Source organism: Macaca thibetana, chromosome 4, assembly GCF_024542745.1.
Source record: "Macaca thibetana thibetana isolate TM-01 chromosome 4, ASM2454274v1, whole genome shotgun sequence".
Classification (NCBI taxonomy): Eukaryota; Metazoa; Chordata; class Mammalia; order Primates; family Cercopithecidae; genus Macaca; species Macaca thibetana.
In genome coordinates, this window is record NC_065581.1 from 11,135,620 (window position 1) to 11,423,977 (window position 288,358).

At 42.8% G+C, this 288,358-nt stretch overlaps 1 protein-coding gene and 1 long non-coding RNA gene across 4 annotated transcripts; one reads left to right on the forward strand and one right to left on the reverse strand.

Moving 5' to 3' along the window:
• Window positions 1–40,274: 40,274 nt before the first annotated feature.
• On the reverse strand, window positions 40,275–163,868 carry NEDD9 (neural precursor cell expressed, developmentally down-regulated 9). 3 transcript variants are annotated; one of them, XM_050789577.1, is made up of 7 exons: window positions 163,772–163,868; window positions 68,696–69,142; window positions 49,469–49,570; window positions 48,229–48,330; window positions 45,816–47,057; window positions 44,871–44,960; window positions 40,275–42,635 (listed from the first exon to the last, which is right to left on the reverse strand). In XM_050789577.1, exons 1-7 carry the CDS (start codon window positions 163,781–163,783, stop codon window positions 42,126–42,128), a joined length of 2,505 nt encoding a protein of 834 aa, XP_050645534.1. In that variant the 5' UTR covers window positions 163,784–163,868; the 3' UTR covers window positions 40,275–42,125. The 3 variants fall into 3 exon arrangements, with proteins under 3 accessions (XP_050645534.1, XP_050645533.1, XP_050645535.1); XM_050789576.1 differs by lacking the exon at window positions 163,772–163,868 and adding an exon at window positions 87,581–88,033; XM_050789578.1 differs by lacking the exons at window positions 68,696–69,142; window positions 163,772–163,868 and adding an exon at window positions 87,581–88,033.
• Window positions 84,496–193,598, forward strand: LOC126953888 (uncharacterized). The gene is made up of 4 exons (XR_007725399.1): window positions 84,496–84,640; window positions 105,503–105,575; window positions 163,795–163,962; window positions 192,182–193,598. It is a non-coding gene; the product is annotated as an uncharacterized LOC126953888 (long non-coding RNA).
• Window positions 193,599–288,358: the final 94,760 nt, after the last annotated feature.

Sequence of the window (288,358 nt, forward strand, 5' to 3'; positions counted from 1 at the left end):
ACTCAACAGGTTTTGACTCACTGGGGTTCTAGATCTGGATTGTCCAACAGGGAGGACTTGCAAAGGGTTTGGAAGAAAGGTGCATTTAACAAGAGCAAGTGGCCTGTGGGCATTGTGGTTGGATTCCCAGAGGTTAATAGGAGAAACCTGCACCCCATGTCCACATAGTCTGGCAGGTGGTAGGTCTCTAGTGAGGGTGGCCTGCAGATACTCGGGATCTGAATGCTAAGCTCTGGCTTTGGAAACTGTAGCCATGTTTTCTGTGGCCACCTTGGACCCAGGGAGCAATGCTGTGAGCAGTAAGATGGGCCCCATAGGGCTGGATGATGCGCATCTCAGTGACAGCGCTGACGACCTGAAGGGCACAGGCTGTTGCTAAGTTTTCTGGATTGTGGTGGACCCTTTAGGCTCTTAGGGAGGGAGAGATATGTTGCCAATGATGACTAATATTGAATGTCTCACTAACCCTGGTAAGTAGACTCAGAGTCACATTTAATTTGATTGAGAAACAAAACAAACCCAAATACATAACAGATCTTGCACTGAGTGTTGTAAGGTTAACTCATACTCGTTAGTGATTACATGTAGAAACAAGTCCTCTGCTCCTCTCCAGACCAAAAAATGAAACACAGAAAGAAGCCCAGGGCCCTGGCCTATTTTCCAGCCTGGTTCCTTCCTAGCCCACACCATCCATCCATCAGTCCTGCCCTGTGCTGCTGCAAATGCCAGTCACCTTGCGTGATGTCCTCTCACCTTTAACTCAAAGGCCACCTCTTCCATGCAGCCTTCCCTGGACCCCTGTGATCCTGTGGCCTTCTGTTGGCACCTCCAGGAGATCTTTCACTTGTCCCTCCTTCTAGACAATTGTTCTCAGCATGCGGAATCACCTGCGTGCTTGCTAAGTGCAGAGTCTTGGCATTTTCTTACTGAAATCCACTGAATCAGAATCTTGGGAGGTCTGGACTAAGAAGCTGTATTTTCAACGTGTGTCCCTGCAGGTGATTACTACCCTTTCTTTACCCCTTGTGCTGGCTTGAGTAGTGTCCTTCCAAAATTCATGTCTACCTGGAACCTGTGACTGTGACCTTATTTGGAAATGGGGTCTTTGCAGATGTAATCACATTAAGATGAGGTTATACTGAATTAGGGTGGGCCCTAATCCAATGACTAGTGTCCTTGTAAGAACAGGGAAATTCAAAGCCCCAGAGCAGCAACACCATATGAGGATGGAGACGTTGACAAATTGAGGAAGGCCACAGACTGCCCAAGATTTCAGACTTCTGGCCTCCAGATAGTGAAAGCATAAGATTCTGGGTTTTTTTTTTTTTTTTTTTTTTTTTTTGACACGGAGTTTTGCTCTTGTTGCCCAGGCTGGAGTGCAATGGTGCAATCTCGGCTCACTGCAACTTGTGCCTCCCAAGGTCAAGAGATTCTCCTGCCTCAGCCTCCCAAGTAGCTAGGATTACAGGCATGTGCCACCACCACTGGCTAATTTTTTTTGGCATTTTTAGTAGAGACGGGTTTTCTGCATGTTGGTCAGGATGTTCTTGCACTCCCAACCTCAGGTGATCTGCCTGCCTTGGCCTCCCAAAGTGTTGGGACTACAAGCCTGAGCCACCGCACCTAGCCAAGCTTCTGTTGTTCTAAGCCACCAAGTGTGTGGTACCTTGCTACTGCAGTCCTAGGTAACAAATACCACCCTGCACCTCTCTCTTTTCCTATCTTCTGTCTTAAGTTACCCTTATTTCACCTTCTTCTCTACATGAAGTTAATTTTTTTTTTTTTTTTTTTTTTTTTTTTTTGAGACGGAGTCTCGCTCTGTCATCCAGGCTGGAGTGCTGTGGCCGGATCTCAGCTCACTGCAAGCTCCGCCTCCCGGGTTCCCGCCATTCTCCTGCCTCAGCCTCCCGAGTAGCTGGGACTACAGGCACCCGCCACCTCGCCCGGCTAGTTTTTTGTATTTTTTAGTAGAGACGGGGTTTCACCGTGTTAGCCAGGATGGTCTCGATCTCCTGACCTCGTGATCCGCCCGTCTCGGCCTCCCAAAGTGCTGGGATTACAGGCTTGAGCCACCGCGCCCGGCAATTTCTTATTTAAATTATTTTCATGTTATAGTGGACCTATGTCAATTTTTTGGGGTGGTTCAGTGGACAATCGCTTGAGGAAATGCATGTGTCTACCCCCCCAAGTGTCTTGGGAGGCCAAGTCCGTCTCTCTCAGTAAAAGAAAATTAGGCCAAGGTGGGGTGGATCACAAGGTCAGGTGCTCAACACCAGCCTGACCAACATTGTGAAACCCCATCTCTACTGAAAATCCAATTAAAAAAAAAATAGCTGGGCATTGTGGCACGCACCTGTAATCCCAGCTACTTGGAATTGCTTGAACCTGGGAGGTAGAGATTGTAGTGAACCAAGATCGCGCCACTGCACTCCAGCCTGAGCAACAGAGCTAGACTCTGTCTCAAAAAAAAACAAAAAAAAAAAAAGATAAAGATAAAATAAATAAAACTCCAGACCTTGGTTTCTCTCCCTCCCTGCACTGCAGCGATGGTGCCAGCACATCACCTCGTCCCTACAGCCATGTTCCCAGCCATGGTTGAGAGAGTAGAAGCTCATAGCCCCAGGAGGCTGCGACAGAAACGTTGCTCTGGATCTGCAGTGGCAGCTGCAATGGCTTAAGTTGCCCACCCCGAGGTGTTCTAGGGTCACGTGTATGCTGACGTGGCGTGAGCAGTGCAGGAGGCAAGGGTTGTCCTGTTATCAACAGGCCAGCTCCGCGCACTGACCATGGTATTGGTCCTACTGAAAGGTGACTAGCAGCCCTGGCTCTCAGCGCCGCGTCGGCCTTGGCGTCCACTGCGGGGATGCTTGAGGAGCTCTTCATCCCACCACCGCACTGTGAGAGCCCCTCTTTGGGCTGACCGAGGCCAGAGCCGGCTCCCTCTGCTTGCGAGGAGGTGTGGAGGCAGAGGTGCGGGTGGGAACGGAGCTGAGCGCGGCGCTCACGGGTCAGCGCGAGTTCCGGGCGGGCGCGGGCTTGGCGGACAGCACTCGGAGCGGCCAGCGTGGCTGGCCCAGGGCAGTGAGTGGTTTAGCACACCGGCCAGCAGCTGCGGGAGGTGCGCCGAGTACCCCAGCACCGCCAGCCTACCCACACCACACCGTGCTCGAATTCTCGTCGGGCCTCAGCCACCTCCCCGTGGGGCAGGGCTAGTGCAGCCCGCAATGCCCCAGCCCGCCCAACCGGCGGTGGACTCCCGCGCAGCCCGAGCCTCCGCCACGGGGGCCGCCCCCTCCTCTGCTGTGCCTGCGGTCCCATCGACCCCCCAAAGGCTGAGAAGCGCAGGAGCCGCGCGCTGGTCTGGCAAGCAGCTACACCCACAGCCCTGGAGAGTAGCCACTGAGCAGAACTAGCTGCACTTTTGAGTCTACTGGGGACTTGGAGAACCTTTATGTCTAGCTAAAGCATTGTAAATACACCAATCAGCACTCTGTGTCTAGCTCAAGGTTTAGTAAACACACCAATCAGCACTCTGTCTAACTCAAAGTTTCTAAAGATACCAATCAGTGCTCTGTGTCTAGTCAATGTAGTGGGGACTTGGAGAACTTTTATATGTAGCTGGAGGATTGTAAATGCACCAATCAGCACTCTGTATCTAGCTCAGGGATTGTAAATGCACCAATCAGCAACCTGTCAAAATGGACCAGTCAACTCTCTGTAAAATGGACCAATCAACTCTCTGTAAAATGGACCAATCAGCTCCCTGTAAAATGGACCAATCAACTCTCTGTAAAATGGACCAATCAGCAGGATGTGGGTGGGGCCAGATAAGAGGATAAAAGCAGGCCGCCAGCAGCAACCAGGACCAACCTGTGTGGGTAGTTTTCAGTAGTGTGGGAGTTGTGTGTGTGTGTTTTTGTGGTAAGTTTTGGTACTGGTTAGGTAAGTGTAGGATTTTTTTTCATTAACTGTAGTATTCGTAGACATCATAGACAGGAACACAGTGTTGTATTGAAGCTAGTAAGACCACTAATCCGCTGATAGGTGTGCTGTTTTTGAGAGCTGTAATACTCTTGGGTAGGGGTCGGAAGTTTCATTCTTCAAACTAGCAAGGGTACAAACTTACCGCGACGGAAGGAGGAAATGCGGAGTCGTGCTGGGTTGTAGAGCTGCAATAGTCACCGGGAAGGTTTGTAGGTTTGCTTTTAAATCCAGTGTAGACCACGTGAGCCACTAAAAGGAAGAAGTTTCAGACATACCATCTTTAACTGTAACACTCACTGCAAAGGGCCGTAACTTTATTCTCGAAGTCAGCAAGATCAGAAGTCCCCCAATTCCGGACCCATCGCTAGTGCTTGTCTTGACTATATTCAAATACATGATGATCTATTTTTTTTTTTTTTTTTCTATTGAGACAGTCACTCCTGTTGCCCAGGGCTGGAGAGCAGTGGTGACTTCAGCTCACTGCAACCTCTGCCTTTCAGATTTGAGTGATATTTCTGTATACAGCTTTCCAGAGTAGATGGGACTACAACAAGCACGTGCCGCCATGCCCAGGTAGTTTCCATATTTTTAGTGTAGAGGGGGTTTCACCATATTGCTCAGGCTGGTTTGAAACTCTTGGTCTCGTGATCCAGCTACTTCAGCTTCCCAAAATGCGGCTATCATAGGCATGAATCCCCAGGCCTGGTCCAGTATTCTAATAAACCCCTTTCGTGCTTAAGTCAGCCTGTTGGTTGCTGTTCCCTGCTTCTAAAAAGTCTGTCATGGGTGGACCTTTCTTTTTTCTTCATTTAGTTTTTCTTTTCCTGTTTCTCTTTTTTCCCACCCACCCTTGGTTTTCTTTCAACAAAGTTTTGAACAAAATTTGAAGACACTGTTTGCTTCTCAACACCAGGAATTCAGGAGGTATTAAATATTTCATCCTATCCGACCTTCTTGTGATTGGGGTTGAATATTTTTGTTCACCTGAATTACTAGTCATTATCATTGTGGCGTATTTAAGAGCTGAGATTTCTTGAGCTATACCGACGTGTTCCCTGGTTTCTTTGTTCTGCGTTGGTTTTGTTTTTTGTTTTGAGATAGTTTCGCTGTTGCCCAGGCTGGCGTGCAGTGGCTCAGTCTCCGCTCACTGCAACCTCTGCTTCCTGGGTTTAAGTGATTCTTATGCCTCAGCCTCCCAAGTATCTGGGACTACAGGCAACCACCACCATACCGGGGTAATTTTTTATATTTAATAGAGGTGGAGTTTTACCGTGTTTGTCAGGCTGGTCTTGAACTCCTGGCCTCAAGTAATCCACCCGCTGCACCCTTCCAAAGTGCTGGGCTTACAGGCATGGGACACCGCGCCTGGCAGATGTCTTTATAGAGTCAAATATACTGTTGGTATTTATTAAACAGCTCTTGGGTTTGTAGTCTTAAGAAAATCTCTGCCACCTTTGTAGTCAATTCATACTTGTATAGATTTTCTGGCAGGATTTTAATGTCTTTCATATTTAAGTATTTTGAGTTTGTTTTTATAAGATAGTGCCCTGCATTTATGTTCTTTCACATCCACATATGGCAGATGCCTGGCATGTTTATTTTAGACGGGATGATTTTCCCCGTATTCTAGTCACTGCACAGATGGCCACATTTCTTTTGTTTCCTGGGCAAGTGTGCAGACATTTCTAGTTGACCTTTCATAAACAAGGCTCAGGGATGCCTGCCAGGGCTTGGTCCAATTTCTTTGTCTTCTGCAGTTTGGAGGTCCATGTGAGCTAATACGCCAGGTCCTAGGGCTTTTATCAGTGCCAGTCGTAGTGAGCCACAAGGCACCGGGGATGCATCTTCTACTCACTGCTCTGGGTTTGATTTCTATCTATCTTCTGGCTTCTGTCACTCCTGTTCTTTCTTTTTTAGCTGGATTATGAATACTGCAATGAAAGTAACTGCCATTATTGTTTTAGCCAGCTTCCTGCCTGTAATCTTTGGGGTAGTTGCCTTTTTTTTTTTTTTTTTTTTGAGACAGTCTCATTCTGTCACCCAGGCTGGAGTGCAGTGGTGCCATGTTGCCTCACCACAACCTCTGCCTCCTGGGTTCAAGTGATTCTCGTGCCTCAGCCTCCCAAATAGCTGGGACTACAGGTGTGCACCACTGGGCCTGGCAGATTTTTGTATTTTGGTAGAGACGAGGTTTTGCCATGTTGGCCAGGCTGGTCTCGAACTCCTGACCTCAGGCATCTGCCCAGCTCGGCCTTTCAAAGTGTTGGGATTACAGGTGTGAGCCACCTCGCCTGGCCAGCAGTTGATTTTTTAAACTGGAACGAAAGCGGTTCATTTGAGTTTAATTTAAAGTATTGTTAAGTCTATGAGGCAAGGCTTTTTAGTGAACTTCGTGCATGAAAGAAAGTAGATTGAGAAACCTAAAGACAGAGTCCCATGAAAGTGTATAGTCCAGGCAAAGGATCTTACATCATATTGAATTTGTTGGGATGATAAAAAAAACACCAAGCATTTTCTTCTGTAGGTGAGAACACCAGAAGTATCCAAGGCACCAGGGATGCGTCTACTTCTTACTGCTCTGGGTTTGATTTCTATCTTTATTCTGGCTGCTGGTGACCTGCCGTTCTTTCTTTTTTAGCTGGATTATGAATACTGCAATTAAAGTAACTGCCATTATATCCAACTTCTCTATGGTTTGCAGTAGGAGACTATGGTCTGCTGTTTTTGTTGTAGTTTCCTTCTCTCTTTTTTTTTTTTGTTTATTGACTTATTTTGCCTGCGTTGTGAGAACAGTGATTGCCATGCGGAAATTTACTTAGTAACAGATAAGAATCAAAAGAATAGCTTCACATTTTCTTTCTTCCTCCACCCACCACCTCTTTTCATAGGTATTGATAGCTTCACATGTGGTAAAGAAAGAGTTCAATTTTTTATAAAAAGAATAACATTTCCTGTGCCAGAAGGTAGGTCAAGGAGAGCCTAGGTAATATGTAAATTGGGTAAAACGTAAGGTGTGGCTCTAAAGTTATGCTACTTTGGAGGACTTCTTATGGAAGTAAATTTAATTTTCTTAGTCGTATGAATTTCGTGCTGTTAGCAGTCTTTAGAGAAGCACCTGTTTCTAAAGGTAGTTTAGACACATCTGGAAATCGTTTACATATTAAAAAATAGGATTTCAAGAAGTCTGTTTGCTTTCTTTTTTCTCTTTATCGGTTTTAAAAGTTGTCTCCATATAAGAGTTTAGTTTTGGCGGTGGAGGACTAGGTAATTCATACCAGCTCTCATTCATGATAACTAGTAAAAGCTAGATGCAATAGATAAGTTTTAAAATCATGAAGAGCTAAAGGGTCATAAGGATTTACTGGGCAAGATCTGGGAGAACACACAAATCAGGAGAGAGAGCCTCATATTTAAGGCTCTCTCTGTCCTGGGGAACATTTGCAGATCTTCAAAAGGCAACTGGAACAGAGTTGCAGTGTAAAAAACCCCTTGAGCCAGAGAGAAAAAGCTGTGGTCTGGAACCTGCCAGGGGCAGAAGTCTTGGGAGTAGAGCGCTGAAGAGCTGGCCCAAGAAGGAAGGGTGAAGATAACGAAATGAGTCTTTATAAGGCTCATAGCCTCTCTTCAGGTGAATCTGCAGGCCTAGAAAATCTCAAACTCTAAAAGTAGAATAGGGCGAATCCAGATTGCTGATAGTGTTCCTGGGGTTACGGAGTAAGCAACAAGAATCCCCTCTGGAGCAAGATACGTCATTGTAGGCCTCAAATTATTTCTACAAATAATTTTTCAAAACCAAGTGTCTAGCACGCAATTTAAAAAATAGCACAGCTCTACTTCAACATGGTAAAATGTGTGCATAGCAATCCAAAAGCCAGCATCATACTTAATCTTCAAATGTCAGACACTTCAGGGAACATTCTCCTAAAGTCAGGAATAAGACAAGGATGTCCACCATCTCTGCAATTGTTGAACATTGCACTGACATGTTAGCTAATGCAATTAAACAGGAGAAAACAATTAGAAGCATAGAATTGGAAAGAAAGAGACAAACTGTCTTTGTTCAGAATTTAACTGTATAGTTGGAAAACCCAAAAGAATCAATGGAAAAGTACTAAAACCATAAGGTAAAGTAGCAGCATAGAAAATAAGCATACAGAAATCAATAGCTTTCATATATATCAAGTAAGCAGTTTGAAGAGAACACCCTATGTATAATAAAAATTTAAATACCTAGACATAAAAAGTTAGAACAATAGGAAAACTAATACATTCTTGAAGGACTTAAAAATTTTGAACAAATTGAAAAACACTATTTTTGAAGGAAAAATTCAGCGTGATAAAGATCTTATAGTTATAAATTTAGTGCAATCTTAATAAAAATCTTCTCAGATACTTTTTTCCTGGAACTAGACAAGTTGATTAAAAAGTTTGTATGAAAGAATAAACAACTGAGAATAACCAAGAAATAATTGGAAAGAACAGTAATGTAGCGTGTGGCTAATCCTATTAGAATGTAGTAAAACATTTTAAATCCTCTAAATTAAAGCAGTGGGATACTGGCTCAGGAAAAGACTTATAGACCAGTGGATCAGAATAGAATATACAGAAATATATGTATAAGGATAATTTAGCATATGACAAAGCAAGCGAAGTCAGAGGTTAAACATTAAGGTTTGGGGAGCTGGATAGCTATACAGAAAAAGATAAAATTGTATCTTAAAATACACTCCAGGATAATTTACAAATGTGTTGGAGGTCTAAATGAAAAACGACAACAACAACAAAATCCATATAAGAACTAGAAGAAAACATGTATTTTATTTTTCTAACCCGAGTGGAGATTTCTAGCTATGACTAAAAAAAACTAGAGATAAGAGATTGATAAATTTGACAACACTGAAAAAAAAAAAAAAAAACAACATAAGGAAAGTCTAAGATAATTACAAATTGGGAAAAATTTGGCAACCTTTATTACCAAATATTAACATGCTTTAATATAATGATTTCCTAAAAATTGAGACAAAAAGGACTCTCTTCTACACACACACAAAAGGCAAAAGTATGAATAGAGAGTTCACAGAAAAACATGCTAATCACCCTCATGCACAGTAAACAAAATGCATGTCAAAACTACTGAGACACTGTCTCATCTGTCAAATTGACAAAATTCCCTGACAATGTAAAATTTTTGGTGAAGCTGTGGTTAAAAAAAAAAAAAGGCCTTTCATACACTGCAAGCGAGGACATAAAATGGCACAAATTTTATGATGGGAAACTGGCAAATCAGTATATGCAAATTACATGTGTATGTGCCCTTTGATCCACCAATCATGCTTCCAGGATTTGATCTCACATATCCAGTGGCGATATATGCATACATGTGGTGCTATACTCTATGGCGTTATCTGTTATAGCAAAAGGCTGCAAAACAACCCAAATGTTTTTCAGCAGAGAATGGGTTGAATAAAAACTACAGTATATCTAGAAAGTGAAACAAGAAGACACTTTCCATTTTTAGATATGATGGAATAGTTAGTAGAAAACTGATGCTTCCACTGAGAACAACAGAAAAAGAGAGATACGATTGAAAGGGATCTGTCTGAAGTCTTCAGAGAGTCGCTGAGACACCTCAGAGATGAAGGGTCAAAACCAGAGAGAAGAGAATCCCACTGAAGTGAGCCCAACATTCTGAAAGCTGATTTTTCCGCTTGGCATTTGCTAATTCTTGGCACGAAGAAAGAGGAAGAGAGGCTTGGTAGAGACTTGGAAGGGCAGGAAAAGCAGCAGAATCCTCACAGTCTTACAGGTCTGAGGTGATAAAACTTGGAGTGTGGGGTTTCCAAATTAGCTAGGTTCAAGAAGTCTTGGTTCCACAAAGAAGAGAGGTGCAGAGGAGTGACCCTGACATCTGATGGTTTCTCTCTGAAGTGCGTAGTGTTAGCCATGTAGGGTGAAAGTCAAGCCGGGAAAAGCAACTGGAAAGCAGAGTGGAATTTTAGCAGTCTTGTGTTGTAATGGAGATTAAAAAAAACAGAGTTTGGGAACTGACAAGGAGATAGCATTTTATTATTTTTATTATTATTGTTATTTTTTTTTTTTCAGACGGAGTCTCGCACAATCGCCCAGGCTGGAGTGCAGTGGCACAATCTCAGCTCACTGCAACCTCCGCCTCCCGGGTTCACGCGATTCAAGGAAGTAGCATTTAGCAAATGTGCTAGGCTTTCAGTTGAGACCATTGGAAAGGGAGTGCATGAGGGCTAATCAAGCCTTACTGCAACCCAGCCTTCCTCATCTTAGTCCTTGATTGGATTGAGATAAACCGACCTTACTCCAGCAGCCTGTCAGACCATGGGGTAACCCTTCTTCAGAGGAAAGTAACTCCATCCAGAGCCTCTAGGCCCTGTGATCAGCATTCAATTCAAAATTAGTAGGATTCAAGAAAGAGGGTCAAGAGAAAAAACATGGTGAAATATACTCACATGTGTCCCAGATTGTTGTAGCTATCAGATGCAGACTTTAATTGTAATTATTGTGATCAAGAAAAGAAATTACAAAATGAAGAATTTTACTAGAGAACTGGAATGTGTATATATTTTTAGAGAGAACTGTAAAGCTTTATTGAGAGAATTTAGTAAGTCAAAATTTCAATATACCAACAGCATTTGTGGCCTCAGCTTGTCTTCTTTTTAAATCACAGCTGCCCATCCACCACCACCTTCTAGAATTCTAGTACACTGTAGGTTAGGCAGAATCTTCCTTTTCACACTGAGGCCATCTCCATACTCACTCCCACTCTTTCCCAGACCCATTTCCTGGCAGTCACCTTCCAGTTCAGTTTCCTCCTCACCTTCAGCTACAGGTGCTCCTCCTCCTCTCTCTTGTCCAGCTTCAATATCCTGACTCTCAGCTGGTGGTTCCTCTTGTTGAGATTGTTCATCATGGCCTCTGGGCAGCCACAGGTCCAGCTGGCCTGGAAGAATCTTGACCACTTCCTCTTCTTCTGGATCCGGATTCTACCCATGCACTCGTATTTTACTCTGCAGCTAGAAAATCGTGAACTAGGGGCAGGGCATGGTGGCTCACGCCTGTAATCCCAGCACTTTAGGAGGCCAAAGCTGGCAGATCACTTGAGGTCAGGAGCTCAAGACCAGCCTGGCCAACATGGCAACACCCCATCTCGTCTAAAAACATAAAAATTAGCTGGGCGTGGTGGCAGGTGCTGGTAATCCCTGCTACTCAGGAGGCTGAAAAAGGAGAATCGCTTGAACTGAGGAGGCGGAGGTTGCAGTGAGCCAAGATCACGCCATTGCATTCCAGCCTGGGTGACGAGTGAAACTCCATCTCAAAAGAAAAAAAAAATGAAAATTATGAACTAAAAACCCCCCTTGCTACCTAAACATGACCTCTGCAGGGGGTCAACTCCACCAGCTAATCTGGAATCTATATTTTTAAAAAAGCAAGTAGAAATTCTAGCACCGAAGAAAAAAAATACAGTTAATAAAAAGGAGAACTCAATAGACGTGGTTTAACAGCAAGTTGGTCACAGCCAAAGAAAGGACTGGTGAGCTGGAGATAGGTCAGTAGAAAATATCTCAACTGAAGTACAGAAAGAAAAAAGGATGGAAAACACAAAAGTGTATAGGAGACATATGAGACATGGTCTATCATATGAAACTTTCTAACCTGTGTAATTGGAGTTCAAGGAGGGAGGAAGAAAAGAATGTGGCAGAAGCAATATTAGTAGAGATAATAAACAAGAATTTTCCAAAAGGGGTAAAAAATATTGAGTCATATAATAAAAAATTACTAAGAACCTAAAGCCAAATAAAGGCAACAAAAACGACGCTTTGGCATACTATAATCAAATTAATAAAAATTAAAGGCAAGAAAATCATAAAAGCAAGTAGAGAAAAAAGATGCATTACTTCAAGGAAGCAATGATAAGATTAATAACTAACTTCTCAATGGAAGTGATGAAAACTAAATGATGGAATGACACCTTTAAAAGGCAGAAGAGAGACAACAGCCAGTCTAGAATTCTATATCTGGTGAAAATATCCTTCCAAAATAAAAGCAAAATAAAGATATTTCCAGAAAAGCATAAACTAATAGTAATATGAGTCTATGTCACCGATAAACTTCTATTAGAAGAAATGTTAAATGGAGTTATTCGTGTTTTGCATCACAATTGTTGTAGGGCTTATACAAATTTATACATGCATTAAAATTCATAGAACTGTATGCCAAAAAGTCAGTACTTCTTTTTTTAAAGGGGTTCTTTAGGCACAAGGAATGTGGTCCCAGATGGAAATCCAGAGATGTAGGAAGGAATAAAGTTCAATAGAAAAAGTAAATATATCAGTAAATATAAGTGACTATTGACTATCCAACAATAATAATGTCTTTTGTGGTTTAAAATTAATGTTGAATTGAAATATACAGCATCCATAAAACAAAAGACAGCATGGGGCAAATAGAGAAAAGTGTGCTGAGGAAAGAACATTATCCAACAATAATGTTGGATATTGTGGTTTAGAATTAATGTTGAATTGAAATATATGACAGCCATAAAACAAAAGACAGCATGAGGCAAATGGAGAAAAGTATCCTAAGGAATGAACATATTTTGGGGAAGTGTAAGTACTAATTTGTATTTAACAGTAGTAAGTCAAAGATTCATATTATAATCTCTAACATAAGCACTAAAATATAGTAAAATATTTTATGATTGAAAAGCTAATAAAGGGAGAGACTATTAATAATTCAAAAGAAAGCAAGAAGGGAAGGAAAAACATGAGCTAAATATACAACAAATAATAAGTATAAATGAACCCAAATATATCAGTCATTACTTGATATTTTACTTGAGGTAGTTTATATATTTATATTACTGAGATAAATATATAAAATACTCCCCATATAAATACATAAAATGTCCCAAGTAAAATATCAAGATTGTCAAACTGGTTTGAAGAACAAAACATAACTATATGCTACAATAAAAAGCTTGATTAATACTTCAATCAGTTTAGCTCACATTAATGGAATGGGCAAGGAGGAAACAATTCTAAACTCTTTTTATGAAGCTAGCACAATGTGTCAAGGAAATTGCAAAAAAGGGCATTCTTGAGTCAGTCTCTTTCGTAGACATGGATGCAAAAATTCTAGACAAAATATTGGCAAATTGAACCCAGTGGTATATAAAAAGGATAATATGATACTGCCAATTTTGGTTTAAATAATTGCAAGGTTGGTTTAACATTTGAAAATCAATCAATGTAATTCCCCACATTAAGGAAAAAAAGGGAAAAAATCATATGAGCATCTCAGATACGGAAGATACATTTGCTAAAAATTGACACCTATTTTTCATTAAACATTTTAAGCAAAAAAAACTTTCAGCAAATCAGGAATAAAATAGATTTTTCAAAATCTGATAAAGTACTACAAAAATGATTCAGAAAACACTATACATAATGGTGAAATACTGAAAGTTTTACCTTGAAAATGGAAATAACTAAAGAATGTCAACTCTTGCCATTTCTATCCTAGGTTGTACTGGAGTACTTTTCAAAAAGAAAAAAGTTGATGGTTAAATAAAAACTAATAAAATATTTACTTATGGGGAGGGTAGGAATAGGGTAGAAGGGACATGAATGGGAGTGAACCTCTGTGAAAATATCTTGTTATAAAACCCTATAAATATTTAACATAATTAAAATACAAAAATTAAACTTTAAAGGAGTGAAAATAATCAATAAAAATGGTAAATGGATGGAAACAAATGAACCTGTCTATCAAGTTGGTGCAAGAGTCATAAAGAGGAAGATATTGCAAGTGAATTTAGGATATGGTAATTTGACTGTACATCTCAGATCATATATTCTACTGATGAGAAGAACTACCAAAAATTCTCAAATGGTATTCAGTATCTAATTGTTAGTAGTAATATTGTCACTGTTGCTTGGAAACTGTTATATGAATATTCAAACTGTTACTTTGAGACTGTTATATGACAAACAAATAATTATATTACTCTTAAAAGGAATCAAGGTTTTCAGTGTACAAGAAATGAGATCAAAGGATAAAATAAGAGAAAATAAGTAAAACTTTATTTTTTTATTTAAGTTAAAAATATAACTATGAAGTTGTGGCTTTTCCCTTTTATAAAATAACACCACCACCATCTTATTTCCTAGCCTTGTCAAATAGGATCTAGATGCAATAATTACTCATAGCACTGGTCACTTCTAATATCCAGATTGTGGTCTCTCAGTACTGTTTCCAACATAAAGGAAATGAGTTTTTGGGAAACTGAATGATCCTAGATCTGGGGCAGGAAAACACTAGTTGGATCTAGGGGCACACTATTGCACTAGAAAGTGAGGAAGCAATCAAAGACTGGTGTGATTACATTTAAAGACCATAGGAATTAAGTAGAAGAAGCTCCCACTGGCCAAAAAATGGGAGAATTTGAGGTCACAAAGAGAATAATGACTGCGATTGATAGAAATATATCAAATATCTAAAAATCAGTAAGTTCAGAACAGGACAAGGATGTCACTCTTTCCATTTCCACATTGTACCATAGAACAAAAAAAAAAAAAAAAAAAAAAAAAAAAGGGAAGGAAGGAAGGAAGAAAGAGAAAGAAGGAAAGAAAGGAAGATTGACATTGGTAAGTGAGAAGTAAAATTATTTATATTCACAAATGACATGATCTTGTATATTAAAAAGATCAAAGAATCTACTAAAAAACAATTAGAACTAATACACAAGTTCAACAGATCAATATAAAAAATCAATTATATTTCTATACAGTAGTAATAAATAGTTTGAAAATGAAATAAAGAAAACAATTCTCTTTACATGACTATCAAAATGAATAAAATACTTAGGAATAAATTTAACAAAGGAAGTACAAAACTCAAAACTTGTACACTGAAAACTACAAAATAGTATTGAAAAACATTAAAGAAGATTTAAATAAATGGAAAGATACTCCATATTAACAGATTGAAAGACAATATTGTTGGGATGGCAATATTCCAGTTCATCTACAGATTCAACACAATTTCTATCAAAATTCATATGTGCATGGAAGGAAACCAGAGTGGCCCAATTAATCTTTAAAAAGAACAAAATTGGTTACTCATATTTCCTGATTTCAAAACTTATTACAAAACTATAGAAATCAAGACTGTTTTTTACTGTTATAAGGATAAACATATAAGGATAAACATATTGACCGATAAAATATAATTGAGAATCCAAAAATAAGCTTATATGCTTTTGGTCAATTGATTTTTGGCAAAGCAGCCAAGACAATTTCATGGGAAAATAATAGCCTTTTCAACAAATGCTGAAAGAACTGAATAACTGAATATCCACATGCAAAAAAATCCATTTGTACCCTGAAATCCTACCATACAGAATAAAGTGAATCACATGTTTACATATAAAAGCTAAAATCATTAAACTCAGAAGAAAACACAGTAGTAACTCTTTATGATCTTGAATTAGGCAATGATTTCTTAGTTATGGCAACAAAAGCACACATGATAAAAGAAAAGATTGATAAATTGGACTTCGTCAACATTAAAAACTTCTGTGCTTCAAAGAATGCCATCAAGAAAGTGAAAAAAAAAAAAACACACAGAAAATGTTTTCAAATCACGTATCTGAAAAGGGACTCATATCCAGACCATCTAAAGAATTCTTACAATAATAAAAGACACAACCCAACTAAAAAGTGGGAAAAGGATTTGAATAGACATTTTTCCAAAGGAGATAATGAGTGCATAATGAGCACATGAAAACATGCTCAGCATCATTGGTCATTAGAGAAGTACAACTAAAACCCCCAAGGAAATACTGCTACACACCCGCTGGAATGGCTATAATAAAAAAAGACAGACAGTAACCAGTGTTAGTGAGGATGTGGAGAAAACTGGAACTTCATACCTTGCCAGTGTGAATGTAAAAGGTGCAGTCCCTTTGGAAACGAGTTTGGCAGTTCCTCAAAACTTTAAACATAAAGTTACCATGTAACCTAGCAATTCCACTCCTAGGAATCTACCCAAGAGAAATGAAAACATGGCCGGGCGCGGTGGCTCACGCCTGTAATCCCAGCACTTTGGGAGGCCTAGGCGGGCGGATCACAAGGTCAGGAGATCGAGACCACGGTGAAACTCCGTCTCTACTAAAAATACAAAAAAAATTAGCCGGGCGCGGTTGTGGGCGCCTGTAGTCCCAGCTACTCAGGAGGCTGAGGCAGGAGAATGGCGTGAACCCGGGAGGCGGAGCTTGCAGTGAGCCGAGATCGCGCCACTGCACTCCAGCCTGGGTGACAGAGCGAGACTCCGTCTCAAAAAAAAAAAAAAAAAAGATGTCCACACAAAAACGTGTACATGAATGTTCATAACAGCATTACTCACAATAGCCAGAAAGTGGATACAATCCAATGTCTATCAACTGATGAATAAACAAAATGTAGCATATCCATGCAATAGGATATTACTCAGCAATAAAAGAACTGAAGTACTTATATATGCTACAATATGGGTGAGTCCCAAAAACATGATAAGTATCACAAAAGTCCACCTATTGTGTGATATCATTTACATGAAATGTCAGAAAAGGTTAATCTTTTTTCTTTTTTCTTTTTTTGCTAGACTTTTAAAAGCAAAAATCTTGGTTTTACTCATCAATTCTACTTTTTTTTGGTTTTTAAATTCCTTTTGTTTTTATCTCTACTATTATTTCTACTTCGTTTTGGTTAGTTTTGTTGTTTTTTCTTACTTTTGAGTGAAAATTAATTAATTGGGTTTAGTTTCAAGTTTCTAAATTTCCAGTTGCTTTTCGAAGGGTGCTGTCTTAATTTAAAACATGAATATGAAGACAGACACCTTCTTGAGAAACCTGAAAATGTTATTTCCAAATTCCAAATATGGCACTGTATTATGTTGTTCTATTGAGATAATCAATCTAAGATAATTCACATTAAAATATGAAGTTGGATCTGCAGGAGAGAACATTGTAGTTAGTCTTGTAAATTTAAAAGTTGTCTTTCCATGAAAACATTAAGAAAAGCAGATGGCCATGTTTTCTTTCTATTATTCCTGCTTAAGCCTAGGATTATCCAAATTCCAATTTCCCACAACTGCTAATACAAAAAAGGTATGTGCCTTCAAGAAACATCTTTCCTTTAAAAACCTCATCCCACTCATCCAAAATCTTATTAAAGTCATTTGACAGCCTTCATTCTTTTTTGACCAACCAGTTCCCCAAGCTCAACCAACTTTGTTCAGAAACGTTTTACATTTCTTATAATGTGGGAAAATGATTCATTTTAATTGAAGAGAGCTTGTTCGGAATTTTCAAAATGAAATTTGAGCTCAGACAAAGAAAGCCTCAGACAGAAAGCCTAATTTTTCATCGACTGCTGAAACCAGGGGACATAAAACGAATGTCTGTCTATGCCCTCAGCATTCACGGTTTCTGCCACGGAACTGAATGCCCATTCTTCATTGTTGATCTGTGACTCAGCCCTTGTGCATGAATACTTGCGTAGAACAGAGACACACAGCAGGGCAATTCTTCACTAGTTTAAATTGTTTATGGTGCCTTTTGTACCTATAATTCACAATTTAAACATTCCTTTTAAGTGCATTTGTTTATATGCTACTCAGGCTTAACAATGGGGCTTTTGAAAAGCTCTTATGTACTATTACACTACGAAATGTCTCCTTACCATAGAAAAGAAGGTGGTGGGGGAGTGGGGATGGGAATATGACCTTCTGCCCTGAGGACTTGTGCAAAGAACACAGACTGATTGTGGGAATCTGGGGAAAGAAATGATTCCTCCAACAACTGAAGGAGGAGTGTGAAACAGGTGCTCCAATATTGAGGCTGTACGGGAGGAAAGGGCCTGGGCTCAGGAATGATGCAGAGCACGAGGTGCTTCATGAATGATGTCGTAGAATCAGGCCGGTGAAGCAAAGGTAAATGTGTGCCAGGCAGGAGAAACAGCAGGAATGATTTAGGAAGGTATGGCAGGTCTTGTGCGTGTAGAGGGGTTTCATGCAAGACTGAAGCAGATGTGGACAGGATGAGATGCAGGAGATGAGGTTCACTCAAGGAGGGTCTTGTAGGCCACACCAAGAGAGGGCATTGGGGTGCCCTTAGGGGGTGGCAGGATCATATCAGAATCAGGGGATGGTCTCCCTGAAGCAGGGTGGAGATCAGATGGGAAAGGGCAGGGTATGTGGAATCGGGGAGGTCAGTTAGGAGGCCCTTGCAGTTGCCCAGCTTGCAATGATGGCACCTGGCAGTAAGGAAACAGCCATGGGAATAATGAAAGTGAGCAGATTCTGTGATGTTAGAGGTTCACATCTACTACTCTTGGCCGTTGGTTGGATATGGGGCCTGCAGGAATGGAATGATTTTCCTTTCAGGCTTCATAAGTTGGGTGGATGGTAGTGCCTTTTGCTAGGCCAGACCACCCAAGCAGAGGTTGTCTGCAAAATGCAGGCAGAGTGGTTATGCATGCTGGAAGGTGTGGGAAAAGTGGACTAGGCTTGAGACAGATACATAAAACAAGGCAAGCTGATCAAAAGCATGCTCAGCAGTCTGGCTCTAACTGAATATGGAGACTGTGACTGGCATGGTCTGCGTGGCTGTAGGATTTCTTCCTGGCTCATGAGAGAGGTGGGTGCTGACTGATGCCCTGGCTTGGGCAGATGTCCCTCAGATCAGAGCCGGACATACTTAGATGTCAAAGTGTCCCATTCAACCATGGTCAAGGGATGTCCACCAATGTAGGAATAAACAAAACATGGTATAAACATATAATGGAATATTATTCAGTCTTAAAAAGGAAGGAAATTCTGACCCATGCTACAACATGAAGGGACCTTGAGGACATTATGCTACGATAGATCAGCTAGTCACAAAAAGACAATACTGTATGACTTCAGAATTCATAAAGACAGAAGGTGGAATGATGGTTCAAGGGCTGGGGCAGCGGAGAGTGGAGAACTGTCTAACAGGTTCAGAGTTTCAGCTTTGCAAGATGAAAGTGTGCTGGAGGTCTGTGGCATAACAACGTGAATACAGTTAACACTACTGAACTGAACACTTAAAAATTTTTACCACAATTAAAAATTTAAAAAAATTTTAAGAAAGAAATGCTATAAGAAATAAAGAAGTTTTACTTGACTTACAACTACTCAGGAGGCTGAGGTGAGAGGATCTTTTGAAGCTGGGAGTCTGAGGCTGCAGTGAGCTCTGATTGTGCCACTGCACTCCAGTCTGGCGATAGAGGGAGACCCATCTCTAAAATGAATGAATGGGCTGGGTGCGGGGGCTCATGCCTGTAATCTCAGCACTTTGGGAGGCCGAAGCAGGTGGATCAACTGAGGTCAGGAGTTTGAGACCAGCCTGGCCAACAGGGCAAAACCCTGTCTCTACTAAAAATACAAAAATTAGCTGGGCGTGGTGGCATGTACCTGCAATCCCAGCTACTTAGGAGGCTGAGGCAAGAGAATCACTTGAACCCGAAGGTGGAGGCTGCAGTGAGCAGAGATTGTACCACTGCACTCTAACCTGGGAGACAGAGTGAGACTCCATCTCAGAAAAATATAAAATTATAAATACATAAATAAATAATAAATAAATAAATAAAATGAATAAATAAAACTTAAAAAATTTAAAAGTGTCCTATGTATGCCTCTGAGTGGATAGTCTGCTTCCTTCTTACCTTGTTTGCCTTTGCTGTGGCCCTGAGGCTGGCTCAGCCTGGTGTCTGCTCTCCTGTCACCTGTTGACCGACTTTACCTGTGACCTGGGAATTCACACCTGCCTCCTGCAGAGGACGTGATGTTTTCTGGGCCACTGCAGCACTGACTGCAATAGGGAGGGCATCTGAGTTTGCTCTCCCCACTTGTGGTTGGTGAATAACACCGCGGACTGATTTCTCTTGTTCCCTGCAGAAATCTATCTTGTGCTATTTAGCAAAAGCCAGCTGCCAATGTATTTACACAACACCACGTTTTATTAAGAGCTGAGAAAGGCTCAATGATGCATTCAGCCTTTTATAAATATTTCTTAAGATGAACAAATCGGTACAAGAGGAACATAGGAGAGAAACAGGCCAGAGCTGCGATGGGTCCCTCAAATGCACATCGTAAGGTCTTGTGCAAGTAGGAGAAGTGAGCCTTGCCTTCGACTCTGAGTGTCCTAGGGATCATAGCAATGAGAAAATCACACATGGAAATTAAATCTACCATGCCCATTAGACTCATTCAATAAATGCTTGTTAGCGGATATCCTATTCCAGGCACTTTTTGACTGTGAGAACACGGCAGTGGAGCAAGGTTTCTTCTCTCGTGAGATCACATTTTAGGTGGAAGTAGAAAGAGAGAAAAAGGCAAGCGATGAGCATTCTGAGAGACTCTGGAGACCACAGTGTGCTGGGAGGTGGCTGGAGGGGACTTTGGAAGCGTAGGTGGCTGGGCTCTGGGTGACAATAAGGGGGCTCCTGAGTGTCCGGGAGGGGAGCCGCAGGGCGGCAGGGTGGCTGGTGCAAAGGTCTTTAGTGGAATGGCTTTGGCTTATCTGAGAGACCAAGAAGATGCTCCCGTGGCTGGAATGTGGGAGGTGAGGTTGAGCTGAGGTCAGAGGTCAGCGAGGCAAAGGGCAAAGAGGAGGACTGGCCGGGGTTGAGCAGGTGAGGCGTGGGATGTGGTTCTTGTTTGTAAAGGCTCTCCTGGCTGCTGTGTGGGACTTGTATTGTATCCGGCGAGTGGGGAAACAAGGAGGCCAGGTGAAAGGCCTTGGTTACTGTGAAGACAGAGACGCCTGCAGTTTGGAGCAGGCTGGTGGATTAGGTAAGCTCCCTTAGGGAGAACAGAAGGGGCCACAGAAGCAAGGCTTGGGCCCTGCAGCAACCAACACAGCCATTCAGGAGAGCTTGGCTTTAATTTCTCAAGGTGGTCCTTAGAAAGAGACACTGGTTTGGCCGGGCATGGTGGCTCACGCCTGTAATCCCAGCATTTTGGGAGGCCGAGGCGGGTGGATCACGAGGTCAGGAGATCGAGACCATCCTGGCTAACATGGTGAAACCCCGTCTCTACTAAAAATGCAAAAAATTAGCCGGGCCTGGCGGCAGGCGCCTGTAGTCCCAGCTACTCGGGAGGCTGAGGCAGGAGAATGGCGTGAACCTGGGAGGCGGAGCTTGCAGTGAGCTGAGATCGCGCCACTGCACTCCAGCCTGGGCGACAGAGCAAGACTCCGTCTCAAAAAAAAAAAAAAAAAAAAAAAAAAAAAAAAGAGACACTGGTGTGTAGCTGAATACTTAAAAGCATCACTCCCTCCTCCCTTCTTCCTGCTGCACCTTCCTTGGCTTCTCCCATGCTTGTGGGGTGCAGACCTGGCATATCTTTTGTGGTGTGGTAACCAAGGGGTCCTCAGCCCCTGCCACAGCTGATGCAAAACCTAAGGAGGGTCAAAACAGGAAATGACATCAAATTCATTTGAAGGAGGTAGGACAGTATCATTCTGGTGAAGAGGAGACACAGAGCACTAGTGACTGAATACAAACCTAGTGTGAAGGCCAGGATTTGTCACCGAGGCTGATCACTTTCTAGTTTGACGGGCAGATAATCAGTGAAACAGATGCACCTGCACAGTTGGAAATGAAGAATGAACATGCACATGATAGGCTGGGCACGGTAACTCACGCCTGTAATCCCAGCACTTTGGGAGGCCGAGGCAGGTGGGTCATTTGAGGTCAGGAGTTTGAGACCAGCCTGGCCAACATGGTGAAACCCCATCTCTACTAAAAATACAAAAATTAGCCAGGTGTAGTGGAGTGCACCTGTCATCCCAGCTACTTGGGAGGCTGAGACAGAAGAATCGCTTGAGCCTGGTAGGCGGAGGTTGCAGCAGTGAGCAGAGACTGCACCACCGCACTCCAGCCTGGGCGACAGTGAGATTCCATCTCAAAAAAAAAAAAGAGAAAAAAGAAAAGAAAACGCACATGATGCATGATCTTACACCAGAACCCACAGACACGAAAACACTTTGAGTTAGCAAATTACTGTTGGAGCCCAGCCCATCCTGACTTGTACACATAATTCTCTCTATCCCATCATTTGTACCTTCCCTTCACTGTACATCAAGTAACTGGCATAATGTGACCAGATCTATTGTATAAAGCTATTTTTTTTTAACTAAATGGTCACTGATATCGTTGAATGACAATAAAAGGAAATGAGGTAGAGAAAAGCCTTCTTATAAAATAACCCATTAGGCCGGGCACATTGGCTCACGCCAGTAATCCCAACACTTTGGGAGGCCGAGGTGGGCAGATCACCTGAGGTCAGGAGTTTGAGACCAGCCTGGCCAACATGGTGAAACCCCGTCTCTACTAAAAATACAAAAACTAGCCAGGCATGGTGGCGTGCTCTTGTCATCCCATCTTCTCAGGAGGTTGAGGCAGCAGAATCACTTGAACCCGGGAGGCAGACGTTTCAGTGAGCTGAAATCGCACCACTCCAGCCTGGGCGACAGAGCAAGACTCTGTCTTGGAAGAAAAAAAACAAAAATGCATTAGTGGTGTGCTGGGTGTGCTTGCTCCACTTTTATTTTTGTTTCCCATTAAGGTTTTTACTTTCATTGTTTGACAAACAATAGCAATGACAACAGACTCCTTTGCACACTTATTTGATTAGAGAATTCTAATATGTTTCAGTTATCATTGTGAAATCAAGGAGAATCTTATGACTTTTTTTGTACATAGCTGTTGCATTTAGGACAATCAGTTTTTAAGGTGGGACAAATTCCTCTAAAACAAATGAATCCTAGGTAGATTTCCTTTCAAGTCAAGTGTCTTGCTGTTTAAATCCATTTCTTGTTTAAAATAATAATATAAAAAAGTTCATCACTTTATCAACAGAACAGTGAAGCTATTTCTTATAACAGGAGCAGGGCTGTTATGTCAGAGAGGAAGAGGAGTTCTATGAGATATGAGAGGCCAAGACAGGGTGGTCCAGGTGCAAACTCATGGGTGGCTTAGCTTGATCAGGATAAAGCTTAGCATAGCTAGAGGGATGGATGACTTGTAAATCTTTGCAGAAACCTCCGTGAACATTCATCACACTTCAATGCAGTCACCTTGACCTGCCATCCACCTGGATGCTGTAGGTAGTCATCTTCCTGGAACCTGGGGGATTAACCATGTGGCTTCCCAAAGATGCCTGCAGCTACCTGACCCTGGGAGGTGTGAAGACAGTGCTCACACCGGCCCTGCTGACATGAGGGCTTTCCCGGCCAAATGGCCAGAGACTTTGGGAGCTTTCTAAAGAGACTCCTAGTTGCCCCAACTCTGCTCTCCTCCAGGAAAAAATTATTGTAGAGGCCAAAGATAGGCAGTTTTTGCCTTTCTTTTACCACATGTTTGGTATGTAACAAGTCATTCTCCTGTGATGTTTAATTACTTTGCACCCTATAACAAGGCTAGGCCATATAGGATATTATCATATTTCCCCCTTGATTTCCTGAAAGCTCAGTATTATACCAAAGATGTGTTTAGAAGATTACTGAGTAGTTATTTTATCTGTGCTTAGTTTAGCTCATTATCTATTTAATATATTTCACGGCTTTTGCAAAAGTGAAATGTCGTGAGTAGCTTAAGCTTGTCCACGTTTCCAACCCAGCTTGATCAACTGTACTTGATTCTGCTTGGTCACTCAACAATTAACACACGCTTCATGCTCAATCTATGAAAACATTGACTTAACATTATTTTAGTCAGTCAGCGGATCCCAAGAGGAAATTCTTAGATTTGGAAAATTTTTGTGTGCGTCTTTTGTTTTCAATTTCAGAATGGTGGGAATATATTTGTTAAACATTTGTATGAAGCTGACTATGTGCCAGACCCTGTTCTCAATGCTTTGTAAATTTTAATTTGTAAGTTTCAGTCTTCTAACAAGCCTATGATATAGCGACTATGATTATGCCCATTTTATTGGTGAGGAGATCAAGACTTGCAGAAAGTGAAGTAGCTCATCAAAGAGCCAGAGATGAGATTTAAACCCAGGTTCTATTACTGAGGGCAAACTCTTCTAGATGAGATTGAAGTGTTGTTATTTTTTTGGCTTTTCATTTGGAAATAATTCCAAATTTTCAGAAAAGCTTTGAGAGTAAGACTAGCACACACCCTCTGCTGAGATCCACTTACTGTTAACGCAGATAAAATTGCTTTTCTGAAACGCACATGCCTATATAGTGACCTTTACCCTAGAATACTTGAGTGCATCTTTGCTAAAAAGAGGAATATTCTCTTACAGAACCACCAAGTATTTATCCACTTGAGTAAATTTAGCATTGATTTAATTTATTCAACGGTAGTCTGTATTTCCATGATGACAGTTGACCCAATAATGCCCTTTCTTATTTCCTCTGGGATGGGATTCAGTCCAGGGCCCGGCATTTGGATCTAGTTGTCATGTCTCTCCAGCCTCCTTTAATCAGGAACATTCCCACAGCCTTCCTTTATCTTTCGTAACAACGAAAGGCAGCAGAGTAGGTTTCCCTGGGCCTTCTAAGGAGAGAACAAATGTTCTTCATTGCGTTTTTGTCTGACACTTCCTCCTGATGTGGCAAGAAAATGAAATACTGCGAAAGTCGTCCTGCGTCTGTCTCCAAAAGTCTCATTTCTGGAGACACTGATGTCCTTTTCACCTCACTGGCATTGTTGATTTTGATCATTCCTCCCCTCCAGGGCGTTGATTGATTTCCCCGTGGTGTAAATTACTACTTTTCCCTTTTGCATCTACTAAGCAGCCTGTGGGGAGGCTGAAATATGTTTCTTGCCAGGTGGAGGCACCGTTATAAGGAGCAGTGTGTGTGTGTGAGGATGCAGAGAAGCCCTTCCCTTCTAGGGGAACGTGAGGAGAGTGGAGGGTGCACTTCCTCCACCTGCAACTGGGAAGTCTGTGTGCCTTTCAGTGATGAAGGCTTACGGATGACGTCGCAGGGCTTTGGGTTAGCGCCTAGACCAGGTTCCAGGTAAAGTATTTGGGGCGTGGATGTTTTCAGGCACCAATAAGTCAAGCTTGCATTGATGATATTACAAAGTGGCAGAGGTGCCTCCTGAACGAAAAAGAAATGGAATCCTAACCCTGACTGCTGTCTTTGAGGGTTAAACATATAAAAACATATCTGAGGCTAGATTTCTGGGAAGGGCATTGGTCTCTGGAGGGGAGATTGATAATGGTAGAGATGGAAGTCTGGGCTGGTTTCACACCACAGGCAGGAGGAAGTTGCAAGGAAAGGTTGATTTAGGATGTGAAATTGCCAACAGACCAAGTTGTTCCACTTGGCACCCTGGTGGTGGATGTGTATGGAAGAAAACTTGCTGTGAGCCACAATTCTGGAGCCCCTCCCTTTCTACTCTGGAACATCTTGGCTCAGCACAGGGAGGAGCAGAGCCCATGCTGCTTTATACATTCAGCGAGCATCAGAGCTCTCACATGTGGCTAATCACATGTGATCAAAGATAGTAGCTAAAGGCTAGGCGCAGTGGCTCATGCCTGTAATCCCAGCACTTTAGGAGGCTGAGGCGGGCAGATCACTTGAGGTCAGAAGCTCGAGACCAGCCTGGCCAACATGGTGAAACCCCGTCTCTCCCAAAAATATTTTTTTTAAAAATTAGCTGGGTGTGGTGGCATGCACCTGTAGTCCCAGCTACTTGGGAGGCTGAGGGAAGAGAATCGCTTGAACCCAGGAGGCAGAGGTTGTAGTGAGCCAAGATCGTGCCATTGCACTCCAGTGTGGGTGACAGGGTGAGACTACATCTCAAAAAAAAAAGATAGTAGCTAAAAAAGAGAGGAATAATTTTGATAGAAAAGATGATACAGAGAGAAAATGTAAAACCCAGATGGGCCCATAAGTTACTAGTTACTGATATTGGGCATCAAATTTGTCTCTGACCTTTACAGTAAAGGAGAACATGATCAGGTAATTACAAAAATCTCATTTCCATGAGGAAAAGCATATTGATTACTCAGAAGAAATGAAATATCCCCTGATGCTTAAATATGAATACGTTTGCCTATAATTTGCTCATTGATCATAAAACTTTTCTTTCGTTTTTGACTTCTGTCCATTTTCTCTGTAATTGTTGTTTTGCTTGTTGGTGCAATGGTTGAAAGGCCTGTAAATGCTGTAAGTGCTGAAGATCCGAGGATGAGGATGGGGACGTACTGACAGTGTTGGGTCATGTTGACAGAGAGCGTGGGGTGATTAACGTCACAGTCATCCCAAACCATGGATTCTAAATCTAGGGACAGGTTTTGGCCTCTGGTTACAGCAACTTCGCAAAGGAGTATTTTGCAGCTGAGATCACCGGGAACTATAAAACAAGCAAGAAAACAAAAGATCTTCAAGGAACACTGAGAAGGGGACTTGTAGGGACCTGTTGTGCAGCGGAAATCCAACCTCAGGAACTTACAGCAGAGAAATCACATAGTCATTCAATGAGAACAACCAAAGACACTAAAGTAAATGATGGAAAACAGTTATATAAAGGGGAAACAATACAACAGTAACTCATGGGAACTACATCCTGCCTTCTGAAGGAATTTTATTTTTAGTTACTGTTAAGGATCCTGCAATGTCCTTTTTGCTTTAAAGGGCTCCTCTAGGCCAGGCATGGGGGCTCACGCCTGTAATGCCAGCACTTTGGGAGGCTGAGGCGGGCGGATCACTTGAGGTCAGGAGTTCAAGACCAGCCTGGCCAACATGGCGAAGCCCCGTCTCTACTAAAAATACAAAACTTAACTGGACATGGTGGCAGCTGCGTGTAATCCAAGCTACTCGGGAGGCTGAGGCGGTGAGGAGGCGGAAGTTGGGGGAAGTTGCAGCGAGCCGAGATGGCGCCACTGCACTCCAGTCTGGGCGACTGAGCGAGACTCCTTCTCAAAAACAACAACAACAAAAAAAAAAACCGGCCTCTCCAATGTGGGATGGGTGCAGAGGGGCTTGGGGGTGGATTTATTCCTTTGGTCAGTTAGCCACTCAACAAACATGAATTGAGCTCCTTGTGTGAGCCAGACGGTGAGATGGGGAAGATGAACTCATGGTCAAAGATGCCCTAGATCTGAAACATACAATAGGCTAGGGAGATGTGCAGCAAGGAAGTAATCGTACTTCTACGTGTTTGTGGAGCACTTAAGAATTATTTTGAAAGCTTATTTTCACAACAGCGAGTCAGGTCTGCACTAGCATTCCTAGTTCCCAGGCACGTTAGAGATGAAATCAGTTATAAAAACCCAATTGTTCTCTTCCACCTTTCATTTCCCATCAGACCACAAGGGGGCGCTGTGCGAGGCGGCTCCTTGAAGGCTCCAAGCGAACACAGCTTTAGATCTGCAAAATGCTGGGCACTGAATGAGGGGCTTCAAAACATCTTAGGCGGTGCCCAAAGACCTTGTTACCTGAGCTGAATGGGTGCTAGCTATTTGCACTGTCAGCGATATAAAGGATTCCTGGGGGCCCCCTTCCAAAGGGGAGCCACCTGGGACATGTAAACACCCACGAGTTCACTCCCCTTTGCAAGCCACAGAGAACCCAGTAACTTTTCCCTAGAAAGCTCTCCTCTGCACACAGGTGCCTACATGTCCCCTTCTCAGTGCTCCTTGCAGATCTTTTGTTTTCTTGCTTGTTGATTTTTTTTGCAAACAGGATTGGGGGACCCATTATTTAACTAAAACCTTCCTTTGTCAAATCATAGGTCCTTTCCAGTGTGGAGTGGATGTCTAGACAGAGAGGTAGAAATAATTGCCCAAGGGCAAGGACAGCCTTCACTAAGTTGTCCATTTACATTTTTATATCCTCCTAAAAATACACCCATACCAGCCCTTTGTCTTGATATTTCAACAGTGGGCAAGACTGAAATAAGTTACTTCTTTGACCATTGTTTAAAATGTCTAATTCGCAACCATTGTTCTTGGAGACTTCAACTTCTTTAATAGGAATTTAAGTCACAAAGGGCCCAGATGGTTCTGGAAAAAAACCCTGTTGGGCTGCCTGGGTCATAAAGAAGACTCATAAACTGCTCTTGGGTGATGACTGGGTGCGGGGGTGTGTGGGAGATGGACAATGTCTGGTGTCTGGTGGTCTCCTGACTGCCAGGCAGGCCAGAGACAATTAGGGATATGTTTTCATTTAACATCATTCCCTGCTGACTCTTGTCTCTGGAAAATTGACAGTTAGTAGACAAAGTAAGGTGCCCTTTCTGTTAACTCAGTTTTCTTAATTATAGTTGTTGGGAGATGACTTAAATCACGCTGTGAGGCATGGTGGTGGTTCCTGCCCCTCAATGCCCCCTCCCAGGCTGCAGAGGAATTTGCCTTAGAGATTGGTAATAGTCAAGTCTGAGATGAAGGTCAGTCAGCGTGCTGAAGCTTTTCAGTTGCCCTTGGAGAGGTTTCTCCCCCTGCAGGTTGGCCTCCACTTGTTAAAACCCTTTCTTTTTTTTCTTTTTCTTTTTTTTTTTTTTTGAGACGGGGTCTCACTCTGTTGCCCAGGCTGTAGTGTAGTGGTGTGATCTTGGCTCACTGCAACCTTCGCCTCCCAGGTTCAAGCGATCTTCCTGCCTCAGTCTCCTGAGTAGCTGGGACTACAAGCTTCTGCCACCATGCCTGGCTAATTTTTAATTTTTAGTAGAGACAGATTTCACCATGTTGGCCAGGCTGGTCTTGAACTCCTGACCTCGTGATCCCTCTGCTTTGGCCTCCCAAAGTGCTGGGATTATAGGTGTGAGCCACCGTGCCTGGCCTAGAACCCTTTCAAGGCTGTTTTTCTCTTTTCCTTCTTTTTTTCCAACCATAAAATAAGCATGTGCCTACACATCCACGCCCTAGGAGGAAGTAAAGTGGGCTTAACTCAGCCTCCTTCAGATAGTCTGGAGGTTCATGCCCAGTGTTGCTCCTCCTTCATGCACGTTGCTCAGTGCCAGGGAGGGGGAGTGCAGTAAGTGGGGATTGTGCCCCACGCTGGTTCTGTGGAGATGCAGATACCATTGGCACTTCCTAGCTCATGAATGGATCCACATCCATCCAGATGGTCAGGCAAGAAGCCCTTTCCCGGGCTCCTCATCATGATGCACCAGGTGCTGTTCATCACCTTTCCTAATGACTTGCCCTCCCACATCCCTGGAACCTATCCTCTTCTCTCCATCTCCGCTCCTCCATTCTAATCCAACCTGTCTTCATCGCTTCTCCTAGAACTGATTCAACGGCCTCCTAACTGAGCTGCCGGGATCCACATGGCCCCTTTTCACCACTCTCCACACTGCAGCCAGGGAGCTATTTTCAGAGCAAAAATATGATGATGTCATACAACTGTTTAAAATTCTTCAATTAGGTCAGGTGCAGTGGCTCACATTTATAAGCCCAACATTTTGGGAGGCTGAGGGTGGAGAATCTCTCAAAGCTAGGAGTTTGAGACAAGCCTGGGCAACACAGCAAGACACCTGTCTCTCCAGAAAAAAAAATTAGCTGGGCATAGTGGCGTGCACCTGTAATACTAGCTACTTGGGAGGCTGAGATGGGAGGACTGCTTGAGCCCAGGAGTTCAGGCTGCTGTGAACTAGGATTGTGCCACTGAACTCCAGCCTGGGCAATAGAGCAAGACTTGTCTCTTAAAGAATAAAAACAAGGCAGGGCATGCTGGCTCACTCCTGTAATCCCAGCACTTTGGAAGGCCGAGATGGCAGATCACGAGGTCAAGAGTTCAAGACAAGCCTGGCCAACATGGTGAAACCCCGTCTCTACTAAAAATACAAAAATTAGCTGGGCATGGTGGCGCACGCCTGTGGTCACAGCTACTTGGGAGGCTGAGGCAGGAGAATTGCTGGAGCCTGGGAGGCAGAGGTTGCAGTGAGCCGAGATTGCGCCACTGCACTCCAGCCTGGGCGACAGAGCTTTTGTCTCAAAATAAATAAATAAATAAATAAATAAATAAATAAATAAATAATCTTTCAATCACTTAATGTGGCCTTGAAGGCCTTGCATGGCCAGGTACCTGCCACTTCATTTCTCACCATTCTCCCACTTCTCTGCTGTGCTCCAGGCACACTGGACTCTTCCTGGTCCTAGAACATAGCAGGATCCTGGGATTCTCAGGGCGTTTGCCCTTACTCCTACTTCTGCTTGGAATGTCCTTTCCCAGTTTTGCTTGGATAAAGTCCATTCACTCATCAGATCTCACATCAAACATCTTTTCCAGAAGAAAGCCATCCCTGGTCTCCACACTACGTTAGGATGCGCCAATATTCCCTCTTATGGAGCTATGTATCTTGACTTCATGGCATTTCATAGAGTTGCACATTTCTTTTATTTTTTGACAAAACCAACATTTTTTTTTTTCACTCACCAGATTGGAAGTTTCATAAAGCAAGGAATGTATTAAATTTTTATTGCTTCCCCTTATACCCTCAGTGCCAGGTACATAATAGGTGTTCAATAAGTATTTGCAGAACAAATGAATGATTGAAGTTGTATTGATAATAGTGCAAACTTGGAGGAAAGGCTAATAAAGCCTGTCCAAAAAATGCCACCCACCAGGTGTGTATAATTTACTCTCTGCCTTTCCTGACTTGTATTTTGAATGTCGGGGATTAAGGTGAATAACAGTGAGTAAATAGGGTGAAAGAAGAGAAAAATCAAAGGTACTCAGGAAAGACTGAGTGGCTCAGAGAGGCGGTTCAGGAGAATTCATGAAAGGATATAGTAGGAAATGAGAGTGAAAGGGCCATTTGGGGTTAGATCATGATGGGCCTTAAAAACCACGTCACACACTTTAAACTGTTAGACTTCAGAGAAAGAATAATAGCACATAAGGGATGGTGTACTAGAAACAAGCTGTGGTCTCACTATATTTAGCGTAAAGATGATACGGCATGATGCTGTATGATTCACTGTGTTATAGTAACCCCTTATGACGACCCTGGTGAGAAATCTCTCTGAGGTCTCAGCATGGGAAACAGTGGGCTTGATTTCAATTTATGGATACTTATAAATCATATAATGGATCTGATTTTTTTTTTGTTTTTTGAGATGGAGCCTTGGCTTGAGTCGCCCAGGCTGGAGTGCGGTGGCGTGATCTCCGCTCACTGCAACCTCCGCCTCCCGGGTTCAAGGGATTCTCCTGCCTCAGCCTCCCGAGAGTAGCTGGGATTACAGGCACCCACCACCACGCCCAGCTAATTTTTGTGTTTTTTAGTAGAGATGGGGTTTCACCATGTTGGCCAGGCTGGTCGTGAACTCCTGACTTCAGGTGATCTGCCCACCTTGGACTCCCAAAGTTTTGGGATTACAGGTGTGAGCCACCGCGCCTGGCTGGATCTCATTTTCTTTATGTCATGGGCTGTCCAGAAAACTCAAGGCCAAAGTTCACAGGCCTTTACAACATGCATTTTGTGTATGAACTACATTAGCAGTTACGTCTTATTTTTTTTACCTTTATTTTCTTTTTATTCAGTTGTCTTCTTCTAACACGAAAATATTGTATGCACCTTAGTCTTTGTGGGGAGAGAGACTAGTTATATGAATTAATAAACAATGTGAATATTTTACTGTTAGGAAAATTAATTGCAAAGAAGACCATATTCAAAATCACATACAAATGTCATAATATTTAAAATTGCATGCGAATATCTTTTGTCCATGCCTCTTACCTGATTTGGGGTAAAACGACCAGCTAAACCCCCTTCAGGTCATGACTAAAATGCAATTACCCAGAGAATATCCTTTGTACACTTTCCTACCTGCAGCTCGTAGAATGCTTGTGTGGTGCAGGGAAAGGGCTACTTTCATTTGCCAGCCTTGAAACTTGGGCCAAGTTGTTTAATTCCCTTCTAGCTTCAGCCTCCTCCTCTGTCAAGTGAAAATAAGAACTATCTAAGAGGTTTGCTATGAGGGCAAAGATAATGTGCTTGATGTAGTGTCTGCTGACTCAAACTAGACACCAATAAATGGTGGAGATTGATGTCATTTATACAGTAGCACATCTGTTGATGTTATGCCTTAACATAGCTGGGGTTTAACCACTTAATACATATTTTTTCAAAGTATGTATTTGTCCTTATCATTCTTGCCACCTTCAAAAGTCTTTCCATGCATCAAGCACCTCTTCTTAGATTAAATTTCTAGATGGGCCAATGTGTCTCTGACTCTATTTATCTTCCCATTTATATGCATTTTATTTTTCTTCCACTTTTTTTGGTTCTCTTCTTGCGAGGTGAAGGCGGCTTCACCTTTGGTTCTCTTCTTGTGGCTTCCTGTGAGGTGAAGCCGGCTGGGCTTCTGGGTCGGGTGGGGACTTGGAGAGCTTTTCTGTCTAGCTAAAGGATTGTAAACGCACCAATCAGTGCTCTGTGTCTAGCTAAAGGTTTGTTAATGCACCAATCAGCACTCTGTAAAAACGGACCGATCGGCACTCTGTAAAGTGGACCAATCAGCACTCTGTAAAATGGATCAATCAGCAGGACGTGGGCAGGGCCAAATAAGGGAATAAAGGCTGGCCACCAGGGTCAGCAGCGGTAACTCGGGTGTTTTTCGGAGGTTGGGAGTGCTTTTATTTTGGTTATTTGCAGTAAATCTTGTTGCTAACTCCTTGGCTTCGCCCTACTTTTATGAGCTGTAACACTCACTGTGAAGGTCTCTGGCTTCACTCTTGAAGTCAGGGAGACTACCAACCCACTGGGATGCAGCCAACAACTCTGGATGTGCCATGTTTAAGAGTTGTAGCATTCGCAGTGAAGGTCAACGGCTTCACTCCCAAAATCAGTAAGACCACAAACCCACCAGAAGAAAGAAATTCCGGACACATCTTAACAGCTAAAAGAACATGGTCTGGACACACCTTCTTAAAAACACTCACTGCGAGGGTTCGCGGCTTCATTCTTGAAATCAGCGAGCCCAAGAAACCACCGGAAGGAACCAATTCGGAACACATCCTGAGAAAGATTTTTATTTAAAAACTCTTCGTATAAAATTGGGTTTTCCAAAGCATTCCTAAAAAAAAAAAAAAAAAAAAAAAAAAAAAAAAAAATTCTAGTCCCAAGTAGTGGATTATTTGGGAAAGCTCATGCATATTACTGACTTGTTTCCTCCTTAAGCTAAGACAAACTCAGATAACCAGAAACAAATAATAAATGGAGGAAATAATGAAGTATCTTCACATACTTAGACGCTTTGTACGAATTCAGGGTGAGTATGGGTGCTAAAGGGCAGAACAGGTGCTGCCCCATAGTTTGTTGGTTCTAAAAGGCTGTTAAAGACAGGATTTGACTTTGATAAATGTAGTCAAGAACGATGCGTTTGTGAGCTGAGTCACAGTGGCAGGCCTCATCCTTTTGTTGGGGGAGGAAAACGAGAACTATCTGAATATCCTAGACCAGGTTTTTATAAATGTTGAGAGAAAACATTTCTTAGGGTCAAAATAATTGTATGAAATAGTAGACAAGGCAAGCTTTTGTATTGTAAGACTTCTTGGTCCTGCCCCCACACTCCCCAACTTCCTTTTTTTTTGGGACAGTGTGTCACTATCACCCAGCCTGGAGTGCAGTGGTGTGATCTCGGCTCACTGCAACTTCCGCCTCCCTGGTTCAAGTGATTCTGTTTCAGCCTTCCGAGTAGCTGAGACTACAGGCCCCCACTACCACGCCTGGCTAATTTTTGTTTTTTTAGTAGATACGAGGTTTTGCCATGTTGGGCAGGCTGGTCTTGAACTCCTGACTTCAGGTGATCCACCCACCTTGGCCTCCCAAAATGTTGGAATTACAGGCATGAGCCACCATGCCCGGCCTAGAGCCTTTTACATTCTCACGAGTAGTAGGTCTCTCCAAGAGACAGATACATGATGTGATATTTTCAAAATGACAGTGCCACCCTGTTTTCAAGTTATGGCTACTGACTGTTTCTGACTATATCTTGAGAACCTAGATTACCAAAGAACATAGCATTTTGCTTTAGCAATACTGTGTCTCTCTTGCAGTCTGTTACTTGTTTCACTGACTCTTTTCTAATAACCGTGTGTCAGGGTCTTTCTTGCTGCTTCTCTCTGTCTCTCTACTCTGCTCTTTCCTCTCCTCTGCTCTCCATCCCATCCCTTTTATCCTTTCATAGCTTCAGTGTCTTTATCATCTTTGTCTCATCCAGGCCCCTCCCCCACCTTCTCTCCTTTCTCTTCTTTGAAAGAATATGATGCCATCTAATGCCCAGTTTCCTTAGGCCGATGAATATTTGGTATGTCTATTCTGAATGAATTATCTGAAGGTACAAAATGCAAAGCCGAAGTCACTGTGGTGTGATTCTAGAGAGCCCCTCATCGCCCAACCTCTCTGCATCTCAGAGGCATGCCTTCCTGGCCACCAGCCTTTGCTAGGCTTTCCTCTGCCATCCAGTTAGCCTTTCTGGTATGGTCTGAATGTATCCCCCGAAAAGCATGTGCTGGAAACTTAATCTCCATTGCAACAGCATTTGGAGGTGGGGCCTATTGGGAGGTATGGAGAGCTCCACCCTCATGCATGGTTAATGGGGATTATAAAATTTGGGGCTTGAGGCTGCCAGTTCAATCCCTTGCTCTCTCATGCTCTCTTGCCTTTCTACCTTCCGTCATGGAATGATGCAACAAGAACGCCCTCACTGGATATGAGCCCTCGACCTTGAACTTCTCAGGTTCCAGAACTGTGAGAAATAAATTTGTGTTCCTTATACATTACCCAATCTTTGGTATTCTGTGATAGCAGCACAGTACGGACGAAGACACCTTTCTTTATGATCAACCTCTTCAACCCCACCCTTGGCAAGAGGCTGTTTCTCACCAGCCAGATCACTTTGATTTTACTCATTCTCTCTAAAGTTTTTGCCTGTAAATGACATAAACATTTGTCTGTAATCTGCCTTAAATTGTTTAAAGGACATGTTTACTTTTTATTTCAAACAAAGAAAGGCAGAGTCCACGTCTCCTCTTCTTTTTCTGTCCCTTTGGTCCACAGCACGTTGCTGAGCACACACAGACACTGTCTGTGAGGTGGGGCCCACTCCTCTGGCGGAGACAGCTGGGGCCTTATTGATACGCTGGGCAGATTTGCCTGCTCTGGCTGGCCAGGCAGGAAATGTTCAATGAATAAGCGAATCCTTGTTTTTTACATTCTTTGGTGAATGACAATATTTCTTTTGTCATAATCCCTCAAAAAATATAAAGAATGTAGATGTGGTTGATGGGGAAGCATCTAAAACCCAGGCAGGCTTTCACTGATTCAGGGTTAGGAAACCACATTGGTCTTCCTGATGGGACATGAACTAACTCAATATCATTGACTCTAAAGCAATAGCCTGCTATGGACTTAGAAGCTTGGCTTTTCAGTTTGTTCTCTTTCTATGGAACTGCAGATATTTCTGTGAACTGATAATATTGACTTGAAAAATAGGAGCATTAAAGTTAGTTGGGCAGGCCGGGCGCGGTGGCTCAAGCCTGTAATCCCAGCACTTTGGGAGGCCGAGATGGGCGGATCACGAGGTCAGGAGATCGAGACCATCCTGGCTAACACTGTGAAACCCCATCTCTACTAAGAAATACAAAAAACTAGCCGGGCGAGGTGGTGGGCGCCTGTAGTCCCAGCTACTCGGGAGGCTGAGGCAGGAGAATGGCGTAAACCCGGGAGGCGGAGCTTGCAGTGAGCTGAGATCAGGCCACTGCCCTCCAGCCTGGGCGACAGAGCGAGACTCTGACTCAAAAAAAAAAAAAAAAAAAAAAAAAAAGTTGGGCAATGTTTGCCTCTTTTTAAAATCAACTTTATTCAGGTAAGGCTTATATACAATAAAATGCACCTATTTCAAGTGCATTTTATAATAAGTTTTGACAAACTTATGCATGCACACAGTTACTGCAAGAGTCAAGATATAGATACTGTGCTGGCAGAGGAAAGCCTAGATAGTGGCAGTACAATAGCCACTAACCACATGTGGCTATTTCAAGTCTAATGAACTAAAATGAACTAAAATGAAAAACTTCCTCAGTTTTGCAAGGTGTGTTTCAAATCCTCAGTAGCCACATGTGACTGATATTCAGCATATTGGACAGTGCAAATGAAAGACATTTTCACCATTGCAGAAAGTTCTGCAGTGTCGGACGGTGATGAAATCAAATCTATCCATCCTACCAAAAGGCTCCTTCGTGCTCTTTCTCAAAAAATCACCAACCCCTACCCCTGGCCTTAGGAAATCACAGGTCTAATTTTTGCCACTACAGATTAGATTCCTGCCTTCTGAAGGTTCATACAGAAGTCCTCTTTATTTGCCCGGCTTTCATTTAGCATGTTTCTGAGGTTGATCTGCTCACGTTGTTACATGTCTAATTTGTTCACTCGTTTTCTTTGCTCAATAGTATTCCGTTGTATAAATAGACCACAATTTACTTATCTACTCAGCTGTTGATGACGTTTTGGTTGTTTCTAGTTGGCACAATTACGAATAAAGAAATTAGTTTTTCATATTCATGTATGTTTTCGTTGTTTTTTTTTTTGGGTAAATACCTGTTGCGGGAAGTCAGGGACCCTGAACCGAGGGACCAGCTGAAGCCGCAGCAGAAGAACATAAATTGTGAAGATTTTATGGACATTTATTAGTTCCCCAAATTAATACTTTTATAATTTCTTATGCCTGTCTTTACTGTAATCTCTGGACATAAATTGTGAAGATTTCATGGACACTTACCACCTCCCCAGTGAATATCCTTGTGATTTCCTATGCCTGTCTTTAATCTCTTAATCCCATCATCTTCTTTGTAAGCTGAGGAGGATGAATGTCGCCTCAGGACTCTGTGATTGTGTCAACTGCACAAATTGTTTGTAGAGCATGTGTGTTTGAATATGAAATCTGGGCATCTTAAAAAAAGAACAGGATAACAGCGATGTTCAGGGAACAGGAGAGGTAACTTTGAACTGGCCGCCGGTGAGCTGGACGGAACAGAGCTATATTCCTCCGCTTTCATAAGCAAATAGGAGAAATTTCGCTGAATTCTTTTTCTCAGCAAGGAACATCCCTGAGAAAGAGAATGCGCCCTGAAGGTAGGCCTATAGACAGCGTCCAGTCTTTTACGGTCGAAGTCAATGGGATGAAATAAGCCTCGGTCTCCTATGCTGCTCCCAGGCTTACTAGGATGGGAAAATTCCCACCTAATAAACTGTGGTCAGACAGATTACCTGCTCTCAAACACTGTTTCCTGATAAGATGTTATCAATGACAATGTGTGCCCGAAACTTCATTAGCAATTTTAATTTTGTCTCATCTGGTGGTCCTGTGTCTCGCCCTGCCTCCTTTGCTTTGTGATATTTTATTACCTTGTGAAGTGTGTGATCTCTGTGACGCACACCCTATTCGTGCACTCCCTCCCCTTTTGAAAATCGCTAATAAAAACTTGCTGGTTTTACAGCTTGGGGAACATCACGGATCCTGCCGATATGTGATGTCTCCCCCGGACACCCAGCTTTAAATTTCTCTCTCGTGCTCTTTCCCTTTATTTCTCAACCCAGCCGAGACACTTGGGAAATAGAAAAGAACCCACGTTAAACATCGGGAGTGGGTTCTTCCGATATTACCTATGATTGGGATTGCTGGGTTATGTTGAAAGCATATGTTTAACTTTATTAGAGGTTACTAAACCATTTTCTAAAATGATTGTACCATTTTACACTCCTACCAGCAATGGAGGAGGGTTCCATTCTTACCAATTATTACTGGTTTTGTTTTGTTTTGTTTGCTTGTTCTATTAATTACTGAGGGATGAGTGTTGAAATCTCTACCTATCATTATAGATTTTCTATTTGTCCTTTCAGTTATATCAGTTTCTGCTTCATGTATTTTGAGACTTTGTGATTGGTACACACACATTTAGGAATGTTTGTTTTGTCTTTTTTATGAATTGATCCCTTTATCATGAAATGCCTCTCTTTGCCCTTGTTCTGAATTCTACTTTGTCTGTTAATAATATAGCTGCTCTGACTTTTTAAGAAAAAAAATTAGAATGTGCATAGTACATCTCTTTCTAGCCCCTTGTTTTTAATTTATCTGTGTATTTTTATTTAAAGCGAGCATCTTTTAAATAGCATATATTTGGTCTTGCATTTTAAAATCCAGGCTGAGAATCTCTTAATGGGAGTGCCTAGGCCATTTACTTTGAAAAAATTAATGAAGAATAAACTACACATATTTAAAGTGTACAATCTGAAGAGGTTTGGTATGCATACACCTGTGAAACCATCACCACAATCAAGACGGTGGACATTGCTTTCATTCCCAAGTTTCCATGGACTCCTTTGGAATCCATTCCTTCCACCATTTCTCTCTAGACAAGCACTTATGTACTTTTTGTCCCTATAGATTAGTTTGAATTTTGTAAAATTTTGTATAAATGGAAACATAGCATATGTATTCTTTTTGTCTTGTTTCTTTTTTGTATCATAATGATTTTGAAGTTCATTCATGTTGGCTATTTGTTGCAATATTTTTCCTTTTGATTTCTGTGTACTATTCCATTGTGTGGATATACCACAGTGATTTTATTCATTCACATAGATGAACAAACATTTGGGTTCTTTCTAGCTTTTGCTATTACAAATAGTGCTGCTATAAATATTTTTATGTAAGTCTTTGTATGGACATATGCTTTTATTTCTTTGGGGTAAATACCTAGAAGAGAAATTGTTAGGTCATAGGGTAGACATAGATATAACTTTTCAGGAAATTGCCAATCTGTTTTCCATAGTGTTTGTATCATTTAACATTCTCACCAGTAATGTACAAGAGCTACGTTTGCTCCCCTTTCTTGCACCAACACGGGGTATCATTAGTCTTTTTAATTTTAGTGATTCTATTTGGTGTGGTGTTTATTTACTTTTTCCATTTACCTACATATGTCTTCTTTTATGAAGTTTCTTCTCCAAATTTTTGCCGTGTTAAAAAAATTTAGTTTTTTGTCTCCTAAGTCTGATATAAGTCCTTGGCTGATAGATGTGATGTATTTTCTTCCATTCTCTGGCTTGACTTTTGGTTTTTTAATGGTATCCTCAGAAGAATAAAAGTTTTAAATTCTGACGGAGTCCAATATATCATTTTTTTTTCTGAGTTAAGTTTTTAAAGTGTTTCAAATATGGAACTTTTGTCTACTTAAGATAACAAAGATTTTCTCCTATGTTTTCTTCTAGGAGTTTTAAGTTTTACATTTAGGTCTGTGACCCATTTGGGTTAAATTTTTGGGTAGAACGTAAGGCACGTATTCATTTTATTTCATAGATCTAGTTGTTCCAGCACCATTTTTTTTTCAGAAGACTTTCATTCCCTTATTGAAGTGCCTTGACATTTTGTCAAAAATAAGTTAATGCTTATATGTGTGGGCAAAATGGTACATGATACATTTAAATAAATTGTCTGTAAATCTCAGTGGGATACCTGAATGAAAGAGTGAGCAACCATTAAAAATGATAATTACATGGTTACAAATCTCTTGTTTTCATTAAATACAGTTTGCTTTAAATTATTTCTTTATGACTATTCCAAAATAAATAGAAAAATTTTCTTATGGCCGGGCACGGTGGCTCAAGCCTGTAATCCCAGCACTTTGGGAGGCCAAGACGAGCGGATCACGAGGTCAGGAGATCAAGACCATCCTGGCTGACACGGTGAAACCCCGTCTCTACTAAAAAATACAAAAAACTAGCCGGGCGAGGTGGCGGGCGCTTGTAGTCCCAGCTACTCGGGAGGCTGAGGCAGGAGAATGGCGTAAACCCAGGAGGCGGAGCTTGCAGTGAGCTGAGATCCGGCCACTGCACTCCAGCCTGGGCGACAGAGCGAGACTCCGTCTCAAAAAAAAAAAAATTTTTTTTCTTTGATTCTAAAAACCACATGACTGGTAGCACCCATATTATGAAAACAAATCATCCTACATGTTACTGAATGTGTGGGTTTTTTGGGGGAACACAAGCCTTGTTCCAGATATTTGAATTAGATAGTGTTCACAGGTTCCAGAATTTTCTTTGAATGCAAATACACTTGGAAGTGACACATATACAAAAAAAAAAAAAACCCTCAATTTTCCTAAAAAAATCCAGACCTATAGCATTGCTAAAATAATCGTAATTTAACTTTTTATATGAGGAGTACCAAAGTAAGCCAATATTTAATTCTGTGACAGAGGAGTATGAAAAAGAAAACCCAGTGGCTATGAAAACAGAGATCTAAAAATTTAATGTTTTAAAAATAGCCTCTACATACAAGATGGCAAAGAGTAATACAGATTGAACATTTTGGTTTTAAAAATGTGAAATGTCTCTACTTAGCATAGATCAATCAAGTCAGCCATCTTCTAAGAAATACACATTATACAATGAAATCTACAAAGACGCACTTTAAACTTCAAGTGTTGTTGATTTTCAGCAACCCTCTTCCCACATAAACATTTCCTTGTCATGTAACTTATGACTTTTAGTCTTCTTTTGGCAGAGTAGGACTTTGAGAATTGTAATAGCAGTGGTTTTGAAAAGCACCTTCTATGATCATTTATTTCCACTGATTTTTTTTTAATCACTCTGAGATGCATTCTTGTTTTTTAAATCCTTTTCTGTTCCAATGATTTGGTTGTTTAAAACAAGCAAGCTTAATTCAGTCAGGCATATATTGCAATTAAAAACATGTTTCCAAATAGGCTGGAATAAAAATGCTAAATAAGAATTGGACCAAAAGATCATAGATAATGTGCTTTTTCTCTTGGTAATATGTAAATACGTTTACCCATGGGGTAGAAGTATTTCGCTTGCCCCATGAAGAACATGATGGCTTGTGGTGTTTGTGCTATGTCAATACTAACAGGTGTGAGGAGACAGACTATAGAATGGATACTGTGACTACCTGTGAGATAGTGGTAGGGGTTATACACATCGGCCACAGGAAATTGTAAAAATTAGATGGACGCTGTGTGGCTAGCCACTCTTGAGTGTCAGGTCTGCATATGTGAGTTTTAAAGACGGTGCAAGACAGCAATAAATTCCCTTAGAAAGCAGGATACATCCTGGTAGCTCTGTAGTTCCATGATCAAGGACCTGGCCAGTTTCCCTCAGGTAATGGGGGTAGTAGCACCAAAGTGAATATTAAGAGTCAGAAAGGCCTCTACTTGTAACTGGCGGATCAAAGCATTCCCCTGTTTTGGTGAACAATCATAGTCTGATACGCCTTTGTGAATCCTTGCTGCAAATATGGTTTTTACAACTCTAAAAACATCTTTTGGAAAACCTCATGACTGAATCACTCACAAATGCAGAAGATCGAACAGCCCCAGGGAGGCAATTGCCCTCCTTTTATTGTAGCTGTCTCTCAGTATTGAAACAATCCAATCCTAACTGTGGTCCTGGCCTCTAAACACGCAGGTCTCTCCTCCCTCCAGCACCTGAACTGTCAGAGCTTGGATTCACATACATATTCTGAAATTTGCTCTGCAAAAGGGCTTTTGGGCACTTGGCCATCATGTGTTTAAGATGATCAATTTTGAAAAGAGTTTTCAAAACAAGAATAAGTCGTGCTATGTCTCATGATTTGGAAGGTGAACATTTGCAAATATACTATACTTCTCAGATTTGGGAGTGCCAGGCTCAGAATCACAAGGACATGGAGAACAATATTATAACCGGCTGGTATGTTTTTAACAACAACAAAAAAATGCAGCATTAGAAGGTGCTTACTAAGGTGCTTCTTAATTCATTTTTTTTTTTTTTAATGAAATGCATCAGACAAACATCTACAAACAAACATGAATACACAGGCATACAAAAGCACGTGGACAAGTCTCTGTACAGTTTATGTCTTAGATACTTCTATGTATACATAAGAACCACTCGGGGGAAAAAAAGATTTCCCTCTCCAGCTCCCTGAATTTCTGAAAGTTGTCTAACCCTTAAAATGTTAAAATATTCCATTTTCATATAAAATATCTACAAAAATAGATAATTTACAAAAACCAGATAGTATTTCCAGTTTTCCTTAGTAACCATTAACGCAGTCCCCTTCTTCTTTTTTTCTTCTCAGAACGTTGCCATCTCCAGCAAAGAGCGCTTGAACAGCTGGGCATTTCTAGAAAGGTCTGTCACTTGGTGCACCATTTCCTGCAGGGCCGTGGTACTCGGGTAATGGAGGGCGGCCATCTTGGTCGCCATGACTATAGTCTTGAGCTGCTCGCAGAGCTGGTTGCTGGAGTTCATGACTTTGTTGCGAATGTCCTGGGCAGTCACCTGCCGTGTCAGTGTGTCTCCAATGAACACCAGTTTGTGTGCACTAAGGATGACAAACTTGCTGTGTGCCACGAAGATTCGCGGGGGCTGGGCTGAGCTGACACAACTGAAGAGCGCGTCAATGGCGTTGAGAAGGGAAATGAAATGGGTCTCACATTGGTCATAGTAGAAGCACAGCAACTGTCGATCCTGCGCACTCACGCCGCCGTTTGTGGTGGGTAGGCTCTGAGAGGGCTTCCACTTCGAGATGTCATTCTCCACGGGCTTTGTAATCTCTTGTTCCAACAGCTGGAACTGGCTCAGCTGCAAGGAAGGCGAAAGTAGATCTCATTAGAGCAAGGGAATGTGTTGCAATGGAAATTAACCAGGGCTTGGAGTTAAAAGACAGGGATTTTAGTCCCTAATAACTGTTAGATGCATGTGAGCTTTGCAACCTGGGTCAAGCTGCCCTGCTTTCCTAAACTGTAAAATGTACACGTTGGGAAAGATGATCCTCAAGCTTAGACCTTTTATGATTGGACCACTGGTCTCTTGTAACCTCTGGCTAGAAGGCAGCATAGGGTTTAAACCGCAGCCCTGTTACCCATACCTTTATGGGGGTAAAATAGTTAACGTTTACAAAGTGCTTAGAATAGTTTGGTATGTAATAGGCTCTATGTAAATGTTTATTAATGTTGAGTGGTGGCAAGGGAAAACCATATGTAGTGACCTCCTTGTCAGGTAAGTCCCTGACAGTTTGCTCCTTCTCGGAGAAAGCCTCGACTATCTCAGGATGCTCAGATGAAATGGCCATTCATGACCCCTTTCTGTTTATCCTACTCTTTCTGTCAAGATTGATAGACATGTTATGATCCAGCGCTACAGGAAGATTAATGCATATAAATATATGAGCACTTAAGGAAAAAAAATTTCTGAAGAAGTCTGAATGGGAATTGTGCATCATAATATTTAGTCCCCCAGAGCTGTTAAAACAAGGGGGTCTCACCCAGAGTCAGATGCATCAGGTGCTGGCTTTCTTCCTTCCTTCCTCATTGCTCCCAAATGGTGTATTATTTAAATTGCAATATAATAATTTCTGGGGATTCCACTAAGACTCAGGAGAGACCTCTCTTCTGCAGGTAAGGACTATCTGTGACCTGAGCTTAGGACTCAGTTAATCTCCTACCTGGAGGTAGAGATGAGCTGGAGCAGTGATCACCTCACCCAGCTTCTCTGAGAAATGCATAGCCAGCTTTACTTTTCTAGAATCCATTTTCTTCTTAGGGATTGCTATGGTTTCAACAAGTTCCCCAAAGCCCTGCAATCTTACCTTGCCAGATGCCAAGGCAAACAAACAGGTACAAGGTGATATTCCAAGATATTTAATCATAATGGATTATATTTTATATATCTTAGGCTTTATGCAAATATGTTCATCAATGTGTCATACCATTAGATGGGCAAGGGGTACTTTCCCATTTTAGAGAGTAGTAACTGAAGCTTGGGGAGGTTACCTCACTTGACATAGTTGGTTGGCCAGAAATGATTAGAACTCAGATTTCCTAAATACAGCATGCTATTTAATGTCATTACATGCCATTTCACTTCATTTCATCTTGAAAGGCTTGCAAATAAATCCTCAATCCATCTCTCTTTATTTTTATGCCCTTGTCCTACCAATACTCATCATTATCTGCCCTACTCATACCCAACTTTTGAGTGAACATGCCCTGCCCAAAGTCCTCAGTAGATGGGCCTGGATATATGTTGAAAACATTGAATTCTGCTCTCGTACCCTTAGATTGGACCAAGGCCAGCCAAAGCATAGGCTTGTGTTGTTGGCGAGAGAGAGGTAGAGACACACACGCACAGAGAGAGAGAGAGAGAGAGAGAGAGAGAGAGAGAGAGAGAGAGAAATGGCCCAATCAAAATGGCCCAATCAGACTCTTCCTTAGGAATCTGATGAACAAGAGAAGGGAGCTAACCATCAGAAGGGGAAGCTGAGATGAGAAGCCATCTATAGAAGTTCTGAGTGGCCATTTATGGGTTCTGCAAAGTTACAGGGGAGCCAAATGAGTAGATAAGCAGAGAAAACCAGAAAATAGGGGAGGGTGAACAGATTTATAGGAAAAAAGCAAAGGAAGTACAAGAAGGAGAGAGAATGTACAGTTCTAGTCCTCACCAGACCTGGCTATATCTTCATTTTCTGTTACTGAATTCCCCTCCTATGACTTTACTGTAAACTTGCTTGCTTAGGCTAGCTTGAATGGGTCTTGTTTCTTGAGACCAAATGCCTTAACCCAAGTAGTCCTCATATGTTAGATACGCAGGTTTAGCCTTTAAAAAATTGCTGTTTAGATGTAACCCAGGTACACCCAGATGAACTAGCAAGGTCATAAACCTTCTCTTTGCTTTTAAACCCCATTCCATGCTTTAGAGCTGATTCTTGCCAGTGAGCTGGAAGAATCGAAATCATAATCTCTTGAAGTTACAACTCTCCTTAGTACTAGGTGGGAAATCTTTCCAACACCAAGCAGCTTTTGCTCTGATTGAACTTACCTGATGATGTTCCAGCTGCATCTTGTTTTGTTTCATGATATTCTCTTTTTCCAATAGCTCTTTCTGTTGCCTCTCGAACTCCTCCTTACCCTGTTAATTTTCAACATAAAGAACATTATTATGTCATCACTGTGATTCACTTATGCTAACAATTTCATTGACAGATGAGTAAATACTCTTTATTTTCCACTGACTTGGCAACATCTCAAATGCTCAGTGAGGCACTGTGAACCCTAGACAGGGGTGGCAGAAAAATAAAGCCCATTGCCATATAGGGTGCCAGCTTTCTGGGGCACCTTACAGTTTTCAGAGAGCTACTCATGATTCCCTTAAAATCTCCTATATAAATGTACTACTTCTCTGAGTTCTTTTCTCATAGATTATATGTGAACCCGTAAACCCCCAAACGCAGGTCTAAATGTGGTCCACCTCTCACTTCCAGTTCCCTCAAATCATCTATAGATTTCTGCTCCAAGGCTGTATTTCCCACTGTGCAGAGTCAGACAATGAGTAAGGTGAATGTTCAATGCCTCCATCCTGTCTCTCCACTCCCTCCCTCAGCACCAGGTGAGGCTCAGTTGGTAATATCATTAGAGGGCCTATTATCCTACTTGGTGAGTCTCCTCTTACCTGAGGTATCAATGGGATCTAATCCAGCCCCTTACACCATTCATTTTGCAAATGAGGAAATTAAGGCCCAAGGAGGTTGAATAAGTTGGTCACACAGTAAATGTCAGAGAAAGGGCTAGAGCTGAGTGAGTACTCAGGACTCTCAGTCCAGCGTTCTTCCTACTCTACAACACTCCCTCCAATTTGTGAACCATGTGGATTAACATTAATCGTGTGCTCTCCTTTGGTAGTCCAACCCGACATCCTTACAGGCATCTGTCTCAGGCTCCCTGCATGTGAGTGAGCATAGGTGTTTTATGAGTTCGGCTGTTTTACCTGTAGGTGGACATAATCGTAGTCATCCATCCAGCTCCTCTCAGAACCATCACTGCTGCTACAGTCAGGGGCCTGCTCCTTGCTCAGGCCTGGGGGCAGTGCCTTGTTGTGGGCCTGGGCCTTGTGGTCACCAGGATGCAGCAGCTGCCCCTGGGAGCCACTGTGTGGGTACTCCGTTGAGTTCATGATGCTCTCCGGCCCGTTCTTCAGATGCAAGCTGCCAGGGCCGGGTCTGAAGAGGGCCTCTGCGTTGGTGTTGATGGTTGTGGTGAGCTGCTTGGCGTCATCGGGCACCGTCTTTGCCACCATCACAAACCGGTCCAGATCGTCACACTTGTTCTGGGGCTTGTTGATGGCCAAGATATTCAGGGACCAGCTGCACTCATTTAAGTCGTGGCTGGTTTGACTCAGAATCTGGTGGGAATCTTCGACTCGCTGCAGCTCCCGCTTCATCTTGTTGTGGAGGACGAGTTCCGGGAGGCAGGCAGCATTTGCAACAGCTCCCTTAACAAAGTGGAGGTACTCCTTCAGGAACAGCTCCACCTTGTCCACCGCTGTGCGTATCTCATTGATGTGTCTTTCCATATATCCGTAACACCGCCAGTCGGTGGTGACCAGTGCCATTAGGCTGGAGACACCCATCTCCAGGGCCTGCTGAAGCCGCTGAAGTCTCTCGATAGCTGTGTCTGGATCCAGTAAGAGCCTTTTGTCCTGAGCTGGGGAGGCTGACAGTGAGGACTCCTTGGAGGAAGTGGACGACGTGGACATGTTACTCCGGGTGCTGCCTGTACTGGAGAAAGACAATCGGTTGATCCCATCCACCAAGTCCCGAGAGCCTTTAGCATCCGGCGGGTTATGCAGAGGGACATCATAAACACCATCCCTTTCTTGGGGGTTTGCTTTCTCACTGGTTTCTGCTGGTGGCTCAAGAAACTGAACGCCTCGGGGGACATCATATGCGTCGTTGTGAGAGCCCACTGACTGTCCCAGTTGCGGGGGTGGGTGATTCGGGGACAGGCTCTGGTGCCGTCGAGCTACGGGTTCTGCAGCTCCTGGAATGTCACAGTTGTATTTTACATGAAGGTCCTTTCCTGCTGGCTTGGCGCTGGTTGGGGGAATGTCATAAACCCCCTCAGGTCTGAGGTCTGCCCTTCCAACTTGTCTCATGGGAGGGGGGAAGTCATAGTCCTTTTCCCTAAGCCCTGCTTCATCCCGGCAAGCAGAGGGTGGAATGGCATATACCTGAAAAGCGAGTAGAAAGCGAAATGCTATTTATTGCGTTGGCTCGTGGGAGCATGCGGTCCCATGTGCTCAGTCCTATTTGCTGGCACTTTTTCGGTCGCCTTCCCCCGCCCCCCATGTTAGGCACTTCCAAGGTTCCCCACTATTCTGCTGCCACTTCCCTTGTCCTTTGACTAGTGTCTCCACCCACATGTTCTTGGTGTAGACTTGCATGTGCAACCCTGCTGGTTAAATTGCTCACCCCTGTGTTCCAGTCCTACATTTCTGACCACTTCCTGGGTATCCTTTCTCTGCTGATCTGTGCCGAGCAGCAGAGTAAGACCGGAGGTCTCCCCTGGTCTCTTCGGTTATTACACCAGCTGTGTGATGCTGAATGAGCTGCATAGGTGTCTGAAACACAGTCCCCTTGTCTGTAAAGTAGGGATTACCGTGCTCTGTGCAGGCATACCCCAGAGGGTAACAGAGTGAGTCAAACGAGTTCACCCAAACATACAGACTGAGAAAACTGTCAAACCCTCTACAGGCCAGGCGTGGTGGCTCACGCCTGTAGTCCCAGCACTTTGGGAGGCCAAGGTAATAGGATCACTTAAGCCCATGTGTTCAAAAAACAGCCTGGGCAGCATAGGGAGATGCTGTCTCCACAAAAAAATAAAATTAGCCAGGCATGGTGGCATGCACCTGAGGTCACAGCTACTTGGGACGCTGAGGTAAGAGGCAGCTACTTGGGAGACTGAGGTGGGAGGATTGCTTGAGCCTGGGAAGTCAAGGTTGCAATGAGCTGTGATTGCACCACTGCACTCCAGCCTGGGTGACAGAGCGACACCCTGTCTCAAACAAAACATAACAAAACAAAACAAACCCTCTACAAATATATATTAGTACTTGCCAAACTAATTATCTTCCCTGCCAAAGGGTTCTCCTTATTGGCCTCCCAATGTTTTTTAGTTGCGGCTCCTCAATATGAAATCCCTAGAGCTATCTTTAATGAGCCTTTCCTTTTTTGCTTCATTCCTTTACTCTCACCAAGACTACATTTTCCCCTTTTGGGTTTGCCTTTCTTGTTTTATTCCAATAAACTACTTACCCACCCTCCTCCCGACCCCATGCCCCTCGACACACAGACGCACACACACTCACACTCCTTTTTGCTGCTTTGTAGTCACTCACTTACCCCTTTTGTAGGCGGGATGTCATACACCCCTTGAGGTTTTATCTCTCCCACTGGAACTGAAAACACAGGGCCTTTCACTGATGAGGGAGGGATGTCGTATACCTGGAGAGAAACCCATGAGTTACCCACAATGGAAATGTCTTATACTTGTCATTTTTTATGCTCCTAAGCGCTTAATTACGGATTTATTTACCAGGTTGTGTACAAGCTTGATCTTTAGCAGTGCTCCATGTTATAACAAATTGATTACCTTTTTTTTTTCTTTATACATTTTGTGGTTTTTAACTTAGACTGAATATAAAAATGATTTTGGCCAGGCGCGGTGGCTCACACCTGTAATCCCAGCACTTTGGGAGGCTGAGGGGGGCAGATCACGAGGTCAAGAGATCGAGACCATCCTGGCCAACATGGTAAAACCCCATCTCTACTAAAAATACAAAAATTAGCTGGGTGTGGTGGCACGCGCACCTATAGTCCCACCTACTCGGGAGGCTGAGACAGGAGAATCGCTTGAACCCGGGAGGTGGAGGTTGCAGTGAGCCAAGATCGTGCCACTGTACTCCAGCCCGGTGACAGAACGAGATTCTGTCTCAAAACAAAACAAAACAAGAAAAAAAAAAAAAAGATGATCTTATGTGAAATATCTACACTGCCTGTACTTTAAAGTGTAGTTTAAATTTTCTACTTTCCGGCTGGGCGCGGTGGCTCACGCCTGTAATCCCAGCACTTTGGAAGGCTGAGGTGGGCAGAACACTTGCGGTCAGGAGTTCAAAACCAGCCTGGCCAACATGGTGAAACCCTGTCTCTACAAAAATACAAAAATTAGTCAGCTATGGTGGTGTGTGCACCTGTAGTCCCAGCTACTCGGGAAGCTGAGGCAGAGGCAGGAGAGTTGCTTGAGGCTGGGTGACAGAGGTTGCAGTGAGCTGAGATCGAGCCACTGCACTCCAGCCTGAGCAACAAAGTAAGATTTTGTCTTAAAAAAAAAATTCTACTTTCTGAAGTAAAATTGTAGAACATAAGCTCTCTTGGGTGAAATACTAGGATTTCCTGATAAAGCAAATCCAGAAAACATAATTTAAATAGCATTGGCTAAAGTGGCTACTGGATAGACAACCTAAATAAAGCTTTATATGACGTATATTAATACATAATTTGTGAACTCCATTTTCTCTACAGCCCTGAAGGAACACTACCCTTAGAAGCTCTTCTCCTCTTGTGACCTTGTTCTGGTACGCACCCCTTGAGTGGTATGGGAAGGAGGGATATCGTAGACGTCCTTTTGGTATCGGGATGGGTACTCGTATACGTAGCCATGGCCTGTCCTTACGGGGGTTATCACCTGTGGGAGAGAAGGCACAAAGATATAAATTTCCAAGCCTGAGTCATTGAATCTCCTTGCCTGCTAACCAAGTACTCATCCCTCAACTCTCCCTCATAAAAAGATAGAAAGAAACTGAAGAAAGAAGACACAACAGGAAGGAGACAAGTGGACACCAGGTCAGTAAACTTTTTTTTTTTTTTTGAGATGGAATTTTGCTCTTGCTGCCCAGGCTAGAGTGCAGTGGCACGATCTCAGCTCACTGCAACCTCTGCCTCCCTGGTTCAAGTGATTTTCCTGCTTCAGTCTCCTGAGTAGTTGAGATTACAGGTGCGCGCCAACACGCCCAGCTAATTTTTTTGTTTTTTAGTAGAGACGGGGTTTCACCATGTTGATCAGGCTGGTCTCGAACTCCTGACCTCAGGTGATCTGCCGACCTTGGCCTCCCAAAGTGCAGGGATTATAGGCGTGAGCCACTGCGTCTGGCCCAGGTTAGTAAAATTTTAAATCCCTCTTGAATCCCAATGAGAAACATATCCCTAAAATATCTCTGTCACCCTTCCTTGTGATCATCTCAGAGTTCATCAGATAGAGTTGATGCACTGTAAGCATATTTCTAAAATATACTTTAAGGGATACTTGCGTGTAACTTATGAAAGTCCTACAGGAGCATTTTGCATGTAAAGTACTGCATACTGAAATTTGCTTTAGGGTTCTGAAATGATTTGTAAAATGAATAATGCAAATAGAGTTCAGCCACTTAAAATTCCTCTCATGCCTTCCTCAGTATGCCTCTTCATTGGACATTATGATGATGATTATAACTGTAATTCCACAGCTCACCAGAGTACTTTTACAAAGCCAGTGCTCCAACTGTGCTATCCTTAGAAACCTCTGGGAGCTTTCGATCTAACTTATCAAACAAACAAAATACTGAGCCAGGGAGGCACCGGGAACAGAGTTCAGATCGCCTGACCTCTGGTCTCTAATCATTTTCCCATTTCCACCAGGAAAGAAAACATCCCCAACAGTACCTACGTCAAGGGATGTCAGAAGTCAAATAGCGTTCATCACGATGCTGGCATCTGGAACCAGTGCCAGTAAAATGAATCTTACCTAACAGCCTCCTGTTTTTCATATCTACATATTTCATTGGTGTGCTAAGCACCAGCAAAAAATTATTTGAACTTAACTCATTTGGAAACATATGTAATCCTCCAAGGGCTTCTAAATGCGCAGGGTCTTGTTTATGCCTAACCCCCACCCGTCAGGTCATTAACAGTGCCCATGTCAAGCATTGCCCACGACATTTTTGAGGAGACCAGACATTGCAAATTAGGAAGAGTTGGTTGTTCCCTAAGAAACCATCAACTTGTTATCCTTTCTCTGAAGTGAAAACTCTGGCGTCAGGCTGCCTACAAAACTATGTGAAAAATGCTCCACGTCCGTCTTATGCTGAAATGGGTGGAACTCAGCCAAATGCACCAATGCCCTTCTCCCCAGGGGCTCTAAAAATGCCTGAGTTCAATTTGGCTTTAAATCCCTAGTGCTTACGACTGATTATTTCTTGCAGCGAAGGTAAAGGAGATTAGTATGCACTCAAAATTTCCATTAAGTCTCTCCACTGTCTTGGGTTTAAAAAAGGAACCTATTGCTTTGAGGTCTGTTGGCATGGACCTCATGGAGCATACAGAACCACTTTATAGAGTGGCCACTGTATTGTGCATAGCAAACTTTCCTTTTTAAAGCAGGATGCCCTTTGCTAAAGAAAAACACACTGTGTTCCTAATGCCCTTATATGATTGTTTTTTTTATACTCACTATTGTCCAGGAGAGAAATGAAGATCTCCCCTTAGTCTATTTCACCAGCCCCTCTACTTAGAGGACTGTTTTGGCTTTATCATAGCACCTGCTCATAGTGCAGCTTTTGTTCAGCTTAAAAGTTTCCAAGAGTGGATTTTATCCAACGTTGCCAACTTAGCAATAATGCTAATGGAAAACCAAGGCTGGTTATGCTGAAGTCCAACTTAAGTGTTCCTCTTTCGTTTAAAAAACAGAAGGGGGCATGTCGGGTGCAGTGGCTCATGCCTGTAATCCTATCACTTTGGGAGGCTGAGGCAGGAGAATCACTTGAATCCAAGAGGCGGAGGTTGCAGTGAGCTGAGATTGTGCCACTGCACTCCAGATCTGTGCAAAAAGAGTGAAACTCCATCTCAATAAACAAACAAACAAACAGGCCAGGTATGCTGGCTCACACCTGTAATCCCAGCACTTTGGGAGGCCAAGGCGCATGGATCACAAGGTCAGGAGATTGAGACCATCCTGGCTAACACGGTGAAACCCCGTCTCTACTAAAAATACACAACATTACCCGGGCGTGGTGGCGGGCGCCTGTAGGGGAGGCTGAGGCAGGAGAATGGCATGAACCTGGGAGGTGGAGCTTGCAGTAAGCCAAGATTGCGCCACCGCACTCCAGCCTGGGCGACAGAGAGAGACTGTCTCAAAACAAAACAAAACAAACAAACAAACAAAAAACCCAGAAGGGGGCTGGGAGCTAGAGTGGGTGGCATTGGTGTCTGAAAATAGCACTACGTGACATATAAACACATAGCACGACCTCAGAAAAGGAAGGCAGGGTCACCGCCAAAGTGTTTCCTTGCCTTTGTGGATCTTCCCTGGCAGAGAGCGCCAATGCTTCCCGGTATTTAACATTTCACTTCCTGACAAATGTCACAGAACCCCAACTTGCTCTCTCTTTCTCATTTAGAGGATGCCTGTGGTCATCTGGTTTTTTAAAACTCTGCATTCCAAACCAGTCATTTTCCTTGTTTATGCATTCAAAGAAACAGATGGTGAAAACCACAGGGGGGAAAAAGCCAACTAGATACAGCAGCCCCTGCCCCCCTCCAGCCTTCCTGACATTACCATCTAATTCACGTTGGTCCACAAATGGCATTTAAATGGGACCAGCATTTTGCATCTGGTCAGACAAGTCCAGTGCAGCAATCCGCATTGTGACGTATGGAAGATCAGGGAGCTGGAAGTATTCTACTTTTGGACATTCTCTGCCTCGACCTGTTGCTTGGGTCACTTTCATGCCAATTGTGTGTTCTCTCCTCAGAGGAAAAGTGCTGACTGAGCTGTACCTTACAAAGTCTCCAGTTTTGTGGTTCATTAAGGCTTTTTCTTGCTGCTTGACATAAGTACACAAAAACCTTCCTACGATCTCTCCTCATTGCCCCTCCCAGAACTGCCGAACTTCAGTCTAAGAGGCACGCCAAGGTCTGGTTAAGGGGACCTCAAGTTTGGAAGAATTCTCCTAGGCATTTGTTCGGTGAGGCATTAAAGGAATTGCTACACAAAGGGCATTTTTAAACTAATTTTCTCAATGAAATCAAGTCAGGTTTTCATTTCCTTTCCCCCTCTGTTTGCTTTTTTTTTTTTTTTCCTACATTCCTTTCATTCTATGTATTTATTTATAGTTACAAAGGCTTAGCCTTTGGAATTACCAAACTGACCTCTTAATTCATTAGTGTTGCCAGGAAGGGGTCTAAATTGTGAGGTCTCCTGGGGCTCTATGACCCAAAGCTACTGCAACTATTTTAGTGATTACTCGGCACAGGATTTGCACTTTCCGTATGTGGATTTTCTGTCCCTAGGAGGAATTCAACCTTTCTCAGATATTAGTATGCCATTCTCCGTAACTAACAGGAGGGTCCAAGACAGAGACTTTGAGAAGAGCTATGAAGTCAAGAAGGGCAGATTGCAGACATTTAGAAAAAGAAGAATCCATTTAATACATCTCCAAGTCTGGATCCCGGCAGGGTAGGATCAAAAGCCCAAAGACTGGCGTTATGTTAGTTTTCTAATTAATCTGCTTACGTAAAAACAAGAAAACAAACTCGGATTGCACCGCCCCACACTTTGATGGTGTTTGATCCACACTGTTTTGAGTCTCAGATCCTGGCGGCATGAGTTTTTGGAGATGCTTTTGACACTTTCATGCCTCATAGTTTTGAAAGCCATGCATGCTGAAATTTTAAAGAAGAGGGTCTGTGTTTGGGTAGCAGAGAGGGATAGGGAGGTCTGAGAACCAACATGATGACAGTCAGCAAGCTGGATGAGAGGCCCTTAGGGTTCTTTCTGATGTTTCTGCATCTGTGTTCCCTGAGCTGGTACCTATAGCAGAGCAAGGGTCCTATAGTCAGATGCTCGAGGACTGAGCAAGTAGGGTGTAGGGAAGAAACAAGCCAGGCTTGGGTGCTGGGGAGACAGAACCCCCTGCTACCGAAAGGAGGAAGTCATTGTGCCTTGTGTTGCCAGATCTTTCATGTTTTCAGGAGAAGCCAGAAATTTGGAATTTTATGTGAAACCTGGTTTTCAAAATTGGCTTAAATTTTAAAAACAGTGTCTTGGCCAAACTAAACATGTCTTTGGCCTCTGGGCTGCCAGTCTTTGCCTTCATCTGTGTATTTTTGCCCTCCTTCCTCTTGGAAATCCTCTGAAGGCAGGGTCCCCATGCTCTGCACCAACTCCCTTCCTCGGCGAGAACTCAGCTGTCCATTTCCACAGATGCCCTGCACGCCCACACCTCCGTGTCTTCATCCATGCCGTGTCCTTGTCTGAGACGCTCTTCTTTCTTTCCTCATATTCAAACTTGAATTGATTTTCAAGGCCTGGCTGAATGTTTTTCCCCCTATCAAGCCCTTCTCAAACAGATAATATGTCTCTGTCCTTGGAACTCCCTGAGCCAGTGATCCACACATCTCTAATGGCACTTAATCACTTGTGGTTTGACGGTCTCGATGCATCTCATCTCTTCTTCCAGCATTTTAAAGTCAAAGATCATTCCTTCTTCATTTAAATATAAACCACAGGGCCTAGTACAGTGTCCAGCCCAGTAGATCTTGCATAACTCTATTGAGTGATACATTAATCAACCAAAGGAAAACTGAAGGCTTTTAAGCAAGATGGCGTGAGGTCTGCCAATATAGAATAAGCTTGGTTTCCGGGTAAGCCAGCTCTGGGTTAAGTAGAACCCATGGGATACGGGGCAGAACGGTGCCCTATCAGCCATGCATGGTAGTATTGGGCAAGAGAGGGAGCCAAGAAGGCAAGGGAATGTTAGGTGAAGTTGAGAAATCAGAAACTGTAGAAGAATGCACCTCAGATTGGGTGAAGCCACTATTGGAGGGCAAGGAGGGCTGCTGGATGGTTTCCTTTTCCCCAGTTGAGCTCGTATGTGACATGAACACCTGGGTTCTTCTTAACCACAAGCTAGAAACATGTGGGGGAGTGTTTTGGAAAAGAAAAACCAAAACAAACCCTGCTTTTTACCTTGACATCAGAAGGAACATACGCTTGCTTTAGTTCTGGGGATGTGTGATAGGCTCGTTCATGAGAAGCTGTGTGCCAGAGGCCATGGCCCCACTGGGTCTTTTTCTGTTGCTTATTGGAAGAATTAGGTCTGAAGAGGGAAGTGACTGACAAACAGAAGCTGGACTCAGGCAGAGCTGGATCTAAATCCCGGTTCTACCACTCGCAAGCTATGAGAACCAAGGTTCCATTCTAAGCCTATTTTCTCATAAGTAAAATAGAAATTATACTTCCCTCACAGGCTATATGAGTATTAAATGAGATCAGGTACATAAAGTACCTGGCATAAAGCCATAATAAGCCTTAGCTGTTGTTATTGTAATTGTCACCTAGGCTATATAGATTTTACCTTTCGACTTTGACTTCCAGAAATCATGAACTAGGTAATTGAATTAACCATCTTGCTGAAGACAATTTAGAAAAATGAAGAAGAGCTAGAAAAGATCTCCTTAATAGTGTCAAGAGTTAAAGGATAATAACTAGGTCAAACTTTGGGAGAAGAATTAATAGAGGTTAGATTGCTTTTCCTTGGGGGCATGTGCTATTTTTTGCTGATCTGAAACAGGTGCCCGGGAGACTGTGTTGGGTTTTCTACAGCTGCTTTGGGTAAGGGGGAACATTGAACTAGAAAGGGCTCACCAAAGTAGGGACCCCAAACCACCTCCGACTTTGGGTTGGAACCCTAAGGACCGTATCCAAAATAAGGATTAAGTGGAAGTAAACCCACCCTTGCACAGGCTGAAGACATCAGGGTTGCCAGAACATCTCAAAGCATGGAATCAGATGGATGCTTGCCTATGAGGCTGGCAGAAGGAAAGAAAATTCTCTCTGGAGGCAGAAAACGTCTTTATAGGCTTCACATTATTTCTACAAATGTATTAAAAATGCGATGTCCCACATACAATCAAAGATGAACAGGAATTCAGGGGACAAGACAAGAGGAACAAGACAAGCAACAGTCCATTCTTGCTTTCTAATGCGATAAGAATGTTATGTATGTCTTAGTAATCACAGATCTCAAGGCTGTTTCCTTTCAAAATGTTTTATGATCAAATCATGGGAGAAAACATTAATCATGTTTTAATCATTCCTAAATTTAAGTCAGATAGAAAGAAATTAATCTTTAGGAATGTATAGTGCTCAAAGTGAGAGGTAAGAGGCCGTGAGAATTTCAAACCGAAGCAGCAAATGGGTAAGAAACAGTGGTCCTTGATGATCATCTGTAGAGTTCTTTGGGTTACTGTTTTCTGCTGTTCATATCAGTATTGGCATTATTACGGTTATCACCAGAGCAGCTCAAGACGCACCAATGGGAAACCCTAGGAGAAAATGTGTTTTTCCAAGTCTAGGAGATAAAGATATTTATCCAAGAGAAAGATGGCAAGGCTCCAAACTCAGGACACTTTATTAAAATGCTCATCAGATGAGATCTTTTCAGGGGAGGTTCACAAGCTGGGTTTGTTTAGAGGATCTTGCCAAGAAGTAGGACACTTGCCCATCTCTCTGGAATGCCTAGAAACAAAGCATTTTCTATCAAGACAACTTCTGCTCACATTGTGTCACTTGTTCAAGGTCTCAGCAAGTCTCCTTGGGGGCACTTCTTTCCTTGGGCATCCACTTCACCTCCTTAATGCAGAGCTGGCTAGGTGCCTGGGATGGGGCAGAGCAGTGGCAGCAAAGGCCATGTGGTCAGGAGAACTTCAACTTCTCAGCTACGTGCTGCTAGCTCAATGGAGCACTAAGGGAAGTGGGAAGGGAGCAGATGGCTGTCACTCACAAAGGCCAATCCTTCTCCCCACAGCAATCCTCATATCCACCATGTTTTGCTATGTTTCCTTCTGATGCCAGCCCTGTGGGTCATCCACCTACTTATCATGACTTCTCATCGCTCCCCTCCCAACACTGCCTTGTTTTAACTATTTCCCTCCTTCCATGTGCTTCCAGCAACCCTAAGTAAGAACAAAGCAGTAAAAAAATGAAGCAGAAAAATCCTACTCTTTGAAAGGAAGAATTGGGTGGAGTGGATGAGAGACAGAGAGATGGGATGGAGAGAAGACTGGGTAACTTCGCTAGTTGATCATGCTCTAGTGACTTAATATTATTTATACTTCTACATTATCTATCTATCTGTATCTATCTTTGTATGCATCAAAAATTTAAAAATTATAAAAATATATAAATTTTGTCATTTTAACAAGATTTTAAAAAACAATAAGAAATAGTACTTGAAAGGTTTTCTTCTAAGAGAATGATGGGACACAGACCTGTTCTAGAGTCTATGTCCCATGATTCTCTAAGTCTCTACAATTCAAAGCAGCATTACAAATGGCCTGAATTGTGCAATTGTTTGCCTCCAATATAGATAATGCCTTGATTATTGGCCAGTGGAGTTTACCCATGAATTTAGTAGAGCAGTAATGTGTGGAATCAGCTTCTGTGTCCTTCCCTAAGGCCTAGTGAGGAGCTAGGTAACCCAGGAGGTGCTCAGGAAATAACAATGGGTAATTGGTGAGAAGTTAAAAAGTGTCCATGTGCCATAATGATTACAGATTTATAACCTCACCATTCATAGTACCTATGATTCTCTGAATTTAAAAGTATGTTTTACTGATTAACAGCCATGTATTTGCACTTTTCTTGGCATATGTGCGAAGTAAAATTTGACTGCTTCCTGTCTATCTCTAATTCCTCCCCAGCCCCTGATTTATTTATATTATCTCTCTTTGTGTTTCATGAATTAACAAGAGTGTTTAGCTTTCCAAAACTGCCTGTTGGAAAGGACTTCTTTCACTTAAATGCCCTTGAAAAGCATTAACAGAGCTACCACAGTATTTATTAGACTTTATAATAACCTCTTTGTCTTAAATGAACTATTTGATCCCTTCCCTTTAAAGAAAACCCGAGGAAAAGAAACATTACCATTATCACTGCCTGCCCATAAGAACTGGGATCCAGTTTTCAGAAACTAAAGCTACAGAGGTTTGCCTGTTTCAAATCCAAGAGTACTAGTTGCTTCTCTACGACCAGAGGAAAAGCCACATGTTGCCTACCCTGGGTTTATTAATTCTCTGTAAATTTGTTCTGCCCAGCTTGGGTGTAGCAGTGAGCTCATTTATTTACTTGCATAGCAACAATATAATGAAAACTGAGTCTGGCCTTAAAAATATACCCTCGTAAGCTGTGTCCGTGGTTAACCTTTCCAAATGCTTCCCTTGTGCTCATGAAGTTTTTTTCCCATGTATTTTGGGGAGGTGATTTACTTTCTTTCGAAGTCGTTCTGATGCCTGATTTTATGCCAGAAGCAAACCTTTTGCTAGCCACATCTAAATCACAGCCAGCTTCTTTCCCCAGCGAGGAAACAGTCACAACTGGACGCTCAGAAGTGGAGCAGTGGCGCTCTTGGGTCACTTTCATTTGACACAGCATTGGGCAGCAAACCCGCTCAATGGAAACAGTGCCCCGATTGTTAAGCCCCTAGCATGTCTCCCCTGCTGCTTTCAGGAAGCTCTTTGTGTAGCAAGTGCTAAAGCAATATTTAGTTATAGAGTGACCAAGCACCAGTGAGCAGCTAGGAGCATTTAACATGAAAGAACACGACGGGAAATGACGTCTGGGTTTCACAAGTGGTTGAGGTCTTTCTCAGAACAATGCCAAATACAAGCCTGTGACAAGCTGGATACAGCAAAGCCATTTTTTTTTTTTCTGTCTCATGGACTGAAACGTTCTTTGAATGAAAACTATAAAAAAGCACAGGTATTTTGGCTCTTCTGATGTCCAAATAAATTCAACAGGACACTGAGCACTACATCTACACTGGGAAATGGATTTTAGAGAGATGCCCACAGACTGCCCTAAGGGGAATGGGACTACGGAGAGGAGGTGAGAGATGAGAATTTTGGGATCCAAATGCCGATTGGTATCATTTCCTCCTAAATAGGAGAACTCTCATGGTTTCGCTGGAAGAAGAGAGGCAGTAGCTGATGAGGCCAACCACTCACGAGGCAGAACTCGGTGCCTGCTCTGAAGGTGGTTGTCGTGTCCAGAGACACCAGGCCTAAAATGTCTTCTGCAAAATCCAATAGGATTAAATAGGGGAAAATGGGCAGAAAACAATGAGTTCCAGGATGAAGTGCTTTCTTAGCTCTTGGTAACAAAACAGGGATGAGGGTGCTCCTTAGTGGGGAACTCTGGAAGTTTTTCTGGGTACAAGACCTGGGTCTGTCGAAGACTGATTCTCACTGGCTCAGCACACTCCAGCCCCTGCCTCCTTGTGTCCCTGCCTGCTCCTGCTGTCTTTTGACACAGCTCTGTCTTCCAAAGTGCACTGTGGTTCTGGATGGGATGGTGGGCTGGATCCTAAAGGAAGAGTGGGGAAAATCTGCAAAAACTTAAGGGTCAAGTTGAAATTTATAATCAATGCTTGAGTATCTTTTCTTTAAAAAAAAAAAAGACTCTTGATGTCAGGCCATTTTTATTAAACTGTTAAAGTGATTCTGAGAAAGAATCAGATAAAGATATCTGCATCATAAAATTTTAGCAAAGATCATTAGAGATAATCGAGCGTCACTTGCCATTTCACAGTTGAGGGAACTCAAGTGGAGTTAGTTACTCAGGCTATTAATGACAGAGAAGTGGAGGAGACCGTTGGTTAGCTGGGCCAGCAGTGCAGCGGTACACCTTTCTCAATGCCCTGCGGCCTACACTAGCAATACATGTTAGACATTTTCCAGAAATCTACTACTTTCCTAATTTCACAAGTAAATTCTCTTTAAAAAAGTTACTTCCTTATATGACAGCCACAACTTGAAAACTGGGTAACTTGTGTTTTGGGAGGTGCCCCCACCTGGTTAAATGAAGTTACCCATTTGGAGGAATTTGAAGTCATTTGGAAAGACAGTCTTAGGCCAGGCGTGGTGGCTCACGCCTATAATCCCAGCACTTTGAGAGGCCGACGTGGGTAGATCACGAGGTCAGGAGTTCGAGACCAGCCTGGCCAACGTGGTGAAACTTCATCTCTAATAAAAATACAAAAATTAGCCAGGCATGGTGGTGCACATCCATAGTCCCAGCTACTCGGGAGGCTAAGGCAAGAGAATCACTTGAACCCAGGAGGTGGAGGTTGTGGTGAGCCGAGATTGTGCCACTGCACTCCAGCCTGGGCAACAGAGCGAGGCTCTGTCTCAAAAAGAAGAAAAAAGAAAAAAAAAGAAAAAAGATAGTCTTTCCATGTGGCAGAGAAAGCCAACATAGCAACGTTCTCAGTGGTACTGGAGTCTAGACATCACCCTAGTGACCTGCTCGGGACTCCTGGATCAGCCCACTCTGAAGCTGCCCACTACAGCTGGGTGGGAGGAACTTCCATGCTCCTTAATTCGGATTCCCTCAGCATTGAGGCTACTCCCTGGACCTGAGGTGGGAGCCCTGGGCAGCAACTTTAATTCATCCTGCCAACAGGGTATGATTTAGCACCCAAATTGCTAATGAGGTGTCCAAATACGCCTTCTTCTTTAAGGGCCTGGCAACATCATCCTTCAGCCGGGATGTAAAAATCATTAGCATTGGAGTCAGACAGACGTGGGCTCAAATATCAATCCTCTCACTGGAGGCAGCAAGTTAACTTCAGCAAGTGAATTTCCTTCTCAGACCTCAGTTCCCTCCTCTGAACAGTGAACGCTGTGAGGTGCACCTCACGAGGCTGTGGAGAGGATCAGGTGGCAGTACCTCTCTAGGATCCCTGATATGGAGCCAAGGTTCAAGCTGCCTTGGGGTCACTCCCACTTTGGTTCTAAAACTATCTTGCAAAATGAGATGGAAGCATGGGGTAATGACACCAGTGAAGGCTGCACATTCAATTGGTGGTGACTTTGAAAACAAAAACTCATCCAATAAATAACTGGTTTAAGTGTGCCATGCTTTAAGAAAACCAAGTATTACAAAAATTAATCAAATAAATCAGAGGTGATTGTGGCATTGCTAAAGGCTTCTTTGCTTCAAAAAACTGATATACTATGGAATCCCTTTAAAGAGAGGACTCCTTGGTACTCTTCAAATGTTACTGGAGTTACATCCTACTTTTTTTTTTTTTTTTTTTTTTGAGAAGGAGTTTTGCTCTTGCTGCCCAGGCTGGAGTGCAATGGCGTGATCTCAGCTCACTGCAACCTCTGCCTCCCAGGTACAAGAGATTCTCCTGTCTCAGCTTCCCAAGTAACTTGGATTAACAGGCATGCACCACCATGCCCGGCTAATTTTTTTGTATTTAGTGGAGACGGGGTTTCATGATATTGGTCAGGCTGGTTGCGAACTCCTGACTGCGGGTGATCCACCCACCTCGGCCTTCCAAAGTGCTGGAATTACAGGCATGCGCCACCGCGCCCGGCCTACATCCGACTTTTGAGGAACACACATTGTCCTATGTGAGTGGCACTGACACACTTTAAACAGGAGCAGCACGTCTCTCTAGAAGTTATCTTGACAACGTTTAAGGCACAGTTAGTTAGAATGAAGTGCTTTTGATTGCTGACCGTTTCTAGTTCTGCATTTTGCATGATGTATTCAAGCAAGTCTTTTTTTAAAGATTTGTACAACCAGGCCGGGTGCGGTGGCTCATGTCTGTAGTCCCAGCACTTTGGGAGGCCGACGTGGGCAGATCACCTGAGGTCAGGAGTTCAAGACCAGCCCTGACCAATATGATGAAACCTCATCTCTACTAAAAATACAAAAATTAGCCGGCGTGGTGGTGGGCACCTGTAATCCCAGCTACTCAGGAGGCTGAGACAGGAGAATCACTTGAACCCGGGAGGCAGAAGTTGCAGTGAGCCGAGATTGCACCATTGCACTCCAGCCTGGACAACAAGAGTGAAACTTTGTCTCAAAAAAAGATGTGTTCAACCAATATTGTTTGTTTTATCATGAAATTAAATAAATAAACTTATTCTGTTCTCTCTCTCTCTCACAAATACAGTGTTCTCCTACTTAGCCAGACATCATATTAAAGCAGCCTCTTACCTCTTCACTCTGATAAGCACAGTCACTTAGCATGAAATCATTGAAAAAGGAGGGTTAACCTCTGTTTGCTTTGGTGTGGGTTTATAAGAAGTTACTAATGCACTCTTAGAAATATGCATTATCTATAAACTTTAGAACGAAGTGCAACTGAGTTTGAAGGCTTTGGCACTGGCCAAACAAAAAGGACCTTTGTTAATTTTTAAGGAGGGGTGTTACAGTTTGCTCATTGCTTTGGCTTTGGTGACTTGTCTGAGAAAAGATACTTCTCATTTTCAAAGTGAGCTCATAAAGTCCTGCCCTTCAAGTGCTGAACGACCTCCAGTTTTGTGTAGTATTAAAATGTATCTTGAAACTTCAGGGGTGACATTTTAGATGGCAAGTTCAGTTCTCTGCATAGCCCCGAAAACCATGTATCGAGGCAAACAATTCATTTAAATTAGGATTATCTTTATGTAGAAACGTACAATTCTGGAACATAGTTGTATTTTACTGATTTATAAATGAAGAAACTGAAGTACCCTCTGCCCTAGAAGTATTTTTTTGGGTGTGTGTGTATTTTGTGTGTGTATAGGCAGGGAATAGGCGAAAGTGAGGTGAAGTCAGAGTTTAACTTTTCTGGAAGCTTTCATTTCCTCTAAACCTATTTTTTGCTTGTTGTTAGACAAGTCATGCAGCTAATATATAGTACTTAGTTGGCTAGTATCTGAGTGACACTCTGGGCAACCAGATTTCACAATGCCTCAAATTCCAATAAGGGAAGTCCTTGTTCCTTAGCCAACAGCTTATGGGTGTCTGCGTGTGTGTGTGTGTGTATGTGTATGTACGTGTATGTGTGTAATGTGTGATGACTCAGTGTCTAGGAAGGTACAAACATTGTAGCTAATCTATTTCTGTTTCTTACATTACCTTTCAGGAATGAGCCTGGAAGACCTGGCTAAAACCTTTGAATCATTTCCTGCCAACATTTGGCTGTGACCCATTTTGGAAGGTAGAAAATGGTCCTTAAAGATGATGTCATAGGATCTTGGTAAATCTGAATATTACTTGAGTTTTCCAAGTGCCACCTCAAAGCAATACTTACCCCAGTCTAGACCATCACACGCATTGCTATGGCAGACCATTCCATTTTTAAGGAGCCCTTGAGATCAGTGAAATATACAACATATTCTGGGACCATAGAGAAGGGAGAAACTGCTGGGTTGCAGAGAGGAAGCTTCATGAAGGGGATGAACCTTGGAGTGGGTTTTAAAGAATGGATAGGAGTTCACTGGGAGAATAGACGGGAAAGGCATTCTAGGTAAATCATAACATATGGAAAGGAAGTTCTGCTCCTCAGAGGAAAAAGTCAGGCCGGGCACAGTGGCTTATGCCTATTAATCCCAGCACTCTGGGAACCTGAAGCAGGCATATCACTTGAGGCCAGGAGTTCAAGAACAGCCTGGCCAACGGGGCAAAACCCCATCTCTACTAAAAGCGCAAAAATTAGCCAGGCTTGGTAACGCATGCCTGTAGTCCCAGCTAGCAGGCTGAGGCATGAGAATCGCTTGAACCCAGGAGCCGGAAGTTGCAGTAAGCCAAGATGGCGCCACCGCACTTCAGCCTGGGTGACAGAGCGAGACCCTGATTCAAAAAAAAAAAAAAAAAAAAAAGGCTAGTTTTCCTCCTTAGGTGACCACAGAGGAGTTAACTAATCTTGTCTAAATTGGGCAAAATGCACAGAAGTTAAACTCTCAGATAAGCCCAACTTTATATCACTCATGCTTTGCTTCAAGGTACTCATTTATTGTGTATGATTAATTACGCTTAGAGCACACAGGCAGTGACATTCTGAAAGGTCCTTCAGCGAGGGAAGTGACTGTATATAATCTGACACCTCTCATACCAGATGGTAATAAGCTGGACCATGGGATTGGAGCAGCAGCGTGTGAGGGTGAATGGGTGATAAGATCAGAACCACCTTTCAGTTAATTAAAGGTTAACTCTAATTTAACACTTTGATTCTCGCTTCCACCTTGTTCATTGGTTCACTGGGCTGCTATCTGTGGGCTGATGCTCTACCAAGTGCTTAGCCTATAAGCAGTCAGGAGGCAGCCATGGCCCCTGCGTTGATGGAGCTTGTAATTTAGCCCCAAACTGATCTTCAGAAAGAGGTACAACAAATAGTTCCAGCAGTTAGAATAAAAGCGACACATCCAAAGAATAATCAGAGAAGCACACATAATTTCCCATGCAGATCAACCGTGAAATGAATGAGCTCAGGTGACAATTTCACTGATCTTTGAAGCAGAGAAATGAGACGATTTTAGATCTTTTTAGGCTTTTGGTTTTGAACATTTGTAGGTTTCATTTACCCCAAACCATAATCCCATATTAAGTAGAACTTTTGCTGTTAAAAATTGAAAACTTTTTTCTTCTTTTATAACTCAGCTTTTCAAATTATTTGACTATGAGTAACTCATTTAATTTAGGATTGCCTATGGGTTCTTGGCAATCACGATGCATATTTAGAAATCTTTGCAAAGTGAGAAAAATATAACCTACATATTATTTTCTAATATGATGAAATAGTTATGAGCCCTAAATAGAACAATTAATGGGGTAGACATAATATGGTTTCCTAGACATTGGCCTAAATGTTTATTAGTTTCTGTTTTGCAGTTTTTGTGTTTCATATTTTGGAGCCAAAAGATCTTTTATTCAGCTCTCAAACGTTCTTATAGGCACTGGGCATGTTGCCTACAATGCCTAATGGATAAAACGGCCCTGTGCATAAAACCCAGAGTGAAAACGACCAATGAAATTAAGTAAAGGTGTCAGCGTATATGGTTTTCAGATAACTTGGAGAGTTTTTTTTCCATGCTTTGCAGAATTCTTGTAGAACCAAAGAGAAAGCCACACACTCAAAAAGCACAGCATATGTGTTAGCAAGAAAGCACTTGTACCTTCGGTGTGTAGTAAGAAACACAACAGGGCTGATGTAGTAGAAAATAAACTCTGAGAAAGGAAACGCAAGGTGAAGGGAATGCATTCTTTTAAGTCCCTGCCATGCTAAGCACTGAGTCAGGGACCTTCTATGTATACTTCCATTTAATTCTCATGACAGCCCTATGAAGTAGTTAGGATCGTTCCCATAAAACAGATGAAGAAACCAAGGCTTAGAGATGGTCGGTAACTTAACAAAGGATATACAGCTATGGAGAAACAACCCGGCATCAGCTGAACCCTGAAGGCCTTACTCTCTCCACAGTTCTCATACTGTCTGCTTGTTTCCTAAAAGGGTGGGGATTTTATGACATATTTCTTTCTCTAAATGCTGATTTAATAAGTGATGAATGTCAGTTAGTGTGGAGGGGATAAAAGAGGGTGGATAGAGGTTGGACTTTCCAAGAGCAAAGTTGAAGTAATAGAAGGCAGAATTCACTGTCTCTTTTGTTTGTTTGTTTGTTTGTTTTTTCCTTAAGTGATTCATTAGTAGAACAAAGCAGTGCTGGATAAAACTTCTGAAGCCCACAGTCTGTAGCAATATCAAGGGAATTTTGAACTATGGAAAGTCCCAAACCATAATCAGATTGGAACATGTCCCAGCTCCTTCATGGTCCCTTTACAATGTTTCTCGAGATCTAGTCCTAGGCCACCACCCCCAAAACTATGCAAGGAGCTCAATAAGATGCAGATTCCTGGGCCCCAAACCAGACCTACTGGATTAGCTTCTCTGAGGGAAAGACCTGGGAATCTGCATTTAAACTCACTGTCCCTACCTCTAGGGGTGATTCTATGCCCATTAACATTTTTAAACCCCACCCTGGTGGTTCAGAAAAAGATTCCACTGTTTCCTCATTTTATTATTCAAGAGCTTTTAAAGACCATAGCTTAAACTATCAAGCATATCTAGTTCTGGGCTCACCATTATCTTACAGATGAAAAATTTAAAGAGAAAATGAGCAAATTGCTTCATTAAGCAAGTCAGTAAAACTGCTAAAATGCAAACTCAGAAAAATGAATAAGCCACGCCTGATCCCCAGTGCGCTGGGATTATCGCTTAGGGCCTAGGCTTAAGTCATTAAAACGATTCCCACCCACTGAGAATATCCTATACCCAGGAAGATGTTGACAGATGTTTTTTAAAGCAGTTGCAATTGCCAGGAAGGCTAAAATCACCTCCTAGCAGATAAGCCATCTCCACTATGAAAGAAAGGAAGGAACAGAGGAAAGGAGGAAAGAAGGAAGAGGGAAGGAGGGAAGGACGGCGAGGGGGAGAGAGAGAGAGAGAGAGAGAAGAGAAGTGAGGAAGGGAGTGAAAAGAAAGGAAGAGGCAACCACACTCCCACGGGTGTGAACCACTGGTCTAGGGTACATGGAGAGAGGCAGCCTAGAGACCCAGGATCAGGATACTGTGGAGAAGCCCTTGGTATTTGGCAGGGAAGGTGCCAGGGCCACCCTCTTGCCCTCCCCATCCTGGCCATGTCACTACCCCAGACCCTGACTGTGTGATGCTTCAGGCATGACCTACTCTTCAGCCCTGGCTGCAACTCCTGGAAGGGCTGGCACAGGGCATTTTCAGAAGCTGATTTCCTCCTGCAGGACTCATCTACCTTTTGCTAAACAGAAAATGTTCTACTGAGTGTAGACTTAAAGTAAAACAAAACATGGAATGTGAGTGCCTGAGGGTCACCCCAGTACCCAAGCCCTTTGACATCAATGCAAGGGAAGATGAGTCCAAATTTCTGCCCTCTGGAAGGACAGGGAGCCATGGGGAAAGCCTGCAGGGCAGTCCCAGCAGACACAAAGGGAAGAAGTCTGAAGGCTTAGGCTTCTCCCACTTGGAGCTGAAAAGGTTGGGTCTAAAAAGGAAAACACGCTACCTTCCTGCCAAAGTCAACCGTGATGAAAGTTTAGAGCCCACCACCTCTCCGCCAAGCATTTCCTGTTCTGGCCTCCCCATCTGCCTCACTGGCTCAGATGTGGGAGAGCTATTTTTAAGGTGCAAACAACCAGGACTAAGAATGAGAGAAGTTATTTATTTATAGTTACACCTTTCAACTGTTTTTTTCCCCTCTGGAGATAGAGGCCAGGTTTCGTTTTCCCTTTGAATCTACAATTCCCAGGACAAGGAAGACTGAAAAGCCACAGGTCAGTTTATCACCTCTAGGCCGGCATCGTTGTCATGGGCAGTACAAGTCTAAAAGCTGTGCACCACCCTTGAGGAATCCCTCTTAAGGAACATACACTCAGCTCATGCCACATGTGTGCTCTTGAGAAGTATTTTGTAAAACATGCTTTTTATATAAAAGGTGATTCAAAAATGCATTAGTGCTTTGGTTGTTTAAAGGAATCCACCCGCACAGTCAGGGTCTGGGGTGGTGACATGGCCAGGATGGGGAGGGCAGGAGGGTGGCCCTGGCACATCCCCTGCCAAACACCAAGGGTTTTCGGCACTATCCTGATCCTGGGTCTCTAGGCTGCCTCTCTCCATGTACCCAAAAATGCATTCGTGCTTTCGTTGTTTAAAGGAATCCTTTGTTTTTTCAACCGAGGATTCTAATAGCATCAAATAGATACTCCCTAATTTACAGAGGTTTGTAAGATCAGACTTCATATTAGATTTACTTGGGACAGGGCAGATCTATAGCTAGTGTTCTAAGGGTCAACAAGCTCTTTCTGGTTATGTAATTGCATCTTTCCTCTTGTAATTCAGGGATATCTTCTTACCCAGTTAAATTGGTTCATTCCTAATACCAAACCTTGCAGGACCCATTGGAATTTGCCAGTAAATGAAAGAGGAAATCCCTCCCTTGTGATGTTCACATAAGCATCATCTTGGTTGTGGATATTACCCCGATCAGTCCACTGACATTATTTTCCTGATAGCACGTGTCCCCACCTAGCATTCTCTTGGTTGCTTCCGTCTCCCCCACGGCAATGTAAGCATCACCAGGGCTTTGTTTATCTTTAATTAATCACTGTATCACAAGCATCAAAAATATATTAGGTGCTCAACATTCATTGTTCAATTAGTGAATTTCTATTGACCTCAAATTGCTAAAGTATTTGGGATTATACAGGGTGTTGCAGAGCCCCCCACACTGTATTTTTAAATTAATTTCTTCTTAAATATCCAAGTTCCACTGTTTTCACCCACAGCCTCAGGCATTATTATAAGAATGACTTGAAGGACAGGAGGACAGCTTCATTCCAATTCCACTAGTATCTATGCATTTTAAATGAGTCAAACTAAGCTGACAGCTCTACAGAATGAGTTGGTCAGCATGACCTACTCCCAGTTTCCTCACTCTCACTACTTTGGGTGGGTTCCTTGTTCAGCCAGGCCACCGAGGTCATGATTCAGCTTTTGGCCAAGGGAGGATCCTTGTTGCATCATCAGGCTTGTATGAGATTTGGTGTCTGTTCCACTCCATGAAGAAACAGAAAAGATAGGAAACTATTTGAGCACAGAATGAAGGCTTAGAAGCTAATGTGTGAGAAAGATGGAGAGAAACAGTTTAACAACCCATGTAACCCAGGATGACACAGGAACTTAGGAGGGCTGGAAATCAACCATACTCAGCACGTGGTAGTTCAAAGAGGTTTTGCTGAATAATGGATGAATGGCAAAAATCATGCATACATGATACCTGAGCTAAGGTATTGGTTATATCTACTTCTTGGCAGCTTCAAGTTATTATTTTGGGAACATTTCCAAATGCTCCAAGTGCAATGGGAAAAAAAAATAAGTAGGAACAAAGATTTAGTTAGTGACTTACTCACCTTTTTACCCACGTGGGGCCCACTGGTTCCCCCAATGCTTCTCTGCACTGATGGTGGCACCTGATATACCTCTTGTTCTTGGGTGCCATGGCCAGTGGGGACTTGGTAAATTCCCTGATTTTGGTAGGAAGGTGGCACTTGGTAGATGGTGTCTCGGGGAGCAGCCTGTGGGTTTGGCACTTGATAGAGCTTCTGTTGGCCAAAGGTCTGCTGCATCAGTCCAGAGGCAGGCTGGTCGTGACTGGAGGTGGTCTCCTGCACAGGACCAATCAGAAGCTTCACCCGGTTGCCTGGGACAATGCCTTGTCGACCATGTAAGGAGCACAGCCACCATCCTTCCAGGCCCCCTGTGTTCTGCTCTATGACGGTCAGGATGTCTCCCTTGCGAAAGGCCAGTTCCTCGGCACACTCTGGGACATTGTCATATAAGGCCCTTGCCATAAGATTCTAGGAAAGAAGGAAGAGAAGGAAACCGTGTTAGAATATTGGGTCAATCCCTTTAGCACCTAAGGCCTGTGCTCTTATGGAAAGGCACACTTCCTGGAAAGAGAGAAGCATAAATCTGAACAATAGACTGTAAGGAGAAAAACAGATGGTGCAGACAAAAGACAGATACATACACACTGCATCTGCCACCAGTGACATCAGACTGCCTCCTTGGAAAAGCTCAAAACACCAGAAGAGTTCTTTCCTCTAGCAGGAGATGCCGTGCCAAGGAATTATGAGTAGCACTGTTACAGAGTTAGAGCATGGTTCACTATTCAAAATGTTTTTCTTCCTTTTTTAAAGTGAGCTTAAGGAAAAAAAAAATCCCAAGATCTTCAGATGTACAACAATGAACATTTCTCAATATTGTTCTATACTGGAGGTGAAAAGAGTAAAAGAAAAATCCCAAATAACACAGTACAAATAGCATTTATATTTGGAGTTGAAAAATCAACAGAAGTCCACATATATATGCCTTGGCAGGGCTTAGAAATTCTTGTTCTCAGATGACAGGAGCCTCCGATCCAGAGAGAATCTACAAGCAAGGCATACAGACATGCCATCAAGCATGGAGCACAGGCCGGCAGTCATCTACATCTCCAGCTTTGACAACGAATTTATTAACACGTAGGAGGATGCCAACTCTTCTCTTTCGGTCTTTTATGCATACCTTTCCTGAGGGCCCCTCCTCGCCCTCCCCTTTCGTCACCTACTTCTTGAATCTCGCCATTCACATTGGAAAAGCTGTGCCTTCCCCTTTCATGGGTCCAACACACTCTCCGTCTTTGTATGAAGGCCTGTCTGGCACATTCAGTACTAAGCAGACAGCCAAAGTAGGCATTCAGCAGAGAGTGGGCAGGCGGTACGTGCTGACATTCTTGGAGGCCTTTCAAAGGCTGGGAAGATTTCATTTCTTGGCATTAGTAAAGTTTCCCAGCACGCGGGCAGCCATTCCCGCATGCCTGCCCCCTTCCCAGAGCACAGAGAAGTCGGGGACGTTGTTGATTCAGCACAAGCCCTCGGAACACTAAAAGTGATCTCTAGTGCTTTGTGAAGATGTTTGGATGCACTTAATGTCATTGAGGTGGGGCTCATTTATGGAAGAAGGGATTGCGGATTGGATGGGGCAGGTTCGTGACTTTATTTCATACCATGACGTATTCGTGGGATTTTCGGCTGAGGTTGTCTGGACTTTTGCCCTCTGTTTTCTTCTCTAGCGACGTGGACTTGATCATTCAGCCTCGAGCTTTTCATTTCTTTGAGGCTGACTTGCACCACTCACGTCCCCCTGTGCCAGCCCCATTGCCACGGGTTGTGCGCATTTTCCACTCTGGAGGGCTGTGCAATGGAAGGGATCTGCCCTCTATTCAGTAGTTGGGAAGGTCCAGTTCTGCTGCTGTGAGCCAGGTTCCTCTTAGCCAGGGCAATTAAAGGAGATAAACATAGAGGACAGTCCTCAGGAAGCTTTGTGATACTCTTCAAGAATAAGGTTGAAGTCCTTTTTCTTGATAGTTATGAGATCCAGGAAGTGTGGGACACAGAAAGGTGAGTGGCCACGGAAGCTAGAGGGAGACTGAGGACTGTGTGTTTCAGGGGAAGGATTCACTGGGTAGTTAATATTCCAGGAGGCGTTGGGTTTCATCTAACAATTAAAAGTTCACATACATAAAGATAAAATCAGGCAGCAGTTTATCCTGTTCATGGAACCGTTTAAGGATGGTGTCATAATCCTAAAATTGCCTCTGTTTCTCTTCTCCCATCTTTTGGGTGTTCTGTATTTCACAAGAGAAATTACAGAGTTATAGAGGACAAGATTCTGGTCCTTTTACTAAAATGACCTCCATGAAATGATTCCACCAGAGTTGTACTGAGATTATTAAGTGGGGAGAGAGCTGACCACTCTGGCCTCTGTCCGTCCCTTTATTCTGGGCCCATTCAGCAATCGGGAAGCCTCTACATGAAATCAGAAGTAACAGAGTCGGGCCAGTTGTATGAGAGCTGGGGGTTGGTAGCTGTGCAATTATATTGGCTACAAAGAAGGGAAAGAAGAGAAACAGAAAACAGTAGAAAGGCAAAGGGCTACAGATCCAATCAGCATAAATCAGCTCAAAGCATTCGGAATTGGGCCACTTCCAACTCCAAGAGCACCATGAGGTACTGAAGTGGATCACCGGAGCATGATTGATCAGAGGCAGATAGAAATCCCCGTGCGAGAGTCGTCCTGGGCGTTCTTTGTCTCCTGTCCCAGTAACCTTCTTACCACCTGGTGAGCAGCCGGCTAATGTTTCCACACCGGCCTGTGAGCTGCTTTTCGGGGAAAACTCTCAGAGCCCCACAGTCTGGGCTGATGTAGGCACCGCAGGTGAGTCCTCCGGACGGGTGGTCAGGACTTCCCAGCGGTCCTCCTCAGAGCCCATAGAGATTAGGTTTCAGGCACAGCTTGCCACTGCTGTTAGTAGCCAGGACCCCGGCACTAGTCTCACACCTGTTCACACACTGATACATATTCTCAGCCTTGGCTGAACAGGAGTATGAGTTATTTAATATCTGTGCAAGCTACAGAGAGTCAATGTCTACATCCAACCACTCTCCTAAACTGAAGCTTACAGCTCCAGAGACCTTTAGAGACACCTGGACACAATGCCCTTGAGTCACAGATGATGAAATGGGTCTGGGGTGGCCTATCATTTGCCCACGGCCACACTGTTGGCAGCGATGGAAAGAGAATTGCGCTCTTTCAGTTTAATCCTCTTTCCAGAACTTTAAGCCACCTTAGCTCAGCCACACAGCGTCCTTGTTACTGGGCTCAGTTCCATTATATGATAAAGTACTGAAGAGGACTGGTTCTTCTTTTCATGTCTATGGAATAAATTGGATATTTGGGGTCTTTGGTTCTAGCTGTGTTACTTTGCCAGGCAAAAGCTCCCCTTCGGGCCTTAGTTTCCTGGTCCTTGGTAAGCTATGGTGATGTTTTAATTAATTGCTAGATGGCCCTTGGGCTTCAGGGTCCCTCCCCGCCTTGCCTCCTCTCCATTCGCAGTCCAGGCTTGGTCCTATTCTAATGATGCTATTATGTATGTTTTATACCTATCTGATATTTATCTCACTCACGATTACATTTCAGAAGAACTGTTATCTCAAAGCAGTATATTTCTGAATTATGAATGAGTTCTTGTCACTGCAACCTCTTGTTGAGTATCTGCCTACAAACAGCGATAGTGAAACCATTGGTTGCATTCAAGGGAACTTCTAAGACAACGTATTAATAATGATACTACTTGATAAATTATGGATAAATCTCATCAGATTCCAACACAGATAATACATCAGCAAGCAGGGAAAGGCATGGGGCAGGAGTTGGGCTTTTGAAAAGATTTGGTGTTGGCACAAGGTTTCAGTAAGACCTTAACAGTCAAATGAATTTCAGCTGGACCATAAACCATCTCATTCAAAAGTGCACATCACTCGTAAGTAGGAAAATCAAGAATGAATTCTTCTGGCAAGGAGGTGGAGGGACCCTCTCCTTCAGTGCAAAGGTGTGATTCTTTGAGGCCATAAAGTCAGAAACTGATGATCTGCTATCTTAGAAAAACCCCAGAGAAGCAGTTTCGGCTACTCAAGATCTACGCTTTCTCCTGCCTGCCCCACCACCTTGGATATTTATCTCCAGGGTAGGGAAGGTCAACACAGAAACAAATCAAGGAGAGATAAGAGAACTATGTAACTCTATATTCAGTTGGATGGTTAGTCTCCAGCGGCTGGCAGTTAGCAGTGCAGCTAGAGCTTGGCAAAATGCCAAAACAGTTAGGGCACAGAACTTGAAAGCCAGAAGGAACTTTAAACAATTACCGTCCAACCCTTTTACTTTACAAAAGAAAAAAATGAGCCTCAAGAAGTTAATGATTTGCCAAGTCACCTGGCAAGAAAGTCTTAGAGCTGAGATAGGAATTCAGGCCTTTTGTCTTCAGGTCCAGAATTAGGACAGAATTTAGTCAAGTGAAATGCAGGTGCAACACAAGCTGTGGCTCTAATCAGGATTGGAAACCAGCATTTGGGATCATGAGCCCTATCTGAGGGAACCCTGATTGCAGCAGCCTCTAGCCTTGATCCCCACCCCAAGCTTCCTTGAAACTGTCTTCTTCTGACCTCCACGATACCACTTTTTAGTTCTCCCTCTTCTCTTGACCACTCTCATCCTTATTCTCCATCGGAGACTAAATCTTTTTCCCATCCCTAAAGTGGTCATGTTCCAAAGAGATATTTCTCCTTTGCACTTTCCTCCTCTCAACTATGTGCTTACTCTCTAGAGGGAATCTCATCTATGGGATGGCATCTGAACACACAGATATTTCCTAAAGCCAGCGTTTTTGCTGGATATTTCTTCTGCACTCCAGTCCCTTATATCCAGTCTAATGGGCATCTTCCTCTCTAAAAGCAAGTGCAAACACCTTTTTCTCCTGCTTTGCTTTGCTTTGCTTGGTTAACAGCATGCATACAGCTGCCCAGAAGGAGCCGCAGAGGTTTGTTATGTCTCTTCATGACCTGCAACCCATCAGTGGGGCCCTGCTTTCCACCTCACTGCCACCCTTTATTCAGGTTCTTAGCAACTTTTTTTGTTGTTGTTTTCTGTAGCACAGAGATTGCTTCCCAGTTGGCTTTCCTGCATTAAACTTCTTCCTCCCTCAAAACCCATCTTCCATTTAACCAGACTGCGTATCTATCCAAAGGCTGTTTCCCTTCCCAGTTCTCGATCATACTATTTCTTTACAGTACAACTTGGATTGTCCTGTTCAAGACTGTGAACTCCTTAAGTTCAGACATGCAAATTCCTTTTGCATTTCCAGAACTTTACCCCCGTATCCAAAACGAAATATAGACTCATTAAATGTTTACTAAGTTGAAATAGATTCTGGACTCTGATTTCCTTATTGTCTGCAGGGAGGGTGAAATTGTTTTACTTAAAGAGTTCAGCAAGACATTTGGTTAGAATTTTCAGATGGAAGTGGGGAAAATGAATGAACCAGAAAGAGAAATGTCATATCCAAGTCACTCAAGCCTCACAGCCAGAGACTGTGGGAGACAGACAGCAGGAAAGTGCCTGCCCCTCCCTATTAAAACAGGATAATGACGCAGATCGGTAGCCTGACCCCCCTGAAACTAGTGTTTGCAACTACGGAGCAAACAGGAAGGCCAAGAGGAACTGACCATCCCAGTGAGATTAAGCACAATGGTCTCTTTTAAGAGCTTTTCTCCCTTCAGTGTAGCAATCTGCTTTTGGCACTAGGTGACAGAGCACCATTCAGACACTTTGCCAGACCACTTGGGTTCTGCTGTTCCTGGTTCCCAAGCTATGCCTGAGGAGAAGGAAGAAAATACTGTACAGTTGACCAGAACACGGGTACAGAGAACTCTAGGTCACATGATGACTTCTACCCCTCACCCCACCTCCAACTGCTCCCTGCCTTTTTTTCCTTCCTCACTGCTATCAAAATGTCAAGAAAGCTTATTACTCCTATGTCAGAGAAACAATCTGCTTTTCCATATATGGAGAGGTGTGACTTGTAGTTTCCATGATCACTCATGCGGTCCTTTTAAGAGAAATGAGACACTATGTCTGGTGTATCAGCCCACTAAGACCGATAGCATCATCAATGGCCTGGCTTCCTCTGATTATTTTTACTTCATTCTATATTTGTCATGCAGGAGATCCTGCCATGGCTTCAGGGTTGCCCCATTCTCAATGACATTATTTTCCTGTACCCAATCCCCCAGAATTTTAGCCTGGACTTTTGTGGGTTTGCGTGCCTGCATGCACAAATGCATGCAGAGGACAGACCCTGAGAAACAGACACGTTCAAGGAAATGGCCATCATCAAGGAAGTCAATCCTAAGGCAGGCGGCTGAGGGATGAACATTGTCAAGGTCAGTCTCGGGGCACAACGGGGAAGAGAAAGGCTCACGTGCTTTTGTGCGTACTGATGAAAACCAGCTTTGGTCTGAGGACTGCAAACCATTTTGGCTACATTTCTCCTCTCCTTCCCATCATCACCTTTGGGATAGAGGGGGATGTGGGCTTTCCCCAAAGAAGGAAACAGCCATAGTCAGAAAACATGGATATCTATAAGTGTCAGGATTTTAATTCTCAGAATACTTGGTTTACACTTAGGTTCTTGCATCTGAAGATCTGGAATGTTGAATTTTTTGAGTTGGTTCCTCCTGAGATTATGAAGTTGCAGACATGAAACTTTCACATTCAGGAGACAGAAGATATGATAAGTTATGATATGATATAAGATATGCTATGATATGATAATTTTTTTCCCAGTACTATTTGCTGACTGTGTTCTGACACACTTTTCACTAGGTGAGCTGAACGAGCTCACAGAAAGGCAAGAGCAGGACCCCACTTTGTCCCACTAATCCCCGTCATCCTTCTGCTCACTGGTGAGGGGTGTTCAGCATTTCCCACCAAGGACTCCTCTGTCACCCAGATTGCATTTCAGGCAGTAATTTTTATTTTCTGTAAAGTGCTTCTTTTAGACCCCTATGATGGTTACAAAGCTTACGTGAGTATCTTGGACCCTCTCTGAATCTTGACATCATTCACTCTGTCCTGAGTTCTCAAGTTTTCTTAGAGTTTCCAGCTCTGTGAACTTTAGCTATAGATTTCTCTTTTGAGCATGTCTGAGTGGGAGAAGGTTTCAGAAATGTGACAATAGATACCTGCCTCCCGAAGGTACTCTTTGGCATGGCAAGAGACGCTGTTAATACTCCCTGGATGTGCTATGGGACAGCGCCCTGTGTGTGGTTGTGGATCCAGGGTTTGGGAATCTTAACATCTCTTCCACACTGGCCAATCCAATCTGATGAGGGATCATTTGGAACCCAGCACTATTTTGGTGGCTGATATACCAAAGTGAAGGTACTTTTTGAGAGCTGATGAAAAGATCCAATGCTCATTGCAAATTTGGATATTTGGATCTCAGAAAGAAATCTCTATCTGACGAGATTTGGTAACATGATATGGACAACATAGCTGTGCAATTAAAAAGGGTTTCCTCAAAAGCTGGGTTTCTCTCCTTCCCCACACTTGAATGAATGCCATGTATTCTTGCCTGATTTAGGGTTCATGCTGGACAAACGCATTCATATGCTAGGATTTGTTTACTGTATAACCAACAAAATCTTAGGGCAAAAAGTTAGTAGGCAGATTGCATATATGTGTGTATATGTGCAATGTTATAGTCAACTTCTATTATTTCCTGGCCCACGGTGGAAGACGAATTTGACTGCTGAGTTCTATTTTTCACTCGTCTTTGGGTTTACCGAAGCAACTCCTGAGAGTCTTAAAGAAGGTGGAGGCCGGGCACAGTGGCTCACGCCTGTAATCCCAGCACTTTGGGAGGCCAAGGCAGGCAGATTGCTTGAGCTCAGGAGTTTGAGACCAGCCTGGGCAACATGGTGAAACCCCGTCTCTGCTAAAATACAAAAAATTAGTGGGGCATGGCAGCGTGCACCTGTAATCTCAGTTACTCGGGAGGCTGAGGCAGGAGAATTGCTTGAACCCAGGAGGCGGAGGTTGCAGTGAGCCGAGATCGCACCATTGCACTCCAGCCTGGGTGACAGAGCGAGACTCCGTCTCAAAAAAAAAAAAAAAAAGAAGGTGGAAGAACACCTAGGTTTTTTATAGGTATTAGAACCAGAAGTCACACATACCTTGAGCAGAGTTGATTAGTAAGAAGGAACCATTCTAATCCAGTCTCCTTATTTTACAGCCCAGATGGTCTCTTATTAGATTAGCAGCAGAGCCAGAGCTAGCATCTTGCTCACCTCTTAATCTAGAATTTTTTCCACCAGACAAGGATGCCCTTCCTGAGAATCTTCTCCATCTTAGAAGTCAGCACTGTTGCTATTAAGCCTTGGAATTTTGAAGCATTTGTCCCAGGTTGCCCAGTTTTGATAGATTTCAGTACAGTATCTTGGCAAGGGGTCAAAAATGCAGGGCAGGCACAAACTCTTTTCAGGGTTCCGTCCATAGATAAATCTGACAGGCACCATATAATGATGAAGGCCTGACACCCACCCACCCCCAAGATAGATTTTATTAACAATAAAACAACCATCTGGATTTCAGCCAGCATTACAGTGTTGGCACTGGATCATATCTATCTGCCTGTCTAGACAAATCCCTCTAACATCCAGGTACTAAGGGAAGAGAAATAAGAATTAAGTTTTAATGGAGTAGGAGACTGCAATCCACTATATTACAATATACTTCCAAAAATGATGTCATTTCTCAAAGTCAAAATGCACAAGTTATAACATCTGATAAGGTGTTTGAAAGAAGAGAAAGAGGTTCCTATTTTCCATTCCCATCTCTCTTATCTTCCTTCACCAAGCTATGCAGCCCAAGGTCATACCTAAATCCACCAACACAGATGCGTACACATCCTGGCAACTCTTGTCCATCTTCCAGCCAGAACCGAGCTGATGGAAATGGGATGCCACCCTCCCTGGAACTCTTTTAGATGTCACCTGACCTGGGTTTGGTGCCTGATTGGTATTATCTACTTCACTTGTGAGGTCCTCAGAGAGTTTTAGAAAATAGATTCACACACTTGGCTGAGAGGTGTGTACAGTCATACGCTGTCAGCAATGCAGCCGCTAGGCTCTCTTCAGGAAGAATTTTCGAAGCTGCAGTTTCTCAGAAGACAGGGGAAAGGTGGCAGGAGCAAAGGGAACAAAAAACCCTCATTGTGAAATTGTTCAGTGCCGAGGTGGAGAGACAAGCTCTTACACGCACATGTTTTACACCAGTTTATGAGAATAAAATAGCTTTCTTAAAGACCCAGCTCTAAATGCATGTTCCATGATGAGGTACATATTGTAGAGAGAGATGCCAGAGAAATACTTTAAAGTTGCCTTAGAGATGGTTTGATGGGTTTTACATTTGACTTGAATGAAACTATGCTTCTTAGTATTTTGTGGTATTCGCTGAAACAAACTGGGGCTAGGCCTGTAAGAGGAAGTTGCTTTTTGGTTAGGACCTGTTACATTAAGCTCAACATCGGTAATGATAAAATTATGGCAATCAGTTCTATGGGGGTATTTTTATTCTTCTGTCACATAAAACCAGTAGGGCAGTTATTTTTTAAGCAGAAGGAGTAGAAGAGATTAGACCACTGCTTCTCAACTAGGAGATTTTTGTCCCTCTGGGTACAGGCAATGTTTAGTGGCATTTTTTGGTTGTCACCGTGTGTGTGTGCGCGCGTGTGCGTGTGCATGCACACGTGTGTTACTGGTATCTAGTGGGTAGAATGGCCAGGGACGTTGCTAAACATCCTATGGTGCACAGGACAGCCCCCACCACAAAGAATGACCTGGCCCTCAATGTCAATAGTGCCAAGGTTGAGAAACCCTGGATAGAGGAATGGACACCAGACTGAATTAGGAGGGTCTAGCTTCAGACTTCACGTTTTAAGACTAATGGACCACCAAATCTCTGCCTTTTGTGTCTCTGTTTCCCTGTCTGCAAAATAAATATTAATAGACACGTTCTTCTTTATGCAAGTATGAGGAATCATGAAATTATATACTCCAAATGCTCTGATTTCTTCAGAAAAAAGGGTCTCTGTGAAATCAAAGCACAGATATTATTAGTGTGCCAAGATGAGCTCATGAAATTGTGTCTTAAGAACTGTATTCCTCTCCCTGGAAAAAAAAATTCCTCCAGGAAAAACAAAAAAACAAAAAAACCAGAAATGATCTCATCATGATTACACCTGCCACACCAAAAAACAGACACACTTCAGAGAAATGAAATTCTTTCCCTTCAGCAATGAACTAAGCTGAGTCTGTAATTAAGATCTTAATAAGGGAGGCAGTAGGCTCGATTCAGGTGCCGTGGGCTATGAGGCAAGAGCGCCCATGCCAGGTTTAAAGCAAGAACAATTGGATGCAAATCCCCCGCACTGCTTAACACTCTCAGGTGTTCCAAACAAGTCCATATTTCAAAATGGGCATGGCTTTATTTCTAAAGATGCCTATTTCTGTAAAGAAAAGGAAAGGGAGCACCTTGTTATTTACAAGTCAATGTTAAAAAAACAAAAAACAAAAAAAAACCCCACAACATCTTAGATAGTTTCCCGCAAAAGGCTGCTGTAAGGGGGGTGGGATAATGCCTTCGACAGTGGGTTAATCTCAAGGGGAGCTCTTGATGACAGTCTCTAGAGTGACCATGTGTTTCCGGACTCTCCCAGGCAGTCCCCAGGTTCAAATATCCTTTCCTTTGTCAGACCATATGTCCCATTTTTTTTGGTTTGTAAAACATGGATACATACAAAAAAGAAATAGTTTTGAAACCAACAACAAAGGATGGGAATGCAAGTATGTTTCTTGATTATGGATCTGCCATGGTTGAATTTCCGATTTGGGAGAAAAAGAGCTAGGCACTGATAAGAATCTTAGATTCAATCAACGTATGTGTTCTCTAATTGACAAGGTGATCTCTGTAAGGAAATGAGATCTATTCCAGGGCCTCTGGGCCTCTGTGAGATTGCCTAGAAGTCCAGCTCCACAGTGACAGGGGTTATTAAGAGAAAGGAGGCTATCCGGTTGCGTGCATTTCTGCTATTCCCTTCCTCGAGACCATTTAAAGGTGTGCTTGTCATGCTGGGCTCTGAGTGGAGAGGGTCAGGGAAGCGGCGATAACACTGGACTTCTTCCCCAGGGGAGCACGCAAGGGAAAGAGGGCTCGACATGTTGCTAGGCCCACGCTGCTGTGCTAGCGCCGCCGCACTGAGGGTCCACGAACCCATTTCCTGCCAAACTCTCGGTCATGCCACAATGACTCGTAACAAGAACCAAAGAATAAAAGGAGAAAAAAACCTAATCGACAGATGACTGACGTGCCCTGACACTAAAGACTCAGAAGTAGCTGGAGTGTCTAGAAGTCCACTTTACTGCCATTTTCTGTGTGCTGGCTTTGCCTGTTATGGTTATTTTGGGAGACAGAGGGTGTTGGGGGGCAGATAAGCCCAGCTCATTCTTAAAGAGTACTCTAGCTGAGTCCTCAGTTAGCCTCATCTCCTGTGGGAGTAAGGCATTCAATTAAGGAAAACAAATGGACTATTATGAATCATTGAGATTAAGGCTAACTCACAGTTACCAAGTGATAGCACAAGGTTTCTGCCTAACCAAAAAATACGAGGAAAAACATTAATGACACATCATGTTATCTAAATGTATAATGCCTTAATAAGTAGACAGGAGATCTGGTTCAAATCTGAACTTTACTTGTGTTTTGGTTACTGCAACTTTCTATTGGGTTTCACAGATAATTAATCCATCCACTGCCCCCACGTCAACCACCCACACACATTAAAAAAAGGAATTAAAATTAATTTCAAAATAGCTATCAAATATTTTTGTTGCTTGAAATGGTTTCACTTTTACATATTCATGGTTGCTCAATCTTTGTTTCCGGTGGGCGTAAACAGAACATTTCACATGAGGGACGTTTTTGGCAACATCATATAACTATTACCTTGACATGTGAGACATATCAGGGGAATTCTAATTCGCAAGACTGAGATTTGCCAACAGTCATGACACTTGCAAATCACTGGACCCAGGCTTTGACTGAGGATCATGAACTACCTACTTAGACACCATTTAAGCACCAGTAGTGGTTAGGGAGGGGATTAGGGAGAAAGATACTAGCTGTTTTTTTTGTTTGTTTTTTTAAAGAATAACTGGGATTTGGTAGTCCATTGTGGGGCCCAGGCATATGTATTGGACACTGGCAACTTTAACATCTCCATGAGAGCTGCCTCCACTCCCTACCTCAACCATGAAAAACTGCCCTCAACACCACCACTATCCATATTTCTGGAGTGCCTGTTCTATCTTCCTCACATTCACCTAGATCTCATTGTTTAGTCAAACTGTCTTCTAAGAGAGTCACCTTTTCCAGCGAAGGGTAGAAAAGGTCACCAACAAGGTCACTTATCTTAAAATGCAGATTGTTCTGGAAAATAGGCCTTTGCAGGCTGTCATGTTCCCTAGCTGTGTGGAGTCCTCATTAGCCAGCAGGAATTACTGCAGAGAGATGGCTGGAATGTTCAAAGTAAATAAGATGGAGGGGGTGTTGTTGGCAAAGTATAAACAGGGTTTTTTTGTGTGTGTGTGTGTCCCCTTTTCATGCCCGTACTCTTTGCAATCATCTATCACCTAGGAAACCGTCAGTTACTCTCTGGCATTTTAAGTTAGAAATATAGTATTTCTTTCCAATGGCGCTGTTTTATTTGTCTTAGTGAGAAGTCCTGGTAATTCAGCTTATATGTTCCTGCAGAGTATTGCCTTGGTCCTAGTGGTTGGCATTTCAAACCAATTTGTTTCGATTTCTTTCTGACCCTAAAATGATCTAAACATAGACAACCAAGACCTCTTACTTTACATTTATGTCATTCTAATTGACTGCGGTTGGATAAGAGATTTTACCCTGAACTTCTCATGTACTCCCAACTTACATTCTTTGGATTTTACCTTTGGTTTTTCAAATTGATGCCTTTCTCTTTTCCTCACTGATATTTGTGTTATGGGTAAACAATTCTAGTGAATGTTTCCTCTTAAACTTTTATCTATATAAAACTTCCATATTTATATATCTGTATATCTTTGTGTGTATGTGTATATAACATCCTATAATAGCTGCCATTTATTAAATGCCTACTATCTGCTGGAAAGGACAATTGTCATATATCCTATAACTATCTGATAAGACAGGTATTATTCCCATTTTATAAATGAGGAAAAGGGGGTTTAAAGTAGCTTGCATAAAATTATACTGTTAGAAAGTAACAAAAGTGGGATTTGAAAGGAAGTCCAATTTTTTTTTTTTTACTATGCCATATAGTGTTAAGATCTTCTTAAATGGCTATTCGTGTATACATTTTATCTCCTGTGAGCAAAGGCTTATAATTTCAGGAATATTGAGTCCAATGAACAATAATGAAGGAACCAAGGCAAAAGAATTTTAGCAAGCGGGGCTATATGCTATTAGGGTCGTATGCTTACAATACACATCCAGGCCCAGGGAATACTCAACAATACTCAGCCATCTCAACCTAGCAACTGGGATTTTGACATAATTCTGTCACCAAGTCTTGAGTACACACCATCCTTTCAACATGTATTGAGCATCTACTATACAAAGAGAACTGGAGCCAGCTAGCATTGTCTGCTTACTATATGCCAAGAGCCATAGTAAGTACTTCATTCATATATTATCTCAGGTCTTGGAACAATAGTATGAGGCAGTTATTCTTATCCCTATTTTACAGATAATGCTGTAAAATGAGGCTTAGAGAGCTTAACTTGCCTAAGGTCACAGAGCTATAAGCCATAAGGAACAGAAATGCCTTTCTCCAAAGCCCATGCGCTATCATGTCTCTAATACAAGAACATAAAAGACCAAGTCTCAGCCCCCTCAAAACCTCACAGACCCTAGATCATGCTTTTTATTCAAGGACTTTTCGATCAATCTGCCTCTACGTACAAATAAAGGGTGGGTCTCTCATATTCAGTGGGGTTTACTTAAAACTAAACAGGCCCAGTAGGCAACCTATCTGAGTTACATGTATCCTTTAGATAATGATTTGATTGAAAGAGGTTAATAAGTAAGGTAGTGCTAACAGAGTAGGGCAGAGGAAAAACATAACAGCCTATTTTAGGGATTATAGGACAGTCCAGGAGACAAAGGTTTCAGAGTCTGATTGTTTAAACAGAGTGGCTGGATGAGGAGACTTTACTAGCGGGACTGACGGGCCTCTCAAGTCATGCAAGCACAAAGAGACAGGCAGATAAATGCGGGCAGCGAACCAGGATTTCCCATAGCAGAGTCTAAGGAGAAGGAAAAATGAGGGCTACAGGATGTGCATTAAAGATGTCACATCCATGTGTCGGGGGCGAGGGGGCAGCAATAGACAGGTGGCGGTGAGGGGCCTGGGGAGTACGGGTTGGAAGTAAGACCTACCGAAGTCAGTATTAAAGAAGCATAAAGAAAGCCTGAAAAGAAGAAGCAGAAAAAAAAAGAAGAAGAAGAAGAACCGGTGAGGTTATAAAGCACGAAAGAGGGAGGAAATTTGCAAAAAGGCCGGGTGTGGTAGCTCACACCTGTAATCCCAGCACTTTGGGAGGCTGAGGCAGGTGGATCACCTGAGGTCAAGAGTTCAAGACCAGCCTGGCCAACACAGTGAAACCCGTCTCTACTGAAAATACAAAAATTATCCGGGCATGGTGGCGGGCACTTGTAAACCCAGCTACTCAGGAGGCCGAGGCAGAGGAATCGCTTGAACCCAGGAGGCAGAGGCTGCAGTGAGCTGAGATGGTGCCACTGCACTCCAGCCTGGGCAACAGAGTGAGACTCAACATCAAAAACAGAAAAAAAGAAAAGTGGAGAGGAAGGTGTTTTTTTCAGAAGACTGGAGTGAAGGGAGAGACAGGGAGTCACTGAATTCTGAGAACAGGACTGACGTGTATCCCAGCAAGGAAAGGATGCTAAAGGAATCCTTGGTATGTTACGCACTGTGCAACTTGCTAAATTTGGTATTAGCAGGCACCTTCAGTTCTCTAAAGGCTTTTATCTCTGTGCAGTTAAGCCATTTAGCTCTGCAAATGGGTTTGCTAAATAAATAAACAAATAAATAAATAAATGCATAAATACATAAATAACCAAGTTGATATTTTTCAAAGCAAGTTTTAGTGCTTTTAAATCCATAGATCTCATACAAGGTTTAAAAAGGAAAAGGGCAGGAGTCCTACATTTGGATTGGTTGCAAAAATCATATAGAGAAAAATAAAGCATTTTAAACCAAAATATCAAAGCAAGGAAATAATTGGGAATTTTATAGGTTATACATGACCATATTGACTAAATCAAAGACTGTCTGTCATTATTTTCCTCAGTCTTGCTTGAGAAAATACGAATACTTTCAAAGTCCCTTCCAAAGCACACGGTTTCTCAGCACACACGTTCTCCTTTCCCTGACCTACTCCATTCGACCAGAACACAGGGCTCTGACTTTCGGAATGCAGCTTTCTTAATGGCATTGTAAGCTCCGTCTGTAATTTTTCTTCAGTCAAAACGTTAAAGAATGAATTTGTTGTATGGTAGACGAGATAAATAATTTAGAATTTTAATGTAGGCACGTAAGGGCTCAGAAATTTGGCAAAGCCACAGAAGCATCTCTGCTCAGCCATTAGCAGCCAGGCCAAGTGGCTGCTGAGCCCCGGCCAGGGCTGGGCCTGAGGTGGGCGGGGCCTCGGGCCTGGCAGGCACAAACGGGGCGGGTTCTCGGGGCTTCTGCTCAAACACAGTTGCTCAGAGACCCTTCCATCACCCTCCCGGCAAACAGCACAACCATCCACCTCCAGACCCTAAGGAGCAGCCTTCACTGGGTAAGCAAACCAAGGCCATCGAGGCAATCCCCTAACCCCCCAGCCCCCGCCCAATTAAGAACATGCTCTGTATGTGAAGGGGATTTTGTAGAAAACTCTTAATAAATGAAGCCCCCATAATTTACTATCACATAACCACAGGCTGAATCCCTTCTAAGAGAAATGGAAAATTAAGTACATATGACAGTGACTGCAACCTTCCTGTGGACAAATAAAAAACATATAAGGAAATAAAGACAGACTAGATATGTACTAACCAGAAATGTCTGTCCGGAATAATAGCTTACGTTCCACAGTTCTCAGGATTGTTGCAAGTATGTTGCTGCCTGGCCTGAAGCTGTGTATGTTAAGTGCAAAATAAGTGAAGGTTTGTTGTTCTGTAGTTGTGATCCCTGGGGCAGCCAAACCAGATAATCAGGTTAACAAGGACAAAAAATCTTATAGGGCCTGATTCATAAGTCTTTCAGTGAACATTTTAAGATCTGTGCTAAATTTACAGTACATAGAGCAACGTAGTATTTTAAAGATAATTCTTGTCTCCGGGATTTTACAATCTAATAATTATCTGGTTTTACTACCTAAGTGGCTCAAGTTAAACAAATACCTGCCAAGCGTGCATTTCATTTTACTTTGTAGAGCTACTCTCTTAAAAAGAAATTATCCTGCAGGAATACTTGGGATGAAATAGTCTTAAACTTTCTGGGAAAAGAAAACACTAGCCATATTTTAGAGAGGTCAACGATGGTTCTTTCTCTTAATAGTGGTTCAAGTCATGAGTTCTGGAGCCAGATCGCCTTAGTTCTAATCCCAGCTCACCACTTTCTAGCTGTGTGGCATTAGATAAATTACTTAGCCTCTCTGTGTCATTTGAAATTGAGTATAAAAATAATATCCACCTTATAGAGCTATTGGGAGAGTTGAATATGACAATCTTGTATTGTCACAGTAAGTCTCAATTAATGTTACGTCATTACGTTTGTGTCTCTCCTCTACTTACAATAACAAAATCCTTTCCTGAAGTAAAGCTGTTCATTATTAAAGAGAGAGAAAGAAAACTTTATGAAAAAGGAAAGTGGATTTCTTCAGTTGTTGGTTGATACAGTAGTCATCATAGGGCGTAAGTCATTTGACTGGTCAGAGAAGTTAGCTTCTTTGCCGGTGAAGTTGCCCACAGGCTGATAAAAATCGTGTGTTTACATCATTTGGCATAGTGTTCAGCACCAGTAAGGCCCAGTGGAGAAGCAGGTTTCTCCATGAATGCCAATTGCAGTTTACATTGTCAGTCACTTTATCGGTTGCCTTTAGATTTTCTTTCCATAAAGAGTAAAGCTAAACACGATGAGATCATTGAACAAAAGTGACTTGAGACTTTGTCACTTTCGTCACTTTCTAGATTACGGCACTCAATGTTAATTTCAGCCATTAATACTTTCCAATAATAGACACATGAACATACTTTCTCTTTTATTCTGCAAGCCAGTTCTTATTCAACAACAAGGAAAGGAGGAGCAAAAAAGTCACTCCAGGCTGAGTAATATCTGGTCCTATCATTGTTCTAAATAAGGAAATATGGGGTGACCCACTTTAAGAAAGGTAACTTTCCTGCCAGGTAGAGGGATTTGTTTCTGGTTGCATCCTAAAGTCAATATTAATAGTCTTCAGGATGACCCTTTCCTCTGATCTTCCCTACTGAAGAAGATAATAGCTGATAAAACAGAAATAGCTGATACCTGTGTCTTCAGACAGTGGTAATGTAGGCATTACAATAAAGACTCTCGACATTTAGATTTAAAGCTTTTGAATAAGATTCACAGTTTTTGAACAAAAGCTTTATTATTAAGGCTAGTCAGTGGCTATCAGCTAGACCAAGTATTTACAACCTTACATCAAAAAAGGATGGACCAGAAAAATTTAGAAAAAAAGCGAAGTAGCTTCCAGCTAGTGTACAGTTAATATAAATTGTCAATCCAAAAGCCTAGCACCCTTGCCCAAATCCATCTTAATAATAACACTTTTGTTTAAAATAGCATAAAATAAAATAGTAGCACTAGCACTCATGTCTATTCATCATTCAAGAAAAATCCATGCCCAATTCATTGCAGTCAGCTTTCTTTGTGTCCCCTGGAAGCTGCTTGCCTCCTTAGATGGGAGTGACTTAAAAAAAAAAAGGGAGGGGGGAATATATGGAGCAAGTCAAAAATCCTTTTGGCAAGAAAAATACACAAACAATGGTGTAAAATGCACTGGAAAATAACGCTGCTGAAGTACTATGACTATGACACTCGGTAAGCTTTCAGGCAGTGAGCCAGCCTGAGCCGTCACACTCTCACCCCATTCAAACTCCAATAAAAATGTTTTCAAGAAATGGCTCATACTTATTTATTCCTACATCCAATATCACATAAGGATGTCAACCTTTTCCAGCCTCAGCTGTGTAATCTGGGCTTTCAATTTCTCCCACCAAAAGTGCATATGGCATGCTCCTTCCAAGACCAAACGATTAAAGGAAAGGCTGGAAAACTTTGCACTAAGAGCCAGTCTGAGAGAGACTATGCAGTCCTCATTCCTCCCTTATTACTGCTCCCCAGGGCAGTGGAAGCCAGGCCTGGGGAAGCCGAGGAGACTTGAGCCAATGCCTGCCGCGATTCAAGTCAGACACCCTCTGGTCTCCAGTGGCTGCTGTGAAGCGACTCCAAGTCTTAACTTCTCACCGAGGTATTTCCCCGGCAACTTTCAGAGCAGCTGGACTCGGGAGTACTGTGAACCCCTGGAGTGGGTCTTTGCTTGCCTGCTTACATGCCAACCTCAGTGACCCAGACCCATCTTAGAACTCTCCGGACGCACAAGGGACTGTCACAGTAGGGAACACGCACACACACGCACACAACCGCAGGCACAGCCTTCAGCTTGCAAGGAAACCTGTAAAAGGCACTCTCTTACCTTATACTTCATTTCGGCGGCGTTGAGTTGAGCCGTTTTCCTGCACTAGTTAGACAGCATTAAGCACTGCGGTGCCCGCCCCTCCATTGAGTGCAGCGCTAGAGGAAATCGAGAAGGTCCCGGGCAGCGCCGCTTGTCAGTCGCAGCGCCTCCCCAAAGTCTCTGAGCTCACTGTTGTGACTGAGGCAGGCTGATCGCGGACCTCATTTGCATGCCGCCCCGCCATTGGCTAGTGGGACAAGGTAATGCTCAGGCCCTGCCCACCCCTAATTCTGAAAAACTGACAAAGAACTTGTAATGTGATCTCTTCTTTTTGCTTTATCAGAGGGTGGAAAATAAAACAGAAAGTGGGGAGCCGTCTTGAACCTTACTCTGTCCCCCCGCCCCCGCCAAAGGAGAAGACAGAAAGAAAGAGAAAGAACAGGAAAAGGAGATACATTCTTTTTAAGATTAACCCAAATTTTAAAGAAACTGAATTCACAAAAGCAGTCTGACAGTCGCGCTTCCTGTGATCTAGCAACTCCTTCATAAACCCATTTCGTTTCAAAGCCATTCACCTCACAATCTCTACATGAAACGAACTCCCGGAACAAAAGGTTTTCTGTCTCCGGGCCCCTTTTTACTAACCACCCCTGCTGATACCTCTCTCTCTCTCTCTCTCTGTGTCCCTTTTTCTTTCCCACTCCTCCCGCCTCCTTTTTGTGTGTGTGTGACTGTTTGCTTTTTTTGTTCTTTTCAACGTTCAAAGTACTTCGCGATGTCAGTCTACAAGGAGCTGGAAGACAATTCTCCCTTAGTGAAAAGGAACCCTCTAGCACACGCACCAGCGTTTTCCTGGACAGCTTCTCACCAGGGCCTCAGAGTTGCAGGTCACACATATTGAGCGACCTTCAGTGGCTTTGCTGAGGATAAAGGTTAGATGTGACCTCTCAGATGGGGTTGGCCAGTGCACGCCCTATACATCATCACCGTCCACTGAGTTCTGTGTTTTTTGACGGCTGGCATTTCTAGCTCCAGCTTTGAACACTGCAGTGTTTTTCCTTCTGACCTCTGTCCTGAGGATGACCCATTAACCCACCAACACTTATTATTCAGGGAAACGAAAATGCCCACTGTTTGATGAGCCTGGTTTAAAAGACCAGTCTCTGTCCAGTGAAGCACAGAACATAATTTCTATAAAGGTTCCACTTTAGGATTTCTATAGAGAAAGAATCACCCAGAAAACAGAAATGGTCACCTTCTGCAACTCTTCTCAAGGATAGAGCAGTGAGGCAAAAAATTCCTTTTTCCTAGGCAAGACTGAGACTTGGTGAATTCAGACAATAGCTGTCCCCGAGTGGGATGCACTCCAACCAGACTACATGACTTGGATGGAAAAATCAGCCCTTATTATTATTATTTTTTTTTCCTGACCAAGTTGGATCAGAATCTGATTCCCTTTGCCTGTAACACACAAATTCCCAATGGATGAAAACTCTACTTTTATGATCTAAGCAAAAGGAATGAGAGAGCAGCTGTCCTACAAAAGTGGTTTCCAGATGCAGGGTTGGCAGGTTCGTTTGCAGTTCAAAGTGGCACCGATTCCAGGGACGTGACCCCCCAGGCCATCCTAATGAGGTTGACATATCTGTTCCAACCTGTCTTAGGCCTTACTTTTCCTCCTTTGTCCTTAGAGCAAAAATAAGCCTGAGCAATTGTGCAAGGCCTTTCTGAACACTTACCAAGCATGCAGCATATTGGATCTAAGAATCCTGCAGACTGACTGGAGAGTCGTTAGTTTGCAGGAAATCGTTTTTGGTGTCTGCCTGGATAAAGGAGGACAATGATTCAAAGCCCTTCCCATCTGTAAGATGAGTGTGGTGGCCTCCAAGAGATCTAGATAACATTCCTTTGGCTTCCTAAGTGGTCAAGCTGAATCCTCTTTCTGTTTTGTTTGATGAGTATCATTGAATAAATGAGTGCTGTCCTATTCTATTTTAATGTTTTCAAACAGTTTCCAAAAGTCTGTGCTGCCGGTTTTTGTAATTTCATTCTCTAGCTAGAAGGCTTGGTTCCCAACAAGTGGCCCTCCTGCTTTCCTGTTTCTGTCCTGTAAGGTAATTAAGACACATGTCCCGACGTTCATTTCAAGAAGGTTTGGGTCAGTATATAGTGAGTTGCATAAAGGAAAGCACAAGGGTGTTGGAATCAGGTAAACCTGTGCTGTGCTGGAACCTCAAAACATTTTTAATTTTTTTTTTTTGAGACAAAGTTTCGTTCTTGTTGCCTAGGCTGGAGTGCAGTGGTGCAGTATCGGCTCACTGCAACCTCTGCGTCTCGGGTTCAAGCAATTCTCCTGCCTCAGTCTCCCAAGTAGCTGGGATTACATGTGTCCGCCACCACGCCTGGCTAATTTTTTGTACTTTTAGTAGAGACTGGGTTTCACCAGGTTGGCCAGGATGGTCTCAAACTCCTGACCTCAGGTGGTCCACCCGCCTCAGACTCCCAAAGGGCTGGAATTCCAGACATGAGCCACTGTGCCTGGCCAGTTGAACTTCTTAATTTTGGTGTCCTTCACTATGAAACAGAGAAAATAATAATACCTGCTAGCCTCATAATGAGGATTAAATAAGATAATGTGGATAGAATTTAGTAGTACTTGTTACATTATAAGACTGTAAATGGTTGCTTATTCTTATTACTGCTATTAGTTATTATTTTAATATTAATATCAGATTTATGATATATTATTTTGTTAATATTTTATGACATTAGTGTTATATTCTATTGTAGATTATTTTTTAATTATTGTATTAATTATAGCTAGTATTACTACTAGACTATTGTTGATAAGTGTGGTAGGCATTGAGAAAAAGTTGGAGGAACCCCCTCCTCCATGTGCCATTCTTTCACAGGGCAGCTTTGTCACTGAACTATTATCACTAGAGCACCTAGCATGTGCCAGGTACCTTTCTAGGAGGGGAGGATACAGCAGTAGCCCAGACAAAGTTCCCATCTTCATGGAGCTTACTGTCTAGTGAGAGTTGAGGAAAATAATTAAATGAATGTATAATATGATTTGCAGTGATACATGCTATGCAGAAAAATTAAGCAGGGAAAATTGCTGGAGGAAAACAGACTCGGGTGGGACAGGATGTGTATTATTTTAGATAAAGTGGTCAGGGAAGCTCCTCTGAGGAGATGATATTTAAGCAGAAATCTGAATAATTTGAGGGATCCAGCCACTCAGAGATCTGAGGGATGAGCATTCGGGACAGAAGTGACCCAGGGAAAGGGCCCGCAGTAGGCATGAGCTTAGTGTGTCTGAGAGCAGCAAGCTGTCCGGTGTGCTTAGCGTGGTGTACACGGGGCTGGATGGAGAGGATGAGCTCAGAGAGGTAGGTGGTAGGGAGCTTGGATTTTTTCCTGAGTGTGACATGAAGCCTCCGCGGTGTTTCGAGCAGGGAGTAATCTATTTCTCTCTGTTTTGTTAAACACTCAAGGACAGCAGGCTGTCTTAATGCAGCTTAAATAATGCAGATAGTTGTTACTTTATTCATGTCATTTAGTAGGTTTCCCTCAAAACTCTTCAGGGAAACACAAATTGTCCAGTGAATACAGAAACAATTCCCTTCCTCATTGATTACTATCCGATGCAAAAATGATATTTAAACTGGGCTATGTAATTGATTTATGCAGCAGCCCTAGTATTCCCATAAAGACCCCCCTAAAATTGGCTAGAACTCTGGGGCTCCGGTTCCACCTCCTGCACTTGCCAGCACTCTGGCGGGCATCTCCGCCTGTCATCCTTGCCACCTGCTTGCTCCTCGACCAAGCACTCTTCCTTCCCGATGCTCGTGCAGGCAGGAGTCAGGGAAATGGCACCGGATGCCATTCTAATGATTTTCCAGCTGCGACTGGGCACTGGCATAAATACAGCAAAAAATCAAGAGGAAGCTAGAAGGAAGAAATATTTCTGTTGACAACTTGGAAGGAACCCATGTGACTGCTCTCTAAGAGTGAAGGGCAGAGTGAAGAGCATGTGAGGGCAGGAAGTGACTTTGGAAATCACCTAATCCAGTCACTCATAGAGAGGGCAGAGCTGTCGCTCAGAGAGGTTGAGTGCCTCACACAGGGCCCCACCAGCTTGAGTTATAACAGCAATCAGTGGTGAGGTCAGGTCCCTGAATCTCTTGGTCTGGTCTATTCTAATGATTTCTTTTTAGTGTCTTTGCCTAACTCCCTGCTGTCATCTATCTTCCACATTGATCACTGCATGTTTAATTCCTAGAATACAGAGCCGATCACATTACTAGCATGTTTAAAAACCTCTAATGACACTTCAATGGCTTAGCAAGCAAAATCCGGACACTTTGGTGTGGACCGCCATCTGAATCTACCCTTTCTTTCTCCCTCTACCCCCCACCCCCATCCCACACTCTAGCTGTACTTGGGGGTGTGGGGTTGGGGGGAACTTACTGATTCCAAGATGGGCTTGCACCTTCCTGACTTGCACAGGCAGGCCCTTCTGCTGAGAATGACCCCCCTTCGCTCTTCTGCTGTCAAGTTTGGCCTCAACACTAACTCTTTTGTGTATCCTTGTCTACAACCCCCACCCTACCCACCTCACCCTTTCAGAACTAACTCCTCCCTCCCTTCACTATGCCCCCATTGTACTGGAACACGGCTCTATTATAAGAGCTTTCCACGTTGTCTCATGATGATTTGTTGATGTCTGTTTCCCCAGCTCTGATACGTGCTCCTGGGGAACGGGGTGGTATCTTGTTCATCTCCGTGTCCCCTGTCCTGTTGTATACCTTCCAGGTACATAAATGCTTGCAGCATCAATGAGTAAGAAGATAAATGTAACTTCAAAGAACGTATGTTTATCATGAGGTTCTGTTTGGTGCCCAGGAAGGGAACAGGGAAGACATATTCCGCTGTGTGTTTGAGTTTCGCTGTGAGTTTTCCATTTATTTAAAATGGTGTTAGGATGCACCTTTTCAGAGTCAACTCAAGGCCTGTTGCTAGTTCTGCATCTATGAGCCAAGAATAGCTTTTACATTTTTAAGTGATTGGGAAAAAAACCAAAGATGAGACATGAAAATGATGTGAAATTCAAATTTCGATGTCTATAAATAAAGTTTTATTGGAACACAGCCATCCCTATTTCATGTAGGGATGTCTTTTGAGCTGTAATGGCAGACTCTGAGCAGATGCCACAGAGATGGCAAAGCCCCCAAAGCCAAAGAAAAAGTATTATATGGTTGTCTCTAGAAGTTTGCCGACCCACACTCTAGATTAGTGCAAGGTACGTCTATGCCTGAGTTTAGAATAAAGTACAGATCTTTCCACATCTACAGGGGAACAATCTGGAAGCTGAGTGGGTGCTAGACCAGAGGAACAAGTCCAGTCCTAAAAAGGAACCATTCTAGGGCCATGTTTTATCATTTCTAGTTTAACATTAGTTTTTAAAAACAATCTACATATACCAAAGTTATTTCAAAAATAATTAGAGGCAGCAACTTTTCCAGTCTTTTGCAAGTCTCCAGAAACCTCCCCAAAGACCAGCCATTGAGAGTTTTCTCCTTCAATCCAACTGACCCTTGGTTTTCTCCTTCCATTTAACTGACCCTTGGTTCATTCAGCCTTCACTGAAACCCTCCCAGGTGCCAGGCCCTGTGCCAGATGTTTACAAACATGAGTCCATTTAATATTCATCTCACGTAACACCCCTGTGAGGTAGGTTGTATTGTTCTTACTTTACACTTCACAAAACCAAGACTGGAGAAGTTCTACAGCATGTGCCAACTTACAGGGTGATGGCACGTTTGGTTTATGAACCCAGGTTTTCTGGTTTCTGAGTCTGTGTGGCCCTGACCATGGAGCTATACTCCTGCCAAAGGCTTCCTCTCTTCATATGAATGAATGAATTAATGCACTTCATTATCTGAGCACATGTTTGTCTGCTCAATAAGGTCAAGTCTCCACCCTAGTGGGACTAAGCTCAACTAAGAAACAGCAGGTATTGCTCTCGAGTTGTGAGGAGGGCTGATGCAGCAGTGTAAATACAAACACACACACCCCTTACTCACTTGCACGTTCGAGCCTGTGTGTATGTAGTTCTTCTTTCATCACTCTGCCGCCCTTTGTGGCTCTGCTTGCCTACATCCCATTATGCCTCCCACTTGTACCCCATCTTCTTTATAAAAGCTTTCCTAGAAAAATCTCTCCATTGTTGCTCTCCTCCCTCCAATCTTCCTCTGTATCTCTGGACTCTCATCACCTGTGGCCTAAGTCAGTGCTTCCCAAATCCGATTTCCCTTAAGAAACAATAAGGAGTGCCTAGGCCTCTCTCCTTTAAGTATGAGCCTCAGTAGGCTTAGTATGAGGCCATGGAATCTACCCATTTAAAGTGATCTTCATCCATACCGCACCCAGCGGTAGCTCACACTTGTAATCTGCGCACTTTGGGTGGCCAAGGCAGGAGGATTGCTTGAGCCCAGGAGTTTGAGACCAGCCTGGGCAATATAGCAAGACACCATCTCTTCAAAAATTAAAATTAAAATTAAAATTAACCAGGTGTGGTGGTGCATGCCTATAGTCTCAGTTACTTAGGAGGCTGAGTGGGGAGGAACACTTGAGCCCAGGAGGTCGAGGCTGCAGTGTGACGTGTTTGTGCCACTGCACTGCAGCCTGGGAGACAGAGTGAGACCCTGTCTCTGAAAAAATAAAAAATAAAAAATCTGCATATGATCTCCAGTCAGTTTTATGTGTATGACACACCATTCAGTGCTTGGTATTGCCTTACACGGTTTCCTTTGTGAGAGTTGCTTCTCCACAATGAGATTCTGAGCAATTTATAGAAGAGGGTTCTGTCTTTTCTTTTGTTGTACCCTGTTTTGCACCTATGTCGGTGACTGAATCCCATCTTTTGTCCTCTGAAAGCCCTGTGTCTTTTCTGTGCACACGGCCTTCACTGAATTCAACAGGGGGAAAAATAAGCCACTTCTCAGACGGCAAGGGAAAGAGCTCTTCTCACTTCAAGGCAATAAACCTCTTTTATCTGCTGAACTGGTCAAGCTCTTGGAATGAATGAAAGCCTATTATTAGAGAAAAGCCTAAGAACAGTCTTAATGCTTGATTCCTTATATGCTGTGAAATGGGGCTTTCATTCACTTTCCCTCCACTAATATTTTGGCACAAGAGACCTCATGAAGGCTACCCGACCTTACCCTCAGCTACCTCTTTAGCAACAGTGTCCTAGGAACACATTCTATTTTCTGAAAGACTTGTTAAGGCAATATTAAAAAAAAAAAAAAAATAGGCCAGGCACGGCAGCTCACACCTGTAATCCCAGCACTTTGGGAGGCCGAGGTGGGCAGATCACAAGGTAAGGAGATTGAGACCATCCTGGCCAACATGGTGAAACCCCATCTCCCCTAAAAATACAAAAATTAGTTGGGCGTGGTGGTGCACACCTGTAGTCCCAGCTATTCAGGAAGATAAGACAGGAGAATCGTTTGAACCCAGGAGGCGGAGGTTGCAGTGAGCCAAGATTGCGCCACTGCACTCCAGCCTGGGTGACAGAGTGAGACTCCGTCTCATAAAAAAAAAGAAAAAAAGAAAAAAAGAAAGAAATTTGTTTCTGCAGATGGAGGGTAGTGTTTTCTAAAAAGGCTCCTTGACTCATGATCCCTGAATTTCTTCTCATTTGGTTCCCTCCTAACTCATTTCGCTCTCAAGGACAGGCTGCCTGGGGAGGGTGGGGCGCTAGGCAGCAGAGAATGGAAGCGGTTTCTCTAGATCTTCTAGGTTGCAGCGATGTGGTGGATCTCCACGCTGTGAAGACTTTACGAGGGCCTGGTGCCTCTTACCACTCAGCCGAGCTTGAGCAGGCTATCGCTGTACAGCGCCTTACAACCACCACTCCTACTGAGCCCTCTTCCTGCTGCTCTCCGCCTTCTATCTCTTTGAGGTGGCTTTTAATTCTCCCAAGAGTGAAGTGCTAAAATGGGATGTCTTAGGCCCCTCCTAGCTCTTGATAAACCATGAAATAGTACATGTAAAACCGTGTCACTACCATGCTACTAAAAACCCAGCCAGACCACCTAAAGTGGAGTGATTATGGGTAATATCTTGACTTGATGTTTAAAAAACTGTGCGATTGTGAAGTTTTGATGTTTAGTGTTATTATAACTGTGGAATACTTAATTACTACCTTTTTTCTTCAAGGAATTGAAAAACGTTGACAGATTAAATTAGGTGTTAAATAAATGCACTCGACTCTAGTGAAATGTGACAAGCAATTGTGAAGCTCTATTTTAGCGTTTTCTTTATATGAAGGACTTGGAGAAATTAACTTAAAGGTGAAGTGATAAGAAAAATTAGAAACGCATAAAGATTTAGGCTTATTTATCTCCATAAATGTGCAAGGTTCACATTTCTAGTATTTATGTGCCCCCAGCTAGGTAAAGGCATGGAGTTCAGTGGAAAAAAAGGAGTTTAATAGTAAAATTGTGCAGACTGCCTGCAAAGCGCCTCTCCTGTTTTCTCTAGCCGTGAGATGTTCTCTTATCACATGCTTTAGTGTGTCCAAAGAAACAACTTTTTATATGAAACTGTCATGGAAATCTTTTCTTTTTCTTTTTTTTCTTTTTTTCTTTTCTTTTTTTTTTTGAGACGGAGACGCTCTGCCGCCCAGGCTGGAGTGCAGTGGCCGGATCTCAGCTCACTGCAAGCTCCGCCTCCCGGGTTTACGGCATTCTCCGGCCTCAGCCTCCCGAGTAGCTGGGACTACAGGCGCCGTCACCACGCCCGGCTAGTTTTTTTTTTTTTTTTTTGTATTTTTTAGTAGAGACGGGGTTTCACCGTGTTAGCAGGATGGTCTCGATCTCCTGACCTCGTGATCCTCCCGTCTCGGCCTCCCAAAGTGCTGGGATTACAGGCTTGAGCCACCGCGCCCGGCCGATGGAAATCTTTTCTGCTAATAGAAACTTCACACTGTGGATTTTTACAAAGGTTGAGGTGATCTGTCAATATCGAATAAACAGGAATTCCATGGCTGAAATGAGAGTGGCTGTCCCCTCTTTCCGGAAGCACTGCCCGGCACAATCATCTTGGTGCAAAATACCTATTAAATGACGGGGAGCAAAGGCATCAGGTCTTCTTCTTGCTAACCCTCTGTGCTTCCTCTGCATGTTCTTACGTTTGAAAAGTCTTCCTGCCTTCTCTGGCACACATGTTAGCACTTTCTATGTGATGTCATGTGGCGTAAGACATGATCTTTCCTTCTTGCCATGGCATGACGTCATGTGATATGATGGGACTTCATAGCCCTCTTCCACTCTCCACGTCTTGCTATTGTCTAGCTGGACTAAGCAGAAAAGGCTCATGGATTGTGTGCCTAAGCTTCCTAGCTGGGTCAGATGTTCTATTTTCAGTCTACTTCCGAGCTTTGCCATTCTCCAGTGCACACTGGCCTCCGGAAGTCATCTTCCACACCAGGCATCTAGCATAGCTCCAGGGGCGGAGGTAGGGACGGCACAGAGTGGGGGAGAAGGGAGTATTTTAAACACTGAATGACCACTAGTAATGCCCAGGGTACATCATTTCTTCAGGGGCTGGAGATGCATTTTCTCCCCTTTGTGCCCTAAAAGAGCCCAGCTGACCCGGCCCTCCAAGAAGGTTTCCCTCCCGTGCCCGGCTTCTCTCATTGGCTGAGGCCGGACAATCTCCAGCAGGCCCCGGGCCCTGGGCCTCTGGCCTGTCTGGCCAGCCCAAGCAGCCGCCAGCTGGCGCTCATGAGCGCATAAAAGGAATCCGGATAATACAAGGTCTGGTGGAGAGGCGGGTGAGAGGAATGTGGTGGGGAACACAGCACACCCTGCACGGTTCAAGCCAAGCTTTTGAAGAGTTTGACTCGTTTTAGAAAACAAACAAAGTGCTCCAGCTATCAGCAGTCTTTTATTTTGTCTGCTAGAGGAATGCCTTGCCAGAGTGGGCCGAGGACTGGGTGGTGGTAAAGACACCAGTGTCCACCCTTGACTTGCCGAACGGAATATGGACGGAGCATTGCTTTTTGCCCACTAAGCCCGGAAATAAAGAGCAGCTCTCTTCTTTATACAAAAAGCCGAAGGGGGGCCCGGCAAGGAGCATGCACAGGGCTTGAAGTCTTGCTCACTGGTACCCCTGAGCTTTACAGGCACTAAGTGTAAGTTCTCTTAACTTGCTGAAGGCCTAGCACCCTGTGATTTCAGACTTGAGGATGTAGACAAGGGAGTGTCGCAAGGGTGCTTTTGAACCCAGGGCATGCAGTTCTCCTGATTCATGCTCTAACCCGCTTTTGGAGCTTCTGGTCTTAGGAGGGGTGGAGAGTAGTGACAAGAAGCAATGCTGTACCCTCCTGGGCCTAGCTGACAGAGGACATGTCTTCCCCCCGGTTTTCATTTTGCCATCTTAAAATTACTCTACGTTTTCAAAAGTCATCACCTGTGCAGTCTGGTCACCAAGCCAAAAAAAAAAAAAAAAAAAAAAAAAGGTCCTTCCTTTTTATCCAGATAGCTCTGTGCAATTTTTTCTCTCCTCTCAAGCCCACTCTGGGACTCGGCTCCCCAACCATCCCCTCTCTCATGTGCCCCCTAATCTTTCCCACCCTTCTCTCTGCAAGTAAGTTCAGGTCTTCCTTACCCTGAAAACAGATTCACAGTTCCTTGTTCAAAAAGCTGGAGGCCAGACGAGCTTGTGGAATGCAGAATATTTCAGATTTTAGAAAGAGATTTAGAGCATATACCACATATTATAAGACACTCCCAGTGAAATCCATGGCTGCGTCCCATAAGCAAAAGCATGCATGTTTCAGCAATCGAATCTACAAAGAGTCATGCCAAGTGGTTAAAAGAATACACATCACCTCGGGCCAACTCCAGTCAGGCTGTGCTGCTGAGTGAGCTATCAAAATACCCCAGATTTTTACATTTTGTTATTGTGGATGAGTGAATATGAGCCACAAACAATGTTCTCTGGGTCTTCAGGATCTTCCCCTTGCCACCTCTCCTTCCCCAACACTGACCAAGTGCCCTCTATCTTTCACTTGCCATGACCAGAGAGTGGGTGGTCCAGCATCCTGGCCTCCTGCTCAGTCCTCCAGGCATCTGCTTCTGACCCCTGTTCCACCAATAACCATCAAAGCCATTGATGCACAGAATAGGAGTAGTGTTGAAATTACTAGAAAAAAGAAATGAAAAAGACTTGCAAAATGCCAGCCTTGATGATGATGATGATGATGAGCATGATGATAACTGAATTCAGCTGATAAAAAATCACTCTTCTCTAATGGCTGTCAGAGCTTCTAAGCACTAGTTCGCCATTTCTGCACCTACCTGTTGGTGAGCCTGTCCAGTGTGTGGCCTGGTGCAGGTCTGCAGATCACATTTGAGGAGTCCTGCTTCAGGGAACCCCCAGCCTCCATTGTCTAAGCTGGGGACTGTTCTCTGCCTGCCAACTCTTTGATCTCCCCTCAACTCCTGAAACTCCCTGTTATTTCCCCTGTTATGAAATTAGCTCCTTTGGTTTCCACAGCAGTGGGCTCTTCTGATTCTTCGACTTCCCTTGCCAGTATGTTTCAGTCTTCTTTTCCGGAGCCTTTCTTCAAGGTTCCATTCTCAGCCCCTTTTCCTTGTGTATTTTCTCCCTCATCTATGTCATGCTCTCCAATGACTTTTTTTTTTTTTTTTTTTGAGACGGAGTCTCGCTCTGTCGCCTGGGCTGGATGGAGTACAGTGGCCGGATCTCAGTTCACTGCAAGCTCCGCCTCCCAGGTTTACGCCATTCTCCTGTCTCAGCCTCCCGAGTAGCTGGGACTACAGGCGCCCGCCACCTCGCCTGGCTAGCTTTTTTGTATTTTTTAGTAGAGACGGGGTTTCCCGTGTTAGCCAGGATGGTCTTGATCTCCTGACCTCATGATCCGCCCGTCTCGGCCTCCCAAAGTGCTGGGATTACAGGTTTGAGCCACCGCGCCCGGCCTCCAATGACTTTTACTCTGATGACAATCACATCTCCTAACCTGTGTTTTGAGTTCCAAACCCTCATTTTCTACTGCACCCAAATATTCCAGAGGCATCTCATAAGCTCCTTAGAGTCAAATATTGGGATGATTAATTTTATATATTAACCTGGATAGGCCATGCGTGCTGCCCAGATATTTGATCAAACACTAGTCTAGATGTTAAATGTTGCTATAAAGGTATTTTATAGATGAGATAACATTTAAATCAGTAGACTTTGCATAAAGTAGATACCCTCCACCATGTGGGTGGGCCTCATGTAATCAGATGAAGGCCTTCAGGGAAAAGAGACTGAGGTCCCCTGAGGAAGAGGGAATTCTGTTCCAACAGCCTTCAGACTCAAGCTGCAACATCAACTCTTCCCAGGGTCCACATGCTATGGGTCTACCCTGCAGATTTTAGACTTGGAGCCAATTCCTTGAAAACAAACCAATCTTTTACTTTCTTTCTCTCTAGACACACACACACAGACACACACACACGTGCATGCACGCAAACACATGCACACAGACAGACACACACATGTCCTGGAGAACCCTGATTAATACACATGTGAATGGTAAATTCCCTTTGAAACAGCATCTGTTTTAAACCATTCTCTTTCCATTTATGACCCTACCAGTCACCTAGAATCAAAACCTCAGACTGATCTTTCATTTCTTTCTCTCAACTACTTCCCACATCCAATCAGCTGCCAAGCCACATCAATATTTAAATATCAATATTTAAGACATAAATCACCTCCTTTTCATTCATCCACAAAGGGAGAGTCAACCACCACTCAGGCCTGGTTGGTCATAGAATACATCCTCTTTTCTATAGTGATGAATCTGAGAACTTGACATGTAACTCGGAGTCAATCCAAGCTCTTCTTTGAGATTTGTATGGGAAGCCTGGGAGAGATACGGCTTCTCTGTCTTTGGATCATAGACTGTAAATGCGTGTTTGCTGGTGAATATCTTTTTCCCCTTGTAGAGACAGTCAATAGCAAGAGAGAATGAGTCCATGTGCAAAAAGAAGCAAAGACATTTAGAGTGGAGAGATGGAGAGAACCCTAATCCTGTTGTCTGTGCCTTTGGATCCAGCCGTGCCTGAAGTCTACTCTTAGACAACTCAATTTAGAAGGCCATAAATACACTTTCCTGACTAACCTAGCATGAGTTAGATTTTTTTCACCTGCAATGACAGCGTGCTGACTAACCCTCTACCAGGAAGTATTTTCCTAGAAGGCAAAGACTATACGTTATTCATTTGCACCCCCTGTGGCAGCACACACAGGGTCTTGGAGATTAAAGGTACTCAGTCAATATGCTGTGTTGAACTCCCAGCTTGTCTTTGAGGTATTAGCCACATTGTGAACTTTGTGTGTGGGAGGAGAGGGAGACATGACCAAAAGGAGCATTTTCCGTGGCTGCTATGATGGCAGAAATAGAAATGAAACTTATGTATTAGGAACATTCCAGGGTGATGGTGGTTTGGAGCACGGTGACCCAAAGGCGAAGAAGATCCAGCCTTTTATTTCAGGTTCATTGATTTTAATCCACAACTTTAACAATGAAAGGAAAAGCAACACATATTTTCACTATTATGTGTGGGGTAGCAGCAGCGTTTTGTCTACCTGTAGATCTGTATAAATATTTATATTACATTTCCTTGCCAATTAACTAGTACTTGTTAATCCCTACTGAGATGTCATTCGCCCATCCACCAATACTTACTAATTGCCCAACATAATGCTAGGCACCTTGGGAGCTACAAAGATGAATAATACCTAGAGGCTGCCCAGCTTCTTAAATACCTATTACAGTAGCAGCCAACGCGGCTGCAGGAAGATAAACTTGTGTTGGGGGAAAAAGAAATCACACCATAAAGTTATGTAAGTTTCTATTTTAAAATCATCTGGTTCTAATTTACTAAATTTAATGCTTTAGAGCCAATGCCAAAGTGCTACATTTGATTTGTGGAAATACTTTAGCACATTTTTCCATCGTGCTCTTGTACAATATATTTACCACCCTTTTGTTATGGTTAGAAAGATTATGGACCTTAAAAAAAGCCCTCTTTATGAGCTTGCTGATATTTTGTCATAAAATGCCGTAAGATGGAATAAGTCTAGTAAACAATAATATTCACTTAGGAGCATTCCACATGGTTTAGTTTTTTTTTTTTTTTTTTTCTTTTTCTTTTTAAATTTAACAAAGATATCCATCTGGAAAATGGATATTTAAAAACTTTCACTATGCCAAACCACTTCTTTTCAGGGCAGACAGTATTGTTTTTTTTTGGGGGTGGGGGAACGGGGAGGGATGGGGATGGATATTTAAATAGCAGTCATACTGTGCTATACTGCTAACACAATAGTAATGTTAATATCAAAGGATAAAAGGATGTCATGGACCCAGACTTCCAAGAGGGGGCTTATAGAACATTCCAGCAAAATGAACTGAATGTAAGATATCAACCTAAGTGCCATTTCCGTACTGGCTCGGGGCCTGGCATAGTGCAGCAGGGAAGAGGTACAACTTGCCTCAGGTTGAGGGAGTTCCTGGGCTGCTTCCATCTCTCTCGTCCTCCCTGACAGGCTCAGTCCACTGCTATCATGGGTTCCAGTGACAGGCAAAGGCAGATGGATCCCAGGTCCCAGGAATGAACCATCATGATGTGGTCCCCCAGGCCCCAGGCTTCACCAGTTACCTGGCAGGGCAGTACGGCCGCTATCCTGTGGCCTATTATGGAATAATCAAGATCTCTCTCCAGCATTTTTTGCTGAAGCCTCCGTGACAGACTGCGGTTTAGCCAATGAAGCCTGCCTTGAATTTTCACAGTGGCATTTAAAGTTCGAGTGTGGACCCATTTTGCTCCTGCTTTCGGGCTTTGCTCAGCTTACCAAAAATGAGAGGTTTTTCACTTCACACCCACAGAAAACAAGATGGCAGCCCGGGAAACTCCCCCTCTGCCTTGCAGCATTCTATGTCCTTAAAACGAAGGAACCTCATTTGTTTCAAACAGAGCTTAGACATCTGTTACAAAGGAAAGGCTCCAAAGGCTGGGCCAGTCAACATGTTTCCTATGCAACAGGCTCTCTTTGCCTCCAGTTACGTGACTTAGGATGCAGGAGTTCAGACGCATCAGAATGAAGGATGTGTGACTGTTCATGGCTTCCGGGCTTCAGATGACTGTGTCCTGCAACCTCCTACATCAAGATAAGGGTTGCTTGTGAAGGGACATTCTAATGTGGCTCTTCCCTGCCCCGCCAAACAAGATTTGTGCTCCCAACTCCCTTGCCTAGAAGTCCAATCTTCCCATCTCCCCTTGAAAACACTGCAATATGAAATGAAAGTTTAAAACAGTAACCAAGTAAAGAGAGCATCATGATCTCTCCCTCCTTCTGAATTCCTCTTTGGAATATCTCTTACTTTGCTCTTCCAGTCAATTCATTCCTCCCTGCATACTCAGCTCAAGTCTGTAAGTCTGTCCTCCTAAAATTGACTCACCTACATAAAATTCACAATTTTAAAGTGTACCCTTCAGTGTTTTATAGGATAGTCACAGAGTTACAGCAACATCATCACTATCTACTTCTAGAACGTTTTCATTGCTCCATAAAGAAACACCATGCCCAGCAGCCATCACTCCCCATTTCCCCCCATGCTCCCAGACCTCTGGCAAATAGTCATCTCATTTCTGTCTGGCAATAGCAATTTATAACTGACTTCATGCATTTTTATTTTAAGCCTGATTTCAAAGGCTAACACAAACATGAGATTGGCTGTTAACATTTTTGTATGTATTTCAAAAGATGACTTCAGTTGCGTGAACACATGTATACATTTAACACATGCAAGGGAACATGGAGTGATAACAGCCAAAAAATGGTAATAAAATAGAAAAGAAAAGCAAAATTTGGGGTGTGTGTTGGTGAAGGCTTTTGGAAAGAAAGGAGAAAGAAGGTCCCATGAAGATGGGAGATTATTCCTTTGTAGGCTTTCCACTGGGACACATCTAGTTTTCAGATTATTTTGATTTAGGCCAGGTATATTATCTTCATTTTTAAGAGTTTTTTTAACTCATAAAGAGTTTTTTTAAAAGCCTCTTCATTTTAAAGAGTTTTTTAACTCTTGAAAGACAATTTTTGGGATATAGAGCTGAAACTTTCAGGGTGCCATTTTTTTTCTATAAGATCTTCCCAAAAGAAACATTTAAAAAGATGATGTATATACCACTGCTTACTTAAAAAATATAAAAACAGTAGATTTGAGAAGGAAAAAAAAATAAAGAAATAAAGGACAGCCTTTACCATGTACAAGTCATGTGCCAGATACAGCTAAGTGCACCATCTCTTCTCCATAATGATGAATCAGGGAGGGGTTAGTAATCCTACATATGGAACCTGAACCTCAGGGAGTGACTGCCTTGCCCAGGATCACAGCAAAGATCTAACCAAGGCCCATCTGGCTTCAGACCTCATGCTTATAACCTTGTTATTGGTTTTGAACAACATTGCAGTTCTATGTATTCTCAAACTGGTTCCCCAAAAGTATCCTAATGAGAAAATTGATGTTGTACAGAAAACAGCAATAGGCATTATTACATCTTCTGGTCTTGGAGAACAGCTGGACAGGGAAGCGGCTTGACTGTTCTGCTGGCTGTTCAGGGTCCTCCTGGCTTCTGTGGCCCTCCGTTCTTAATTGTAATATCAGAGCCTTTGACCTGACACATACCCAAGGCCAGGCCCATCCAGAATGGTCAAGTTCTGGTTGGCACTAAGCCCCCAGCACACCAGTGCTACCCTGATCTCACTTGGCTCTGGAAACTTGCTCGATGGGAGACTGAGGCTCCACCTTGGCCCTGGAATGGCCATGCTACCTGCACATGGCTCTCCCTACAGTATTGGTCTCTGAGGACTTGGTGAAGTGTCAGCCGTCTCTTTTGCCAGCTACCTGCCCTCTCCTCCATCTGATCATTGAATAATGATGCTCCTCAGTCCCTGCCTTCTCCTTCTCTTCTCTCTCCCCAGCGTTCACAGTCATTCCAGCTATTCACCTGCCAATGACCCACTAGTTTTCATCCCCATGATGGGTAATTTTATATGTCAACATGACTGGGCTGCAGTGCCCACGTATTTGGTCAGACATTATTTTGGATATTTCTGTGAGGGTGTTTTGGGGTGAGATTTACATTTAAACCAATGAACTTTGAGTAAAGAAGATTGCCCTTCATAATGTTGGTGGGCCTCATCCAATCAGTTGAAGGCCTAAATAAAACAAATATATATTGAGTCCTATAGAGTTAAGTTTGACTGTGAGTAACAGAAAAACCATAGAAGAATGAGTTTAAAAAGACAGAAGTTAATTTTCTTCTTATTTATTAGAATTCCTGGGTTGGTTCAGGTCTCTATAAAGTGTGTAGAGACCCAGGTTTCTCCTCCCTTGTGCTTTGAAATCCTCAGTACAAGGCCCAAGGCAGCTCAAATTCTAGACATCACTTCTAAATAGCATCTTCCAGCCAGCAGGAAAGAAGGAGGTGAAAAAAAAGTGCCTCCTCCCTGAAAGGTGCTCCTAGAACCTCCATTCTCTTCCCATTAGCTGGATCTTGGTCACATGGTCACAGCTAGTTGCAAGGGATGCTGGGAGGTGTAGTCTATATTCTAGGTGGTCATTTCATGACTAAGGAAGAGGACATTGGGTATCAGAGGATGACTGCTAGTATTGGCCACAAGTACCTACTGGGTAAATATGTACAGTAGATCCTCCATAACTGTTTGATAAATGTACATGTGCCAGGTTTTGTTTGCCTATTTGGATAGACCTCTGCTCATGGTAGGTAGTCATGCTAGGGCACTGGGTAATAGAGTGCATTTCCCTCTTTCTGCCTGCAGGTTATGTTCTGTTGGCTCGCGTGGGCTTCCTTCTAGCCCCTGTGTCTGGATCTGCCCTCCTGGTACACACATGGTGAGTGTGGAGATCATGGTGAAGGCACCCAGAGATTCCTGCCACAGGCAGGTCTTTTCCAGCTTTCTCCAACCCACAGCAGTGCCTGGACCATAGCTGTCTGGGTCCTGAAGTGGGCAGTGAGCCCCCTCGCTGCCTGTCACTTCACAGGAACAGATGTGCAAATGACTGGCTGTGGCCAAAGACGCAGTCAGACATCCACCCCAGGAGCACAAGTTCCAGAAAGAGGGAGGGAGAGAGAGGTTGAGACTAGAGGAGGAATGGGCCTCTGCTGGCCTTTCTCCCCACTGGCCCCTGTCCTTGGAGGTCAAAGTCAGTGTAAAGTCATAAAATTTTGTGAGATGCTGGCCCTGGGTGAGGGTTAGAGCCCCCATGACAAGCACAGTAGCCAAAGCCTAAATCTAATTTGACATACCATGAAAATGAGGCAATTGTATGTTGGCCTTGCTGGAATCCCCATGTCACCCTCCATTAATTTCTTTGTCAAGGTAGTTTCCAAAATCTCTTTTCCTCAGCATCATAAATGCTAGGGGAAAACATCCTCAAGTATTCTTAACACGCCGCAGGGGAGAGAGGCTGCTAACTGCCCAGAATCACGTCCTGAATCTACCGAAGACACTTTTGCTGCCTGTCCTATGACCAGAGAGTTCTCTGGCGTCCCTTCGCCAGCATGCCATTCTCTGCTAACATTCATCCAGTGGGAATCGCTCCTCCCCAGGTCCCCAGGAGAGACCTGGAAGCTGAGTCCAGCCCTGGCTTTTGAGCTTGACAATGACTGTTCCTTTGGGATAAAGGAACTGGAAATGCACTGTGGGCACAGCGCCCCACATCCCATCTCTCATTCCGTTACACTTTGCCACTCTAGGATGTTTCGAAGTTCCCATTTGCAAATCAATTTAACAAGGTTCCAGTCTGAACCCACTGGTTAACACCATTAAAATGATTCTTCTTACTAGACTGGGGGAAAAAACTACACACCTGCAAATTCCTTACTACCTTTAATCATGAACTTTGAGCCAGTGTTCCATATTTTAATTTCTCTAGGTACTGGGCCTGTATTTTCCACCTATGAAAATGTCTCCAAAATTTTGCTGCTGTAAGGAGATTTAAGGAGATGATGGGGTATAGGATAAGTGACTGTTTAATTTGAGCTTTAAAGAAATATAACCTACAATGGAAAGAATACATCTTATCCTTTAAAAAATGTTGTTGTGTAAAAACTGGCTGGCTATTATTTCATTCTCTTGACCTTAATTCTCTCAACATGGAAAAGTCAGTTCAAATGTAACCAATATGGTCAATCCTATACTAACATTTCAGGAAAGATAGTGGTTACAGGAATCAGTAAAGGTGTTTTGCTGTAGGGGTGGTGGCAGTTTAGATTAAATCACCTTTATCTCTTGTCCTCTACTAATGAGATACCTATGGTGGAGACATTTCAGAGAGCTTAATATTAAACAGATATGGATACTGGAGTCCAGGCTGGTTAGGTGAGGAACATAAATCCATACTACAGAGGAAATTGACAACCTTCCCTGTGCGGAAGTTGTGTCCTGAGGCATCTTCCTCCATGATGGTCATGGTTTTCTCTCTCCTCTCTAACGTGGGCAGGACTCACATCAGGATCTCAGTTTTGGAGGTGAGAAAGCTGAGGCCCACTCATTATCTGTAGGAGTGATTTGCCAAGGCGGCAGGGCAGTTCAGACCCGACTCCAGCTTTCCACGTTCCAATCCAGTTCCTCCCCCAACTAGGCTCTTTTCTAGTGACCCACGAAAGCTTCTGGCCTCAGACACGGTGCTCAACCACTTTAGGAGTTTAGGAACAGTGCTACAAGAGGAAAACAAAGCAAAACAAGGAGCAGGCAAGGTTTAGCTGGAGAATATGGTCCTTTCTCTGGTGTTTCTAAAAAGAAATGACCCTTTGTGTTCTAGCTGCCCTCAGGGTCTTTGACTAATTTCTCTGTGTCTCAGTGCCAGGGGTGGCTGAATGCTGGGGTCTCTGTGCTGCTTCATGTCTTGGCATGACTCTGTATGTGTGTTGCGGGGGGCAGATGGTGAGTGATGGGCAAAATTCTCCCCTCACCTCCTGCTTGCACTTCCCATCAATGCAAAAGCATATCTGGGTGCTTTCGCTCCACCTCGGGGTTGAAGGCTGTGTCGATTCCTGTCAAACACAGATTATATTTTGCTGTTCCATGTGAATCAGGGCTTGTGTTAATATCTTCTAGCTGGGCGCTGTGGTGCTCTCTCAGCTAGATCTTCATTTCACGTCTGTCCTGGGGCTCTTAGCTATGCCAGCGGAGCCCTCTGGAGAGCCGACGGGTGTTCTCATTTTCTATCAGCCTGAGCATGTCATGAACTTTCTGGCTCACTGGGAGTTGAGAATACAGATGAACATAAAAATTGAGAAAAGCTATTGGAGGCTCTAAGAGGATGCCAGTCAAGCAAAAGAATAGTAGGTTCCTATTGCAATATTGGAACCAGCTCTCACATCCCAATTTCATAGTAACTCATGTATTATCTCTGTTTATTTTGAATGCTTCAGCAAAATCTATGTTAATAGAATTCTTTATGGATCTGAGTAGGCTATCCATCCTTTAAACAAATTAACACTGCCCACAGCCACCTCCCATGCCTCCTGGAAACACCGCCTTCTATGGTCAAAGAAACCCTGTAGAGAGCAGAACAGAGCTTGTAGGAAATAGACATTTTAGGTCCATGTCACTTACACTATTGAGTTATATAGAGCCTTCTGCACAAGCAAAGCATTATTATCTTAATCAAAGCTGAAAATGACAAATAGAGGACAGAAACAAATTCCTAGCCTGTAGTTTCGTTTTCCCAGGAAAAAAAAAAAAAAAAAAAAACAACTCTGTCTCTTAAATATAGGGTTTGTTTTTGAGTAAATTGGTTGTATGCCCCAGGGCCTAACTATTCTAAGAAAATACATATTTTACATATTCTAAAAATAAATAAATAAAAATTAGACACAGAGAAATGGAAGTGATAGGAATATATTTTTTTTTCTCCTAAACTTCAAACAAGAAATCATTCTTTTGGGAAAATTGAGCTTGAGCTAGATGTTTTTAATGCTTTTCCAGCAGTTGCTTAAGAACAAAACATTATCTTGTGCGGAACAGTACGGGCACGAGAATGTTTAAGTATGTCTTAATGATCTAGGGGTCTTGCAAACATCTGAGTCATGAAGAAGTCAGGCCATAGTTTTTTAAGAACCTCTAGACAAGGATGAGGGTACCGTCAAAAGAAAACGCTTGGATTTTAGTCCTAACAGGTTCCTATCTCTTTGGCACTTTCATGAATGTGCGCCGTCATTGAACTTACAAAACCTTGTCAAATCAAGCTGAGTTTCAACCCCCATTGATATAAAAGAGAAAGTATCACATTGCAGGATTGTAAAGGAGGAAAAGATATAATGAAATCAAGCAAGGTCTCCCTGCTTGTAGGAATCTGGCCTCCTCCACTGAGGTTGCGGGGAGTAAGTGTCCTGTAGCAGTTAATATTTCTGAAGGTAAAATTTGATCGGGGATATGTCTCATTCTTCACTTTTATTTCCTCTTACTTGAAAAGTCATATGTCTCCAGGAAAATTGCTGGAGAATATATACCTTTTCTTTCCCTGCACAACCCCGTGCCCTGGGACAAACTCATACTGCATGGGAATGAAAACCTGAACTTTATGTTAACTTATTTCAAATGTTCAAAACTGGTTTCCATGTTTAAATTTTACGGTGTTTTTTGAAATGTGAAATTTTAAGTGTGGGAAACTATGGTATCATTTTGGAATTTAAATCTTCTGTGGGAACATTATAAAAACTATTACCAAAGTCCATTCCTTCTTCTGGACATCACAGGCAGCAACACAAGTATGCTTTAATTGTGTATGTGAATGCAACATCAGGATTCTATAAAAAGAATAAAATAGATCCAGCATCCACCCTCTAAGACAATAATGACTCAGGCAGTGATATTACAGACATGCAGACAAACAAAGATACAGTGAGAAGGAATTACACACATCTGGTGATTTTGTACTTTTTTTTTTTAATGACTTGTCATTTGGAGTCACCAGCTTATGCTAAAAGCATGAAGTTACAGTTGTCAGATAAAATACAGGATGGCCAATTATATTTGAATTTCAGATAAACTATGAAGAACTTTTTAGTAAAAGGACATCCCATGATATATTTGGGTTATATTTGTGCAAAAATGTAGTTGTTGTTTATCTGAAACTTGTTTTTTTTTTTTTTGAGATGGAGTCTCACTCTGTCACCCAGGCTGGAGTGCAGTGGCGTGATCTCAGCTCACTGCAATGTCTGCCTCCCCGGTTCAAGCGATCCTTCTGCCTCAAACTCCCAAGTAGCTGGATTACAGGTGCGTGCCACCGTGCCTGGCTAATTTTTGTATTCTTAGTAGAGACAGGGTTTCACCATATTGGCCAGGCTGGTATTGAACTCCTTACCTCGTGATCTGCCCACCTCGGCCTCCCAAAGTGTGGCATTACAGGCGTGAGCCACCACGCCTGGCTGTTTATCTGAAACTGAAGCTTAAATATAACTGGGAGCCCTGTATTTTTAAATATTAATTATTTATATTTTTAAAATTTTATTTCAATAGTTTTGGGGGACAGGTTGTGATTCTTTAGTGGTGATTTCTGAGATTTTGCTGCACCTGTCACCCAAGCAGTGTACACTGTACTTAAAGCCCTGTATTTTTATTTGCTCGATCTGACCACCTTACATGCAGAGAAATAGTTACTGCCATGACAGCCATCTGGAGCAAAAGAAGAAATCCCACCGGGCCCCAGAGGTCGTGGTAACTTACTGCTAATTAGAAAACTCTCACAGCATTTCTAGCTTCTCTCTCCCCACAGAGAGAGACCCTCTTCCCAGCTACATTCTACATCCTCTCTTAGAAGTCGGAATGAGTGGAATGAAAGTGGCGTTGGTATCTTGGTGTGATCTTAGAATTGTCCCCCGAGATTATTCCTATCACCTGAACTTTCACAAGTGGTATTTCAGTTTCACAAATACTTATTAAGCACACGCTGCTTTGCAGAACAATATGTTGGGTTGGGTCTCTTTTCTCAAGAAGTTCAGAGCCCCAAAGGGAAGACTAGCGTGTCTACAGCTGATGCTATTCAAGGCAAAGTGTGGAAAAATAGAGAAAACGCAACAGGATTCATAGAGTGAGACAAGCAAGTTCTCTGAGGAGTGGGAGATGAGAGAAGAGTTCATGGAGAAATGAGTGGATGAATGGGATTGGCCAGAAAGGAAAAATCTTGCGGGCAGAGATAGAAATCAACAGCTCCCCGTGCTGAGAGGACAGAATCACCAAAGAGATGGAAGAAGAATGTGTGGTCGGAGGGATTCTCTGTTCCAACCCAGGAGGGCGTGATTCATTCATTCATTTGTTTATTCAGTAGATATTTATTGAATCCCAATGCATAAATTAATGTAAAATTGCAATTGTGTGGAGAACTATGTAAAAGAAATTCGTGTTGCCATGAAAGGTGGTGTAGGAGGCATGATCTGGTGAGGGAGGTTGGCCAAGGCCTTTGTGAGAGAGGTAAAGACTGAGGGGAATAGAATTAGTCCGGTGACAAGAGGTGGTGAGGGCCTGGGAGGAGGAGAACTAAGGCAGCTGAAACAGCATGTGTGAAGGCCCTGTGGCAGAAGGAAGCACGGGGCATCCAAGGAACTGAAAGCAAGCTTGGCGCACAGGGAGCATGGTGGGATTTTAGGCTTGAGAGGCACAACATTCTTTAACAGATCCCAAAAGGCCTTGCATGGATCCACATAGCCACTGGAGCCATACAAGGCCTTTTGAGATCTGTTAAGGATTTTTCTCTTAATCCCTGAGCACTATGGAATCGTTTTATGTATTTAAGCAGGAGTGTAACATAATCAGCCTTCAGTGTGAAGGAATCCCTCTGGTTGCATAGGAGGGGAGAGATTGGAAGGGAACCAGAGAGTTATAAGGAGACTGGTTAGGAGGCTACTGCAGAAATTTGGGCAGAAGTTGAAGGGACCCTGTATTCTCCTGCTCTCCCTGGATCTCTCCTAATACTGTTTTTGTTTTTTTTTTTTTTTTTGCTACGGAGGAATGCAGGAGTAACACCACTAGGCCCCCATCCTCATGCCCACACAGCATCTGGGTCTTGGCCCAGCAAAGTGAAAAGAATTTCCCAAGTCATTATGTATGGTTTTTGCTAGAGGCTGGTAGGGCATGGGGTATCATAGCTGAACAAGAGCAACTTTCTGGAGCCCTGAGGGAATATTTCAAGCCTCAGAGAGTTAAGGGAATGTAGGCAGATTCACAAGCCACCTGGCCTTGGCGCTTCAGAACCACCTTTCCTATGCCAAGCACCTGCCAAGGCAGGGCCCCCATCTGGCTGGAATCTTCCCGGTGAGACCATCTCCCATTGGTTCCTCTCCTGCCAGGTGTATGTGCAGCAGGAGGGCAGAATATTTCTGTAATACTTGGCAAACTTGTGGAAACGCTCCGGCCCACTCTAGCACCACCACAGACGCACCTCTGCTCTTATTGGCTGTATTCACCAAACCATTATCAAGAAGTGTAGGTGGTATCTCTTTCACAGTATTTATTAGTATTTAAATTTTTTTTTTTTTTTTTTTTTTTTGAGACAGGTCTCACTCTGTCACTCAGGCTAGAGTGTGGACCTTCCGGCTCAAGTGATCCTCCCACCTCAGCCTCCTGAGTATCTGGGACTACAGGTGTGCGCCACCATGCTTGGCTAATTCTTACGTTTGTTTTTGTAGAGATAGGGTTTCGCCATGTTGCCCAGGTTGGTCTCAAACTCTTGGCCTCAAGCGATTCTCCTGCCTTGACCTCCCAAAGTGCTGGGATTACAGGCGTGAGCCACCCTGCCCGGTCGAATTCTGATATACTTATTACAAACCCTGGATTCAATAGAGCCTTTGCAGTAGGCTGTTTGTATCAATAGATGTGAATTGATTTAGGTGACATTCTGTCTTTTGTGCAAACTCAGAGCAGCCCCACGTGGATGGCATATTTGCAGGTTGACCCACTCTCACTCGCCTTTTAACTTGACTGCAGACCAAGCCTCTCTTGGAGAAGTGTTTTTCAACCTCCCATGCTCATGAACGCCAGGAAACAGGGTGACAAAGTGACGATAAGGATAGTAGGTCACTTTGGCACTCAGGCCCTGGAGAAATGTAAAGTATGGCCACTGGACCCGTGGTTCCAGACTGATACTCTTCTGGGGGACCATCAGTCACCTGTATCAGATCCTTCAAACGGTGGAGCCAGGGTTCCTCAACTTTGGCATGATTGACATTCTGGGCTGGATAATTCTTTGGTGTTGGAGAGTATCCTGTGTATTTCAGGATGTTTCGCAACAGCCATGGCCTGTACACATTAGATGCCAGTAGCATCCACCTCCTTCAGTTTTGACAGCCAAAAATATCCCTACACATTGGCAAATAACCCCTGGGAGGTAAAATTGCCCCTTGTTGGTTGCCCTGGTGTAGTCTTCCATCCTCATTGATCTAATGGGAAGACTAGGATCTGGAGAGGGAAGAGAGGGAAGAGTGCCTTCTGAGGGCCCAAGGAGGCAACCTTGGAATTAGCCTAGTCCAGGTCTGTCTAACAGCCCCCACAAATAGACCTTTTTTTCCTGAACTTTGCTTCTTTTTGTCAATGTTCTCATTCTAGATACTGCTCCTTACTTTTTCCTTTTTGTTCTAATTTTTTCTGGGGTCCCCTTTCTCCCAAGGTCTACCTGGAAACACTGAGATTTGCAAAGTTGAATTCCAATGCAGCAGAACAGCCTGGCCCAGGGAAAACTCTAAACAAGATGAGGGCTGAGGCTTCTCGTTTCTGCCTTCCAGCAGCCCGGCAGAGTGACAGAAACAATGTAGATTCTTTGTGTGTGTGTGTGTGTGTGTGTGTGTAGTGTGCACCAAAGGTTATCTTGTCTTATATCTTGTCTCTTTTTATTTTTTGTCTCTAGTTATTTGTCCCCTACTCATAAGCACATGTCCTTATATCCATCTCTTGTTGTTTGAAACTGACTCTGAAGTCTTCATTAACAGCGAAATATAAATACCTGATCATATTCACAAATGATCACCTTCCACAGAGTTGGAATATCCCCAAAGAGGCAAAGGCCAGAAGAAAGAGGGCTCAATTCTGTTACAGCCATGGAATTGCACTCTTGAAGCACACAATTATGGACTGTTTTCTAAATGAACCAAAGTGCAAACTGAAGGTAGAGAAACTCAAATTTTATCACAGCATCCCACAGCATACTTAAGAGTTGATTTCCCATTGTAACTGCATTTTTACAGGGCTCAGAGCATTCAGCTATGGATGTTCTGAGCCTGGCGTGTGCCTACCAGGGAGACTCAGGGGCTGAACCAGGCCAACGAGGCTTTCACATCAGCATTTTTGTCAAGAGCTGGGCCCCAGCACCACGGCTGGCTGGCTCTTCTATTAGAGGTGTGAATGCTCTTCTCTGAATTTTGCTTAGAGCAAGGTTCACTTAATACTGTAACATGTTCGCTATCAAGAATTTTAAAGGAAGTGGTTTTGTGGGTTTTAATGCATTTTTTTGCATTTAAATTTCAGGTCACTCAGCTATTGGGCTGAAAAAGCCTTTTTTTTTTTTTTTTTTTTTTTTTTTTTTTCCTATTTGGCTTTCTTTGGAAGCCAGTTCATCATCTGAGTTCTCCTGTAATCTCAACTAAAGCTTTCAGGTTCTGAACTACCTGAAGCCAGGCAAGTCATAACACATCATTACTGACTTCTGGCCCTTTCCTTCCAGCCAGTGTGAAGCTGAGAGGGGTCATTAAACTTCCCCAGAGGGTAATGTCCATTGGGTTGGAGGACACAAAGCCATAAACTTGTCAGAACTGATTGCACCTCAAAGCAAGGTAGTGCTTGTCAAGGGCTGGGGGAAAGGTTGTTTATGACTTCACAGGTCTCTGGCATCGCAGATGTTGTTTCTGTCGTCAGAAGAGCAAGAAGAGCTGCAATGTGAAACCAGAAAACAGACACCCTTCGTCTCTCTGTGCTGTTGGTCTTTTCTGGGGAGACCAGTGGAGTCACTCCGGGCAGGACTGAGGGGGACCCGGGCATCGGGTATATGACCAAGCCCTGGACAGTTCACGTGAAGGAGGAGGACCCAGCTCCAAGATCAGGAGGGAAACGTGCCTGACCTTTGTGCTGCTCTGCCAGGGGAGGTGTTCTTTCACCTCCTCACCCGGTGGCTGCAGGCAGGCTGAGAAGCCTTGCACAACAAGACACTCTGGCGGCAGGAGGGCTCTTTCTACTGCCTTTTCTCTGATAACCTTGCAGGGAGTGTTGTTTTGGCAAGCGAAGGTATCTTGGAGTGTACCCTCCACCTGGAGCCTGCCTACTCAGAAATATTCTCCAGCTCACTTAAGCCTAAAGACTTTTCGCTTCCAAAGGCCAACCTGGAAGGGGGCAGCAATGGCTAATCTCAAGTTTTTAAAACAGCAGATGATTTCAGATTCCTGCAAACTAAGCATTGGATTGTATCCTTGGAAACAGCAGGACCCTACAAAGGCTTGAAGTTACAGGGTTGACTTTGAAGATGGGTTCTGTCTGTACAGCATTACCAAGGAGTATCACTGTGAATAATTTTATTAGTATGTGTAATAATTTAATCTTAGTGCTTTAGGCATGTGTTATTATTAGCAAAATTGACTGCTTATACAGTGGAATTTTGTTCATATGCTCTCAATTCGAAGCAAAAGACAAAAACCACCTTACAAAAACAAATAATACAGAGACATGTATGGTCTGAAACATATTCCTTCACTTCCCTTGGAGTTAGAGAAACAAATTGTATCTTTAGGAACAATCGATATAATTTCTATTTTTCCTAATAACAGAAGTAGGTATTGTTTTAAGATAGAGTCACCAAATATTAATATTAATTAGCAATTTTAAAGTGTAGGATGAGGATATTGAGAATGATGCCAATACTATCGAACCTTTTGAGAGATCAGATTAGATGGTTGCATGGTATGGTATGAGTAGTGCAGTGCTTCACTGCACCCTTAACACACACACACACGCACACACACACACACACACCCCACCAGAGAAACAAAGATCCTTCTCCATCTGCTTGTCTCAGTGTCAGAAATCGTACCATTAGGGATTCGTTCATTTGGCTTATAGCATATAGCCTTTCTTTTAAAATACAAATAACCCTAGAAAAAGGGAATTAAATAACTAGTAGTCACTTACATTATAGAAATAATTGTTTTTAATATTCCTCCAGGCCTAGCATCATTGGCCATATATAAAAAAGTGTTCAAAAATATATGTTGGTATATAGACAAAAATAAACAGAGTAGAGAATGTCCATTGAGAAGCTCCCAGCAGGCCTTTCCAACCTCTGTCCTAGCACATCAAAAATTCTGTGCTAAAAACACTCAGCATGACAGTGAGGTGGTGAAAAACATGGTCTTTAGAATCAGGTGGAATTGGTTTCAAATCCAGAGTCTGTCACATTAGGGTGTGTGCCTTTGGGAAAATGAATCATTCTGAGTCTCAACTTGCCCATCTGTAAAGTGGGGTTAATAGTATATGTTTCATAAGGTGTTGTCACGATAGACAGAGATAATGAATGTAAAGCCACATAGTAAATGTTCATGAAATGATGAAGATCATAAAGATGGTGATGAAGAAGATGATGATTTCTCATCCCATCCATTGTCACTCCAGTTCTGGGCATTGAGTGAATGGGCTTGAATTAAATGACTTACAGAAGTGGTAGAAGTTGAGCAGCATGTACGCTGGGGCCTAAGTAACTTGAAGATCCTGGACATCTGGGGTAAGGATGGTATTGAAGAGGAAGATTATATAGAAAGTGTGTTAGTCACAGAAATAGTCACACACTATTTCTCAGTTTTCGGTGCGTGAGTCTTCACACCTATTAACCATTCTCAGTGCTGAAAGGATGTGATACTGTGTGTGAGCATGTGTGTGTGAGCACACGTGTGAGCGTGTGTGTGTGTGTGTGTGTGTGTGTGTGTTGCAAAAGAATTCTTTCTGGGGTTCATGCTCCATAATTCTTCGCATTTGATCATGTCCTGGTTGGCTCACTAGGGACAAAGAATGACAGGTTTTGAGTTATTTTTTAATGACTATAAAAATGAAGCCATTTTGGAAAGTAAGCTCACATGTGGCATGAGATGTTTTGTGGCTCCCAGCAGTTTTCTTTTTGCAAGATTTGAGATGACTGAGCATCCCTGAGTACCAGAGCAGTGATGATTAGCAATAATAACGATAATGATGAAAATGTACATTGGTTCGCATCTTTTCAGATTACCAAGCGTTTCCACATTCAGTGTCTCAGGTGGTTTACATAACAACTCCATAACATAAGCTAAGTAAGGGAAGTTATTTATTTATTTATTTATTTATTTATTTATTTATTTATTTTTTGAGACGGAGTCTTGCTCTGTTGCCCAGGCTGGAGTGCAGTGGCCGGATCTTGGCTCACTGCAAGCTCCGCCTCCCCAGTTTACGCCATTCTCCTGCCTCAGCCTCCCGAGTAGCTGGGACTACAGGCACCCGCCACCTCGCCCGGCTAGTTTTTTGTATTTTTTAGTAGAGATGGGGTTTCACCGTGTTAGCCAGGATGGTGTCGATCTCCTGACCTCATGATCCGCCCGTCTCGGTCTCCCAAAGTGCTGGGATTACAGGCTTGAGCCACCGCGCCCAGCTAAGGGAAGTTATTAACCCCATTTTCTATATGGCAAAATGAGTCTTTAGAGGATTAGTAACTTTCTCCCTGGTATTCTGCAGAATCACAATTAGAACCTATGTCTTTGCATTCTTGGTGTATGTTAAAATCAGTCATAGAGGTAAAACAATGATGCTTAATACAATAACTATCCTCCCACATTTTTGTTGATTTTCATTAGCATGTTTATATTTCAATTCATTCATTCAACATAAATTGAGCTCTTTGTCATGTGCAAGTCATTAGAAACACAAATAGGGCACAATCATTGCTCTCAAAGAACAATAAAGTTGTATCTTATCTGTTATAAACTATACCAACTTTATGCTTTTAACTTTTCTAATTCAAAACTGGCGAGCATGACTGCCTTTATGGGAACAATCAGAGAGATTATATGGATGTGGATCATGGAAAATCCAGAATATATGGCTGTTGTGACAACTTGTACCTTGTTTTTACCTTATTTTCTCTCTTCGCCTTGTTTTTGCTCTGCTAAAATCTCCAAACAACTAAAGTCTGTGTGCAGTGAAAGACCACTTCGACCCAGCGGTGAAGCTTGCAGACCACCAGACAGTCGTTATTGCTATGATGTGTTAGATTCTTGTCTTACCCTGAGGATGTCAAATTTGGAACTCAGCTCCTTGGAATAATTATTCCTAGTGGAAACCTCCACCTTAAACACCTTTCAAATTCCTTAACTTTATCCGACTTTGGAGCATTTCTTTTAAAGAAAAAGAAAAATGGAAAGCCTTATGTATTTTGGAATATGCCCCAGTGGAGAAAATTGGTGCCAAACATGTGCCCGGACCTGACTTGCAAAGGGCTGTGGTTTAATGAGACCCTTTGCTTTGCAGTCTGCTGACCCAGCTTCTATTTGCTGAGAGTTGATGGTACCAAAGCTCTAGCTCTCAGATTGCCAGTGAAGCAGCAGAGCAAATTAGCAAGAAACTTCCAAAAAGAAGGCACAAAGAGGCTTTGCTTTAAAGACTTACTTTCTCGGCAATCTTAAAATTTTGGCAGCTGCGTTGGTGACAGATTGTTAGCAACATTCTACTGGCCTGGCTGAACATTTGCTGTCCTTACCACCCTATACCCTCCCAGACTGTGCAATCAAGAGCATGCGGTCTAAATTCCCTCCCTGTCCTAAGGTGCCAACACACAACCCACCCTTCGGAGAGTAGAAGAGGGAAAACACAGGCTTTGTTCACTTCCCAGATTCTCTGTGTGAAGTGAGTTTAGGAATTTATGTGTGGTTGGAACGGGGAAATATGACTATTCTGGAAGCTGTATACCAGTGTGGCTCTACATTTCCAATTTGGCTTCCCTATCCCAGAATAGGGTTCTTAGAGAAAAGCATTTCCATCCTCACATCTCAGAAAGCTAAACTAGAAAAGTCTGAGTTAAACACAGGATACATTCACTAAAAGAATAAAATAAGTTAAAGCCCAGTTAAATACATGGAAAATGGGTATGTGGATGAACAAAGAAGACAGCTATTCATGGAATTCAGGTAAATTATGACATCTGCTTAATGTGAACGTCACAAATAAAATCAGGTGACATTTAAAATGCAAAATCCTACATTAAAGTGTAAATTCTGGGCCCAATTCTCACCCAATACAATTTGATGGAAACTGTCTTATAGAAAATGAGTTATTCAGTTTTTTTTCCCCATTTCCTATGGTGAAAATCTGGGGTAACCATTGTTTTAATAGGAAATCTAAAGGAAATGAACAGTATGACCTTGGCTAATTTTTAATTCTGATGATTTCATGATATGCATAGTAATTGCATTTTTGGTTTTGTTTGACTTCATTTCAAAGCTATTAAATATATGTTCAATGCAGGGGATATGTTCCAGATAAACCATTGTTTGAATGTTAAAATTCATGTAAATCATATAACCAGGCAGGATTTTGTAGCTTTTTTGTGTGTGTAAGGGGGAGGATTCTGATTAAATGTGAAACAACTCAAAGAGGTTCAAGAGTCTGGCGTTCATGATTAATAGTCTGCAGTAGATATTAGAAATCCAGACAGACTGAAGGCAAAATGCCTTCTCTTTGTAGACAGACTGTATTCTAACCTCCAAGGACTCTGCATATTTAGCCACTCTCAATTCAACTGCCTTTGCCAGCCCAGGCTTCACTGGATTAGAAAGTAGTGGAAAAACCCTCCCAGGAGTGATCGTCTCAAATTCCTTTAGTGTTTAATCTGTCTGGCGCATGGATGGCCCTCTTGAACTGCAGGGAGCACATGGCAGAGAGAAACGTCTTGGGCTGGCTGGCTTGTGCTTGGAAAGTGAAAGCAAGCTGTTATTTTCGCCTTCCCAATTCACATTCCTGGCCTTTGACATCATGAGGTCATTGTTTGGTTGGCTGGAAGGGTGTCACACATGGATAGGTGCCATTAGGTTACATGTGCATAGGTGCCATTTTTGTCTGGGACATTTACACAGGGTACTTATAACCTCTTTTGGTAGACTGAGCCCTGTTGCTCTTAAGAAAGGAAGTTTTTTGTTAGTCCTAACCCAAATTTTAATGTATGCTTCTGTAAGCCTACATCCTTGCAAACCTTAGTCAAGATAGAGTCCATTTCCCTCACAATAATCCATGTAGATATCAGAGCATCTCTTAGTCTTCTTAGGTTCAAGTCTAGACTTGAGGCTTATTAGCTATCTGGCCATGAGCATATTCCTTAATTCCTCTATGTTTCAGTGTCCTCATCTTTAAAGTAGGGACAGTAGTAGAACCTCCTTCATATGGTGGTTGTAAAAATTGAACAAGACCACTTGTGTAAACAACTTAAAGCAGTGCCATTCACAGGGAAACACTCAGTTAACATTGATTATTATTATAATCTTTATCCTGATCTTACACTTATTTTTGGTATTTCCTTATGTATCCTTTTTTTCCCTGGAGCCCTGGAACATATTAATAGGGTTCTCAATATGGCCTCTTTATCAATAAATATTTACTGAAGACCTCTGTGGAAGATATTCTATTTTGAGAAGCTTTTTGTCACAATCTATAACTATTCATTTGGTCTGGTCTTTTCATGTGCTAAGACGTGTAAAACTGACTAAAAATACAGGCAACATTTAGGAGACAGAGTAGGCAAGAGCACACTGGGTGATACTTCTTGAAAAAGTTCGAGATGTCCATGTCTAGAAGGGTATGTACTACTTAATCCATACTAGAATGTACATATGGAATCACGGGATAATGAATTCTTGGTTATTTGGTATGTGCTTTTTGGAATGAGCATACATTAAGAATATACAAAAAGACTTCTTTCGTACCCATGAAAGTCACTACAAGTGCGGTAGGAAGCAGGACTCTGGAGGTGGGGCTCAGACATCGGACCAAACTGAGGACTAGCTAAAACAAGGATGGGGCAACACTCCGTGGCAATACTCCAACCTTACCGCCCCTTTCCATGGTAAGGACTCGATGACCCAGAAGTTACTCCCCTTTTTCTAGAAATTTCTGCGTCATTTGCTCCTTAATTTGCGTGTAATTAGAAGTGGGTATGAATTTGACTGCAGAACTGCCTCTGAGCTGTTACTGTCAGCACACTGCCTATGGGGTAGCCCTTCTCTGCAGGACCAGCCATGGAGCTATAACTGCCATCTCAATAACGCTATTTTCTTCTACCATCTTCTACCACCGCTTGCTCTTGAATTCTTTCCTTAGCAAAGCCAAGAACCCTCCCGGCCTAAGACCAGATTTGGAGCCCCCTGCCCTGCATCACAAGCACCCAAAGGGCAGAACTAAATCGAAGGTCCTAACAAAGGAAATCAGACAGAAAGATGAGAGAGAGAAATGGTGGCCTCCTCAGGGAAAGGCGAGGAAGTGACTGCAGGGTGCCTTCTGGACTCCATGGAAAGCATGGAAGAAGGGAAGCGGCAGCCATCAGAGTTCCCCGGATCATGTCTGGGGCAAGGAAGGAGGGTCAGCCTCTGCTGCCGTTCTTGTAGATGGAGAACGGACTTTGCAACCGGCTACCTCCCCGCCGGAAATGCAGATTGAGCCCAGGGGCTGAGGGGGCTGAGCCGTGGCGAGAGGGCGCCCAACAAGAGCTGGACCCCCATCGCCTCCTCGAGGTGACAGGAGCATGCCCAGGCTGCAGTCTGAGTGAGATGGCGCCCCCAGAGGAGGAATCAGGGCTCTGTGAGGAGCCACACGCCCCAGCATCCTGTGCTCATGGGTCACTGCTGGGGGAACCACCAGGGATGGTGGAGTGGTGTCTGTAAATATTGAGCGAGAGAAAGGGTGACCAAGAATTCAATCTCTAGCCCAGTTGTTTCTTGAGTAAGAAAGCAGGAGGCAGATATTTAGGAACGAATCAAACCTCAAGAAATACAGCATCCATGGGTTCTTTTTGCAAATAAAAAGTGTGTCTTGAAAACCAATCCAGCCAAATAAAAAATGAATCAAAATAAAGAACTCAGAAACTGAGAGGCTGTGGATTCGTTTAAAATAGAACTGAGACCAAACAATTTGGAGAGTAAGGCTGAAAAAGAGAATTTAAAGGTCACAAGTAAGTATTTTAGTATAACTAATCATACTGGTAATAGAAGAAAAAAGGTTGAAAAAAATATGTTAACTAACTTCCTCATCTTTCCTGTCAAAGAGTCAACAGTGAAAAGCACAGTTTAAAAATAACAATAACTTCAGCTGTTTTAAGTTTTTCTGTTTGTTTGTTTCTTTAGAGATGGGGGGGTCTTACTATATTGCCCCAGCTGGTCTCAAACTCCTAGGCTCAAGTAATCCTCTAGCCTTGGCTTCCCAAAGTGCTGGGGTTACAGGTGTAAGCCACTGCTCCCAGCCAGCTCTATAGGTTTTGCACCTTTTCTTAAATTATAGGGACCTTTTAAGAACTAGTATCTCTAGCAGTGAAGAAATGTAGAAAGTTCATCAGATTCTTCAGTTTTCAGTTTTTTTAAACCTGCTAATTCAAAGAAAATTAAATCAGACACTTCAAGTTTAAAATTGCATGAATATCCTCTCATTGTTCTAAATGTCGATATGAAACTACAGGATACTGAAACCTGGGTTATTTCATAGAACTTCTGTGTATCTACCAGGCTTTATATCTGTTATATGGACAAGGAGAGATAAGTGGAAAAATGCTCACCAAATATCAGCAATGGTTATTTCTGTGTGGTTTCAGGTGAAGATTTCAGATGAGTTTTAAATTTTCATTTTTTTCTGGTTTTCTTCATGACTTGAATATTGCTATAGTATTTTCTGGACTTTAACTTATTTTGTTCTTTCAATCTATACTTAAAGCTTTCCAGCATGTATGGATGGAAGCACTTTTCTCTATCCTGAAATAACAATTGGATCAATTAGTGTATTGTCCTTATGACTAGTAATATTGGCAGAAAAGTTGTTCAAACTAAGACTGGTCACCTTTTTACAGAAGAAAAGGCAATTCTTTTGGAGGGAAGTTCTTTTGGAGAGCAAGGAATCGGGGGAGAGGTGTCATTGGTCCAGATGAAATGTGTTTATTAAATAACACCCTAAAGATAACTGTACTTACATGTTTATCACAGCACTATTCACAATAAGAAGGATATGTGATAAACTTAAGTGTCTATCAGTGGAGGATTAGATAAAGAAAATGTGGTGTATAAATGCAATGGAACACTCTTTAGCCATAAAAAAGAATAAAATCATGTCTTTTGCATGATGGAACTGAGGCCATTATCTTAAGTGAAACAAGCCAGACACAGAGAGTCAAATACCACATGCTCTCACTCATAAGTGGGAGCTAAAAAACCATGTATGCATGAACATACAGAGTAGAATGATTGACAATGGAGACTTGGAAGGGAGAGGGGGTGGGAAAGGAGGGGACCAAGAGAAATTACTTAATGGGTACAATGTATAGTTTTCAAGTGATGGATAGGCTAAAGCCCTGACTTGACCTCAATGCAATCTATGCATGTAACAAATTTGCTCTTGGATCCCATAAATTTATACAATAAATAAATAATGCCCTAAAGCAGTGGTTCTCACCTGTGGGTGATTTTGCACCCCCCCCCCCCACTTACTCCAGGGAACATTTTTCCATATCTGGAGACATTTTGGATTGTCATACTCAGGTGGATTTGGGGGAGGGGTGACATAGTGCTATTGGCATCTAGTAGCATATGGGGATGCTGACAAATGTATTGCAATGCACAGGGAAACTCCACAACAAATAATTATTTGGCCCCAAATGTTAATAGTGCTGATGCTGAGAAACCCTGCCCTAAACTCTTGAAAAAGAAGCCATTATCTACACAATTCCCTTACAAGAGTGAGCCTGGAAGCAGATCCTATTTTAGTGACGAAAGCTAAGATGCTAAATTTATTCTATCTGGCCACTAGAATTTTTAGCCAGGTGTATTTATTATTATAAAAACAACTTTTCTGCTTTTTATTGGTCCTTTGTCTTCAACTACTGTATGGGTTTATATTTGTCACCTAGGAATGGGAAGTTGTAACCAGCGGTCTAAGTCTAAGCTAGGATAGTTGTAGTTTCCAATGGTGCCTTCAGTGACCTTGATGTAGGGGTCTCTGATCTCAACCCTACTGGCTGAACAAGCCAAGTCAGGCTATTTGAAGTCTCTGGAAAACCAGCCAATGGTCCGGATTGATTGCATTCAGCAAGAAGTTAATGCAAGAAGACTGGGTTCATCTTGGTGTGTGTGTGTAGGGAATGAATTACCCTCTTCTCATTCACTTTAAGGACCATTTATTGCTGTGAATCAGGAGCAGAGTATCAATAGATGGGAGTGAGGATTGCTTCTGTCAGGTGGAGATTTTGCTTTTAGCCCAACAGTTTTCATAGCACCATGTCAAAGAGAATCTGCACATGCTGGAATTACCTGTTGGCCTGTGATTACAAACAGCCCTCATATGAAAATCTCAGCATTTCTGGTTGCCGCCTTCAATTGCTTTTTCTGAAATTGGTATCCCTTGATGTCAACTATTTGATTTCAGTCAGTCGTTTCTGTCTGGTAGCGCTCCCTGCAAATGTGTCCTTTCAAGAAAACTAAACCTGCAAGTGGCTTGTAATGTACCATGACCTTATCATGTGAAGGACAAGTGGCTGTTGTGCTTATTAGATAGCAGATGAACTGATGAACTGAATTCTTGGTCTGAAGCATTGATAAGGTCAGATGTCTTTGCAGAAAGAAGCCACCACTTCCTTGGCTGCAGGGATGTAGTTCCCAAGTATCTTTTCATAATGCCCTAAGATTTATACTTAGACTTTATTTTATATGGCTTAAGAAATGACTTATTAGTAAAATAGAATATTTTGATATTGGAAGAGAAAGTTGGGCTTTCAAGGCTGTTGGAGACATTGGTTTTCAACTAAATACATATGCTGATTGCTGTATATATTAGTAATTTTCAACAATGATCCTAGGGAACAAGGGTATGGGCAATTCATTAGACATAGCACTAATCAGGAGAAAAAAAATTAGGAAGCTATTGTCAATGCCTGTGGAGATATGAGTCTTATCTGGGGGAGAAAAACGGCCTTTCTCCAGTTCTCCAATAAACTATTTAGAAAATGGCCTTTCTCCAGTTCTCCAATAAACTAATTATCTTTGAATAGTATATCTAAGGCTTATAATAGAAAGTTTATTTCTAAATACTATGCCATAAGAATAGATTGAATTTAAGTAGACAAAAGTAAAAGGGGGCACCAAACTGACCCTCAGGCTTCACCCTACAACAGATTTAGACCGTAGCAGAGTTGGGTCTCAGCTTTGCAGGCTCTGAAACTGGATGTCAGTGAGTCAAGGTAAAAATGGCATCTATAATATACTTTTATTTTTTTCAGACAGGGCCCCACTCTGTTGCCCAGGCTGGAGTGCAGTGGCGCGATCTCGGCTTGCTGCAGCCTCAACTTCCCAGGCTCAAGAGATTCTCCTTCCTTAGTCTCCCTAGTAGCTGGGACTACAGGCGTGCGCCACCACGACCGCATAACTTTTGTATGTTTTTTTAATAGAGTCGGGGTTTCACCATGTTACCTAGGCTGGTCTCAAATTCCTGGGCTCAATTGATCTTCTTGTCTTGGCCTCCCAAAGCGCTGGGATTATAGGTGGGAGCCACCACTCCCGGCTGAAGTCAGTGTACTTATAGAAGCATTCATTGAAATACAAGAAGAATGAAAGAACAGATATATAGATAAGACTGAGTTAAAATTGTTGGCTTTTAATGATGATAAAGAATTTACCGACTGGGTGCAGTGGCTCGCGCCTGTAATCCCAGCAATTTGGGAGGCTGAAGTGGGCAGATCACCTGAGGTCAGCTGTTTGAGACCAGCCTGGCCACCATGGTGTAACCCTGTCTCTACTAAAAATACAAAAATTAGCCTGGCGTGGTGGTGGGCACCTGTAATCCCGGCTACTTGGGAGGCTGAGGCAGGAGAATCACTTGAATCCAGGAGGTGGAAGTTGCAGTGAGCCGAGATTGGGCCACTGCACTCTAGCCTGGTCAACAAGAGCAAAACTTCGTCACACACACACACACACACACACACACCCATGCGTGCACACACACTACCAATATTTGGGGAAAAAGGGCTAAATTTATATTTATTTCAACTGGCCCAAATGGGAGAATTACATCATATCATAGGTTTTAACCTAGTTTCAGAGGTATTTAAATCTGTTTGAAATTAGGAAGAGGGATTTTACTTATCTGTAAGAAATTTCAGTAAAGATGAAAATTAAGATGGGAATCTGTGAACTTAAAAAAAGGTCAAGTATCTGAAATTTCTCATTACATAAAAGTGGTATTTTCAGCCGGGCACAGTGGCTCAAGCCTGTAATCCCAGCACTTTGGAAGGCCGAGACGGGTGGATCACGAGGTCAGGAGATCGAGACCATCCTGGCTAACACGGTGAAACCCCATCTCTACTAAAAAATATAAAAAACTAGCCAGGCGAGGTGGCGGGCGCCTGAAGTCCTAGCTACTCAGGAGGCTGAGGCAGGAGAATGGCGTAAACCCGGGAGGCGGAGCTTGCAGTGAGCTGAGATGCAGCCACTGCACTCCAGCCTGGGCGACAGAGTGAGACTCCGTCTCAAAAAAAAAAAAAAAAAAAGTGGTATTTTCCTTTCGTCTTAAAACATTTAATAAAAAACCCAAACATCTGAGGTTAACGGTAATTCAGTGAAGTTAAGCCATTCACTACAAACAAAGTATCTGTTAAAGGTTTTGGGCTGGAAATGAGTGATGGCAGTGCAGGGTAGACCTTCTAAGAACTTCTGCTCCTCCAGCTCTGCTCTGGACTTTGTCTGGTTAGGTGGTTAGGTGACAGGTCATTCTAGCTGCTGTGACAATAAATTTCTGACTTTCTCTGATGTCTTAGGCTATTTAGGGAGCTACAGAGAATATGGGGATGAGGATTGAGAGAATTATAGCTATGGTACTTGTTTTGGTCTTTTTTTGTAGAGCGTGGAAAACCTTTATTTTACAACACTATTACCAGATTTATAGGCAATCTGGTTTGTGGACTATTTCATTCACTAAACACTAATATCTAAGTTGAGATTGGCAGAGGGGATATCACAGACCTCCTTGGGTGTCTGAATAAAGTATGACTTTTCTTTCCAGAAAATACATACACAAAATTGCATACCAATTTAGATACAGGTTTCCGATAGCCCCAATGGGGCCATGCACTCAATTAAATAACTCTTTTTTTTTTCCTTTCTTGTGATTTCTTTCCTTTTTAATTCATACATAACAGATATGTGTAGTTTCTGGGTTGTTTTGGTCTGTCTGTATTTCCAAAGATAAATTCAGTTTGTGATAGTAAAATGGATCACTTATTAATTGGGTTGTGCCGGGTTAAATACCCAAGGGTGTTCTGAAGAATAATCTCTTTACTTCCTCTGAATTAAACCTAGAGTAAACCATTAAAAAAAAAACAACAAAAACCAACAAACACTCTCAGGCAGATGCAGTGGCTCATACCTGTAATACCAGCACTTTGGAAGGCCAAGACAGGTGGATCACCTGAGGTCAGGAGTTGTAGACCAGCCTGGCCAACTCTACTAAAAGTCCAAAAATTAGCCAGGTGTGGTGGCGTGTGCCTGTAATCTCTCAGCTACTCTGGAGGCTGAGGTATAAGACTCGCTTGAACCCGGGAGGCAGAGGTTGCAGTGAGTCGAGGTTGCAGTGAGCCGAGATCGCATCACTGCACTCCAGTCTGGGCAACAGAGTGTGACTCTGTCTTAAAACAAGCAAACAACAAACCCACTCTCTTGTTGATAAACAAAGATAAAACACTCCCCTGATGAAAGGGGTTTGCCATGGGGCGCTTTCTCGCATTCTGTCAACTTCAATTAGCAAGCAAAGCTACAGTGTTCATTACCTTAGATTACAAAATAGTAAGTAGTGATTAACTGTAATTAAAGGGAGCTAGAATTACAGTATCACCAAATGCAGACTATGTGGTTTTTCTCTCTCCCCCGCCTCTTTTTTTTTTTTTTTTAATGTTCCAGGGATCTCAATATATCCTCATACAGTGATTTCTTGCCCCAGGCTTTTCCTGCCATCCCAGGAATAATAGTAACACTTATCTACCTAAAATAAACAAGCAGGCACTTTTATGACAGCTGGAGACCTTGAACACACTTGGCCATGGCTTATCAGCCTCCAATGACGTAGTCGTGAAGCAAAGAACCTCTTGGGCCCTTAACTTTATCACTAATAGCAACATCCCCAGCAGCCTCACGTCCGCCTACAGGAGCTGGCAGAACCCTAGAGAGCAGCTGCTCTAATGCTCTCGTCTGGTTCAGTGAAGTTACTTAACACAGCACTTAGGAAGGGTCCGTTTCCATTCCATGCAGATACTCTCATTAGTTATTTACATTCAGTCTAGCAGGACAGGCAAACCCAAAGAGACAGTTGAGGCTCCAAAGAGGGAAGTCAAAGAAAGAGAACAGATTGAGGATTTCAGGGAAGGCTTCTAGGAGGAGGTAATGCCTTAGCTGAGTATTGGAGGAAGCAGAGGAGTTAGATGACTGGAGAAGGGAACTGGGGACGAGAAATGGGGCATTCCAATCCCAGGTGACGGCACAGGCAAAGAGGAACGACAGTCGAGCATCAATCTTTTTTGGTCCATTCTTCAAGTTCAGATTCCTTTATTTACTTTTTTCGAGATAGGGTCTCACTCTGTCTTCCAGGCTGGAATGCAGTGGTGCTATCACAGCTCACCGCAGCCTCAAACCCCTGGGCTCAAGCGATTCTCCCGCTGTAGCATCTCAAGAGTTGGGACTATAGTTGCTGCCACACCTGATTCATTTTTTTAATCTTATTTTTTGTAGAAATGGGGTCTCATTTTGTTGCCCAGGCTGGTCTTGAACTCCTGGCCTCAAGTGATCTTCCCATCTTGGTCTCTCAAAGTGCTGGGGTTAGAGGAGTGAGCCACTGCGCCTGGCTCAGATACCTTTGCTGATCCATTTTCCCTGCTTCAGCTGCCTTTGGCAGAACAGAAAGGTCTGCTCAGGCAGTGTGAAGCTGGCCTTGTTGCAGAATGATTTGGTAGCATGGCTGAGTCTGGTCTTAACACTTAGCAGGTGCAATCTGAGCTCCTGCACTTCTTGGAGGGCAACTTTCCAGCAAGAGAAGGGCCAGTAGGTTCAGTCTAAGCAGCTACAAGGGCCCAGTGTGGGGAGGGGGTAAACATATCCAAGGAATCGAAGAAATCAAGATAAAGTCTTGGGCCTCCATGGCTTCATCTTCATAGTCCTGCTTTAAGCTTACCCCATACTTCTGTGTTTGGAAGGAAAAATGCAGTCTTGACATGGCGACATCAACTACATGTGGCTGAATCTGCAGCTTCATACATCAGGGAAGTTGTACGTCATCCATTCCAATGTTTTGACTTCCTCTCTACCTCTGCTCCCTCCTCTCCAATCTCAGCCATTTTCTCCAGCTGTTATTGGTAAAGAAATGATAAACATGCACATAGCTGAAGTATGACAATATTATACAGAGCTGCATTTGGGCCCCTGCTATGTAAACTAGGCTCATGTATTGAAAAACCACAATAAGCAACAAGACGCATCCTTTCTCTGAAAGCATGTTTCTGTCTAGTTCTCCTATCAAGATTTTTTCCCAAGCACTTCTTAGGTGGCCCCACCACAGAAGACAGCTGTCATATCAAAGGACAGCCTGGTGCAGAACTGGTGTGCCAAATCAGAGGACTCTCTCCCTCTGCTCATTTCCACGGGTGCCGAGCCTGAGGACTTGGTTTACCTTTTCTCTCAATGCTGCAGATGAGGATCTCTGTGTCTGAAGGATTACTCATTATGTGCAGAAAACAAATCAGGTCTTGTCACTCCCTCCACCTGCAAATCTTTCTTCGTCCATCACAAATGGTAGTTCCTCTTGCTTGCCAATGTCCCATAGGAGAGAGGGGCGACTGGGCACAAGACGTAGTATTCACAGTCAGGACCTGACAGACGTTATACTTTTTAAAAAATTCAAACAAAACAAAATGATCACCTTCTACTTTTAAGGTTTCTGGCCACATGCACATTTGAATGCAGCTTGGTCTGGATTTGCTTTTTAAATTTCTCTTTCATTGTAATATTTTAAATTAAAGTAGGATGTGTGAGCAAAAGAAGGGGCAAAAGAACAAGGAGAACGCTATTATCTGATGAATTTATTTCAAGATCAGTAACTGGGAAAATTCCCATTTTGCACTAATAGTAGAAGGTGTGTTTCCTTTCCCCCCTTAACCTCAGATTGCTCAGTTCCTTGCCTCCCCTTCCACTGGCCTTGGTGTGCACAGACCCTGGAGGTATGGGATGAGAATGGAGCTACAGAGGAGTCTCCAAGGGGCAGAAAGAAAAGCCATGACTGGGAGCCACAGTTGGAAGGATCATTTCTTTGTTTTCAGCTTCATCCTGGTAACACTTCATTGCATTCTCCAGTGTGCAAAGCGAGTGTTGTATACTCATACAGATATTGGGTGGTGGTTGTTTTTATATGCTCTTCATGACTGTCTGCTGGATTTTCCTCTGTCTTCTTTCCAGTTGGATTAATCACTTCCCTCTTGACCCTGAAACCATCAGCCTATCTGTGCCAAAACACCACCTCCCACAGAGATAGGGCCTGGTGAGTATATCCGTCACGTAGCTCTGCTTGTCTTCCAGTCTTCATGATTAACAGGAACAAGTGGCTCTGTGCTGGCATCCGAAAAAAAGACACTCCTATTGCTTAACCGTTGCTCAATTTAACTCACTTGACGAAGTGATTTCTTGGGAATTGGCTAGGTGAAGGTTTATTGAAAGAAGTGTCCAAGATTATGATACTGGGAATTAAATAGCCATACAATTAACCATCTACTTTTTGTTATGTGAGTGTACTTTACCTAATAGATACATTCTTGAAAATGTGTATCCAAGTTGAGATTTAAAAAAATTATAACTAGCACAGAGGTGTCAGCTACTTAAGACTCTGGTTAAAATGAGCAATTCATTTGTAAATGAACAATCCCTTTCTAATTTAGTTTCTATAAGAACCAGTGTGCAAAAGGGTTGAATTTGCGAAAAGCAAGGGCAATCTGAATCATGACAAGTGCCACACAGTGCCACCAATGCTGAGGTGCGAACGGCCGGGAACTGCGCCTATCTGTGTGCGTTCACCTGTGTTGCCCTCGACACAGTCCCTGCCTGTGGTCAAGCCTTCTACTCCCTTTCCTGCCAGCAGATTCCATCCTGCCAGTGGCTTGATATGACTTCATTTATTTGAGGTTGTGAGTCAATGTTATCAAGATCCAAATTACCCTGGGCATTGTTCATACAACGGAAGGCAGAAATGGACACCCATGACATGTAGGGCAACTGTGAGTAGAGCCTCACTCAATATGAAATTGTTCCCTGGAAAATTCCTCTGTTCACCCAGACAGCAAGTGATTCAGATGTCAAGATTAAGGAAAATGACTATGGGGGTGGACAGGCGCTTTGACGTGCTCTGACCTCTTTTTATATGATTGGTTTCTTCTTCATTAGCATTTTCCTAAGCTGAGCAAAGAAATGCTGCCTACCTGAATGCCATGTCAACATTCAAATGTGCTTTTCCTCTTTCTAATAATAGAAATCAGCCAAAGGCTGTAATGAACATGCTTACGAGATACTGTTTCCAGGCAAACTCCAAAAGTTGTTTTGAGACCAAATCCCTTTTCCACTCTCTCTCTCTATGTCAAGCACAAGAACCAGATTAGAATTGGAGTTAGTATTTGTTAGGAGCTTTTTGGAACATACCTTCATTTGTACATATCCCAATTTCCAAGTTTTATGGAAGTAACAATGGAGTATTTTGTTATAAAGGGGCTGTCCCTGTGGTCAGGGAGTGTCCATGTCTTATGTTGTGAAGGATGATGTGGGCCCCACTCTTCAGACCTTGCCTTGGACCTGGAAGGGGTACCCAGTCACATCTCACTCTCCTGGCCCTCGGTGCAGACAGGGCTGCAGCTGGTGCCACACTCCGGGCCCCTTTCACCAGGTTGTGAATGCTGTAGATCAACCTTGGTTTCTCACAAGCACCCCTAGGTCTATCCTTGCTCTCTGGGAGTATTAATACCTTCCTTATTTCCCAGTAATCAATATTCAACCAGCTCATTAATCCACTTCTGGGTCTGCTAGGCACAGAGCACTGTACTCTCTGTTGGGAACACCAAGCTGAATAATACCTACTGCATCACAATAATATATGACTTCAGACCTGTTAGAATGGCTAGTACCAAAAAATAAAACATGAAAAAACCAACGATGTATGTTGGTGAGGATGTGAATAGAAGAACCCTTATACACTACTGGGGAAAAAGTACACTAGTACAGTCTAATGGAAAACAGTAGGGAAATGCCTCAAAAAATTAAAAGTAGGACTACCAAATGACTCAGCAATTCCACTCTAGTCTGGATATATACCCACTTCTAGGTACATATCTACAGGAAATGAAACCAGTGTGTCAAAGAGCTCTCTGCACCCCCATGTTCACTGTAGCGGTATTGACAAGAGCCAAGTTATGGAATCAACCTAATGGATAATGGATAAATGAAAAAATGTCGATGAATAGAGAAAATGCAGGACATGCAGATAGTAGAATACTATTTATCCTCAAAAAAGGCCATCCTGGCATTTGTGACAACATGGGTGAACCTGGAGGACATTTTGCTCAGTGAAATAAACCAGACACAGAAAGACAAATATAATACGATCTCACTTATTTGCGGGCTATAACAAAGTGGAACTCATCGAAGTAAAGAGTAGAAACGTGGTTATGAGAGGCTAAGGTTGGGGACAGGAGGTACAGGGATTGAGGAGATGTTAGTAAAAGGATACAAAATTTCAGTTAGACAGGAGGAGTAAGTTCAGAGAACCTATTGTGTGTCATGGTGACTATAGTTAATAGTAAAGTATTGCACACTCAAAAATTGCTAAGAGAGCAGATTTTAAGTATTTTTACCTTAAAAAATGATATGTGAGCTAATGCATATGTTAATTAGCTTGATTTAGCCATTGCACAAACATTCAAAACATCATGCTATACATCATAAACATATGCAATTCTTATTTGTCATTTAAAATACATATATATATATATATACACAAAAAAAAATTTTTAAAAGACCCCCTGCATGTTCTCAGCTAGTAAATGGTCTAGCAAGGAGGCCGACGTGCCCACAGGCAGCAAGCTCAGCACCTTGTCAAGGGTGCTAGGGTAGAAACAAGCACAGAGCAAACAGAGCAGGTGTGACTGATGAGTTAATGGTTTACTTGTATTAATGCTCGTCAGTATAAGCTGCAAGCCGGGAAATTCTTCCAAACCACTCAAATCATTCAGCATTGGACTTTTTCTTTCTTTTTTTTTCGTATTTTTTTTAGTAGAGACAGGGTTTCACCATGTTAGCCAGGATGGTCTCAATCTCCCGACCTCGTGATCCGCCCGTCTCGGCCTCCCAGAGTGCTGGGATTACAGGCTTGAGCCACCGCACCCAGTCGGACTTTTTCTTTTCTAGTGACACATCTACTCAAACTAGGGGAGGATGTTCTTGGAGTTATTGACTTTGCTAAAGCAGAACCCACATTTAAAAAAATGAGAACCGAAGATAGGAAGCACATATTTCAACCTCCCCAAACGGGAAGTTAGATTATACTTTAGATAATCACTACTTCAAAGTGTTTTGATCATAAGAAATCATCTCAAGACATCATTAGATACTGATGGATCAATCTATAGTAAATTGGTGGAGATGTCATAAATTCAAAATTTCAAACAATATGCTAGATTTGGAAGTGGGAGACACCTTTCAGCTGTGTAAATAGAAACAGAGATAGATTAAGAAATCTAATTTAAAAACCTCCACCAATACCGATTAAAATGGAAACTACCTGGGAGAAAATGAGTCTTGATTAAGAGAAAGGCCTGTGTTATAGATTTTTAAAGGCAAGTTAATTATTATTGTTTAGCTACTACTTAATTGGCATTCATCATATGCTAGCCTGCATCATTGGCTCTGTATGTGTGTGTCTGTTGTGTGTGTGTTTGTGTATGGGTTGTGTGTGTGTGTGTGTGTGTGTGTGTGTGTGTGTGTGTGTGTGTGTGTGTGTGTGTGCGTGCGTGCGTGCATGCTGAGTTTTCTCTCCTTATCTAAAATGTAAGTTCCTTCAGGGAAGGGACTAGAACAGGAGTTTCCAGGGAGTGGGTACACAGAGAGTGCTGCTGTTGCTGCTACTCACGCTTTTGGCTCACCTGAACCCAAATCAGTGCTTAAAATCCTACCAAGTCAAATCTCATTAGGGCTTTTTTAAACTTCAACCCCAGCTGTTTCTGGAGGTCCTGGTTCTCTGACTCTGATGCTTTTGGAGAAGGGCATCTGAGTACTGAGGGGAACAGGATTGATTCCATCTTCTCTCTTTACTCAGGAGAGCACAGTAGGAACATGGGCCAGGCCTCCAAGAGAAAACAGAGCCAAATAGTGGCCATTATTATAGCATAATGCATATGTGATGGGAAAGAGGGATTCAAAGGAATTTGGAAGGAACATAATGGAGTGACAAGGATGAATAGTTCAATTACATCCCGGTAAAGGAATATGTCTCTGGTTATAGGATGATCTGGAAAAAAAAAAAACAACTAGTGATGAAAATGAAAATAAAGTCACTGCCGAGTTTCTAAGGTAGCAAAGCAAGTGTACCAGCACAGTACGAGAGGGCTCCAACACCCAGGGGGTGCATCTGGAAGTGACTAATTTTCATTTGTAATATGGTGCAGTGGCAAGCATGGGGCAGAGCTAGCACGCGGCATAGACATCCGCCGGGAAAGCCACCAGTCACTCAGCAATGCCTCTTGTCCTTACACTTAAAATGGAAGCTGCTGGAAGAAAAGGGTTTCTGCCTCTACTTGCACCACTGAATACTTGATAGGTAATGAGACTGGTTTTGGAGAGCAAATGGAAAAGAATGGCCACTTAAGTCAATCGTGGGAGGTTGGAAGAATGAAGCTTTTATTAGACAAAAGGTCAACATTCATGAGTGAGAAGAGAGGGGTGGCGTTTGGGGGTGGGGAAGTGGTGGAGGAAGAAATTCCAAAGCATGCTGCAAATGGGACTCAGGAATGTGTTTCAATTAGCAAAGGAAGTGAGCTAGGAGGTCTGAGTTCTGACAGGCATGGGCAGGAGATGGAAAAGAGACAGAGGCGAGCTGGTGAGAAAAGGCTCAGAGAGCAGCATGAGCCAGCCCACAGGGATGAGGCACGTTGCCTTCAGCCCTGAGATTCTCAAGGAGCCTAAGACATCCTAAAAAATTGGACTTTTGCCCATAGCAGTGTTGAACCATCTCAGTTTGGTGCTAAAAGTCTGTGGTGGAGGCACATTTCTTCCAGCATGTGGGGGCTTGAGGGGCAATTCTCTTTCTGATTCTACAGCGGATGTTGTGTAGCGTTCACCCACTCTAGGGCAAGAGGGACTTTCTTTGGTGACTTCCCAGCTACAGAATGATTAGTAATAGCTAACTCAGCTAGTTCTTCTCCATTTGCCTCCCTGCCACCCACCCATATTCATTCTCTTTCTTCCCTTGCTTTGCTGTGGGAGTGCGTCTTGAGAAGCTGAGCCTGAGGACTGCTTCTTTTGCACTCCCTGGCTTCTCACTGGGTCCAGCCAGCGGGAGGGAGGCTCCTGCAAGAGGTCAGAGGCTGGAGGGAGAATGAGAGCCGGCTGCTTCCTCTCTGCTCCCTCCCTGCTTCTCTCCACAGCCTCAGCTTTCCCTGGGATCTAATAACACAGCTTCTTCCCCTCCCCCTTCCTGCCCAGGCTAGTCAAGCTTCTCACTGTTGCCAGCCTCTGGGGACCACAACAGAATTGTGCTCTCTTCCCTGTCCACACCTCTGCCTCTCCTCTTTGATCATCTGAAGTGAATTCTGTGCCCTGCCAGACCCTGCCGGCTGTGCTGAGTGTTGTGATGTCCCCGGCCCTGTCCCCAGCCCTCTCTGTGCACTGACCCACTGAGTCCTTCCAACACCTATAGATGAGGTTGGGGTTCAAAAAGGTTAAGATACTTGCCCAAGGCCACAGAGTTGAGGTTTGAACCTAGGTAATTGAGCTCTAGACCCCAAGCACTTAACCACTGGTCCATTCTACCTGTCTCCTAGCTTGAGGTCACGTTGCTGAGGCACAGCTAAGAATGAGAAAGTTGAAGATTCAAAGAGCTCAAAATACATGCCAAGAAGGTTTATACACTAAAGCTTATTTGTAGGAAAATCTCTCAGATCATATTAACTCTTATTTTGTGCATAATTCTAACAGATAAGATACTGGATTTCCCATCTCAGTGGTTCTCAGCCTTGGCTACTCAACACAGTCACCTGGGGAGTTGCAAACTGTCCTCATGCCCAGGCCATACCCCAGGCGAGTGAAATCACAGTTCTGAAGATGGAACCCAGGAGATTTCAGCTGCCAACATTCAGAACCTCTGTCCTAGCCCACAGCAGCAATTACTAGAAGGCAGGGGTTACAGACGGACAGGTTGGGAGATGTAAGTAGAGAGTAACAGCTGACAGCTACACAACGGGAGGATAAAGAGTTAAAAAAAAAAAAAAAGCAGGAGGGAAAAGGGTCTGATCTGGGTTCATTTAATGTCTGGGCAAACTATCCCTAGGTCTGCAGACAAGAGATTATTTTTATTATAACATTGTACTCATTATTCTGAGCCAGTTAAAAAATAGAAATATTGCCAATAGACTTGATTGAAGTAAAGGCAATAGATACCTTTTGGAAAGTAGTCTTTATCCTAAAAGGCTACATCATTAAGGATATTCTTAAATAGGGTAAACTTGACCTATCTGGAAGATTCACTTAAACTATGATATTTCCAACTGATCTGTTGATGCCAAATAAATGAGGAATTACTGCGGGACTGCACATGTTTCTCGGAATACTCACACCTGCTGACTTTCAGCAGATGAGAAGTTCACTTGCTCCTGATTCATGCTCACAGATGACATTTTCATATTTCTTGGCCCTAATGTGGGTGCTTGGACAAACACGAGAGCTCCCCAGTCCATGGCAAAAGCAGAGGACGATGCCAGTGGCGCGTTCTGCTGGAAATGGTCCGCGGCACCGGGAAGGCGAAGGCTTCGTGTGTCTCAGCGTGGGCTGCGGTCTCCCGGTTGTTATTGTTGGTTGTTCTTTTTGGACTGGGGTTGGAATATTCCAACAATCTGTTCCTGACAGCAGACCAAACAACTTTTATTTCTTTCTTCTGTTTCTCGTGGCTGGTCTTCTTGTTTACATGCTTGCCTGCGAAAGCTGATGTTGTGATGTGAGGATGGCTCGCAGGATATCAAGGCTGGCTCAGGGCTCCCCCTTGCATTAGCTGAGAAGCCGGGGCCAGGCAAGGGGAAATTCAACAATCGCCATTCCCACTGTAAACAAATAGCTCTCGTTCTCCTCCCGCTCCCCGTACCTCTGAAACTCCACTGCTGCTTATTCCTTCCCTCCAGTTCTTCAAGGATTCTAGCACTGTTTTGCATTAGCTCACCTTGAAAACAAAGATGTCCCAGAGGAACATTGGGGGTGGCTCCCGGGAAAGGTCTTGCAGCTACAGGCTTGTCCAGGCTCAGCTCCTGCCGGGGCGGGATTCTCATCCTTGGCCTATTGACATTTGGGGCCAGATCGTTCTTCGTGGTGGGGACTGCCCTGTGCATTATAGGACGGTAAGCATCATCCCTGGTCTCTACCCTCTAGATGTTAATTGCGTGTCTTCCCCCATTTTTGACAATTAAAAAATGTCTCTATTCATTGCCAAAGTTTCATGGGGGATACAATCACCTCCAGTTGAGAAACAACATGCCAAGGAGAAGATGTATGGAGACCTTAGCTTTTCAACTCCATCAGACACTGGGCACCCTGGGGCCAAGGAACTAAACTAACATCTCAAGGACGTTCACTCCACCACTTGGCTGTGAGGTGTATGGGCTGTTGTCCTCTCTCTAAAGTATTTTCATATAAGTGAAGAGTTAGACCTGTTTGGTATGGACCCTGGATTGACCCGGAACTTTCCAGCAGTCAGAGCTGGCCAGGAGAAATGAGCAGCCTGAGGAGTGGCTGGCCCCCACCATGGGGAGGACTGGGCATCTTCCATTTGCTTCTCCAGGACCATCTTCACCCTCTTCTCCCCTGCTTTGCACCCCAGAGTCTGATCTGCAGGTATTCCATTGGGCGGCTCCTCTGCCCTTTGGCTTCCAGTTGGGTGAAGAAGGAAGTAAAGTCTGGATATTTTCCCCCGCCTCTCTCATCCCTACAAGGTCACTGTGGCCTGACTGTGTCCCTCAACCAACGGTCTTGACTCCTGTTGGGGGCTCCATGCTTAGAGCCCTCTTCTGCCTCTTAGGTATGGTGAGGGAGGCTTCCCTGATACTAGCCCTGGCCACTGCATTGCCCTTTGGGTTTGCCGCACCCTGGCCTCACTTGTAGCTAGTCCTGGCATCAAATCCTCTGAGTTCCTGTTACATTAGGATAGTCTGGGTGTGTCCTATATTTCTTTCTGGGATCTTGTCTAATACAGGAAGTCATGGGGATTTTATATTGAGGATACATGGACCTTCAAGGTCTCTTTGAACCCACAGATTCTACGACATGTATAAGTGTTCAATGGTTGCTCAAACACTAGCCTGAGAAGAAAAACCTTATCCTCTTGGCTGAGAGATAATGAATATTTATTCATAACTTCCTATATTTGTATCATTACTATGGAGGAAAGACAGGCATGTTTATAATGCCAGATGCTCGCGTCGCAGATAGTGTCGGTTGTTGAACCAAGAACTACCCTTTTAACTCTTCTTTCTTGCTGACAGAACCCTGACTTCTTCCACCTTCCTCAGAGTAGCCATGTCCTTTGAGAGGCTCTGGGCTCTTCCCCAGCCCCGTGTAATATTGATTTATATCATTCTCCCTTCCAGGACTGTTGCAGACATGGGTGCATGGTACAGTTCTGGGTTCATTGAAAAGAGTGTTATGCAGGAGGTTGCTGGTAAAGTTTTTTCACTCTTAGAAAGAGACACAGTTAAAGGCTATTCCCTTTATTCCACCTCTGGACATTGGTGTGAGAAGATGTGATATATGGAGCTACAGTAGTCCCCCCTTTTTTTCTTTTGCTTTTATCTTTTTAGAGACAGGGTCTCCCTGTGTTGCCCAAGCTGGTCTCAAACTCCTGGGCTCAAGGGATCCTCCTGCCTTGGCCTCCCAAAGTGCTAGGATTACAGGCATGAGCCACCATACCTGGCCAACAGGGTGGCACAGCCCAAAGATGAAGAAACCTTGGTCCTTGATATGTTTGAGCCAATGACTTAACCAACCTCAGGATTACTCTTTTTTTTAAATTTTTTAATTTTTATTTTAATTTTTATTTTTTTGAGACAGAGTCTTGCTGTGTCATCCAGGCTGGAGTGCAGTGGCGTGATCTCGTCTCACTGCAAACTCTGTCTCCTGGGTTCAAATGATTCTCGTGCCTCAGCATCCTGGGTAGTTGGGAGTACAGGCACACACCACTACACCCAGCTAATTTTTGTAGAGACAGGGTTTCGCCATGTTGGCTGGGCTGGTCTAGATCTCTTGGCCTCAAGTGATCCACCCACCTTCGCCTCCCAAAGTGCTGGGATTACAGGGATGAGCCACTGTGCCTGGCCCTCAGAATTACTCTTCTCCAAGAATTATATTATGTGATATCATAAATGCTTTTACTGCTTAAGCTGTTTTTAGTCAAGATTTCTGGTACTTGACCTGTAGCACAAGGTACCCTAATACATGGTTTCAGGTATTAATCTCCTTTAATTCAGTAATAAATTGTAGAGATTAAAAACATCATCTGAACCTCTCAGTAGCTTTTGCTCACTTCATCCTTGGAGCATTTTTACAGTTTGACTTCCATGTTACCATGTTTTCCAGATACTCTCTTGACATCCCTGGCTGTTCCCCCTCACTGTCTTTTCTCTGATGCTCCTCTTCTCTTTTCTAGCAAGTCACTACATGGATGACCTTATCCGGTGCCATGGCTTTAATGGCCATGCAGACAGTGATGACCACAAATGGAAGTCTCTCTAGCCTTGACTCTTCCCCTGAAGCCCAGCTGTGTGTATACAACTGCCCACTCAACGCGAACCCTGGATATCTCATAGACAATGCCAACTTCACATTTCCAGAACAGACTTCAACCTTTGCCATGGTTCTATATCTCAGTAAATGGCATTCTCCTTTGCTATACCCAATATGAGAGTCATTTTTTACTCTTTTCTTCTTTCGTGGCATGGAACCTAAACCCTACATCCCATCCTTCAACATAGATCACATATCTGTTTCTTGCCTGTCTCACTACTACCTTCTTTGTTCATCTAAGCCACCAATATCTCTCTAATGAGCTACGGCAACAGCTCCTCACTGTCTGTTCTGCTTTCCTCTGGCTCCCGATCTGTTCTGGGTATATCGGCCCAAGTGATTTTTCTAAACAAGGTCAGATCTTCACTTTCCCTCTGGAACTCTGCAGTGGTTTCATATCTCACTTGGAATATACAGAAAAGTCGTTATGATCACCTACAATGCCCTATATGGTTTGGCCTTTGGATGCCTCTCCAACGATCTCTTTATTGCAACCATACAGGCTTCTTTTATTTTCCTCAAACACTTTGAGCAAACTTCTACCTTATGACCTTGGCATTTGCCACTCCCATACCTGGAATGTTCTACCAGCTAGCCAGCTGTCGCCTCACTCACTGTTTTCAGGTCTCTATTCAACTGTTGCAGCCTCAGAAAGAACTAGCATTCCCTGACATTCTCCATCTCTATACCCTATTTTATTTCTTATTCTTGAAATCCCTTACTCCTTCACAACCTATTAGAACCTTTGTGTTTATTTGCTGATTACCTATCTCTTTGGCTTGGATATCAACTCTGTGGAAGTAGGGATTTTGTTTTGTTCACTGTTGTGTTCGTTGCTCTTTTTTTTTTTTGGAGATGGAGTCTTACTCTGTCACCCAGGCTGGAGTGCAGTGGCGCGATCTCGGCTCACTGCAAGCTCCGCCTCCTGGATTTACGCCATTCTCCTGCCTCAGCCTCCCGAGTAGCTGGGACTACACGCGCCTGCCACCGCGCCCAACTAATTTCTTTTTGTATTTTCAGTAGAGACGGGGTTTCACCATGTTAGCCAGGATGGTCTCGATCTCCTGACCTCGTGATCCGCCCGCCTCGTCCTCCCAAAGTGCTGGGATTACAGGCATCCCCTGCTCTTAAAACAATACCTGACCATGGTGAGAGGGTGGTGAGGATTTGCTGAATGAATGAATGAATGACTTAAATGCCATCCTGTTATTGTAGATCACGGAACTTGAGGAGAATCTTGGTTCCCCCCAGAGGAGGGAAAAAGGCATTTGAGATGATTAGATTCCAGAGTTTTCCTCTCTAGCAATAGTCACCATATGGATGACCCCACCCAGTGCCATGGCTTTAATGACCATGGCAACCTCCTCTTGCAAAAGAGGAAAGATTTGGGATCTAATAATCTTGAATGCCTCTTTCTTGAATCTTGAATTCTTTTCTCTTTCTATTACTTTAATACCGTCTCCTACACACAAAGGTTAATGATTGTTTTTCCTTCAAAGGTAATTCGTGTTTTTATAGGGAACAAAGTCAGCAAGCACAGAAATGGATTTCCAATTAGACAGTTTGTGTCACCAAGCCAGGAGGGAGAGTTCACGTGTGTGTGTGCAAGGGTGGAGGATAGTAGTGGTGAGTGATGAGAGGCATGCAGAGTCTTCCTGGGTTTGGAAATCATATCACAATATAAAACCAGTCTAGCTTATATGAGAGGTGATCTGGTCACTTCTTTACTCTAGAGCAAGGGCCAGGGTTAGTGTAGATGCATCCTTATGAAAATGTCAACTCTCTAACGATTGCAGGAGCAACGAGGAAATATAATTCATACAATCTCCTCCAGGGTTTTAGACCCCAAGATAGGCCAGAGAGAGATTAAGGAAGCCAGTAGTAAAGCTAATTGTGGTGGAGATTTGCCTATCCTGGTGAGATCCTGCCTAGAGATGTCTGCCATAGCATCTTAAATACAGCATCCAAAGAATGGAATGTTCCTGTTCAGGGTCAGGCCTTTTAAGAACAAACCTACTGGCTGGAAGCAGTGGCTCATGCCTGTAATCCCAGCACTTTGGGAGGCCGAGGCAGGCAGATCACGAGGTCAGGAGATTGAGACCATCCTGGCTAACACGGTGAAACCCCGTCTCCACTAAAAATACAAAAAAAAAAAAAAAGATAGCTGGGCTTGGTGGTGGGCGCCTGTAGTCTCAGCTACTAGGGAGGCTGAGGCAGGAGAATGGCGTGAACCCGGGGGCGGAGGTTGCAGTGAGCTGAGATTGTGCCACTGCACTCCAGCCTGAGCGACAGAGCAAGACTGTGTCTCAAAAAAAAAAAAAAAAGAACAAACCTACTTCCAGCAAATTCAGTTCAGCCTCGGTTATTCAAAACAGTTGAGAAGCATACCTGAAGGTGTTAACCAGGTGGTCTAGTTTGCTACATAAGCAAATAATATCTACCGTTTATTGGATACTCATTATGTTCCAAATACTATGTTAAGTGCTATGAAAATCAACAATGATTGCTAATATTTATATATTAATAACTAATACATATCAGTCATGTTAATATATATTAATTAATATATATTAATAATATATATTAATAATATTATATTAATATATAAATATAATATATATTAGTTATTATACGACAAGAATAGTTCTAAGTCTTTAGTGAGCTTATTTTATTCTTATGAAGACTGTTCTGAGGGAGGTGCCTGTATTTTCTGCACTAAGCTGATCAGAAAACTGAGTTCTAGAGAGACTGTGAGTTTCCCAAGGCCATTCAGTTATAAGTGGTGCAGCTGGGATTTGAACCCAGGCAGTTTGCCTTCACAACTGGTGCTATGTTAAACTGCATAAATGTTTTACTCACTTAACATTCATGACTTTAGGAAATAGGTGCTATCGTTTCCTTTTTATAGTCCCTGCATTGTGTTGCTGTAAGAAGCCTAAGCCTCTGGTGCCTTTAGCTTGTCAGTCTTGAAAGGGAAATTGATCATTTTCCTGACAGTCTGATACTGAGAAATGTTTACAGTTCTCTGTACACCAAAAACCATAAAACCGCTGTTGAGAAAAATTAAAGAAGATATAAATAAATGGAGAGATATAATGTGTTCATGAATCCAAAGACTTAATATTGGTAAGATGTCAGTTCTTCCTAAATTGATTTATAGTTTTGATATCACCCCAATCAAAAGCCCAGGAGGCTTTTTTTTTTTTTTTTGTAGAAATAAACAAATCGATTCTGAGTTTCATATAGAAACACAAAGGACCTAGAACAGCAAAAACAAAAAGCAAAACAAAAATCCTCAAAAGCAAAAATCTTTATAAAAGAAGAACAAACGTGGAGGATTAATATCGCTGGACTTCAAGAATTGCAAAACTATACTAATCAAGACAATGTGATATTGGCTTAAAGATTGACAAATAGATCAACGGAATAGAAATAGGCCTACACATCTATATGGACAACTGACTTTTGACAAAGGCACAAAGAAACTTTAGCAGATAAACAGTTCTTTCAACAAATGGTGCTAGTACATGTGGATATCAGTATACAAAATAGTGCACTTCAGTTCATACCTTTCATTATATAAATATTAATTCAAAGTGGATCAGAAATAAATATAAAACCTAAAACTATAAAAATATAAGAGAAAATGTTTGTGACTTTGGGTAGGCAAGGATTTCTTAGCTACCACACCAAAAGCATAATCCATAAAAGAGCAAACTAATAAATAGGACTTCATAAAAATTAAAAACACCTGCTCTTCTAAAGACATTGTTACTGGAATAAGGAGACAAGCCAGACACTGGAGGAAAATATTTCCAATATATAAATCTGACAAAGTGATTGTAGCCAGAATAGATAAGAAACTCTCAATACTGAATAATAAGAAAACAAACAACCCAAATAGAAAATGGACAAAATATTTGACCAGACATTTTATTGATGAGGACATACACAGATGACAAATAAGCACATGAAAAGATGCCCAACATCATCAGGCATTAGAGAAATGCAAAGTAAAGCTACTAGAAGGTACCACTACATACCTATTAGAAAGGCAAGAATTAGAAAGAAAATCTGACCATAAAATGTGTTGGCAAGGATGTGGAGGAACTGGAACTCTCAAACACTGGTGATGGGAACACAGTTAGGCAGTTTCTTAGGAAGTTAGGAATACACTGATCATATAATCTAGTCATTGATTCCTAGGTTTTTATCCAAGAGAAAAGAAAGCCTGTGCCATACAAACCCTTTTACATAAATGCTTTTAGAATTTTATTTCTAATTGCCCCCAGCTGGGAATAAACCAAATATCTATCAAAGGTGAATGGATAAACACACTGTGGTCCATCCATATGAAGAATACTACTCAGCCATAATGAAAATAAATGAACTATTGATACATATTACAACATAGATACAAATCAAAGTAACTATTCTGAGTATAAGAAGCCTGATAAAGGGTATATAAGAGATGCATCATTTATATAATTTTCTGGTATATCCAAACCGATGTATAGTGACAGAAAGCAGATTAACGGTTGCCTAGGAATGGGGATGCGGGTAGGAAGCAGCAGAGGTGGGATTTCAAAAGGGCATGAGAAAACTTCTGGAGGTGATGGATGTGTTTGTTATCTTGGTTTTGGTGATGGTTCCACCAGTGTATATATATGTCAATATTATCAAAATTTACTTTAAGTGGAGGCTTCTCTATTTAGTACAATTATTATTAATATGGAACTTTTCATGGTTATCTGGTTGGGCTCACACAATTTTTTAAAAAATAAAGATATAATTAAAGATTAAAATAATTTATATTTTAAATATGTGTAGTTTATTGTATGTCAGTTATGCCTCAATAAAGCTGTTTAAAGAAGCCAAGTAGGCTGGGCACGGTGGCTCACGCTTTTAGTCTCAGCACTTTGGGAGGCCGAGGCGGGTGGATTCACTTGATATCAGGAGTTCAAGACCAGCCTGGCCAACATGGCAAAACCTTGTCTCTACTAAAAATACAAAAATCAACCAGGCGTGGTGACATGAGCCTGTAATCCCAGCCACTCAAGAGGCTGAGGCAGAAGAATTGCTTGAACCTGGGAGGTGGAGGTTGGAGTGAGCTGAAATCGTGTCACTGTGCTCCAGCCTGGGTGACAGAGTGCGACTGTCTCAAAACAAAACAAAACAGAAAAGTAGTTAATGTCTATGGACATAGGTTTATACATTTCTGACAAGCTGGTATGAAGGCACAGTAGTGCACAAATCCACACACACACACACACACAAAACACACAAATAAAAAGTGTTATAGGGGCTACAGATAATGCTCTTGAGTTTTTAGGCAATATTCTTCATCCCCTTCATCCATACTCCTCTACGTACTTTTCCTACACATTCCTATTTAACGTTCTGTTGTAAAGCCTTCTGACTTGGTTTTGTGTGAAATCTACTGCCTCAAGTGCACAAGCTTCCAGATGGGGTTGGAGTTGGGGGCAGAGAGTAGCAAAGGGATCAGGCTAAGACACTAACCCATCACCCAGCAGGTAAGAGGTGTCACTTAACCTTCCAGCTTTTGGAAGCTGAATTTTGTAATTAGCTGTCACTGTCTTTATCACCTAACAATTACTGCAACTAAGTAGGGTGGTATAAAACTTGGAAAACATTACTCTGTCAACAGTATTGATATCTTCGATGAAGCTGTCTATGGCAGGGTCCCAGGTACAACTGAAAATCAGCACATGGCCTGTTAAATGGTTTAGGTTCTTTCCATTCCTCCACTCTGCAGACTGCTCCTGGCTTGTGATATGCCAATTGTTTGGTCAGATCACTAGAGGTGGTCATGTTGTTAGAACATCCTGATCTTGACTTTACACGTGGCTCAGTCAAAATTACACAGGCTGGTTCAGCCACAGTTCAAGAGGAGTATGGCGTGTGGCCTGGGGTGTTGCTGGGCAACATTACTGCCTGTCTAGCTGCACGCCGTAGGGTGATGTTTACCTTAAAGAGTACACCCTGGTCTAAGGTCTGTTAGGCTCATAAAAGTGATTTTGTTGGCATTCTTAGGGTGGAGTCAGCACACTACGTCAGATATAATTAAATTAGTTTAAAATACTCTATACAACTGACAAGTAGACCAGAATGTGTTGAGGCAGAGCTGCCAATAGTCTCACTATATGAGGAGTCAAATTATCACAAGGTTGCTTGGTGTCCAGAGGATCAGAACAAGTGCTCCTAATAGATCTTAGAATGGTGCTGTCAATGGCTTGAGGCTCACAACAGGGAACGAACGTCTCACAAAGGGAACCGTAATACTTTTGATCAATACTGCCAAGACTATGTTTTTCTTAGATGCTTCCATGTCCAAGGGCTATGCCGTCCAGAAGGCCTTTCTGACCCTCTGATTCTCCCTGTTTCCTGCTTCTTTGGCTGACCAACCCCTTCTGTTCACATACCTTTCATTCAATCAGGCACAATGCAGCAACTTGGCATTCTGCTCACTGACTTACAACCATATACTCATCTTCCTCATTACTATACCCTGGATCAGTAGGACTGAAGTTTAAGAAGTTCCCACACTCTTCTATTTTACAGATAGATGGATGATTTATTGGCTTACGTCCGTAATTAGCTAATTGCAGCCATTTTGTTTCACTAGTGTGTATGTATTGAATGTATGCATTTTGCTAATTTAACTCTGAAAGTTTCCTTACTTCCAAGTCCTTTGGAGGTATCTAACCAGCTTGCGTCTCCTCTCCTGCCATTGATTTGAGTCCAGATTTTGCCATAAACTAACCTATACTCAGCAAACCCATTCATCTTATTGGCTTCAAACAGGCTGTTAATAAAATGAGTACAATATTTCTGACTCACAAGAACAAACATTTTTTGAAGAGGCGGAACAGTTAGCTTGAAAAGAAGAGCTTGAGATGAAAAACTGAACAATAAAGGCACATGTCATTGAATTCTTCCGTTGTACTCTTTTATATCTGATCTGTAAAATCTAGGAAGTGTGATTATATTTTGGGAAAAGACAGCCAAATTAAGTAATATAATTTTGGTACTGCTATAAATCTGTTTTCTATTATTATTGTTTGATTTTATGTGGTAATATTTAGGTTAAATCAGCACCATACTTTGCAGCCAAATGGCAGATTTTATTTTATTAATTTACTAATTTATTTATTTTTTGAGACAGAGTCTCACTCTGTCACCCAGGCTGAAGTGTAGTGGCACGATCTCGGCTCACTGCAACCTCCACCTCCCGGGTTCTCGTGTTAGCCAGGATGGTCTTGATCTCCTGACCTCGTGATCCACCCGCCTCGGCCTCCCAAAGTGCTGGGATTACAGGCGTTAGCCACCATGCCCAGCCGGCAGATATTATTTGTATTTATTTTCTCTGCCTAGCTGTTATAGGTCAGGGGTGGGGAGGATAAGGAAGGAGAGAAGGAGATCTCAGACTATTAAATAATTTGTCCAAGATCCTTAAGAATAAGAGGAACAACACGCAGCCTTTAATTATTCAATGCCAGATCTCCAGGTGGAAATTTTAAAATTTAGGCAAAAAATCCTATCGGTATATAACCTCTGTAATGGTAAAATCAGAGTTAAAAAAATAGGTATGTAACTAACTGCTCCATTACCACTGGTGTAGACGGTTCCACGGGGGCAAAGATGCATGAAGGTTTTCACACAGGAGTTCTTTCCACTAGCATTACCTCCTCCAGACAGCCTTAAGAATCCGTTAAGGAGACTCCATTGGCCTATTTGCCTGTGTCCATTTCCTCATTCTTTAGCAGGCATTTGTTGGAAACCTCTGTTGTTTCTCACATTTGCTCGGAATTGCGAGGAGGGCAACCTTTCAAGACATATGTTTTCATGAACCACAGCAACGCTTGCAAGTCAGGCTGATACCATCCAGACCTTCACTCCCCTGAAACGCTGTCTCCACCTTTTAAGCTATCTTGACAGAATCAAACACAAAATACAAGCCTTAGTAGGTGACTTCTGGCCTCCAAATAAAGCATTATGGGGTATTCTGTTTCTATTTTCCTTGACTTTCCCCCAAGTAATTTTATATCCCTTAGGAGCCAAGAAGCATTTCCTGTAATTAGGGTAGGCTACTGGCACTTGCTCCTTGAAGTATTCATCTGTCCAGCTCCCCAGACCAAGAGGCATTGCCTGGAACTGCTGGTTTTGCAGCAGAGTAGTCATATTCCTCCTCACCCTGGAGTCCTGGATAGAAGAGCAGGAAACAAAGCTCCAACTGTACCTTGGGACCATATGAATGCTTTTATCCATTAATTGGAATTAATAGGGATGGGCAACAGGCCCTTTGGTGAACACCGAGCTGGGCTGTCACTGACTAGCTGTGGGTAACATGTCTTCCGGGTCTCAGTTGCCTCAACTGCAAAACCTTAAAAGGGGGTTGAAAGAAAGGGGCAACTAACGTCTCTCCGAGGCAGGCACCAGCAGCAGCTGTGCTCTTCCCTCTATCTCCCTGTTTTCTTCGGATTTATATTGATGATGTGATTGAGTGCTGGATGATAGAGTGCCAGTGGAAGTGATGTACCCTGCTTTCTAGCCTGCTCCCTAAAATGTCCCATACCCTCCCTCTTGAAGAAGAGGGAGTGTTTAACGTGCTGGAAGTGAAAGGCCCTGAGATACTGGAGCCCCATGATGGAAGAGACCCAGATCCCCGAGGTCAGCTGTCTGGGAGAGTCCCTGACTGGCGCACGAGTGAGAACAGTGTGTTGTGCTGAGATACTGAGCTTGTACGATTTCCTTGCTACTGCGGTTCACCGCAGCACTATCCTCATGAAAGTGCTCTACTGCGTCCAGAATTCTGTGTATCTAGGGGATGGCAGAGCACAGGGCAGAAATAGAATGAGATTTTTAACACCAGCAGGAAGCACTCCATGTAAATCTGCTGTTTAATTGGATGTTGTACTCAAAGGTGCTTCTCTAAATGAGCCAGTGAAAACCCGAGTGGGCGTTGGATAATACTTAACAGATAGGGATGCGTAGTTTGGGCATAACAGTGCCTCTATGGGTTACAGCACCCTGGTCAAACCTGGAAAAATAGTTTCTTAGAAAAGAATAAAGGCAAACTATGGGGAAATGGTCACGGAAGGCTCTCTCACTAATAAGAAGAGAACTCAGAATGTCTTGTTATTAGCAACATAGATCTCCAACTAAAGGGTTTACCCATCCCCGCACTTGTGATGTTTGCATGGAGATGGTGAGTACAGGGTTACCTTTGAGTTCTCTGTCATTGTCATATTTTTGCTGTGCTGCTTCCAGAATCTTTTTCATCATGTAAAGAGTCATTAGGTCTGGGTGGCTATTGATCGTTTGGGGAAAATAGACTTACTTGAATCCTTCTTCAGAATGGATTCCCACAGATAAGGTTTTCATCTAGACTTATTTTTACTGAGTGAAAGGGCCATTTTCAAGAAACCCCCAAAACTTTATATTTTAGAATAAGTGAGGCCCATCTGTGGGAAAAGAAAGCCACAGAAGACACTGAAAAACCACATGACCCGGCGTTAAATCAAGAAAAGCGTCTGGTAGGCCTGGGAAAGCCTGTTTAAGCTTCGAGGTCACTTTCTGCATCTCAGCTCCTATTTATTTTCTGGACCTTGGTCAGCGTCTTCTTGACAGTGTAATTTCTGCAATGCAGCTGGACTTTGTGACCCGTAATCAAAGCCAGAAAGCCTTCAGCAATCCCATCTGGGTGGGGGGGGGGCTCCATTTTATCTGGTTTAAATGAAAAAGTTAAATCTCCATCCAGACGTGCCTGTTTGCAGGCCCAATGACTCTCCCACCTTCAGGATACTTCGTCTTTGAATGTGCTTCTCATTTTCCAGACAAGCTCAGGGGATCTGCATCCTCCAATAAAATTTCTGTCTGCACAAAATTGCCTTTTAGTGGTGATTTATAACTCAATAAAATGACATCTCAAAAAGGAGAATTGGTTTGAGTCTATAACTGATGTGATTTATGCATGTTTTGGCTTTGGAATACACAGTATTTACACAAGGGGCAGTGGTCTCTGTGATGTGATGTGGAGATGTACATCCACAGAACCCCTGACAAGGAGGGAGGTGCGAATGTCCTCAGGCATCCTCTAAGCACAGACCTCCCTGGGCTCTAATATAAAGAATATTCTTACTGAGCTCAGACTCAAGCAGAGGGCTTCACGGTTTTCTGGGTATCAGAAACATCCATGGAACTTGCTAAAATTATACATTCCTGGCCTCCACCCTAGAACCCATGAGCTAGATTCACTAAGAGCGGGGTGGGGTCCAGGGATCTGTAGTTTAACAATCTGTACAGGTGGTTCCAGTCACATACTTGAGAAACCACTTTAAGTTGAGAAACACTTCTAGTTTGTAATCAGTCACCGCAATGAACTATTTGCTGCAAAAAGGGGAAGGGAACAAATGCCTTTAAAATGCCTTCTTTGTGTCAAGGGTTGTTGCTAGACAATCTAAGTCTGTGGGGGTTTTTTTGTTTAACTCTTGCAACAGTCCAATAAGATTGGTATTATTATATTCATTTTGGAGGTTCAGAGAGGTTAAGGATTATTAGCAAACAGCAAGGTAGAGATTTGAACCCAGACCTTTCTGGCTCCACAGTGCACTTTTTCCACTAACCTATGTTAGCAGCCCAGGGTTGGGCCAAATATTTTCGAGTTCATAGTATGTTACCCTTTGATCTACTGAGAGATATTATGAGAAATGTCTCTGTTTTCTATGCCCCCCACTCAGCTTTATCGAGGCATATTTGACAAATAAAAATTGTATATAGTTAAAGTGTACAACATAATGCTTTGATATACGTATACATTGTGAAATAATTACCACAACCAAGCTAATTGACTTATCTGTCACCTCACACGGTGACCGTCTATGTGTGTGTGTGCTGAGAACGTTTAAGATCTACTGTAGTAGCAAGTCTCAAGTATTTATTAAATAGTGTTTTTAACCATATCACCACGTTATTTATTAGATTCCCCAAACTTGTTCATCTTGTAACTGAAAGTGTACTCTTTCACCAACATCTTTCCAATCCTCCCAGTCCCCCAACCCCTGGTAAGCACAATTCTACTTTCTGCTTCTATGAGTCTGACTTTTTTAGATTCCATATGTAAAGTGAGGTCATGCAGTATCTGTCTTTCTGTGCCTGGCTTATTTCACTCAGCATAATGTCCTCCAGGTTCATCTATGTTGTCACAAATGACAGGACTTCCTTCTTCTTCAAGGCTGAATAGAATTCCATTGTGTGTGTGTGTGCGTGTGTGTGTGTGTGTCTGTATGTGTGTGTGTATCACATTTTCTTTATCCATTCATGTATTAATGGAATCAACACTTAGGTTGACTCTATATCCTGGCTATTGTGAGTAATGTTGCAGTGAACATGGAGGTACATAGAACTCTTTGAGGTACTGATTTCATTTCCTTTGGATATATACCCAGAAGTGGAGTTACTGGTTCATATGACAATTGTATTTTTCAATTTTTGAGGAACCTCCATGCTGTGTTCCATAATGACTATACCAGCTGATATGGTTTGGCTCTATGTCTCCACCCAAATCTCATGTTGAATTGTGATCTTCAGTGTTGGAGGAGGGGTCTGGTGGAAGTGTGGATCATCGGGTGGATTTCCCTTTTGCTGTTCTCATGAGAGTGAGTGAGTTCTCATGAGATCTGGTTGTTTGAGAGTGTGTAGCACTTCCCCCTTTGCTCTCTCCCTCTCCTGTTCCAGCCATATAGGATGTGCTGACTTCCCTTTTGTCTTCTGCCTTGATTCTAAGTTTCCTGAGGCCGCTGCAGCCATGTTTCCTGTAACGCCTGCAGAACTATGAGCCAATCAAACCTCTTTTCTTTATAAATTATCCAGTCTTAGGTAGTTCTTTATAGTGATGTGAGAACAAACTAATATACCAGTTTACATTCCTACCAACAGTATACAAGGGTTCCCTTTCTCCATATCCTCAACAACACTTGTTAGTGTTTTTGATGATAGCCAACTGGGGTAAGATGATATCTCTTTATGGTTTCGATCTGCATATCCCTGATGATTAGTGATATGGTTTGGCTGTGCCCCCACCCAAATCTCATCTTGAATTGTAGCTCCCATAATTCCCACATGTTGTGAGAGGAACCTGGTGGGAGGTAATTGAATCATGGGGGCGGGTCTTTCCTGCACTGTTCTTGTGGCAGTGAATAAGTCTCACAAGATCTGATGGTTTTGTAAAGGGCAGTTCCCCTACACAAGCTCTCTTGCCTGCTGCTATGAAAGACGTGCCTTTGCTCCTCCTTTGCCTTCTGCATTGGTTGTGAGGCCTCCCCAGTCATGTGGAACCATGAGTCCATTAAACCTCTTTTTCTACATACATTACCCAGTCTTGGGTAGGTCTTTATTAGAAGTGAGAACAGACTAATACAATTAGTGATGTTGCACATCTTTATATGTACCTTTTGGCCATTTTATATGTCTTCTTTTGACAAATGTCTATTCAGGTTCTCTGGCCGTTTTTTTTTAGCCAGGTTATGTTTCCTTGCTTTTATTGTATGAGTGCGTTATATTTTTCTGGTTATTAACCTATTATCAGATGAATGTTTTGCAAATATTTTCTCCCATTCTGTAGGGTGTGAGAAATTTCTTAAGAAGATAATGGTAAGTCCTTCCACTCACTTGAGGAGAGTAAATTTCAGATTTGTAGTGGACACTGGGGTCCAAGACCTGAGACCCACTTCAGGCTGAGTAGTCAATCATTCTGTCAGCTATGGAAGGGTTGGCACCTAGCAGCTCACTGCAGAGTCCCCTCTTGAGATTGTCCCCAGCTGAGGCATAGCATGCCTCCTCCCTGGGGTGGCCTGCTTGCAGTGACTGTCCAGGAAGGGGCATAAACTTCCAACTACCTTGCCTCAGTTCAGACAACATGGAAGGGCATCCCAGCTTTGGAGGGCCTCTGTGACTTGGTGGGACCTTTATCCTGATTTCAGCTTCTTCCTCTGCCTAGTCCTGCTTCCTCTGCTGCTTTAACAGTTTCCCAAGAGCACTCTCCACAAACTTCCGGCATACCAATCTCCATCTCAAAATTTGCTTCTCTGGGAATGCAGCCTGTGGTATTCAATCAAATTGTCCCTGTAGACGCATTACACTCACATTAGGCATATGATGGACTGAATTGCGACCTCCATCCCAAATTCATGTTGAAACTTTAACACCCAGGAACTCTGAATGTGACTGTGTTTAGAGATAGGGTCTTCGCAGAAGTAATTAAGTTAAAATGAGGTGGGCCCTAATCCAATATGACAGGAGTCCTTATAAGAAGAGGAGATGAGGGCACAGCCAAGCAGAGGGAAGACCACATGGGGAAAAGACGAAGGTCTACAATCCAAGGAGAGAAGTTTCGGGAGAAATCAACCCTGCAGACACCTTATCTTGGACTTCCAGCCTCCAGAACTGTGAGAGAATAAATTTCTGTTGTTTAAGCCCCCATTCTGTGATACCTTTCATGGCAGCCGAAGCAGATACAATAGGCGGATTTAGAGGTTCTTCATTTTGATCCTGATTCTTTCATTTTTATAGTTAAGGAACAACTCAGAAATCTGAACAGGTTAAATTCTCTTTTAAGTATAATGAAACAGGATGGTAATTCTCACTAGATAGTGTTTCCATATTCTAGGGAATATGTCAGGATAATCATGTTTTTAGAGAAGTGATAAAGAGTATGCATTATCTCTCTTCATCACATCTCTCTGTTTACAGCATTTACCACAAACCTGGGGCAGATGTAAATACACGGTGTGGATCAGTACTTTGCACCTGCAGTGAACTTGTATTTAGTGGGAAAGAATGACAAAATTTTCTTTCTTTCTTTCTTTTTTTTTTTTTTTGAGACAGTCTCGCTGTATCACCCAGGCTGGAGTGCAGTGGCATGATCTGGGCTCACTGCAACCTTCACTTCCTGGGTTCAAGCCATTCTTCTGCCTCAGCCTCCAGAGTAGCTGGGATTAAAGGTGCACATCACCATGCTCGGCTAATTTTTGTATTAATAGAGACAGGGTTTCGCTATCTTGCCCAGGCTGGTCTCGAACTCCTGACCTCAGGTGATATGCCTGCCTCGGCCTCCCAAAGTGCTGGAATTACAGGCATGAGTCACCATGTCCGGCCTGAAATTTTTCAAATTCTGTCAGTCAACACTTTCTGGTCCTCTGTGAAGCAAGGTTATGGTTTGGCCTTTTTTTCTTTTTCTTTTCTTTTCTTTTTTTTTTTTTTTAGACGAAGTTTCAGTCTTTTTGCCTAGGCTGGAGTGCAATGTCATGATCTCTGCTCACTGCAACCTCCACCTCCCAAGTTCAAGTGATTCTTCTGCCTCAGCCTCCCGAGTAGTTGAGATTACAGGTGCACACCACTATACCTGGCTAAATTTTGTATTTTCAGTAGAGACGGGGTTCCACCATGTTGGCCAGGATGGTCTTGAACTCCTGACCTCAGGTGATCCACCCACCTCGGCCTCCCAAAGAGCTGGGATTATAGGCATGAGCCACCACGCCCAGTCAATTTAGCTTTTTTTCTTTAGATAAACTGTAACATGCCATGTCTGGCTGCCGGCTTCCTGCCCTAATTCAAAGGTGAAAAAGCTTTGTAGTTTAATTTTTTTTTTTTAGGTTTTCATTTTTTCTGAGCCAGCTCCTTTATCCTTTATTGTCTCCAGTGGAACATTGGTAAATGTTTAACTACCAGCTCTTTGAAAATGAAATAAAACAGAACCATCCTGGGAAAAGAATGCTGCAGGGTGCCAGCCTCTCTGCAGCCAAGGACAGCTCTCCAGGTGTGAGGAGACCTCTCTGCCTTCCTCCTCACACTGATATTAGTGCAGTTCCCTCAGGGCTTGCTTTTATTTGCTGAGGCTTCTTGTAAGGGGATTAATTTTAAGAGTATTTATGAGTTTAGCGCAGGCTTCCCCAGTGATTTTTTCTGTCCATGCCCTCACTCATGATGTCTTCATTGTCACCTCTGGAACCAGAAAAATCACAGCTTAAGGAAGCTCAGGTGAGCAACCAAGTCTAGCCCCATCCAGATTCTCAAGGCCTGTTCTCCCACCAGGCCTTTCCTTATGCTCTGCATCTCTCATCTTCTCCTTCAATGATTTCTTTTAGCTGCACTGACTTGACTTTTTATGTGCTATAAAACTCAGGAAGCTTCTATTGAGGGCTTAGTAGGTGCCAAACACAATTCTGAGCAACATGCAAATTTAATCATCACAAGCCCTTCGAGGTAGGTACTATTCTCATTCTCATTTTGTAGCTGAAGAAACTGAGGCACAAAGAGGGTTAATAACTTGTTCAAGGCCCTATTACTTGATAGAGGCAGGACTGGGATTCAAACCAGGCAGTATGGCTTCCAGTCCATATTTTTCTTTTCTTTTCTTTTTATTTTGGAGACAGAGTCTTGCTTTGTCACCCAGGCTGGAGTGTAGTGGTGCAATCACAGCTCACTGCAGCCTCTGCCTCTGGGGTTCAAGCAATTCTCTTGCCTCAGCCTCCTGAGTAGCTGGGACTATAGGTGCACACCACTACACCCAGCTAATTTTCCTATTTTTAGTAGAGAAAGGGTTTCACCATCTTGGTCAGGCTGGTCTCGAACTGCTGACCTCAAATCATCTGCCCACCTTGACCTCCCAAGGTGCTGGGATTATAGGTGTGAGCCACTGCACCCAGCCCCAATCCATATTTTTAACCAGCATCCTACCTGAAAAAGAGCAGTAGAAATATACATATGTGTAGTGTGAAGTGATGTGTGTGTGTGTGTGTGTGTGTATCTGTGTGTATGAAAAGTTAAATAAAGTTTAATAATGGGGAAAAATCACCCAGAAGTAATGGAATTAAAGACCTCAAAGGACCTTTTGACTCAACATACATAATTCTAAAGCAAATTAAGAATTTTAGATGGTGAAATTATGTTTTTTAGGTCTAGAATTCCAAAAGTTGAGGCTCAGCATGTATTGGAAATACCATAGAGCTAATGTTAATTGCAGAGATACAGCTGGAATGAAATACTGACTTGCTTCAGGGAATGTTTTTTCTCCCTGTCTCTCTCTGTTTTGGTCTCAGTTTAGTAATGCTGGCTGAGTAGGTATAAAAAATGAGAAGAGAGACATTTTTTGTTTCACTATTCATAGAGAAATTCGTATTTGTATTGAATGGATTGAGGATTCACAAATAAATATAGTTTGTTCCAGTTTGGATTACTAATTTGGTTTGGTGGAAATCTCTGAAGTATCCAGTTCTGTGACAGATTTTTGCCATAGAATCTAGTACTAGGGATGATTTTTAAGAGGTCATTACCTTGACCTTAAAACATCACAGTGAGTGGGCTATTGTCCAAGATGGCCAAATAGGAGCAGCTTTGGTCTGCAGCTCCCAGCAAGATCAACACAGAAGATGGGTGATTTCTGCATTTCCAACTGAGGTACCTGGTTCATCTCACTGGGACTGGTTGGACAGTGGATGCAGCCCACGGAGGCCTGAAGCAGGGCAGGGCATCGCCTCACCCGGGCAGTGCAAGGGGTCAGGGGATTCCCCTTTCTTAGCCAAGGAAGCCGTGACAGACTGTACCTGGAGGAATGGTACACTCCTGACCAAATACTACACTTTTCCCACAGTCTTAGCAACTGGCAGGTCAGGAGATACTCTCCTGTGCTTGGCTCGGTGGGTCCCATGCCCACGGAGCCTTGCTCACTGCTAGTGCAGCAGTCTGAGGTCAACCTGTGACACTGCAGCTTGACAGCGGGAGGGGCATCCACCATTGCTGAGGCTTGAGTAAACAAAGTGTCACAGTGTAAACAAAGAGGCCGGGAAGTACAAACTGGGCAGAGCCCACCACAGCTCAGTAAGGCCTACTGCCTCTATAGATTCCATCACTGGGAGCAGGACATAGGAGAACAAAAGGCAGCAAACAGCTTCTGCAGACTTAAATGTCCCTGTCTGACAACTCTAAAGGAACAGTGGTTCTCTCAGCATGGCGTTCGAGCTCCAAGAATGGACAGACTGCCTCCTCAAGTGGGTCCCTGACCCCCGTGTAGCCTGACTGGGAAACACTTCCCAGTAGGGGCCGACAGTCACCTCAAATAGGTGGGTGCCTCTCTGGGACGAAGCTTCCAGCGGAAGGATCAGGCAGCAATATTTACTGTTCCGTAGCCTCTGCTGGTGACACCCAGGCAAACAGGGTCTGGAGCTGACCTCCAGCAAACTCCAACAGACCTGCAGCTGAGGGGTCTGTAAGAAGGAAAACTAACAAACAGAAAAGAATAGCATCAACATCAACAAAAAGACATCCACACCAAAACCCCATCTGTAGGTCACCAACGTCAAAGACCAAAGGTAGATAAAACCACAAAGATGGGGAGAAACCAGAGCATAAAAGCAGAAAATTCCAAAAAACAGAGTGCCTCATCTCTTCCAAAGGATCGCAACTCCTTGCCAGCAGGGGAACAAAACTGGACAGAGAATAAGTTTGACTAGTTGACAGAAGCAGGCTTCAGAAGGTTGGTAATAACAAACTTCTCCAAGCTAAAGGAGCATGTTCTAACCCATTGCAAGGAAGCTAAAAACCTTGAAAAAAGGTTAGATTAATGGCTAACTAGAATAAACAGTATACAGAAGATCTTAAATGACCTGATGGAGCTGAAAACCACAGCATGAGAACTTTGTGACGCATGCACAAGATTCAATAGCCTATTTGATCAAGTGAAAGGAAGGATATCAGTGATTGAAGATCAAATTAATGAAATAAAGTGAGAAGACAAGATTAGAGAAAAAAGAATGAAAAGAAACAAACAAGGCCTCCAAGAAATATGACTATGTGAAAAGACCAAATATACGTTTGATTGCTGTACCAGAAAGTGACGGGGAGAATGGAACCAAGTTAGAAAACACTCTTCAGGATATTATCCAGGATAACTTCCTGAACTTAGCAAGACAGGCCAGCATTCAAATTCAGGAAATACAGAGAACACCACAAAGATACTCCTCAAGAAGAGCAACCCCAAGACACATAATTGTCAGATTCACCAAGGTTGAAATGAAGGAAAAAATGTTAAGGGCAGCCAGAGAGAAAGGTCAGGTTACCCACAAAGGGAAGCCCATCAGACTAACAGCAGATCTCTTGGCAGAAACCCTACAAGCCAGAAGAGAGTGGGGGTTAATATTCAACATTCTTAAAGAAAAGAATTTTCATCCCAGAATCTCATATCCAGCCAAACTAAGCTTCATAAGTGAAAGACAAATAAAATCCTTTATAGACAAGCAAATGCTGAGAGATTTTGTCACTACCAGGCCTGCCTTATAAGAAGAACTCCTGAAGGAAGCACTAAACATGGAAAGGAATAATTGGTACTAGCCACTGCAAAAACATGCCAAATGGTAAAGACCATTGACACTATGAAAAAACTGCATCAATTAACAGGAAAATAACCAGGTAACATCATAAAGACAGGATCAAATTCACACATAACAATATTAACTTTAAATGTGAATGGACTAAATGCCCCAATTAAAAGACACAGACTGGCAAATTGGATAAAGAGTCAAGACCCATCGATGCGCTGTATTCAGGAGAACCATTTCATGTGCAAAGACATACATAGGCTCAAAATAAAGAGATGGAGGAAGATCTACCAAGCAAATGGAAAGAAAAAAAAAAAAAAAAGCAGGGGTTTCAATTCTAGTCTTTGATAAAACAGACTTTAAACCAACAAAGATCAAAAAGGACAAAGAAGACCACTACATAATGGTAAAGGGATCTATTCACCAAGAAGAGCTAGCTATCCTAAATATATATACACCCAACACAGGAGCACCCAGATTCATAAAGCAAGTCCTTAGAGACCTACAGAGACTTAGACCTCCATACAATAATAATGGGAGACTTTAACACCCCACTGTCAATATTAGACAGATCAACGAGACAGAAGGTTAACAAGGATATCCAGGACTTGAACTCAGCTCTGGACCAAGTGGACCTAATAGACGTCTACAGAACTGTACACCCCAAATCAACAGAATATACATTCTTCCAAGCACCACATCATGCTTATTGTAAAATTGACCACATAATTGGTAGTAAAACACTCCTCAGCAAATGTAAAAGAACAGAAATCACAACAAACCGTCTCTCAGACTACAGTACAATCAAATTAGAACTCAGGATTAACAAAGCCACTCAAAACTACACAACTACATGGAAGCTGAACAACCACTCCTGAATGACTGCTGGGTAAGTAACGAAATGAAGGCAGAAATGAAGATGTTCTTTGAAACCAATGAGAACAAAGACACAACATACCAGAATCTCTGGGACACATTTAAAGCAGTGTAGAGGGAAATTTATATCACTAAATGCCCACAAGAGAAAGCAGGAAAGATCTAAAATCGACACTCCAACATCACAAAAGAACTAGGGAAGCAAGAGTAAGAAATTCAACAGCTAGCAGAAGGCAAGAAATAACTAAGATCAGAGCAGAACTGAAGGAGATAAAGACACAAGAAACCCTTCAAAAAAATCAATGAATCCAGGAGCTGGTTTTTTGAAAAGATCAACAAAATAAATAGACTGCTAGCAAGACTAATAAAGAAGAAAAGAGAGAAAAATCAAATAGACGCAATAAAAAATGATAAAGGGGATATCACCACTGATCCCACAGAAACACAAACTACCATCAGAGAATACTATAAACACCTCTGAAAAGATCAACAAAATAGATAGACTGCTAGTAAGACTAATAAAGAAGAAAAGAGAGAAGAATCAAATAGACACAATAAAAAATGGTAAAGGGTATATCACCACCAAACCCACAGAAATACAAACTACCACCAGAGAATACTGTAAATGCCTCTACACAAATAAACTAGAAAATCTAGAAGAAATGGATAAATTCCTGGACACATACATCCAACCAAGACTAAACCAGGAAGAAGTTGAATCTCTGAATAGACCAATAACAGTCTCTTAAATTGAGGCAATAATTAATAGCCTACCAACCAAAAAAAGGCCAGGACCAGAAAGATTCACAGCCAAATTCTATCAGAGGTACAAAGAGGAGCTGGCACCATCCCTTCTGAAACTATTTCAGTCAATAGAAAAAGGGGGAATCCTCCCTAACTCATTTTATAAGGCTAGCATTATCCTGATACCAAAGTCTGGTAGAGACACAACAAAAAAAGAGAATTTTAGGCCAATATCCCTGATGAACAGTGATGTAAAAATCTTCAGTAAAATACTGGCAAACTGAATCCAGCAGCACATCAAAAAGCTTATCCACCATGATCAAGTCAGCTTCATCCCTGGGATGCAAGGCTGGTTCAACATATGCAAATCAATAAATGTAATCCATCACATAAATGGAGCCAATGACAAAACCCACATGATTATCTCAATAGATGCAGAAAAGCCCTTTGACAAAATTCAACAGCCCTTCATGCTAAAAACTCTCAATAAACTAGGTATTGATGGGATGTATCTCAAAATAATAAGAGCTATTTATGACAAACCCACAGCCAATATCATACTGAATGGGCAAAAACTGGAAGCATTCCCTTTGAAAACTGGCACAACACAAGGATGCCCTCTCTCATCACTCCTGTTCAACATAGTGTTGGAAGTTCTGGCTAGGGAAATCAGGTAAGAGAAAGAAATAAAGGGTATTCAATTAGGAAAACAGGAATTGTCTCTGTTTGTGTATGACATGATTGTATATTTAGAAAACCTCATCATCTCTACCCAAAATCTCCTTAAGCTGATAAGCAACTTCAGCAAATCTCAGGATACAAAATCAATGTGCAAAAATCACAAGCATTCCTATACACCAATAATAGACAAACAGAGAGCCAAATCATGAGTGAACTCCCATTCACAATTACTATAAAGAGAACAAAATACCTGGGAATTCAACTTACAAGGGATGTCGAAGGACCTCTTCAAGGAGAACTACAAACCACTGCTCAACGAAATAAAAGAGGATACAAACAAATGGAAGAATATTCCATGCTCATGGATAGGAAGAATCAATGTCATGAAAATGGCCATTCTGCGCAAGGTAATTTATAGATTCAATGCCATCCCCATCAAGCTACCACTGACTTTCTTCACAGAATTGGAAACAACTACTTTAAATTTCATATAGTATCAAAAAAGAGCCCGCATTGCCAAGACAATCCTAAGCAAAAAGAACAAAGCTGGAGGCATGATGCTACCTGACTTCAAACTATACTATAAGGCTATAGTAACCAAAGCAGCATGGTACTGGTACCAAAACAGATATTTAAACCAGTGGAACAGAACAGAGGCCTCAGAAATAACAACATACATCTACAACCATCTGATCTTTGACAAACCTGACAAAAACAAGCAATATGGAAAGGATTCCCTATTTAATGAATTGTGCTGGGAAAACTGGCTAGTTGTATGTAGAAAGCAGAAAGCTGAAACTGGATCCCTTCCTTACACCATATACAAAAATTAACTCAGGATGGATTAAAGACTTAAACACCATAAAAACTCTAGAAGAAAACCTAGGCAATACCATTCAGAACATAGACGTGGGCAAAGACCACGACTGAAACACCAAAAGCAATGGGAACAAAAGCCAAAATAGTCAAATGGGATCTAATTAAACTAAAGAGCTTCTGCACAGCAAAAGAAACTATCATCAGAGTGAACAGGCAACCTACAGAATGGGAGAAAATCTTTGCAGTCTACCCATCTGATAAAGGGCTAATATCCAGAATCTACAAATAACTTAAACAAATTTACAAGAAATAAACAACCTCATCAAAAAGTGGGCAAAGGATATGAACAGACACTTCTCAAAAGAAGACATTTACGCAGCCAACAGATATGAAAAAATGCTCATCATCACTGGTCATCAGAGAAATGCAAATCAAAATGACAGTGAGATACCTTTCATACCAGTTAGAATGGCGATCCTTAAAAAGTCAGGAAACAACAGATGCTGGAGAGGATGTGGAGAAATGGGAATGCTTTTGCACTGTTGTTGGAAGTGTAAATTAGTTCAACCATTGTGGAAGACAGTGTGGCAATTCCTCAAGGATCTAGAACTAGAAATACCCAGTGATCCCATTACTGGGTATATACCCAAAGGATTATAAATCATGCTACTATAAAGACACATGCACACATATGTTTATTGCAGCACTCTTCACAATAGCAAAGACTTGGAGCCACCCCAAATGTCCATCAATGATAGTCTGGATTAAGAAAATGTGGCACATATACACCATGGAATACTATACAGCCATAAAATTGGATGAGTTAATGTCCTTTGCAGGGACATGGATGAAGCTGGAAACCATCATTCTAAGCAAACTATCACAAGGACAGAAAACCAAACACCACATGTTCTCACTCATAGGTGGGAGTTGAACAACGAGAACACATGGACACAGGGCGGTCAATATCACACACCGGGGTCTGCTGGGGGGTGGGGACCTGGGGAAGGGATAGCATTAGGAGAAATACCTAATGTAAATGACAAGTTGTTGGGTGCAGCAAATCAACATGGTACATGTATAATTATGTAACCAATCTGCACGTTGTGCACATGTACCCTAGAACTTAAAGTATAATTTAAAAAAATCACTGTGATATGACAATCAAACTTGTATTTAATGCCTTCCAGGGAAATCTTTTTGTTGCTTATCAAATTATTTAAAGAAAACATTTCTCGTTATATTTAACTTGGAACCTTTCCCCAGAAAGGAGATGGGGCTGTCCTTGGCTTGATGTGGTGCCCAGAGCTTTTTCATTTGTGTGCAGTTGATGATTGATTCTCTGAGATACAGAAAACAGTTGATCAATCTCAACAGATAAGGGAATTCACCTTTTTTTTTTTTTTTTTGAAGCACGAATTACTCTATGTGCATTTTCTCATTTCATCCTCTGAACAATCTTCCTGTCACCATTTTATAAACGCAGAAACAGAGATTCAAAAGGGTCAGGTCACTGGCTTAAGGTCAACTCTACTACTAAACAGAAAAGCAAGGACCAAAACTCAGATCTTTGTGACCCTCATTGCCACTATGCCATGCAACTATGCCTACCTCCTTTAGAGGCCAACTAATAGGTAAAATTACACATCATTTCTTCTATGAATTTTCATAAAACCTTTAGGAAGCCTTGGTTAGATAGAAAAATTGATTATTTTAATCGTACACTGTACCCCAGGCCAAGTTGATTTTCTTGAGGAATGGCCGAATGGAAGTTGAATGGTTTAAAGGTGACTGGCAAACAGAGAAACAAGGCACCGAAGAACTGGCTATTTCCAAACCTGGGCGATCAGCTTCTGAATGAGTAGTTCAGTGGGTATAACTTCCAGGCTTGCTCAGGCACCATTATACTAATTGGAATAATCAATCTGCATCCCAGAAGACTGCTTCCCCAGAGATTTCAGGATGGAAGAGGATGCCCTGTGGGCATCAGTGTATCCATGTAAAAAATTCACCTAACAGAGCAAAATCTGGCAGTCTAAACAGTATTTTCCCCAAATGTTAGTTGCAGGTATGTACGACCAAAACAAAAACAAAAACAAAAACAAACCAAAAAAAAAAAAAAAAAAACCAGCAAAAAACTCCCCACTATTTGTATTATTATTGCAGGGGCTGAGCAAACTGGAAAAAGGGGAATCACAAATTGTCTGTTTTTTTCTCTCAGTACTCACCCTTGTCCACATTTTCCCCCAAGGAATGTTGCGGCTCTGGATCTTGGAAAGGACAATTCCGACGTTTTACTCTGCCGACCAGTTTCTTCGTTTTCATAACTCTACTTGAAGAACACGTGATGTTTGCCAGTGTCTGACATTACGGACCTCACAGCTTACTGAATCTGAAAACAGGAGATAGAGATGGAAAGGTTGGTAAACTCTGAAAAAAATTGAGATGCTTTTCATCATTTAGGGATTGCATCAGAGCAGTTGGAAAAGCCAAATCCATAGTCTCGTGAATGGAATCCATCATCCATTCATTCATGCAATCAAAGAAAGCATTTATGGGGTTCTCACTATGCTTTAGTTGGAACTTCAAAGACGCATAAACTATAGTAATGTCCTCAAGGATCCCACAGTCTCACTGAACAAACAAAAATACCGCACAATAAAATGTTACATCATTTCGGGTCAAATGTGCAGTGGATCCGGTGAGGGCACAAAGGAAGAAGGTCAATCTTGAATGGAGTCTTGAGAGATGGGTAGATGTTTGCCAGGTGTTTTGTATGGATAGTAGAGGTGAGAGTGAAATTTCCTTGCCTGTAACCTACAGTTTTAGTATTGCCATCGATTTCACTGATTGTTTTCTACTCTCCCATCCCTATGGCCTCACCATCCCCCTTTAAACCAACTTAATATGTTACTGCTTTTATCATTTTGAAGCCACAAGATGTGGCTGACTCTACCTCTTACCAGCAGCTTGCGAAGGTCACTGGAGCCATCTGCTTTTCTTGTTTCCAGAAAAGGAGAAAAACTAGTGTTTTGGAAATGTGGCTTTTAAATAGCTTAGATGCAAAGCCCAGAATTTGATTTTTTTGGGAAAAACATGGACTGGGCTTTCGGTGAGTTAGTACTGGCCAATTTTTCACTTCTCTTTCAACATCTTGCAGCTGGAAGCCTGTTTTGAGGTGGTATGTGTGTGTGTATGTGTATGCATTTGTAGGTTATAGTTGGGATGTATATTCTTAGAAAAACCCTCATATTTAAACCACATAGGGCACATGAATATCTTTTTGAGAATTGGTAATGTGAATCTTTGTAAAAGGACGGTGTTTTCCTATCAAGAATAATGTAAGAAGTTGCTTTAAAAGGGGAAGCAGAAAAATAAGAATTGTGCCTGGCACATAATAGAAGCTCAGCAAACAATTTAATGAACCTATGCAGCTGCCCTTAGGAGGAAGTCTTCCTAGAACTCTTTTCCAAACAGGATAATTGGGAGTTGGTCTCCTTTCGCTTCTACCAGGATGGGAACAGCCTCCTGTAATTTCAGTTTGATAAACACAGTGTTTATAGTCTTGGCTAGGAGGGGCAAAAAGGAATTTTCCTCTGAGGCACTTGCAGTGGCTAGGCAAGAGGACACGGGCCCATGACTCATTTGCTCTGCCTGAACCCATGTGTGGTTTCCCCAGTATCTTGGCCCCACACGGGGTGGAGAACCAGAAGGGAGAGTTACTGCGTTTCCAGCGTCCTGTCTATTGCTTCTTTAGGTACTCGCACCTTGAGGCATTTTAACTGCCCAAGGTGTCTGCGCTTGTAAGGCAACCTCTCAGAGCTGATTTGTCTATGGGGATACCATAAACTACAGTACCAGAAATTTTATATATATATATATATACACACACACACACACACACACATACACACACACACACATCATTAATTCTTTACTGGGAAATATAACACACATATAGAAAACTGTATAAAATGAATGTATAGCTTAATAAATTGTCATAAATTTAACAGCCACGCAGGTCAAGACATAGAGTACTGCCAGGACTCCAGAAGCTTTCCAAGTGCCCTTTCCAATGTGACCTCTTTCTTTCCCATAAAGGAGGTACTACCCTTATCCGCATGCACCGGGTACTCTGTTGGGCCTTGTGCTTTTGGGCTTCCATCTCTCCTCCAGCCATGCACTTTCTGAAGGGGAAAGAGGTCTGTGGGACCAAGAGACCACGCCCACCTGAGACCCATGTCTCCCTTTCGAGACCCCGTGCCAAGGACCAGGACATTGGGACTTCCTGTTCAAATGATTCCAAACCTACTTCCTGGTCTTTGTGGGCTCGTCTTTACGTCCTTCTTCCTGAGGGGAACCTGGAAGCAGATATTTGTAAAAGGCCACGGTGAAGTTTAGACTTTAGGGCTCAAGAGTGATATATATGAGCACCAAGGCCCTTGGGTTATGGGATGGAACAGGGCTGGGGCATGAGGGTGGATGGCTGGATCTAGGGGAAGCTTCTTCCTGTGGCACATGTTCTAGCAGGAAGATCCAAGCAGTCCAAGAATTCTAAGATCCAACGTGGTTTCTCAGGTCACTATGAAGAGATATTTGTCCAAGTAGGAGGATGGGACATCTTTTATTTAACAGCTTGTCAGTTTAATTTATAATTTTACAATTTACAATTTTATAATACAATACAATATTAGGCCCATAACATGCAGTTCTCCATCTGTACTTTTACCTTAAGCCCCACAAAAAAACTTTTTTGTAATGCTCCAAGGAATCCTGTCAATTTATTATTTGGAAGAATGTCAGACATTGATCCTTTGTTTTAAACTCATGATAAGAATCAGATAATATGTACTTTGAAGTCATGTCAAAGGAAAAGAATAATTCCATATGACATATATTGCAGATTTTTATTTGTATATAAGCAAAGCAGTGTCTAAAGTATATTTATATGTCCTCAATTACTGAATGTGCCAGTTTTCTGTTGAGGGTGGGCCTGCCCACAGGTGACTATCTGGACTCTTCTGGTCATTCCCTCCTTAGTTTTCTCTGTGCTTTACTATGTCACTTGGCACTCCTATACAATAAAGTGACTTCCCCTGTTTTTAAACTTTGGATAAATGGATCACAGCATAAGTTCTTTTGTGTGGGTTTCTCCCACTCAGCATTATGTTTGAGCAATACATCTATGTTATTGCCTATAGCTGTAGTTTGTAATTTGCATTGCTGTATGGTATTCCACTGTATGGATATGCCAGCATTTTTCCATTCTATTAATAATGTTCATGGACAATTGTGTTGTTTCCAGTACTAGCCCATTATGAATAATAATGCTACACAGATCTTTATCTGTTTCTGTTGTGTTTATATGGAATTGCTGGATGATAGGTTTCCATCCATCCCTTCCTGCCTTCCTGCCTTCCTGCCTTCCTTGTTTCTTTGTGTTGTCCAGGTTGCCTCAAGGGATTCTCTGTCCTCAGCCTCCTGAGTAGCTGGGACTACAGGCTCATAGCACCTTGCCCGCTTTGTTTTCAGCTTTAACAGAAAATACCAAACTGTTTCCAAAGTGGTTGTATCAATTGATATTCTCATCAACAAGGTATAATAGCTCCCATTGCTTCTGACAATATTTAGTATATATTTTTTAAATGTTGACCATTTTGTACTAGGAATAATAGTAGTGTGTCACCACCCCTGTAAAACATTAATGGTTTTTTTCTCTATTATTTGTATATGAAGATACTGAAGTGAATATGGTAACTTAGAGTTTCAAGTTGACTGCTAATAATATTAGTAGATGTATAGAATAGTAATATCAATAATATTTATAATAATATCCATAGTTTTATTTGAAATATGGCAGCTAAAGGAAGGTTGGTAGTCTTAGAAGATTACAGTAATAAAATCCAAGATGTAAACAGAGTCAGCCCATACAGCATTTTAAATAACAGAGAAATGAACAGACTGACCCAGGGATACATTGACACGCCACTAGGAAGGCAGCTGGTACCCACCTCATCCTTTCCCAGGGGTGTGTGTCCCCAGAGCATGCTCTGAGAGTTGTGGCAGCACTGAGCACAGATTGCTGAATTGCCCAGCTGGGACCAGTCAGGACCACTGCAGAAGAGGGAGACCAGCTGGGGAGCCTGTCAGCCTGCAGCTCATTAGTATGCCACATCTGACAGCGTGTCTTCCTCCAGGAAGCAGCAATAGCCATGTGCTCCAAAAGCAAGGGCCATGAGCAGGCCTCTTCAGCAGAAATAGCCACAGCCTCCTCACATGCCCACTTCCCTCTCTGCCCACTGAACCCCTGAGCTTCCCCACTTCACCCTCCTCTTGCCAATATACTCAACCTCCTTGCCGTTTGTCCTTTTCATGCATTGCCCTGGCCAAAGCCCAGCCTTGGATGAGCTCAACTGTTTACTTACTCTGCATCAATCGCCCAGCTATTGAGCATGGCTGGCAAAACCGCACACCCTGCAGACGGTGCCACTGCAAACTCACGGTCACCAATGCCATCTAGATCCTTGTTGCTGTCAGGCAACCCTCTGGAGTTCCCTGGCCATCTCACCTTCCTGTTCTCCTATTTTCCTAATTAAAAGGAGAGTAGATTATCTTCTGCAATGCTACATTGAATGGGGCCTATTCTAGACACAGCAGTCTGCTGCAGTTTATACACAGTGGATGTTTCAAACTTTCGCCACGTTTTCCAACGTCTCTGGTTTTGTTGCCTGTCCGTCTTCTGTGCCCCAATCTTAAACCCTGCTGTTAACCTCCGTAGGCAGTCTCCCCACCTGCTCCACAAAGAAAGCAGGAGCCCTCTGAAATGAACTTCCTCAACTTCCCTCCTCCACATCTGCAGATTCACTTCACATTTCAACTCATCCCTTTTTCCTTCCCGCATCCTTGTGACAATAAGGAAAATGTCTCCTCTCATGCCCAAGTGAATCCCTCCACCTGTCACTCAATGCCATCCTGTCTTGCCTTCTACGGGACTTTTCTCCGTATATGACCTCTCTCCTGACTTGCTCCCAGCAGTCATGCCTTTCCTTTAACACCCTGAAGTCAGGTTTTCCCCTAGCTGACTGAGTCCTTCAGCTCGCATGGCCTTCATCCAAGCAGGGCAGGAGGGTTGAATTGTGTCCCCCCAAATTAATATGTTAAATTCCTCATCCCCAGTATCTCAGAATGGGACCTTATTTGGAAATAAAGTCATTGCAGATGTAATTAGTTCAGATGAGGTCCTACCAGAGCAGGGTGGGCCCCTCATCCAACTGGACTGATGTCCTTGTAAAGAGGAGTAATATGCAGAGGAAAGTTGATATGAAGAAACACGGGCAGATTCTTTCCTCACAGCCCTCTCGAGTCACCAACCCTACCGACCCCTTGGTCTCTTCCAGCCTCCCGAGCTGTGAAACAATCAATTTCTGTTTAAGCCCCGCAGTCTGTGGTGCTTAGTGACAGCATCCCTGGGAAACTGCATTAGAATTCTGCTTATTAACTTTCCCACCTTATGCAAGTTAGCGTGTTTCCCTCTGTAAGCTTCAATCTCTTCATCTAGAAAAGGAGATGCAGGAGCACTTACCGCATGAGATTGTTGTGAACATTAAATAAGAAGAAGGAAGTACCACGTTAACCACAGTGCCCAGCTGTATTAGTTTGTTAGAGCTGCCATAATAAAGTATCACAGACTGGGTCGGGTGCGGTGGCTTACGCCTGTAATGCTAGCACTTTGGGTTGGGTGCGGAGGAACTTCCAGTTCTTCTGTTTTCACTGGTGACCGTCTGGTGTTTGTTTTCTCTACCTCACCAAAGGGGCTCTTCCCAACACCCTTTGTTCTAAATCCTTTTTCCTAAACCCAGTGGACCACTTTGAGTCTGACTTTACTTGACATCTCTGCAAAATTTGACATCATTGACCATGTTTCCCCTTTTAAATGATGCTCTTTCCTTGGTGCTAGTCTGTCTGGGTGTTTCTCTTCATCTCCCATCATGGCACTGAGCCTCCAGTTCTGTCCTCAGCCTCCTCTGCTTTCACCACCTGCAACCACAACTTCAGTTTCCACCTACAGCTTCAGGACTCCCAAACCTGTCTCTCCAGCCCGGGTCTTCTCTCCAACTGGCCCTGGACAGCTTCCCTTGATGTCCCTCTCCCACCTTGTGCTCCACCTCTCCAAAAGACACACCCCATCTGCTAATCCAAATGGATATTTTCAGCTTTGGTCTCCTCTCAGTGAATGGCACCACCACCCACAGTAGATGCTAGGCCTCATCCTAATGGTCTCCATTGTCCATCTTCCCCATGGCTTTCAAGATGTCCTTTCAATGATGCCTCCTGCAGTGCTATTGTACCTCTCCATTCCTCTCTGTCCCTACTGCTGTCATGTTCAGGCCACTTCCATTCTCATCTGGATTACTGCATTGGCCTTTGAGACTTGGCTCATCTCTCTACAATCCTTTCTTCATGCTGCAGCCAGAGCTAATGTCTCTAAAATGTCAACTGTGTCACGTGAGTTACCAATCCCTGAAGTTTTTTAGTCAACTGATGGAATTTTTAATATTATGGAATTACTATGGAAATGTTTTAAGTTTGATAATGGTATTACGATTTTATATTATATATGTGTGTGTGTGTATCTATCTATCTATATCTATATATATATATAAAAAAGAGTCCTTATCGTTTGAAGATTCACACTGAGTATTTGCAGACCAATAATCCAGTGGGGTGGGGAGAGTGGGGAGACAGTAAAACAAGGTTTTCCATGTGCTGAGAATTATTGAATCTAGGTAATTGATACTACTCTTTCTACTTTTGAAACATTCTACAATAAAATATTTTTGAAACAAAATCCCTAAACTCAAGCAAAACAAAAAGTACTGCAATGTTTTTCTTATTGTTCTTAAGACAGTGTCCAAAATTCTTAAGATGACTCATAAGGCCATACATGGTCTGGCCTCTGTCTACCTTTCTTTCAAGTGCAGGACCCCCAGGGCTTATTGAAGATTTGTGAAGTGGATGGATGGGTAGATGGATTAGTGGGTAGACAGAGGGATGGGTAGATGAATGGATGGATGAATAGATGGATGGGGGGTGGATGGGTAGATAGATGAATATCTAGATAGATGGGTAGATCAGTGGGTGGATATATGATGGATGGATGGATAAATGAATAGATAGATGGTGGGTGGATAGATGGACGTATGAATAGATGAATGGGTGGATGGTTGAATGGATGGGTGGATTAATGAATAGATGGATGGGTGGATAGATGGTGGATGGATGGTTGAATAGATGGATGGTGGGTGGATGGATGGGTGGGTGGATGGATGGGTAGGTGAATGGATGGATGAGTGGGTAGATGGATGGATGGATGGATGGCAAATGAATGAATAGATGGATGGGTGGATGGATAGGTGAATGGGTGGATGGATGGATAGATGGGTGGATAGATGAATAGATGGATGGGTGGGTGGGTAAGTGAATGGAAGGATGGATGGATGGATGGATGAATGGGTGGAAAGAGAGTAGGAAAGGATCCTATGTTCCTACCCTCACTCTGCAAATAACTTTCTTTGAGACCTTTGAATTCTCACTCTTTTTGGATCTCAGTTTCCTCATTTGCAACAGGAAGAGTAAACAAGCTCATCATTTTTTAGGAGAGAGGTGCCAGTTTTAACTATTTTATTATTTTGGAAGTCACAGTAAAATTTGTTTTAAAAAATTGTTTCATTGTTAAAAAATAAAAAATTTACATTTTCTGGATTAGGTGACATTTCAGATCCTTCCCAACTGCAATAGACTGTGATTACAGGGAGGTTTTACAAGTTAAAGCATATGGATTTGGTGAACACAGAGTACAGACTTTTCTCAAAAATCCTGATTTAATAAAAGTTATTTTTTTCTAGTAAAGGAACTTGTTATAGGACTTACTAACACAATTCAATTTGTAAGCCTTTTAAAGAAACTCACATAAAACATTTGCAAATTAGAAAAGCAGTCTTTTCTTGGACCATATGTTGAGATTTGGGGTTTAGAAGTATGCTCACTGTCCACATGGTGCAAGCAAGCACTCTACATAAACAGGACCTTTAGATGAGGAGATCCTTGTGGATTCTAACTGTGACTGCTCCATCTTTGTTACCCCAGCTGAGCACCTGGTGCATAGTAAGTGCTCAGTAAAATTTTGCTTTAAATGAGGACCTAGGATGAAGAAGACTCTCAGTGGGGCTCTGTTAGAATTTTCAGTGATAGGAAAGGAAAATAACTTCCTTCCAAAGAAAGGAGAGTGTAGGGAGAAAGCTAGAAATATGGATGAAGGAAGACGTACTCTTGGCTCAGGCATGGGTAAAAATGGCAGGGCTTCTGCTCGTAGGGCGGTTCTCTCTATAGATTGAAATAAGCAGGATTGAGCAAGGCAGCTTTTATGCCCCCCTCAAAATAGTCTAGATTCCTGATTTCCTGGCTAATCCACTTCATTTCCTACACTGAGGCTTGTGGACCATCCAGTCTACGTTTTTTCTCATCCCTCCTTGGGTGTTCCTCTAGTCTGATATCTGACCCTTATATTTAAGGTCCTTGATGGAAAGCCACATGGCAGCTGCAGAGATACACCAGGTTTTCCAAACTTCTGTAACTCCCATTCAGCCATGTGCAGCTGGCAGCTTGTGATGGTGTTCACAGTGGGAAGTCAGGAGGCCTGGGCTCTACTCTCAGGTGTGCAACTTTGGGCAATTCAGCCATTCCTGAGTCTCAGTTTCCTCGTGTGTAAAATAAAGAAATCACACAAAAATACATCCTCAGTTTTGTATCTTATTTAGGTTATAACCTGGATATATAATTAGTGGGATACCAGAAAAGGCCTTTATCAGTTATGAATGTTATAAATTGAGTGAAGCTCTCTGGTTAGCCTGTCGCCAAATGAGTAGTGTCCTAAGGGAATGGAGACTGATTTAGCTCTGTCTTCCTGATGGTTCTGCCTGAGGGTAATTCTGGGCCCAGGATCAATGCAGCCAGCAGAGCTACTTCCTGGGCTGCTGACAGTATCTGAAGCAGAGGTCCCTTGAAACTACAGAGTCACTGACTTGTCTTCCTTAGCAACTTTATTTCCCCAGGCTGTGGAGCCCCACCAAGATTTTGCTTGGCAGTTGATGAGGGAGTCAGTCCTTCTACCACGATGGGATTCACACAGTTTATTTTGGTAGGTAACTAAGGCAGACAGAGATCATTAAACCCTTCATAAAACAGCTCATCAGCCACCTGCTTGCAGAGCAAAAGGTTGCTCTTTGGCAGCAAAGATCGTGTTCTTCAGCCCGCTCTTGGGTCTCATGCAAGATTCTACCAAGGTTGCCTGGGAAAACTTTTTGGTTATGATATATTTCTTTCCATTTGTATAAAAGCAACCAATAAATACCAGTGACCTTGTCAGGCCATGCCAAAGAAGAATTTATTGGGATTTAATATCCCAATGCATTGGACGTACTTGAATTTGGCTGAACAGTCAAATTGGGTGGTTTGGCTCCATTTAACCAGTTTACATGTTGTTGGTGTATAGCTTTGCAAATGACTTTGGTTCTTACTGAATGACCACTAGAGGGGATTGGCTTATAAATGAATTCAAAATCCTCAGGTGTGTTTTAAAGATCTACAAAACAAGCCTTTCCTTTGTTGTAAATGGGCAAGACTCAATAAGGAAAGTGAGATGAAAAGAGCTATTAGTTCATCTGTGAGTGCATCCAAATATGCACCCTGAAGGCAAAGCAACACATCGTTCATGCTTTAACGTGTTCTACAAACAGCAAGATATTCCAAACTACTGCCAACCACCTGACCAGGAAAAAGGGCATGGTGGTGATCATGAAATAATTGAGGGTAAAAGGCAGGGTTATAAGTCCTTTAAACCCTTTTGAGCTTAGGTAATGTCTTGCTGGGCACATGGCTCTGATTCTTTCTCTGGTCTTTGCCAGCAGATTTTTAGGAATCTCCTGGCAGAAGAGCATTGCTTGTGGCACCTTCCACTCCTCCAGTGCTCTTGGACGCTGACTATTTACAAGGGCTTTCAACTGCCTCCTTCACCCATCTGGTATTAATTTTGATTTCTTCATTATTGGGTCTCTGATTCATCTCTACGCAGACCTTTGAGTTTCCTGAAGGCTTTGCTTCCCCAGACAGGGTGCCCCACCCAAGTAAGTTCACTTGCTGTTTGCTTTGAGGAAAGTCAGGATCTAGAGTTCCCCAGCTCAGAGGACAAGACTATGATTCACTTTATTATCAAAGTCAAGATGGAGAGGATTTCCTTCATCTCCCTTTACTCTCACTCCCACGTCTGATCGTCTCACCAGTAATGGGATCTTGGCATTTCTAGCTTGTAGGATCACCCAGCTCCCTTCATTCTGCCCTGTGTCTCCATCTCAGTTGCCTCTGTCTTAGCTCACAGCCTCTTTCCCGGACTGTTGCAATTGTCTTCACATTGTATCCTAAAGGCAGTGGGGTAGGCTTGGAAACGCTTTCATTGGGAATTAACTTGATTACATTTTCTTGCATAAGAATCACACTGAAAATAGTCGCTAATTCATTAAAGGGGCAGTTGAAATGGAGGTGGAGAGAAATCCATTATAAAGCTGTGCTCCAGATAAGAATTATAAGGAAGGTTCAGATTAAGCCGGAGACAGGTACAGTGAAGAGGAGAGGAAACGGATATTTAGCAAGGAGAACCAAAAGAGCATAGTAACTGATTTGAATTACAAGGGAGCCGTTGGTCATAAATGTCTCCCGAAAAAACCTTTGGAGACTGCATGGATGCTAGTATCATTCTGAGAAAGAAGAAATTAAAAATTGAGTCTATGGGGGAAATGGTGAATTTGAATGTGGCATGTTAAGTTCCAGTTTCATGTGGAGAATGTCCAATGGGGAGAGAATCTGTAAGCAGTTATATATCCCAAGTCTGAGATTCAGAGAGAGAGAATGTTGAAGACAGAGATTTTACAGTCATGAGCTTAGAGCTGGTGGTTAAAGCAAGAGCGCTTATAACATCAGCCAGACAGAGCTTTTTAAATGAGATAGGGGGCCAGGCATGGTGGCTCACACTTGTAATCCCAGCAGTTTGGGAGGCCAATGCAGATCACCTGAGGTCAGGAGTTTGAGACCAACCCAGCCAACATGGTGAAACCCTGTCTCTACTAAAAACACAAAATTTAACTGGGTATGGGAGTGCGGGCCTGTGATCCCAGCTACTCGGGAGGCTGAGGAAGGAGAATCGCTTGAGCCTGGGAGGTGGAGGTTGCAGTGAGCACTCCAGCCTGGGCAACAGGGTGAGGTTCTGTCTCAAAAAAAATAAATTAAAAAAAAAGAGAGAGAGGAAGATGGCAGGATCCTGGGGACTATCACTCCTAGAGGGCCACACAGAAGAAAGAGGGCTGGAGGAGATTCAGGATGGTGTGTTATTACACAAAGATGAGAGGAAATAACTTGACAATTAGATTTTGGAGATTCTTGAGATCAGTTTCAACAAAATGATGGGGACAGGCACCAACTGTCGCTGGGTTGACCTGCGAATGAGAGATGAGAAACTGCAGACAGAGTCTAGACTTCTCTTTCTAGAAACTTTGCTGTAAAGAAAAGATTATAAACGGGAAATGGGTGATAGCATGTGTGACCAGTGCACCCAAGAACAGGAAGGCACATGTGATAGTTAGTTCTACATGTCCACTTGACTGGGCCACAGGATGTCCAGACATTTGGGCAAGCATTATTCTGGGTGTTCCCATGAGGGTGTTTTGAAATGAGATTAATGTGTAAATCAGTAGATTGGGTAAAGCGGGTGGCCCTCCCGATGTGGGTGGGCCTTGTTCAATCAGTAGAAGGCCTGAATAGAAGAAAAAGGTGGACCTTCCCCTGAGTAAGAGAGAAATCCTCCTGCTTGGTTGTCTTTGAACTAGAACATTGGCTTTTTCTCACCTTTGGACTTAAATGGAGACATCAGATCTTCCTGGGTCAGAAGACTGCTGGCCTTTGTGCTAGAGCTACGTGATCAGCTCTGCTGGGTCCCACACCCTCAGACGCAGACAGGAACCACACTATCAGCTCTCCTGGGTCCCCAGTTTGCCGACTCATCCTGCAGATCTTGGGACCTGCCCGCCTCCATGATCATATGAGCCAAGTTCTTACAAGAAATCACTTTCTAAATATATATGTGCATCCTATTGGTTCTGTTTCTCTGGAGAACCCTGAGTAATGCGGCACAAAATGGAAAAGAAAAGAGAAAAATAGAAAAGAAGGAAGGAAGGGAGGGTGAGAGGAAGGTGTGGGGGGGGGATGAGAAACAGAGCCTGTGTGCTTTGCAAATGTGGGGAGACGGCGGGTCACTGCTTCATTGTCTGTGATCTCTGACGGCATTGATGACTCATTCATGTTACATAATTAGAATTCACCTTCAGACTTTGCTGTCTTACAAATTTGTCTCATAGAAACAAGGCTTCCTAGCTTGGCTTGTTTTCTTGTTACTCAGGGGCTGTTGCTAGCATAAGGTCATACTTAGAAAACTGAACCCTCAATAAGATTACTCAGAGACTTGGCAGCTTTTTCCCTGGCCATTTTGTCTTTAAGTTAAAAAAAAAAAAAAAAAAAAAAAACCAGCTCACTCTTCTAAAATGACATTACATGTCACTTTGAAATATGTCCTGTAGGCCGGCCCTGAAATGTATGGTCTTTCTGGATATTCATGGGAGAGAAGTTTTGTTTTCAAAAATGTAAAAAAAATTGTTTTACTCTAAAAAAGTGTCTCTGATAACCCAGTTTTTAGGAAACTATCTGCTGAAAAGAAACAACAGGAGAGGTGAGAATTTGTCCAGTTTATACCTGCTTCATTTCTGCCATTATCCTATTCTGGGATAACTTCAGAAACCACTAGGGCCATTTAACTGAGAGATTTATTAGACACTTAGAGTTCATTATGTTTCTGCCTTGTTTTTATAATGTGTTTGTTATAAAATTAAAGTGACAAAGATAAACAACTGTATTTGTGGCTGTGCAGATGCCATGTGGAATATCTGCCCAGCTTGGAGAGATTCCCCTGGCTCTTCTGCCCACTCCGAACAGCAGGACCCACATTTCGGCTTGGACAATATAACCAAGCTCTGCTGTTCACAGCTGCCTGGCCCAGGCATGGGGGCCTGGCCCCAAGTTCAGGGCCAACACCCTTTTCTGGGAACGGGAAATCAAAGCAGAAAAGCATCCCGTGCACTCACACTCTCACACACTGACATACTCACATACACACATGCACACTAACATACACGCTCTCACACTCACACTCGTGCACACTCGCACATGTACACTCGCACACGCACACTCACATGGAGTCACACACTCTCACACACTGACACACTCACATACACACATGCACACTAACATACACACTCTCACACTCACACTCGTGCACACTCGCACACGCACACTCACATGGAGTCACACACACTCACACACTAACATGCACACTCACACACTGGTGCACACTCGCACTAACAAGCGAATACTCTCACACTGATGCACTCATGCACACTCACACACACACACTCACACTCACACACAAACATGCACACGTGCACACAAAGTCAGTGAGTCTCTCCAACTGTGAATTTGGTCACTGTGAGCTTCCACCTGTACCTGTTGTAAGGATTGAAGAGAAGACAGGAAAAAAATATTTCAAGAAAGAAGACCCAAATAGAAGCAGCAATGGGTGACAGGCCCTGTATCCCCAGCTGTTCTGGGGTCTCTCAGCTCCTAGATGCTGTCCCTTCTGGGAGCGTGGCTGCACTCCTGCGTCCAGTACCATGAAACGTGTCCTTCTCCTTACAGTGACCACCCCCTGCCCCTCTTTCTCCCCCAGCCCGCCGCCAAGCTGAGTTGAACTGTATTTTGTTACTCACAGTCAAAAAAATCTTAATTCATTAGGTTACAATTCTAAATATAAAAATACATCTTTCTTGGGTTGTATAATAAAGAATCGGATTTGAGAATTTTGATGGTTGCAGCTATGGGAAGTGAGAGGGGGAACTTGGACTTCCAATTAAATAACCTTCTATACTCCCTCACCTTTTTCTTATCCCAGGAAAGTCTCAGGAACTCGTTGCAATAGGGACTGCCACGCCCTGTTGTGCTATTGGTGAAGAGAGGGTCACGCAGTGCCTACGACGAGCGATTTGTTCATATCTATCCAGACTGCACGTGTGCACACCCACGCATCCCCAAATGCCGTCCTCAGGAGTTTATGCTGCACACGGACTGGCACATGTGCAGAAAGACATAGTGCAGGGCTACTTGCTACAACATTGTTGGTGATAGCCACGTATTGGAAGCAACCTGAATTTTTGTTAATAAAGGATTGGCTACATAAATTATGCTAATCTATACAACTGGAGTACTAAGATGCCATAATAAAGAATGAATGAGGTCTTTATGTTTGGAAAGATCTCTAAGACGTAATAGTGAGTGGAAAGTGTAAGGTGCAAACACTGTGTTTTACAGGCTGTCGTTTGGGGGCTGACAACATCTATTCAAATGTGCTTACATATATGTTGAAAACACTTTGGAAAGAAAAACAATAAGTCAGTACCAGTGGTTTACTTGTGTGTATGAATGTGTGTATGGCAGGGGTGGGGTAGGGGCAGGTGGCTTAGGTGCAAGACAGGAATAGCAAAGAGACTTTTTAACCACATACTTCTCAAGAGGTCAAAAAACCTGTTGAAGCATGTGTTGTTAACCATGATAGAGAAAGGGGGGGGGAATATGAAGGGAGGGAGATAGGGAAAGAAGGAAAAAGAGAAGAAGAAGAGGCAGAGAAATGGAGGGGCAAAGAAAGGAAGGAAGGAAGAAGGGGGGAGGGAAGAAGGGAGGGAAAGAAGGAAAAGGAGGGAGGGAAAGAAGGAAGGAGTGAGGGAGGGAAGGAAGGAGGGAGGGAGGGAAAGAAGGAAGGAGTGAGGGAGGGAAGGAAGGAGGGAGGGAAGTAAAGAAGGAAAGAGGGAGGGAGGGAGGGAAGGAGGGAGGGAGGGAAGGAGGGAGGAAGGGAAGAAGGGAGGGAAAGAAGGAAGGAGTGAGGGAGGGAAGGAAGGAGGGAGGGAGGGAAAGAAGGAAAGAGGGAGGGAGGGAAAGAAGGAGGGAGGGAGGGAGGGAGGATATTGGCTCTTTCCTGAAGTTACAGCTTAACAAATAAAAGCCAAGGCCACCAGCAGCAATGGTTTGAGCAGTGAAGGATCACATAGTCATGACTCCGACACAGAAAGCTGTTTAAAGTGCCATGAGCCCGGTGAGGTGTGTAGGACAGACATACGATTGCTTGCAAATAAGTAGCAGAGCAATGAGCTGTGTTTTGTGTTTATCGGCAGGTTTTCTTTGTCTCTCAAGGGAGCTGGGAGAAACACAAGTCTGAAACTCAAACCTATCTCAGTCATTCCTTTCCCTTCAACTAGACCTGAACCTCAGGAGATCTGGAGTATGTGCTGAATTCTACTGGGAACTGAGCCCTCTGAATATTATTATTGTTTTGCTAATACTTTTTGCTGGAAAGTACATTAAACCAGGATGTGTTGTACCTCTTGCTTTGCCAGACTATTTAAATGCAAAAATGAACAGATACCCAACTTAAGGCTGATCCAGGTTTTTCATGATCTAGCCAGCGGAGACAAAGATTCCAGGAAAAATCTCTAGGGAAGGCCAAGGATTTTAGAAAGCATCTGTGGACAAACAAATGCAATGTTAGTGGGCTAATTTCCATAATCAAATGAAGCTAATGGAAGTGCTTTGTGAATTGATGCCCATCAATGATAGACAGGATAAAGAAAATGTGGCACATATATACCATGGAATACTATGTAGCCATAAAAATGAACGAGTTCATGTCCTTTACAGGGACATGGATGAAGCTGGAAATCATCATCCTCAGCAAACTAACCCAGGAACAGAAAACCAAACACCACATGTTCTCACTCATAAGTGGGAGCTGAACAATAAGAACACGTGGACACAGGGAGGGGAACATCACATAGCAGGGCCTGTTGGGGGGTGGGGGACAAGGGGAGGGAAAGCATTAGGACAAATGTCTAATGCATGCAGGTCTTAAAACCTAGATGACAGGTTGATAGGTGAGCAAACCACCATGGCACATGTACACTTATGTAACAAACCTGCACGTTCTGCACATGTACCCCAGAACTTTAGGAAAAAAAAAAGAACTGCTTTGTGAATTAGTCAGGTTCGCTGATGGGAGCTTGGGTCCTGGCACCTGAGGACTGAGCTGGGGGAACCCACACCCAGGCTGCCCAAGCACACAGAGGCAGGAGAGGTCAAGGGGCATCTCATGGGTGTGGAGTTTTGGACATGGTATTGCCCTTGTCAGACATGTGGCTAAGCCTGCAAGGACGAGAGAGGAAGGAGGGAACCAATGCCTCTCAATCCTGCATCAGTCTGAGTGCTTTCAATCTCTCTCAGTCCTTCTCCTCTCTTTTCTGTTCTCTCCTTCCCCGACAGCTCTCCAGGAATCACAGAATAATGGAGTTCAGTGTTTCTCAAGGGGCAGTCACCTGCACCGCCATCATCGGAATTGCTTGTTTCAAATTCCGATTCTAGGGGCCTGCTCTAAACCTGCCTACCAAGGCTCTAGGGACGAGGCCTGGGAACCTGCATTGTTCGCAAACACCCACAGGTGATTCTTACATGCACTTAGCCAGAGAAACATTGATAGAAAAGGTCTTAGATCAGCAGCCAAAAAACCCAAGTTCAAATCCATTTACTACCTGGGTGGTCTTAGGCAAGTTACTTATTAATTCCCAGCATGGGAGTCAATACTATTTTATGGGAACTTTTTTTTAAGAGTTATAGGAGATATGCTGTTATGTTACAGGAGTTTTTTTTTTTTTTTTTCCTCTGAGGATTAAATGAGACAAAACATATGACAAGGCTGGCAAACACTGAGCATAGTACATAGTAGTACACAATACCCCAGAGAGTTAGAAAAGGGATGGTGAACTCACAAAAATCTTTGTAGGCCTCAGGATATGTATATTTTGCAGTGACTTTCAAGGCTGACCTAACTCTGTTTGGGTGGACACAGAACAAGGAGACTGCCCACTGAGTGATTTTACTACACCCCCAGGCCTTACTAACTTGTCCAGGAGTGGGAGATATAGTGTTAGAAGGAAGACAAAGCAATAAAGAGACACTTTCAGAAAAGCAGGCACTGCAAAGACAAAGAGCCATTCCAGCTGGAAGAGCACGTGGTGGGAGTGGCGTCCTCTCAGACATGATCCTCCGCAGGGCTCATGTGCTCAAAGTCACAGGTTCTCACCCAGGGTGATGATCTCCCACAGGGGTCATCTAGCAATGTCTGGAGACATTTTTGATTGTGACACGGTGGGGAAAGGGGGTTGCTACTAGCATGTAGTGAGCAGAAGCCAGCGAGGCCCCTAAACATTCTACGGTACATTGGACAGTCTTCCACAACAGAAAACTGTCTGGCCGCGAGTGTTCGTGGTTTCAAGGCTGAGAAACCCTGCTCTAAGCTAATGCAGACTTAGTCATGGGTGATAGAAGGAGGCCCCTAGGTGGCTACACACCTCTGAGGGACAGCCTTCCGCTGCGGTGTTGCAAAGTCTCACGGTTGCACAAGGTCCCGGCGTCCTGCTCACTGGCGGGTCACCATTAACCACCTTGTACATCACATGTTCAACGTAGCTAGTTTCCCACCTGTTCTCATTACGATAAATCAGGAAAAGTATTCTCAGAACACTGGAAAAGCAGAAGGGTTGCTCTCTACAGGGCAGCGGGGAGGGAGGTTGCCTCACTCCTAGAAAATGTCTTGTTTTTACCAAGAGGGCAGAGGGATGAGAGGAGCTGGAAGGACACGCTGAGGAGCCGCGTCCAGACACATGAAACGTACCTCACAGCCCCACAGAGATGCCGGGGAGGGCACTCAGTGCTTGGGATCAGAGCCACGTGGCCACTGGTTTCCAATGCCCCTTTGCTAGTATCTCGCTGCCGTGATTCCCTTGCCTTCATTTTGTGGATCTCTCCCGATACTGCCGGCTGAGTGTCTTAGTTAACCAGCGCTATGGCTTTTCTCCTTCCACTTTGATCTTCCTGTCTCTGCCTGTCTCCTCCTTCCTGGCATGCCTGTGCTCTCGGGCTGTACCTCTGGTAGTGAATCTCTGGCTGCCCTGGACTCCTGCTGTGCACACTGCCCGGTGTGCAGTTCCGGATGCCCGCAGTTCCTTCTCAGTGTACCACCCGATCCCGTGTGATCTCTTCACCATTTTCATGCATGCTGCCACCCCATGTGCAGGGCCAGCTTCGTGGCACATCGCCTGTGTGCTTGCATAGGACTTGGTGCTCAGAAGGACTTCTTAATGAGTTTCATGCTCTGCGGCCACCATATTAAAATTGTAATAATTTCCTCTTTAAACTTGTATTTTGTAAGTGAATTCTGATAAGACAACATGGAAGGAGCAGAAACAGGAGATACGTGTGCCCGTCCTTTCTTGTCACCCCGTTCACATGGAGCGTTGTCCATGAGCTCAGAATTCTGGTGTATTCATGATATGTGGGAGTTCTTGGAGCTTCTAAGTGACTACAAAGTGTGTTTTGTCTATGACTGAGTTAGCTGGGGAGGGGGAGGGACGCTGACAGCCCTGAGAGGCCACACTTTCCATTTGAGAACCAAAACTTGCTTCAAACACAAAGGCAGCAATGGTATTCTAAGAAACACATATGACTGAGGAAACTTGGTTTGTCCTTTCTTACTCATGTTACTTCTTTGCATTTGCAAACAACTTACACTGAAAATGAAGACACAGAGAGAAAGGGAAAGATAAAGCAACCCATAGGCCTTTTTTTTTTTTTCAATTCTTCCTTACTTCTCAGTAAGCCAAAGATAGAGAGTGTTGATAGAATGTGCGTGTATCAGGATGGGCACGGTGGCTCACGCCTGTAATCCCAGCACTTTGGGAGGCCGAGGTGGTGGATCACCTGAGGTCAGGAGTTTGAGACTAGCCTGACCAACATGGTAAAACCCTGTCTCTACTAAAAATACAAAAATTAGCAGGGCGTGGTGCCGGGTGCCTGTAATCCCAGTTATTCAGGAGGCTGAAGCATGAGAATCGCTTGAACCCAGGACACAAAAGTTGCAGTGAACTGAGATCATGCCACTACACTCCAGCCTGGGGGATAGAGCGAGACTGTGTCTCAAAAAAAAAAAAAAAATGTGCATTATTGAGAAGTGAAATGAAAGCATTGAATTAGTTTAGTGCAGCGTTTTCCACTGTTCTGATAAGAATGAAATATGCAAATTACATCATTTTGAACAATTTAGCATACAAATTAAATGCTCTTATATTTTCATTTAAAGCTGGCTTTGCACAATATAAAGATGAAAGGTAAGATTCATGCTAACAATTTAAAATTTTAATTTTCCTTTACTTAGACTGGCATTAAATAGCAAATAAGAATGATTTTAAAAGCCTTGTGACAAGTCAAAAGAGAGACTGCAGAAAAAAAAAGCAGCTTTTATTTTAGTACCTTTCACAGCAGAGGTTGTTGTTTTTGTTCCTGCTTTTTAAAAAGGGCTCCTACATTTTCAGTTTGCACTGGCAAACCTTTTAATGAAACAGTAAAGCAAGGTTCCTTATATTAGAAAGGAGTCATTTTTAATCTCCCAGTCTACATAGACCCAATTTTCATTTTAACAAGTTTCTCGGCTGGGTGCAGAGGCTCACGCCTGTAATCCCAGCACTTTGGGAGGCCGAGGCGGGCGGATCACCTGAGTCCAGGAGTTCGAGATCAGTCTGGTCAACATGGCAAAATCCTGTCTCTACTAAAAATATAGAAATTAGCCAGGTGTCGTGGCACATGCCTGTAATGCCAGCTACTTGGGAGGTTGAGGCAGGAGAATCTCTTGAACCCTGGAGGCTGAGGTTGCAGTGCACCGAGATTGTACCACTGTACTCTAGCCTGGGCAACAGAGCAAAAACTCCATCTCAAAAAACAACAACAACCACCAAAAACAACCAAGTTACTCCCAAGTCTGCTGGACTTTGTTATCAGAAGGTCTTGTGAGCCGGGTATTTAGCTCTGCTGTGAGTTCAAAGCAACACAGGAATAAAGCACAGCTGCTGAACCCAGGTCCTCCCCTCTCATGATTATAGCTTGCTGTGGGACTCCACCAAAATTGCATTGTGTGTTTATGGCATCTAAGAAATTCTTGAGAGTGGTATTGATCTACCAATTAAACACACTGGTATGTTTGGCCCCATGTGGCAGACAAGGAAAAGGGTTTGGTTTATATTTTCTTATGGGAAATCTTTTCTTTCTCATGCTTAACTTTTATTGTTCACAGAGGTTTTCAAAGTATTGCCAAAGTCTATGAATACCATACTGGAGTCACCTGGACATTCTGGACTTTCAGAGCTGCATGGGTGGTGTTTTACATTGTAGTGTTTTCTATCCAGTGTGGATTCACATATTTTAAATCATAAAAATTCACCAGCTTCCCTCTGCCCCTCCCAGCCTTTGTCACTGAGAACATAGGAGCACGTGGGTGGCTATCTGAGGCTCGGGCAAGACCCTGGCTTGCCTGGGGCCCAGCTGCTCCTGCCCCTGTACCATCTTCCTTCCTCCTCCACTCAGGAACAAAAGGTCCCATGGTTCAGGCCATCTGGAGTTGGAGCTGTCATTTATAGTCACCCAAATGTGGAGGATGACCTACTTGTGAAAACATAGGAGATGGAATCAGAGAGGAGGAACAATAATGAGAACCATGAAAGAGAGAGAAAGAGGTAGAGTTTTGTGGCGAGAAAAGGGATGAATTGGCAGTGGGAGACTTGGGTTTTAGGTAGAGTGACCATGTCATTTATTAATCAAACTGGATTTCTTTTGAGAGCGACAGGGATTCCTATTGGTGATGGTACTGGGACAACAGGAGCACATAGGAACTGTCCTGGTGTGGCATGGCCACCACAGTTCTAGAGCACTAATCATCCAACTGTCAGCAAGTCACTTCACATCTCTGGGCCTCAACTTTTGAAGAAAGAGACAATCGGGCTACAATTTCCTTAGTCCTTTTACCACTAAGGACCTCTTACTAATCTCTCTCCACAATCTTCCTGATTTTGAAATTATCATATCCGTTAGGTACTGAGTGATATATAATGAGTGCAAGTTCTGTCAGTCAGAACTGTTGTTAGCATTGAAACAACCAGTTACTGCACCGTGTTCATACAGTTTTAGGCAAAAGAAAGCTTGACATTTTAATACACCTGTGAGTCCTATTTAAAGTACATTGAACAGTTCTGACACCATTTTTAAAAATGATAATAGCTTTTGAGTCCCCTCCAGTATCTTCACAGTCAATAGACATCAAAGTCTGGAGGTTGAAAGCCACGTTCCTGGATGATCTATTGGTTTATATCCAGTTCTAGACTTCTCTGATCACCTGATAATTTCAGTAGCTTGTGCTATAAAATACAGACAGAGAAAGATGATGGAAAATGAAAGAGGGCCTGCTGGGAGTCAGAAGCTGTAGTTCATTAATGTGGGTCTAGCAAGAGGGCCTGTATGAGGATGTTAGATGGGGAAATTTACCTTGGGGCAAATTTCTTCCTGGCTTAAGTCATCTTAATCCACACCTGGGAGAATTCTTAGGATGTATTCACAACATTAGGAGATGAACAGAGAGCAGGAATGGAACAGCTGTGTAACAGCTACCTCTTTGCTTCTTTTCCACTCATATGAGCTCACTCTAGGGGGAAAATGGGCAGTCAAAAGCCCTCCACAGATCAATAACAGTGGGTAAATCTGAGGTCTACAGAATCAAAGAGTAAAATAAATAAAGAACAGGCCTGCTGCCTGCTCCCATGGGTAGTACTAGCATTCTAGTTTCTACGGCAATAAGCTTGCAATGTGCTCAGTGGGGGCAGGGCCACCCATCACGTGGTGCCCGGGAATGCATGCATTGGTGGGTGGATGGTTGTGACAATGACCAGAGGAGGACACCACTTGCATTTTGTGCCCTGTTGTGTGCTGGAGACACTCCCAGAAGGAAGATTCATCCCACCCAAAATGTCAAAACCATCTCCACTGAGAAATGCTGGATACAAGAATGGGCTTTACATTCATACATATCAGGAATTATTTGGATCCTGTAACAGGGTTAAAATCATCCTGGACCACTTCCTATGCTGCCAGACCCTTAGGCAGAACTTCCAGATGGAGCACATTGATTCTATTTGCTCCTGGATAAAAGAAAAGAGCACAGGTCATCTCAGAAGGCACTGGGCAACCCACCCCAATCCTAACATATACTAAATTTTGGGCATAGGGATGGCTTCTCTTTTCTCTCAGACTTGACAGCATTGTTGAACCATTGTCTTCATTTACTTACAAGATGATTGGCATTGTCCTTCAAAGCAGAACAACTTGAGCTAAAGCTAAAGGTTGGTGTGCAGCAGCTGGGCGACCCTTCATCCCTACTTTGCCTTCCATGCTAAGTGTTGACTTCTGCTGAGTTTGATTTCATTCATTTCAGCTAGACGTGTGTGGTGAGTAAACTTTTTACCAGTCTTCCCCTGGAATGGTTGAGTCAGCTCTGGTGTGAGTTAGTGGCCCCAGAGGGGAGCAGGCCAAGACGCCCTCTCCATGAGATACCTCCTAAAAAGAAAGAGGTCATTGATGACCCACAAAGGAGTCCAGGACCATAAATATTTCAGAATTCAGTTTTCTTAAAACCTTAAATAATGGAAAACATTTGCTTGTTTAAGCCTTTTAAGTCCTCCCATCTTTGGACTTGAGCCCCTGTGCCTGGCTGCAGAATTCCATGGTGAGGCACATGACATCATGTTCAGGAGGAATGTGCAGCACATAAAGCCTAGCCTGGGTCAGAGAGAAGTGCTAAGCTCTCAAGAGGGCCCTAAGACAAATACACAAACGTGGCCTAGCACATGTCAAACACCCGTGCAAGGGCAAACATCTTTATGACTTTGGTCCTGGGAAGAGAGACCCGGCCTGGGATTAGAATTTACAGCTGACAAGCTGCTGATGAGGCAGTAATGCCGTTCAGCGTGGGAATGGCCACTTTGGGAACCGGGAGCTTAGCACACTAAGCTGCAAGTCTCAGAGTGAAGCCCAGAGGCAACTCCTTCACCTTGACTGGAATAAGTGAACTCACCCCACAACCTGTCCCCTGGGACCTTCCTCTGCCTTCCTTTGGAGTTATAGGCTTCCCTGCAGTTCTTTAGGGTTTTGACACACATGACAAGTTAACATCAAGGGAATGCCCCAGTAGGGGGAAGAATATCTTTCTTGGCTATAAACGTCACTCTGAAATTCTTCTCAATTGTAATGTTTTAAGATCACTTACAATGTGCCTGACCTGCCCTATGCAATGTCCCTATCGTCTTAGAGCTTACAACTCATAAACACGCTTACAGACGTCCTCCCTGATCCCCAGAGCTCCAGCCAGCTTCAGCATAGACGTCCCCTAGGGGACATTTGACAATGTCTCGAGACATTTTTTGATTGCCACAACTGGGTGGTGGGGGTGGCTGTTACTGGCATGTAGGGGATAGAGGCCAGGAATGCTTCTAAACATCCTATAATGCACAGGATGCCCCCACCCCCCAACAAAGAAGAATCCAGTCCAAGATGGCAATAGTGCTAAGCCTGAGCAACCCTGCACTGGGGAAGGCCTTGCCTCCGAGGAAGCCAAGAAGGAAATTATTTAGATTTGCACCATCCAGTGGAGCTTCCTGTCAGACAAGAAATGATCAGTATCTGTGCTGTCCGATGTGGGAGCTACCAGCCACATGTGGTTATTGAGTGTGTCAAATGTGGCCAGTGTGACTGAGGAAGTGAGTTTTTTATTTTATGTAATTTTAATTAATTAAATTGTAATGGTCCCTTGCAACTGGTAGCTACTCTGTCAGACAGCACAAGTCCATATAATGAGAGCTTAGAAGCACTGAGATCACCTGCCCCTAGTCAGATGTCCTTTCCACTGGTTTATGACTGAAAGTCCACAGTTAGACACTCCTTCTTTAGCTAAGACTTTAACCCGTATTTGTATGACATTATCTGTAGGAGGGAGATGAGTTTTAACTTGTAAAGAGCTGTTGCTAATTTAATATGACTAATGGATCTGAAAGATATTTTGGCGGGAACAGAGAGCACTAAGGGGCCTAGGGTAAAAAACAGGACCCCGTGAGAATGACCAGGGGGTAAGCCTGGGGAGGGGCTAACGAGGATAGGGGGAGGGGGGTGCCGGAGGGGGAGACATAGGCTAGAGATAGCAAAGGCAACTCACTGAGACTAGAAGCCAATTACTCAGCATTCTCATCAGACTCACGTCCGTGAAAACCAGAGCCAAAGAGTGCCAGAAAAGACAAGGTCTGTGACAAAGGGCAGCCTGTTTCCTGCTCTCTCTCCACCTCCTTGTGGTTCTTAGTCTAAGTCCCCAACCACTGAAATATTTTGGTGCCTCCTCCCATGTATAAACCCAAATTAAAGTGATACTAAACCACAAAACATAAAATGATTTTTCTTTTTATCAATTATAAAATTCTGGATAAGTCCATGAAAGCCTCATTGTTCTGATTTCGGCTGGCACCCCAAGCAAGTAAGCACCTTGTTGTTAACCTAGCACTGCTTTAGGGTCTGAGTGTTAGGACTCTTTTCTCCGTAATCCATTGTTTATCTAGTCTATTGTGCAAATTTTCACAGATGGAATATTGTGAAAGATTCCAGAGAAGAAAGCCACTAACCTCACCTGGCAAGCTCCATCTACCCATGCTTCTAGAGACAGAAAAAAATAGCTGAAACAACTCAAACCAAACCCAAAACGCTCCTTCCTAAATGCTCTGCGGGGCTCAAATGTAAGCTCCTGCTAGTATCAGTTTTGGTGATCTCCATGGGGAACAATGGAGACTGATCTCAAACAGTGAGTTCACCAGAATTATGGCAGTGAAGGGGAACTGCGGTATAAGAATGGCTAAAAAGATAAAAATTGTTCTGTCCAGAGAGGCGCAAGTTGAGAGAGATGTAGGGCTGAGAGAATAGATAGTTGTGAGCATTTACTCCTCCACAAATCAGGAGTTTTTCTGAAGCAACAGGGTGAGGAGGGGGTGAGGGGTGTGGAGAGGAAGGTAGATAAATTTAAAACAGTAAACTAGTAAAAGGAAGTATTATATAAAACAGTGTGGTGGTGGTGGGAGTGGGGAGGAGATATGACTTAAGAATCTTTTATCCCAGTGCTAAAGGGTGCAAAACTAAGAGTTCAAAAAAATGTTTAAGTGTAAAATGACAGTTCCATAACAAATTATTGACTGGAGAAACTAAAGATGTTTAAAGCTAATCTCATGAGATTAGCATAGGAAGGTGCTCCATCTCCTTCCCGAAACGACCCCTTGCCATTCTCCAAAACGCAACACTTAGTCCTGCCTGATCATGAGTCTTTGGATTTATTTCATATGGTCACTCTTGTTGCGAAATAAGGTCAATGAAACCTCACGGGTAAGTTTGCAATTTACTGACATTTGACATAAGCAGCTTTTACGGGTTGGTGCTGAAACAAGCTGAGAAACACAATCCCTCCCTGGGTAGAACTGGGAGCTTTCCTGTGGCAGCAGCAAGCCCAGACATACGGGGGACTGGAGGGGAGCTGTAGTTCAAATGCAGTAATAGCTGTTTTTAAACTGATCCGCTCTAAGTCTTTGAGTGCAATGGCTGATTATTGGGTCAACAAACATGAAAAGCATTGTCATTGGCCCAAGTTTGAACCAGAAGCAGCATGTCTTTCATGAGCATTTAGGATGAAAGATGTAAGATTAGAAAAAAATGTTGGTAACAGTGAGCATCATTTGAGGGTCTTTGTAATGTGTGTTTTGCCCTGAGAGGAAAAGTAAGGCAAGATCTATGAAATGTCCTTGATCTTTTTGAAACCTAGAGTTGTAGGCCCTGCATTACCTTCATGTTTCCATTACAAGAGCTGCCAGGTTGGTTTTCCAATGAGCCTTTCAACTCTCAGCTTAATAAGACTGTGACCATGTGGTGCAGTGAACAATGGTTCAAGGACTGCTTCACAGAGTGTGAATTTGACTACATTATGCCTATTCTTAAAACACTTACAATTCATCAATGGTTCTCCATTACCTCCAGGACTGGAAATCTCCTTGCTAGGATGTACCACTCTCTTCTCTTGCCTCACATTGAGCTACGTCCACTTCTCCAAATGCTCCATGTTCTCTTGTAACACCACAGCCTTACACATGCCATGCCCTCATTTTAGAATCATACATGCTTTCTCTGTGAAACCATCTTACTAAGCAGCTCTCAAATTAGATGCTCCTTTGCACTCTGTGCTTAACTTGTTTACAGCACACATCATGTTCTATTTAAGTGACCTCCCAACTAACCTGTGAGATTCCAGAAGCTGGGGGAAGGTGCTCTGGAACTGAGCTTTCTGCTAGCTGCTGAGAACATGCAGGCAATGGCACGTTCTCAGCATCTAGCACCATCCCAGTCACAAGTGGGGCAGAGGTAGATCTGTGCTTGACGACTGAATGGATGAGTTTCAGTGAACAGTGAATGATGGGGAGCTTTTCAACAAAGCCACACCCCATGTTTTCTCTTCAGCAGAATAAATGCTGCATAGAAGCAGTTAATAGTCCCCCTTACGTCAGCTCCGCACGTAGATATATGAGAAGTCCCACGGTTTCCCATAAGCCAAATAAGACAAAGTAAAAGCAGTAATGCTCCATACACTTCAGAAAAATGAAGGAAGGAAGGAAGAAGGAAGGAAGGAAGGAAGAAAGAAGGAAGGAAGAAGGAAGGAAGGAAGGAAGGAAGGAAGGAAGGAAGGAAGGAAGGAAGGAAGGAAGGAAGGAAAGAAGGAAGGAAGGGAGGAAGGAAGGAAGGAAGGAAGGAAGGAAGGAAGGAAGGAAGGAAGGAAGGAAGGAAGGAAGGACAGTTTTCCCATGAGTCTACTGTCAGTGAAAGATATTATTTAAATAGTACTTTTTTCTGAGGCTTTGTCCATGAGCACAAAGAAGAAAGTGAAATATATTGGATTCCATCCATGAGATTAAAAGAGGAACATCTTTCAGTTCCCAATCAATCAAAAGACACAGGTTGTGTTTCAACCAGAAGCCATTTCTGAAGAGGCACAGGAGCGTAGGAGATTTGCGTTAGGCAATGGAAACCAAACTGAGCCTGACATGAAAGCCTGGGTTAATTAGTCAGTTTCTTTCCTAATATCTCCCCTAACATTGCCTTTTAAGTTTTTGGAAATGAATATGCTTTACTATTCACCTCAGTTGGATTGATTGTACCTCACAGATATTGACTCCTTTTGCTCTTCCTCCTCTCGCTGTGGAAAGACTGAGCAGAGGAAGTGCTCGGACAGGCATGCGCTCCCAGAATGTAGGAAAGCCATCAGGTGAGTGGCAGGTGCAGAGACCACAGCCAGGGCCACACAGCCTGGAGAGGGCCTCCCTCCTGGCGGGGAAGGCTGTCTCTACTTGCTCCTCTCCGAGAATGCTCATCAGGCGTGGCTGGGGGTTTTGGCAGCCTGCAGCTGTGTTTAGGAGGGCATTTGCTTTATCTACCACATCCTTTGAGGATTTCATTGCAGGCCATTTTTATCCACTTTAATGAATGCTCTGGCAGCTTGTGAACGTGGGGCTGTGTCTGCATGTCCTGAACGGTGATTATGTTCACTGTTGTTGAGGTTGAATGTAATATATATTCACGGATCCTTCTGCCACCTCCTTTTCACAGAATGGACCCTCCAATTCTGGCCAAAACAAGAAGAAAGCTGTAAAAAGAAGGGCTTTAGCCCAAAAGTTGGGGTCGCTCAGTTTTTTTCCTTTCCCTCATACCCCATCAGCTAATTAATCACCTCCTACTGCTATTTATAATTCCTTCACAGTTTTCAAATCTGTCTTCTAGATTAGCTAAATAAATATATATAGCACATCAACCAAAAACCAACTTCTATAAAGTTACTAATAGGGAAATATATAAAGTGGAAAAAACTGTTTATAAAACAGTTTGACTAAATGTCTATATATGCACATAGATATGATTTTGAAAAGAACTTCATAGGATACACAAACATTAATAAGAATGCTTATTTCTGGATAATTAAGGGGTGATTTTGTTTTATTCCTTACACATTTTAACTTTTTTAATCCAAAATTTTTTACAGTGAGTATGTCTTATGTTCTGTCATCTGAAAAAATAAAGAAGTTAAAACAGAATTAACTGAATTTGTACAAATAGGAGAAGATAAGGGTGCCCCTGTTTTCTCTATTCATGCCACCACTATCACAGTTTAGACTACTGGTCATAATTTTTTTCTCACCTGCAAAAATCTCCTTGCCTGTTATTTTCTCTTCAATTTCTTTCCCCATTATTCATTCTCTCTGAAAATACTAGGTTGGAGCAAACGTAATTGCATTTTTGCATTGTTGGAATTTGCTGTTTGATATTGGAATACATTCTTAAATAAATGTGGTTATGTTATACATCATTTTAATGAGCATTTCTCGCTTTATGTTTTTTTGCTAATGATTCATTACTTGCTGTTTATTTTATGTTTATTTTAGACTATGGAAATGATGTCAAACAAAAAGCAAACTGAAGCAAACTTTTAATTCGAGTTCAAAATGAGACGTAAAGCAGCAGAGACAACTCGCAGCATCAACAACACATTTGGCCCAGGATGTACGGTGCAGGGGGGTACAAGAAGTGTTGCAAAGAAGACGAGAGCCTTGAGGATGAGAGTGTAGCGGCCAGCTATTGGAAGTTGACAACGACCAACTGAGAGCGATCATTAAAGCTGATCTTCTTACAACTACATGAGAAGTTGCCAGAAGAACTCAACATCCACTATTTTACCGTCCCTTTGGCATTTGAAGCAAATTCAAAGGGTGAAAAAGCTCGATAAGTGGGTGCCTCATGAGTTGACTGAAAGTAAAAAATATCACCGTTTGGTGATGTTGTCTTTTCTTATTCCATACAACAACAATGAACCGTTTCTTGATCAGATTGTGACATGCGATGAAAAGTAGATTTTATACAACAACCAGTGATGGTCCATTGTATACAATGGTCATGGTCACTGTGTGGTGATCTGCTGCCAGTCTGATCCACTACAGCTTTCTGAATACTGGTGAAATCACTACATCTGAGAAGTCTGCTCAGCAAATCAATGAGACGCACGGAAAACTGCAATGCGTGCAGCTGTCATCGGTCAACAGACAGGGACCAATTCTTCTCCACAACAATGCCCGACTGCACATCATACAACCAATGCTTCAAAAGTTGAACCAATTGGGCTACAAAGTTTTGCCTCACCCACCATATTCACCTGACCTCTCGCCAACCGACTATCATTTCTTCAAGCATCTCAACAACTTTTTGCTTCCACAACCAGCAGTGTGCAGAAAATGCTTTCAAGAGTTCGCTGAATCCCAAAGCATAGATCTTTATGCTGCAGGAATAAACAAACTTATTTCTCATTGGCAAAAATGTGTTGAATGTAATTGTTCCTACTTTAATTAATAAAGATGTGTCTGAGCCTAGTTATGAGGATCTAAAATTCAGAGTCCCAAACCACAATTCCTTTTGCACCAATCTAATATCTTTCAAAAAAGGATATCTGACCAAGTGACTCCTCTAAATCTTCCAGGGTTTCCTGGAGGATAAAGAAGTCCCAAATCCTCAGGCTGAAAATAAGATCCTTCAGAAGCTCGTCTGCACCTGAGATTTACTTCCAACTCCTGTCTCCATTCCTGGTAACCAGGAGTCTGTCTGGGCTCCCTCGCTTAAGACATGACATGCCCCAGGACTCCCTTTTCCCTCCTCACCTCCCCCTGCCCTCACCTCCCTCGGAGTCAGCCTTCCACAGTCAGCTTTTATGATACTTCTCATAGGACACCTTTCTTGGCATCGCCAGGTGGAGTTAAGGGTTTTCTTTCTGCCTTGGTCACGGCTCTACATTTACTATAATATATTGATATAATTACAGCCATGTGCCACTTGACCATGGGGAAATGTTCTGAGAAATGTATTGTTAGGTGATTTTGTCATTGTACAAAGTGCATAGAGTGTACTCACACAAACCCAGATGGTAGAGCCTACTACTCATCCAGGCTATTTGGTCTAGTCTATTGCTCCTAAGTTACAAAAGTGGACAGCATGTCACTGTGCTGAATATTGTAGTCAATGGCAACACCATGGTAAGTATTTGTGTATGTAAATACTTCCTATCTAAACATAGAAAATGTTCAGTAAGAATATGGATATAAAAGGTAAAAAGTGGCACATCTGTATAGAGCAGTTACCATGACTGGGCTTGCAGGACTGGAAGTTGCTCGGGGTGAGTCAGAGAGTGAATGTGAAGGCCTAGGATATTACCATACACTACCGTAGACTTTATAAATACTGTACACTTAGGCTACACTACATTTATCAAACAATTTTTCTTATTCCAATAATAAATTACCCTTAGGTTACTATAACTTTTTTTTACTTTATAAACTTAAGAAAAATTAAAACTTCTTTACTCTTTTGTAATGAAAAAGAAAGACACAAGAACATACATTAGCCTAGCCCTACATGGCGTCAGGATCAGCAGTATTGCTGTCTTCCACCTCTACATCTTGCCGTGCTGGAGGGTCTTCAGGAGTGATCACACAAAGGGACCTGCCATATCCTAGGATGCCTTCTTGGCTGGGCACGATGGCTCACGCCTGTAATCCCAGCACTTTGGGAGGCTGAGGCAGGCAGATCACTAGGTCAGGAGTTCGAGACCAGCCTGGTCAATAGTTGAAACCTTGTCTCTACTAAAAATACAAAAATTAGCCTGGCGTGGTGGAGCGTGCCTGTAGTCCCAGCTACTCGGGAGGCTGAGGCAGAAGAATCGCTTGAACCCAGGAGGCGGAGGTTGCAGTGAGCCGAGATCATGCCACTGCATTCCAGCCTGGGTGACAGAGTGAGATTCTGTCTCAAAAACAACAACAAAACCAAAACAATGCCTTCTTCTGGAATACTTCCCGAAGAACCTGCCTGAGACTATTTTAAAGTTAATTTTTGAAAGTAAGGAGAAAGTATACACTCTAAAGTAATGACTAAAAGTATACTATAGTAAAAACAAACTAGTAACATAGTAATTCACTATCATTATCAAATATTATAGACTGTACACGATTGTATGTGGTGGCAACGCAGTAGGTTTGTTGACACCAGCATCACCACAAACATGTGAGTAATGCGTTGTTCTGTGATGTTAGGATGGCTACAATGCCACTAGGTGATAGGAAATTTTCAGCTTCATCATAGTCTTGCAGGACCTCGGTCCTATATACAGTCTGTCGTTGACTGAAGCATAGTCACTTGGTGCATATGTGCATTAATTTAAGTGTCTTTTCTCCAACTGAAGGGCAGGAGGATGTTCTGTCCAGCTCCTTCCCTGGCTCTCAGTGCAGCATCGGGCATCAGTAGATGTTTAATAAACATTGTTGCGTGCATATGCCTTTAGCTGGCATGGATGGGGAGGGAAGAGCAGGGGATCTGAGTTTTGTTTCATGGATTTATTGCTCTAACAAGCTGTTGTTCTTAGCTAATCAGGTTTAAGCTCTCTTCTTTCCTCAGAGGACAGTAATGCATTAAAAAATATTAAGGTATTCAATCATACCAGTGTGTACTCACTTTATACATCTGGGGCATGAAGAGATGCATGTTACTACCGGTACCTCATAGACACATAGCAAAATACCCGCTCTCAGTAAGCAATGTAACTCTGGGTAAGTGTCCCTCAGTGTCATGAGTTGAGTGCTGTCCCCTCCAGATTCTTATGCTGAAGTCCTAAGCCCCAGTGCCTCAGAATGTGATCTTATCTGGAAATAGGGTTGTTGCAAATGTAATTAGTTAACAAGAAGTCACTAGAGCACACCCCAATCCAATATGACTGGTGTCCTTATAAAAGTGGAAAATTTGGACATAAACACGCATGCGCACAAGGACAGTGACATATGAGAATGAAAGCAGAGATTAGGGTGATGCCTCTACAAGCCAAAGAATGCCAAAGACAGCCAGCAAACACCAGAAGTTAGGAGAGAGCCATGGGTTCTCCCTTGCAGCCCTCGAAAGGAGCCAATCCTCCTGACATCCTTGATCTCAGACTTTTAATCTCCAAAACTGGGAGACAATAAATGTTTGCTGTTTAAGTCACTCAGTTTGTGTGTGTGTTTTTTTTTAAAACAACAGCCCTAGCAAACTAATACTCTCAGGGATCCTTAAGTGAAGCATGAGAAAGAAGCCACTTTCTCCTAAATCTCCCTTATTGAGCTATCATTTTGAAAGCCATCATCTGGGATGATTCTGGAGCCCTTTGCAAATGGGAAAGGAATGGACGTATTCCAGCTCTTTTAAAAATTAAAGTAGGCCGGGCACGGTGGCTCACGCCGACAATCCCAGCCCTTTGGGAGGCCAAGGCGGGCGGATCACGAGGTCAAAAGATCGAGACCAGCCCTGGCCAACATGGTAAAACCCCGGCTCTACTAAAAATACAAAAATTAGCTGGGCGTGGTGGTGTGTGCCTGTAATGCCAGCTATTCGGGAGGCTGAAGCAGGAGAATTGCTTAAACCTCGGAGGCAGAGGTTGCAGTGAGCAGAGATCGTGCCACTGCACTCCAGCCTGGTGACAGAGAGAGACTCTCTCTCTCAAAAAAAAAAAAAAAATTAAATTATGGTTGTTATTTTCTTTTTTCCTATTCTTTTTTAATTTTTTCAAGTGATAAATAAAACTATCTGAATCTAGGTGCATATAGAAATAAATTCAAAAGATATAGACTAAAACATAAGTCTCCTGTTTATCTTTATCTTCAGTCTCAGCTATCCAATTTCCCTCCCCCACAGGCATCCTTTGTGTGTACAACCTTATGTATGTGCAAATGTATATTTCATTTTTCTCATAATTGTCACACACTATACAATTATCTATATATTGCATTTATCACTTTATTATAGACATTGGAGATAACTCGCTATTAAAATATCAAACATGCCTCATTCTTTTTGATGACTGCATACTATTTCTTTGATGGATGTATTTTCTGCCCATTTAAAATACATTCTCAGCTGACTTTCTCAATCAAAACAAACAACATTTCCAAGGTAATCACTTCTCAGTCTGGATGAGGCTGAGCCTTTCCACTGCTCTCTCCCCCATTAAATAAATAGATAGTCTTTCTACCTGAGGTTGTTGGATATGCCTCAAACTCTATGAAAACCTATTTTCTCATGTTTTATACAGGTGTGGCAAAGCAGAGCAGCTTATGTCTGTTGTACAACTGGTACACCCTGCCCCACTAGATCATATTTCACCAAGTTTTTCTCCTCTGATGAACTATGCTAAAAATGATCAATTGGATACATGTTATGCCAGATGCAATGTGAGACAACATAGATTCATCACAACCTTTGATTAGTGTATTGATTGCCTTCCTGTGACCTGTGGGCCATTATTCACTTTCTCAATTCTGCTGCACTGAGATTTCAGGACTTGCCTGGGTTCTCTCTATTGGCTTTTCTAGAACCTTTCCTAAATTCTCATAGAAGCAACTGGGAAATGCTTGTTGTTAAACAAGACTGTGCTTGCATTTATCATCTAATTTCCAAAAATAAGTTAATAAAGCCATTCAGCTGTACGGTAATGATATCCTCCTACTTCATATGGTTGATTCCAAATGTGAGCTTAAGGGGATAATAACCATGTTGAACTCGTAATTTTTCACTTTGAATTTAAGAAGCTCTTTAAACATTAGTGATGGCCGCAAGTTCAGGTGACCTTCAGAATTCCCTTCCCTTTCCACAGTCTCTGTATCTAATCCATTCTTCAAACCTTAACTCATTGTCTCTCAATAGTCTTCAAAGATCTCCTCAGCCTGAATGAATAATGCCTCAGCCTTCCCTCCTTATGCAAGAGCTGACAGTATGGACCTCTACTTGGCTCTTATTTCCTTCAGTCTTGTCTTTGAGATAGTTTTTCTATGCCAGCTGCACATATCTCTTGAGAATCAGAATTGAGTGTGGTACCCTTTATTCACAGAGCAGACCAAGGTCAATGTCCACAGGGTAAAGTAATAATCATCAGACATTCAGCCTCTCAGATAGTAATAGTTAATATTTGTAGAACGCTTACTTCATATGCACTGGGTATCATTTAGAGAATTTTACAGGAATTATCTCATTTAATTGTCATAATATCTTTTACATAATAGGTATTCTTATTATTTCCATTGTATAGAAATAAAGAAAGACAGTTGAAGTCACTTGCCTAAAGTCACACAGCTAATCAGGCTTTAGATGATGTGATCTTCCACACTAAGGTACCTGTCTGCTAGCGAGCCCCAAATTCTAGGAAACGGATAAAAACTCAGCCATCGACCTTGAATAATTCAGAATTTTAATTAGATTTTCAAGTTTAGTCAATAGATTTTCTCAATGGCTTTCTAATTCAGCACGCTGCTTTTGTCCTGGAGGTGTTTCCAAGAGCTAGGGTGATCCTGTTAAAACCCAAATCAGTTCTTGGCCCCAAACTTTCCAATGACTTTTCCTCTCATTAGAGTAAAAGCTAGAGTTCTGATAATGGCCTATCAAATCAAACAGTGTCTTTCCCACCACCATGCCTCTCTGACCTCCTGTCCTTCTCTCTCTGTCCTTAGCTCCTGTGCTCAGCCATGTGGCCTCCTTACCGTTCTAAGCCAGGCATGCTTCTGCCTCCCACCCCTTCCATTGACGTCCTCCTGTTTGAAACTCTCTTTCCCTCGTTAGTTATCCCATAATCTTCTTTGGAGTATGACCTAAAGGGACACTTCTCAGGCTACTGACTGTGATGGAGTAACTAGTTTCAGACTATTTCGTCCCCTGTAAACAATTAGAAAACAGGACAGGGTATGTGAAGCAAGATAGTTTTCAGACAATGGAAAATAAACAACAACAGACTGCAAAAATGGGGAGATGGGAGTATGAGGTGAGCCTCACAGTAGTCCAGCTGTCTGTCTGGAGACTTGAGTTTGAGCAGAGCACAAGTCTCTTGCTAGGCTGAAGAGGCAAGGATCAGAGTTTGAGGTAACTGAAATAGCTGGAATCTGTTCAAAGAGAAAGTCCTAAAAGTCTGTGCATGCATGTGGGAAGCCCCTCCATGAGTCCGCGGCTGAGGGCTTGACTGTATATGTGCAGGCAAAACCATCTGAGGCTTGCCAGATGTCAGCTGCTATGAGGTTGAGACTGAAACAATATAACAGAGGTTGAGCAGTTCCGGGGGTAAATATGCAAGCATTTAGATGAAAACTAAAATTGAGTTCCTCAGTCACACTAGTCACATTGAAGTATTCAATAGCCACATGTGGCCAGCAGCTGTCCTGTTGGATGGTGCAGACATAGAACACTTTCTTCATTGCAGGTGCTATTGACGAGGGCTGAGCTAGAGCCTCTACAATGTAACATTCACAATGCCCAGTATTCAAAGATGAATCACTAGACATAAAAACCAACAAAAACCATACAAGAAGAATGTAATCCATAGTAAAAAAATAAAAGCAAAGGAACCATTCTAACGTGGACCAAATGTTGGATTTAGAAAATAAAAACATTAAAACATATATATTTTACAATATATAGTCAAAATAGTCAAAATATATATTAATTAATTAGAGAAAAATGGTCCTAAGTGGTGAGTAAATGAGGAATTTTTAGTAGATAAATGGGAACCATGAAAAGAAACAAATGGAAATTCTAGAAGTATGTAATTCCTGAAATGAATCACTCACCGGAGGAGCTTGATAGCAGGGTGGAGATGACAGAAGAAAAAGTGAAGTTGGAGACATAACAGTAGAAAATATCAAATCTGAGGAATAGAAATAAAAAATATTAAGGAAAAATGAACAAAGGGTCAAAGACTTGTGGAAAAATATCAGACAGTCTAACTTACGTGTGTTTGGTGTCCCAGAAGGAGAAGAGAGAGAGAGAGAGAAAGAGAGCAGAAAAAAATATCTGAAGAAATAGTGGCCAAGAGCTTCCCAAAATTTTTAAAAATGACTTAAAAATCCACGAAGCCTAAGCAGGATGAAGATAAAGGAAGCCCCACGTAAGACATCAGTCAAATGACTGAACACTAAAGATAAAGGTAGAATATTAAAAGCAGCCAAAGAAAAAGACACATACAGGGGAACAAAGTTAAGAATTACTACTAATTCTCATCAGAAACAGTGGAGGCTAGAAGACAAGGAGTATTGAAGTAAAAATCCTTTTCACACAGAATTCTATACAAATTGAATAAAAATAGGCTTCAAAATCAAAGGTGAAATGAAGACATTTTCAGATAAGCAAAATCTGAGAAGATTCATCATAAGCAGATCTGAACTACAGACAATGCTAAAGGATGCTCTTCAGTATAAAGAGAATAGTACCCGGAAGAAACCAAACAAAGAATGAAGAGTATTAGAAACAATATGTAACTGAGTAAACAAATTATAAAGCATTCACACAATAGACTCAGTAATTAAAAAAATGACTGATAAATGTGGTAACATGGCTTAAACTAAGCAAAGGAAGCCACATTCAAAAGACTTAACATGCATAGTTGCATTTATATTAAATTCTAGGACAGGAAGAACTAACCTATTATGATGTAAATAATATCTGTGGTAGCTCGAGTGGGAGTAGGAGACTAACTATGAAAGAGAAAGAGGACGTTTCAAGGAAATGGAAACTTTCTATAGCTTGATTAGGGTAGTGGATGTATACCTTAGTCAAAAGCCACTCATCTGTACACTTAAAATGTGGGAATTTTACAGAAGATAAATTATACCATGGTAACACTGGTTGAGAAAAAAAATAAAAATCCTTAAAAAAGGTAACTGTGGCCCAGTGCGGTGACTCACACCTGTAATCCCAGCCCTTTGGGGGGCTGAGGCGGGTGGATCATGAGGTCAGGAGTTCGAGACCAGCCTTACTAACATGGTGAAACCCCGTTTCTACTAAAAGTACAAAAAACTAGCTGGGTGTGGTGGCGTGCACCTGTAATCCCAGCTACTCAGGAGGCTGAGGCAGGAGAATTGCTTGAATCTGGGAGGCAGAGGTTGCAGTGAGTGGAGATGGCGCCACTGCACTCCAGCCTGGGCAACCGAGGGCGGCTCCATCTCAAAAAAAAAGAAAAAAAAAGAAAACAGAAAAGTACCTACTCAATGAGGCTTTCCCTGAGTACCCTGTTTAAAACTGCACCCCACTACTCCACTACTCCCTAGCACATATCTCTGTCTAACACACTGCATATTTTTGTCTTGCTTTATCTTCCCTCCTAGAGTGTAACTTCCATGTGGGCAAGAACTTTTGCCTGTTATGTTCAGAGCTGTGGACCATACCAAGAACAGTGCCTAGCACATAATGCATGCTCAATACATTTACATGAATGAATGAATAAAGGAATATATGAATGAATGAATTTACCTTCTTTACTGTTATCAGATGTAAGAGGAGTAGACAGGCTAAAATCATACTGTACTAATATGCTGTGAAACTCAAGACACCAGATTTTAGTCTAATTCCAATTTACAGGGCGAGAAACCCAAGTAAAAGGGTATTAAACATAGACTAAATACATGGGCCAACAGTTGGCATGCTGTGTAAGGTGCTTCATCTAGGCTCTCGGGTGAACTATAGATGTTTACAATAAAGGTAACCAGATATTTGTCTGTACTTTATCCATTGGAAGATAGGGGTGTTTTAGGGAATTAGGGTAAGGGGGAGAGAAGTGAAGTTATTTCTCAAGAGACAGGGTGAGTAGGCTGCTATCTATCACCAAGCAAGCTACTACATTCAGGCCCCTTTTAAGTTCTCAGGGAATTCGTAAGTATCAACTCTTAGGTGTAGTGGGCTCATGACATTTGGGTTGCACATATCTCTGGCTACAAAAATGTGCTGATAAGAACGCGTGATAGACATAATATTCTAACATGAATGTGAGCGCAATTCCACAGAGTTAGAAATCTCACATAGCATCGAATTCCAGACAGTTAAAAAAATTCACCTCGTCCACTCTGTTGGAAAGTCCCCGCTATTGAAGATGTTTATCCTGGAGAAAGAGGGCACCTTCAAAGTGGCGAAAGGCTCAGATAGGAGTGGGGACAAAATATAGCAGCATCCCATGGCAACACATTCCTGTCCTAAGCATCACACTCTTCCAAAGAAAAGATCAAGCTGCATTTAAATTTCAGGTGGGGCATGTTTATTTCAGGCAAGCAGTTGATAAAATAAGATTCCAACCTACAAAGTCAGGTGGATGACTCTGCAGTGTGTGACCTGAATGCCACCTCCTTCGGGGCAAACTCCAGCCGATGGCTGATCTCTACTGCACTTAGATGGCACAGCACATACTTTAGCATGTAACTACAACCTGCTTGGTGCTGTGTCCGGGTTGTTAGCTAGCACTGCACCTCTCCTCCCCTGTCCGTCATGAGCATCAGCCTCTCCAGCCCTGATGTTCAGAACACAGCTACCTTATCTCCTCATCGCTTTTATCACTAAAAAACCCTTTCATTTATTGTTTTTCCATCTCTCCTTCTTTTCCCTTACTCTCCACCCACTATAGAGTCAGTATTCAAGAAAACTGGAGATTGGGAATCAGGTGTGGAAAAGAGTCGGGAGTACTCATACTTCTCATTCCAAGTCCTTCCGATGGTTAAAATTATAAATGCCAGTAGTCGACCCTTTCGATACAAAGGAAAGGAATCTGGGGGAATTCTCGTGGAAGTAGAGAAGGTATTATGGAAGAAAGGTATTTTTGTAAGATCTTGTCTAGAATAGGGTGGCAGAGAAGGGGGCTTAGAAAGAGGGACCGGGGTGAGGCAGGATGAGAAGGGGGGTGAGAGTAAGAGAGAAAATAAACTTAGAGATTCTTAGAGAAGAAGGAGGAAAAAGAAATCCACCCATGGGAATATTGAAGATAACTCAGCAGGGAAGAGCTGGGGCTGGGGAATGAGAGATGAAGATGAGCTGATCTAATGCTTTAAATCTGAGCCAAGAAAACTGAGTGGCAAGGAACGGTGACATCTGTGACTTATTTTGACAGTGTCTTGCTTTGGGCAGTGTGAGGGAGTGTCAGGGTTTTGAGTTACTTGTACATGGAGCTGTCTTGGTTCTCAGGACGGCAGTAGAAGAGATGGAGCATCAAGCAAGACAGCAGGTGAGAGAGAGAGAGTGCGTGTGTGTGTGTGTTTTTGTGTGTGTGTGTGCTACATTTGAACACCTTAAAGGAGACTCGCCTCCTGCCAACTATATATGGAGCCAGGATCTCCCCACATCCCTATGCTGTGATAGCCGCAGGGGATCATGGCTTCACATCCAGGGGGAACCTTAGATCATACAAGATGGGACCCGCTCTTAGCTCTCCTGTCTTCTGCCACCAAGTTTCCAAAGAGACTTCCTGGAGGAGGAATGATCTTTTCACCCTCATCAACACTGGTAGAGGACTTTTCTCTGAGTAGAAAGTACGTGACACATCATGCATTGGTTGCAAACACCAATACAGTAGGAAGTAAAGCAGCATTTTAGTTGAGATCAAAGGCCAAGTCGGTGCGAGAGATAGAGCATAAACAATTTCCAAGCTTATCTTGTACCACCATTCCCTGGCTCATGCCTTGCAGGCCAACTGGCCTTCTGGCTGTTCCTCAAACACAACTTCTGCACCTGCTCTGTTTGCATAAAAGCTCTGATCTCAGACCTCCAGGTACTCTGCCTCCAGGACCTCCCTATGTAAGGCATCTCCTACAACACCATGTCTCATTTTCAGGTTCTTCATGGCACTTGTCACTCTCTGACATGGTCTAGTGTGTTTATTTATTTCTTTGGCTTCTTTGTGTCTCCACCATTAGCATATGAGCTTCATGATAACAGGGATCTTGTCTATTTTCTCCAGCACTGGCGACAGTGTCTGGCACACAGAAAGTGCTCACTAGATTCTCTTTGAATGAACAAACATGGCTGTGAATGTAATATTTGTACCTCTTATGTTCCATGGAAGGGCTTTGTTCTGCACCAGGTACTGATCCAGTAGATTCTCCCAGTCCTACTATTCCACGTCATGATGGTGGCAGCCCTTAACTAACTAAAGAATGTGGGAGACCAGTGCTAACAGTTCAAGACCCAGTCAAAAGAGCAACGCTGTTAATTAAGGGAGCGAATGTCTGTGGTTCACTTTCGTTGTGTTGTTATAAGAAGGTCAGAGGCCCCCCCAGGTGAGTTGAAAGCCCTCTCTTTACTGGGTAAAATAAACCCAATTATGATGGATACACTAGAATTCACAGGCAAAGATGGCTTGGCTCTGTCTTTGATTCATCTCCATAGTTTCTGTTTGAGGCTGGCCTGGACTCTTGTCGGGGAAGGAGGGGTCTGGGGAGGACTGGAGTTATAGATAGGATCTGGACTGGCTGCTGGCTGAGCAGCCACTTTCAACTTTTCAAGGCTCTTGACTTGCTTTGATCACTCAGCCAGTAGCTGCTCAGGGCAGGAACCCTGAGTTTGTGCTTAGCAGGGTCCCGGCTCATGGGCACCCATGTGGAGAGGATGTGCAAACCTCTTTTCTCTGTGGGAGCTCACGCTCAGCTGGCGTCGGCCCAGAGCATCTTAGTCAGGACTGGCCTGAAAGTTGTGTTGCGAAAGGTCAGCCAGCTTCTCCTGTTACCTGTTCCCCAAACTCCATTTCTATGCTCCAACCCTTTCCCCTCATCCTTCATGTATCCCCATGGGCTAAGAGGCCCCAAAGCACAGCTCACCAGCCTGCTCTCCTCAACCCTCCCCACCGTCCCCTCCACTCTCCAGCTTCACCTCAGGTCCTTGTGTTTCCCCCAGAAGAGCAGGCCCAAGAGGTGCGGAGTGGAGAGGAGCACTGGGGTACAAAGATTGGATGTCTGGCCACTTCTTTTTATCTTCATGAACTGCAACTTTGGGCAAGTCACTTCTCTCTGAGACTCAGTTTCTGTATTTATAAATCTGGGATAAAAATCCCCAGCCTACTACAAACCAAAAAAGGCCCAGGACCAGATGGATTCACAACCAAATTCTACCAGATGTACAAAGAAGAGCTGGTTCCATTTCTACTGAAACTCTTCCCAAAAATTGAGGGGGAGCGACTCCTCCCCAACTCGTTCTATGAAGCCAGCATCATCCTGATACCAAAACCTATCAAAGACACAACACGAAAAACAAAACAAAACAAACAAACAAACAAAAATAACCACTTCAGGCCAATATCCTTGATGAACATTGATGCAAAAGCCCTCAACAAAATACTAGCAAACCTTATCCAGCAGCCATCAAAAAGCTAATCTGCCACAATCAACTAGGCTTTATCCCTGGGACGCAAGGCTTGTTCAACATACGCATATCAATAAATGCAATGGATCACATAGACAGAACTAAAGACAAAACCCATGTGACCATCTCAATAGATGAAAAAAAGTTTTCAATAAAATTCAACATCCCTTCATGTTAAAAACTCTCAACAAACTAGGTACTGAAGAAACATACCTCAAAATAATAAGAGCCATCTGTGACAAACTCACAGCCAGCACATCACTGAATGGGCAAAAGCTGGAAGCATTCCCCTTGAAAACTGGAGCAAGACAACGATGCCCTCTAACACCACTCCTATTCAACATAGTATTGGAGGCTCTGGTCAGGGCAATCAAGCAAGAGAAGAAATAAAGGGCATCCAAATAGAAAGAGAGGAAGTCTATCTCTGTTTGCAGATGACATGATCCTACAGCTAGAAAACCCCATAGTCTCTGCCCAAACACTCCGTGAGCTGATAAGCAACTTCATCAAAATTTCAGGATACAAAATCGATGTACAAACGTTACTAGCATTCCTATACACCAACAACAGTCAAGCTGAGAGCCAAATCAGAACACAATCCCATTAACAATTGCTGCAAAAAGAATAAAATACCTAAGAATACAGCTAACCAGTGAGGTGAATGATTTCTACAATGAGAACTATAAAACACTGCTCAAAGAAATCAGAGATGACACAAACAAATAGAAAAACATTCCATACTCATAGATAGAAAGAATCAACATCATTAAAATGGACATACTGCCCAAAGCAATTTACAGATTCAATGCTATTCCTATCAAACTACCAATAACGTTCTTCACAGAACTAGAAAAAACTATTTTAAAATTAGTATGGAACCAAAAAAAGAGTCTGAATTGCCAAAGCAATCCTAAGTAAAAAGAACAAAGCAGGAGGTAACACACTACCCAACTTCAAACTATACTACAGGGCTACAGTAACCAAAACAGCATGGTATGAAAACAGACACATAGGCCAATGGAACAGAATAGGGAGCTCAGAAATAAAGCCGTTCATCTACAGTCATCTGATCTTTGATAAAGTTGACGAAAACAAGCAACAGGGAAAGGAGTTCTGTTCAATAAAGGTGCTGGAATAACTGGCTAGCCATTTGCAGAAGATTGAAACTGGATCCCTTCCTTATACTATATACAAAAATCAACTCAAGATGGACTGAAGACTTAAATGTAAAACGCAATACTATAAAACCCCTGAAAGACAAACTAGGCAATACTATTCTGTGCTTAGGAACTGGCAAAGATTTCATGACAAAGATGCCAAAAGCAATCTCGACAAAAGCAAAAATTGACGAATGGAATCTAATTATACTAATGAGCTTCTGCACAGCAAAAGGAACTATCACCAAAGGGAACAGACAGCCTACAGAATGGGAGAAAATATTTGGAAACTATGCATCTGACAAAGGTCTAATATCCAGAATCCATAAGAAATTTTAACAAATTTACGAGAAAAAACAACACCATTAAAAATTTGGCAAAGGACATAAAAAGACACTTCTCAAAAGAAGACATACATGTGACAAACAAGCATATGAAAAAAGCTTAATGTCACTAATCATTAGAGAAATGCACATCAAAACTACAATGAGATACTATCTCACACCAGTCAAGATGGCTATTAACAAAAAATAAAAAATAACTGATGCTGGCAAGATTGTGGAGAAAAGGGAATGCTTATATGCCATTGGTGGGAGTGTAAATTAGTTCAGCCATTGTGGAAAGCAGTGTGGGGATTTCTCAAAGGCCTAAAGACAGAAATACCCTTTGACCCAGCAATTCCACTACTGGGTATATACCCAAAGAAATAGAAATCATTCCATCATAAAGACACATGCACACGTTATGTTTATTGTAGCACTATTCACAATAGCCAAGACATGGAATCAACTTAAATGGCCATCAAGGATAGACTGGATAAAGAAAATATGGTACATACACACCATGGAATGCTATGCAGCCATATAACAGAAGGAGAGCATGTTCTTTGCAGAAACATGGATGGAGTTGGAAGCCATTATCCTCAGCATACTAACACAGGAACAGAAAACCAAACACTGCATGTTCTTACTTATAAGTGGGAGCTAAATGATGAGAACACATGGGCACATGTCGGGGAACAACACACACTGGGAACTAACTGAGGGTGGGGGCGAGAGGAGGGAGAGGAGCAGAAAAAACAACTAATGGGTACTAGGTTTAGTACCTGGGTCACCAAATAGTCTATACAAAAAACCTTCAGGACATGAATTTGCCTATGTAACAAATCTGTATATGTACCCCTGAACCTAAAGTAAAAGTTAAAAAAAAAAAAATCCCTGGACTATCTAGCTCAGAGAGGCTCTTAGTTTGAAAAGGACAATGGATGGTGTGCAAATTGAAGGTCACATTATCCTTCTAGGCTGAGAGGTTCACAGTTCACAGTTCTTGAGTAACTGGCCTGGGCAATACAGTTTGATCTAATACACAATAAACTAATTGACAGTTGGCTGTTAATGGCCAAAGAGTGCAAGGGTTATACCATTTACATGGTATACAAACAAGGTAACATATATATCTCTCCAATCTTTTCATGTATATCCAGTCCTAAGGAGGAAATTACTGCAGGTACAGGATTTCAGTCTGACCTCAAAAGGCAACACCTTACGGGAAAAGAGGCTGTTGAACACTCAAGCCATGGTTTTGACAATTATCCTCTTGGCCAAGCTCAAGGGTATACATACAAAGTCTTGTATCATCTGGGCAGGGCCAAAGATGCTACCAAAGGCGACCATCACCATTACATAACTCATTATTTTGCAACTCTTGCCTCATCCAAACTGCGTTTTTCTCTCAGTTCAGTTTCTCTTTCTAATGACCTGATTACAAATTGCAAAGGCCAGGCAGACCTGGGCAACCTCAAACAGAAATCTCATCATCTGCTTTGGCAACTTCCTCCATGACTAACTGTCGAGCAGAAATACAGACTCACAGACTCTCTGAGTGGGCAGGATCTTGGAGGTTGGCAGGCCTGGTCTTCCCTCAATGTCACTGGTACATCAACCCAATGATTGACTTATTGAGCCCCTACTTAGTGCCAGAGGTCATGGTGGGTGCTGGAGGGGATATGACTAAGACATTGAACAAGGCCCTGCCACTGACCTCACAGTGGGGAGACAGGTGAGTGAGCAAGGGGTCGGGATGCCCTGATACACATAGCGTAGGTAAACACTCGGGGGCTCATGTCAGGGAATGTCACCCAGGGTCGGCGGTGGTGGTCAGAAAGCTGTGTTGGCAGAGGTGGAGTCTTTCCACACTCCCTTGTCTTTCTTGATATATAATTGACAAACAAAAATTTATACAGGGTAAAGTGTACAATTTGTTTTATGTATGCATCGTGGATGCCACAATAATCAAATGAACCAGCATTTCTATCACCTCACAGAGTTGCCATTTTCTTTTGAGAAGTGGATTCTTAAAGGGAGAAAAGAAGTGAGCTGGCAAGAGATTCACAGGTGGAAGAGAGATGTTCCAGGAAGAGTTTACAGCATGTGAGAGGGACGTGAGCCAGAAAGGAAGAGAGATGGGAAGAAGGAGGGGAGAGACAGAGAGGGCCAAGTGACCAGGACCAGGACCAGGACCAGGAAAGAAAGCTGAGCTCTTTGCATATTTAGGGAACTGCCAGGAGTCCCCAGGCTGGAATGTGAAGTTCAAGGCCAGGAGCAGAGGGAGCTGAGGCTGGAGCAGTAAGATCGATGAGTTCAGGAGGGGCTTCATGGAGTCAGGACTTCATCCTGATGGGGTTCAGGACATGCTGCCCCCCAAAATAGAACATTGGCATTTGAGAAAACAGCAGAAGCAGGAAGGCCACTCTCACCTTCCCTTGTTCTGCCCTCCTCTCTGAGGCAGGTCATCAGTCCCAGGAAGGATTTCCTGACTTTCCCCTGAAGTAGGAAGTTGGACCCTGGTGTGAGTGATGTCCACATACTCAGAGGAAAGGAACATCCTCATTTCTGAAGACACAAGGACACAGAAGAGACTCTGAGCCAAAAGACCTGGCAACATTCCCTCCAGGTTATCACCCGCTTTGCTCGGTCACACCTCTCCATGACTGTCCACTCTTCATCCAACCCAGCATAGCAAATCCACAGGTTTCCGTTTCTCTGAGTCTTCATTTCCTCTCAAAGACTTCTGTGTCATGTAAAACTTGTACTCTATGTGTTTGTATGTTCTTCTCTTGTTCGTCTGTCTTTCATTATAGGGGCCTCAGCCATGAATCTAGCAGTGGGAGAAGACATCTTGCCAGCCCTACAATCCCAAAAGCAACAAGGGACCCTGGAGGGTTGTGAGCAACACAGTCATCGGGGAACACCAGATGGCTACTGAGGTTTCTCCAGTGGCCCATGGGCGCCAACTTCTTTCACTGTAAGGTGGGTCAAGTGGTTCACCCATGTATGTTCAAGGGGGTCCCAGAGCTGCCTCCACACAGACACAGGTGGGGGCCCTTTCCAGTCTCCCTGCTCTTCCACCGGCCATGTTGCCAATCTCTGAAGACTTTCTGAGCCTACTCTGCCCCAAGTTTCCTTTTCTTCAGGGTTAACATGTCTAATCCCTTCTCCATTCTCTAGAAAAGTTGGTTGTCTACTAATATTCCTTCAGCCTCTGGGTGTAGATGGAGCATACAGATCTTGTCCTTGTGGGCAGTGTAGATGTTTACAGACACCGAGCCCACTTGCTCTGCCATTTCACCATCCAATCTGGACGTTTGCTCTTTGGTTAACTCATTTACCCACAGCGGCTCGGTGGCTGGCCTCTTTCTCTTCTCTTTTGCCTATTCCCCCCAGAACATACACTTTTTATATTGCTTTAGTTAAGCCTCAAGTTTAATCATTTGGTTGCTTTATACAACTTCTTTATCTGAAGCTAAGAATATCTTAATTTAGATACCCTAATGTCCACCAGCAACATGGCATCATGGTGAGGAATGGTACTGTCAGTCAGAAAGACCAGAGTTTAAATTTCGGCTCAATTATGTAATACTTGTGTGACTTCAGGCAAGTGACTAAACCTCTTTGAGCTTCTGTTTCTTCATCTCTATAAGGCCATCAATATCTAGCTTTGTGAGCTGTGAAGATCTCAGTTAATATAGGTAACATCCTGGTATACAGTACCACGAGCGATCCAATGCCTATTAAAAACAGAAGTGGCAGCGGTAATAGCAATGACGATCTCGCTCTTCTACTTACAGGTGTATAATCTGGACTCATTATTTAATCAGAGCCTCAGTTTCTCCATGAAAGCTGAGATCTTTGCATATTTAGGGAGCTGCCAGGAGTCCCCAGGCAGAGTTGTGTGAGGATTCAATGGGATAAAGGCACATGCGGCACACAGTAGGTTCTTCAAGCATGAATGTGTCCTTGCCTTTCTCCCACCAGTGGATTCTCCTGTCCCCTTAAACAATCACCTTTATTGCTAGGCTTTCACCTCCATCTCCAGATGTTCCCGTCGGGTCCCAGGCTCTTTCTCAGAGAATGTCCTCTGAGAACATCGGGATCCCCTTTTTGGTTGACCAAGATCAGATTGTTATTTTTCTGTCCCTGTTTTTCTCTTTCCTGGCTGTTAGGGGCTGAATTGTGTCTTCCCTCCCCATGAAAGGGTATGTGGGAGCCCTATCTCCCTGCACCTGTGAATGTGACTTTATTTGGAAACAGGGTCTTTGCAGATTTCATCAAGTTAAGATGAGGTCATGAAGATGGGCCCTGATCCAATATGACTGCAATTTTTGTCAAAGGGGAAGAGAATGCTGGGAGACATAGAGGGAGAAGGCGGCCCTGTGAAGATGGAGGCACAGGTGTGAGAAATGCTGCCACAAGCCCAGGAATGCCCGGGGCTGCTGGAAGCTGAAAGAGGCAAAGAAGGATCCTTCCCGGAAGGTTCAGAGAGAGTGTGGCCCTGCGAGCACCTTGATTTTAGACTGCTGGCCTCCAGAACTGTAAGAAAATCTATTTCTGGATCTGAAGCCACCCAGTTTATGGTACTTTGTAACAGCAGCTCTGGGAAGCTGACATAGTGGCCCCACTACTAGAGTCCATAGGACTGAAATGTTTATTAGTTTGTAAAACAAACATTTCTAAAGTCCACCTTTAACATGGAAAACCTGGTGACTCAAATTGGAGCTGTGTTACATCATTATATAGAAAATGAAATAGATTGGATGGAATCGGGGCAGGGTGATTAAGAAAAAAAGAAAATTGCTTAAAAAGACCCAAGCCACCACCTTGCTCATGGATAAGAGAAAACAACTCGTAAAAGTTGAAAAGGATTAAATGAATGTCACGGCAGGAAGAGTGATGGGGGCCATAATTCAACGGTCTCGGGGAGCTGGCATTTTCATGCTGATTTAATCTAAGATTTCAGCTTGAACAAGGGATAAGGTTTACAGACTAAAAATTAGCCACAAGGTATAACTTTACCTCTGGCTTAACAGAAGACTGAAAGAATAAAGCAAGCAGCTGTGTCAGAACTTGCCAGGCAACATGAAATACTGTGGTTTGAACAAAGCCCAGTTGGGCTGAGAATGAATTACAGGAAGAAAGGCAGGAAGAAAAAGAAAGAGCTCCGGGGCTATTTATTCTTTGTGTACAGGACGCATTGAAGAAAGTACTGAGTCCCACGTCACCAACCCAGCTGGAAAACGTGGGGGCAACCAAAGAACAGAGAACGTGAGTCACCAGCTCCTCGCTCTCAGGAGCTCCATATTTGGGAGCCCAGCAAAGGGCTTATCATTTTTCGGATGGAGTCCCGTGGGTTCTGGGGCTGCTGCTAGCTTCAGCTAAACGTGGTGCGTGTCTTCAAAATTAGAACTGACAATGATGCAACTTAGTGTTTCAGGGGAAAATAGTACCTAGATCTCAGCAGAGCGGGGACAGAGGAAGACATGGGCCGCACGCTGTTGCCCGTGCCTCAGCCAATCAGCTGGTCAGCCCTCTTGAACTGTTGAAGACTACCATGGACATTTGCTGTTTTCACCTACTCAGCATCTGTTCCTCCTCTGCTTCTAGGAACCATCTTTGGACTTTCTTTCGGGGGACTTGCATTTCTCTATTCTTAGACCCCGGTGCCAGGGATGGGTGCATGGTCACAGTTTGGACAGTCAGAGTATTCCATTGTCCTGGGGGCAGCAACTGGTTTAGGGAAGGGGCATAGCACAAGTCAGCCCAAACAGAGTCCATCCTAGGGACTTGTATAAAAGCTACTGGGGACGAGATGCCGTCAGCTGGGTTTCTGGGAGGATGGGGGTGTGTGGAGCTGCATCTGACCATCTTGCTATGGGTTCAAAGAGGGACATGTCCTGATGAGATGGAGCCCCTGTATCCAGTTGTGCCTGAAGCTCTTTTCTGCTACCTAAGCCGATATACTCCATCCTTTTGTTTTCTTTTACTGGCAAACTAAAGAATTCTGACTAATACACAGATCTCAGTAGGGCACAGTAGGTGCCATAGCAAACATCACACAAATATATGGAAACTAGAGAGAAAATGTACATGGTATGGTGGGTCTGAAGTCAGATAGAGGAGACATGGACACAGGAATAGTCCAGAGTATTTTAGAATACTTATGAGTATTTCAAAACACATAAAATAAGGGTATTACTCCCTTAAATCCTTCTGGAATGAGGGAATAAAAACAAATATGGTTTTTAAAAGAAAACCATAGTAATTTAGTAAGAACATCTCAAGGGGGCTAGAAAAATAAAAAAATAAAAATAAAAACCAATAGTATTTTGAATTCTTCTTGCAGTAATATGGCATAATAGCAACAACAACAACAACAATAATAAATCAGCCAAAATGCAAGAACTGTGGGTGTAGTGAAGTCTCCGATCTAGGGTGACGAATTCATCCTGGTTGGTCTGGGACTATCACTGTTTTAAAACTGAACGCTCTAATTTCTGGGAGACCTTCAGTCTTGGGCAGACCTGAATGGTCAGTCACATGTTTTCAGGTCATTTTACTTTTCTGAGCCTTGGTTCTTCATCAATGAATGGGGCCTATGTGGCAGGAGGAGGTGGTGGTAGAACCATCCATGGTTTTCATACCATATTTTTGAGAGCTTTAGATATATATATATATATATATATAGAGAGAGAGAGAGAGAGAGAGAGAGAGAGAGACGGAGTCTCGCTCTGTCACCCAGGCTGGAGTGCAGTGGCACGATCTCGGCTCACTGCAAGCTCCGCCTCCTGTGCTCACACCATTCTCCTGCCTCAGCCTCCCGAGTAGCTGGGACTGCAGGCGCCTGCCACCACGCCCGGCTAATTTTTTGTATTTTTTAGTAGAGACAGGGTTTCACCATATTAACCAGGATGGTCTCGATCTCCTGACCTCGTGATCCACCTGCCTCAGCCTCCCAAAGTGCTGGGACTGCAGGCGTGAGCCACCGTGCCCAGCTGAGAGCTCTAGATTTTTATAAAGGGCTGCAACGGCCACTGCGGAAAGGAAAGTATGAAGCAACCTCCACTCCACTTCTGCTGCAGTCAAAGGAGTTTCTTTTCTATGTGTTTCAATCGAGATCTGCCTAACATTTGTTAGGGGTGGGGAAACCTGCTCTCTGAGGGACCTCCCTCTAGAATTGCATGACTTTTTCTCTTTGTTATGGGGCAAATGGCTCTTATAGACCACTGGTTCCCGCACCTGGCTGATCCTAAGAGTCACCTGGGAAGCCTTAAAACTAATTACTAGCTACCACACCTGGATATTTCTACTCCGTTGGAATTGGGTGGAGCCAGGGATCTGTATTTTTAAAAAATCTTTGCAGGTGTCATACATATAAATTATTCACAAATGTCGGTATGCTAACTATCATTAAGAATATATTACTTTCCACACATCTCGCAAATGGCCAGGACACATCTTTGTTTGAGACACCATGTTCCCACATATCTTAAATTTTCCATGCATCAGGAAAGCTTGTTAAAACACAGATGGCTGGGCCCCACCCCCAGGGTTTCCGTTTCAGTAAGGCTGGGCGGGGCTGGAATTTGCATTTCTAAGATACTCCCAGGTGGGCGTCTGCCACCTTCAGTAGCATCCAGTAGCATCATTTTAGATCACAGGTTCACTTGAGTGTCTTGACTGGTCTCTTTAATCGGTGTCATCATTATAACCCACACCCCACCCTTTCTCCTCCCCCTGGTACAGCACTCAGGAAATTACTGATGAATAAATGTGTGGATAAATGTTTTATGGCCTTAATGACGTGACCTTTCAACCATCTTTCTAAAGAATATTGTGAATTACACCCTTTCACATGTAAGAAAAGTTCCTGCTGGTATCTAAGGAATATTGTCTCATGGGACCTCAGCTGAGGACATGGGTGGGGCAACAGGATTTCCCGCTCTCAGCTTTAGAGACTTTGTGCTGAGTACAATGAGGCGACTGCCGCCTTCTGTTCTGGAGCCTCTAGCCAAGCCCACTGGGGTCTCGTCAAGGCTCCATTTCTTGGAGCTCCATTTTGCTTCGTTTTTCACTTTTGAAGGCTGGCAGATTTCCTTTTCACCCACCAATTCCTTTCTGGCTTTCTTTAGCATGTTGTCATATTTAAGTTTTTAAATTGATTTGCTGGGATATTACACAAACGTCTTCTTGCTGCTCTAACACTTTACTCCTGTGGATAAACTTGTCATTATCCCTCTGGAAGCCCCAAATGACCACTCCTATTCCTGCGCAGGCCCTGATCACCCCCGCATCCTTTGGCTTGTTTTTCTTCTCCATTGGTGCTGCCACAGCGGCGGGCAGCTTGGCACTGTCTTTCCACACATCTTCAGCAGTCTGAGAAATGTTTCTTGGACTACAGAGACCTATTCATGGCCACGACCCAGACCTCAAGGCTAGGCACACCCCAAATAAAGTTAGAAAGGAAGAGAAAGCCACTGACCATTATTAACCACTAAATAGGGAGCGCCCGGTCCAAGTTCTGCAGGAACATTCAGAGGGTGTTTAACTGGCTTTGCAACTTTTATGTAACTACTTGGAATCAGAAACAACACCCAGAAAATAAATACAAATAATAAAGTAACTTTTAAAAAAGATTCCCTCTCTTTTCAGGCTCTTGCTTCCGTGCTGATTATGCAGACGGTCGATTAATTAGTATCTAGTCTTACTGCCCCCAAGAAAACAAGATGTGTGCACAAACAGGCAGGAAGCAGCGGGCCTTCCCAACTCCTCCTTGGAAAGAGAGTTTGGTTCTGACCAGAACATATACTTATGGAGAAGTAATCTTTTCTAAGTCAGTTCTACAAGAACGGCCTAGCTGAATGGCAGTGAGTCTGTGGTGATGAGTCAAAGTAGCCTTTGCCTTTCTTCCACCCAGGCTGTCCCTGTGGGTCCCGCCTCCGGAGGCAGTCATTCAACTAAAGAAGCTACGAGGGCCGGGTGCAGTGGCTCAAGCCTGTAATCCCAGCACTTTGGGAGGCTGAGGCAGGTGGATCACGAGGTCAGGAGATCGAGACCATCCTGGCTAACCCGGTGAAACCCCGTCTCTACTAAAAAATACAAAAAAACTAGCCGGGCGAGGTGGCGGGCGTCTGTAGTCCCAGCTACTCAGGAGGCTGAGGCAGGAGAATGGCATGAACCCGGGAGGCGGAGCTTGCAGTGAGCCGAGATCGCGCCACTGCACTCCAGCCTGGGCGACAGAGCGAGGTTCCGTCTCAAAAAAATAAAAGAAGAAGAAGAAGAAGAAGCTATGAGGCTGCACGGTGACTCACGCCTGTAATCTCAGCACTTTGGGAGGCCAAGGCGGGCGGATCACGAGGTCAGGAGATCGAGATCATCCTGGCCAACATGGTGAAACCCCATCTCTACTAAAAATACAAAAAATTAGCCAGGTGTGCGTGGTGTGCGCCTGTAGTCCCAGCTACTTGGGAGGCTGAGGTAAGGGAATCTCTTGAAGCCAGGAGGGGAAGGTTGCAGTGAGCTGAGATGGAGCCACTGCACTCCCAGTCTGGTGACAGAGCAAGACTCCAATGACTCTACTATTATATAACGTGAGCAGCACTGCAGGAATAACACCCCTTTCCTGATGTCAGAAGCTACAGAAACACCTGCCCGTGCAGAGTGCTCCTCCAGTGCAAACTGTTCTGGAAGGCTTGGCCATGTGTGCCCTGGAAAGTTCTGGAATCTTTTTGGTGTTGGATTAATGACATCCATGTTTCAGAAAACACCTCCAAACCTGGCTGACAGGAAAACTGTGTTAGAGAATAAATAAAATGGAGCGTTTCAAAAGTTTTCCACTGAGAAGCAGTTTGAAGAGTCAAATCACCCTAGAGGAAAGCTGGGTATTTTCTCGTAGGTAGCCTTGCAGGCTCTGTGAACATGGGAGGTGGTGGTTGACAGGGTGGTTGGAGGAAGGACTAAAACTGACCTGCGTGCCGCTCTTAATAATTGCCTATTGATTTAGAATCAGGACGTTCCCCCCGGGTTTTACAAAATACATGTTGTCTTCCATGTGAAAGATTATGGGATGAGGGGGGCGGAGGGAGTGTTGCAAGGAGAGTTTTAAACAACTGTTACCATTCATAAAGACCTAGGAAATTCAAACACTGAGAGGGGAGCTAAGGTCACACCATCGGCAGGCAGGAAGAGTGAGAAAGGCAGCCTTGCTGTGCTTAGCTATGTATCTTATCACGGGGGAGAGGCAAACTGTGCAATTCTCAAAGTTCATCTTCTTAATGGTGAGTCGGGAACAAATATTTTGTAAGAGGCACATTAAGTCTGAAAAGCTTAGAGAGACTTGAGAGAGCTTCTGTATATAATGGAGAGAATTTAAAATTCCTGTTCTACTCTATCCTGTTCTGTTCTCCAGGTAGAGTGGCAAGCTGGCAAACCCCCCAGAAAGGAAAGGCTAGAGGGGTTACAGAGACAGAGAGCCAGCAAAGGTTTCACGTGGTACAGGGTGGAGGAATGTCAGGGGAGGGTATATATTTATCTCTGTGTTAGGAAACTGCTGGAGAAACAAGCTGAAGCTTTCTATAAAGCCTTCCTGTTTACCCTTGAAAGAATCAGAAGCAAATGGGCCTTTGCCCAGGAGGCTACAGGGTCATTTGCCATACTTGGATTTCTCTGAGAAAGCGGATAGAGGAAGCCTCTGCCCAGTGTCCTGGAATTCTGAAGACGTACCCAAATGGCTTCAGAGAACAAATCCCTATCTGTCCCTATTTCACTAGTTCACTTTTTGTAAATTCACATTAATGGAGATAACTACAGATACGCCAGTTCAAAGTTATCTGTAAGTTCCTCTCATTCTCTGTACAAACTTTACTTTTGCCCCCATGTTCTTCCAGCCATCTTCCTTTAGAACGATGGCTGGAAGTCATTACAGCAGCTCCTCAAGGGCCGCTTCCGCCATGGTTAAGGCAGAATTGAATAATTTTGTCTTTCATAATATCCCAAACAAGTTGCCACATGTTAACCCTGGACTCCAAGGAAACCCATCCTATAAGATTGGCATTCAACCTGCGAACCACTGTCTTTGTCATGAAGATGTTCTCTTGTTGAGGGAGTTTAATGTATTGGTGCACCATTTTGTTGCCAGATAGCAAGTCGTTTGAGACCTGTTTCATGCCATGGGGGACAAACCACATCTTGAAGTGGCATGGTTGACAACTGCATCAAAAAATAAAATAAAATAAGGCCTTATCAAATAATCCTCTGAAATTCCTGCCTGTATCATGAAAGGAGGATGTTTGATGAGCAGAAGTTGGTGTGGGATTCATAACTAAACTGTCCATCTGTGGGAGAATTCTGCAGGCTTCCATCACTAGTGTGTGACACAGCGAAGAGACGACAGTCCTATCCAGCTCCCAAATCTGTGGTTCCAGGGCACTGCTATTGGAACGAGGCTCAGTCTTGGGTGCCACTCAAAAGGGAAAGTGTGGATGGATTAAAGAGCGATCAAGCAAAAGAAACCTCTGTCAGGGTGAAGAGGGTGTGATATATGAGGAAAGGGGTCAAATACAGAAAGTATTGTAGAGCAGAAGAAGAACTCCCAAAGGAGAGTATGAGTAAGAGTCTGCCAGGGATTTAAGAAGAGTCTTACGGCAGAGCAGAAAATGAATAACCCACACACGGGTGAGAACTGTGTGGTCACCACTTAGCCAGGTGACATGGTTTCCTCTGTGTCCCCACTCAAATCTCATGTTGAAATATAGTCCCCAGTGTTGGAGGTGGGGCCTGGTGGGAGGTGATTGGATCACGGGGGCAGATTTTTCCCTGGTTGCTGTTCTCCTGATAGTGAGTGAGTTCTCATGAGATCTGATTGGTTAAAAGTGTGTGGCACCTCCATGTTCTCTCTCTCTTCCTCCTGCTCCAGCTATGGAAGATGTAGTTGCTCCCCCTTCACCTTCTGCCATGATTGAAAGTTTCCTGAGGTCTCCCCAGAGGCTGAGCAGATGCCAGCATCATGCTTCCTGTACAGCCTGCAGAACCGTGGGCCAATCAAACCTCTTTTCTTTATAAATTACCCAGTCTCAGGTATTTCTTTATAGCAGTGTGAGAACTGACTAATACATCAGGGAAGGGTACCACTCCTTGCCTGCATGGAGCATTCAAGAAGCAACAATGAGCACTTTGGTCTCCACATTCTGTGGGCAATGGAAGAGAAAGAACAGAAAAGGCATAGAGAGGAGTGTCCACCCAGATCCTAGAGGTGGGCCAAAGTAAAACTAATGTATCAGCTTGTTTGTGTGTATGACTATATGCGTACATGTGTGTGATGCATGAGTGGTACTTTTTTCTTATTGCCATTTACTTTTGGGGTACTCAAGCTTTATTCAAAAAGTGAAATAGTGGAGGAATGGTCTCCAGAAATAAGCAACTTGTTCTGGAAATAAGAAAACAGCCTTTGACAAGGCTGGTTTGGGATTTTGCTAGAGGACACCTGTGTCCTCAGACAGCAGTGTCATGGGGTCAGAGCTGTAGGGATGGGGGTCCTGGTTAAAGTCTGGCCAAACTCTAGATCATATTCTCTTTATCTCCTGTATTAGGCCATTCTTGCATTGCTATAAGGAAATGCCCGAGACTGGGTTATTTATAAGAAAAGAGGTTAAATTGGCTCATGGTTCCGCAGGCTGTACAGAAAGCACAGAAGTTTCTGCTTCTGGGGAGGTCTCAGGAGGCTTACAATCATGGTGGAAGGTGGAATAGGAGCAGGTACGTCACATCGTGAAAGCAGGAGCAAGAGAGAGAGAGAGTGGCAGGGGGCAGGGGGGAGGTGCCTCACACTTTCACACAACCAGATCTCATAAGAACTCACTATCACAAAGATAGCACCAAGTGATGAGGGATCCACCACGTGATCCAAACACCTCCTACCAGGCCCCACCTTCAGCACTGGAGATTACAATTCAACATGAGATTTTTGGGTGGGGACAAAAACCTAAACTATATCATCCCTGTTCACAGTGGTGGTTAGGAAATGCTTATAGCTGATGAAAGAAAAAAAATCATGTCATTTTTATTTAAGAAACTTAGGAGTATACAAAGAACATTTATACAATCTAATTGCGACCCTAAAGAACAACATTCAACATTACATTGGAAGCTCTAGGAGTTTACAGGAGGGAGAAAGCACTGGGGGCTGAGATGGGCTGGGGTGTTCAAGAAGTAGGTGGTATGTGAGCTGAGCCTGGCATATGGAGAGAAAGGAGAAATTAGTCTGAGCAAAGGCAGAGCTACAGATGTTCAGGGAATATTTAGGAGACTGCACACCAGAAAAAAGTCTTCATGAACTGTGCTGTGCTGGTTGTACTGAACTGAATGGCTATATCACCTCCAAATTTATATGTTGAACTCCCAAGCCCCAATGTGATGGTGATAGAAGGGTAGGGCTTTGGGAGGTGATTACATTATGAGGGTGAAGCCTCCTGAATGGATGTAGTGCCCTTATAAAAGAGATCCCAGAGAGCTCTCTACCTCTTTTGCTGCCATGTGAGAATACAATGAGAAGGCAGCAATCTGCAACTCAGAAGAGGGCCCTCACCAGGCACCCTGATTTCAGAATGTTAGAACTGTGACAAATAAATGTATGTTGTTTACAAGCCGCCTAGTCTATGGTACTCGGTTCTAGCAGCCCAAACTGATGAGGACACTGACATAATTCCATTTTCATCCCTCTCTCTCTCTCTGTTCTCTGTGTTCTGCCTCTTGCTTCACCTTTGCATGTCTTCAGCCATTTAGTCGCATCCGTAGACTCAGCTAGTAGCAACCAGGGCTACCATAAGCACTTTGATCCTTATATTCTAAAAGCTAACCATCTTATTTTTTTCTAGATGCCCTTATTTGTTCTTCAAATTATGGTATTAACCACAGTCACACTATTCTTTCACTATAACTCTTGCTTGCTTTTCTCACCAAAAGGAGATGTTTGTGTAGGTGTCAAAATCTGGCACTGCGTTGACTACAGTCACCCGGGAAATAGCCACCTACTCACTTGGGATATGCCATGAGTTGCCAGACCCAAAGATGAAGCTCTTTTATTAAATGGAAGTGCATTAGCATTTGAGTGTTAATGGAGCAGACCTTTAATAAACAGTCACCATGTGTGAATTCTATTCTTGGATCTGTAGGATTAGAAATGACTAAGAAGTTTACAAAATTTTCATTTATTGGAAGGGACAGATGTATAACAACTAACAATGCTAATGTTGAAATAAACGATTGCTCTAAGACTGTTTCATCTTACTCTATGACCATATGGCAATCTGCATTGATGATGTGTATTTTTTAACATAAAAATTGAAAGGATTCTTCTAGCCCTGTTCCCGTTTTGAAATTCTTCTTTTTTAAAAAACAAAAACAGAAACAAAACAAAATACTAAAAGGTACCTCTCAATTGGTTGCAGTCAATGACTTCATTTCAGTGCAGAGACTTTGGTGGTGCAACTGATTTGACCTCTACTACAGTTGCTTAGCGTTCACAGCTAGCTATGGGACATTCTGCTGCCCTGCCCATTGACATAACCAAAGACCAGAAAACCTGGAGAAAGGTAAGACAGAGGTAATCCTATGATTGAAGAGATTGACTAACTACTTTGCATTCGGAGAAGTAGGTGGGAGAAATTACTTTCTCAAAATTTTTTTTAAGCCTAAAAATGGTTTACAATGGGATGATTTCAATTACGGTGAGATGATTAGCACTATCTAGATCTTATGGAAGAAAATTATTATGGCTTTGTGGATACGTATCCTGAAAAATGAAGGGCATCAACAAAGCGTGCCTCATGGAGTAGGGGGGAGTCTAAAATATGCTCATGTGGGGCATTACCAGACCGTAAATGTACTCTGAGTAGGTTTAACCTGAGAAAGAAGCAACCTGATGGTGCTTATAGCTCCAAGAAGCTCTGTCTTCAAAACACAACTGGACTGAAAGGCTCCATCTGCTGTGAACCTGAAAAGGAAGGGACCCACCAACTCCATATCCAGTTACAGTTTGAAGAAGGATGCTATTTTGCTCATGTTACAGTGATGTGAATAGATGCATGAACGTTTTTGGGGGAAATGTGAATTCAGATTCCAGTTGGTCCAATTCTGACTGTGTAGTCATTCTAAACCTCAGTATTTTTTTCCACATAATAGTAAGGGCTAAAAAAATCTGTAGGGCTTCCCACAAATAAGGCACTGTTGTAAGCAATGGATATATATTACCTTATGTCATCTCACAGCAATCAAAAAGTAGCAAGTAGAAGAGTTCACGTAGCAGGCCTGAGACTGCTATCTCAATCCTGCTTGCAAGGCTGGCCCTTGGCTGGCATCTGGGAACATGTGCGGGGTTCCTGCTGGTCCATGATATGAGTGGCTCACTGTGACTTAACTGTGTGTGCAAAAAACATGGGTTATGCTGAACACCTGCTTTCCTTCTGGGAGTCAGGAATTTGTTTACATGCCAGACAGAGGATGTCTAAGTGACCAGCTCCAGATCAAAACTCTGGCACTAAGTCTCTACTGAGCTTCCCTAGTAGGCAACATTTCATACCTGTCAGAACTCGTTGCTGGAGGAGTTAACTGTGTCCGGTGTGGCTCACCTAGGAGAGGACTCTTGGTAGCTCATGCCTGGTTTCTTCTGTTGCTCTCGCCTTTGCTGATTCTGATGTATGTTTCTGAGGTAATAGAACTTAGCAGTGGGTATGACTCTATGATGAATCCTGTGGGTCCTCCTAATGAGTTATAGAACCTGGGGGTGGCCTTGGGAATCCCCCCGAAAGGTGTGTGACATTATAATTATCTCCATTTTAAGGTGAGGAAGCTGATTCATGGAGAGGTGAAGTAACTACACCAAGGTCACACAGCAGGTACACAGCACAACCAGGATTTGAACCCAGGCAAGCTGGCTCCGCAGCTTTTGCTTCTAACCCCTAAGGAGGCTCCAAAGTTCCCTCATTAAATGGTTGTGAATGAAAGCAGGTATGTTCACTCAGTACACATTAAGTGCTCAATAAGACATAGTTACCCTAGTATATTAGGATGTAATCTCCCATCCCTTCTACCTGCTAACTAGAAATCTATCATGAATTTTTCATCAACCCACTAACAAGCAGAAAGTCCCTGAGGCTGAAATATCTTTGAAGAAGAGGGAGAGAAATGGAATGGATGTCATGCTATTTTTTTAAACAACAGTATCTATTACAGTACAGTTCCTTTATAAGCCAAATGGAGCCTCTGCATTTCCTCTCCTCTTTCCTTACCTGCTGCCTGGCCTCTCTCACCCTGGCACAGGGGTAAGAGCAGTGAGGGTCAGTGTAGCAGCCTGGGCATTCAGAAAGACTGACTGGAGCGAGAGTTGGAGGTGGGTGGGCAGATTTAGGGGAGCCCTTCTCCTGATGGCGACTATATTTTCTGCCACTCACCCCCCAGATGGGAACACACTGTCTGACAGAGTACTTAATGTTCTGTTTGTTGAAATCATTATTTCTCAATCACCCTCACCCCTCCCTAGCTTTCAAGTACTCTAGTTAATGCAGAAACATCCCGTTTCTTTCCATTGAGGAAACCAAGTGACCCCAGCATTCCATAGACCTATTCTTGTCCTACTTTCAAAGAAAAACAGCTCTTCCTGCTGACCGCCTGGCTATAATAAGTCATAGCTTAGTTGGTAGATCTGAATGTCCTAGTTAGAGATAAGTTGGCTGAAGCACAGTACATCTACGTGTAGAATTTGGAGGAAGGGACTGAAGAAAAATATTGTAATTTAAAAACCTCATCTTCACCCTACACTCCTTGAAATTCTTCTTCAGTAGAGAAGCAAAGCTTCTTATGTATAGTAAGAAATACAGATTAAAAGGGAAATAGCAGAAGAGTAGTGGCTGGGAGTTATATTAATTGAAATCAATGAGACCAAATCCTTCCCTGCAAGCACATTTTGATGAAGTAAAACTGGAAGGAGTCCATGATTATTCAGTACTTTAAAAAAAAGGCTTGATCATAACAAATGCCAAGAAAAAGAAGAAAGAAAAGAAAATGGGGCCGGGCGCAGTGGCTCACACCTGTAATCCCAGCACTTTAGGAGGCCGAGGAGGGCGGATCACTTTGAGCTCAAGAATTCAAGACCAGCCTGGCCAACATGGTGAAACCCTGTCTCTACTAAAAATACAAAAATTAGGTGGATGTGATGGCGTGCATCTCTAGACCCAGCAACTTGGGACGCGGAGGCTGGAGAATTGCTTGAGCCCAGGAGGCAAAGGTTGCCATGAGCTGAGATCATGATACCGCACTCCAGCTTGAGTGACAGAGCCAGAGACAATGTCAAAAAAAGAAAGAAAGAGGCAGGGCGTGGTGGCTCACATCTGTAATCCCGCACTTTGGGAGTCCGAGGTGGGTGGATCATGAGGTCAGGAGTTTGAGACCAGTCTGATCAACGTGATGAAACCATGTCTCTACTAAAACTACAAAAATTAGCCAGGTGAGGTGGCACATGCTTGTAATCCCAGCTACTCAGGAGGCTGAAGCATGAGAATAACTTGAACCCAGGAGGCAGATGTTGCAGTGAACTGAGATGGTGCCACTGCACTCCAGCCTGGGTGACAGAGTGAGACAGAGAGAGACAGAAAGAGAGAGAGAGAGAGAGAGAGAGAGAAGAAGAAGAAGAAGAAGAAGGAGAAGGAGAAGGAGAAGGAGAAAGGAAGGAGGGAAGGAAGGAGGGAGGGAGGGGAGAAAGACAGAAAAAGAGAGAGAGAAAGAAAGAAAGAAAGAGAGAGAGAAAGAAAGAGAGAAGGAGAAGGAGAAGGAGAAGAAGAAGAAAAGAAGGAAAGTGGGAAGGAAGCAGGGAGGGAAGGAGGGAGGGAGGGGAGAAAGAGAAAGAAAGAGAAAGGAAGAAAGAAAGAGAAAGAAAGAAGGGAGGGAGGGATGGAGGGAGGGACAGAGGGAAGGAAGGAAGGAAGGAAGGAAGAAAGGAAGGAAGGAAGGAAGGAAGGAAGGAGATTTAGGATGAAAAACTGGTAGTACCAAGGGTCACTTCATACTTACCGTAGATTTTCTCATGAGATAGCCATTGGAGGTTAGCACTTTAAAAGCAATGTGTGAGAGGTGGAAACCAAAACAGAAACTGCCTATCTTGAAGTAAGATGCATTTTAATCTGATGAAAACTAGTGTCTTCACACCAATGACATGTGCTGAAAGGATGCACAGCAAGGAGTTGCCTCGTCATTGAATGAGCTCTAAGCAAATGACTTAGGAGACCCAGGCTTCAGTCCTAGCTGTGTCATCTGATCAGTTGCCCAACTTCATGTGAGTTACCTCATCTATCCCACCACAGTCTCCTCAGTTTCGCTATCTGTAGAGTGGGAGATACAATAAACATGCCCCAGGACCACTGTGAAACTGAAATAATATGATGTGAGTCAATGTAGTGAGTTAATTGTAAAATAATATCTAAATCTTGGCTGTTAATATTTTGATCCAATGTTGTTACCTAGCACCAAGATTGAAAAGATAAATCAAACATTAACAAGAAAACCTAGGTTATTTTTTTGCTGTACTGAACATTAAGAAAAGAGGGTTACCTCGAGAGGAGAGCCTTATAAAGCTCAGTTAAAAATGGAAAGGGCATTGCAATGGACTCTATGATTGGTTAAAATATTAGCCTTTCTTCATTAATCCTTCCTCCTGGGTTTGTCTGGTTAAAATCACACACAGTGGTCTAAATGGGCAGTGGGCATCAATTAAAATTTAGGTCAGAGCCTCTGAGGTAGCCAGTGATTTAGTTTCTGGGATTAAGGAAGACAAAACTTTACCGATGGCTGGATAAGAATAACATTCCTTTCTATTGTGATCATCCTACATCAAGGAAATGTTTGAAATTTAGGGAGTCTGTTAAAGTTATTATATGGTCGAACTTTTGAAAAACACAGCAGCATAAATGTGTTTTATCAATCTTTACTGTTGGTAAGAATCCTGGAGAAAGGAAATTTGACCGATCTCCCAATCTAGTTTACTCCAAAATGGATCATCAGTCTAGAGGACCAACTGCGTCTATCAGAGTCAGATCTATCTGCCAAGACTCCCCACTCCCCTCACCATCATTCACACGTCCTGTACTTTCTTTGCAAATGATACAGACTGTCATTAGGTTTAGAGTAAGCTGCAATTAGCAAGTCTCTCAACTTCTCTTACAAGGAACGTATTTTTCAGTGAAAATTTTTGTAATGGTTCCTGTCTGATGTTTAACTCTTTCCTGGAGACCAAACTCCCCAGCCCAATCATTGACAGTAGAATTCCAGGAGTGAATGGCATCTCTTTGAACCAACTAGTGACTGTAAGTGACTGTAATTTCTTAAACCTAGGTACTAGCCATTTTGGCACCTTCTACACAGCACCCCTTGCAAGTAAGTCCTGCAGAGCTATGAAATTCTGACCTTCTTGTCTGAACTCTCAGGATTGTATAAGACTGGACCTTAGTTCTTAAAAGGGCTCTTCAGTGTGGTCAAGGGTAGTGATCAAAAGCGTCAGTCTCAGGGACCTAGTCACATGTGTTTTCGTGGATGAGGCTGGCCCTGTGTTTGCCAAGGTCAAGCAACTCAATTACCAAGGGCCTGCTTGGAAGCTCCTGTGCACAACCTGGCCCTCAGTGACTTCTCACCTTGCTCTTGGGCCCTGATTGCTATTTGCAAGCTGGGAAGAAGATACCAGGGCTGGGGGGTAACCAGAAACGCAAACATGGAGTAAAGGTTCAAAAAGGCAAAACAATGAAGATTTGCTTAATTTACTGATAAATAAAATAAATGTAATCTAACCTATCGACTATATTTATTCCTGTGGTTCTTCATTAGCACAGAAAAATTAAGAATTGTTTATATTTTAAAAGTAATACAATGAATCTTTCTTCTATTCCTGAATGAGTCACGCTGAAGTAACTACCACAACTCTTGGATACACTATTAATCAACACACAATAAACAAATGATTGCCATGGTTTTCCAACTTTAAATCCACTTGGAAAAAGTTCCATGCTGGTGGGGGCTATGCCACCACTAGCACACATATGTATGGGCTCCACATGAATTTGTTGACTGATGACTGACACACAGAAGGGTCTACAGAATAATGAAGGAAAGCTAACTTTAAAACATCCTCCGTCTATTTCATTTGAGTGCTTGTACCTGTCTGCTTATGTTTATTATCTAGTCATGAAACATCATTTCGGCTTTCTTTACAGAGGTTGGGCTGAATTTAACTGGATCATTTCATGCATCCTATAAGCCTTTGGTTTTTGTTTTTTTCTTGCTCTTTTGGAATTCTTTTTTCTGTCAAACCCTACTCATTCTTTACATCCCTTTTCTTTTATGAAACCTCATTCCCTCTCCTCCTCTTCCTCCCACTCGCTATTATGTATTGAGCACTTAATGTGTCAGATACCACTTTAGGTGCCGTGTGTGTGTTGACTCATGTAACACTCAAAGTCATCCATCGACTCATAAAACCTTCAAAACCACCGGTTAGGTAGGGCTCTTATTACCTCCTTTGTGCAGATGAGAAACTGAGAAACAGAAAAGTAAAGTAATTTGCTCAATAGCACATGGCAGGGGGGTGGTAGAGGTCAGATTTGAACTCAGGCCGTTGGTTCTCTCTTAAGCACTCCAGCCTTCTTGAATCTGCTCATTTCCTGAACCCTGATGATCATTTCCCCAACTTATGTTGCTTGATAATTGCTTTGTGAATGTTCCCATGCTGCAGAGAAAGAATCTCCTTAGAGAGTCTGCCCATGACTCTTTCTTACATTGCTTAGAACTTTTTTTTTGCTTTGCTGTTTATTTTTGTCAATTATGTATTCACAAAATACAAATTATGTATTCACAAACAAGAAAACAAACCAAAACAAAAATGGTCAAAAGATAAGCCTGATGAGGGTAGAAGAATTATTATTTTTAAGTAAAATAATCTTAAAAACACATTCCTACTGTTAAATTTTATTAGGAACTCCCCATTTCTCCAACCATTGCTTCTGTCTACCACACAACCTGACATGCATGAGTGATGGTGCACGCGCACGCACACAGGGTTTTTAAAATTTGAGCCAGTTTTCAATCACAAGGCAACATAAACTCATTTTTAAATATCCAAAGACAGACGGTGTCTACTTCAGAAAGTGAACCTGTCTTATAATCCCAACCCCAAAACATTTAAAAATATTTGGAGGTCAATATTTTGCTAGACTTTTATTCTAAACGAGATAGATAAAAATGGGCTTGTACTGTGTGTTCTTTTGCATTTGTTGCTTCGTATTTGGTTCACGTCTTTTCATATCTTTGTGTATCTCCTCTTTATTCTTTTTCACCAGTAGCACAGTACTCCACAGTGTGGACTGCCAAATTGTCATGAGGACCCTACTGATGGACTTTTGGATTGTGTTCATGTTTCCAATATCATGCTCAACTGCATTTCACATAGCCTCAAAAGAAAGAAATCTGTGCTAGGTTGAACTCAAATAGGCGGTGTTGGGCCAAGTAGCTCTTCTGTGCAATTAAGAAAGAAATTTCTCAGCAGATAGAAAGTATGACATTGAGGAGGCTAACAGTTCTCTAACTGGGTATTCAGGGAATATCCTTAGGGATGTTAACTGAGGTACATAAAGCGTCTTTTCCCTAAGAAATATTTCATTTAATGATGAAATAGACACATCTCTCTGCTAAATCATGCTTGCAGGAACCCAGGAGGCCAGTCCCGGAATCACAGGCCTGCTTAGAAGAAGACACTGCACCGAAGCTCAGCTGATGTTTTCCTATGCTGAAGCAAGCAGCGAGGAACATTGAAAAATGCTCAGACCAGAACCATTCTTTGCTCTGCTATGTCGAGTAGAGCTTTGTTTTTCAATCAGGCTGTTATTCAAATGCTGGAATGGATCCAAATTTGCTTTCCTGAGGAAAAGCCTGCCTTTGCCTACAGCACGCACACACTGCGGGAGGGCGTGGGCTTCCGGCCTCTCCCCGGGCCTGCCGGGCCTGCTGTGCTCCATGAGGTGTGCGAGAGGGATGGCTCCCACCCCTGTCTTCCCCAGACCTGCCTTCCAGTCCAAAGGGTCCCCTCACAGACCCACTGGCTGTACACGGCTCTGCTCAAGCCGCCTTTTCTTCCCCTTACGGAGTCTCGCTCTGTCGCGGTGGCTGGAGTGCAGTGGCCGGATCTCAGCTCACTGCAAGCTCCGCCTCCTGGGTTTACGCCATTCTCCTGCCTCAGCCTCCCGAGTAGCTGGGACTACAGGCGCCCGCCACCTCGCCCGGCTAGTTTTTTGTATTTTTTAGTAGAGATGGGGTTTCACCGTGTTAGCCAGGATGGTCTCGATCTCCTGACCTCGTGATCCGCCCGTCTCGGCCTCCCAAAGTGCTGGGATTACAGGCGTGAAACACCGCGCCCGGCCTCCTCATGCTTTTCTATATCTTTCCCGTTTTGCAAGGGCCACACCGGCTTCACTTCTGAGCAGGCTTCCCTGCTTCTTTCTCTGCCTGGTAGCACCCGTCCCTCACGCTCACCCGGTGATCCACTCACTGGCTCACTCACTCGTTCTTCAGCAGATGTCCCTCCAGCACCTCCCATGTGCTAAGAACACAGCAGCGAACAAAACAAAGTCCTTCACCCACCCACAGAGCCAACGGTTCAGAGGAAGAAACAGACCGTAAGCCAGTATGTCAGTCTGCACTGCGTCGGGTGGTGTTGAGGACAGGTGACGATGGGGAGGGTGACAGAGGTGGCCCCGGGGCCATTTCGCATGGCATGTGGGTGGGGGGGACTGCTGGGTAAGGCGACCTGTGACCCAGAGCTGAATGAGGAAGGGGGCGGAGTCTGGCAGGGATCTCCCAGAAGGTCCTTCCAGGCAGAGGGACTGTCAGTGCAAAAGTCCAGTGTTGGACACTTTCTTGGCCTTTGGGGGAAACATCAAAGAGGCTACTTAGCTCTTTTAACAAAAGACTATTTTTCAGAGCACTTTTAGGTTCACAGCAAAATTGAGAAAAATGTACAGAGATTTCCCATATACCTCCTGCTCCCACACACACACAGGCTCTCCCACTGTTGACCTCCCTCCACAGACTGGCACATTTGCTAACATCAATAAACCTACATTGACACATCATCATGACCCCAAGTCTATAGTTTACAGTAGGGTTTGCACTTGGTGGTGTACATTCTGTGGGTTTGGGTAAATGCACAGTGACACGCGTCTACCACCATCGTATCATGCAGAGGACTTTCACTGCCCTCAAATCTTCCATGCTTCACCTATTCATCCCTCCCTCCCTGCAGTCCCTGGGAACCCCTGCTCTTTTTACTGGTACCATAGTTTTACCTTTTCCAGAACGTTCTAGATACAATAATCATACAATATACAGCTTTGTCAGATTGGCTTCTTTCACTTAGCAACATATTTAGCTATTTTTTAAATGAGATTTTTGTTTTACAAACATATATGTTCTTGGTTCAACTCAAATGTAAGATTTTTTTAGAGTAGTGGGTTGAAGGTTGTAGATAACAGGTGAGAAATCATGATGATGCTTTCTTAGAAGAATTCCTCTCTTTGAGGTACATCAACGTGTGCTATGCATCCCTGTGTCCTCCAGCCCTTACCTAAAATTGTAATTGGATTATTAGCCCTAGCCTGCAAATATTCTAATTAAAGTCTGATACTTTTTTTCTTTTTTAAAAAATTCAATGGATACATAGTAGGTGTTTACATTTACGGGTTGTATGAGATATTTTGATACAAGCTTGCAATGTGTAATAATCACATATGGGGTCTCCATCACTTCAAACATTTGTCCTCTATGTTACAAACAATCCAATTACAATATTTTAGTTATTTCTAAATGTACGATTAAATTATTTTCGACTATAATCATCCTGTTGTGCTAGCAAATACTAAGTCTTACTCATTCTTTCTATGATTTGTACCCATTGTTTATCTTCCCTACCCTGCCCCCCATAACCCCCCCACAACACTACCCTTCCCGGCCTCTGGTAATCATCCTTCTACTGTCTGTCTTTATGAGTTCAATTATTTTAATTTTTAGCTCCCACAAGTAAGTGAGAACATGCGAAACTTGTTTTTCTGTGCCTGGCTTATTTCACTTAACATAATGACCTCTAGTTCCATCCATGTTATTGCAAATGGCTGGATCTCATTCTTTTTTATGGGTGAATAGTACTCCACTGTGTATACGTACCACATTTCCTTTATCCATTTATTTGATGATGGACACTTAGGTTTCTTCCAAATCTTGGCACTTGTGAAGAGTGCTGCAATAAACACGGGACTGCAGATATCTCTTTAATATATTGATTTCCTTTATTTTGGGTATATGTGAGTGGGATTGCTGGATCATATGACAACTCTATTTTTAGGTTTTTGAGGAACCTCCAAACTGTTCTCCACAGTGGTTATACTAATTTACACTCCTACTGAGACTATATCAGGGTTCCCTTTTCTTCACATTCTCACCAGAATTCGTTATTGCCTGACTTTTGCATAGAAGCCATTTTAACTGGGTGAAATGATATCTCATTGTAGTTTTGATTTGCATCCTCTGATGATCAACGATGTTGAGCACCTTTTCATATACCTGCTTGCCATTTGTATTTTTTCTTTTGAGAAATAAGACTGATATTCTTTCAGGGCATAAATTAAGAATGCAACCCTCCTCTTCCCATGGCCACATATATCATGCAGGAGCAATCTGGCATAGATACTCCAATTCATTTTTTTAAGAAATGGATTCTCAGTTCTAAACAACATAAACTAATTTCTTTATTTCTAATGCTTGTCTTTGCTTCAGTCAAAAAACCCCAAAACACAATGAAGGAAGAGGCCGATTGAGTAAACCAGCTACTTAAAGCCAATAAAGAAACAGACATCATCAAGCAGTTCTGTCTTTCCAAATCAATTCTTTTGAAATCAAACATCTTCATTAAGTGGTTCTTTGAACTGTTTTGCCATAAAAATAATAATAAAAAAAAACCTCGTGAAGAAAATGAAATAACTATGTACAGAATACCTTTGTCACTTTATTTTAAATACAATTGTATGCAATTTGTTCATCTTCATTGTCCTTTATAACTGAACTATATGTGCTTTTGAAAGCTACATAATGAATAACATGTTGTATATAATTGTTAAATGTGTCTATGGTCATCATATAATTTAGACCTGAAGTCCTCAGTAGAAGACGAAGTCCAAGAAGTCAGAACCTCTGTTCCTCTTTTCACTACACCCCAATACCATATGTATATGGGAGAATGGATTTGATTGACTTAAGTTGTATCTGCAGTGCTTCTTGAAGGCATGAAAACTACTGCAAGTGTTCGTAATTACTTGGACCCCCACCCTCCCATAGGTAAGCTCCTTGAAAATAGGAATGTTGTTCGACTGGCTTTCTTGCTGAATCCCCAGCACCTAATATGGTGCCTGGCCCATACAGAGTCCTTAACAAATGTTCAATAAATATTAATAACTACTAAATTATTTTCTGAAATGAGATACAATATCTGAGATGGTTAATTTTACATGTTAACTTGGCTAAGCCAAGGTACCTAGATATTGATCAAACAGTCTTCTGGATGTCACTGTGAAGCTATCTTTTTTAAAAGATTAACATTTAAATCAGTAGGCTTTGAGCAGAACAAAGGACCCTCCATAATATAGGTGGACCTCCAATCAGTTGAAGACCTTAATAGAAAAAAGAGCGACCTCTTTTTATTTATTTTTATTTATTATATATGTATATATACATATATGTGTGTATATATACACAGAGAGATTTATTTTATGAAGTTTATATTTTATATATATATATAAAATACACACACACACACATTCCATTGGTTCTGTTTGTCTGGAGAACTCTAATACACCCACCTTACTCCTTTCCTAACTCAATGAATCAATCAATATGTCATTTGCCAGAGATCACTCTCACCCATCAAGACCTCACAACTAGTAAAGTCAAACCAGTGATACAACCCCTGAAGTACACTCTTGGCTTTAACTTCTCCACTCCAGTGGAGTGACAAAGAGCATTACCTCCTTAACATTTCGATTCTTCTGTGATGCAAAGCACCTGCACGAGGAACAGGTGCAGAGAGGACACTGCACTTGCTAAAGCCATGTCCTGATAGTGTGACAGAAGACACCAGCTTACTACTGCGCTTTGAGAAGAAAATGCTTCCCATGGTGACGCTAAGCTGCTGATAGTCTCACTTCCTCTAAATATTTCCACTCTTTACAAGTGAAGCTGTGGGTGGGGAATTTCAGAGTCATGGAAACTAGTCAAAGGTTACTAAAGGTTCATGGACACTACTATTTGATAACTGTGTGGTAGCTACATAGTCCCATATGCTGTAAAAAAAGGTGAACATAAAAAATACATCAATGAGAAGCTTATAGATGAGCACTATATGAAACCTGGTTCTCTTCAGGATCAAGCAAAGTGATGAACCTTCATTGAACCCAATCTGCTGGTCTGGGGAACAATGCTTTTGTAAATTAAGTATTCACATAGAACTTTTCCCCAAGGGTTTATCTGGAGGAGAAGTGACAGTGAGAGTGAAAGCCTTAATTTGCCCACAATCAGCATGGGCTGGCCCAGTCACAAATTGTCTGTCCAGGGAGACTCTTTTTTTCTTTTTGTTTTTATTTTTTAATCTTGGGGAGTCACTTTATCCCTTTCTTCCTCTCCCATTTAAGACCCCTTCCCTCCTTTGATATCCCCTAGCTAAACCCTGTTTCTAACTTGAGGCAAAGCTTCACTTCTCTGCTCAAGTAGTTTGTGCATGAAACAGGGATAAATTTGGTGGCCGTTGTGCCTTCCTGAAATCCTAACTCTGAACCATCATTTTTGTCAATGACTTAGCACTGCCAGCTAATAGAAATGATAGATTGTCATACATTCATATAATAGGATACTATCCAGCTGTGAAAATGAATTACCAACATCTCTTGGCATCAACGTGGATAACCCTCAGAAACATCATGTTCACCCTAGAGCAAGTCTTGGAAGAATGCGTATATATAATTACATTTACTTACAGTTTCCAAACAGGCAGAAGTGGACTATATGCAAATTGCATATGTACTTATGCATATATGTCTATGCATACACTTAGGAGGTCAATCAAAAAGTAAAGTAAGGAAATGACTAACAAAATTTTAAGATAATAGTTCCTTTTGTGGTAGGTGATATAATTTGGATGTTTGTCCCCTCCAAATCTCATGCTGAAATGTGATCCCCAATGTGAGAGGTGGGGCCTAGTAGAAGGTATTGGATCATGGGGGCGGTTCCCTCAAGAGTGGCTTAGCACCATCCCTTTGATGGTGAGTGACTTTTCACTCAGTTAATGCACCCAAGATCTGGTTGTTTAAAAGACTCTGGGACCTCTCCCTCCTGTCTCTTTCTCCCTCTCTTGCCATGTCATATGCTGGCTCCTCCTTCACCTTCCGCCATGGTCGTAACCTTCCTGAGGCCTCACATGAAGCAGATGCTAGCACCATGCTTTCTGTATACCCTGCAGAACCATAAGCCAATCAATCCTTTTTTTCCCTTCCTTCCTTCCTTCCTTCCTTCCTTCCTTCCTTCCTTCCTTTCTTTCTTTTTCTTTTTCTTTTCTCTTTTGTTTTTGAGATAGAGTCTCATACTATCGCCCAGGGTGGAGTGCAGTGGTAAAATCTTGGCTTCCGGGTTCATGCCATTCTCCTGCCTCAGCCTCCCGAGTAGCTGGGACTACAGGTGCCCACCACCACGTTCGGCTATTTTTTTTTTTTTTTTTTTTTGTATTTTTTGTGGAGACAGGGTTTCACCGTGTTAGCCAGGATGGTCTCAATCTCCTGACCTCGTGATCTGCCTGCCTTGGCCTCCCAAAGTGCTGGGATTACTGGTGTGAGTCAGTCCCCACTTTTTCCCTTAATAAATTATCCAGCTTTGGGTATTTCTTTATAGTGATGCAAAATGGACTAACACAGAAAATTGAAAATTGGTATGATTTTCTCAGTGGCTCCACTGAGAAGTGGAGCATTGCTATAAAAATAACTGAAAATGTGGAAGTGACTTTGGAACAGGGTAAGGGAGAGGCTGGAAGAGTTTAAAGGACTCAGAAAAAGACAGGAAGATGAAGGAAAGTTTGGAACTTCTGAGACTGGTTAAGTGGTTGTGACCAAAATACTGATACAGATATGGACAGTGAAGTTCAGGCTGATGAGGTCTCAGATGGAAATGAGAAAGTTTTTGGGAACTGGAGTGGGGTCATTCTTATTATGCGCTAACAAAGAACTTGGTTGCACTGTATTCATGCTCTAGGGATCTGCAGAAGTTTGAACTTAAGAGTAAGGACCCAGGGTACCTGGTAGAAGAAATTTCTAAGCAGCAAACCTCTCAAGAGGTGACTTGGCTACTTCCAGCAAACTAAATCACATATGGGGGCAAAGAAGAGACTTAACATTGAAACTTATATTTGAAAGGGAAACAGAGTGTAAGAGTTTGGAAAATTTGCAGCCTGGATCTGTGGTAGAGAAAGAATCCAAGTAGGCTGTGAAACAATCACTTGCTAAAGAGATGAGCATGACTAAAAGGAAGCCAATATCCAAGACAAGGGAAAACGGCTTCAAAGGCATTTCAGAAATCTTGAGGACAGCCCCTCCCATCACAGGCCCAGAGGCTTAGGAGAAAAGAATGGCTTCAGGGGCCAGACCTGGGGCCCCACTGCCCTGCTGAACTTCAGACTCTGGCTTCAGCCTCAGCTCAAAGGGGCCCAGGTACAGCTTGGGCCACAGTTCTGGAGGACTCAAGCCATAAACCTTGGTGATTGCCACGTGGGGTTCAGTCTGCAGATGCTCAGAATGCAAGTGTGAAGAAGGCTTAGTGGCTTCCACCTAGATTCCGGAGGATGTATGGGACAGCCTGGGTGCTCAGGCAGAAGCCTACTTCAGAGGCAGAGGCACCACAGAAAAACTCTACCAGGGAAATGCCAGGGGAAACGTGGGGATAGAGCTCCCACACAGAGTCCCCACCAGGGCACTACCTAGTGGAGCTGCGGAAAGGGGGCTGCCACCCTCTAGAACCCAGAATAGCAGATTCACTGGCAGCTTGCACCCTTTGTCTGGAGAAGCCACAAGCACTCAACGTAAACCCATGAGAGCAGCCATGTGGGCTGCATCCTGCAAAGCTGCAGGGCCAGAGCTGCTCAAGGCCTTAGGAGTCCACTGCTATAACAGTGTGCCCTAAATGTGGGACGTGGAGTCAAAGGAGATTATATTTTGGACCTTTAAGATTTAATGACTACCCTGCTAGGTTTCAGACTTGTGTAGGGCCTCTACACCCTTTCTTTTGGCCAATTTCTCCCTTTTGGAATGGTAATGTTTGCCCAATATCTGCACCATCATTGTATCTTGGAAGTAACTAACTTGTTTTGATTTTAGAGTCTCATAGGTGGACAGATTTGAGTCTTAGATGAGACAGGACTTTGTACTTGATGCTGGAATCAATTCAGACTTTGGGAGACTACTGGGAGAAGATGATTGTATTTTGCAATGTGAGAAGGACATGAGATTTGGGAAACCAGGGGCAGAATGATATGGTTTAAATGTTTGTCCTCTCCAAGTCTCATGTTGAAATGTGATCCCCAATTTTGGAGGTGGGATCTAGTGAAGGTATTGGAGCATGGGGGTGGATCCCTTATGAATGAATTAACACCATCTACTTGGTGATGAGTGAGTTCTCCTTCAGTTAGTTCACATGAGATCCAGTTGTTTAGGCCAAGTGCAGTGGCTTATGCCTGTAATCCCAGCACTTTGGGAGGTGGAAGTGGGTGGATCACTTGAGGTCAGGAGCTCAAGACCAGCCTGGTCAACATGACAAAACTCCATCTCTACTAAAAATACAAAAATTAGCTGGGTGTGGTGACACGCACTTGTAATCCCACCTACTCAGGAGGCTGAGGCAGGAGAATCACTTGAGCCCCAGAAGTGGAGGTTGCAGTGAGCCGAGATTGTACCACTGCACTCCAGCCTGGGCGACAGAGTGAGATTCTGTCTCAAAAAAAAAAAAAAAAAAAAACTGATTGTTTAAAAGAGTGTGGCACCTCCCACCTTTCTTGCTCCCCCTCTTGCCAAGTGACGCTGGCGCCCCTTCATCTTTCACCATGATGGTAAGCTTCCAGAGGCCTCACCAGAAGCAGACGCCAGAACCAGGCTTCTTATACAGCTTCAGAACCAGGAGCCAATTAAACCTTTTTTCTTTGCAAATTACCTAGCCTCAGGTATTTATAGCCACACAAACATAGACTAACCCAGTGGGCATTGGGGGAGATGGATACAATTGTTTAGGGGCACACAGCAGGCTTTCAGGGTTGGGTAGTGGGGTAACAGGTGGATGTGTATTTATGTTTTTATTCCTATTATTATTTAGAATATAGGGATAACTTATATATACTTTTTTGTAGTATAAAATGTTACAATATTTTAAAAATTTCTTCAGCTAAATTTATCTAAATGATTCACCCTCATGTATCACTTTCCTTGGAAAGTAGAGGGTTTTGTAGCTGTTTTAAAAAAATTCTCATTCATTGACCTCTAGTTAAGTGAAATACAGACCTTCAGGAACCAGAGCTTCTAATCTGAAGCAAAAGTGAAAAGGAATGCAGATCAGCAAATACCTTCACCCGTCCCCTTGGTTCACATTGCTGAGTTACGTCAGAGTCCCATGGATTCTTACTTAGGGTGGAACTACCACACAAGGGAGCTTGTGTTGTACCCATTTTTAAGAGTCTATACTATCCTGCATCACTGCTGGGACATTTGGGAGCTATTGTGGGCAAAGTGAAGTTTTATATTTTGAAGACCAAAAAAGCCAGTGGCTAACAAAGGCAGCTTGGACCCCTGCTTCCTGGGATATCCACAATCCACACAATTCCAGCCCAGTGGCACAGGCCAGGCAGGCCCTGGGTGGAAGGCGCTGGGAGACGCAGACGTGCCCTTGAGGAGCCTGCGTTCTAGTGTGGTTTTCCTAGTCTTCTCTTAGTTAAACCCCATTTTCCAGGGTTTGCCATATTCTGTGTGCTGTCAGAACTGTCAGCAAAGAGTTTTTCTTTAAATTAACTCACTTTTGGGCTGGGTGCGGTGGCTCACACGTGTAATCCCAGTACTTTGGGAGGCTAAAGTGGGCGGGTCACCTGAGGTCAGGAGTTTGAGACCAGCTTGGCCAACATGGCAAAACCCTGTCTCTACTAAAAACACAAAAATTAGCCAGGCGTGGTGGTGGGCACCTGCAATCCCAGCTACTTGGGAGGCTGAGGCAGGAGAATCACTTGAACCTGGGAAGCAGAAGTTGCAGTGAGTCACACTGCACTCTAGCCTGGGTGACAGAGCGAGACTTTGTCTCAAAAATAATAATAATCATAAACTCACTTTTTAAAAAACTTAAATACATTTATATTTTAAAAGAAATGTTTATACCACTCCTACAAAAAAAAAAACAAAAAAAAAACACACACACACAAAAAACCAGGCCATTGTGGTTTAATACAAGGTAATGATAAAAAACAAGTACAGGAAAATAAAGCCATGTTAATAATTTGTAGCTAGCTACCAGTGCCTGTTGATGGCTCCGAGCCTCAGATGGAGTTTCTCTTTGTTAAAACAGTAAGGAGCCAAGAGTTAGAAAGGCTTTAAGATCAGGCTCAATGTGACTTCATGCTTTGTCTATGCATCTTGTGCTACACAAAATTCTCCTATTTGTGTTTCACACTACAGAAATTTTGATCAAATGAGTTGTGAAGGTGACAGACAAGCAGGACAAAGTGAAGGTCATTTGCAGTAGGACACATCTTCGTGCTGTGCGGGTTTGCATGAAGAAACGTTGAGCCTAAGGTGCTCTCCCTGAGCTGTGCCTGTGCCCTTTCTCCAAGCCAAATCCAGAAGAAGAGAAGGGGGATCCTTGAATGGATATGTGGGAAATCAAAACTCAGAGTCTCAGGTCAAATGGAGATGGAGCTGATCACTGGAGAACAGAGTACTAAACTCTTTAAGTACCTACAGCAGGAGGTGGCTGGTGGTCTTAGCTTGGGTTACCCCAGAAGTAGACCCAATGCAGAGTTCGAGGACACGTAGTTTAAGAAATGATCCCAGGAAGCATTGACGGGGAGTGAAGGAGTATACAGGGAAGGAGAGAAGCCATAAAGGGCCCCACCACTGTGGGCAACTGGAGTTTGATCCCATGTAGATTATTCCACTCAGGACTGAGGGAGCTGAAATATTTACAGCCTTTGAGGAGTTCATTTCTGGGAATTTTCGTCTGTCATTTGGGCAATTGCAGTTGGCCCTATGTGACTTGGAGAAAGCTCTCAGGTCATGAGTTAAAGACTCAGGTTGTCAGCAGCCAGCTCAGTCAGTGAGGCCTGGAGGAGGGAGGCAGGACACTGACTACTTCGGACACCCCTTCTCTGCCAGATGCTTAAATGTTTGCTTTCCAATCTAATCCTTACCACAGCCATTCAATATAGCTCTTTCCCCTTATTTACATGTAGAGGAAGAGACACCAGGAATTACATCATTTGACCCGTACAGCCTGTCCTCTCCTACACCTCTGCTTCTATCTTCCTAGTCTCCTACTTCTTCTTCTTCTTCTTCTCTTTTTTTTTTTTTTTTTTTTTGAGACAGGATCTCACTCTGTCACCCAAGCTGGAGTGAAGTGGTGCAATCATAGCTCACTGCAGCCTTGACATCCTGGGCTCAAGCAATCCTCCCACCTTAGCCTCCTGCAAAGCTGGGACTATAGGCACACACCACTGCTCCCAGCTATCTTGTTTAAGTAGTGACGTACAAAGTGACAGCCACTAAATAGGTGTTAAATAAATTAACCAATTAACAAGAAATGGTGGAGCGCTAGCTGAACACTGATTTCATATCCTTTCTTTTCCACCAACTCTACTCCCCACATTCTTGGAACGGGAATGTCCTTGAAAGTAACCAAGCTTGGAAGAAAACAGAAACAAAGAAGAAAACTATTTGGCTGATTTCCAGGATTCTGTCATGGACAATTGCTCTTTACACCCAATTCTGGGTGAGAAACCAGCTTCTGGGCAGGGGAAGGAGGGCCTCTTTATGCAGGAGTTTAAATGACTAGAGTGCCTACTCTCACTTCTCAACACAATCAAAGGGAAAAGATTGGTGGCCGATCTCTGCATAGTTTGGAACTACATATAACCCTTTCAGAACGATCGTCCCCTTTGTGATTATAGATGGTCTTCATTTTGAAATAATTTCAGCAAGATAAAAAGGTTGCCTCAAGTCCTTCATGGAAGAAAGGCAATTGAATGAATGAAGGAAGGAAGAAATGAATGAATGGGTTAAGTGAAAGAATAAACATAGAGAAAAGTAAGGATGGAACTCTTGGGTGGCCCACTATGGACAGGGAGAACACAGTGTGCTGTCACTTGTCCTCAGTCCCTTGGAGATGATGCTAATGACTACAGGGATAGGACACACAGAATCCAATTCTCAGTCACCATTTCTAGCCAGTCAGGACTCATGCCCAAAGAGGCTGAAAAGGACGTAAATGATTCTAATCCATCATAAAGAATAAGTGACGGCTCACACCTTGAAGTACTGAAATAATTCAGGAAAAAAAAAAGCTTAGTTGCTGTCAGGTAAGCTCTCTGACAACAATAAGAAGAGGGGAGGGGCCATGTACTTACGCACCAGGAAGCATCTACCCAGAACAATTTCAAAAGTAGAAATCTTGCGGGTTTGAATGTTGCACTAAAACCAGCACCTCCAGGTCAACTCGGAGACCTGGAGTCACTCATTCCTCTTTTGGGGCACGTGGAGATCCTCCCTGCCCCAGTTGAGGGGTGTTCACAGTGGGGAAACACCACCAGATGTCTGGCACCGACTCAGGAAGTAGGAGCCTGAGTGAGTCCCTCCTCTCCCACAGGCCACGGCAAGTGGCTGAGAACTCACCCAAGGGCAGGATGGCACCGTCGATGGATCATCTTGCCTCCCTGACGCTCTGGCCCTGTCTCTGGGCGGGCGGGCGGGAGGTGACAGCTAGTCCTGCTGCAGGCTCATGCTTCCCTCTCCATGCAGCGAGCAGACTTGCTTCTAAAGGCAGCTGTAAGCATTTCCCTACTGAGCCACCACACACGTCGGATGTGAGTGGCGTATGTATATGTGTGTTTTTCCTTCCGGTTGCTGTGAAGTGATGTTGTCTTGGTTCATTTCCTCTCTGTGCCTCTTCTTTTTTTTCTCTGTCACACTTTCTGATTCGCTGAGGACACTGTAGTTTAGGGACAGGTAAGAAAGCTTGTTCTCATCTGGCTTCTTTGCTATTTTTAGAAAGGTAGGTGATCTTTAAATTAGTATTGCAAGGAAATTTGTCAAAATGTATTTTTCTGCGTGGCATAAGCTCCCTCCTAGGCTGCACTGAAGCAAAAGTTAGGCATTTCCAAGCCAACTGAATTGGGATTTTATGGTTTTATGGACTTCGTATGTTGCAAAGGGTTCCACTATTAATTGACACAAAACATTCTTTCATAAGACAAGTGTTTATTGAGCTTGTACACTGGAATAGACACTATGCTAGGGGCTAGGTGCTCAAAGAGTTTCCTACTTACAATGTGATATGGAAGCCTAGATCTGTGTATGTGGACGGGAATTTGAAAGCCCACACCTTTTGTCTTCTTCATTCTGTGCTTTCGAGTAGCAGACAAGTGGCTCTGAGACAAGCCTCCTGGGTTTGAATTATAACTCTGCTCTTTAAACACTTCTGGCCTTTCTGTGCCACGGCCTCCTCATCTGTAAAATGGGAACAGTCACAGGAGTGTTGTGAGAATTAAGCAAATTAGTACATGTAAAGCACTACAAGAGTGCCTGGCACAAATAGAGTAAGCACAATGTAAGTGTTTGCTATGATCATTAGTGGCAACTTTGTATTATTATCAACTGAGATCTTTGCTATTTTCCTACCCTTCCTCATTTTCCACTCCTTGCTCATGCCTAGCAAATGCCTTGAGGACATAGAGGGTTGAGAGGAAAGAGAGAGAGGTGGTTTGAATAATGGATGTTCCCCAAATGATCCTGTGGTGCCTGATGTTTCTGCTCCAACTCCTTCCTGCTCCATCATGAAGACAAAGAAAGGGCTGCCCTTGGTCCCACCCATCAGACTCAGCTCATGTGTGTTGCGCTCTTGTGGCATCTCTTTTGTTGTTGTTCTGTTTTTTTTTTTTGTTTTTTGTTTTGTTTTTTTTGAGACAGAGTCTCGCTCTGTCACCCGGGCTGGAGTGCAGTGGCCGGATCTCAGCTCACTGCAAGCTCCGCCTCCCGGGTTCACGCCATTCTCCTGCCTCAGCCTCCCGAGTAGCTGGGACTACAGGCGCCCACCACCGCGCCCGGCTAATTTTTTGTATTTTTTAGTAGAGACGGGGTTTCACCGTGTTAACCAGGATGGTCTCGATCTCCTGACCTCGTGATCCGCCCGTCTCGGCCTCCCAAAGTGCTGGGATTACAGGCTTGAGCCACCGTGCCCGGCCGTTCTGTTTTGTTTTAATTTTCTGTAAGACTTCTCTGAAATTCATTTAATTTTAAATGTTTGAGCTTGTTCAAATCTTGCTAAAGAATATTCTGCTCATACAAAGATGCCACACTTAAAGCAATAAACACTCAGCTCAGTGCCATGTACAGTTGGGTCTTATGAATAAGTCAGTAACAAGAACATCAGTATTAATCATCATACATATATTGTACGTGTTAAGGGCAAGGAACAATATTCATCAAGGTATGCTTTTATTCTTCCTTCTTCTCTTTCTCTCTCCTTACAAAACCATTCTTGAGTACGTGCTATGTATCTACATGGTTCCAGATTTGAGTTAGAATTATTCTACTCTGAAGTTCTTATTTTATAGTACAGAGTATTTATAATAAATTGATGGAGGCAGAGAAGTCCGGATAGTACATGTTTTATCAAAATGTCCTTTTATGCATTTCCCATTATACCATATCAGGTAAGGAATTACTTTCTTCATTAGGCATTTAATTAGTACAAATTTAAATGTATAAATTTTAAAAAACATAATTTTATAGTATGACTTGAATATTAACGCCATCAAGTTGTCTGCATAAGTCAGTGACACACTAGAGATATTAAAAATGCTAAGCTTGGACTCCTTTTACATAAAATACTTGAGATTGACAGCCTTATTATCCTGAACTCTGTTCTTTCATCTTCATCCTATGGCTTCATTTCCCACTTTGAGCTGCCTGGACCTCCCACTACTGAGTTTTTCAGAACACACACAGAGAGAGAGCATGTCTTTCAAGGCAAACTAAGGAACTGAGACTTTGTCCAAAAACAGATCAGACTTATTTTAGAAAAACAAGTTAAATACTTTTCCCATTTGCAAAGATGCCGGTTTTCTATGTCTGTTTTCCTACTTACAGTGCTAGATTTTCTTCTTCTTCTTTGGTTTGTTTTATTTTCTTTTTGATTAGTAGCAGGTTATGCTGCATGTCCACATTTTGGCAAACCACAGATGATTCTGACAAAAAACAAACAACTTTAATTTCTAATCATTCTGTCCAATGAGGACAGGGCTTACATTTTCATCTTTATTTAAACCAGCTTCTTGATTGCTTTAATTAGCTCCTTCATGCCATCTCAGTTAGCTGGAATCTTGGTTTGCACCACAAAATGCTTTATAACTACCTGTGAAGCAGTAGCCAAACCCCAGGCAACTGTTTTGAATTTGTTTTGGAGGTCTGGTCCAAGGAGCAGCTGTTGAGTGGAGGATGAGGGTGGGGGAAGGAAAAGTGAGGAGAATTTGAGAAGACTCCAAGGTTGAAAAATCTACGGCCAAAGTGTGTGCACGTGTGTGTGTGCACGTGTGTGTGTGCACGCATGCGCATGTGGGTATTTATGATTCCATTTGCTTGACTCATTCCCCTCCACAATGGAAGACAGTATGAGCCATGGGGAATCAACTGCCCACTGAGGAATTTAAATGAAAATGCTCAAGGGCAGGTCTGGCAAATTTTAAGAGCAAAGTTGTCTAGTATTATCAAGGATGCCTCCTCCCTTCTTGGGAATGGGAGCTTGTCTTGTGGTTTTTATTTTTAGATGAGGACATCAGAACTCAAAAAGATCCCGGTCATTTTTCCCCATTCATTAACTACTGCACACCTGCGAAGTCTCCTGAGCTTTCCCGGGCATTCTCGATACGTCCCTCCACAGGACGCCCTCCAGAACCCTGTAGCTCAGCGGGAGACAAACCAGCAAGATACTATTTCTGTTAATTAGTTCATTCGTGATCTTAAAAGCATTATTTAACATGTGCTAAAATAAATAAAAAAGAAATGAGAATCGGTTTCTCCCTTAAGAGAGATGACCTTCTGGAACGCATGGAAGAATGAGCCTTATTCACCTTCTTCTTCTGCTCTCTTGCCCTTATAAACCTATTTTTCTCTCTCCCCTAACAGGACACCTTTGTCTTTTGCCTCTCTGTTCTCCCAGTCCCTCAGCCAAGTCCTGGGCTCTCTAGCCCTCCTACATTGCCGACCTCCATGACCTATTTCAGCAATGTGTACAATGTAGATTTCCTTGTTCTTGTTTTTCGGGGTCTTCACCTTGCCCATTTCTATCCCTGTCCGTCCACTTTCTCTCATGCACCAAAGCTATCCAGACTTACTGGGAAAGTTAATAAAGGCAACTTGTTTCCTTGCAAATTCTCCCCAATAACCTTAATTGAGGCCCTTCTGCTGCTCAAGAATTTTCTTTCTCATCTCCTGCTGTCTGTCAGGTCCCCTGTGGTATCCTTTCCAGACTTTTCTCATGTTCTAAAAGCTCTAAGCCTAGCCGTTGCCTCCTGTCATGCCTAGGGTAAGGTCTCCTGATGGGAACTCTTTCAGGATGCCTTGTGATCCCTGCAGTTTCACCATTTCTTCCATACTGTTCCCCATTCTCTGTTCATTTTCAGTCCTTTGAATGACGGCTTCAAGCATCACCACCCAATTAATAACGATAGTAATAGCTACCATTTTAAATTTATATCAGCAGGAGGCAAACAACATTGGCAAAGATGAAACCATTCTTCTTGTCATAGAACAGCTGTTTGAGAAAACATGGGCACCTAGAAGAGCAAAAGGAAGAAAGACTGAACACTTTTAAAGACGGAAGTGATGGCAAATTGTAAAGATTTTGACTTATTGCAAGCTTTCATCGCATTTAGGAATCTGGCAAGCACATATTTCTCCATGGTTTACACCCTGTTTGCCTACCTTTCCACTAGATAATAACCATCTTTGACTTCTCAAAAAATGCTTGGTAAAACTTAATTAGTGCTAATCTCTCTATAACTTTAAGACAAAATTTTAAAATCTACAAGTAATAAAATTTATCTTGTAAAGAACTAACATTGCAGATGAAATTCTCCAAAGTGTCTTTGCCCATCAGCCCTAGTTGTAGTTTTCTGTCTTGCTTTGCCCACAGGGAACGTTCGCTATTGGTTTGAGGTATGTTCTACTAAGACATTTTCAGGCATTCATATAAATATATGTCACCACTGTCAATTTGCAGTTGTGCACATGTGTACCCTTGCCCTTGAGCATGCGTGTGCACACAAACAGAACCTGAGACTGAAACCACCATACCGTACTATCCTCGGTTTCTGAGGGAACTGTATAAACTGCTGTTCTGGTTTCACATGAAATAGCAACTTGAAAACAACATCTTATTCACGAGAATGTAAAAAACAAAACTGCATTGCTGCTTTAGATGGTTGAAGAGGTGGGGCTCCCCAGTTTTTCTGAATTTCGTCCATTTGTTTTCTAAATACATAAAAATGTGGATTCACATCCAGCTGATTTACCTCTGGGTAGAGATTCCTGGATTAAATACCAAAGGTCTATTTGCCATTTGATAAAATGATTTCGGGGATTTTCCTTTCTGCCTTCACAATCACCTAGCCAAAACCTCAAGTCAAATCACAACCCTTCCCTGATACATACATAAGCTGCCCCTGACAATGACCCCAGACACAGGGAGGGATGCCAAGTGCCGTGATTACTTACAGCCACTTTTTTCTCCACAAGGACCAACTGTTTACCTCTCTCCTTCCTTGGACGTTTCCCTTATCCTGACTCTTGTAGCAGCCTCCATTTCACAGTCCCGTATTGTGGGTTAACTACTTTCTAAATTGAGAAATATTTTTTACTGATCCCTAATAGTTAAAACTCCAGCACTCCCTGTTTGTTCCCTTTAGTTTTTATACAATTATTTTTTTCTCTAAGACAATGGAAATTTAAACCGGAAATCCAACTTACCCTTCCTCTATTCTCACCACAACTTTTCTTATCTTATAAACAAACACCTATGTCCACATTTTCCTGGCAGTCCTCTCAGTTCCTTAGTTCCATCTTCTTCTTGGCCTCTTTCTCTTCTTTCTTTCATACTCAGTTGTCCTAAAACATTTGTCTACACTCCATACCTCCACTTCCACATTTTTCATTCCTTCCTTCCTCACTGCATTCCTTCCATCCTGACATCTGGTCCATGCCCCCAGCTCTCTGCTGAAATCGTCTTTGCTAAGATCACCCTCAGGAACCTGGATGATAAACCAGCAGACACTACAAAGTCTTTTTCTCTGCTGCACTGAAAGCGGTTGACCACTTCTTTCCTCTCTGGCCCCTCTCTACTTCTTTGGAGGACATGTCTTGCCTTGGTTCCCCTCTTACTGGTTCAGTACACTTCACCGCTTACTGCTGTGGTGATTCACCCTTAGGCCTCACACGTTTTCACTCTTCTGCTTTCTCTATGGGTAGGTTTATCCCATTTAAAAGAGGGGCCTTCTCTTCCCACACTTCCATTTGTCCTAGTTCATTTGCATTGCTATAAAGGAATACTTGAGGCTGGTCATTTACAAAGAAAAGAGCTTTATTTGACCCATTGTTCTGCAGGCTGTACAAGATGCATGGTGCCAGTGCTTCTAGGGGAGGGACAGGAGGGCCTCAGGGAGCTTTCAGTCATGTTGGAAGAGGAAGGGAAGCTTGCATGTGCAGAGATCACGTGATGAGAGAGGAAGCAAGAAAGGGCGGAAGTGCCAGGCTCTTTTTAACAACCAGCTCTTGTGGGAACTAACAGCTTAAAAACCCACTCACCACCCTGTCACGGGAAGACACTAATCTAATCTGCACTAATGAAGGATCTGCACCCATGACCCGAACACCTTCAATTCAACCCCACTTTCAACATTGGGGGTTAAATTTCAGCATGAGATTTGGAGGGACAAACATCCAAACTATAGCACCATTCATGCCATTACCATATTCTCAGTCCCTCTGCCCCGAAACACCAAAAATCTTTTCCTCACTGTGTCTTTAAGCCAACCAGTCACCATATTCTGTGTTGTTGTTTTTCTTAATTAAATCTCAAATCAAATCTTGTTGACTCATTCAGTTCCCTCTCTGTGTGTCCCTTGCCACTTTCTTAGTTTAGACATTAATTGCTCAGACTGTTACAACAATTCCTAGCTGCGAGGTCCTCCTCTGGCCTCTATAGAGTACTGCTGGGAACATGGTAGGTGCTGTGTTCAGATTTTTGTGTCCCCCTGCAAAATTCATATGTTGGAACCTAATTCTTAAGGTGTTATTATTAGGAGGTGGGGCATTTGAGAGGTGGGTAGGACATGAGGACAGTGCCCTCATGAATGGCATTAGTCCCCTTATAAAAGAGGCCTGAGGGAGCCTGTTGCTCCTCTCACCACATGCAGACCCAGCTGGAAGGCGCTATCTATGAGGAAGAGGGACCTTGCCAGACACTGAATCTGCTGTCACCTTGACCTGGGACTTCCAGCCTCCACTACTGGGAGCAATCACTTTCTGTTGTTTGTAAGTTACCCAGTCCTAGTTATTTGGTATAGCAGCCTGAAAGGGCCAAGACACCAGGTCCTCAGGAGATACTAATTGAATGAACATCTTCAAAATATTAGATGTTTCCATAGACAAACTTCATATCTTCTCATGTTCACTTTCTGCTTAAAGACTTTTACCAACTTCCTGTTGCCTACAAAATAGAATTGAAATGATTGCGCCGGTGAATGGCAGTCCACTCTTCTCTTTACATTCTCTCCTGCCTTGTCCACCTCTGCAGTGCCCTTCACCTTCCCATCACATCAAACTGTGATTCACCCTTGGGCCCCACACATGCTCACGCTCCTGCCTTCTCTGGATAAGTTCATCCCATTTAAATCAGGGGCAAGCCTTCTCGTCCCACACTTCCATTTGTCTCAGTCCATTTGTGTTGCTATAAAGAAATACCTGAGGCTGCTAATTTGTTAAACATTGAGGTTGCTCTCTGTCCCCTCCTATTCTATAACTTCTCATGGTTAGGGCATTGTAAAGGCTGTTCCCCTGCCTAGAATGCCCTTTCTCCTTGTCTTTCTGGCAACCCCTTGCTATCCTCTGGACAGAATCATCCTTTCCTCCCTCACTGTCACCAGGCCCTCTATATAGCATTAATCACGTAATGTCACAATAGTGTATCTCCATTCCCTGGACTTTGAGGCTCCAGAGGGCAGGGAACTGTTGTTTCTTCATTCTGGAGACCAAACTAAACAAAGTACTTTTACGAAGTAGTCCATGGAGGTTTCTTATCAGAATCACCTACGAAGCTGGTTAAATGTAGATTCCCAGGCCCCATGACTGAGCTGCCAAATTCTGTCTGTCTGGGTAGTGGGACTCTCCTAGGTAGATCTTATGCACATAAATGTTTGAGAACACATCTACAGCATCCAACAAATATTTGGTGAATAAAAACATGCTTAAAAATGTACTGAGATCCCTACTCCTAAAATTCTGCTCTATTTCCTTCATTCCTCTGGGATGTAGTTTGGCTGGGGACAGGCCCAGGTATTTGGCTCAGTCATAGATCAAAGTGACCTAAATGGAAACAGCTGTGCGTTATTCCCCAACCATGTCAGGCAAGTACCTATTGTCCTGTCCAAAACGCCAAATTAGGTTTAGGGCCATTCAAAGTCCGGAAGATGGTTGGCTGTGATAAGAACTAACAAATTCTTGCTCAAGTGGGAACTGGTTTTGCAGGGCATACTCTGCATTTTTAACTCACTAAAGCCAAGTTCTTAAGTTTAAGTGGTTCATAAGTATCTTCTAATGAGCTGCACAGTTCCATTTGCTGTGCTTGTCATCAGTATTGATAACTCTAGTATCAGCTAGTAGCCCTCACCTGTTGACATCGAGTGGATCGTGAATGAGCTTTTTAAGACTTTAGGTGAGGCTGCTGGGAGACTGTAACAATAGGCAAGCCTTATTTTGGCCACAAACTCTCAAAAATGTCCTTTTTAATCTTGAGCGCTAGCAACACAATTTTGAGATCTGTCATAATGCACCATAGCAGGACCCATGAAGACTTTAAAAACATACATCATCTGAATGACCTCAAGACTACACAACATATAGACAACACATATTTGTTGTATATATGTATGTATTGTGTATCATTACTTACCAATCAGTGGAATCTTTTTTTTTTTTTTTTTTTTTTTTTGAGACAGAATATTATTCTGTCGCCCAGGCTGGAGTGCAGTGGCGCAATCTCGGCTCACTGCAACCTCTGCCTCCCAGTTCAAGTGATTCTCCTGCCTCAGCCTCCCGAGTAGCTGGGATTACAGGCATAAGCCACCACGCCCGGCTAATTTTTGTAGTTTTAGTAGAGACGGGGTTTCACCATGTTAGCCAGGATGGTCTCGAACTCCTGACCTCGTGATCCACCCGGCTCAGCCTCCCAAAGTGCTGGGATTACAGGCTTGAGACATTGCGCCTGGACAATGAAATCTTTTAAAAAGTCCATGTGGCCGGGCGCGGTGGCTCAAGCCTGTAATCCCAGCACTTTGGGAGGCTGAGCCGGGTGGATCACGAGGTCAGCAGATCGAGACCATCCTGGCTAACACAGTGAAACCCCGTCTCTACTAAAAAATACAAAAAAAACTACCCGGGCGAGGTGGCGGGTGCCTGTAGTCCCAGCTACTGGGGAGGCTGAGGCAGGAGAATGGCGTAAACCCGGGAGGCGGAGCTTGCAATAAGCCGATATCCGGCCACTGTACTCCAGCCTGGGTGACAGAGCAAGACTCCATCTCAAAAAAAAAAAAAAAAAAAAGTCCATGTAGATCCAGCAGTCCCACTTTGGGATATATATATATCCGAACGACTTGGAATTATGTTGAAGAGATATCTGCACTCCCATGTTTACTGCAGCACTGTTTATAACAGCTAAAATAGGAAATTTTCCTACGTGTCCATCAGTGAACGAATGGATAAAGAAAATGTGGTATATACACACAATGGAATACAATTTAGCCTTAAAAAGAAAGAAATCCTATAATTTGCAACAACAGGGATGGACATGGAAGACATCATGCTAAGTGAAATAAGCCAGGCACAGAAAGACAAATAGTGCCTGCTCTCACTCATACGTGGAGTCTAGAATAATTTAACTAATAGAGAGTAAAGTGATGGTAAAATGATTTTTGCTCCAAATAATGTAAAAATACCAGAAGCTGGAGGTCAGGGAATGGGGAGGTGGTGGTGAAGGGCTAGAAAGAGTTAGGAGGAATAAATGATAAGTATTTAAGGGGATGGATATGTTAATTAGTTTGATTCCAACATTCCATGTGGTATACATACACCATAACATCACTGTGCACCCCTTAATTATATCTGATTATAATTTGTAAAATATATATATATAAATAAAGGACACATAAATATGTAGAAACACACTGATATCATACACAGGTGAATACCTATTTGTATCTGAGATATGAAAAATAAAGACACCAGGAGTGATTTGAAATTGCTCTTTCTGGTTCCTTTGTGGAGGAGTTAAGACCTGTCCATGGCATCCAAGAAGAAATAGGATATGGATTGGCAATTAAGCCACCAGCTGGATTGCTCAGATAATGCCACAGTTAGGTGGAGCCTTAGAGGTAATCTAACTTAACTTAGTACATATTACTTATTCTTTACATTTCCATCATTTCTTTATTATAGAAATAACATACAGTCATTGTTGAAACCAGAAAAAATAAATAATTTGAAAAGATGACAAAACCAGTGTTACACTGGAGAATATATTCTTTTAGACATTTTCCCATGGATAGGTAGTGTTAGCCATCAGAATGTATTAGTTTTCTTTGCTGCTGTAACAAGTTACTGCAAACTTAACAGCTTAAAACAACACAAATCTGTTATATTACAGTTCTACAGGTTAAAAGTTTAACATAGGTTTAACAGGGCTAAAGCTAGGGTGTTTGGCCGGGCTGTGTTCCTCCTCCCTGGGTCGGGAAGAATCTGCTTCCTTGCCTTTTTCCAGCTTCTAAAGGCAGTCCACATTCCTTGGTTCATGGCCCCTTCCTCTATCTTGAAAACCAGCAGTGCTGCATCTCTCTGACCATTCTTCCCTCGTCACATCTCTCCTTGACCACAGCTGGGAAATTTTCTCCCTGATTTTAAGAACCCATGTGATTAGACTGGGCCCACATGTATAATATAGGACCCCATCTCAAGGTTCCTAACTTAATCATATCTGCAGAATCCCTTTTGCCATGTAAGGTAACATAGTCTCAAATTGTGAGAATTAGGACATGAACATGTTTAGGGCTATTATTCTGCCTATCACACATAGAGATGAAACAACTGATGTTCATGGAGGATACGTGACTTACCCAAGATCACAAAGCTCGTAAATATTGGATCTATTAGTTAAACTCTTTCAGAGAGTCTGATGCAATTAGATTTTCTAATGGAAATTCATGATGAAAGAGATGTAAGGAACTAATGGAAATTACTGATGAAAGAGACATAACAAAGAAATGCGGAGCTTGAATGGACTTAGGTCTGAGCCTCACACTTTGTTCTCAGTCTGCAGATACCATGATCTTGATCTCTCAAAAGCAGGCATTGGCACAGGAGGCCCCTGTCTGTTTCTGCTGCCACTCTTGATATCTCTCAGATGACCCCTTCTGGCTCCTTTCAATATCCTTTTGCTGTTTGGCTTGGCTTCTGCTGTCTCCTGCTTCCACCAGCTGCCTCCTTTCCATGAGTCTCTCGGTTTCTGGATCCTATTGCCACTTGCATTTCTCTCTGTGTCATTTTCAAGTTCCCTAAAAGAAAGTATCTGATATAGTTCATTGTTCGCTACAGGGCACTGAGCAACACTTATCGTGTAGAGGTTCCCACTGTGTTATCTTCCTGGCTGCCAGCCAGCTTGCTGATGACTGTCTTCAAAGACAACTGCCATTTCCTGGTTCCATCAGCCAAGATCATGGGGTCAAACGTGACAATCTGCACGTACGAAATCACTCACGGTCACCTCCCTCAGCATAGCACCACAGGCAGGGCAGGCACAGAGAGACTTTTCTCCAAATCCTGGGCTGGAATTTTCTTCCTGGCTCAGCCCTGCATATACTGAAGCTGAGCCTTCTTGCGGGACCACAGCTAGAACGATGTAGCTGAATGAATGAGCGTGAGAAGGGGCCAAATGGGAGGAAGACATCAGTCCCCAGAACCAAGACTGAATATGGGCATTTGGAAAACAGTTTAGTTAACTGCACTCAGTACTTCAAGGCTCTAATTGCTGTTCTTTAACAAGGAGGCCACACTGGCATTTGAAAAGTTCTAAAATTATATCATTTTTATCAGTAACCAGGACCTCAAGTTGCTCCCACAAACCACATAGGGCCTTGCAAAACAAGGCTTTGGGAAGGGGACTCTGATGTTTCCAAATTTTGCACCCATTGGTTTCTCCAGTTACATTGGCTCTGAAAGGGGTGCAAAATGGCCTCATTAACTAGGGAAGAACGAGTTTAAATGAGTTTTAGAAGGAGAAAAGGTCTCTTGGGTCCACTGAGCCCTGCCACCACCCCCCGTTCCCCCACCTTCCTAATGGAAGAATGCTGCCACCACCCCCCGTTCCCCCACCTTCCTAATGGAAGAATGCTGCCACCACCCCCCGTTCCCCCACCTTCCTAATGGAAGAACGCTGCTGGAAAAGTGTCATCCGATATTTCCCACAAAAATGTGTGCTGTGGCCACAGCTCAGAGATGCCAACACAAATCTCCAACACAGCCACCTCCTGACTGAGAATACATTCTGGGCTGTTTTTAGTTTGAGCCTCGGTAATCGGGGACAAAAGCTGATTTCATTTTAATTAATTACATGGGAGTGAATGGCCATCTGATCCATAGGGGTCATAGCACATAATGTCCCCAGTGGCACTATGCCGGCGGAGCGTTGGGAGGAACTTGTCTTTGTGGTATGCTACATTTTCTCTTCCTGTTGCGCTTTTAGAGAGAATTCTCTAAAAATGATTGTGTCCTCAGCCTCCTACACTTTATAATAATTAACCAAATTCATTCATTTTTACTTTTTTAAAATAACAGTCTTCCTGCTGTCAATCAAAACATATTTTTCGAGCAATAAGCACTGTGTTCAGAGTTGGAATGAACTGGTGAGTAAAAACAGACATGGTCTGGGAGACTACGTAGATTGGATATTTTTACTCCAAATAATGTAAAAATACAACTTATACTGGGTTGAACAATAGATATTTGCTGCTTCATCAAGCAAGAGTCCAGGGAGTAGGGTGGACCCAGCATCTGTTAATTCAACAGTTCCATAGAACTCTTCATATCAGCTTTGGTCTGAAGTTCTTGGTTCCCTCATGATTGCAAACTGTCACAATAGCTCTAGGCGGTGCATTCCCAACCACATCTAAATGAAAATAAATTTAAAAACCCAAAAGGAAGGCCCACTCTTCTTTGGATCCCTATGTTTCTTTTTGAGAGATGATTCCTTTCCTAGAAACACTCTTCCTCCAAGGCTTACTCCCCAGCAGACATATCCACAAGTCCTAGAGGCAGAATTGCACCCCAAGCCTGTTCCTAAGCCTGTCAACAACAAAGCAAATGAAATGGTCCTAATTGGTTTAGGACCGTCACATTTTACCTCCTGGGGTTAAGAAAAGGCTCAGTCTGTGCCATAAAAAGAAAGGAATTCATGTCCTTTGCAGGGACATGGATGAAGCTGGAAGGCATAATTGTCAGCAAACTAACACAGGAACAGAAAACCAAACACTGCATGTTCTCGCTCGTAAGTGGGAACTGAACAATGAGAACCCATGGGCACAAGCAGGGGAACATCATACACCAGGGCCAGTTGGGGGATGAGGGGCAAGCGGAGGGAGAGCATTAGGAAAAACACCTAACGCATGTGGGGCTTAAAACCTAGATGACGGGTTGATAGATGCAGCAAACCACCATGGCATATGTATACCTATGTAACAAACCTGCACGTTCTGCACATGTATCTTGGAACGTAAAGTAAAATTTAAAAATAAAAATTAAAAAATAAAAGGCTCAGTCTTTCCCAAAGCACAAAGATGCCCCATCCAGAAACACAATTCAGGACCCTTAGCAGGGAGAAAGGATAGTTATTGGATTAGAAACCAGCAGTGGCTGCCTCAATAAGAGACTTTCAGATGACCTGGGAGGGAGGGGAAGATACACTACCCACCCCCAACCCCACTCCCTAGTAAGCGCAGAGTCAGGAAGACCAAAATTTTAGGGTCAGCATTGCTACTTGGTAGTTGTTGGATGTTGGATTAGTTATTTGGCCTTGTGGAACCTCAATTTCTGCATCTGTGAAGTGGGAAATTACACCTATATCACTGGGTTGCAGTGAGAATCAAGTATATTAGTATATGCAAATTACCTGGCAGGTGCCTGGCCCATAGATTTGTCCAATAAATACCATTTCTTTGCCCAAAGCCCTTGGGCAGGTTACAGTCTCACTTGCTGGATAACTGACAGGTCAGTCAGCTCACATTCTGATTATTAAGCATTATGATAAAGGTATGTAAAGAGGCTTCCTAGGGGAGTAAATACTATCACAGTTGCTAGGAGCCACTAAGGTCCTCCAAATGCTTTTCTAGATCCAATGGGTGCTTTCCATTTCTTTCTCTTACCTTACCTTTCTGCAGCATCACTCCTCTTGGCAATTCCTTTTCTTCTTCCCTTTTCTTTGAGATGGAGTTTTGCTCTTGTTGCCCAGGCTGGAGTGCAATGGCGCGATCTCAGCTCATTGCAATCTCCACCTCCTGGCTTGAAGCGATTCTCCTGCCTCAGCCTCCCAAGTAGCTGGGATTACAGGCGCCCGCCACCACGTCCAGCTAATTTTTTTGTATTTTTAGTAGAGACAGGGTTTCACCATGCTGGTCAGGCTGGTCTTGATTACACGTGTGAGCCACCACACCCAGCCGTCAATTCCTTTTCCTCTAAACTCTACCTTGCCCTCTTGCCCTGTGTTCCATGACAATTTTCTCACGGTTTACTATCTACCTCTCTAGCAACTCCTTTTCATGCTTCCTTCCAGGGTCCTCTTTTTTTTTCCCCCCAAACTGTGTTCTCACCCTATGTTTCAATCTCACCTGTCAATTCCTGAGGTGAGGTCCCATTGTTTCCCACACTTTCAACTCCTATTTATATGTGCATGACACATAGGAGACATTCAATGCACATTGTTTTAATTCATTTTTTATTCAACGAATATTTATTGAGTGCTCACTATATGCCTGGTGCTGTTCTTTATGCTGGTGATAAAGCAATAAACGAATCAGACCAATCCATGCCCTCATGAAACTTACATTCTAATGAAGAGACAGACAATGAATAAATGAAATAAACATTTCATATGTTAGATGGAGGAAATGCTGTGGAAAAATATAATGCTGGGTAGGTAGGATAGGGCGGCCATGAGCAGACCCTTCTATTCATTATGGGGTCCCTGGGAATGCCTCCTTAATAATGCAACATTTAGGCACAGACTTAAAATAAGGGAGGGATTATACCATGAGGCTGGGCAGGGGCAATAACAAGCACAAATGCCCCGAGGTGGGACCGCGTTTGGCATCTTGAAGGAATCATCATGGGGCTAGAATGAAGGGAGAAAGAGGATGAAAAGATCAGGAAGGCAGATCAGTCAGGGTTGCGAGGGCAATGTTAGGGGTTTGGCCTCTACCATGAGTGAAACAGGAGCTGTTGAAGATTCTAAGGAGAGGAGCGATATAATCTGATTTATGCTCCTAGAAGGCCACTGCAATAATCAGAGTGAGAGATAGTGGGGGCTTGAATCAGGGAGGTGGTGGTAGAGTAGTGAGAAACGATGAATTTGAGTCATAATTGGAGGTGAGACCAACACTGTCTTCTGTTGGATGTGGGGAGTGGAAGAAATCAAGATGGAGCTCAAAGGTTTTGGCCCCAGTAAACAGAAGGGGAGTTGTCATTTTCAGAGATAAGAAAGACCCTCCGGGCACAGTGGCTCACGCCTGTAATCCCAGCACTTTGGGAGGCTGAGGCGGGTGGATCACCTGAGTTTGGGAGCTCGACACCAGTCTGGCCAATGTGGTGAAGCCCTATCTCTACTAAAACTACAAAAAAATAGCTGTGCATGGTGGCTCACACCTGTAATCCCAGCTACTCAGGAAGTTGAGGCAGGAGAATCGCTTGAACCTGGGAGGTGGAGGTTGCAGTGAGCCAAGATCGTGCCACTGCACTCCAGCCTGGGTGACAAAGTGAGACTCCATCTCCAAAAAAAAAAAAAAAGAGAGAGAGAGAGAGAGACTGTGGGGGAGCACAGAGTGGGTGAAAATACAGAGATCAACTTGGTGTAAATTCAATTCTACATGGTTATTAGACATCGAAGTGTAGCTGTTGAGAAGGACATTGGATATGTGAATGTAGAGTTTAAGAAACAGGTCTGGATTAAAGCTAGAACTTTGGAAGTCATCAGCACCTAGTGGATTTCAAAAGCAGTGATGCCAGATGAGGTCGCCAAGGGTATGCACTTAAAACAGAGAAGCACACTGAGGACCGAGAATTGGGAATGCCAATATGAAGAAGTCAGGGAGAGGAGGGAAACCAAGAAAGGGGACTAAGGAGTGGCCCTGGAGGAAGGAGGGCAACCATGAGTGTGTGGGGTCCTCAAGGGCAAGTGCAGAGAGAGAGGCCAGGAGGAGGTGAAAAGTGTGTCCCCTGCTGATAGAGGGAGTACAATGGAGGCTAAGAACAGAGTGGTGGATTTAGTGATGTGGATGTCATTGATGACCTTGACAAAGCAGTTTCAATAGTGGGTACAAGAGGGAATGGGAAGAGAAAAGGTGAAGGCAGAAGTATAGGCAACTCTGACAAGGAGCTCTGCTGTTAAGGAGAGAAGAACGGGGTGATAGCTAAAGGACGGTGTGGAGTCAAAGGAGGTTTTACATTTGCTTTTAAGGTAGGAGATTCAATATGCTTGACCAATAATAGAAATAAGCTAATAGACACTGACATTTTTATGATGCAGTGGAGAGGGAATAGAATTACTGAAATGAGGTCTTGGGAAAGGGAAAAGGGATGAGACCCAGAAAACTAACAGAAAAGTTGGTTAGTTTTCATCAAGAGAAAAGGCAGATTATAGGTGTGGGGATGTGAGTTTAAGCACATCCTCTTCTCGCCGCTTCTGCTATTTCCACGAAATAGAAAATAAGGCCATCAGCCAAGACCTAAGTCTGTGCAGGAGGTGATGAAGGCTCAAGGAGAAAGAATGGGGTGTGACATAAACACTTTGGAGGGTAGGAGAGTAACGGACTCGGGGAACGTGGTAGGATCACTGGTGTGTAACTACTGAGTCAACATTGGCTGTTGCACGTTAACTCTACAATCTGTTTTGAACCCTGAGATCTCTCCTGAGTTCAGCCTGCTCTTCCTACAGTCCCTGTTTTAGAGACTGTCGCTCCCATGCACCCAGTTTCCAAAGCAGAGAGCTGGGAGTCATTTAAAATTCCTTCCAGTAAATAAACTATCACTCCAGTTGGTGACCACATTTTGTCACTCCTAGCTCCTTAGTATTTCTTAACTTTTCCTCCTAAGTTCAGAGCCTTGCCAGTTCTCACTGGATTAGTTAAGTAGCTGTCACGTTGTTATTGCTTAGGCTATTTCCTCCACTAGACTATAAATTTTAAAAATTCAGCTCAACACTCTTCAATATATGGTGCTGGACAAACTGGATAATCATATGCAAAATAATGAAACGAGACCCCCATCTGTCACATATACAAAAATCAAATAAAAATAAATTAAAGACTGAAATCTAAGAACTGAAAGTATTAAACTACTAGAAGAAAACACTGGGGAAATGCTCCACGACTTCGGTCTGGGCAAAGGTTTGTTGTATAAGACCTCAAAAAGCAAAGGCAATCTAAGCAAAAATAGACAAATGGGATTACATCAAGCAAAAAGGTTCTGTACAGCAAAGGCAACAATCAATAGAGTGTACAGACAACCTACAGAGTAGGAAAAGATATTTGCAAACTATCCATCTGACAAGAAAGTTTAAAACAGGATATACACGGAACTCAAACAACTCAAGAGCAAAAAAAAAAAATTAAAAAATAGACAAAAGATCTGAATAGACTTTTCTAAAAAAAAAAAAAAGAAAAAACATAGAAATGGCCAATGGGTACATTTAAAAATGCTCAACACCACTAATAATAAGAGAAACGCAAATCAAATGAAAACCACAGGAGTTCCATACCAACCTGGGCAACATAGTGAAACCCCATGTCTACTAAAAACACAAAAATTATCCAGGCATCGTGACAGATGCCTGTAGTCCCAGCTACTTGGGAGGCTGAGGCATGATAATTGCTTGAGCCCAGAAGGAAGAGGTTGCATGAGCCAAGATCACACCAGTGCACTCCAGGCTGGGCAACAGAGTGAGACTCTGTCTCAAAACAAAACAAAACCCAAAAAACAATGAGATGATATCATCTCATCCCACTTATCAAAAAGACAGGGAATAATGGATGCTGGCAAAAATGTAGGGAAAAGGGGAACCCTCGTACACTGTTGGTAGGAATGTAAATTAGTACAACCACCATGGAAAACTAGATGGAAATTCCTCAAAAAACTAAAAATTGAACTACCATATAATTCAGCAATTCCACTGCTGAGTATATCTTCCAATGAAAGGAAATCAATATATCAAAAAGATATCTGCACTCTCATGTTTACTGCAGCACTATTCATACTAATCAAAATAAGGAGTCCACCTTTAAGTGTCCATCAATGGATAAATGGATACAGAAAATGTGGTATATGTAGACACTGGAATATTATTCAGCCATAAAAAGAATGACTTGAGCCCAGGAGTTTGAAACTACTCTGGACAACGTGGCAAAATCCCATCTCTCCAAAAAATTAAAAACTTAGTGGGGTGTACTGGCACATGCCTGTAGTCCCAGCTACTCAGGAGGCTGAGGTGGGAGGATTGACTGAGCTTTGAAGATCAAGGCTGTAGTGAGCCATGATCGCACCCCTGTACTCCAGCCTAAGTGACAGAACAAGACTCTGTCTCACAAAAAAAAAAAAAAAAGAAAGAAAATAAAAGAAAAGATAAAGAAATCTTGTTATTTACTACAACATGGATGGAACTGAAGGTCTTTACATTAAACGAAATAAGCCAAGCACCGAAAGAAAAATACCACATTTCTCACTCTCATATGTGGGAGCTAAAAGAGATTGATCTCATGAAGATAGAGAGTAGACTGGTGGTTACCAGAGGCTGGGAAGGGTAGGAGGGTGGGCGGATAAGAGAAGTTGATTAACAAGTAGAAATATACAGTTTGATAGAAGAAATAAGATCTAGTGTTTGATAGATTAGTAGGGTGATTACAGTTTACAATTGTTTGTTTATTTCAAAATAGCTATAAGAGAATAATTTGAATGTTTCTAGCATAAAGAAAAGATAAATATTTAAGGTGATGAATATCCCAATTACACTGATCTGATCTTTACAAATTATATGAATGGGCTGTGCGTGGTGGCTGACACCTGTAACCCCAGCACTTTGAGAGGCTGAGGTGGGAGGATCACTTGAGGTCAGGAGTTTGAGACCAGCCTGGACAACATGGTAAAACCCCAAATCTACTAAAAATCAAAAAAAATTAGCCAGGTGTGGTGGCACACACCTGTAGTCACAGCTACTGGGGAGGCTGAGGCAGGAGAATTGCTTGGACCTGGGAGGCAGAGGTTGCAGTGAGCTGAGATCGTGCCACTGTACTTTAGCCTGGGCAACAGAGCGAGAGTCTGTCTCAAACACCCACACATACACACAAAACCAAATTATATAAATGCATTAAATTCTCACAGGTACCCCTGAAATATGTGCATCTATTATATATCAATTAAAAATAAAATAAATTCAGCTCAGCGAACATTGAGGACGTTCCATATAGGAAATGAAGGTGAATAATACTGAGTTTGTGCCTTTGAATAGCTCACAAATTATTTTAGGACAATAGCTCTCATTTTCTAAGAACACTGGAAAAGAATGACATTTTTTGGAGGAATAGTATAGTTCGGTTTTGGACACTGTCAGCTTGAGATGCCTGTGAGGTGTCCAAGCGGGAATACTGAATAGTTTAGCCCAAACACACTGGGTGATTGTGTGGTCTAATATTACCCCTTTAGTAATTATGAGGTGTGGCCCAAGGCGCGTTCCATTCACCTGGGCTCTTGTTAAAATAGGAATGGGGAGTCAGTAGGTCTGCAGGCTTCAGGGTCTGTAACGCTCAAGAACTCCCAGGTGATGCCAATGATACTGATCCACAACCTTCACCTTGAGGAGCAAAGGTTAGGAGACAGAAACCCAGGTGGCTAATTTCAACTTCATGTGTAAATTGTTATAATAAAAAGGAAGCTATGTGAGCATAGTTTATTTATAGCAAGTGGATTGGGCAAAACCACACAGGTTCTTCACTGGCAGGTGGAGGAATGTGTACTTGATTCTGAAAAAAAGATGTAGGACCGTGAAAGAAGCACAATTGGTTCTATGCAGAATGCTTTTTGAAAGCCAGTCGTGTGTCAACTGCTATCCAGGCAGCAGAGATAACAACAGTGAACCATGAACAGGAAAGCCAGGCAGCTTACATCCTGGAGGGAGGTAGAAAGATAATAGCAAGAAAACAAATAAACAAAGTCATCTCGGATGATCGAAGTGCTGTAAAAAAATAAAAATAGAAAGCGTAATGTGATGGATCCTGGGGTGCTGCTCTAGTGGGAGGTAATTGTTGAGCCAAGAACTAACCATGCAGTGGAACCAGTCATGCAAGGATATGGGGTATAGCAATAATGTGTTCCTTTTCCTTGCAAGGGAAGAGGAAGCCTGCGGCCTTGAGGCAGGAGTGAGCAAGGAGGCACGTGAGGATCAGTTACATGAGTGTTACTGGACCCTGGGGAGCAGGAGGGGAAACAGTAGGAAATGAAGTCGAAAGATCAGCAAGGACCAAGTCATGCAGGGGCTCTGAAGCTGCAAAAGACAGTTTACATTTCATTTTAAATGTGGGAACAAAATAATTCAATTTTTTAAAAAGATAGCCAGGATCATAGATAGCCCTCGCTATCTTTTTTAAAAGGTGGCAAGCACGATCAGTGCTGCGCTATAGAAAGATGAATCTGTCAGCAACATGTGGAACGGCCCGCAGAGGAAAGAGAGGCTCTTTTGAAATGCCTGCAATTGATGGTTAAGGAGAGCCTAAATGGGAAGTCAGACTTGCGCTTCCAAATGAGGCTACAGGAAGAGACATACAAGATTCAAATAATAACCAACCCTCTTGATCCCAGGCATGCAAGGCCAAGAGCCTCTCAATAAGTCCCTCATTTAATCTCCATGACCCCACAATGCTTGTTAGAAATGTTGGTTTCCAGGGTTTTAACCTGGACCTGCTAAAAGAGAGACCACAAGGCCTCTGGTTGTCAATACATAACTGAGGCAGGAGAATAGGGTCTGGAGCTACGTAAGTAGTTCCTCGAACTAAATCAAATCAAAAACTCCAAGTCTCTACGACCAAGTAAATAACTTTGTAACATCACTTTATCCTCTTCATTTGCATAGGGTGTACGCCAAGTAACCAATGGGAAACCGTTAGAGGGTATCTAAACCCTGGAAGATTCTGTAACCAGCTCTCTAGAGCCGCTTGCTTGGTCCTGCTCCCACCCTGTGGAGTGCTTCCGCTTTCAATAAATCTCTGCTTTTGTTGCTTCAATATTTCTTTGCTTTGTGTGTTTTGTCCAATTCTTTGTTCAAACGCCAAGAACCTGGACACCCTCCACCGGTAACAGAACTACTTTGGGTAATTTTTAAATTGAGGGGAGGATGGAATAAACGAGTGGGCCTCCACTTCCTTCTGCCAAAAGGGAATGAAAATGCTCATTATTTTCTGAGTGCTAGCACAGCTCTCTCTTACCCTTGGTGCCTTTCTTTAAATGCTGCAGCTCAACTTACAGCCTGAGAAGTGAGATGGGAATTCCAGGATGAATCCACTTTAAACATACCGACTAGCACATGTACCCCTGAACCTAAAATAAAAGTTAAAAAAAAAACATTAAAAATGATTACAAAATATGTTCATGTATATTAACACTGTTCTGGTGATAAGAATATTATGAAAGTTAACTACTCGATGTCTCGATTCTGGACCGTGTTATATAAACATTGCTAACATTAAAAAAAAGCAACTAGCAGGATGCTGGTACCTCCTGAGGAAGCTTTGCTGCCTCTTGCAGGGGTTGGTTTATTTAAAGCTAAGGCCAACCTTGGGGCAACGCTTTCCCCTGCAATCCTCACGTGTATTTTAACGTAAATGAGTTTCAGATCCTTTTTGAGAGACGATTTTGCCTGGGAAATGGGACAGATCTGGGCCTAGAGTGCCTGGTAACGAACTTGGGGGAATAGAATGGGGAAGGGGATAGGGGAAGGAGGTGGTCCAGGGCACTGCACTTCACTTCCTTCACACATTTGCCCAGAGCCAGGAAACAGCCCTCGCCCCCTTCCTGAGCAGAGGGCTCTTAAAATACTGAAGAAGAAAAAAAAGTGGGTTTACAGCTTTGCATTATTTGTGCTTGATTAGATTCTAACATTACAATATATATTTCTTTAAAAGGAAAACTCTTTGATCTGCATTTTTGACCTTTTTCCCCTTGACTTAGCTGCTAGGCTGCCTTCTGCCATCTCCAGACCAGAAAAGCTTTCCTGGGCACGGGGAAGCCACAAGGCACAGTGGGGAGAATTGTGTGCTTCAAATTTAACGTCATAGAAATAGGGAGATGACAGAAGTGGAAGGAAGGACAGTCACCACTCCCTGGGCACGGACAGTGTGCCCTGCTCTGTGCGGACATTTCTCCTGTAGATTAACTCAACGGCTCCCCACTTTCCTCCGGTTTTCCTTGGAATCCCCAAGATCGTAGATTGGCTCAAATGGTGACCATCCCTCATGCCGAGTCATCTGTGTAAGTAGTAGCAATACCTAATATTTACCGCCCTGGTAACACACGCCACGTGTTTTCCAAGAATTCCTTCATTGAATACTCTCAACACCTTCAGAGATGGGTCCTCATTTTCAAATAAAATTACTGACCCCTAGAGATACTGAATGACTTGTCCAGAATCAACAGGGCCATGAGTCGATCCTAAGCCACTGGATTCTAGAGATCATCTGTTTAGCTCTTACGTGACAGTGCTTGGACTTGTCAGGAAAGGCACAAAATTATACTTGCTTTGGGTAAAATTCCCTGCTAATTTTATGTTTGAGGTCTTCAGGCTTTTTTTTTTTTTTTTTTTTTTTTTTTTTGGCTCCCTTTTCTCCCTAAAAGCATCTCCTTTTCAACTTAGGTACCCAAAGCCTTGTCATATTGTGTTTGGAACTGGTTCCTTCTGGTGGGTTCTTGGTGTCACTGACTTCAAGAAAAAAGCCGGAGACCCTCTTTTCAGTGTTACAGCTGGTAAACGTAGCAGGCACCCAACAAGTTACAGCTGCTGGTTGGGGTGGCCAGCTTTTATTCCTTTAGTTGGCCCTGGCCACATCCTGCTGATTGGTCCATTTTACAGAGTGCTGATTGGTCCATTTATATAGAGTGCTGATTGGTGTGTTTACAAACCTTTAGCTAGACACAGAGTGCTGATTGGTGCATTTACAAATCTTTAGCTAGACAGAAAAGTTCTCCAAGTCCCCACTCAACCCAGGAAGTCCAGCTGGCTTCACCTCTCAATATTATATATGTCATATTATATATCCCACTATCACCACCACCTCTTTTCTTAAAAGATTAACCCAATAGGATTTATTCATTCATGCTGCTATGCCTTCTAGGCACAAATGTATTTTTGGACTTTTCATCTCTATGAAACATTTATTTTCTTCTGAGAATTTTCAACTATCAAGTAGCAGATCCATTTGCCTCTTGACCATGGTTTTGAGATGTCTTGGAATACCTGGGTGTGGAAACCTTCTCTCAAGAGTTTCCTGCTTACCTGGATAGAGTGAGCCTCAGAACCAGCCACTGGATGTATGTTCTCTGGGAGATGTTGAGCATTCATTCATTCATTCATTCATTCATTCATTCATCGAGTATGTATGATTACTCTGACTGGCACTAGATACTCTGAAAATCAAAGCAAACACTGCTTCTTCTACCACAAAGTTCACAATGCACAGTCGAAGACAGACATTAAGTAAGCAATTTCGATGAAAAATGTATGGTTCTCAAACTACCTATTGGGTACAATATTTGGGTGATGGGTACACTAGAAGCCCAGATTTCACCACTATATAATTCATCCATGTAAGCAAAAACAACTTGTACTTTTAAAGCTACTGAAATTTTTTAAAAAGGGGATTGTAACAGCCTTCTTGATAAAAAAAAGAACAGCCCTCATCCCCATTTGTCTTTTCTTTCCTCTTCCTTTCTCCCACCATTGGCATACCTTTGCCCCAAGGCTCCCAGATGCCCTGTGTCTATACCCTTCTTTCCTTCCTGATGCCAGCATCCTGGCTTGGACCTCTCTATCTCACTTCTGCCTAAGGGATGATCATCATGTTTGACGCAGCTCATTGTCAGCCAGGAAACCCATAGCAGAGGAAAAAAACCATTTTTCTCTGCTATGAAACTTCTGGTCATTTGAAACATGCAGGACTGGGAGCAGCAAAAAGAACAGGGAGTAGTTGGTGGTCAAGATCACAATGCCCATTAATTCATTCATGCATTCATTCAGCAGACATTCATTAAACAGTATCTGCCAGGAATTGAGACATAGAAAGAAAAAACACATAGTTGTTGCATAGTAGTAAGGTTATAAATGTCTAAAGGTAAGAATCCTCTCTATCGTCTTCATTCCTCTGTCCCTGGTATTTAACTCTCTCCTTAGCACAAGCTGGGCACTCAATAAATAGTTGTAAAATAAAAGAATGAACTCATATATTGGCAGAAAATACAGGTATGTAAAGAACTGTAGTAAAATGAGATGACCATTCATTCAACAAATATTTATTGGACATCTACTAAGCGCTAAGTACTATGTTAAGCCAGACAGATGCAGTCCTTGGTCTTAAGAACTTCACAGTTAAACATTTGCATTGTAAGTATTAAAGCTGTGATGAGTGATGTGAAAAAGGCCAAGGCCTGGAGAGCGTGTAACAAGATGTTTGCCTGGCACATGTGAAAGCCAAGTACCCCCCAAAAATGTCAGATTACATTTCAAAAATGGAAATATTGATATAGTTGAAACATTTTAAATGAGGGAAAAGAAAGGGTAGGAAAAGATGAGGTTAGAAAGAAAGCAAAGTTTGGATTCCCAGGGCAAATGAGGAATGCAGGGCTTATCTCAAGAACAATGAGAAGCTCTTCTAAGGTTTTAAGCAGAAGCAAGGTATGGTAAGTTCTAAATTTCATAAAGTTACTCTGTCTCGAGGACAAAGAATGTGAGGAGATCAAGAGTGTAGGCTAGGTGCGGTGGCTCATGCCTGTAATCCCAGCACTTTGGGAGGCTGAGGCGGTGGATCACCTGAGATCAGGAGTTCCAGACCAGCATAGCCAACATGGTGAAACGCCTCCTCTACTAAAAATACAAAAAAATTAGCTTGGTGTGGTGGTGGGCACCTGTAATCCCAACTACTTGGGAGGCTGAGGCAGTAGAATCACTTGAGCCCAGAAGGTGGAGACTTCAGTGAGCCCAGATCACATCATTGCACTCCAGCTTGGGCAACAAAAGCGAAACTCTGCCTCAAAAAAAAAAAAAAAAAAAAAAAAAAAGAGCGGACAGTTGGAGACCAGTTGGGATGCTACTGCAGTAATCTAGGTATGGAGTGGCATTGTCTTGGACTGCAAGGGCAATATTGCAGACAGAAAGAAGTAGACTGATCCTAAATATATCTTGGATGTAGAATTGATAGACCTTGGTAATTGGATGGTGGGTTGGGCTAGGCAATAACAGCAGGGAGAGGGGCCGTCAAGCATAACTCTTAAGTATCTTGCTTGAGCAATTTCATGAATGTTTATGTCATTTTTTTGACGTTTAAAATACTGGGGAACAATCGTGTTTTTGGAGAAACATTATTAAGTTGTGGATACTGTCAACTTGAGATACCTGTGAGAGACCTAGATGGAAATGTTGAATAGTTTAAATGATACTAATTAGGTGACTGCCTGACCCAATATTATTCCTCTAGTAATTATGGGTGTACGTATGGCCCAATTTAAATCAATCAGAATATCATCATGCCCAGACCACAATGACTGATTCCTAGAAAAGCCATATGAACCTCACTGGACCAATCTAATTACGTCTCTTAATCTGAATGGGGAGAACAAATTTTTATACTCTGTCTGCAGAGCTGTGAACCTGTAAGTTCAGAGCTGTTGATGAACATGTCACCTCTATGGGGATGATGTTGGCTTGAAAGAATGAGGGCACCGTACAGGGAGAGAAGAGGCAGAAGAAAAGACTGCTGAGAATAGAGATGTTCCCTTGCTTCTGCCCCTAGCTTGTTTACATGAGCTGAGTTGGTATTTGTCTATTAATACATTTCTTTCTCTGTCTCTGTCTCCCTTTCTCTTTCTCTCTCTGGGTCTCTGTCTCTGTTTTATTTTAGCTGGTTTTCAGTGGTATTTTATCATTTATGATCATTCATGATAGTGCTAGCAATGTAAGTATGCAGTTGGATTTGCAATTTCTCTTACTCAGAAAGAGATTACCTGTAGACCTGTTGTTGAAAGTTGTAGATATTGATACAGAATTTGAAGCCAGGGAGTGAATTAGATCACCAAGAAAGAAAGAGGAGTACTGAGGTATAAACTCTGAGAATTCTAACACTAAAGTTTCGGGAGAGGTGGATGAATTCTCAAGGAAATTGGAAGAAATGCCTCAAGTCATTGGAGGAAAACCAATAGTGTGGTGTCTAAGAAGCCAAGTGTGTTTTAAAGAGGTGATGGTCAACTGTATAGAATCTTCAAGACAGGGAAAAAGTGCAGTAAGAACTGGCAATCAGCCATTGGATTGGGTAGTACAGAAGTCACTGCTGCATTTTCCAAGAATAATTTCAGCAGAGTGGAGGGGTCAGAAGCCAGTTAGAGTGAATTGACAAGGAAATGGAAGTGAGGAAGTAAAGTTTGAATATGGAAGCAATTCTTTTAAGGATCTTAGCTGTGAAGGGGAGAAAATGGAAAGGATGGCAACTGGAGAGGGAGCTCCAGAAAGGATATTGTTTCCTTTTTTTTTTTTTTTTTTTTTGATGACAGGGACTAAAACCAAATTATATTTAAAGATCTATTAGAACACAGAGGAAGGAGCAGCTAACTCTGCCTAGGTGAGTAGAGAAAGATTTCCACCAGGAGATGACTTTGAGCTGGGTCTTAAATTGCAAGTAAAAATTTTCAATAAAAGAAGCCATTGGTTGTGTGCGGTGACTCACGCCTGTAATTCCAGCACTTTGGGAGGCCGATGCGGGTAGATCACCTGAAGTCAGGAGTTCGAGACCAGTCTGGCCAACATGGTGAAACCCTGTCTCTATTAAAGATACAAAAATTAGCCAGGTATGATGGTGGATGCCTGTAATCCCAGCTACTCAAGAGGCTGAGGCAGGACAATCACTTGAACCAGGGAGGTGGAGGTTACAGCGAGCTGAGATTACACCACTGTACTACAGCCTGGACAACAGAGCAAGACTCCACCTAAAAAAAAAAAAAAAGAAGGCATTGCATAGAAAAGGAAGATTGTATGCAAAGACACAGTGGTGTGTTTGGAGGATGTTCAATAGGTCAGGGCATGAAAACCTTTAGCTCTGGACCCTGTTAGGGAGAAAGAAAAATCCCAGAAGACCTTCTGTACCTTTTATCTTTGTTCTTAACTTCATCTTTAAAATAATTAGATCAGGCCAGATTATGTTTAAGGTCTAATCCACTTTTCAAATCCATAGTGACTGTTTCGTTAGGTTGACAATACTCCCAGAAATGAATAATCCACTGCAGATGTTTCCTGAAATTATGCTGTATAATGTGTGGTGAGAGGCTCCTAGGAAGTTGGAGGCTCAGCCCAAAGTGGCCCACTTAGAAAAAAAAATTGCGAAGCATATTTGAAGTCTATTGTGTTTTACCTTAAAAGTTCATGTACATCCTATTCTGGAATAGATCTGGCATGATTTTCTTAATAAAGTGTTTTATAATTATTCACTGATGCCCCAGGAAGATAGGCCAGCCTCGCCCTTTGGATTTAATTATTTCCTGGTAGCTACTTACATAAACTCTGAGTAACAATGAAAGTCCATGCCTGGAACCTATTTTCTACTCCGAGTCTTCTCACTTGCCCACTCACTGCCAGCTTCACAGAGGCACAGTCTGAGCACCAGCTCTCTGCAGAAGTGAAATATGGTGGAATATGGGGATGAGAAGAGGAGAGCAGTAGGAGTGGTTTCACTGGGCTAACTGATCTGTATCAACATCCTGGGCTGGAGAGAATCAAGTAATGGCTTAATGAACCTTAGCATCTTAGCTGCTCACATACCACATTATTCACATCCACTTGGCTGTGTGAATTTTCTTTATAAAAGAATATGAGAGGCCAGGCACGGGGGCTCATGCCTGTAATCCTAGCACTTTGGGAGGCCGAGGCGGGCAGATTGCCTGAGCTCAGGAGTTGGAGACCAGCCTGGGCAACATAGGGAAACCCTGTCTCTACTAAAATACAAAAAAAAAAAAAAAACTAGCTGGGCGTGGTGGCAGGCACCTGTAGTCTCAGCTACTCGGGAGGCTGAGGCAGGACAATTGCTTGAATCTGGGAGGCGGAAGTTACAGTGAGCAGAGATTGAGCCACTGCACTTCAGCCTGGGCAACAGAAGGAGACTCTGGTCTCCAAAAAAAAAAGAATATGTGATATAAAATCCACGTCATATTGCCTGAAAGAAAATGGCAACACACATTAATTGGATTCTTGGCAAAAGACTGAAAAAATGTCCCAGAACTGTTGAAGCAAGTTATTTTTAGACAACTTTACTGTAAAATATGTTGGTTCCTCTGAATGAGTTCACAGTGTATACTGCACACTCCTTTGGTCTGATCCTCTTGAACAAAAACACCTCCTTTTTTCCTTTTTATTACATAATAAAATAAAATGAGCAATCTCCTAGCGCCATCCCAGAAGCACTCCTTCACTGAATGCTCTTTTTTTGTTGGCTTCTATCTACACATTTGCCTTCATGTCAACCCTTTGCCTTACTTTTGTAACCTAAAGACATTAATAGAAACTTAAGTTCTTTCTACCATTCATTTTCTTTTTTAGTTGTCCCCATTTTTAACTCATGAGGTCACTCCGTGTTTCATCAGATTTCCTATACTACAGCCTTCTGCTATTTTTCTAATAAAACAGCCGAGGACTAACACTTTATATGGCATTGCAAGGGAAGAAGGATTAAGCCATTGGTAGTTACAGAGATCTGACTTTGTGATAAGAGATCTGCCAGTGATTAGAAGACCCCACCTAGTTGGTCTTAAAATGGAATTAGTCCAGATGGTGCCAATGGGAATTAAGGGACTGCATGGTCCCAGAGCAAACACAATACCTGTCTTTTGGATGCTCTTAATCTCAGGGGCAAAGGAGGGAAATGGGGCTTTCAGAGGCTGAGCCACACATTCCCCCATGATTATAGTGGTAAATACTTGTGATTCAAAGTGACTGTTTATCAGATACTAGAAATGTCTTTTAAATCGTTAAAGGAGTATAAAGGTCTGTTTGAGAGTCCCATGTTATTGAAATTAACAGGAGTTTTAAAGTCATTTATACATATTTCTGAGACTGCATCTACAGAGATTTTCAATAATCTTGGTTAAATATATATCTTTGGGAAGAAACACAAGATTAAATATATATCTTTGGGAAGAAACATCTAGAAAGCATGGCTTGCAGATAAATGTGTTTTCTTTGTGTACCCTGTTTGCTTACAGAACCTCTTCTATGTATAGCTGGACAAATTTCAGGCGGTATATGAAAATAGGCATACTAAGAGTGCTTACTTCTTTGTTTCTAGTTTCCTAGAATTTGGCATTAGAGTTAAAGTAGATTCTTGGTAAACGTAGTGTTTTTAGGTACTAGGAAAATCAAGAGGCTCTCTGTATTCATAAGGTTTTTCCCCTTACATTATTCCTTATCAACTTGTCTGATGACAGGAGGGGCATGGTGGCTCACGCCTGTAATCCCAGCATTTTGGGAGGCTGAGAAGGGAGGATCACTTGAGGCCAGGAGTCTGAGAACAGCCTGGGCATCACAGCAAGACTCCATCACTACCAAAAATAATTTTTAAAAATTGTCTGATGACAGAGGATCACTTGAGGCCAGGAGTCTGAGAACAGCCTGGGCATCGTAGCAAGACTCCATCACTACCAAAAATAATTTTTAAAAATTGTCTGATGACAGATCCATGTCCAGTCTTCAGCTTTAAGGTCAAATCTTTGGTGAAATGCACATGATCTGATTGAAATATTTTTTGTATTGATATCATTCATTATACTTTAATGTAAATGAACATTCTCAGAGACTTTGACAAGGAGTGGAGAAGAAAGCTCAGGGGACTGAGTTGCAGTGGGTGATAATGAGGAAAGCGTCTCTGAGAGTGAAAATGAATACATCCTGACTGCTTAGTTCAACAGTTACTCATGGGCGGCCTTGCTCTCATTCATGAAACTAGTGCATTTCCTTCAAAGAGGAGGAGCTTCCAAACTTTGACATCCTACGTGTGCAAATAGGAATGGAATGTATAGTATCATGGAATCTAAGTCCAGCTGCCATTTTTGGAGGCTCCCTCTTGCAGGCATGCACCAATCTACGTAAATGTGGGCAAATCAAACTTGCCACCATTAAGAAGTCTTAGATATGTGCATATAATGCACGTTCTTCATGGTCAGCTTTCTTACTGCTGGATGACAGAATTGACTTTTGACGCTGAATGAGGCCGAAACTTCTTGTCATGTTACAGAGTTTGCATGTAGTTTTCCTTTCTTTTGATATATTTCGTTTTGGTGTCAGGTAATACTGGTCTTATAGAAGGAAGCCTCTCATCATTTATTTTTTGGAAAAGTTTATGAAGGGTTGGCATTCTTCTTTACATGTTTAGTAGAATTCACCAGTGAAGCCACTTGGACCTGGGTTTTTCATTGTGAAAAGTTGTTTTGTTGTTGTTGTTAATTTTTATTACTATATGTGTAAGGAAAAAAAAAGATTAGTGGTTGTCTAGTGACCTCTAGGTAGTGACTAACTGCCTAGAGATTTCTAGGAGAATCACAGGGTTCCTTTTTGGGGTGATGAACATATTCTATAATTAGATTGTGGTAAGGTTGTGTAATTATGTGACTACTCTAAAAATCACTGAACTGTTAACTTTAAATTCTATGTGAACTAGTATGTGAATTATATTTTTGTAAAGCCATTTAAAAAACAGATATTGATACTTTTCATCCTCTCTACTGCTTCTCTTTTTTCTATATTATTAATTTCTGCATTCTTTTAAAACTTCTTTGGATTTGCTCTTTCTTAAACTTAATTATGTTTACTTTTTAATTAATTCACTTAAAATTACATGTTTACCTTTAAGAAGTGCTTACAGCTAACATTTTTATAAGTAGTACTTTTATTCTGTTGTAAATATTTTTTAATTCTGTCATAAATGTCTATGTCCCTAAAGTCATAGGCTTAAAATACATATGCTATTTGAATATTTTGCAACATTTACTGTAATGTCCCTTTTTGCCCTCATAAGTTACTTAAGAAGACATGTCAAAAATTTTCCAGATATATGTTTTTGTTTACTATCTCTTAGTGAATTTCAGTTTTTGTTATTATGTGTAGTTATCTTTACTTTTATTAATGTGTTATGTCTGAAATTCTGTTTTGCCTAATACTGACACTGTTACACAAAATTTCTTTGCTTATGTTAAAATAAAAACTTTAGACTAATTAAATTTGGCAGAGTTCATTTGAACAAAGAAAGATTCATGAATCAGGAAGCATTCAAGCCAGAAGGGGTTCAGAGAGCTCTGCCTAGCAATGCATGCAGCAAGCTTTTACAGGCTGAACACGGAAGCAAAGTAAAGAAATCACCTGATTGGTTACAGGTAAACTTCTGCGTTATTTGAACATGGTGTGATGTGGCACTTTCCTGTTTGGGCATGGCATAGTGAGCTGGCTGCCTGTGATTAGCTGAAACTCAGCTACTTGCTGTACTCATAAATTAAGTTTCAGTTCGTTTATGCATTAAGTTACGTTGCAGTTTGTTATGTAGGAATTTAAAGTATCAACACAGCCTCAGGCCAATGGCCTTCTACTTATTTAATTTAACAATTATTAATTGCAAGTTTCCACTTTTCCCATTACTTTCAATCTTTCTGTGTCATCTTGCTGGAGATTTTGTTTAGTGTTTCTTATAGACATCAAATAGCTGGCTTACAAAGTTCTAATCTATTAGTTTCTGTCATTTATCAGATGAATTTAATTCATTTTCATTGTTATAATCACTGACATATTTGCATTTATTTCTACTACCCTATTTTCCTTTTACTACCCATTTTTATTGGATTTAAAAAATGTATTTCCATGCCTTCTTTTGGATAAAGCTCTGTTTTTTTTATAATATCCTCCATGAATATTTCCCCCCACTCTGTTGGCTTGGAAGCATTTCTATTATTTTAATTCTATTATTTTTGGTATTTCAATTACCATCTCTAATCTTCGACTATAATATTTTTCCTAACATCTAAATGTATTGAGAAAATTTCCGAATGTTTCAAAACCTCTGGCTATATTTAACTACCTATTAAATAACTACCTCCTAGAGATTTTAAAGATTTCCCCCCAAAATTGCTAAAATAGCTTTTAAAATTGTCAACATTAAATTAATAAACTGACATAATTTGTTAATATTATGTTTACCACTCTTTCTTGTATTCTATATGCCTTCCCTCTGGGTCCACTTTTCTTTTTACTTAAATATATCCTTTAATATTTGTGCTCATGAGCATCAATTAATGGTAAACTCTCTTGATCTTTCTTTAAGAGTCTAAAATTGCCTTTATTTCCTTTCTTTTCTTTTCTTTTCTTTTCTTTTGGGCGGGGGGGAGGGGCATGGGGATGGAGTCTCGTTCTATCGCCCAGGCTAGAGTGCAGTGGTGTGGTCTCGGTTCACCACAACCTCTGTCTTCCGGGTTCAAGCAATTCTCCTGCCTCAGCCTCCCGAGTGGCTGGGACTACAGGCATGTGCCACCACGCCCGGCTACTTTTTTGTATTTTTAGTAGAGACGGGTTTTCACAGTGTTAGCTAGGATGGTCTCGATCTCCTGACCTCGTGATCCACCCGCCCAGTCTCCCAAAGTGCTGGGATTACAGGTGTGAGCCACTGCTCCCGGGCTATTTCTTTTCATTTTTCAGATGATAGTTTGGGTATAAAACTTTAGTCTGAGTTAATTTTACTTAGGATTTTGAGCATATAATTATTTTCTGGAATCCTGGTACCTATAGTTGCTGTCAGTTTAACTGTAAGTCCTTTGTAAGTAACCTTTTTATCTCTAGTAGCTTTGAAGGGTTTCCCTCTATTTGTTCTCAATGATTTGTAGTCTCACTATGTATATCATCTTGTACAATTACTATCTATCTATACCTCTGGGTGCTTGGATTTTGCTCTACAGCCTCATGTCTTTCTTCAGCTCTGGAAAAACATCAGGAAATATCTCTTCGAATATTGCTTTTCTACCTTTTTGGAAAATTCTATTAGCCATGTATAAGATCTTTCATTTATCCTCCAAGTCCTTTATTTTGTCATTTTTTTCTCTTTGTCTCTGTGATGCATTCCAGTGAAATCCTCAGTACTATCTTCTAATGCCCTTGTACTTTCTATACAATCTCTCTGCCAAGATTTTTTTCCAATAAATTTTTTTATGTTTACATTTTTTACATTTTTTAGATCCACCTGTTTTGTTTAATTTATTCTTATTTTTGTTTGCCAATTTTATATCTTATTTTCAGTGGATATTATTCTTTAACTTATCTCCTTTATTACCCTAAAGTGCCTATTTTAAAGCCTTTGTCAGACTATTTTTGTACTTTCGTCAAAGGCATCTTCTTCTTGGTGATTCATATTGGCTTTGCATAGCATTTCTTTGTTTTTGGTATTATGGTTTCTAGGCTCATTTTAAGAAACAATTAAACCTTTTTGGTTTTTGTTTTTCTTCTCTACCACTCTTTCCTCTCTAGTTTTTGTGATGGCCTCCACCGAGCTCCCTGGGGCTCCTTAACCAAAACATGTCTTATGTTGCAGATTTGAGCTTCATACAATTTAAGGATTATGACTCAAAGATTATGATGCCAAAGACTAAGACTTATGGCCAGTCTGGTCATAGAGCCAGCAGTCAGTTTCAGATCCTGGAGATGAGGCCGTTTTATTTCCTACCAAAGAGGCAATATTCCCAGGAAACAATTAGCAGAAACTTCCCTAGACTTTTCTGTTTCCTTGTTTAAATTAGAGGGATTTCCACCCCAATCTCTGGCTTGATTCCTGTTGCCATTTTATATAGAGTAATTTTAATTACCATTACTTCAGATGAGCTAAATTCCCAGATGTCTTTGCTTGCTTCCTTCCCCAGAAGCAGGCCCAGAGCTTTGTGTATACACTACTGACTGCCTTGTTTTCCGGTCCAGGTGCCTGGTGTGGTTCATATAAATTTTTGTCTTGCTTTAAACCTACTTATATCATTTTACTTATTTATTCATATTTTCCTGTCATTGTTCTTGTTTGAAGCAGAGTTGGGTATATAAGGCATGTACTTACTAATATAATCTTGAATCCCTCTTAGGTGAGTCTTCTGTAAATATAACATACAAATTCCTTTAAAAATTCCTCGGGGTCAACTGAATTAAACACTTTCTTTGTTGAGATGTCAGCAAGATGGTGGAATAAGACTTTCCGATACTTATCCCCAAATAGAAACTTCAATCTGAATAACTATCCATGCACAAAAATACCTTCACAAAAGCTAAGAAAACCAGGTGACAGATAACAGCACCTATTCTGTGTGTAGCACAGAAATCAGAAAAGACTCATTGAAAAGAGTAGGAAGGACAGTTTTACATTACCTGCATCATCCATCCTCCAACACCAGGCAACACAGCGTACAGAGAAACACCCTCTGCTTGAAGAAAGGAGAGGGGAGTGAGCACTGGCATTTGTCTTGAACTCCAACACCAGGGCTACACCAGTAAAATCCAGCACTGGGCAGATCCGACAGCCCCAGACTTTAAGGTGGTACCTGAGGATGGAGTCTCCATTCCTGCCTCAATACCAGCAAGATCCTGCAGCCTCAAGCTCCAGGCTGCTCAGTGAACTTGATCCTTAGCCCTGCTCTACCACCAGGCTTACTCTATCAGTCCCAGACTCTAGATTGGCCCCAGTGTGAGTGGCCCCTGTGGCCCCAAAGTTTGGGTCTGCCCCAGAGCCAGGCCAATCCTCATAGACGGAGTCTCCAGGCCTTCTCTAGAAACAGGACTCCCCAGTCCCATAGTCCCAGGTTTCAGGCCCACTAGACACCAGGCCAGCTTAAGGTTCCAGGTTAGCCCAGAGCCACGTTGGTTCACACAGCCCCAGGCTTCAAGCCCACCTCAACACCAGATTGACACCCCTGGCCTCAAGTGCCAGGCCAGCACCCATGGACACACGTTCCAGGCCTGCCCAGTGTCAGGCCGGTCTCTGCAACTCCACCCTCTAGGCTGGCCTATGCCAGGATCCAGGTTTGCTCACATGGACTCAGGCTCCAGTCTTGACCCAGCACTACGCCAGACCCTGTGGACTCAGGTTCTAGTGGTCCCAGGCACCAGACTCATCGCAGTACTTGGGTGGCCCCTCCATACTCAGGCTCAAGGTCTACCCCAGTACCAGGTCAGCCACAGGGACCCAGGCTTCAAGTCAGGACCCCACAGTTACAGGCTCCAGGCCCACCCTTGCAGATCCAGACTATAAGTACATCGTCTCAGACTCAGTCAACAGGTATATTACATTGGCTACAGGCTCCAGACCTAACCTGGACCCAGGCACTAGGCCCACCTACCTGCTGATCCAGTTACCAGGCCAGCTTGCCCAAGGATTCCAAAAGCAAGCCTACCTGTGGACCATGACAGATGGCATTCCTAGAATCTCTGAGGGGACTGACTGGTGAAGTAATTTCCCAGACAAAGCCAGTTTGCAAAGAATAAATAGGAGATAAGCACCTACTTCTCCAAATGCATAGACACCAACATACAACCACAAGGATCAAGAACAAACAGGGAAATGCCACCACCTAAAGAACTAAATAAAGCACCAGTCACCAACCTTAAAGAAATGAAGATGTATGAAATGGGTGACAAAGAATTCAAAACAATGGTTTTTAAGGAAGTTTAACAAACTTCAAGAAAACAGAAACAACAAAAATCAGGAAAACAATAAATTACCAACATAAGAGATTAAAATCATTTTTAAAATATCAAACATAGATTCTTTAGCTGAAAAAAGAATGAAATAAAAAATGCAAAAAATAAAAAAATAAAAAGAGAAAGTCAACAGCAGAATTGTTCAAGCAGAAGACTCAGAATTGATCAAGCAAAATCAAAGACAGATTACTTTAAAATACACAAACGAGAAAATGCAATGAAAAAGAATGAAGAAAGCATATGAGATTTTTGGGACAACATCAAAAGAGCAAATGTTTAAATTTTAGGAGTTCAAGAAGGAGAAAAGACAAAGGGGTAGAAAGTTTAAAGTGAAGTTTATAGCAGAAAACTTTCCACACCTGGAGAAAAAGGTAAATATCCAAGTATGGGAAGGTCAAAAGTTCTCTAATTCAATTCTACCTAAACAAGACTACATCAAAACACAATAAAATTGTCAAAAATCAAAGAAAAAGAGAGGATCCTCCAAGCAGGAAAAAAAAAAAAAAAAAAAAAAAAAAAAATCACATAGGGCATTTCAGTAAGGCTAGCAGCAAATTTCTTACCAGAAATCTTATAGGTCAGGAGACAGTGGAATAATATATTCAAAGTGTTGAAGGAAAAAAAAGTTGCCATCGAGAATACTGTACCCAGCACAGTTAGCCTTCAGAAATGACAGAGATATAAAAACTTTCCCAGACCAACAAAAGCTGAGGGAGTTTGTCACCACAAGAACTATCTTATAAGAAATGCCAAAAGGAGCTCTTCAAGCTGAAAGAAAAGAACACTAGTCACAGGAAAACATTTTTAAGTATAAAAATCACTGGTAAAAAAAAATACAGTAAAATTCAGAATACTCTAATACTGTGATGCTGGTATGTAAATCACATATCTTTTGTATGAAGTTAAAAGACAAAACTATTAAAAAAATAATGGTTGCAATAATTTAAGTAATATGCAATATAAAAAGACATAAATTGTGACATCAAAAACATTAAATGGAGAAGGATGGAGCAAAAGTGTGGTCTATTGTATGAAATCAAAATGAAGTTGTTATCAGCTTAAAATAGCCTATTATAACTAAAAGATGTTATATGTAAGCCTCATGGTGACCACAAAGCAAAAACCTATAGTAGATACACAAAAGATAAAATGTAAGAAATCAAAAAGACTACTAGAGAAAAATAATCTAGTCACAAAGGAAGACAGCAAGACAGGAAGAAAAGAACAAGATTATTACATTAACAACCAGAAAATAATCGACAGAATGACAGTAGTATGTCCTTGACTATCAATAATTATCTTGAATGTGAATGGATTAAATTCTCCTATCAAATAATAGGAGAGTGGCTAATGGGCAAAGAAATAAGACTGAATTGTACACTGCCTACAAGAAACTAACTTCACCTTTAAGGATAGACATAGACTGAAAGTGAAGGGATAGAAAAATATATTTCATGCAAATGGAAACCAAAAGAGAGCTAGAGGGTAGCCGTGCTTGTATCAAATAAAATATACTTTACATCAAAAACATTTTGTGCTTTCTTAAGCTTTAGAGCAGCACTGTCCAACAGAAATATAATGCCAGCCACATATGTACTTTTAAATTTTCTGGTAGCTATACTAAAAACATAAAAAAGGTAAAATTAACTTTAATAACAGATTTTATTTAACCCAATATACTCAACATATTATTATTCCAAAATGTAATTCATATGAAAATTAGTAAGGTGTTTTTGATTTTTTTTATACTAAGCGTTTGAAATCTGGTGTGCATTTTATACTTATAGCACGTTTCAATTCATAGGAGCTACACTTCAAATGCTTCATAGCTACATGTGGCTAGTAGCGTTCATATTAGATTGCACAGATTTAAGAAAGTTTATAAAATGATAGTAAATTAAATCACTACCACCACTTTGGCTTTTTTTGGGCCCTTTTGTTCCAAGAATTTCATTAAGTGATTAAGACATACAGGGCAAAATTTAAATAACCTCAAAAGCTGTGTATTTCTCTATATTATACTTATAATTACAATGCTAATATATTTGAAGAACTGACCTTAACTTCTCTTTTTGAATCAAGGAAAGATTGCGAAGTCTTATGTGTACAAATTTATAATAGAAACAAGATCATTTATATTATCAATTCTGAAAAACTGGTTTCTGTAAAATCAAGTTTTAGTTTTTCCCAGGTGACATGAAATGAGAATACAAGATTTGAAATAATCATTACATTAATTACTTAATAAGTTAATTAAATACTTAAACTCTATTTACTACCAAAAAGAATTTGGAAAGGCTGGAAGGAGTTAGAAGGGAGTCAGCAGTGTAAAATATGATGGAGTTTTATGGATTTGTATAAAATTATTTTCAGTTCAGGTTCATTTTCAAACCCTCCCCCTGCTACAGACAAAGGATATTTGGTTTTACTGAATGTTCTCACTAAGATTTTGATACACTGTTTACAGTCTGACATCCCAAGTGTCTCAGGCAACTAGGTAGATCTGTTTGGATGCAAGAACTCCCTGTCATCTATGTGGGTATTAACAAACCTTGGCACTTCTGGAGAAAGTAATGCTCTCAAAATATGTTGTTTCATTATTAAGTCCCTTGTTTTCTAAAGCATAGGACCATCTTCTCTCAAAGTTTTGAAATCACACTGCTTTACAAAACTGCTTACTTATATGGCTTAGAAACATTGATAGTTCATCAACTAGGTTTTGAGGCCAATCTTTTAGAAATGCTCATTTGTCACATCTTTTGAAACCCATCCTTTTATTGGTAGTGGTTTTTCCCGGTAATTTCCAATCACGTCGTATTTAATGAAAACAATATCAGCAATCACAGAGGTCCACAGCCCTTTCCTCCTGGGAGTCTCCAAATGGTTTCCAGATTGGTGGGGTGGGAGTCAGTGTTCAAAACCTCCTTATGAAGAAAGAAGGGGAGGGAATTCATTTCCAATCAAGGTAAGGGGAAGTGAGGCTCACAGGATCAAATCATTATCCGCAATCATTCAGTCCATCTGTGCTGTAACATTTCCCTTCTGACTGCCTGTCCAACAAGCTGAAACACACCTATTTGGCAGGGACTCCTCTCATGCTGGCTGGGGAGCCATCATATTGTCATCACAGCTGGCTATGACAGGCTGCAGGAGTTTAGAAATTGTTCTTGACATGTTGGGAAGCATTTTTTATGTCCTGTCATCACGAATGCATCATTTCCTTGTAAAGAGTACAGCCTGCTCCCCAGTTCTTGCCATCTAGTTCCATGGTTTATTTTTCCCTGTGACACTTATCTCCGTGTAACGTTACATATTTGTGAATGTTCTGCTTCTGTCCACCAGCATATAATGTCCATGAAAGCCATAGCTTTGTCTGTTTATTCACAGGTATGTTTCCAGCCCCAGGCACTTGATAGGAACTTAGTAACAGTTCACTGAATGAAATTATGGATTTATGTACAAGAACAGTTAAGAAGAGTTAGAGAAACCTATGCAAAAAATCACAGTGCTGTAGTTTATTAGCTGTAAGATGTTGGGTAAGTTGCTCAACCTCTCTGGTTTTCAGGTTTCTTACCTATGAGATGGAGTAACAATATGTATCTTATTGAGGATTAGATGATGTAAAACTCTCAACTAAACACAGAACCTGGCTTACAGCAAGCATTCAAAAAAGGGTGGCTACTTGAAAAAATACAGTACTCTTTCAGTGACTCCTCACCTGGAAAGTTAAAACTCAGAGTCCTCTCTTCAACTATGAGGTTTAAACCTCAGGGTTGAGTCACACTCCTTCACCAGTCATGGGCAGTGACCTGGGTATAGTCCTGGTTTCTCGAGTCTCCAAGGGCAGTAGAAACCTGCTCAGGGTATTCCCAGCAAATCTAAACAGTCTTCAAAAATACCTTGTTCCACACACCGGGGCCACAGGCTTGCTTTATATCACAGCGCAGTGGGGATGATTTCTGAGAAGGAGGAGGCACTCATGATACTCCACAGCATGGAACTTTCAACAAACAGATGCAAAAATATTGGTTCAGGCCCTTCTAGCTGGGGATTGTTAGACTGGTTTTGCTGAATGGTGCTTTTCCCTTATTTGGACAGGTTGGGAAGTTGGGGACCTGGGGTTGCATTCCTGCACCCCACATTCCCCGCTCCTTTCCACCCTTGCTGTTAAAATAGGAGATTTGGAGTGGCAATAGCTCACTCATCCTGCTCAGTCCCTGTGCTTCTGAAAGACAGATGTTCTTGGCTGCGCACGGTGGCTCACGCCTGTAGTCCCAGCACTTGGGGAGGCTGAGGTGGGCAGATCATGAGGTCAGGAGTTCGAGACCAGCCTGGCCAACCTAGTGAAACCCTATCTCTACTAAAAATACAAAAATTAGCCGGACATGTTGGTGGGTGCCTGTAGTCGCAGCTGCTCAGGAGGCTGAGGCCGGAGAATCACTTGAGCCTGGGAGGCAGAGGTTGCAGTGAGCCGAGATCGCGCCATTGCACTCCAGCCTGGGTGACAAAGCAAGATTCCGTCTCAAAATAAATGAATAAATAAATAAAAGAAAGATGTTTTTGCTGCTTCTCCTCAGGCTTTCTGGAGGAAGCACACTTCTGAAAGCAAATAAGTACTAAATGCAGAATCTTACCAGCTCCTTAGAGCACACAAGGAATATTTTAGCAATAATTTTAAATAAATGGCATTTTACAAATGCAACACTAAACTGATAAGCATTCCTCACACCGCAGGAAGTGGGTATATGTCACAGCGCTTCAAACGAGTTCATGATATAATGTCACAAATTAGGCAAATATATGAAAGCCTCTTTTAAATTGTTTGCACTTTTATACATGTGAGATATTGTTGTCATTACTCATACTCATGCTATATTTTTTAGATTAAGGAAAGGGAGGTAAAGGTATTTCAGAGGCAGGGTGTGCAAATAATGATTTCTATTCAAACACATGTGCATGCACAGTCTTTACAAGGCTCTCTCATGCACTAACTTCTCCCCTCTGGACTCTGGACAGAGAGTGGTCATGTGGGAGCCCTGACCCCACATAAACTGTGCCCATTCCTAGCTCTGGCCTTTGCTGACCCTCCACTCAGGAATGCTAGGAATGCCCTCCCTCTCCTCCCCTGTCCCCAGGCTCTCCATCTACCCAAATTCTGCTCAATTATTTGGACTCCCATCTTAGCACTTGGGGAATCCTTCCCTAAGCATTGCAGTGACCTACCTTCTACTTACTCTAAACTTCTGTGACATGTTTGTGTTATCCTGTTTTTATCATTGGAAGTTTGTTTCTGTAACCAAGTCCTTTCACCCCACTCCCTTCATTGCTTCCCCACCACTGACCCCAACAACGTAGAGGGTGTGTGTGATTCTTGCACAGAAAGGTTATACTTTCTTATATTCCCTTTTTCTCTAATGGGAGGAAAGTATCCAAAATGACCCCCTGGAGAGTGATGTACCCAGCAGACAGAAAAGCAGCCTTCAAAAACTTCTGCAGGGCTTCGTGTCACTATCTATGGTTCCATGGTCCTGACTGACCCTGAGTGTCTTAACCAGGTGTTTGCGGTCCAGAGGACCTGGAGTCCACTGGAGGGTGAGCAGAATTGTGGGGTGAGGAAGAATGTGAGGCCCAGTGACACTGACACCTTTCAGTATGTTAATGTAAAGCATGCATTCTGTAGAAGAGAATTACACTGTATTAGCATGGAATAGATTATGCGGTATTAAGAAAATGTGCCTATTTCTTGACACTGAAACAGATCGCATGATCTCTAAAAGTAACGCTAGTTTCTGTAATGGTTGTGTGGGGAGTGTGTGTGTGTGTGCACATGCACACATGCATTTGACTCCAGTTATCTGTGAGATAATGAACAAGTCCCTCTTCTGTAGCTCATGGTAGGGAGAGGCTGCACTTTAGAGTCCCTCCTGAATCCCATTCAGACCCAAAACTTTGAGCACCTGCTCTGTGCCAAGAAATGCTCTATGGAAACAAATCAGTTCCCACCATCCAGGAGGTCGCAGCCTGCTCACATGTAAAAGAACTCCATGAAGGCTAAGGCGCAGGGACACACAGCTTCGGGAGGCGTGGGATGGGGGCTGATAGTTCCAACTTAGATGAATAAGAAGGTTGCAACATTGATATGAAAGCTAACTATAGAAAAAATTCCTTCTCCTGCAGTGTGAACAATTTCCTGTAACTATTTTATTGAGAAATCTAAGCTCATGAGGGTTTTTGTTTTTTGTAGCTCTCCTGACCAACTTGGTTTTTTAGTGTTTTTCTGTTTTTGTTTTTTGCTATCTTTGAGATTATTGAGTTTAGCTGAAAATCCACAAAGACACCACGGAAAGATCAGCTCTCCGCATACACAGGGCCTGCTTGGGAGAACGCTGGCATAGTCCAGGCCCCACATCACTTCTTCTCTTCCTCACACTCTCTCAGTGCTCAGAAACTCCTAAAGACACATACACACACGCTCTCACATATACACATCACACACGCTCCCCCACACCCCTATATACACCCCCAACACCACACGTACACACGCACACTCACATCACACACGCACATACACTCCACACACACATCCATACCACATACACACACACACCCCTCACACCCCATACATACACTCCCCAACACCACACATATACACACTCACATCACACATACGCATACACACTCCACACACACACACACCCCACACACACCCCTCACACCCCATACATACACTCCAAAACACCACACATACACACACACGCACATCACACATGCACGTACACACTCCACACATCCATACACATACACACACACACACCCCTCACACCCCATACATACACTCCCCAACACCACACATACACATGCACATCACACATGTGCATACACACTCCACACACACACACACACCACACACACCCCTCACACCCCATACATACACTCCCCAACACCACACATATACACACACTCACATCACACATGTGCATACACACTCCACACATCCATACCACATACACACACCACATACACACCCCTCACACCCCAAACATACACCCCCAACACCACACATATACACACACATCACACGTGTGCATACACACTCCACACACACACACACCCCACACACACTCCTCACACCCCATACATACACTCCAAAACACCACACATATACACACACTCACATCACACATACGCATACACACTCCACACACACACACCACATACACACCCCTCACACCCCATACATACACTCCCCAACACCACACATATACACACACTCACATCACACATGTGCATACACACTCCACACACAGACACACCACACACACCACATACACATAAACACACCTCACATTCCATACATACACTCCCCAACACCACACATATACACACACTCACATCACACATACGCATACACACTCCACATACACACACCACATACACACCCCTCACACCCCATACATACACTCCAAAACACCACACATACACACACACGCACATCACACATGCACGTACACACTCCACACATCCATACCACATACACACACACACACCCCTCACACCCCATACATACACTCCCCAACACCACACATACACACATGCACATCACACATGTGCATACACACTCCACACACACACACACACCACACACACCCCTCACACCCCATACATACACTCCCCAACACCACACATATACACACACTCACATCACACATGTGCATACACACTCCACACATCCATACCACATACACACCCCACATACACACCCCTCACACCCCATACATACACTCCCCAACACCACACATATACACACACACTCACATCACACATGTGCATACACACTCCACACACACACACACACACCACACACACCCCTCACACCCCATACATACACTCCAAAACACCACACATATACACACACTCACATCACACATACGCATACACACTCCACACATCCATACCACATACACACCCCACATACACACCCCTCACACCCCATACATACACCCCCCAACACCACACATATACACACACTCACATCACAAGTGTGCATACACACTCCACACACACACCCCACACACACCCCTCACACCCCATACATACACTCCCCAACACCACACATATACACATACTCACATCACACGTGTGCATACACACTCCACACACACACACCACATACACACCCCTCACACCCCATACATACACTCCAAAACACCACACATATACACACACTCACATCACACATACGCATACACACTCCACACACACACACACACCACACACACCCCTCACACCCCATACATACACTCCCCAACACCACACATATACACACACTCACATCACACATACGCATACACACTCCACACACACACACACACCACACACACCCCTCACCCCCCCATACATACACTCCCCAACACCACACATATACACACACTCACATCACACATGTGCATACACACTCCACACACACACACATATACTCCCCTCACACCCCATACATACACTCCCCAACACCACACATATACACACTCACATCACACATGTGCATACACACTCCACACATCCATACAACATACCCTACATACACACCCCTCACACCCCATACATACACTCCCCAACACCACACATATACACACACTGACATCACACATACGCATACACCTCCACATACACACACACACCACACACACCCCTCACACCCCATACATACACCCCCCAACACCACACATATACACACACTCACATCACACATACGCATACACACTCCACATACACACACCACATACACACCCCTCACACCCCATACATACACTCCAAAACACCACACATACACACACACTCACATCACACATACGCATACACACTCCACACATCCATACCACATACACACCCCACATAAACACCCCTCACACCTCATACGTACACCCCCCAACACCACACATATACACACACTCACATCACACATGTGCATACACACTCCACACATCCATACCACATACACACACCACATACACACCCCTCACACCCCATACATACACCCCCCAACACCACACATATACACACACTCACATCACACATACGCATACACACTCCACACACACACACACACCACACACACACACCCCTCACACCCCATACATACACTCCCCAACACCACACATATATACACACACTCACATCGCATATACGCATACACAGTCCACACACACACACACCACACACACACCCCTCACACCCCATACATACACTCCCCAACACCACACATATACACACACACTCACATCACACATGTGCATACACACTCCACACACACACACACACACCACACACACCCCTCACACCCCATACATACACTCCAAAACACCACACATATACACACACTCACATCACACATACGCATACACACTCCACACATCCATACCACATACACACCCCACATACACACCCCTCACACCCCATACATACACCCCCCAACACCACACATATACACACACTCACATCACAAGTGTGCATACACACTCCACACACACACCCCACACACACCCCTCACACCCCATACATACACTCCCCAACACCACACATATACACATACTCACATCACACGTGTGCATACACACTCCACACACACACACCACATACACACCCCTCACACCCCATACATACACTCCAAAACACCACATATATACACACACTCACATCACACATACGCATACACACTCCACATACACACACACACCACACACACCCCTCACACCCCATACATACACTCCCCAACACCACACATATACACACACTCACATCACACATACGCATACACACTCCACACACACACACACACACCACACACACCCCTCACACCCCATACATACACTCCCCAACACCACACATATACACACACTCACATCACACATGTGCATACACACTCCACACACACACATATACTCCCCTCACACCCCATACATACACTCCCCAACACCACACATATACACACTCACATCACACATGTGCATACACACTCCACACATCCATACAACATACCCTACATACACACCCCTCACACCCCATACATACACTCCCCAACACCACACATATACACACACTGACATCACACATACGCATACACCTCCACATACACACACACACCACACACACCCCTCACACCCCATACATACACCCCCCAACACCACACATATACACACACTCACATCACACATACGCATACACACTCCACATACACACACCACATACACACCCCTCACACCCCATACATACACTCCAAAACACCACACATACACACACACTCACATCACACATACGCATACACACTCCACACATCCATACCACATACACACCCCACATAAACACCCCTCACACCTCATACGTACACCCCCCAACACCACACATATACACACACTCACATCACACATGTGCATACACACTCCACACATCCATACCACATACACACACCACATACACACCCCTCACACCCCATACATACACCCCCCAACACCACACATATACACACACTCACATCACACATACGCATACACACTCCACACACACACACACCACACACACCCCTCACACCCCATACATACACTCCCCAACACCACACATATACACACACTCACATCGCATATACGCATACACAGTCCACACACACACACACCACACACACACCCCTCACACCCCATACATACACTCCCCAACACCACACATATACACACTCACATCACACATACGCATACACACTCCACATACACACACACACCACACACACCACATATACATAAACACCCCTCACATTCCATACATACACTCCTCAACACCACACATATACACACACTCACATCATACATACGCATACACACTCCACATACACACACCACATACACACCCCTCACACCCCATACATACACTCCCCAACACCACACATATACACACACTCACATCACACGTGTGCATACACACTCCACACACACACACCACATACACATAAACACCCCTCACATTCCATACATACACTCCCCAACACCACACATATACACACACTCACATCACACATACGCATACACACTCCACATACACACACCACACACACCACATACACATACACACCCCTCACATTCCATACATACACTCCCCAACACCACACATATACACACACACACCGCACATACCACATACACCCACACACACACCACACATCACACATACACACCGTTTGTGCTGTGAAGCCCCACAGTGCGAAGGCCCGTGCGTACCAGGCCCCTTGCAGTCTTCCTTGCCATGACATGACTGCGAGGCGAGGGGAGATGGGGCGATGGGTCTCCCGCCGCAGACCATTTTCAGCAAGAGCAGCCTCCTGGGGCTCTGAGACCTATCCCCCTTCCCAGTCACATCTTTATATCAAAATTGACTGTAAACATAACAATCCTAGGACTCACTTGGAAACATACATAAGAAGTTTGGTTTTTAAGCAATGTTCCCTTTTTCTAAAGGTTAAAATCAGGCAGGAAGTGCAGAGCATCACAGTACCAAGCCCGTGGCAACCGGGCCCACCCGGGTCCCCATAGTCAGTCTGGCTCTCTCTGCAGTTCTCCCTGGCCACACCTCTCTGTTTACTCACAATTCTCTTTTGCTAACGACAGGTGAAGTGGCTTGGGAAGTGATTTCAGATGCCTCCCTCCAGCACGCACTCTCCTGCCCAGTCCACCCCAGCTGACCTTTCTCAGGCTTTGCCTCACAGTTGGCCTCTTGCACTCTGACCACCGTCTCTCCCAAAAATACCCTGGGTCTCCCAGTCTCCTGGCTCAACTCACCTGAACCCCCTTACCTGAAGAAGTAACCCATTTCCCCTCCCCACTTCCCCCTCCGGAAAGTATTGCTAAAATCCTGCCTTCTTTATGAAGCCTCCCCCAGTCACCTAGCCTGGAGTGTCACTTCTCAGCCTGGAAAGGCTTTACCGTCCTCATGGGTGTTAATT

Bases quoted from the DNA above. Each gene is read 5' to 3' on its own strand.
- NEDD9 (XM_050789577.1), bottom strand. The intron at 44,961-45,815 runs GTAAAACAGCCG...GAAAATTAACAG, and splicing joins ACGATTATGTCCACCTACAG to GGTAAGGAGGAGTTCGAGAG. The intron at 42,636-44,870 runs GTAAGTTCAATC...CCTTCCTTGCAG, and splicing joins TGCAGCTGGAACATCATCAG to CTGAGCCAGTTCCAGCTGTT.